The sequence below is a fragment of the Limanda limanda genome, chromosome 1 (genome assembly GCF_963576545.1).
Source record: "Limanda limanda chromosome 1, fLimLim1.1, whole genome shotgun sequence".
NCBI classification, from domain to species: Eukaryota; Metazoa; Chordata; class Actinopteri; order Pleuronectiformes; family Pleuronectidae; genus Limanda; species Limanda limanda.
In genome coordinates, this window is record NC_083636.1 from 34,178,959 (window position 1) to 34,442,130 (window position 263,172).

The following is a 263,172-nucleotide window of genomic DNA, read 5'->3' on the forward strand; positions in this document are numbered from 1 at the left end:
CGGCCATCACCACGAATGGAGCGCACCCCAGCAAGTGTGTAACCATACAGCGGACTTTAGATGGACGTCTACAGGTACAGTAGCAGATACACAGCACCTTGTTGATTTATACTCCGGTAAAATTGTGAGAGATACCACAGAAGCACTTCCTATCTCATTACATGTCCATCTCTGTGCTCTAGGTTGCAGGACGTAAAGGTTTCCCCCATGTTGTCTATGCTCGACTGTGGCGGTGGCCTGATCTACACAAGAACGAACTGAAACATGTGAAATATTGCCAGTATGCCTTCGACCTGAAATGTGACAATGTTTGTGTCAACCCATACCACTACGAGAGGGTGGTCTCTCCAGGCATCGGTAAGTGGGAGTCACAGGTTTTTTGTGTTGTGACCACCAGATCACATTATTTTAGGTTATGGACCAATATAAGATGATATTACAGGTAGACTGAAGGATTTTGAAGCTTAATACAAGTTATTATTAGAAATACTCATGCACCCCTGCTACCGGATATTCTCATTGATAATTAAGTTATATGATGCAGTCATCTATTTCAAGTGCAGTTCCATGTTCTAATTGTTACTCTAATTCTTCCACAGATTTATCAGGACTGACGCTTACAAGCTCAGGTCAGGAGTCGCCTCAGTCGTCCTGTTTACGTCGCTTCTAATTTCTGTAAATGTCCCTCCGCCCTAATCCTGTATGTCATCCTCTGTTAGGTCCACTAATGGTAAAGGATGAATACGACTATGATAACCAGCAATCTCACTCCAGCTCTGAGAGCCACCTGCAGACGATCCAGCATCCGCCGTCCAGGCCCGGTCTTCAGGAGACCTTCAGCAGCCCTGCTCTGCTCCCCCCCGACGGCAGCGGCTCAGCCTCCACCTCTGCTTTCTCGACAATCAATGCTGGACCCTCAAGTAAGACACCTCACAGGGAATACACACATCAGCAAATATAAAGAATAATCATGTCGGAATTAAATAAATGAGATAAAGTTGACATAATTAAAAACATTACAATAATTCAATTAGATTTAGGTCTTTGTAAAACAATATTTTATTGTTTTAAGCTTTAAGAATAATTCTAAAACACAAACTAACTCTTTTGATTGTACGTTGACAGATTCGACCCCCAACTGGGGCAGGAGCAGCAGCTTCCCCCCCGTGGTCCCTCCGCACCAGAATGGTCATCTACAGCATCACCAGCCCATGCCTCACACAGGGCATTACTGTGAGTGGAAGGAGAACACGGACACATCATTTAAGACAACTGACAGTACATCTGTTAAGGTCACAGGCACACATGGTCTTTCTGTTACCTTATTCTGTTTATTAATTAAAATGGACATTATCTTGCAGGGCCTGTTACCAACGAAATAGCGTTCCAGCCCCCCATATCCAATCACCCCTGTGAGTATCAAGCTACAGATGGAAAACGATTCACATATTTAACCTTTACTCATCCTAAAACTGGAACTGTAAACAGTGTAAACCATTTTGTCTTTTTATTTTCTCCAAGCTCCAGAATACTGGTGCTCCATTGCTTACTTTGAGATGGATGTCCAGGTAGGGGAGACGTTTAAGGTGCCGTCCACTTGTCCAATAGTGACTGTGGACGGCTATGTGGATCCATCAGGAGGGGATCGCTTCTGCTTGGGCCAACTGAGCAATGTTCACAGGACAGAGAACATAGAAAAAGCCAGGTACGCTGCCTTATATATAGTATTTTTAATTCAACAGGGATTATCTGTCTCTAGGGTTAATAAATAAATGACAGTTCTGTGAAGTGTGTGTGTGTGTGATTTAGTGTCTCTGGCCTCTCTGACTTACTTCTCCTCCCCTCTTCTGACCTCAGGCTCCACATTGGTAAAGGCGTGCAGCTGGAGTGCAAAGGGGAAGGAGACGTGTGGGTGCGCTGTTTGAGTGATCACGCAGTGTTTGTGCAGAGCTACTACCTGGATCGAGAGGCGGGTCGTGCCCCTGGAGATGCAGTTCACAAGATCTACCCAAGTGCTTACATCAAGGTGAGATTGCAGTCTCTTGCTCATACAGTTAAGTAGTGTTATTAGAAAACACACTTGTAGTGTTCTTGGCAGCGGCTATTTTTGCATACACACCAGTAATTGAGCCACGGTGGAGTGAAGGCTCTAATGTGAGTATGATGGATTAACTGTTAATGCAGTTAAGCTTAAGGCTGTAGTGTCTGCAGTGAAATATGTGGAGCATCCTCTTTCCTGTTGTATTCTCGAGGGACAGTTTATCAAAGTGGGAATCCGGCCCGATCTGTTGACAGTCAAATGGTTGAGTGTTCATTTAATATCTTGGCTTGCTCTCAGTTGTGAACGTTTGTCTCGTCCCCCCCCACCAGGTGTTTGACTTGCGTCAGTGCCACAGGCAGATGCAGCAGCAGGCAGCGACAGCTCAAGCAGCAGCCTCAGCTCAGGCGGCGGCGGTGGCTGGAAACATTCCCGGACCCGGCTCAGTGGGAGGAATCGCTCCTGCCATCAGTGAGTGTTGTAACTGCTGCACTTTCCCCTCCAGCATGTGTATTACAATGATTTGCTTCTCAGCATCGTCCTGTTTTAGGTATTTAGCCTCCAGACTGTCATCAGCATTGCAGTGTGCTGTTAAAGTCTGTATTTTTTTAATGGATAAATTCTTTACTATTCTAAACCAACTTGATTCCTTTGTGTTCACCAAATGAGCAGCTGTATTATGCAGGATAATATAAATATTCATTATTGTACTAACTTATTAAGTCTGAAAGGACTAAGCAAAGTTACACTGCAAGATACGACTAAGGGGCTGAATATTATCCCCAACAGACGTAGATGTGTACAAATTGGCCATTACACTGCATTTCTCTCTGGTGTTATCGATTTTATTCCAGACATCTGTCAGATTTCATAATGAGTTGATGTTAAAATGTACATATTTACCCTTCAATGCCATGTTAGTGCAGATATACAGCTGCAGTGGGAGAATTGTGACAATACTATGCAGGTTTTTAGAATTTCTACTTAATCTTTTTATCCAGTAAAATCTGGTGGTCTGATCTGAGTGGGAGATGTGCTTATATAGCAGTAGTATGTTTTCTTTTTAACGTTGTGTCTGGTTTATGTTCCAACTTTTACTACAGCAGTAACTTCGCTGACATATCTCCGCTGTGTTTTGGCCTATAGTGCCACATTGATCTGAAAGCTGCTGCTTGTAACTCCCCTGCAGGTCTGTCTGCTGCTGCAGGCATCGGGGTTGACGACCTGCGCAGGCTGTGCATCCTGCGGATGAGCTTCGTGAAAGGCTGGGGGCCCGACTACCCACGGCAGAGCATTAAAGAGACACCCTGCTGGATTGAAATCCATTTGCACCGAGCGCTGCAGCTACTGGATGAAGTTCTGCACACCATGCCCATAGCTGACCCTCACCCTCTTGACTAAGTTGAAAAGACATTAATTGTACAAAAGCAACAAAAGAAAAAAATCAGACTGTACTTTTAACAGACCACTCCACCTATAGGCCCGGAGCAGCGAAGGAGGACCACAACCACAGGGACACTGAGCAGGTTGTAGAAGTAAAGAACAAGGGCGGCAGAATACTCATACTGATTTCTAATCCAGTGCTGCATGCAGTCGGTTTACTGAGTTCCACTCCAGGTCTGTAAGTTCAGAGACTTCCTGGAGGAGCATGTGAGTCACGTTGGGAGGAGTTGTAGCACAGTGGAAACGAAGAGGATGAGCATGTCAAAGGAAGCCAGTATTCTGCCACTGTTCAACAATTGTAACTGCACAACAATACGAAGTGAACCCGTTCCTCAAATCACAAGTTTGATCATGATCATGTCCACACTGAGATTAAAAGATCCGAAAAGCTCTTTGATTATTTAACAAACTGATAAAGACACTGTAAGAACCAGGGAACGATTCGTACTCTGTTCTTCAGTCTGGACATTTTCTGTATTTAAGTTTATTTTAGATGTTTGGAGCCCCCAAATTCCTTTTTAATCTATTTATTGAAAGCGCAAACTATTTAGCTCAATACCATTTGAGCTGAGCACAATGTGGAGCCTTGTATTGGATGCAAACCTGTCATATACCCTGTTTATGTAAATGTGATTTCAGCTGGTGGACCCTGCCGGTCCAGTCCTCCCTCACTGGTCCTCCGGTGCTGATGTGGCTTCATGTAAGTGGAGATTTCTTCTTCCCAGTCGCAGATCAGGACATTTATGTGAGATCATGTAATCCATTATTTCTTTTGAAATGTAATCTTGCATATTTTTCAAAGCTGAAAGCCCTTGTTAATGTCTTTTGATTCATACGCCCCCTTTTTTAATAGTTGTTTTTAATAAGGTTAAAGCCTTTTAAAAGGCCCATTTTAGTTGAGATCAGGTTCTCTATATGAAACTGTTCCATTATTCTAGCAGCAGTCGTGAGAAGTGATGGTTTTCTATTGAACTTTTGCAAACCACAACATTTTATTGAAACTATAAAAGAAAGGAAAGGTTATTATACATCTATCTGCTTAAAATTATTTGTAATTGTAATTTTTTTAAAACATTAGATACCCATATAGTGTCCATTAGCACTTTATTAATTTGCCTGCGTATGTTGCCTGCGTATGTTGTCGTATGTTTCTTTTGTCACCCATTTGGTTACTTGTCGCATCCATATAATATCTTAGCATAGTAAAAAATTAAATAATGTACACTGGGTTCCAAAAGTCTGAGACTGCTTTTGGACCCCACGATAGTTCAAAGTGCTGCCGGCTCAAAATCTATGTTTCAGTATCAAACACTCGCTCTTAGCTGGTTTGAAAGAAACAATGATTATTAAAACTTAGAGGCGTGGTTTACGAAACTGAGCACCACCTCTCAAACCTGCGGGCGGCGAATCGTTTGTACTAAAACCACATGTTTGGGTGGAGCATCTCTTTGTGTTAGCTCACCTCCACCTGTTTTCATTTGAGAAAAACACTTAACGTAGAAGACCGCTGAAAAAAGCAAGTGCGGACCGAACTGTGAGAGGAAGCGTAGCCATATTGATGCCAAAAATACCCCTCTGGAAAAATGGAAACGGTTTATCAGCCTGCCGTCATTTCAGTGTTAACGTCGCTTCTGAAAGCTTAGTTTTATTTTCAACACTAATTGGGTATTTGGAGCTCTGTTTACAGCTGTTGCAGTATTTTGTACTTTTTTGCTACCGTTACAGTGAGGAACCGCTCTGGCCATAATGGAAATGAAAAAAAAAGAATCTAAATAAAAGTAAAGGAATGCTGTACAATTTTCAGGAAATGCAAGTTTGTGCTCATCGTAAAACATTCTGAACTGAGTTTGAATGATATTGGTGTTTACATGTATGAATATGGTTGAATAAAATGTAATGGGCTTATAACACTACGATTTAGTCATTTGATTTCTGTGTGTGAGCCTAAAGTGAGAGAGAGAGAGAGAGGACGCTCAACTTTGAACAAGAGAACATTTATTACTGCAAAGACGTGTCACAAATTTTAAGAAAACAACACTAAGAAGCTAGCCTGAGCTGAGATCTGAAATATTCAGAAAACCAAACTACATGTGTCTTTAATAGTTTCTATATTCATCAATACGACACACTAAATGATAATATCTTTATAAATATAAAAGTTCCCCAATTGTCCTCGTTTTTTATGCAAAATACACGATACAAATCACCCTACACGCATTGGTTTTGCTCACCAAATTTGAGAAGATATGAAGAAAACTTAACAGCGCACGAAAAGAAAGTCACATGAAATTTGTGTGTATATATTATATCAGATACTATACATTATCCCAAAAAAAAGAGGGAAAAGAAATTATCACAAAAAAGCACTTTAGCCAACATATCCGATAAAATGTTCACCAAAAGAACAAATCAAATAATTAGGACACAAATAAATATACCTTTTCAGTTTTTGATATATACATATTTTTGTCTCGGGTGAATCGAAAATAAAAACCTTCCCCAAATGCCACTGCCAAATGCTTGTGCTTGCATTAGAGCGTGCTACAGATGGCCACGACTCACTGGACTGTCAAATGGCACTTGAAAACATCCAAATACAAATCTCAAACAGGTCACAGCATTCAGAAAAGATCATTTGACAAAAAGAAACCCCAACAGAAATCACGATCATGAGAAAAACAAGTCGTAAGAGGGAGCGTTTTTTAACTTTACAGCCGCTCTCCTTGTTCATTTACCAGTTCCTATACAATTTTAAAAAGCCGTTTGCAGGTCATCTACCACGTGTAAACCACTCGGTGCGCGTCACATCCAGTAAATAGACAGTCCCAAGTCTGAGGGCGGGTCTTTTTTTTTTCTTTCCGTCTTCCTCAGCTCTGGTGTCTTCTCGATGGCAGCACCTGTGCAAGGAAACGTCCGCTCTGATAAGCCTCTATCTGTAGCCCACCAGAGACCCAATAGTCACCCAGGCCATCTGCTCTGGCCGGGGCGAAAAGGAAAAGGCACTGGAGTCTGCTATGGGTCAGTGAAGCTGCCATGTTGTCCCGGTGAAGAGTCCGTTCTCAGCTAAAACTCCTATGACATAGCTTATGTTTTTCTTTTTACTTTTTCTTTTTCCTCTGGTTGAGAAACGGGCTCATTTGCACGCACACACTCACACACACACACAAAAATAACAATCCTACTTCTCAATTTCAAAGACACTGAGAAATTAAGAACAATTGTGTTGGCAGCATTATCATCAGTCCAGTGTTTTACCAGGCAGGCTTTGAGATGCAGAAAAAGCTAAAAAAAAATCACTGTGTGGCACATCAGTCCATGTGTGAAAAGAAAACAAGGGGAAAACATTGTGAACGAAACAAAACCGGTTTCTAGCAGCACATGGTAGCCGTGCAAGACCAGAAAGCACTTATGATCCTATAGCACACAATTCAAGATTCAAAGAAAGAAACATTTTTTTAAGCCATTTCCACTTCAGGCACAAAAAAAAATACATCTACAGTGTTGTAGTTAATTCACATGATAACGGAGGTGAGACTCGTATATATTAAAAAAACTAATCATTCAATAAGAGGCAAGATAATATATCCTGCAGAACCTCCATTCCTAACCAGTACACACTATCCAGGTTTACAGCATACTTCAAAAGATTTCAGTCACAGAACAGAGCGTCACTTTTTTTTTTTTTTTTTTCTTTTACAATCGCATTTTTCAAATAAATTCAGCGAGTCATGTGGGGTTAGTTTATTATGGGAGCACAGATTTATGGTGAGGCTCCGGAGAAAGAACAAGACGATCTGGGGGCTTTATGTCTACGTGTCTGTTCACCTTGTGTTCTCTCCCCGACTTAAATAGCAAGAGTCAGGGAGCCATCGCTCACACAAGGTCGCTGTGGCCGCAGTCGGATGTAAACAAAATACTCCGGGCCTCCAGCTCCCAGCAACCTCAAGGTTCAATGACCTTTTCTTGCAGACTTTTCAAAACTGTCCTTAAGGGATATGATGATAAAGCCTGTGCTCTCGGTTCCTAGATCTGGTGTGCCAGACATTTCAAGCCAATAGGATCAGTGTAAGGCTACAGTACGAGATGTGTGGGCTTAATAAATATGGAATGTGTCTTTGTGGTGGGGGACAAAAAACGTTGTCGAATTTTTTTTTTGACAAAACCTAGATAAGAGTGTGTACAACAAGAGTATTAGGGCCACGCTGAAGAAAGGTAATCTGAGATTTTGATAGTAAAGTTGTAACTTTACAAGAACAAAGCAGCAATTTAAGTGGATAAAGAAGATTTTTTTAAGAAATAAGCATCAAGGAGAACCTGTGCTGGATACAAAACCTCAAACGAATCTCATTGTTTCTTGAGAATCTGGGACACCTCTTTGAAAATCACATCACACGTATATCACATGAAAGATTTACAGTCGACCGCATTTCCATTAGCAGGCAACAGGCTGATCTTCTGATGTTTCTCCTAAATTCAGACTTGCTTCTGGTAAATTTATTACTTTACTCTCAAAATCTCAGGTTTTTTCCCTAACACTAAGTTGTACTTTACAGAGTAAGACCTAAACATTTGCACACCCCCGCCTTCCTTTACAGCTGAGCATGTTTTCTACACAGCAACACATCCTAGATTTAGACAAAAAGGGCAAAGATCCTGCTTAATGACAGTTTCTGAGGGAATTTTTGGACTAGAGATTCTAAAAGACTGATTACAACAAATAACAGTGCCAACCCTTCTTCATAATCCTTCATCAACCTACATACATGACTTACAAGGGGAAAATAAAACAAAACGACAACAAACAAACCTCCTGGTCCTTCTGTACAGTAGGTCTGCTCTTTGCAGTGGTATAAGTCCCCATCATAACATATGCATAATGAAACCAAAAACACAATAAATATCAATAAATAAAAAATGTCTTCCGCAGAGAAGCGGTGCAGGTCGTTTTCAACAGGCATGGCAAAAAAACAAACTAAAAATTAATTTAGTAGCAAAACAGTTCCTATTTAGAGGATTAATCTCAATAATCTCCACAACATAGAAGGCTGTAACAGTTCAAGTATAGATGTAGTCTAATGAAGAAAAAAGTTAGTACCCATGCCTTTCCCACTTGAGTCTATCAACTAATTACAGAGGAGCTACCGAAAGAAGCACAGTCACGTAGAAACAATCCGATCAATCACATAAAAAGCAAACACGTATCTGTAGTGTGTCGTCATTTTATATACTATACATATATATCTATATATCTCTTTGAATATCAGAAAATATCTACTTTTGGTCCACTGTACAAAGATGATCTTCAAACAGGGAACAAAGGATGACGCTTTTTTTTTTTTTTACGGGCTAAGAACTGAAATCACAATGTGTCAGAGGTGAGAGAAAAGCAATGCAGACTTTCTCTATCGCGTTGAGATTTGTGCAGTACAGAGGTGTGTGTGCAATAAGTGTTTGGTGACTGTTCTGCACGCGTCAAAAGGGCTGGCACCACTGGTTTGAGGTAGGGTGACTGATGGATGTGTTCCAACACACACACACACAAGCACGCAGACATAGGCATATCTATATACATATACAAACACAGTGCAGACCTACGCATCCATGTATATACACACTCACACGCACTTCACCCAGTAACGAAGGCTAATGCAAGAATAGGCCTCAAGAGGGCAGAGTTAGGGCAGGAGCAAGGCTAAAGACCGTGATTCAGATACGTAACGAAGCTTAGTAGAGCTGATCCAGAGAAAACAACAGATGTGTCCGGGCCTGGGGTTCCTTGGTCTCAACACTGATGACCCGGCCCAAATCCAGCCACAAGTCACCGGAAAGCCAAAAGGTGTGGCTGGGACAATGCAGAGGGGCCGCGGGCTCTCGACACCGCACAGTCAGGACAACAAGGACAGCTGCATTTAAAGATAAGGCACTATGATAAAGCCGAGGTACATTTAATCCCTGACATTCCTTCTGCTCTGCAACATGGCACTGTGGGGGGGACAGGAGACGGCTCTCGGGTGGCCCCTGAGGCCTCACTCCCAGCTTCCTCTTGTTGGTTTGGTTTTTGGTCCTCTATGAACTTAAAAGATTTCTTCAAGACACAAACTGAAAAAGAGAAAGAAACCGGGGAACGTGTCTAGTAAGGTGTTTTCAAGATTACAGCTTGTCACATCGACGGAACTACAGAGCATCTCAAATGAACAAAGGCAAGCGATATGCACGAGTGCATAGGAAAGCTAGCATTGAGGAAACGGTTTTTGTACAGCCGTTCTCAATCTCTACACACGAGTAGCAGCACAGATATTTCTTCAGGGGGGTTTCTTTCTCTGTGGCTAAAAGCTGTAAGTGGTTATCGGTGGGTGGCTACCAAATTAAAAAGACAAAATTGCCCATTGATCCTTTTTTTTTTTTTAAATGTCATACACACATAGAAAGTCATCCCTTTGTTTTGAGCTACAAACAACACTCACACATATTTTGTTCAGCCAAAAGTTAGTCAGCAGTTGGAATGTAAATCATACTAAAATTAGGAGGGATAACGGGAAGTTAAAGCAAAACACAGCGATAGCACCATGAGGTTTGGGTAATACCAATTCAAAGTACAGCAGATCTATGTACAGTAGATGAAGGTCTTGAGTCAATCGATGACTTTGCTCCTCTGGGACTGGTGACGTGGATTTGAGCTCTGAGACATCAGCAGTATGAAGGAGTGTGATTTTCCTTCGAGCTTATGCTCGTCTGTACACACACAGACGGGTTTGTTGTTAAGTCACGAATAACCAGGAAATGTTTTAACGGGTCAAATTGGTCCTTTTCCTCCGGGTCCCTTCCACCAGCTGCCGCACTACGGTAGAGCAAAGACTTATGGGATGACAGAACATCCACAATCTAAGCAGTCAGACTTTCAGCACAACTTGGCCAGAGTGTCGGCCATCGACACTGCTCCACTGACCAGGCTGGAGAGGAGAGCAAGTCCGTTCAGGTACAGACGGAGACAATGCATGAAAGAGACGGGAACATCAAGACTGACAGAGAGAAAGATATGTGGAGAGAGTGAGACAGCGTAAAGAGGCCGGACCCGGTTGGCCGTGCCCTCTGACCCTCAAACAGAGGCGTAGGTGTTGCCTGTGGTGCTGCAGTGGCGGATGTTAGGAGTACCGGCTGAGGGGGTGAGGATGTGCTCCGTGTGATCCTGCGGGGGCTGGGGCAGCGAGTGGAGGACACCCGGCTGGACGACGCCCACCACAGGGTGGGACCCGTCCTCTAGCGCCCCCACCTGGATCACCTGGATCACGTCGTGCTCCGACTTCTCCCGCTTGGCGAGAGGTTCCCCGGACTCCTCCAGGTCGTCGTCCAGGTCACTGTCCATCCCACTAGTTTCATCTGGACAAGAAAGAGCAACACGTATATAAAACAATTGTCCTCAAGTTTGTTTATCAATGGATCATCACAACAATCAAAGTGTTACCGTCATCATAAATTATAAATTTGTTTTGAAATAATGTCTCTATGATCTTGGACTTTCTTCACAAGACGATTAGTTGATTCACCTTCTGGTGTTTCATCAAAAACATTTCTCCAGTAATTTCATTTTGCTGCACTGTTGTTGCTGGTTTAAGAGATAGATATTGTCTCCACGATTCAGGCGTTCAGATGTTTAACGTACAGATAACATTAAGTTTAGCTCATTAACCACATTTTGCAATGCTTGCCAATCACTGACCTGGATGACCTCTGAATTACACTGATTGTACAAACACAAAGTCATTTGAGTATAAAACAATAATGATATTTCTCAGTAGTCCCACTGCAGTTGGCAACAATAAAATCTCTCTTAGCATAAATATTGCACCACATACCTTTATCCATGTTACTGAGGGAGAAGGTGTTGAGGCTGTCGAACTGAAAACAGACAAAAATCATAATTAGAGGATCCATTTGAAATTGCATTGTTTTCATGTATCTAAATGAGGTACTAGTTTGTGAATGTGTGCTCTGAGGTATATTTTTAAACAGGAATGCAGCATATCTGTCATATTGTAGTGTGTCACAATGGCACTATAAATACTATGAAACTTAAAATTAAAACGAGTGGTGGCAAAGTTGTACCTCCCCCATGACACCGATGGGCGTCTCTCCGGTAGCTTGGGCCACGCGATGCTCCACTAAGTAAAACATGTACTCGTCGTAGAGCAGGCGAATCAGGTGGAAGGAACCGAAGCTGGCAGCACTGCGCAGGGTCAGGTCCCTGATCACCATTGAACTGCACAGACATTAAAGAAAACATTGTGTTCACTGTTCAGTCGCACACACACACACACGTCATGTCTCAGTGTGGCTGTTTTTTTTCATGCCGACCTGTAGAAGGACCATTTGAGCAGGAACTGTCGAGCCGCCCTGGGAAAAGTAGGCCGGTGCTCGTAGGGCTTGAGCACCTGAGTGACCACGTTCTCCAGCCAGGCCGCCCATTGCTCCAGAGAGCTTTGCTGCTGTAGTGTGGCCTTGAAGTCCTGCTCCAAGTGCTGAACCACTCCCTCCTCACACTGGCACACCCACGATGCCTGCTCCTACTCAGCAACAGAGGCAGAACGGGAGGTTCACACGTGTCCAGTGAAAGGAAAAGTAAGACATATGTATGTGTAATCTTTTGACATACTGATAAGAGAGCAGTGATATTACTGTTGACATTACGAAAGCACCGCCGCTGCGTATTCAAACACAAAGAACTGTTCTGACCTGGACGTTGGCAAAGTCAACACGGTTGAGATCACTCAGCATCTGGTTGATCTGTGACGTGTTCTGCAGCACAGCACGTGCCGCCTGAGCCAGGTGGTTCAGAGATGTGTATCTGCGCAGTGTTTGCGCAAAGGCACTAACAGCGGCAATCTGCGAAAACAAGGATAACAAAAGGCCCAGGTGTCACCGACAGCCAGTAAAGCGTTCATACCTTTCAAAACTAAATTACTCCTGTATTAGTTGTATATTTAGAACAGGAGAGTTTTTAAAAAAATGTCTTATGAATGCTGCAATAGTGCACCTTGGTCTGGATCATTCTCTGTGGACTGGCGCTCATGGCATTATTGAGCCAACCTTCCAGGCTTTTGGCAAAGTTGCGAATGGCTTGAGTCAAGGCACCTGCGAAAACAAACAACAGGTCAACAACAGCTTGTTCATTACAACAAGACAAGTAGCACAGCACACAGGGGAACACGAGAGGTGTCTGGGACTGGGACTCACTGGGAATGGGTCTCAGGACATCAGGGATGAGGATCTCCACAAGGGCCTGGTACATTAGGTGGTCACAGGTGCTCATCCACTTGAGTACAGCTTCGTTTCTGCACAGCGCCAGTAGTTGTGATTGGGGGAGCCGCGCTTCGATCTCGCTAATGCTGCTGCAGAACGACCACATCAAAACTTTAAAAGATGCCTTTGAAAACCGTTCATTCCTAAAATAATAATTTGCATTCAAATTGATATTTTTTGAAAATGTCAAATCAACATTGTAATTCTTCATCACCTGTTTTCTGTTTCAGTGGCACCCTCTACCGAGTCGGGGGGAGAGTAACGCCAGAATGTCTGCCACAGCTTCTCAATTAGACTGAACTGGAGGTTGACAACCACGTCCAAGATAGCCTGCAACAGAAAAGAAGATTACAAAAAAGGAGTTAATAGGTTTCCCTTGAATTACTTTCTAAGAGGAGAAGAAATAGTGCCTGTTGATAGCAAGGTTTTCGCTTTATCCAGAAGAACCAGGACATTGTCAAGATTAAGTATTTTGTCAGCGCTCTCAAGGGCACAGATACAATTCTATTTAGCTGCATCGTACTGATGTGGCTGGAATCTCACATGAACATCTCAAAAAAGCTCTCGATGTGCATGAGGAATGTGTGAATGATTTTTCTTCCATTGGTCGTTGTTTTCCAGACATTAGAAGAGCTGTGATTGAAAACCTCAATAGATGAAAAGGAAACTCAGTTCCTAAATGCCAGCGGATGGCATTTTATGAATCTCCGTAACTGTAAACACACATGACCTTTCCCAAAGTTTCCACCCTCTGAATCCTGCCAAAGTTTACATGTAATACTAGAAGATTAAACCACGAAATGTCTGTGATGATAGCAATGAGGGAAAACGTGGACGGTTTCCTCGGAGAGAGTGAGACTTTGAATAGAAAATAACTGAAAAAGATTTATGTGTTGCTACTCCAGGCAGATCAATAGGGACATGAACTGTCAGAATGCCTGCATAGTGAGACAGGACGGTATCAATGAATGCTGCGATATTGAATGGAGTTATGTGTGCTGCGGTGACTTTGTGGTGGAAATGAAAAGCCCGCCCTTTATCTAACCTCACAGTGCTCTCTGTAAAGGGACTGGAGAGCTTTCACATCCTCCGGACTGATGTTCTCTGTATTGCTCTGTCCCAGGTCCAGCTCGACAAAGTCAGGGAGTGCCCGCGATGCATCTGTTGGGATAATGAGATATTAAATTCACCACTGTGGAAGAATCTGGTAAACATAAAGCAGAAATCAATGCATTTATGCTGCTAACCTAGGAACTGCTGGTGGTGCTGGCTCTGCGCGATGACTGTCTGCTCCTCTGCACCAGGTGTGTTTTGGCCTCCGGCTGAGTAATTCTCCCCAGCGCCGCTGTCAAACTTCTGCACCGGCTTGAACCTGAAACCAGAGGGCCCACCTCAGCACTGATATAAGGTGAGATAAGTATCGCATGTCTGGCTGCCTGTCTGGCTGTCTGTTTACCTCTGTTTCTGCTGAACAGGCTGCTGTCTGAGAGCCATATACTGCATGTCCTCTTGGAGTCTATTGAGTGGGGAGTCTGGTTTTACACGTATACCATAGTAGTGATATTTGGAGTTGCCTCTGCAAAACAAAAACCATAAGTGAGCGCATATCGACAGAGTCATAAGGAGAGGTGAAAAGTTCACATGAATGAAAAACTGTTTTGAGGAGAGAAGAGAAGTGAGAAAAAGCAAACCTTGTCCCAAGGCGCCTTGTACGGAGTCCCATGAAGATGGAGCGGATGAGTTTGCCAAACGAAGCTGCATTCACAGGGTCCAGTTTCTGCTCCTGGCAGTGCCGTAGGTAGTGATTGTAGAGAGTGGATCGTGGTAGACTTACGCCCTCTGCTGTCTCATAATTGTCCAACAGCCACTGGAGCTACAAGGGGAACACAGGCTGCTTTACTCAAGAGATTCACACTGGTCCACGCAGACTGTCTGGAAAGGCCTCGGGCCGACAGTCAGTAGACTGCAACGCTGCAGCTCTGCAAACAGCATCTCTAATGCAGCCAGTGAATTAAAATGAATCATAACAAGTAAAAGAAGCAACAGCAAGCACCACACCAAACTCATATGTACAGAGGGGTTGAGAGAGGCAGAACGGCAAGAGGGTTGAGTTTAGCAGAAGTCAAGGTAAAACAAGGGCAAGCATTTATAAAAACAACTTACATGGCTGTTGAGCAGCGAGCTTCTCTGACTGGATAAACCCTCAGATTTTTGGAGCGTCTCAATCGCCATTTCAATCTGATAAACCACGAAGCACAGGAAAACAAAATGTAAGAGGAGGGAAATGAACAAAAAATAAACAAATATACAAAAGCAAGAAAAATCATAAGTTGATGTAGACACATTAGTGGCTACTAGCAAAATAAATATATTTAGGAAAGATTCCAAAGCAAGCACCACTAAACCCAAGCGGAGCAGGACTACCTTTGCCTGTTCCATGTAACAGGAACACACACTTTACAGGATGAGTATATCAGTTTGGAGTAAGTATTAAAAAGATGCTCAAGTCACTCGTATTAAAGGATTGTTAATTAAGCATGATGTGTTTCCTGTTGGCGGCATGGTGTCTGAATGTTTAGCTCATTTTCTATAGAAAGGATGATTGGTTTCAGTCAAGTCTTCTCCTTGGTATTTAATTGTATTGAACAAAGAAAATCATATTGCTGGACCAATTCATCTAGTCAAGTAGCACATCACTTAGAAGCATTCTTCCGAAGCCTGCAAACATTTCTTAGACATAAAATAACTATTTAACGTTGCCACTCATTATCAGGGGTTTTAAACTCTCCCACGACTGACATCCACATCATATTCATCCACACGTCATGTCAGTTAACACATCATTACCACGTTCCTGCCAGAAGGCACCATTAGAGTGGACTACACGAAAATTCTCAATGGGGCGTTCAGATTGTAGCTACAGAGCAACTCCTTTGTACGACACACAACTCGTGTGAGGAGTGGGAGCATCTGTGGACCTGTGCTTCTCCTCCCTCGCTCAATACACCTGTCTCTCAGGTTTGAGCCCCTCCTTCCTTCCTCTCCACCAAAGAGTGCTAATAAACCAGCAGATGAAATGAGGGATGGAAACTGGCAGTAGTTGTATCACTACAGAGACTCGGGGGCAGCCTACGCAGTTCATCGCATGCATCAGCAAGGATCATCGCCAGAGATATACACAATCATGGAGGAGGTGAACACAAAAGTTCTCTCTCTATAATGTAACATAATGCGTGTACACTGAAAGTTTAGAAACACAAATACTTAGGAGAGTTGACATCCCACGTTTTGAATCAAATCAGTGCGTGGATTACTGCAGAGCCAGAGCATCTACTCCAACTGGAAGAGTGTAAGCAAACTAAAAAGCTTTGTGGATGGAAACAGGGACGATTTGGACGTGACTATACACGAGTCAGATGTTCGATCGACAAAAAAACACACAACAGCGGTCAGGCGAAGGCGGGCGAGGAACCCAGTTCGTGGGCGCTATGCACTTACAGTCGCCGGGGAAGCTCGTGCGGTCTGGGTGGCCGGGTGCGGTCCGGTGTTGTCCATGAGGTACGCCCCCGAACTGCTGCTGATTACCTGCCCCCCCGCCAGACCCATGTTCATTCCTCCGCTGCCCCCTCCTCCGTTGTTGGTCATGCCATGAGATGTCACCACAGTGGACACTTGCGATGAGCTGCCCTGCGTGTCAAAGTAGCTCCCTCCGCTGTTCTGGCTGTACAGCTGCGGCTCCGAGTACGAGTAGGTTCTTCTGTACAGAGGAGAGGTTAGCAGTCACTCAATGAGACAGTGGGACGGGAAATCAAACTGAGAGATAATGATTGAATTACCTTTAATGCAGATATCTTATTTGTTGGGTTAATTAGCATTTTTTTGTTCAAATATGGTTTCTTAATTATGTGAGTGTTAAAGGTAGACGGTAAAAATGTCTTTATTGTTTATGCACTAGACTATTAAAGCCTGTCAAAAGTAATTATCATAAAAAGTGTTTTATGGCTTTATGTTTCACATGTGATTTGGAAATGTCTTTAAATATAACTTTCACAATATGTTTTTACAAGCCTGATACTCGGACCACACGTCTAGTTGTTTGGTGCATGATTAAATATTTCTAAGTAGTCGCTAGTATTTCCACCAGTAGCTGAGGTCAGACAGCTACAGTGTGTTTGTTTCCGTACATACACGTGTGTGTGTGTGTGTGTGTGTGTGTGTGTGTGTGTGTGTGTGTGTGTGTGTGTGTGTGTGTGTGTGTGTGTGTGTGTGTGTGTGTGTGTGTGTGTGTGTGTGTGTGTGTGTGTGTGTGTGTGTGTGTGTGTGTGTGTGTGTGTGTGTGTGTGTGTGTGTACGCGTGAATCACAGTAGAACAAACACAGCTTGGGCTTGTTAGTGGAGTGTGTATGTAACCCCCGCTCCCCAGACCCAGGGGACCCTCACGTAGCGTCAGCACTTAGAGGACAGGCCTACTTCTCGTCATGTTCAGGTGACTGAGCACAATCAAACGCACGACTGCAGACCCCTCCGAAAAGAAAACAAACGCAAAGAGACCCAACGCTCTCCCACCGACATCATGTGCTTGTGACATGAATGATGGCGTGAAGAGACTTAAGAGGAGAAAGAACAGGCTGCGGAGACGTAGCGCTAATATTTGTTGAGTGGTGTAAGAGCAGAGCTGAGTAGCAGAGTGACTCACATGTTGCCGTTGGTGTAGACGCCACTGTTTTCCTCCACATACTGCACCTGTGCTGGGTAAACATGCTGAACCTGTTGAACAGTCTGGGCCTGGCAACACAAATTTCAAAAGTTGCAAATGAATGGTTTAGTTTAGACTCAAAATCACTTGTTAGCAGGGAGATAGCATGCAGACATGCATGGTGCAGGTATGTACAGTTGTGCAGCAAAGTTCAGACATAAATACACAACACACACAGACAGACAGGCTGGATGTACCTGTTGCTGGACAGGCACCTGCTGGGTGGAGCCGGTAGGCTGGACAGGCACGGTGGTCTGAAGAGGGACAGTGGAGGTGGAGTCAGCGCCTGCTTCAGGGGTCTGCATGGCGCCTAAAGAAGACAGAGAATACTCACTCTTACTGAAGATAAATATGAGTCACAATAAGTGAAAGAAAAGAGCACCCAGTCCGAACCTACCGGTCTAACTGGTACGGCAACTTTACCACTCAATAACAACAACATTATCATCTTAATGCAACCTTGAGCCAACGCCCGTGTGGCGTAGGAGATTAATAATTAAGATAAACAAAGAGACAATTTGCTAATAGCTCTACTAAATACTTGTATATTGTTTTTAAGTTGAGTTAATAATAGAAAAAGAACAACAGATAGATTACTTTTTAATTCTATCTTCAAATCAGCGCCAGGAACCTCAGCTAACGTATTCCAAAACAAATCTTATCCTTAACATGTATCCAAAACATAGCATGAAATACCAAACAGACACATCCATCAAAAAAAACCTATAGATAATAGAGGAAAATACATCCAATACTTATCCTCCTGATTCAGTTATACCAGGGCATAAAATATGCTTTATTGAGATACTAATGAAGGCATAACAGTGAACACGAGGTTTCGTCACAGATCGAATCAATGCTTCTAAATCTGCTCTCGAGCAATTCTACCCAAGCACCTGTTTCTGCCTTGTGGTACTCAATGTACTAAAAGCCTCATGCATCAGTGACACATGGACGTGTCTCCATGTTCACAGCCATAAAACAAGTTAATATTTAACAAACTCCTAATAGATGCTGCTTTTTGTTTGTCAGTCCTGCACTTTTACAGGTCTTATTTTACTGGAGATTAAAAGGTACAGAGAAGAAAAAGAAGCTGGTTTTGTGTGACTTGAGCAGAATGAATCCTTATTACTAATTTAGAAAAAAGCTGCAGTGTGCATGAGAGACCTTGTCTATACACTACTCGCTAACTAAAGGGAAAGTGATCTATTTTCAAGATAAGGAGAAAGGGAGAGGAGAGACAGTCGGTGAACCTGTGTTTGTGAGTTAATAATAGTACGGCTAACATCGCTCATTCCTTCCAGGGGAAGGCCACCTCCTCCCCATCACAGTTTCCATGAACAAGCCTCTCTTGGTTAATTAAGCTGGGTCTCCAAACAGCTTCGACTCTCTCCAGGGACAAACCTTCCCTTTCTCTTCAGTATCATACTGGCCCCTTTTTTCCTGTGATTATCACTTTATTTGTGTTGGGGTGACGAGCGTCAAAGTTGAGATTGGAAAGCTGAGTCAGTTTTACCTGCTGCGCTGAGATTGTGAGAAAAAGTGAAGCGGCAGAAAAAAAAAATCTGTTATTTCTTTAAAAGATCCAGGCGAACTGAGATTCATTAACGCGAAGCCATCTGTTTTCAGGATGACTATTTTGAACACCGGGGAAGGGGGATGTAAGCATATACTGTCACTGTCAGACACGTAAGCAGACTGTTGATAGACGGGCTGGGGTCTGGCTGATGGAAGAAGGAACGACCATCAAGAGAGGCATATGTTTATATTCTGTGATTTTATAAAGATCCTGGCAAATAGGACAATTCACGAAAAAATCACAGCATGGCGAGCAGCTCCTTTATCTTGAGGTGTGATAGCCATTGGTTGGCGACTACACAAGTGATGAAGATGTCATTCTGCACGGTCAAACTTCAGCCTTCAGCTTACTACTTGCTTAAAAAAAAAAAAGGACTTGAGGAGAGCGGGGAATGTAGACTCATGTTCCACATTGCAGTTTGAAAGCCAAAGTACATGTGCCCAACTGAGCCCACCTAATCGAGGAAAAGTGCCCCTGCATCACAACACACTCTTGTTGCCTCACCCCAACCCCCTCCACAAATACACACACACACACACCTCCTGCCTCACAATTCAGGCACTCCCTTGTGGCCCACTTAAATGCTTTGCTCCACCGAGCAAGTGCAAGCCCTACAAAGACACAGAGGAACAAAAGCCACAGAGGAGGGCAACATTTTGCCCTACGTTTTTCAACCCCCCCCCGCCAGTTCCTCATGCTTACCTTACAAGTAACAAATAGCAAAGACTGCTATATTCACAGTCACAGCTCCTGGAAAAACAACACAGAACCAGCGTTCTCTAATGATCATGTACGATAACGCTGGAGTCTGATGCACCGAGTAAAGAAATACGAGCTGGTGAACAAGTCTGAAAAGTACACCATACACAATATCATCCCCTTTTCACACACACATTCAAAACCCAGACAGGAGCACGACTAGGCGCGAGTGCAGCAGGCGAACAGGGGAAGGGACATGTAAGTGGGAGCTGAAGAGGGGGGGGGGGGGGCAATGCACTATTTGTTTAGGAGTTGGGTTTTAAATTAGAAACTAAACAGAGAGAGAGACTTGCGTGTTTTTTGCACTAATAAACTGGATATTGTTATTATTTCCAGTTAGAATCAAAGCAACAAAGCATCAGACATTTGACCTGATTTGATGTCAGGCAGGATCATGAGAAACGAGAGAAGAAAAAAACGCATCGTGACACTGGTTAAGAAAACGTGTAAATCTACACTGATGAGCCGAGTTGCCTCATTTGGGTTTTTGGAAGTAGAAAAACAAGGGCCTTTACACCCCCCACCCCCCTTTCATCAGCATCATACATTATCTCTGGCCGGCCGTGGCTAATAACAAACCAAACATGCCCTATCCTGCTAATCCATGAAAATGGATGGCTGAATAATTGAATTAATCAGGCCCTCTTTAAGTGATTGGAAATGCAACAGGATCCCGGCGGCAGGTGGCATGGTACTATTTCTGCCCTACTGGACTACAGGTAAGTGGTAACATGATCTGATAACTAGCAGTTTCCAACATCCTGTTTGTGTGTGTGTCTGTGTGTGTGTGTGTGTGTGTGTGTGTGTGTGTGTGTGTGTGTGTGTGTGTGTGTGTGTGTGCTGGGAGGGGTGTCTGTGCATGACCCATATTGTGTGGTATATGCCAATTCATCAATAAATGTATATTATTTTGATCTTTTCCTTTAGTATTTGAAAATGTGGTTTCCTTAGTGTTCGACCAATTTAGTTGGAACTGATTTGAGGCAGTCAACGCCACGTTTGCTTATCAATACCAGGTCTTTCTCATTCAAGGGCCTTCTACATCAGTAGTTACACACACACACACACAGATGAGGAATTACATACAATTACACAAAATAATTTTGAAGGATGGTGATGGACAACTAAAGTATACCTTGTCCGTGATGGACACATACACACATAGGCCTCGATGGTCAGGAGTCCCATCACCCGCTGAAGGTGCACCTGTCCTCACGTACACACACACACACACACACACACACACACACACACACACACACACACACACACACACACACACACACACACACACACACACACACACACACACACACACACACACCTGCTATCTCCAACAGGAATGGAGGGTGGGGGGTCGCAGATGTGCAGGAGACCCAGTGGACCCAAGAATAATTGTGATGCAACATTAAGAAACCAAGTGTATACCTATACGACCCTAAATCAGCAAGTTTACTATATATATACATTTGACTGAAATAGATTAGATCACTTTCACCAAATCAGAGTGAGCATAAATCAGTTCTTACACAATAACAAGCTGTTAACTCAGGACTACACATCTCCCCCCCCCCCCTTTACAGTGTGATTCTACACTGAATTAAGTCTTTCCTCTTCTATGATCTGTGCTCCCTGAAACCAAGGCACACATAGAGTGCATATCTTTATATCCCAAAAATATAAAAATAGATAATTTTAGGAGGTTTTTGAATACAGATCTATATTCTGCAGTGGGCGGACGAACCCTGACGTTCACCAGCCCGGATCCACAGACACACAGTGCAAGGGCAGGATAAAGCCATGATTCGGGATTAAAATGGGCTCCAACATTAAAGGTGTTTTGATGATAATGATACATATTCCATCAATATCTCAAGGCTGCAGCCCTTCGCCTTGTGTCAGGTGTTAGCTCACCGTCAGAAGCCACAAAGAGGGCTAGCGAAAGGCTATCCGGCTTCCCCCTAAGACAAAAGGGAAAGTAATGGCTTAGCTATTGTGAAAAGCACTTGCTGTGTGTGTGTGTGTGTGTGTGTGGAGAAGCTAGCTCAGTGCTGGTCGACGCTGCTGGTTGTGTATCCCCCGACACGGTTTCACCAAAACTTGCCATATCCCTGCCACATTAGCTTAAAATACACGGAAGGGGGGGGGGGGGGGCATTGTGAGAAGGCAACGCTGGCGTTAGCAACCTAGCAACAACAGACACCTGCTCCAGCTGACCCAGCTAGCATCCGCGGCTAGCCCCAGACCGATGCTAACCCTAACCCAGCGTGGTAACTTTAAACAACCAGTTACACCACAATAACCATTACACACCAGGTGGACTACGTGTTAGGTGAAGGTGTAGCCACACAATGAACCCGGTGTGTGGTGTGTGGGGGGGGGGACGTTCCGTGCATATGCTAGCGAGCCGGACCCCTCACATCTGTGGGTATCTCCCCCGGGCACAGCGCTAGCCGAGCATGCTAGCACGTTACAAAGAAACACCCTCGCTAGCAAAGTACCCCGAGCTACCCACCCGGAGGAAAGCGTTCATTCATCGGTGGATCTCTCCCACTCCCCCGGCGAGCAGCGACGCCTCGGAAGGTGAATTCGCGGAGGTTGAAGGGTTAGTAAAAAGGATTGGTTCCAAACCTGAGCCGTGGACTGGTGGATGAGGATGAGGATGGTGGAGGAGGAGGTGGTAATGATGGAGCGAGAGGTTGTTGTTGGTGGGTTACAGTCGCCAGGACTACGGTGACTATGGCGCTGCTTCACCGGGCAACAGTTGCTATAAAACTCTCCCCGGGAGCGCGCATCCTTATCGGGCAGGTGGGAGGAGATTAAAGCGCAGTAAATACAAGAAGAGAAATAATAAAAAAAAACACATCACACCCATCAGATCGATTTATGTGGAGACTTTTTTATGGAACATGTGAAGGACGTTGAACCGAAGTGCTGCGTCCTGAAGGTGCAAAGATAACACCCAGGTTGTTGCATCAGGGTGAAGGTCCCAGTTGCTGCAGGGTTTTCCCCATTTACTCAAAGTTTTATCAGAATCAGAATCAGAATCAGAAGTATTTTATTGCCAAGTACGTTCACACATACAAGGAATTTGCTCTGGGTATTGGTGCAAACAATTAACATAGAAGCATAAAAACGCAATAAATACAACATGCATAGGAGAGCAATAAAAAATGGGAAACCAGTATATATTTACTCACTGTTTACTTATTTACTCACTTTTTACCAATATTTATACAAAGTAACATTTATTTTGAGATAAACATTTCTGAATAAAAATATATAAAAAATATAAAAAGTGAAGTAAAAAGTGAAATGCAAAACAGTTAACAGTGTCATATTGCAATATGCAATGTAATGCACTATAATATAATATGATATGATATAATGTGTTAATTTAACACATCCTAGAGGTGTGGGGGTGGAATAAAAGTCAGAGTCAGGTGGGGGTCCCGGGCCTTGTTGATTAGGCCAACTGCAGTCATCACTTAATCAAGATCCACAACTAATTTTTATCACAATTAGGATTTTCCCTTTAATGATGATGCTTCATGACCAGGGCCGTGCACAGATTTGTTTTTTGGGGGGGTCAGGTGCCCAAGTGAAAAAAGAAAAACCCCTCTAGTAATAATTTATTGTAATTTAGTCACATACAGTCCTTCATTTTTAATCACTCGTTTATTTCCTTAAAGGGTTGGATCACCAGAGAAATGAAGATTCACTCATTATCTACTCACCACTAAGCCGATGGAGGGGTCGACTGAGTCCACAAAACACTTTTGGAGTTTCAGGGGTAAACAGAACAAAACCCAAAATTAAAATTCAACTCCAAACGGCGTCATTTACACCATATTTTTAGCCCTAATCTCCTCTGTTGTCCTCCTCTGGAGCCGAGTTCACTTCAGGCGCACACACATGGTGTAAATGAAGCCGAATTAATTTGAATGTCGGGGCTCACGGACACTTGACACCACAAGGGCAGTTTTTCTTTTCCAGTTGTATTTTTTTTAACGTTTGAAGATTTGTGGTCACCAGTTAATTAAATTGTATTGGATAGTGCTGCAAAGCTGTTTACCCCTGAAACTCCAGAAGTGTTTAGTGGACCCAACCCTCCCCTCCATCAGCATAGTAGTAGGTAGATAATGAGGGAGTTTTAGTTTTTTGGTGAACTATCGCTTTACGTACTGATACGCACATGAGGTTGTGCATTAGTACACACTCAGTGAAATACACATTTAGAGTATTTCAAACTCTATATTTACCTGGTCTAGACCAATAGGCTCTTCAGGGTTAGGGTTAGTGGTTGGATAAGAAAAGTCCAGGTTGGAGGAGCAGGGATTTGTGTGGTCTAGCAAATATTTGAACTCAAATACAGTTGTTGGGCATGACATGTTTTTGTTTAGAAATAACATTCTTTCTTGAGCACTATATCCTATTCCCATTTTGACCAATGAGAAAATTGGTCAAAACATGGTTAATACGTCTGTAATAGAGATTACAGATCTGCTATCAAGTTTCAAGTGTCATTCTCAGCATCAACAACATCAGGGTGTCACCTTTTCATTCATGTTTCTGTTGACATTAGCTTTTTCTCTCACGAAATCCAGCGCAAGTGAATAAAAAGAACGGTGGTTTACCATTGAATTCATTGTTCCCATCTCCAAACCACACTTCTTTAATGTTTCCATTTCCACACAGTGTAAGAAGGGCTCGAGTAAAGGACCCGGAGGAGAAAGCAGCCATTATATTACTTCAAATAAGTGCTGAGACTTAACTTAATCTGGTACAGATGTAGATGATCTGTAGATGGCTTGTTTGACCGAAGGTGAATCTCATTATTAGCTGTTCTTTTCCGCTGTGTGTTTTAAGGCCATTAGTTTTTATTCGTCTTGCCATTAATCTCACTGTCTTTAGCCCTAAAGTTAATGAAAGCACTTTTGTCTCTGAAACATAAAATGTTAGCTCATCTTAACATTAGGCCTTATTTTTGCACATTATGCAAAAGTGGTGGATATGATAAAACACGGGTCATATATATTTATCTATGAAACATAACATTTTAAATATGAAATATAAATCAAGCTATGAAAGTGCTGCAAGTTGAAGTATTTTGCCAACTAGCATGAGCAGGGCTAAAAAAGGATGCAGTGAGTAAAACAAAGCCAGGGTTTTTAAGAAGCTTCTTACTGGATAGAAAGCCTAACCAACCACCTGTGTCCACTGCGCAGCACTTTTTTTTGTTGGTTAGCTGTATTAGACAGATGCTTTTTAGAAAAGCTGTTGTTGTTGCTAAGCAACTAGTGAAACCCCGTCTGAAGACTGACACTCTTTTGCTAAAGGAATTATTTTTAAGTAAAACAGTTTGTCCTTTCAATTTAAAAAAAAAAGCAAAGAAATAAAAACACTGCTGCGAAGACTGGAGCCTGCTGGACGTGCACTAAACGGACACATTGGTGGCTAATTAAATCTGTGATTTATGTGAAGTTATTGCACTTACAGAATTTGTATTGCTACCACAAAGTATCACTCTGCTGTCACTGTAAACTTTGTCTTGTTTTGTTTAACACAAACAAAGATGGATATAATGACTCTGTAGAGAGATAGCAACTTGGAGAATTAAACATTTTTGTTTTTGCCTGAGGAAATGTGCTTTGGAGTGTGGGAAATCGAGGCTGACCAATAAAGCAATATCACTAATTATCGTGATATAATTTTCATCTGTAGCATTATAGCTTAAGTCCCATATATATGGATATATTTCTTAAGAATTGTGTAAGCACAGCAAGGATGTATAAACTGATCTACCGCAGATTTGTTAAATATTTAGCTATTTATCAAATGTTTAACACCACAACCTTTGTATTTATCTTAATAATGATCAATAACAACCGATATCAACATTTATCTCTTGATATTATTCTTGGACAGATCACCCAGGCCTAATAAAAATTGCTGTATAAAGATCAGTATCAGATAAAAAATACCCTTGCCTTCAATTTTTATTTTCCAGTGAAATGATTTCCTGTGGAGTGTCACGGCTCTCTCAGTATGTAAAGGTGAGTGCGTGTCTTCTTCTTTATTCACTGCACAGTGCTTTGCAGTACTGAAATGAACCTTGAAAGTTTTCTGTGTGCTAATGTTTGAAAAAATTGAATGTACCAAAATGAGATTGGTGCAACTTCTTATTACTGAGAGAAACAAGGTTATACAACTGACAAAAAATGGAAAATGATTTAATTCCTTTTCCTGATCTATTACAAATGTATACAAAAGTGAAGGCAAAACAGCAATTTGTGCATAATTTAGTCAGTTTACTACAAAACATTTACCTCACATCGTATAAAACATATTGCTGTTGATCATTTCTCTTTTGGGTTAATGGTGAACGTTGTCGTCTTTTTGAAAAAAACGTGTATGTGTGAAGGCTCCATGGTAATACAGCTGCAAGTATGGATTGGAAGTAAAAGTGCCGTGCAATGCAAAACAATGAAATAAAGGCAGATATAATCACCATTACTGTCTCCTTATCTCAAGCAAGTTTTGCAGTCTCCATAAGTTAATTTAGGTAACATAATTACAAGTGTCTGCAGAATGTAAAGCACTTTGCTGCTTTCAAAAAGGGTCAGCTCTGAAAAGAAAGTAGTTCACAGCAAATAAAATGAAATAAAATGGCTAATGATGGAGGCACAGCAGCCCTCATAGCACAGTGCTACTGTATATTCAGGTTGTGTCGATGAACGTTACAGTGAAATGGTAAGGCTGTCTTGTTACTATAGTTACAAAGCCGTGGTTCTAAGAAGAAAACTTGATAAATGATCCCTTGCATACTTTGCTCTGATTGCAGTGTTGAATATTTAGTAAAATGTCAGCAGAGGCACACACAAGCTGCACAAGAACCCGAAAAAGTAAACATTAAGTTCTGGTCGGCTCAGTCGTTACTATACATCGATCACGGAGCCAGAGTGTCGAGTCAGATGGTACATTTACAGAGATTTAGACAAAGAGGGAGACACAAAGAGAGAGACAAACTTATATTTAGAATGTGAGAGTCAATAACGTCAGTGCAATATAACCCAGGGAGCCGCATATTCGTTTGTTTTTTTATCATCAAATCTTTCTTTTTTCTCCGCTGAATGAAACTGCTGCTGTTCTTCTTATATTGACCATTTGACATAAATGGAGCAGGGACACAATAACGGTGCAAAGGAGCAAATACAAATCCCTCTATCGGGTGATATCATCCTTCTGTGTAGATGCAGGAGACCTGACTTGTGAAGTGGTCGGCCCCAGTGAAGAAATCTCCTCCATGAAAGTCTTGATTAGGAGTCACATTGTGCACTTGGCTGGGGATATTAAACTCTGCACACGGACACGCGCACAGACATACACACACACACAGACACACAAACATATGAATAGACATGCACACCCACATATGCATGCTGGTAAATCCAATGGCAATAAGGGGCTATTTTGTTTAGATTGTATTTTCATTACCTGCAATGCAGGGAAGAGTCGTCTGTGTGGTTGCCTCCCCACTGGGATTATTGACTGCTGGAGCGAGGCTGTCACCAAAGGCATCAACTTGCATCAGCTGACTCGAACTGGTCTCTGCTGTGATCCCACCATATTGTGGAGGACAATAAAGCATCTTCATCTGCCCTGAGAGCTCTGCAGGGTAAATGAGAAATCCTCACTCTTTTATTCTTATACAGAGCAGTTTAATTAAAGGTCTATTGCCTCACTCCCTTAAATTATACATTGTGCGGCATCGGACCTCATAAAAGAAATAAATTGTGCATCCCGGTCTTTTTAAACCCCGTCTTTATCTCGCAGTTAAAACTGAACCTCGTGTTTCTGAGCACGTCGTCAACATCACTGTGGCTGTCAAGTCTTGGGGGAGGTGTAGAGGTGATGTCTATTTAAAGGTGCATAGAGAGAAGCTGCCTGATTCCGTCTAACTAGAAAATCACCAGCCACCTGCTTCACATCGTAAAGATATACTGCACAATTAATGTGCATGTGAGAAAATCTGTTCAAACAGATTGTCAAACCGCCCACACGTTTGCTAATAGGCTCAGATGTGAAACTTGCACCATAAACCACTTTCAGATGACCCTCCCCCCTCCAGCACAACTGTATTTACATCTTTGCAGCGGGTGTTTAGACAAATCTGGGAAATGCACGGATAATAGACTCATCCCAGTACCCGGATTGTGATCCGCGAGATCAGGAGGCCTGCTCGGCTGCTTCAGATCCCGGCTGTTCTGCAGGGAAGCCCCATTGGGAGGAGGCGGGAGGCAGGTGGAAGAGCAAGAGCCACGCTGGTCCCCAGGGAAGAGCTGGTGAGGGGAAGGATCAACAAACCTGAAATATTTCAGACTGAATTAAGTACTCTGTTCCACACGTTAAGAGAAATAACAATATATATATTTTTTCATTAACTAAACAATTATTGGGTAGCTTCTAACATACACAATCATATAGTACAAAAAAAATCATTGAAAACAATAGAGAATTTTTGGCTGTTTCATGATTTGGTTTTACGGCACTTTTAAGGTGCAATTCATATATTTAAATATGAAAAAATAATTAAATACATTTCTCCAATATTAAAAATGATGACTCACTATATTGTATATATATAATAAGGACGGGGCAATATTATTATATTTATATGCCCCGTTCTTCCCTGAACACGATTCAACGTCGTATAGTATCGTGATGTATGTGATGACATCAATTAATGCAAAAAAACGTCACCATCACATCCATTTATACTTTTTTCAAACCAGTGACTGAGATCAAAAACCTCCAAGATCCCGATTGTTCTCAATGTTCGTCAAACACACACCTTTATGAACCCAGCTCCGTATGTGTCACAGTTCCACACAAAAGCACAATGGCCAGTTAGGCTACAAATAAATCATCAATCACGACCACAAGATTGATTGTGTGGCTTGGAAATTGACAGAAGCGGCAAGGGAGGCACTCTAGCTGCACTTTATGATGCATTGTTGTCTATATGCACAATGTGGGCTGTGCAACACAAGCTCATTCTTAGCGTTTTCTTAGACTCTACTGCAAGTCTCTTCCTACTGTCTTTTATCTCATCACATTCTCATATAGATAATGGATCAAAGACGCTGCTCCTCCTGTCTTTAGTGTAATCACTCTGAATAGACGAGCTAATTGAACATGTTATTCTCTAAAAGAAAAGATAGAGACTTCTTCATGTAACTCATTGTTGAAGTAGTGGATTTAAATAGTGATGACACCCCTGCTGCTAGGTTTGCCCAAGTAACACATTTGTACGTCTACTTGGCAACAACAGGAATATTAAAGGAGGCAAAGTTTGGTGCCAAAGTACCGAACGACTGAACCCAAAGGAATCCCAGAAAAACGAAAATGGCAACAAGGATTTTACGATCGATTTAACATCTAAAAAAAAAGTAATTACACTGTCCTTCTTCTCCCACTGCTCCTTAAATGGTGTTTTTTTGTTTCTTTTTTATGATTCACTTATAGAATTCCTCAGCCGCTCCTGTCGGTGGCTATAGCATCCATTAATACCGGCGGTCGAGACCAATGAGGCAAGGAGGGGTCTGCTTTCACAGCCCAATTGTCTGCCCAGAATCCTGCGGTGAAAGCTCTGGCCTGCTGCTGATATGAGAACAATCGCAGCCAGTGAGGGAACCGTGAGCATCTGGCTGCTCAGAACGGCAGAAATCCTCTATCACATGCTTTGAAGTGTATAGATGAAGGGACGCCTTCCTATGGGTCGACCAGGGAAATGTGTTGCTGGCCATCCCCAAACTCGAATGCTACTCACTCCCAACTGCAGCACCCACCCGCCCGCCCACACACACACACACACACACACACACACACACACACACACACACACACACACACACACACACACACACACACACACACACACACACACACACACACACACACACACACACACACACACACACACACACACACACACACACACAAGAACCACAACAAAACACAAAATCCCAACCCTTTAGACTTTTTCGTTTTCCACCCAGGGTGCATAAAAGAGCTTTTTTTTTTCTTCTTGATGATTCTAATTATGAGCTTATAACCTTGAAACCATGACAACCGATGTTTAAATTGATTGTTTCAGTTCGTTAGGAAAGAAAAGAGAGAAAAGGAGATTTGTTAGGCATTTTAATCAGTCATGGTTTGAAGTTCTAACGGTGCCAATGGGAAAACAAAATGGAAACAAAAAAAACAAGTTGGCTTGCAGAGTATAGCTAACTGATCCAACTGTTGACTCTAATGTTGCTGTTCCCAGTATTTCAAATAGAAAAGGATTTGTTTACTAATGAATATGCATATGAATCCCAACACGGTATCTATTTTTACGTCGGCAAATAAACTATCTGGAATTCCATCACATAATTTACTTTGTGCATAATTTTGAATAATAATAACATAGGTTGAATGATTTATATTGGAGTGTATGCTTTCCTCCACAGGTTGTTTGCTCCTGTTTCTGTTTGTTTGTGTGTCGGTTTATTTGTTGGCACGATCACACAAAAACTTCTGAACTGATTTACACCAAACTTGGTGGGTGGATGTGGCCCGGGATGAACCCAATATATTTTGAAGCAGCTGCGGATTTTCTTTACCATTTCAACATTTTCATTAATTTATCATACACTAAGGCACAGATCTCTATTTTCCACTTGTTAGCAGTATATTTCATGACGGATAAATCCTTTCTACCATCACACCATTACATTTTTTAAATAGGATTTCTACTATAAGAACTACACAATCATGTGTGCGACTGTTTGGCCTTGATGGAGGTTTGCACTCTACCGACTGCCATTCTACGTTATACATGGATTATATGCTAAAGAATACAAACCACGACAGACTTAACCCGATCAAAAATAATCCTCAGTACCTGTAATTATCTTGTAAGGAGCCAAACAGAGTCAGGTGAGGATTGCTGGTGGAGTCGTGTCCCTGTGGAGCAGCTGAGGAACAGGGATGACAGACACTTCACAAATCTAATAGATAAGCCTATTATGTGCACATGGTTGCAAGGGGGATACGTTATCATACTATATGATTTATTCATCTAGTTATTTTTATACATAAATACAACTTATTAATGCAAAGAGTCCGACCAGAGACATACCGGAGTATGACTCATAGGAGGCACCAGGGGACGGGTTTAAGTTGTCTGTCCTTGCCAGAGGAGAGAGGCTTGGCTGCAGAGCGTGGATGGTTAAACAGTCAGTCAACGGGTCCTGGTTCACACCAGCTGCAGATCTCATCTACAGAAACGACATTGAACATAAACAGCGCTGTCGTGCATGAACATTTATTAGATTCGGGCATATTTTCCTTTTAATTATTCTAATGTAAAATATTACTTTAAATTATAGCATTTTCAATGACCTGTGTTTTTTATATTATGCAGATGATTTTTTTAATTTGTAAGATATCACAAAGTAAGGTTTTACACATCTGACTTCATTACCACACTTCCTCTAGCAAATCACCTCAGACACGAATTGTAAGATGTTAATAAATCTTCATTAGATCTGATCCTTGGACATAAAATTCAATGAGAAAGACATTAATTCTTATTAGATTAAGCAAAAAAATATTAAATCATGACAAAATCAAATTTAAATGAATCTATGGTAGCCAGATTAGGCTTTTGAAGATGGGAATCTTGCAGGAAAACCAAACAGCTTTTATCTCTCTTTCTACCCACATTTCCTTTGACTCTACTTCACTCAAATACAGAGAGTGAAGAGACAAACATGCAAACACACCAATATATAGAATAACGCTGAGAGTTTGTGTTCATCTAACATACACTCCACCTACAGAGTCAGGAGTGAAATCACAATTACAATCAACATTTGTTACTTGAGTTTTTAATGAAAGAAGCTGCGTGTGTGGGAGACTTTGTAAAATGTCGCTTTTTTAGAAAACTCCCACCTCTTTGTCTGTATCTATGGTGACATAACCCTCTGTAAGAGCTAAAGAGCATGAATCTCTCGCACACGTGTTGCAAATTTGTTACAGCGGCGACGAGACTGATCTGAAAATCTGCGACATGCGGTCACGTTGCTTGGCAAGTAAAGCGAGTGACAATAATCTTAATTGTGTGTATTTCTGTGTGACCAAGCTCTTCTGTGTGTTGACCTCAGCTTGGGTGTACGCACGGTGTAAACTGACGAGACAGCTAGGTGGCTATTTACATCTGACTGCATGCGCGCCGAGATGTTAGTTAATGAAAGTTAATTACATTTTTCTGCGAGCAATTAAGTTGCCGAGCTCAGCAGAGTGGAATGAGGAGAGGATGTACTCAGTATCACCGGCTGACAAATGAAAGCACAATGAAATGAAACTGTGTTGATGCAGCTTTGTACATGATCGTAATGTTGAAGCGATGCCGTGCACTTGAGAACATCGCTGCTGTGATCCGGTTCAAGGTCTCAAGTTAAAACTAATGAACCTAATCGGCTGTGTCTTCATGGGGAGGCTGCGACCGGTTCTGACAATTTGCAGACCTTGAAATTCATTTTAACCGCCCCCCTGCTTTGATCGATACAAGGAGGCCACAGTGCGTCGAAGAGTCTGCACCCAACGGATTTGAGAAGTCCTGCGTCAGAGCACCTTGAGCACAGTGGTCCACCGTGTTCACCTTTATCAAGTCATGTGCAAATGACATCAGGCTGCCACAAAGTGAGCCCATTCAAGTCTACACACATCAAGTCTACTGCTCACATCGCTCTGTGTTCTGTTATTTCAGACGTCAGATGACAGTGACGCATCAGTCCTTTAAAAAAACTTCATTCATAAGATGCCATGTTACGGCATTGTTAGAAGTAAAATGGAAAAAGTCTTCAGTGGTCATATTAACGCTTTCATGAGCATTTGGAATCATTCTTTTCCATCATTGTACAATTTTTAAATAAAACCCTCACTAAACATCTGCCTCTGGCCTCAGGATTTGGGATAAGGATTATCTTTCATGAGTTGTAGGTGTTCACATCATGCAATCACACACAATTGTATATTTTCTTTAAAAAAGCCTTATTTAGAAACACGTAATACTGCGATTGTCTCAGAACAGGTATTTGACAGACTCACAGTAAATGGATTAATCAGCACAACCTCCAATCTGGATTCATCTGTACCAAACCCCTTTGTACTTCATGCTTGTGCATCTACATGAACCCTCTTGTCTTTGTACTTTCTTTTTAAAACAGGACTCAATGCATTGGCTACATGTCTTTTACTATTTGTTCCCTTTGTCTGTTACATACAGCTCACTGTTTCCATAATCGCTTGGGTTTTTAAGTTGTTGAAAATACTCTCTGAAGAATGAAAATGTTTATTCTCAAAGAGAACTCCAACTGTAAAGATTGTGAGTTGTGTTGCAGAGATCGTGTACCTTCTTCCGTAAATGTCGCTCTTTAGAGGAGTGGGATTTCACGTGTTTCCTCAAGGAGCTGGGATCCGTGTAACGCTTGGCACAGCCAGGCACCTGGCACGCGTACGGCTTCTGCGTACAACCACAGATATCATGAACACTTAGAGACCACATAGAGACAAAGACACACACACACATAGCTGTACAACACCATCTGTATTTGCACGTGTGTCTGCCCACCCGGGCTGCCACTCACTGTGTCCAGGTGTGTGCGCTGGTGTTTGGCTCGGTCACTGGAGTTGCTGAAGGCCTTGTGGCAGCCCGGGTGCTGACACGTGTAGGGTTTCTCCCCCGTGTGGCTGCGCAGGTGGATCTTCAGGTTCTCCAGCCGAGAGAAACCCTTCCTGCAGCCGTCGAACTGTAACCACATGCAAACCCAGTCAAAGTCGATACGAGTCCAACAAGCGTCGCACGCGTACTCGCAGAGCTGGGAACTTATTAGTTGGAATCGCTGCAGACAAAAAGGCTGCTGACCTCAGTGTGTGGGAGGGAGTGAAAGACGATGCAGCCTACAGATACACATTACAATGGAAAAATATTGGGTGATTTAATCTCAACTGACACCACAGCATGTGTTAAATGATTTCAGTTTTAAGTTTGACAGGCAGCAAAGACGTGAGGGGGGTAAACATTTGGCAGGGACAGATGCATATTTTGTTTTACACGCTTTATTCAAGTCATGAGCAGAATCTATTGTATTACTTGTCTTTATATTTGTATTACAAAGCGACCTTCATTTTACAATTAGTTAATCCCCAACTGGATGAGAATTATTTTGAGAATTTGTACTTTCCATGGATCTTGAACCCTTTTGATTACAGTCCAGGTCTCTTCTAGGTAACTTCACTCTCATTTCAAGTGATAGAGAACCTAATGAACAGAGGCACATGAATGTTGGAAATCTGTCTTTTCCTATTTCCCTCTTTTTTTGTGTCCCCCTGCTACAAAATAATAAACAATGTCAAAGCAAAACTTGCATACACTGAGAGAATCATGAGGCTTTGCACTTTCATACTCAAAACTGTAGACTTTCCAGAAGGCAACGCTGTCATTTGGCCCGTTTTCTCATCTCCAGTACACATTTAAAATTCACTATACTTAACGTCTTCTCAGCCTTTCAAAAACACATCTCTGATGGTCATTGGTGTCACCAGCAGGGGTCAGTGTTCATACACACATCAACGTATTGTCCTTTTCTGTTTTCAATCCTTTATCCTCGATCACCTTGACAGCAGCTGGTATCAGTTACAAAAGTAACTGTCACTTTAAGTGAGCTATTTTTAATACATACACAACTAATATGAATGATTAACTGCATCATACTGAAGACCTGGCACTCGCACTGTGTCGTGAGAACCAAGAAAACACAAATATCCCAGTTTTCTTTTTTTATCCAATGCGACTACGGTGACTTCACTGCAGAAACATGTGAGTCATCCAAGCTTTTTTAAGGCCAGGACCTTACTCTCCCTCTTCCCGCTCTCAGGGGGGTTTGGAATTTCCTCACTAAATGTTGTGGAGGAAAAAACAAACACACGGAGCATGTCCAATTCTGTTTTTGTTCCTTCAAGACTGGATTCCTCACATTCTCATACCTGCAGGTCATCACTGCCAGAGCCAAATTAAAACTTGTCTCTCTCTTTCCCATTAATAATTCACTTATAACATTCATTTACATTCCACAAAGAAGTTCCTATCATTCCTTCCTCACAACAGGGCTAATTGATCTATTCTCGAAGAAAAAAAAACGATGTTTCTGAATTTGAACTTGCCTGTAAAGATTTCAATCACTTTGAGTTGAACCCGGTTAGCAGAAAAGCGATTGTTATGAGTCAATAACATGGCAATCATCTTTTGAATGATGAATGGACTGTGGTTGTATTCTGGAAATGCCAAAATTGCAGAAGGTCTCGGGTTGATCGGCAGTGAATATGAAGAGTTCCCGACATTTTGTCAAAGCAAACGGACTAAATTTGAAACTGGGCGGATGAGTAACACAAAATGAGAAATGCTTCTTTTAACCTCTCAGCCTCCCCCCCCCCCCCAAATCTTCCATTGAGCGCTCTTTTCCAATTCTGTTGAGGTTGATGCATTCGAAAAGTACCGATCCTTAATATAAACTGAAGAAATAACAGAAAACCCTCTTGGCTGAAGTTTGGCAAGAAAAAAACCCTCCAGCAGAGGCCGAGATAAATGGCCTCTCGCAACCAAAGTGGAAGCACAAGCGAGAACCAACATGAATCTAAAATACTGCCAGGACTCCGGGACCAGCCAGGGGTACGTAGCTGTGTAACTCTCTCTCTCTCTCATGAAGCGCTCATAAAGCACGGAGGGCTCTTTAGTTGGTCGCAGGGGACGTGGGGGGGCTGAAACAGAAGCAGCACGGCTCCTCAGTGTAGATCAGTGTTACAGCCAGAGTCTGACAGGCCCTGGCAGGTCGACTCGCGCCCTGGCTGCTGTGAGATGACAGCGACGGTCTGTGCCAGCAGCGTCCGTCCATGTGCCCAGTCTCACTCTGAGGTCAGCTCACTCTGGACCAGACTCTTCTCTGTTGCACCGCTGATATCTCTCATTTGTTTGCTAATTTTTGTTTCAGCTGTTTCCTCAAACTGTGTGTTTTCAGTAGGACTATGTGATAAAACAATAACAGTAACAGCAACTTAAAAGTCTTTTGATCAACCTCAGATTTTTTCAATGTTTTGCTGTTTATCAAGTGTTTTTCATTCTTTGCTCATAATGAACAGTTTAAAACAACAACCTTCACTCAGGAGCATGAATCAGCCTTTAGACTTTAAAGAAATAATAATGTGAATACTTTTTATCTTGATATAATTTTTCTCCATACTTATCTCTACTTTTTTTTTAGCTTTTACATCCCTGTTATTAATGAGAAAGTATAGTTTTGTGACATCCTCAAATTACACCCAAAAAAATGCAGTACCGTTACCAGAAAATAAAATACAAACTTTTAAATAAATAAAAGCATAATGTAATTTAATGATACCGTGAACAAGCCTTTAGCAGTGATTGCAATACTCTGTAATATAATTATGGACAATCGTGATTCGTTCATGATCATTAACTTAATGAAACACAATATACACATAATATAATTTAGATTCAATTTGGAACATAGTGATTTGTTTCCCGAAGCTGAATAATAGTAAAAGTGAATTCCAGGTATTGGAGCAAAAGTTCCCGGAGCCGAAACCAAGCGAATGTCTAAATTGTTGTCAAACCTGAAATCTCAGGCTTGACATGACTAGGGTTCGAATTACAAGCAGCTCAAATATGGAAATTCAGAGGATTAACAAAGAACAAAGGGTTTTAATTCTCATTTTATGCAAATGCTCTTGTTGAACACAGCATTATTAATTAAGGGTGAAGTAAATCGCGATTAGCACGGCAGTAATAGCACAGAAGGATTGGGTGTAAACTATTTAAAAAATCCTAAATGATAAGCCGACACACAATGATAGTGGGAATCTGCTTTGTTTGAGGTCTGAGTTCAAAAGAGGCTTTTAAAACCTTGTGTTTTTAAATCACGACGCGTAAACACGCTGTTCAATCATCACTAAAACAGATTGTGAAATGACAAGTACAAGTCTGGACCTGCCCTTTACGTTCCCTGTGTAACAAGAGCCGTCTCATTGTTCTGTTGCCGTCTCGCACTTGTTTCTTCTCTCTGGCGTCAGTTTGCTCACCTGCCAGTCGTTTCCCTATGGTTCTATATCTTTGTGCAGTTGTGTACTCTGAGTGGTGGGTTCAGTTTTCTCTGTGTAAACTCAGAATCTCTAAAAATACACAATCGTTCTCGTGTCTATGAAATTAACCTCAGACGTGACCTAAAGAAAATCAAAAGTTTCTCATTAAAGTACGGGAGCGATAAGTCTTCTGTGTTGTCTCTATTTATTTTCTCTCTTCAGTTAAAATCAGGCTGTTCTATAATTGCTCCACACAAGTACCCACTTTATTTGACTTCCATTATTGGCCATGGGTTGTTTCCACGGATACTTTCGTCCTTTATTGAATGATGACACGCAACACAGACCTGCAGCCAACAAAATGTGGCCCCATGGCAACAGAGTGGGCTTCAGCTAATAAGTGAGTACCGTGGTGCAAAAGGTTGACTGCAGGTATGCACGGTGTTAATCATTGACACGTTCAAAGCGCGTTTGGCAAGTGGTTGGTCAATTACTCACCTAATTCTCAAGTATTCTCCCAGTGGGGGTTAGAAAAAGACCACTTAATGGTCCAAAAGTTGTAAATTGTAAAAAAAAACAACAACACACACATGCAATGTCAACAACTATTAAATGGATTTCCATGACATTTAGAACAGACATTCTTGTTTCCAGACAATAAATCCTGATAACGGGCACTACCATGAGGTAGGTATTTTGGACTTAAGTGAAATAACGATAGAGTGGATCGCCATGAAATTTATTTATAGATTACCCAGACAATACATTTGATGATTTGATGATTTTCACTTATACTGCATAAGAGAAAATCAAACATGTATTGGAACCGATTATATATCATCCAGCCACACTGCCCATCAGATATATTGAGTTATCTATTTTGGTATTTATTGAAATATTGCAGCAGCTAAAATGACTGTGAAATCAGGTACAGATATTAATGGCTTGGTCCAGGAAGATTCCTCATCTCTACAGTGATCACCTGATATTGAATGTAATGTCACAAGTAGGTTATAACTGCTGTTACCTCATCCAAAGAGGTTATGAAGGATTTCATTGCAAGTATTGTCCGCAGGATTTTGCAAAACTAAAAACCGTTCCCATCACAGACAAAAACAAGATACAAACTAAAGAGATTTAATTAAGTTTCAACACATATGAAAGAGTTAGACCGTTCCATCTTGGAGAGACAAAGCCAACAGTTCGTCAACGACAAGGCCCGTGGCTAAATGCCAACTCTTTGGCCGCAGACACAGACCTGTGGAGAGCCAGACTGTGGGACATCACCTTCCCAGAACAACAGCCAAGTTCTTCAGACGCTGGCCGGGCGAGTCCCCTGCTGCGGCTGACAGGCTCAGTGGCTACTAGAGAGCCACGGGGCCAGAGCTAAAGTGCCAGGCCTCCTTTGTGCAGATGTAACAGCTACATAATTGACTCAACTCCCACGTCACTTATCACAGCGCTCCGCTAATTACTCCACGGCCAAACTTAAGAGGAAAGAGGGGCCATATTTCTGATCTAAACCTTGGTCATAGAAAGCACATGAAGGTTTTCTTCCCCCCTAGCTTTGGATATTGTGTCTCTGAATCATACACTTAAAATTGAACTCAGTGAGCTCCTTCATGTTCCTGCTTTGACTGCATACACTCAGCCCTCCTATGGGTAATGCCATTCATCTCATTGAGAAAACGCTGTGTGTATAGAAGGTGAGATAGAATATGGAATATTTTTTCTGATATGTAGAGGTCAGGCGCTATAAAAAAATTAAGTTGCATGAAAAGAGACGGTTGTGAGTGCATGCTGTACCGTGCACTTGTTGGGTTTCTCTCCGGAATGGACCCTCATGTGGATGAGAAGCTTGTATCGGGCGTTGAAGGGCTTGAAGCTGCGTGGGCAGCCCAGCCAATAGCAAGTGAAATCCTCGGCCTTCCGCTGATCCACATGCAGCTTCTCTATGTGCCTCACCAGCTCCTCCTTTCGGTCATACACTGCACTGCAGTCCAACCACTTGCAGCACAGGGCCTCATAGTCCTCCAGCTCTCCTTCTTCTTCCTCCAGCATTGGTACCTGGGGTAAAAAGCCCATCCCGTGCCTTGGAGGAAGCATGGGGTCCTGAGATGAGGGCTTCACTCTGCAGCGGCGGCTGGAGAGGTGAACATGCTGGTGGGAGTGGTAAGGTGGCGGAGGCCCCTGTGGACCTGTGGTCAGCAGAGCTCGCTGTAACTGGGAAGGTGTCAGCAGGTTGTTGGAGGTTTGGCTGCAGCTCTCTAAAGTTCTCTCCAGCGCCCCACCGTCCTCCGGGAGGCACTGCTGCTCCACCACCATATTCGCCATCTGGCTCTCCAGACCCCCGGCCTCTTCGAGCACCTGCATTCGGCCGCACACTGTCTGTGGGGCCGTAGCCCTGGAGAAGCCCGGCATGCCGTAGTGATGGGAGTGGGGGATACAGCGCCCTTTCACACCCAGGAAGTGACCATAACCCTCAGACTGGACAGGTGAGAGTGTGGAGTGGGAGGCTGGAGAGCAGCGGGAACCATTGATATAAGCCACGAGGGAGGTGGGCGACGTGCGTATGATTGAGTTGAAGTCAGTGCCCATGACATCTGACAGAGGAGACATGGAGAGAGCTCTCTTCTTGGCCCGAGACGCCCTGGGGCTTCCGGCGTCCGCTGCAAACAGGTACGAAGGCAGGGAGGCGGAGGTGCTGGTGCCTCCTGACGTGGTTGTGCCGGACATGGCCGTGCCCGGTGAGACGCTGAGCTGCTCGCCTCCCTCGCTGGCCTGGGTGGAGCACTGAGGTGGTCCCAGCGGGGGGAGCACACGGTAGCCATATGGCCAGTCGTGTCTTCCACTAAACACTGACTGTGTTTCAAACAGACTGAGGGTAGTGGATGCCAGGGATTCTCTGGACAGTAAGGACCTGGAACACATTGTTGTTATCCACTTTAGTAACACTGTAAAGGTTTAGTGAGCTCATCATCATATAATGAATTTGATATTGCCCACCTGGCGTCCGTGTGGGGAACTGTTACACCGTGTAAACAAGACGGAGGAAATGTCTGGCCTTTGACAGAAGTCACTGTCAGGTTAGCAGCAGCTGCTTGACCGAATACCTCCATGGTGTGATCAGACACAGGACAACCTGCTGGACCTGAACCCCAGAATTTCAAAAAAACAGATCATCCACATGAGAAACACAATAAGGTTACAACAGAGACACAACTTTTATCCACATTCAACAAATCTCCACGAATCAGTTCAGCTTGTTAGCATATTATTAAACAAGTCTCAGGAAAAGATATTCAATCCTAATTAAAATTAAAAGCATCAAATTTATTCTGCTTTAATAAAAGTTTATACAGTAGATTGTGGAGTTCCCCTCCCCCCGGTCACCTCCTGCTCGGCCTGAGACACTTTCTGCTCTGTTAATCACAAATGAGCTTTTCACCTCCTTCCACTTTTCCTCGGTAGAAATTTAAGGACAGCCTTTATGCTTGGTTAATTATCAATAAATAAGAGGCCGAGAAGTCGAGCAGGGAGCCGGGCGAGGGTTGTGAGGAGCAGCTTGGGAACGAGCTGAGTCTGCTCACCACATCGCTCTGCCAGACTTTATCATTTTATTAGATGAGTGCCCTGATTTTGCTGATTACATGCAGACCATGGGTGTGTTGAGTTACAAGCTGAACGCTGCGGTGTCCAAATACTCATCGGGAGAGTAACTTTAGTTTTTTACCTTTGAAGCTGCTGTTTGAGGAGCCCGGTTTCGTCCGAGTGGTATTGGTCACTGTTGTGGTGGGAGGAGGATGAGCAGGTACTTGCAGTTGTGGGGAAGCAGTGGGCACGTTGAGATGTTTCCCGTAAGTCAGCACCTGCCTGCGGAGGCTCAGGGTTGGAAGAACCACGAGGCTCCTGCTCTGGTTCCCAGAGGCCAGGGAGTGGACGTCTCCTGATTTGGCTGTCTCTGCTCCCGAGGAGGGACTCAGATTGGGCCGTGGCGAGGGGGACATGGGGATCCTGATGGACTGGTGTCCCGCGATCATGCTCAGTGACGGGGACACGTTGCATGGAGACACCAGGAGCTGGCAGCCTTTTCCGCTCATGGCTGAAACGTTTTGTCAGTTGAACTGTAGTTGCATATCAAAAAAGTTGCTTTACTCAGGACCTGGTGGTATGCAGCTCATACCTGTTGATGATTCAAAGACAAGAAATCATAAAAGTATATGAGACATTAATTAAGAGGATCTGAAACCTGTTGTTCAGAAGTTCTACGCTCATGAGCAAATCACAACTGAACTGTTGCGATTCATTAAATTTGCTTTAGACAGGCGCTGATAGTACACAATTCTACCTGTTGATAAATTAACAAATAAAGAATCACTGAACTAAAACATGGGATTTCATTTTTTTAAAATTACTATTAAACACACTATGTACTTTCTTCATACTTTGAAACTTCAGGAACCACTCAACCACAAACACCATAACTTTGCATTGCACTTAACAAAGTCCTTTCAGGTTTAAAACATATCGATAACTATTAGTTGATCATTAAATAGTAAAAAATGTAATAATGTAACAAAACAAAAAAATACATAGAATTATGACGAAACAGTCTGTAGTAAAATTGTAAAAAAAACTATAATAATATAATAAAATACAAAATTAAACAATAATAACAATCTATTAGATAATAGTGAAAAATATTATTCTATAAAAAAATTGAAAATGTTTTATGATGAAAACAGTATATTAGAAAATAATGATACATATAATTGTATAATAAATTATAACATTCAAGGAGTACCTCCACAAGAAAACAGATTTTATTATGTCTTAACTTGTTAACTTCTTCTTTAATAAACAACATGATGAGGGTAAACAACTTTTTTTTAACAAATCAAGTTTGGGCTGTAAAATTAGTTTAACTGTCGTCTGTAGATTCATTAATTACTATTTCAACAAAGTTGGAATTTGTATTATATATAATACAAATAAATAAGCAGGAATAAGAGTTGTGCTTTGTATTTAATATTTAAAAACGTTCTACTAGAGAACAGTCCACTATGTGAAACAATACAAAAATGACCTTTACAGTCAACTTTTTCATCCCAGGACGACGCGTGAACTTCTTACCTGCTGTAGTTGTCGTCAACACTTTCTCCCGAGTGGCGCGTCAGGTCGGGACGCGTGTGTGCGCTTGAGTGCGCGGAGCAGCGACTGGGTCTGGGACTGGGTCTTCGGCTGCAGGAGAAGAGCTGTGGTCTGGTTCCGAGCAGACCTGGTGATGGTTGTTCTCTCTGAGCCTCAGAGGAGGAATGTCTCTCTCCTCCTCACCACCACCAGCAGCACCACATCCACCTCCACCTCCCTGTTACCAGGAACTACTTTTCTCTACTCCCGGCGCCCTTTTGCCCTTCACACCGGCTTCGTGTGGACTTTCGCACTAAACAGTAAATAATTGAAGACTTTTTATTTTTAGTCGCAGGTTTGTTGGTTGCTCCTATTTTGCGCGTGCGTATTGGAGGCAGTCTTCAGGTTGAGCGCGCGCGCCATCACGTCACCATGTGAATTTGAACTATTGGCATAAGAATCAATCTGCATTATTTAGTTGTTACAAAGTTGTATGAAGTAATATCATGATTCTAAATAAAAAATGTAAAGCTTTTTAAACCCATTTTATTTAAAAGAGCACATCCCACTTTTGTCAAAAGTTATAGAGCAACAATTTAAGTCACATAATTTGATTTGGCTTCAGACTATTTGTTTAAAAAAAGCTCTGTACCGACATGTGGAAGAGTTTTGGGTATGAAACAAGAAATAAATACACCAGTATATTCAACATGTTCCATATCTACACAGTGGAGCAGCAGAGACCCATAGGGAATGAGTGTGACCCTTCTGCAACACAGGGGCTCAGCTTTAGCCGAAGTAACATGTTCATGTCTTCTTTGATTCATTTCATTCGTTGTCTGATTTTCCTCTCAGTAAAACTGAAATTGTAGAAGTCATTAAAATTCTACTCTGAAGAGATAAAGAAATCAAAAACTTTTTTTGACAGCTCACATGCCATTTGTCCTCAGCTTACAGGACTGTTGACATTCTATAACTCCTCTTTTGTGTTTTTGGTATAAAGTCTTTACACTGCATGATCTCTCTATTCTTTGCACAATCCATTCCTCTCTATTCATAATTTGAACCTTGCTTTGCATTGCATGAGTCTGCGTACCTGCTCTGTTCCCATCGCTATAACCTCCTCCACTAATTGTCCACCAGCTCAGACCCCTTTCTCTTCTGCCTGCAGGAGTGTTTGCTCTGCCGATCCTGCTCCAGGTTGGCATGGAAACCAGCGTGTTGACAGGAGCAGTGAAGGTAGCTGTTGGTTGGGCTCATACATTAAGGAGGAGGAGGAGGAAGGGCTCTGCTCTGCAAGCTATAATAATAAACTTAGAGTTTGACAGACAGCTGGTATAAAATGAAAATACATGTACAGAGATGATGCTTCGTGCAGCTATACTTCTCATTGTTTCCTCTAAAAATATGCATCGATTCCAATGCTCTGGCTTTCACTGTTTTTTAAATTTTGTTTGGCTATTTCAAAAAAGACACTTGGCATGTTATTGATTTGCTTTGAACTTTTGTAACAGCAAAACTTTAAATATTAAGTGGTAGTGACCTCTGGTGGCTTTAGAGAGGCAACCATTAATCACCATGCTCCCAGGCTGGGGACGTTTGTGGGTCCAGAGTGTTTTCAGTCCCCTGCACTCGTCATGATATTACTTTTCACTTTCATATTCCTAATTTGACATTTTTTAATATATACTTCATTGTTGTCTTTTTAAAAATAGTGATGTACTCCAGAACAGATGACTTTTCTACACTCATCTGTAATTTTTTTTGTGGGTGTTTGAAATATTCCCTCTTCTGCCAGCAGGGGATAGTATTAGTACACCGATGGGGTGGCTGCACTCTGGATAATACAGAGTAGGGGGCATACATTTTTAAATACAGAGAAAGAAGAAGGAGAAGGAGTCAGTAAATGTGTAAGAAAGAGGAAAAATAGTGCTCAACGTCTCCTCTGGAACTGGCTGGCTTTGAGCGGCGATCCCCCGGCCCCTCTGTGGCCATTCGGCGTCTCCTTCCCTTGACTGAGTGAGTCACAGTGTGCCTCATAATGTCAGAGTGTAGCAGGACGGTGAGGCGTCTGAGCGTCTGAGCTCGAGGCTGAACAGCAGCACAGATTCAGCCACTTGCTCTTATTCCGCTCACGCCACAAACGCTGGTCGCTCAGCAGTGTTACCGGGTACACGCTTACACCAGATAACGTTTACACTAAAACATGTCACCTCAACTTCTCCTCCTCCTCCTCAGAGCACAGCGTGTGTTAAGGGCAATGCTTTTGAGTGTAATCGACGCAGCAGAGTGGAAAAGGCGACCAGACGAGATCTAAGTGTCGAACCGTTCGCAAAAGAGCTCCGTTCGCCGTGGAATTAATGCTCTAATAGACTCTCCGGCACTTACAGAATCCATTTTCCCCCTGTTGATGACAGCATCAGCACTCCTGGAAGTAGAAGCGCATTCGTCCTGGTGTCAGGATGAGGAATCATGGGTGCTTTCTCTGCGTGTTATATTACAATAGTCACTTAAAGTAATGCACACCCCTTAGGACCTGTGATTAATTAATCTGCTTTTGATTTGCTAATGACAGTTCAAGTCAAACACAAGGTTAGTGGAGGCTGACTCAGTCCTTTTAACTGCAGCCGCATAGAGACGACTGTGGCGAGTGGCGGAGATATCAATTTATCGGTACCATCCCTCATTATAACGGCTGCTATTAGCCCGCGGCACCTCACATACATACTTTCAGCATATTGATAGATAAATACTGTGTCACACATGCCCAGTATCCGACACTGCATTCAAGTTTCTCATAAACATTCAAATTACTCATGTTGTTCGTGGTAAATCATTGTTTTTGCCAAGGTGTCTCAGCTGGAAAAAAAAGGAAATAAATATGTCGCTCCTGTAGAAAACGCAGCACAGTTTAGAGTAGAGTTTAGAGAGAAGATCCATCCATCCATCCATCACCTCCTCTGGCCCTCTCCTGTCAGAACCAGAACCCAGATGAAGATGAGTGTGAGAGAAATTGGATTCTGAGGGTGTTCTGCCCTCCATCCATCAATCTGAGTCGACTTCTCTAATAACCTTTACAGAGAAGTGGTGTCTTATGAAAAAAAGAGAAAAAAGGAAAGGGACAGCAGCGAACACAGGCGTCCAAGGCTTCTCTCCAGCAGGCTCTGTTTTCCTCCTCTTCCCTGCTGTGTTTTCGAACAGGATGACTCTAATAAAAGTTTGCTGACACAACAGCCCCCGCGTTTAAAGCCCTGTTATAGGCCACAGGCTTGTTTTTAATTTGAGCGCGGACTCGGGGTGAAGCCTGAGGGCGATCGTGCTGTGAGCTCCCTCTTTCCTTTTTGGATATTATGAACACCGCAGCTCTGGAATCACATCGAGGAGGAGGACGACGAGGCCTGAGCGCTGGAGCAGAATCACAGGACTTAACTCTGAGTCTGGCAAATCAACAGAAAAAAGAAGAAAAGAAAAAAAAGCATTTTCCAAGACTTCAGTGTACGAACACAAAGAGTGAAAAGGAGCTCGGGCAACAAAGGATGTGGATCAGGACTGAAAGGGAAAATTTAATTTAAGAAACTGAAATCCAATTAAATCGGAGTTACTCAAGCGGAGCATGATGTGGCTCAATGACGAAGCATAAGGGAATAATAATGACCCAGCTTAATATAACGTTTGCGGAGGGGAGCATGTAAAACATTCATACACACGACCACGAAACTCCTCACGTGACCACGCGAGAACCCACTCCTCTGATGAGCTCAAAATGTGAAGGATTTGATCCTGTATCTGCTTTGCATTGAAGACTCAAGTTTTCAGGATGACACATCTGTGATTTGTGCTTGAAGATAGACAGATAGATAGATAGATAGATAGATAGATAGATAGATAGATAGATAGATAGATAGATAGATAGATAGATAGATAGATAGATAGATAGATAGATAGATAGATAGATAGATAGATAGATAGATAGATAGATAGATAGATAGATAGATAGATAGATAGATAGATAGATAGATAGATGTACTTTATTGATCTCAAATTGGGAAATGATTGTGTTACAGCTACATGTCAAGGGCATTGCACATCGAGGGAAGTAGCAATAATACTAAAAATGTAATTAAAATAACTCAAAATGGAATGTGACAAACATAAAATGTAATAGAAGCTGTACATTCTAAGAGACAAGTGTGCAAAGTTGCAGTAGGTGTTTGCAGTTAAAGAAAGTTTAAGGAATTAATATGACTAAAATGAAATATGAATACAAGGTGTGGAGTAATCAGAGTGTTTTAAGAGATGAAAACATTAATCATTGCATTGCCTTTTACGTTGGGAATGCACCTCATGCTTCATTATGACAGTTTTAATTTTTTTGGTCCAAAAGTGTGTGTGTGTCCTTATTTAACAAAACTTAAATACGGCTTAGGGTGGGTGTCGTCCTCATTTGCAGTCACACTTGTCTCGTGCAGCTTGTGAGTGTGGTTGAGAACCTCGATGCAACTTCCGGCGGCCTGTCTGAGTGTCTTGGGGTCAGCTGAGGTGATGAGGACCGCTGGCCGTGTACAACAACCTCCAAGGTCCAGACATGGGAGGGTGCGTCATTAGACCCCCGCCAGAAACCTCCCCCGGTAAGACCCTCCCAACATCCGTCTTCATTAAAAAGGTTGCTCTCCGAGCAGATGGTCATTAACAGCACCCCTGCTCTGCAGTCCTGACACCCTCCATGCACTAGGACATTACCTAGAGGACACCCGACGTCCCTCAGGAATCCCAGAAAACCTCGCCAGAGAAGAAGAAGTGGTGCCCGACAAGGCCTCCTGGTAATGATCACTCTGGGGTCTTCATAAATCTCGCTTTTGGAAATTCTTCAAAATAACAGCATGTAGTATGGAGATGGGCCACGGAGCAGAGTAATCAATATGTCAAACCCAGTGGCACGAGATAGGGACGGTCAAAGTGACACCACGGACACTAATAACCCCCCCTCCTCCCCCCCTTAAAAAAAGTGATTAATGTCACCAGTGCTTTCCTGCTCTGTTTCCTGTTCCAGTTAGGGGCTTTTGTTCCCGTGTCTTTCACGTGACCGAACTGTTAATTGTGTTTGAGAGCAGACTGTTGTTCAGACAGGTGTGGTCGGGGACACATGAGGACAGGGGCAGTCGTGGTTGACAAACACAGGATGTCACTGTCGCTCATGTCCTGTTGCTTCGCATTACAACGAGACTTTGTGAAGGGACGAGCAAATCAAATGAGAGTCTTCGTGATCCTGAACCCGAACATGTCTCAACCCTGCATCTGGAAAGCTCATCTCTTCTTTGTCTGGTCGCTAAATTGTAAAAAAATCACGCAGCGCAAATCCACGGTGAAACTCCACAGACTTGACTTTGAGCCTGTCAGGGAGGATTTGTGAAGTTGTAACTCTGGGCTCCATTATGAGTAATGTCAATGTTATCTACATTTCAGTCGAGGCGGCCTCGTGATCAGTATCTCCAGCGGCAGCCACCGTGGATCCCAATTACTGCGGTAATCACTCCCTAGCTGGGAGCACGGCTTCAGACGGGGTGGAGCATTATCCATCTTCATCATATTCATTATCAGGCTGCAGACGCAGGTGTCCTGGCCTTCCACTGCTCCACACCATTAGTGACTGATAGACAGTCCAACTACGGCGACTTCTGACTCCACAGAACACGCCCACATACGGCTCTTTGACGGAAAAAAAAAAATGTCATTAAACAGCTGCGGAAATATGCATAATATCTTCTGATTCTGTACTCTCTGCTTCTCATCTGTACAGTAGTTGTAGCACGCCACCGACCTCAGGGAGGCAGGGAGCCCTGGGTACAGTGTGAACGTGGTCAAAGGTCACACAGCGGGGGGGTTTGAAGCACATCATTTGTCCGCTCCTTATTATCCTCTGCTGTCTCTCTAACAAGGAGGGTCAGCGTGACAGACGTCCATGTATCTCTGTTTAAGGACAGATAGTTGACATGGAGCCGCGGCGGATAGTAATGGCACGTTTGTCACGATCCATCCGCCTCATACCAGCACGCACGGAGGTGAAAAGGTCACTTGCTCCCTCCTGGAGGCACCTGTTCACGCACACCCTGTGCAGACCGACTCCCCAATGTGTATCTCGTAGGTTCTGTTGTGGGTGCTGCTGCGTAACTCGAATAAATCACCTCATTAGCCTGCTCTCTAATGGGTTATTGTAGCACCAGGCACACACCCTGCTCTCGGATAAGCTCATGAGATTTCAAAATTCACAAAAAACGCTTTTGGGTGGGATCGTTTTCCTATCCTCTGGCACCCGGTCGAGGTCATTCCATTAGGCGGATTGATTAACATATAAATTGAACACGCCGTAATACGCACCTCCTTAAACTCATCTGTTTCATTACTGCATCTCATTATCTGTCTCGCGTACTTCAACAAGCATTTAATTCCGTCTTTCACATTGTCTTATGTTTCATTATGTTTCAGTGTTATTTATTAAAATTTAATTTAGCTAATAACGCCCACATGCACTGCCCCCTTTCCCTGCGACGCACCTGCTCTAATGTGCTCTGAGAGACTGTGTCCCGAGGTAAAATGTAAAAACGTTGAAAATTCACTGAAATATGAAAAGCAATCATATTTTCTGTATCAGTAAGCAGGTCTGTGGTAGCTGGGGGTCATTCTTGCTCTATGTCGTTGCTTGGGGAGGCATTTTGTGCAAGCCCCTGGGGCTCACCTAGTTAATTAAGTTTTTTCTGCCATTAGAACGAGTTAACTTGTAATTTAACAGCTGCACTAAAATGATTCTCTGCCGCCACTGAGGGTTTGATAGACATTAGTCCTTCTTTATATGATGCCTCACTTATATGGAACACATCACCAGCATTATCCATACACATCAGGAGAGTTTATTCATTTATAGGACTCTTACTTCAAAAGACAAGATGACGTGCCATGAATAGAACATGGTCTCTCCACCTCAAATGAGTCTCTCAGTAAAAAGTAAAAGAAAAAAAAAAAAGTCTCCAAAGAAAGTGAAAGAAACTTTGCTGAGCACATGAACTTTGCAGTGGAGTTGTCTTGGTGATGTGGAGTTTGAATGCAATGAAGAGGTGGAAGGGAAGATCCAGATATACAGATGTGTGGGTGTGACTTTATCCACTGCAAAATAAATAAATTAAACTATAACGTTTAGGAAGAGAGAAAACACAAATTGATCTGAAATTTCATATGGAAGAAATGTAGCTGAATGGTTTTTCTGCTGCAACAGAGAAGAATCATTCAATGCTCGGGCTCCAAAAGGTGAGAAGCATGGCCTTGCAAAGTGTTTTCCTGGCATGTGGGAGCCCTAAGTTTGCAGGGAGTTGAGTTTTTCATATGTGAAAGAAATTAAACGAACGAGGAAGGTCCAGAATTATGTTCACCTTGAAAGGAGGCGGACAAATTCACAGAGATCTCATGTTGGCTTTTTGAAAACCTTCCCAGAATTAAACATAAAGATTGCACGCTGGTGAATTGTGCAAGAGCTTGTGCATTGTTTGTTTAAAGCATATTCAAACAACATGGATACATTTGCATACTGAATTATCACTGACCTCTGCAGCACTATGGAGCCATTCAGCCTCTCTTTCCCCCCCATCATGACTGAACGGTTTTACTGCACCCATCAACCCCTTTATCGCGGCAGCAAGCAACCATTTCCAGAAAAGAAGCTCTGATAAATCTTCTGTATGCTACCTGCTTAGCAGCTAATGACACACAAAACGACTCGCTGCCGAGGAGAGCTGAACATCCAAAGACCTGAATGTGAACTCCACACAACTCGGATAATCGTAAGTCATCGGGTTGTGTGTCTGTCGGCTTATTTTTAATGTCCCCCTCGTCGCCATAAATCAATTAATGGTGCCTTTTTCGGATGCAAATAGTCAGCCTAGAAATCGATACGGCACGGTGGGTGTGGATTTTTGTGGAAATGAAAATTCTGTCCGTGAAAATCATAAACAGAGAAGCTGAAAAAGCACGAGCTTGGCCAACATCCAACATCCAGGAAAGACGAGCCTCCCCGAGGTATGGACGCGGCTTTCATTCTCCAGTTAGACGGACACAAACGTGCGATAGTGTCTGCAGTGCTCCTGAAACCGATCCCCCAAAGGACACAGACATAAGGACCTGATGTTAAATGTGACAATGGACAATGTCAGTGAGTGCACATGGTCCGAATGTAAATGGAAACTGTGTGTTCCATGAATATTCTCTGCAATTTTACACCAATTTAAATCACAAATTACTAATTTCTGTCACATCTATTCTCTATACCTCGTCCATATTGGGTAGAATGCTTGTATATACCTTTCTAGGCCTATAAGATGTACGATTGGACGTGGTGCTTTGTGCCTAAGAAAGGAGAGCCATGACTTATCTGCTTCCCCCAACATCAGTTGCATCATTTTTCAAATCTGTCTCTTCTTTCCTCTGTGGAAAAATCACTGATAAGGCATCATCCATTTTTACTGCAGGCGGCAGATGCTTGTCAAGGAGACCGAGGTCGATGTCTCACCTCTGCCACGCTGCCGTTGAACATCTCCAGTCACCCCCACACCTGTGATCGTGTGTTTTTTTCGTTCAGCCCATTTGGCTTTTACTTCTGCAAACGCCTCCATTAAAGTCGCTCAAGTTGGTGTTCTTACATTACAAGTAACTGCTCGACAAGTATTTTTTTTTACCTATATAAATATTAGGCGTAACAATTTGCACATATTGAGAGTGGAGTCTGGATCCCATTACGGAAATGAGGCTACAAATCTTATACTTAGCTTATACTTCACTACAGGTCCGGAGAGGACCACCCATCAGCCAGACAGGAAGTGAACCTCTTCCCGTCTGTTTAACTTTCTCGGCAGCGACAGGCTCTGACAGTAAGACTATACCAACAGTGACTTGTTATTCTTTGTAATTTTTTTCCTCAGACCCAATTCCTCCCCCCCATTATAAACCAGTGTGCCACTCAAGTTCAAGACCTTCTCACTGTGGATTTGACAGACAGCATAATGTGTTTTTTTTCCTGCTTGATGTTTAGTGTAACAACTGTGTGGGAAAAATATTTCCTCAGTGCATGAATTGTGAAAATGAGACATGACACACACGGTATTTATCAGAAGAGCAGCCTGAGAACATTATGAGGATTATGCCATTCTTTCAAGATTCAGAGCACATTTCCACTGGAATAAAATAAGAAAAATCGGATGCAGACAGCTCACCTTTTTTTCTTCCATGTATGTTATTGATGAGTCACACATGGATTCTGGCCTGTAATAAATAGTGCACAGATATCAGACGGGGACCTCAGACCCGAGGTTAAAGAAAACCACGACAAATTATGCTCATACAATAGAGTCGGTTTCATAACATCACCTCTTTGGTCCTGGCGGGCGGTGCACTGCAGATCCTGTGAACTGTGAATGTTAATGTAAGCTGTGTTATATGTCAAACGTGTTGACATACTCCTCCACTGGAGGACATCTCTCATCATCCCATCTATTTCTCCTCAACAGAGGAGCGATCCATAAAGCTCTGTCAGCAGAATAATGAGCAGCCACATCCAAAAGGTAGTTTCGCTCCCCTGCAGCAAAACAGATTTAAACTCCTCCGCAAACCAAATCTCTAATGTTCGGCTCTAATGGAAGATGCAAGCTGAGGCATATGACAAGTGATAGAAGGACATGTTGTCCCGCTATTATATATCTTTAGAGATGTTTTGATATAATTTGTCCCTTCCTGACACAGATTCTTATACTGGATGATCTCGAGTACAAATCTGATACAGTGCATTTAAAAAAATTACTTAAGTAATTTATTCAAACAGTCATGTGCTACTAACCCTGTTAGGAAGTGATGATTGCTTTTATTGTTCTATTAGGGTTTGCAACACCAGTGCAACCCCTCACAATTGAAGCCTTGCACACTGTACTCATTGTCGTTTAACCTTTCAGAAGGAAATATCACCAAATTGCTGAAATTTTACTCTGCACTATTAGAAATCACATGTTCTTCACTGCTCTAAAATCAGTTCTCACCAGTGGCTGTACAGGACAACTGCTGTTTTGGAGCAGCAAAGAAGGAGAAGTAATTTCCAGGAAGAGATTGTAGTTTTGTCTTCGAGACACTTATATACTTTATAGATCTGATATCGGATCGGTACATAGATTTGAGTACGATGCCTGACACAAATATATCACACATTACAGATTAAAAGCCGTTGTTTGCACATTAGATTAATAAGCATTAACATGTGGAAACACAGAATAATCCGAACATCCTTGAACATCCGGACATTCAGCTCTGTTAATCTGTAACCTAGTTAACAGGGAGACACATTTGCATGAATAGAAATAGAGTAGGTCCCCCCCTCCCACGAACCAGTGTTGGAGAAGTGGCAGGTAGAACTGTTGATCAGAACCTCGGATGAGAGTAATAGATCCGTTTAGCGTTAATCAATGTCACTCACAGGCTCATTGAGCAGTGCACTCAGCATCCTGCTTTTGTGTCAGAGAGCCTTTTAATCTAATTGGACACTAAACTCCTGTTATTATTCCTCATGCTCCGAGACTTATTTATGGCTCTCCTGCTTGCTTGTCTTTACCTTTTCATTACAGCATGCCAGTCTACATCAGCAAACTCATTAAAGGGAATGAATCAAAGGGGAAAGCTGATGTGTGGCGGAAAAGTGTAATTTAATAAATGTGTGTTAGGCTGCAGCGCTCGACACATCATTCATGTTGTTTACGGGCTGTAATGTGTTAGCAGGTGAGGGCACTTTAATAATAAAGGCCTCTCACAGAGGCAAACAACGACACTGCATTTTAATACATGGACCTCAAGGGAGTGACAGGATTATCAATGCTGGATGCAGTCAGCAGGATGTTTAGGTGAAGGTGGCTCCGAATGAGGATGTTGACTCCAAGATGTCATATTTGTCATTGTGCCACGTGAATGGGAATTTGGCTGCCGTTCATGTTTCTGTATTTATGTCTCTAAGGCAGTATGCTTATGCATATAAAGTTAAATACACAAACTACAAAATACATAAATAAAATCTGTCCCTGCTCGAATGAATACACCTGTCAGCCATACAGCAGCAGCACGGGGGTGCAGTGGTTTGCACACATAGCAACACTGGTTCAACCAAGGCCTTTCTATGTGGAGTTTGCATGCTCACCCCGTGTCTGTGTTGGTTCTATCTCCTGATAGAGGGCGGCTGTGGCTGAGGGGTAGAGTGGTTGTCCTCCAACCTGAAGGTCGGCGGTGCGATCCCCAGTCTTAACCATCTGCATGCCGAAGTGTCCTTGGGCAAGATGCTGAACCCTCAATAGGCCCCCATAGAATAACAAAGTGCTGCAAGTAGATGCACTGTATGAATGTGTGTGTGAATGGGTGAATGTGAAACTGTACTGTAAAGCGCTTTGAGTGGTCTTCATCAGACTAGAAAAGCGCGATATAAATACAAATCCATTACCATTTACCATAGACATGGAGGTTAGATTTATGGGAGACTGGTAGGTGTGAATAGTTGTTTGTCTCAGTAGATCAGCCCTGTGAAGGACTGGCGATGTACCCCCCCTCTATAAAGTCGGCCTGGATTGACTCCAGCCCCCTGAGACTGTCAGATAATAACTGGTTTAGATAATGGAATGGTAACTGTCCGTGTAACTTCAGTAGTTCTATGATCAACTATTGTTAGCAAACTTTAGAGGGATGTTGCTAAGTACCCAATAGCATCAGAGTTCAATGGCTTCTCTTCTCCACTATATTTCTGCTACTATTCTAAAATGTAGGATTTATCATTATCCCGTTATCATCACTTGTAGCTAAGGACTGTTCAAGCATTGCTCTTCATGACCTCAAACTTTACTGTTCATGTGCATTCTTGGCGCTCTCGTCAGTAAGTCAATGAAACTTAGCTGGTGAACCAACTGGAGCATTACGCAGCTACAGAGCCAGAGTTGGAGGAGACCATAGATGCTAGAAGAGTGACATTTGAGTATTGGATTGAGTGAATGCTTATTGACATGGAGTGAAGTTAATTTTGTTTAAATTCCAATGGCCCCAAGTAGCCACAGTCAATTATTGCTGCTTCTATTTGATTGTAGCATCTTGCAAAGTATTCTGAAACCATCCATTTGTAATAATGCTGCTGGAAAATGTCTGTAGTCCGTGTAACTTCCTCCCATTCACGTCGGTGTCCTTCCGTCGTGCGCTGGTGCCCACCACAGTGTAGTGCAGTAGTAAATTCAAAGATGGGGCTGATGATCCAATGCACTGAGGAACAAAGTGACAATTGCACGGCTTGAGGGTCTTAGGAGACTCCCCAGTCATTACTGTGTGCATAGCAGCCGCAGAACACCTCTTCATGGGTGTTTAAGCAAGCACTTTAAATGGAAATGTACTTGACACGTTAAGAGATGTAATCATTGGGTATTTGAATTCGACTCAGTTCTCCCGTAAATGTCCCTCTGTTACTCCCTCTCTCGGCTCTTGTCATCCTCGGATGTGTTCTCACCTTTCCTGTGTTTCTCCCCTGTTCACTTTATTTCTCCCTCTCCCGCCGCCCACTCGTTCCCCTTTTGAATTATTTGCCTTCTTTGCCGCATCCTCGCGTTTTATGATGTGTTAGTGTTGTTCTTGATCTGTGTTCATTTCTAAAAACGCGGTGTCGTAAGAGAATACGTGGGTGGCACCTCTTATAGTTGAAAGGATTGAGGCTATTTATCGAAAATTACCCAAACTGTAGCTTCTACCAGCCAAACCTGGCTATTTATCTATTTTATAAACAGAAGTATGGAGTGTTTTTGTATGGAGTGTCTTTGTGTTCAAAGCTAGAGTCTTTCTTGCTTCCACAAAGTATTTGGGGTATGTTTGAAATTCAGATGAAAGTGAATATAAAAAGCAAGAACAGCCTTGTGGTTGAATGGCTTTTGATATGAACACAAAACCAGTACAAAACGCTAAACAAGGTGATTCTCTTGACAATGTCTGTGAGATCACAGTTATCTCTCCTCCCTCTGACATGTTCTCTACGCTGCTTGATTGCTGCCGTATCACTCGCGTCCGTCCGCAGAGTCCGTCCACTCATTACCACAATTACAGCCTGTGAACATTTCATTAGGCTAATATGTCTTGGCTGGGACATACGCTGTTGTTGTGCTGAGCCCACTGTTTTCATCACACTCCCATTGCACCCCCCCCTCCCCCTCCTCGATAACCTCACTCCCTGCTGTCGACTGAAAATTAATCGTGTTTTTGTCTTATGCTTCTTTCACAAATTAACCTATAAGGGTGGGCTCATTTCCTGATTTTGATCCTTGCGTATTCACATTTTCATTTTTCTCATTTTGGGCTTGATGCACTGAGGGTAGTCGTCCTTTTTTTCTGTTTTGATTTATTTAAAAAGTAGCACGAACAGATAGGAAATGGTTATGGGACAAGTCGTCTCTCTGATCATGTGTGATTGTTACAAAAAGCTTTAAAACGTCTTTAGAACAGAACGGCTCTCACTTCCTGTCTGAGTCAGATACTCTCATAACAGGAAAATATCTGCAGGAGGCAGGACATGATTTATCCCTCTTGCTTATTGCCAAATGCTCTTGAATCCCGTCTTTCCAATCAATTTGACACCTTTGTTGGCATCTTCCACATATGGTATATGAACTGTTCCCGAGGTATTTGTATTATTCTAGTCAACACGGCCTCTCGCTTGTTGTGAATGTTCCAAAATTCTATCATTTTCTGACATTTTCCTATTAGGTAGGCCGGAAAAGTTCAAGAAAATGGGACGAGCCTCTGAGACCGACATTTGCGTTCTCACCCAGCGCCACCAGTAAAAATCTAAGGAAAATGCCCGGACTTAAGTGCATGTCTGAGCGCAGCTGGAAAGAAGTTTCTTTCAGGGCTGGTCATATGTGTCCCTGCTCTGCTGCCCTTTATTCACTGCCCTCATAAAACATGGTGAGTGCTGTTCTTGTGAGAGCCTTTGTTCTTTCCCTGTGATGTCCTGTGATCTGATGTCATCTGGACTTGGGTTGCCAGGAGCAGTCTGTTCAGCATTAACTGCATGTGAGGTGAATGCGGCTTGATCATTGGCTCAGAATCCCTCCCGCCTTTAAAGGGCTCTTTGCATGTTTCTGTGCCCGCCCTCCCAATCCCCACAACGACATTTACACCCTCCCAGAATTCATGGCGGCCGTAGTGTAATGTGTTGGAAAAATGGTCACACGTGCTGTCTTTGCTATAATAACAGTTTATTGCACGGAAGAATTATTGTACTAAATAGTATATACAGAACAATATGATTCAAGGATAATCATTCATATCATCTTAAATAATGTTATTACCATTATTTCCATAGTAAATTCATGAATCCAACAATATGGCTCACAACCTGCTATTTTCTCCTCCTCTTTGAACATGCAGTCTGTTCCCTCTGTTCCCTGTGCATGGTCAATCATATACGCTTCCACGGGAAATTAATTCCATTATTAAACATGCCGCACTTCAGGAATTTCAATTACCGACGGCAGCATGAGGAGGAGAGAGAAGGTAATGCATGCCTACTCTAATGCATGAATATTGTATTAGGCCAGGAGAGTAATCACGGCAGATAGCAACAGAAGTCAAGTGTCTGGAGGTCCATTTATATACATGACTTCTGGCCAGATGGCCACTACAGACAACAGGTTCATTTGCAAAGTCCACTTATGCAGCCATCAAGAATCCAAATGTGTTAAAGTGGTCAAGAGTGTGACAACTGAGAGCCCCAAAACAAAAATGGCCACTTTACTTAATAGGGCTAAGAGGTAAAATGGTAAATGCTACATGAGTGGGCAGCTCGCCGCACATGAATTAACACTGCTGACCCGTCTGCTTGTTCCAGCAAGAATTTCCATGAGACAGAGCAACATTTCGTTTCAACAATCGCACTTTGCCGATACCATAAAGCCAATTCAATTTTCTTTAGGAACCCGCAGCGTTGAAATATACGCTCAATGCTTTTTTTTTTACCCGTAGAAGTCTTTGGGGAAATTGGCAAAGCATAAACACGAGGGAACAAAGTGGCGCGCTCCGACCCCGTAGAGGACAAACACTTACCGCCGTTAATTTCCTCGCTTGCCATTTCCTCGTGTTTTTTGCGGACTTGAGCACTCTTTCCAGTTGGGTAAAATGTCCCTTGTTGCCATCGAGCCACGAGTCTGGGAGAAAAAAAAAGGTCAAAGCAATTTATATGTGACACATAGAGTTTGATCGCTTTGTCATCGCCTCGGGGGCCAAACCTGCCGCTCTCAGAAGTAGCGCCCCCCCACCCGCCTGCCCACACACACACATATAGAGAGAGAGGGGTTGGGGGGGGGGGACAGATGCGTGCACATGTGCATGAACAACACACATAGCGGTCTGCCATCTGCATGAGAATGTGAGAAACCCGTTTCAGTTCAGCATGGTTGAATTCCATTGGTGTGGCTCTGTGCTGTGTGAGAAACAACACAGCACAGAATGATGGTGGTACAGAGGTTAAATAAAGGGATGATTTGAGATTCTATTGTTATCCATCAATTATATTCTAATAGATTTCCGTTAGATGATTGATATTTCTTCAAAATGTGATCAGAGCTGTAGTGTTTGATTTTTTTTAGATCAGGAGCTGTGGCGTCACAGTCAGTGTACGGTTCCAGACACTAGGACACAAAAAGGTCAAACCTCTGGTTTCTAATGAGTCACCGGAGATAGCAGATGTCACGATTGTCACAAAACGTAAGATATTAAACAAATAATAAATGAAATCAAAGGAAACCAAACTGTATCTATGGTTTGACCGAAATCTCCAGACAAAGGGCACATGTGCAAATGCAAATCATTTTTGTAACGTGGCCTGGAGGTGAGGATGACTTTAAGAGCTCTGCCTAATATTTGGGCTAAGAAACATGTAATTTCCTTATTTTCAAACCAGGATCCGCTGCTACTGTAAACTCTGACCTAGATAACTTAGTAAACTGAAATGTCAAGATACTGTAAGGCTGAGAAAAACATAGAGATCTCCGCTAAGATGTTGTCTGCTCCAAGTGTACTGTAATGGATGAAATGGTCCACATGTGTCATTATTTATTTTACACATCTACTTGGGTTGCGGGTGACAAGGAGAAGATGTGGTGGTGGTGGGGGGGGGGACATGAAAGTCCGGGAGGCAGTAGCTGCCATGGCGAATACCCATCATGCCAATTCCACAGTGATTTATATACAGTCGTGGCAAACCAGGGGACAAACGACCTTCACACATAGTTATCAGAGGAAGATATCAGTGGACAGGGATTTCCATATCACATCCCTCTTCCCCCCCAAGGACCCCGAGTCCAGATTTTGTGTGTGTTTGTGTTTGTGTTTGTGTGTGCAGGTGTGTATGTGTGTGTGTTGTTGAGTAAAACTGACATTGAGCTGGTCCCTCAGGGCGAAGGACCTCTGCTGGTTACATTCCTCTGTGGGTGGGTCTGACTTCATTGGAGGGGGGGGGGGGAATCAAAGACGAATCTCTGCTCAGTTTGATGTGGACGTCTGACTGGATTAATAGACCTGATATCATCTGCAATGGGGAGTAATAACTAATCAATTCATTATTGTAAAGTCAGCTCTCTCTTAGGGTGTTTAAATTTAATTACTGTGCCGTAACAGTGCTAAGTGCTAAGTGCTGTCTGTGATACCACTGGTCTTTCACACTGAAACTAAAGGTATCAGCCAATCTCTACAGTAGTTTAGAATATACAATAACCTATACACTTTAAATACAATTGTCATCACTACATATATGAATGATTTTCACGGGAAATATTTGCAGACGAGCCTTTTGCATTTTTGTGTTGTTCATTCATCGAAACCTTAACCGTAAGATTTAAAAAATGGCTGTTTTTCTGATTTACAGATTTTTATTTTCACTTTCTCCCAAAACTCAGAAATACACAGACATTTCTTCCACCAGCAACTAAATTGTACAGAATCTTTGTTTGTGTTGCTCATTCAAACAATCTCCCTCTGCCAAACCCTCAGACGTGATTGAAGCACCTTATATATTTCTTTGCATCATTTACATTCCTAATTAAAACTGCACAGACAAAAACCTTCCAGCGAGTTTCTTCCCACCTAACTTTTCTACATCCTGATTGAGTTGACCTTTCCTGTGCAGCCAGCTGTGCGTAACTGGCTCCTGGTTTGTGTGCGTCTGTGTCACAGTCGTCCTGCTGGTTGGAGGCGTGGGCGGACACACACTCTCTCTCCCTCATGACTCCAGATGTTGTGTGATTTTGCTCCTGCCGACTCGTCCAGGCAGTCGAATCCTCTAAAACAGGTTTTCACTCCTCTCTCCGTTTCTTTCCCATTAAGAACGTAAAAGCACTTTCACACAAACCACCACGTAGAATTACTTTGTTTTGCAAAGGCGCCGACCAGTCAAGGATAAAGTGATGAAACGTGTTCAGACATTTTATCTATAATATGACCAGTCGTTTCCTACTGTTGAATATTGTTACTATTCTATGACTTCTGCTGCTTCTATTGTGGACTTTACCTTATTTAATCATAAATGCAATGCGACTCTTTCGACGTAAACAATCTTATATACATTCAATGCTGTTCTCTCAGTTAGAATAAAGGTTCTTTTTTGTATTTACGTAGATAATCAGAACACACACAAGCACTTTGGCAGGACTGGAAATAGTGAAAATACCTTATATTCACTGTCACAGTATTAAGATATTGACAATAATCATATTAGTTATTAAATTAATTATTGATCTTATTGAAATTGTACAAATTATTTAATTTCAATTTAATGCTATCGCTGCAAATGATACAAATAATAATTTAATACACAAATGGGAAAATGGGTCTATCAGTGATTCCTCTGAACATCACTTGGATGTTTTGGTAGTATTTATACTTACTGCTTATATTTAGAACAAATATCATTTCTTGAAAATCTTATTGACTGAACAAATGCTGTATTTTAATGGCAGGGTGTGAAAATTAATTGAATAGGCAAGTTTTTAGACTGTACATGTCAGGTTCCTGTTCCACACGTGGAGAGCCCTCTCTGGTCTCCTCCATCCAGGTGCTATGTTCCCTGGCACCAACTCCGTCTCCATCCACAGACATCTCCAATAATTCCTCAATCTTTATAACAGCATTACACGGCGCTGGAAATCGGTGGGTCCCATTCGTCAGCCACTTTTTACTGGAGTCTCCTGACACTCCAGTCCACAGATCACGAACCCAATTAAAGCAGGCAATTTGTGGGAAATTTATTATGCCGAGGCTGCGCCGCCATTGGCTCAGAGCTCGTCAGGCCTCACCTCTCTCACCCCAAGTAGTCCGGCCCGGCCCCTGAGAGGTCCCTGGTCATTTTTGTTATTGTTCCGTTTGATTTATTTCCTTCATAGCGTGGAAGCCGGCCAGAGACTGCCCCCGCTGCCCACTGAGGGTAAAATAAACCACTGCTCCATTATGAGCTCTCTTCTCCTCTGATGACAGGGTTATGAAGGAGGGAAATATACTGATCCTCATTCAGCTGAACAAACTCGCTCATCTGATTGCAAAATGTAACAGTAAAAACGCCAGTTGATAAAGACATGATGAACTGTAATATTTTTTTATCTCAATCTCTTATGAAGTGGAATACACCCCCATTAAATATTCATCCCGTTATAACTTTGGCGTATATTTCCACCACGTCTACATCAATCATACGACACGTTTATGTATTTATTTTACTCCGACCCTCACAAGTAATGGGCCAGTATTTTGGATCCCGAAATGAACACATCAGCTGTAATTTTTTTCACGTTTCCTTTTTGATCGCAGCTTCGGAGACGGTGCTCGGAAGCAGCCTCATGAATACCAGAGTTATTTAACAAATAGTAAAACAGTGTGCAGCCCAGGAGGAGGAGGAGGAGGAGACGGTGGTATTGTTCCATTTCAAGGCTGTCAGTCTGACTGATGACTTCTGGGCCTCACATCGTTCCTCTCTTTCTTTTCATTGTATTTATGATTTGAAGTAGAGGAATTACAACACAGAAGGTCCGCGCCGTCTCCTGCATTTATTTCCTCCTTTGACTGACAATGCAGCTGGTTACTTTTCTTTCCTCTGAAAGGACGTGTGGATTTGAACAATGCAATAACACAACAAAGGGTCATACAAGTAAACCCATTTCTTTACAACTTTATACAACTTTCAAGCTTTGTCCAAACTATCTTCCTGGCTGCTTTTCACGCATGTCGGTAAAGTTACCTTATAAAAATCAAAGCCACGGAGCTTGCTTTGAGATGGGTAAATCCTTCACAATGAACTTTACTTCTACTTGTGTTTTTCCTCAGTTTGACGTGCGGTGGATGAAAACATCTGCTGGAACCTCTGACATCTCAGATTTGTCAAAAAAACTTTGACACAAAATAACCAGTTAAGATTTTGTGAAGAGGATTTATAATAATAAGATAACGGCTAAATTATACTACATACATAGAGAAAGTCTGGAAGCCCTTGCATTTGTTCTATAAGGATAAACCTTGAACATTTAGTATAATAAGTATAACTACTTATTTGTCTGTAGTTTTTAACCTTACCTCAAGTAAATTAACTGATGCAATTGTCAGCCTGGAATGTTGAAGCAATACTTGCCAAGTAGTATTCTATTGGATCTGACATATTGTATATATAATTCATTAAAATATGCAAAAACACTGGTCTAGTCTTGTCAAACTTTAAATTTTCAAATACTCCGATTTTGCTTGTCTTTAGAATAAACGCTGAATACAAATGACTGCATTGAATCTTCGGTTATCATCAACCTTTATCATCCATCACCCCCACACTGTCCCCAATGTTGGACCATCCCATGACAGAAACATGGCACACGATGCCGTGTTCTTTAATATGTCCCCAGACAACATTAATGGGACGTGATGGTCCATCAGGTTCTTGTCCTTCTAATTGTCACCTCTCTGGTCCCTCCTTCTTCTGTCTGTCATTTATTCTGAAGGGGAAGCCTGGAGGTGTCCATTCCAGGATTGATTTACTGGTCTGTCATAAAGAATTCCATACGCTGGACTAATATACAGCTTTGAGACAGAATATAAAGCGAATTCAAGTGGAAGGGAAGGGTCTCAGACTTTTGGACCCCACTCTATATTGAGAAAAGAGACCACCAAGCAGCACAAACACATCTAACCTTTGGTACATTTATATAGAAATGCCACAGGCCAGTGTTGACAATTTTCGTATTTTCTCTCTGAAGCAAGGGCAGATAGGAGCCGGAAATTTATTCACAGAGCAAATCAGAGCAATCCCCCAAAGTCACGGGGGGGAAGCATGTATTCTATACAGAGCTGTCAAATGAATGATCACACATGAGCAAACACATTTACTTTTTTATTGGCGAAATAAATAGGAGATGTTAAGTCATTTCTCCATACGCAAACACACACACGCCTACACACAGGTACATGCGCTCACACCAACACGTGTGTGTGGGTGTGTGCGCAACCACCCGAACCCACACACAGGCCGAGGCGTTGCATTAACGCAGAGACCCATCTGGTTGCCGGTGCCAGTGTAGCACTCAGCGGACCCTGATTTCATTATCTCAGCGTGTTCGCCGTGACCCAGAGAAAAGTAACATCTGATTTACCTCAAGATCAATTTGTATGTAAATCAGTGAGAAACTGGAGGGCAATCGAGGGGCGGCACAACAGAAGCTGTTTGCGGGCGGGTTTGTGAGTTTGCTCGTCACAGCGGTCCCCACAGAGACACTAATAGAGCTCATTTAAGTAATAAGACCCTTTGGTCCACGGGGCACAGTCTCTGAACAGAGCCGTGCTGTCACCTCACCGCGGAGTCCAGCATGTTAGCGTCAAATCCGTGTTATTTGCGAGTTATTGTTCACATAATAGATTATTTTTAGATAAGATCTGTTCACATGCTGGCAGATGGTTTAATGCAGGAAGGACTTTGCATGTGGGTACATTACCGGATGCCCCTGTGGTGGAGTGGCAGTGGCAGATGTTATGACCTTTCTTGTATAAAACAAATGGATGGCTTCATAGTGACCAGTTCCTGCCAGTGGTGAACCAGACTTTGTGGACTCTAAAGCCCCCTCAGAGCGGCTGTAAAACATTATGGCCATATTGAGAGAGAACACCTCTTATCCTCAGATGATGAATTCCTCCGCCTCGCAGATATTGTGGTCAGTTTCCTCCCCCTTGATTTGAGACCTGAGCAGGGCCTACTGAACTTTAATGGATCACATAAGAAGCGTCAGTGCTCAGAGGCTGATACTCTCCACCACCTGCAGATACATTATTGCTTTACATTGCCTGTTCATATGTGGCAGGATCATTCCGTGGCGTTTTATTACACTGGTATGAAATGTCAGATGTAAGTTCTTGGACGGAGCCGGTGTTTTCACGCTCGTTTGTTTTCCGGCCACAAAACGGATCGAGTTGCTGTCGTCCCTTTTTCTTCATTACCGCTCAGACAAGAGAGATTACACGGGAATCTGTTACTTAAAGCTTCAAGTAATCTTGAAAAATGGCCTCCGATTTAATCTGTGATTAGATCATGTGGGAGTGTTTTTTGATGGGTGACTGTAGAAGGATCAGGGTTTTGTGGAAGGTCAGGTCAGACGATGAATTAGCCTTCGGGGGGGAAACAGCGGATATCCAGGCTTCGTCTTCACTTCGCCGTAAACAATGTTTACAGTCGAATGTTTCTTCACACAAAACAACAAGACTTCTTGTATTTGTTTTAAGTCCAGACGACATTTTGGCTAATCTTTATTAACGGCTATATGCATATAAATTGCAGATATATTAAAAAGCTGATAGCTGATTCGTTTAACTCCGTTTACCTGCAGGAAACCACAGCCTGCTCAAACCTGATTGACCAAACTGTCAGATTCCGAATATTCCAAGTAGAATCCTTTCTATTGGCTGATACATAGGAGACAACAAGGAGAGACTTAAGAAGCAGGGACTCAAAAAGAGTATTTTTACTGTGTGTGACTCTACTGTGAAATTATGATCTGAAGGTTCAACTGGCTCAGGGTGAATCAGTTCCTTAAAGATCAAGCAAAAACAAAAACAAAAATTCCAGCGGGCTTAAAATACAATCTTCCTATTTATTACGCTCGTCCATGTGGACGTGCACACACACACACACACACACACACACACACACACACACACACACACACACACACACACGTACGCATTGTCACATTGAATATGAGCTATAAGAACCGTCTTGCAAAATTGCGTCTATAAATTACGTTGAAGGTAGTTTCATTTTATCTGCAAAGTGAAACGGTCTTCAAGCCAATCAAAGTCTGCCAATCCCTGGGTCACAAATAAAAGCTCTTTCTATTATTAAATGGATAAATCATCTCCGGCTGACACTGACAGTTCGGATGACAATGGCTGCATTACCCCTGCAAAACACCTTTAATTTCCAGGTGAAGAAGAGATGACTCACTGTCAGCCCCTGTAATAGATGCTGGTGTGCTTTCCATAGGAGTAGTAAGAGTAAATGACTGAATTAATTAATATTAATTAATATTTATAAATACAAAAGTGCTATTGTATGGAACCAAATGCAGCTTTGACCTAAAACAATGTCAAAGACGATAAACAGGTTGTTATTGGAATAAAGTGACATTTTGCAACATCCCAGCTTTTGGATGCATTGCAGTTGTACTTGAATATCCACTGCACCCTATATTTATATATTATACATATGGTACATAAATACAGTATCTACACACATATTGCAGTAGGATGTCAGGGTACAACTCCAGCCTCACTACACACACAAATGAAGTACGCCCTTTCCTCTTCCATTGTGTTAGTCTGCTCTCTAGAGCCGTGCAGAATCCACGCATGGTGGACCGTGTCCTCCTCAGGCCATTTGACTCTTCAGGTACCGCTCACTCCCCCCCCCTCCCCTCCTCCTGCCATGGGGATGTACCGGCGCTCCATGGCCGCCCTCGGCTGAAACGAGCACGTGGCGCCCCCCCCCCCCCCCCCCCCCCACTGCACACTCGCCGACAATGAAAGGGCTGAGAGCTGATGATGACCTATTTCACTTTATACCGGCCATAAATCACTCCATTAACATCTCCATATCCCAGCAACAGTAAAAGCAGAGGACTCAACATCTGCTTCTCAGAGCCAACAGAGCACACAGGCTTCGGCCCATCGCACTCGGAGGCGACCGGGCTCTGGCCCCAACTCCTCGCTCTCTCATCTGCTTCCTGGTGGAGAGAGAGAGGGAGGGACTCGGTGCAGTGGCTGCAAACGAGGGAAAGTTGCATCATTGATAAATGTAATGATTCTCCCTCTGAAGGGGAATCGGCATTATTAGCCGGAACCAAATAGAGAGGAGATGAAGGGAGAGGGATTGTGTCTGGTTTGCATCTTAAGAGTCACACACTGTGAGTAATGGATAGTCAGGTTCATGGTGAGATTAAAGAGGTTTAGAAAGATGTGATGATCAGTATCAAAGACAAACAATTAAATGTTAGAGAACCAAATTGCAGGATTGGTTTGAAGATCTTGAAGATTGATAAACATACTTTTATTAATCATTTTAAATGCGTCACGTTGGTACAATCCAGTATTTCATGAACTCCCTCTTCTCTCTGTCTCTTTGATCATAAAAAGAGAATTTGTTTCTCATTATTATTCATTATTTTGTCAATCATAACCACACAGATTGTAAGCATCTGATGTTTATTTTTTGTTGATAAATTTCACTTTTAAATGCCGTACTGCAGTGTGCATCTCATTTCAGTGGAAGACTGTCAGACAGAGAACAAAGGAGGGGGGGGGACAAAAAAAAGAGTCTGTCTATACATTTTCCTTTCTCCTTGACACTGCAAAGAATTAATCTCTCAAACAGTTTTGACAAGTGACCCTGTAGGGGGTTTCTAATGTTATGGCAAGGGACCGTATTTAAGTAGCCCACGCCGTCGCTGGTCCCCCACCCCCCCCCACACACACACTCTCTCCAAACTGACTGATCTAATTATTGCATGTTAAATGGGCATCTGGTAAATGGTGCATATAATGATGCGCTACCGCAGAATTAAGTGCCTGCCTGTCCTGCTGCTGGGGCCAACACACAAAGTGGGCTTTCTTCTCGCCTCATTTTGAAATCCACCGATCCCTCATCGCAGTTCTGAGTGAGGCAGCGAGACGCGCCTCGGGTTCAGATGGATTAATGACCACGACCCGGGGTGAGCTCTGGTCCACAACCCGTGTCACTGCGACTCAGAGAGGGCAAACAAGTACAAGAACTGAGCGGATCAAATTAGTCAAACTTCTATTAACCGGTTATTAACATTAAAACATTCGGTTATGATTAGGGTTGCAAAGGGGTGGAAAGTTTCCGGTAAATTTCCGGAAACTTTCCAGAAACTTTCCATGAGAAGTTAAGCTCGGGAATTTTGAAAAAAAACAAATCTACGTAAATTAAACGCTGAGCAATAAAAACATCATTCAAAACTCTATTTAAAGATGTATGGAATGCAGCACACGCTGCACGTTGAAGTTCAACCCTCCACTGTGCATTCTTCCATCACATGCGCAGATAATTCCCAGCATCCTTCACACTACAGCAGGGCTACTGAGGCCTGCTGTAGTGAGCAGGACTAGTCAGGTAAGTTTCGATGATATTACTCAGGAAAATATATTAGCATGCTTATTGAGGATTGTTCATCTGTTCATTTAGCCTATTTCCGTTAATTTATCTATCAATTGTAAAATATTTTTTACAATTGATGATGCCGCGTGCACTCAGTCATGTGTGGAGGCATTTCACCCTATCCAATGTAGAAGGAAAGGCTGTGTACATTTGCAAATACTGTGCAAAGACCTATGTTAAGAAAGAAACAAAGATGCAGAAGCATATAGTCAAGTGCCCAAAGTTTCCTCAGGGCTCAAATCAGCCTATGACAAAACAAAATGTTTATATTTATGTCTGTATATGACAAGGTAAATACAGTTAGTATTACCAACAAAATTTCCAGTTAATTCCCATATATATCGTTAATTCCCGTTAATTCCCATGGACATTTTCCAACTTTGAATATTCCCGGAATTTTGCAACCCTAGTTATGATGCATCCGGATGAACCTGTTGCCCATATTTGCGGGATGTACTGTGAAAACATTTAAGATTCAGATCCTCCTGATTTACACGTGAGTAGATCATTTGTTTCTGGTATCAGTCTCCATCGAAACAATAATTACTGTGGGAACCAGTGTTTGTCAGCAGGCCATGTCGCCCCCCCCCCCCCTTATCCCTCAGACTCGGCTCTGCTGTGTAAATATCAGCGGTCGAGCGTCATCTCTGCTCTATTTCAGTGAAGCCTCTGCGACGCCGCTGACATTTATCTATATCCGCTGCCAGAGAAGAAACCTTTTCCTGAGTTATGAGAGGCTGTCCGGGCACTGCCTGTTTAAATGTCGTAACACATAAGTTCATTACCAGGACTCTGGGGACGAGGCTTAAAAGGTCCAATCTGTGATCCAGTTGTAAAGAGGAGGGCAACACCTGTCCGCCAGCGTTCACAACAGAGGAGCGGGATCCACTGTCACCCCCCGAACAACAATCGACAACAGCCATATTAATGTTGTTTAAAGGATCACTTCTCAAAAAACACCCCAAAAAAACACATTTCCATTTTTACCCCCCAGTCGTCATTTTGACATCAGATAAATGACCCTGAGCTGTGGGGGGGCCGCGCTGTGGCTCTTGTGCAGAGACATGCTTTGTCTGAGTGTGATGCATAGTTCATCTCTGTGCCTTTAGGGGGTGCTATAGAGAAGAGGTGACTGACACAACATCACAATATATCAGGATACATTTCTACAAGATTTTCTGTCACATGAGGATGTTTTAAAAATGTAGATTCTTGCAAAAAAAAAGGAAAAGAAGAAAGATTAAAACGAGATCACATGACATTGGTCTGTGTGATTAATGAGGGAAATACTGCGGATACGCTGATTGTCTCATTAATGGCCACGTCCATTAGTTATAAGTCCCATGTTCAAATTATACAGCATTAACCATGACAAGATTAGAGGAGGATTTTGCGTATTTAGTGTGTAAGAGCATTTATATCATCTCCTCTATTTGTATGTGTGTGTGTGCGTGTGTGTGTGTCGTAGAGATTATACAAATTGTGCGTAGATTACAGTATAGTGCTGTGTTGGATCTTCACCGTGATTAAATAAAAAGAGGAGCAAATATTTGAACTATACAGAATGTACAATTAATTATATTCCAATAAGAGTTTCACAGATATCAGTAAATTCAAGTACTTATAAACGTGCCAATGGCAGATGTGCAATAAAACCTCTCATAAAACACTAAGCGTACAATAAAGGTTTTACAGTTGTTATTCTTAAGCCTCCACTAAATGTAGTTCATAACCTGCCGGTGTTGTTTGCACGGCAAATTCTAAAGTGACCAGTAAATTGGAATCGTTTGCATTTTGACCCCGGATATCGTAAAACAAACTGCTTTTAAATTCCACAGCAAGATGCACGGTCACAGGGAATTAGATAATGCTTAACTTTTGAGCAAAAGCAAGAACAGGTTTTTCAATTTTTGACCAAAAGCAAAAGCCGGGTGACCAATCCTGTGTCGTGTGGCGCTCCTCTTCCCTCTGGTGCCATGTCTGGCCTGGTTGGTTGGCAGGCCCCGGGAGCGACTGGGGAAACTGGTGAGGCCGAGGAGCAGCAGACTGGAGCTGTACACGCCAGTGCCTCTTCATGCTGAGGACAGCTGACACACGCTGGTATTAAGACGGGCACGTCAACCGTCCAAAGACACAGAGAGGAGAGTCCGTTCCAAAAAGCTGCCTGTCCCCTATGCATGTCTCACCTGTCTCCCGTGCACGCAGCCAAGTCTCCTGGCACGCATGAGTGCACAAAGACAAAAGGATGTACAGGCTCGAACGTATACACACACGTGGGGACATATAGCTGCAGACAAACAAGAAGGGGGGGGGGGGAGTGCAGCACACAAACACACACACAGTGGAACAAACGGCCTTCGTAGAGTCTGTTAGTCATGCTCCGACAGCACTGTTGTCCTGACCACATGTTCTGAACACATGTATTGACCATATCTGTTGACCTGAAGCGTGCTCGCATGGGGTTCACAGACTGTGCCGCCACACTGGAATGGATTAGCAGACAGCAGGCCCAACAGCTTGGCTTGGTGCTACCCTACATGGCTGCCATCCTGCCTCGAGCCCTGCAGATGCCACCTCACTGGTGGCTACGGAGAATGTGTTGCGAAAGGTGATATTTGACTGCGAGCGCGACCCCGGCGCTAAAATAAATGTTTTAACAGCTCACCACGGTCTTTTAATGTCGATCGTGAAGTTCTAGTTGCGGTTTAAAAAGGAAAACAAATCCTCCAGGTCAGACCGAACAACACGAAGATTCCGCGACACTTGTTTTATTGTGTCACAGGTCAGATACCGCTGAGCACGTCCCATGCAAACAGGCAGTGAACTATGTTTTTTATTGGTCTACTAGATGTTACACGGGCGTAATGGTCCACCAGGGAGCGTCTTATGGAGGAATTTGCAGCTCAAGGTTATTCAGGTTTACGGCATACACAACAATAACCTCCGACAAACAAAACAAGTCTGACACCGGAACCACGGCGCTCCACTCTCCCCTTTGATACTTCCTCACGGGAGTCTGTGTGTTTGCACGCACGACTGGTAAAGGATACTCCGGCTGTGAAGGTCACCTTCAGCCGCCTCTTCCAGGTTTTTACCTGCACTCCACGAGCGAACATGAAATCCATCACCTGGCACCACCATGGTAATCGACTCATTTTTTTCTGCCGGCTGGTTGTCGGGGGGGAGATTCACCAGGGACACAGGTGTGGTTCCCGTGCAGTGAATAATTGACCCGGTGCCAGGGGGCGAACGTGAAGGTCATCTGCGCCAATGACAAGGAGGACGGCCCCGAGCCTGGACCCCCGATGCCTTTGCGAATGGCTGGTAGGCATGAGAGGTCGGGGGGGCAATGCCACCGAAGGAGATCATTAAAATTAGTGAGGAGGCAGCATGAGACACAGGAGAACTGATAACAGGTGGAGGTTATTTAGAGGAAAACAGGGATGGAGGTAGAGGAAAGAGGCAGGACTGTTATTATGGACAAAGTGATTTTTCATGTGATTCTTACGACAGCAAAGTTTCACGTCTGATAAATATGTGGTTATTTTGTGTTGTTAAATTTGCGTTGCCAGCGATTATAAAGACAGACGGCAGAACTTCTTTCCAGGCAGCAATCATAACTGCCACCGCTAAAAAAAACAAAACACACACACAACTAAATCCATCATTTATTTTATTTAGCACAGTGTACAAAACTGAAAAATTGATCTCTGCGAGGTGAATCTTTCAGTTTAATTATTCTTCTCGTTCCGCCGGTGATTAATCATCAAGATCATGAAATCTAATTGGTATTTTTTTGTGTGGGAATATTTGCCAAACCAGCATGTGACAGTTCACAGTGTAACAACGCTTAGGCTCGTTCCATGATGAGGAAAAAACAACACCAATTCACAGCCAAGTAAAAGGTCCAACGTTAACGGTCTTATTATTTTCCCAGAGGACATCAGAGTGGACATCACCGGCTGCGTTGTGGCTTATGACGTGCAGTCCGGTCTTATGGTGAATTTACCCACAGTGCACCGGGTCCTCGCATCGACACATGTGGTGTTTGAGTTCCGGGGCCGGACACAAATCTTGGCAGAGCTGGCGCGCCACGTGAAAAATTATGTCAACGCCATTGAGCCCTTCTGTTCACGTACCATACAATCCTATGAAAGACATTCTGATGCAGTTGCTGCAGTAAATGTGGTCTTTATTCAAGGGTTTGGTTCTTCAGTTTGAGGGCAGGACTTTTTGATTTCACATTCAAATGTTTTAACCCTCTCAAAAATAAACCCTGCGATTGCGCTCATGGTCCTGGCTTGTGCTTGGATTCGCTCTGCTTGTGCTCCAACAGTTCGCTTGCACTCAGATATTTTTTTGCTCTGATGGATTTCCTGCAGGCCTCCAGCTTCAGCTCTTCTCCTTGCCCTCATGCTGCTCCTGTGCTCTCAGGTCAGGTCACTGTCCTGCCCTCGTCGTGGGTGTGTTCGCTGAGTGTGTTAATAACCCCCTGGAGGGCGGGACTTCATGAACCCAACAAGTCAACAACGACAACTGCTTGAATCGGCAGCTATGTAGAGCCTGGGGCGGGCTTTGGTTTAATGGTGGTTTGCAAACCAGCTTTAAAACCCCTTATTTCCTCAAAATCGTTTTTTTGAATAAATGTTTCCCTACACTTTTATACGAATAAAATCGTAGTATATAGAGGAAATTCAGTTCATAGGAACACAAAGATGTTCAGCTTCTCCACTCAACCAGCTGGTACGACTTTACATCGGGCATGGCCCTTCGAGAGCAGCGGATGTAACAATGTCTCACATTTGTAATTATTTTTTGGACTTACAGGACTTACAGGTTCATTGTCTTTGAGGATATTTGTTGAGGCGTCACCTTATCTGAGTTGGAGCAGGCACCTTCTGCCCTTTCACTAAACCCAGCACCTGAGCGGCTTCAGTGTGCTCTGCAGCTCATTGTCGCTGGATAACTGCTTTCTGCAAAAGGGCTTTGAGGAAAAAATGAGGAAGTAAAAATGAGGAACAATTCATAAATAATGACAGCAGTATTCTGAATTAGATGAGCCCAAAGAGTGACAATTAAGCCTGTGATCAACTGTACTCCTCCACTCATCTGGATTTAAAATGTTCAAATAATGAAATATTGATTTAACCCTTCTATATCAGCTCATCTGTGTCTAAATTTGACTCTGTGTATATGTCGGTTCTGAGGTTGTGTAGTTTCCTGATGATTAAAATCTCAGGTACATCCATGCACTGGTTTATATTCTCACTGTGTTAAACAGCACATTGCTCTTGGTAAGTCAAAGAGTCCAGGTACATAATTGGCTCTGATTATTTAGGTTATTGAAATGAAAGTGTGTTTTAGGTCTTTGGATTCTGGTGAATAATATTCCCATATCATACATTGACCAAGGTCTCTCTTTGCAAAGGCTTACACATTGATACGTAATGTGTTCAATGCTAGTTCTGCTCATTGCTGTTTAATCTCATTGGTAGAGAATCAAAATGTTTTACTTCTTTCAAGGAGGTTATGTTTTCATTGAAGTTTCTTTGTCTGTATTCGGAATTACACAAAAACAAGTGATTTTATTGAAACTTGATTGAAGGGTCCTCTATGGGCCAAGGAGGAAGCCATTTTCTTTCAGAGCTGCTTCCGTTAAGCTGATGGATTCAGGATTACTTTTTCACTTTCATTATCTTGGCTAGATTTGATGTTGGCCTTGGCGGGGGTGTGTGCTGTCCATGTGCCATTCTTGTTTAATTTTCTATTAAAAAATCACAACAGTTTTCAACCCTACGTGCTGGAACGTGCAGAGAAAAAATATTTTCATCGGTGGCTGCAAAATAACAAATAAGTTAAGTTTCTTCCATTACAGTCAATACAATCCATGTACAATCAAAAGTGGCCCAGGACTTGGGACAAGTTTGCCCACAAGGCTACTGGGAGAAAGCTCTTCTCTAGCACCTGAGCAAAAGGGACCAATTTTTCCAAAGGGTTTATCACTATCAAGATTAATAACAAAGTACATACATAGACTATAAATAATATTAAAGTGTAAGTACAAAGCCCCACCTGCATACCAGGCACATCATCCATATGCATTTAGACCAGAGGTGGGCAAACTTTTTGACTCGCGGGCCACAATGGGTTCCAAAATTTGACAGAGGGGCCGGGCCAGGAACAGATGGATGGAGTGTTTTTGTGAACTAATATAAATGACATTTAAAAATCATTACATGAAAGGATGCCTTTACCAAGTAGCATAGCACTTATTTGCAAGGCCATTTAACAAAAACCCGCCTTCAGAAAAAGGCTTGCTAGCCTTTGCTATTTCGAATGCCCCCCAAAAAACATGCCTTGGTAGAATACTCTTTAATCGCAGTTTGTCTGTGAAAAAAAATGTTGCTGAGTCTGTAAATAAGTCGCCAACCTCTGAGCTGCAGCCACCCGTTCTTGCGTTGACTGACTTTGTAGCAAAGTGACGGCTGATGTTGTACCCTCTGTAAACTGCGACAGTTTCTAGGCATATCAGGCATACAGCCTTCGATTGGACTTCAGTGAAAAAGCATTTTGTTGTCGACTCCGTGTTAAACACTCGGCACTCATTGTCCACTCTTTGTTTCCTTGATCCTCTCATTTTACAGAAGGGCTCACAGGGCAAAGGGAAAAAGTGAAGGGAGATCATGTGCCCTTTCAAGCCCTATACACCACACTCCCGGGCAAATTTAATTTAGCTGACGCTTTTATCCAAAGCGACTTACAATAAGTGCATTCAACCCCGAGGGTTCAAACCCAGAACAACAAGAATCAAGAAAGTACGATTTCTTCAAAAATAAAGCAAAACTACAAAGTTCTATAAGTACGTGCCATTTAAGTGCTACAAAATTGTTAGTTTCCAAAAAAAAATTAAAAAAAAAAAATCTTTTTAAATGTAATTTTTTAATTTTTTTTATTTTATTTGGACAAGTATGGCGGGCCGGATTAAAAAGCCCAACGGGCCGTATACGGCCCGCGGGCCGTACTTTGCCCATGTCTGATTTAGACGATATATAGTCTCTAACCAAACCTCGAAAATGAAGAAGCTTTTGGCAGGAAGTTAGTGGCATTGGGACTCTCTGACCGTGGTGTCGTTGAAGTCCATAGCCGATCATCGAATTAAAGGGGGTTCTCAAAAAATTGTTGTTGCTTTTCCGACCCAGTTGCAGTTTTTTTCCGCCCAGTGTCTGATCCACAACAGAGAGCTCAGTGCTGCCTCTGGTGGCTCAACTTTACATGACTCACGTTGATTTCAAAGTAGGATCCTTTTTTTCCATCTGACCAGGATGTATTGATGCAGGTCTGTGATATATATATATATTGTTTATAGTCCTGGATTATGGCTTAGCAGTTGTAAAAAGTCACACAACAATTATCATATAAATGAAAACACCAAACCGACTCTGAGTACCTCGCAGAAATCCATAAAAATAAATGCAGTCACAATTTCTACGAAATGTTACTCTACTTTATAGTTTCCTTGTAGTTTTAGACTGTTTATCAAAGGATTCTGAATAGTTGTATAGTAATATTTACTGCATACACACACTTTATCCAGAGCTCTGGTCTTTGATGACCAGCCAACATCTGCACATATGTGCTGTGACACACACAGTTGGCTCTGCTGATGTGCGGTGCTGCTGGAGGGACCCCACACTGAGACAGTGTGTGAAGCTCCATCTCAGCTCTCCACATCCACTGAGCCACCAGCTGCAGAGATGAGTGAGGCAGGCTCCTCACAATGGGACAATTCCACAAGATTCTGCCAATCCCGGCCTAATAGTAATGAAATCGTTTTTAAGAGGAGGACGCTGAGCTGCTGCCGCTGCTGCTCGGTGGATACACGGCTCACACCGGACACACAGAGCCTGCTGCGCTGCAAATTGGCTGATCCCGGCTGCGGCTTTATCACGTTTGGCCACAAAAGCCGATTAGTGGATTTCACCCCCGTCTTGTAGAGCACGGAGAGCATGGCTGTCTTAGCCCTGCTCCCCGAAGAACTGTGTGGAGGAATCCAAAGTCCCAGCAGTCAGTGAAGGAATGGAAAACATGCTGGTCCTATCAGAGAGGAACGATGAGTGGGGGGGGAAGGAATCATTCCAACCAAACGGATGAAAGTGTCTTAAAAGCGTTCACACTGAACTCCGAGAGTGTAACGCAACAATGTCCAATATCCATATTTTACAAGGCTAGAGTTTCAAATAAAGAGGTAAACGAATCCCTGTGAGACAAAGGCTCAGGCGTCAGAGCACTTTGAACTCTGGTGCCATAGAATTCTTACTGCTCTTTATAAAGTCATGCAATACAATCTCAGCTTGTTTTCCCACAACACTCAACTTGAGTGGTATTAAAGGCCTTAAATGTGCTCCAGCACACAAATAACTGACGCTGCAGCAGTTTGGTGAAAGCAGGGAAACATTTTATAAGCAACGTTATTTCCTGCCAACAGATATGTTTCACTTTAGTTCACATTTTAGCACGTTTCCCTGAACGACTATAAACAGAGGCACACATAGAGAAATATTTATATGTGGATTCGGATTTAAAAGAGTTAATTTGAACAATGAGCAGTTGTTCTTCCCGAACAATGAAATCCTGCTGTAATCTCCGTTTCTGCAGATGTTTACACATTTTCCAGAACATGTATGGGTAGATTTGAGAATTTGCCATTTCCAGTCAATAATGTTTTCTGACCCTCAGGTAAGAGGATGAATCGCTTCTCATGATGTTCGTCCAATCAGAAGAAAGTTGGGTTCTTATGAGGCCTGAGCTAATATCGCTACATAACAGGCAGTTTGAGATGAATCAGGACTTTGTTCTGAATCTGTGAGTCATGCTATTCTAGTGAAGTCCCGGAATACAAATATAGAGCTGCACATCAACATAATCAGTCCCTTCTTAATTCAAAAGCATTCTGGTAATGTCATGGTGGCCACAGATATGAAAACGTATCCCATTACAGATGAGAGCAGCCGCTCGGGAACCAAAATGTAATTTTAAGACAATGGAGATAAAAGCTTTATCCACATTCAGCCTTCATCCTCTGCAGAAGACCAGTGACTTCACACGACAAGTTTAAGCCCAGTTAATACGAATCATATTTCAAAAATACTGACAGTACATTATTACAGACAATTATAATCGACAGACAAGATAGCAAATGTAAAAAAATGCCTTGCGTTTGATTCCCTGACGTTTTGTGTTTGTAATAAACCAGTGGAAATGAATCTACTCTAATGGTTTCCAGGAAGGGAGATGATGCGTTTATGTACAGTGAATGTATTTTTTATGTAAATTGGCTATAACGTGCACAACACACTGGTCCTTAAAGATGCTGAGCCATCCCCTTGTCATTAGCATGTAAACCACATACACGCTTACTCGGCACTGGCGCCTCCTCACTTGCCTTAAACCGCACTTAATGGCACAGGAAATTATATGATGCATTAGTAAACTTTGGGAAATAGAGGTCATAAAAAAAAACGTTGTAATAAAATCACCATTGATTTGCATCTCACGGGTATGATAACAGCTCGGGCCTATTTTTAACCTGTCTTCAAATACACATGGCTAAGTACTCACACATATATTAGACCATGAAACGATACCATGTTTGCACGCAGGTTCCGAAATAAATCCCGATATCTCCGTCTGACTGTCTGTCCTCCTCTAATGAGATTCAATCAGAGATTCCGATCTGATCAAATACTTTCCAACTCCAACCCCAGTGCATTTTAATTCCTTCCTCTAATGAAATTGTGGCTTGTTTATTTATGATTAAATGTTTTTTTTTCCCCCTCTGCTCTAATACTTGAACCGAGTTGCATTTGTGTGTTTTTTTTCTTTTCATGCATTAAACAAAGTCGGGGCGAGTGCGGTCGGAACAGTCGTCCCGGTAATGGAGCCTTATCTTGTGTGTGGCTCAGACCAGCAGAGCGTGTCTCTGCATGAACATGACAGAAGAGACAGACGCAGAAAATGCATATCAGAGGAGAGAGTTTCATTTTTATTTAACTGAAGAAAAAAAAACACCCCAGCTACAGTTGACCTTTAAGGAATCAATGACAATAATGCTGTAATGGATTTAGTGTGAGTCGCTTATGTGCGTTGTGTACATCACAGGACCAGAGTGTGCCCTGCAGATAATAATAATAATAATTAAAAAGATTATTTTCTGACTTTACACAGCTGTATTCCCATCTGCTCGGCCCTCCCCAATGAGCGGCTCTAATTGACAAATACAATAAACACATTAGCTATTCAGACACCAATGCCCCAGCTCATTTGCATAAAATGGCAGAAGGCTATATGTGTGTATATGTGACTTTTTCTTGACTCTCCTGCATCAAACCTCATCGATAACGAGTGCTCTTTTCGTCGCAGGGATATTATTACAGGAATGGCAACTTTTCAAGCGTCTGTGCATCCATCTCCATCGGGCATTCAGAGAATGTCAGTTCAGTCGAGATAGACCCTTTGTATGTTGGCCATGTTGACGGCCCACCAGTACACTTCCTGTGCACAGTCCTTCTGCCAATGTGGATTTATCATCATTTACGGTTTTATTCCCAAACGTGTCGTATCACAGCTACATAAATAACATTGTTGGTTTTCCTCTCATTTGCCCGTGTGCTGATATCTTTATGGAAAACATAGTAATGCAATCAATGTATTAAATCTAACTAATTTGTCTTCATCTCACCAAAGTTTGTGAAATAAAGACTCAGCTCCCTCCACACTGATGCAATCGTAACATCAAGTTATTTCTGCAAGTGCAAAATGTAATTTATTCATGGGAAATTAATTTAATGGTAATTTACACAGTAGTTTGACTAAATAATCGGAACTCGACGTATACGCTTTTCCCCCCCAGAGCTCTCAACTATATTTGATTATATGTGTAACGGATAAACTGCTTTTTTTTTCTTTTCTTCTCTTATTAGAACAATGAACTCCCTACAAGGTTATGATAATGACAATATTCAGAATACAGAATGATAATTTGTGTTAATGTGACTGCGTAAAGCGTGCGTGAAGTGCTCTTTGTGTGGGTGTGTGTGTCTGTGTGTGTTTCTGTGTGTGTGAGTGTGTGGCTCATAATTAGCCTATTACGGTAAAAATCCACACAGCATTTTTGTCATCAATTTGTCTTCCATAAAGAATCCAACAGGCCTGAAGCTTCCGAAGCTTTTATCTATTAATGAATTACACTTTGCTTCAGCAAATAGAGTCTGTGGACTATCTACGTGCATGGTTGAGAAACACTCACTAATTTGTATTTGTTTTGGTATTGATTTCCCCCTCTACTTTTTCATCTATTAAAGAGATTTACTGAGCAGTAAATGCTTTTATAGAGCCTTTGTGGGCAGCACATTACAATGCATCGCGTGACGGCCAGTCAGCATTTTGTCATCAAATGGAAATAAACATTTGCCCTTTTAAAAATTCCTGTACAGTTAGAAGGGTGAATTACTCTGAAAGCGAATGCAGAGAGTCACGCAGGTGATTGAATGTTGCACCAGCGACATTTCCTTCGATCCGAGCACGACGTCATCGCGTGTTGTTCGGTGTTGCACAATCGTTTCCATCGGTTTTTTAGAGGAACAGTTTAAACTGTCGAGGTTTGCTACATCACATCTGCATTGTAGAACGGCTATTGATGGTGTACTCTCTAATCAACAGCTAGGTTTGTATCAATAAGAATTGATTAGAGTTTGCATGTTGATCATGTGCTTGAGTTTCCTCTGGGTGCTCCAGTGTCCCCCCCCACCACCACCACCACCACCACCATCCAGACACTCAGGTTAATTGCAGACTGAGTTGTCAGTATGTGTGAATGTAGATGTGAATGGTTGTTGTTTTGTGTTAATGTGTCAGTCCTGTGATCGAGTTGTGACCTGTCCAGCGTTTTCCCTTCGTCTCCCACCCAAAGTCTCCCCCCCCCTTAAAGTCAAACAGTTTCCTTTCTACAACAACAGTAGGTTAGAGAGAAAATACAGTTCACCATCCACGGTACTTATGATAATAACGTGATGTAATATATATATATATGTGTTTCCTTTAATAGCACATCATATAATTTACTGTAATTAGTTTATTAACTGAACAAGAGAAAATCGTGTGTTGTTTTAATATGAAAAGCTATTACATACTGAATGTTTATGGTATAATGGAATGTTTTAATTAATCTTTGTCATTTGTTTACATTCATATGTTGTTTTTTACATTTAATTAGCAATGATCGACTTGCTGGTTTTCTCTTATTCTTTTCCTCTTCATGGTTTTACATCAAACTGTTATACAATGTGCTCTTGAGTTTATTCTCATATATATAAATATATAAATATAAAACTGATTGTTTTTATCTTCGCATCGTTTCTTTTACATTAGTTTGTTTTCTTACTTTCAAGTAATGAAAAGCTTGCTTGGAAAAACGAGATGTATTTATGATCTGTTTAACCTCAGCTTTGTTTCTTTGTAATTCATCTAGCAATAAAAAAGGATATGATAAAAATGTCATTACATCATTGTGCATTAATTCACTCTCCTCGGTGCCTTTCAAATTTAAAGTAACATTGCTGCCAGTTTGTGCAGCGTCACCTTCACCAGAGTTAGAACTTCATGCAGAGTGGAGCTACTTGTTGTACACTTTAGAAGTGTGTGTGTGTGTCTGTGTGTGAGTGTGTGCGTGTGTTTCTGTGTGTGTGTGTGTGTGTGTGTCCGTGTGTCAGGACCAGTAGACCTGATGGGGACCAATGAACAGTTGTAATGAGGCTGAACAACATTTCTGAGGTTCTGGTTAAAGTTAGTGGTAAGATGTGAAATGTGGTTGAGTTAAGGTTAGGCTTAGATAAATTAGTCATGGCTGAGGTTAGGAATAAGTGTGTGTGTGTGTGTGTGTGTGTGTGAGTGTGTGAGTGTTTGTGTGTGTGTGTGCACGTGTGCATTTGAAAGATTCTTGACACTGATTAGACCACAGATCAGAATCCATCTGATCTCCATTAGTTTTGCTTTACTGACAATTTCCGGAGAACAGAGCATATTTCAATCCCTGCTCTATAAATATCCTCCATCGCTGCTGTCATTCAAACGTACGGAGCAACTAATTGATTCTCTCCTGCTTTCTGGTTCCCATATCAGGGCAACTGTCAGCATGGGAAATGGGAAGCATTGAGGGGTATAATGCTGCTTCAGCAGATCTGATGGATAGGACAGGAAAAAACGGTCCCTCATGCAGATGTGCAGTTTTCTTTCCTGAGGAACTTTCTCTTGCACAGTTTTGTGTTTCTCATAGAACAGATTATTGGAGCTGGGATTTCTATCGACATCATCTTGTGTTCATGCTGTCTCACATTTAGTTTGTAGCTGAAGCAATCAGACCCACACAATGTTTGCTGCGGGATTGTATTATTAATAACATGCAAAGATGTGCAGCAGCTTTCAATTTAAGATTTCAACATAAGTTGTTCGGGTTCTCGTAAATGCAAATTTGTATCACTAACATGTTCACAAAGAATTTTAATTATTTAGTTTTGCATATGAACATTTCACGATGTTTATTACATGAATACATTTATTTTGAGACCAATGTTAAGTAATAATACTACATATACTAATGACTATAGAAAATATAGTGTCAAAATGTGGTTGTTTCTTTATGTTAATTACATGAACACATTTATTGAGATATTATCGATAGTGACAATACATATATTGAATATACTATTGACTATAATTATATAGTATCATAATTGCTACTTAAATTTCGTTTTTGCTGACATTAAATGTGACTATGCTAACTGGGAAACACTGCCATAATAAATGGCTTCACTCTTGAAACTTTGGGCACCATATAACTGAATCACTGGGATTGTTCATACTTTCTTCCATTTGAAAAGAAAAAACCCTTCTCCAACACCCTTTAGTTTGCTAGATTATACTAAAGTGAAAGAGACGATACTCGTAGCATGAAGGACATTTGCAGCAGGACAGTTGAAGAAAGAAATCTGGGAGTTTCCTCCTCCACCCTGCAGTTGTGGTGCAGGGTCAGATCGTATATCACATTTTATATCTCCTGTTGATCCACAACAGCTCAGGACACTTCTAACTCCGGCTGTCCCCCACTTCCACAGCTTTGACACTGCAGCTGATGCACTGCAGACTTCATCAAAGTCTGCAGGTATAAAAACTACAGCAGGAAACAATACAGTAAAAGTTCCTATGCGGTATCCTCGTCTTTCTCCGTGAGCTATAGAGCAATAAGCATCTTCAGAAGGCTTTACTGTACAGCCCTGGTAGCAGTACATAAATTAGCAGGAGAATGCAGTGCTCACTTTGGGATATTATGCAGAGAAGGCGTCAGGGGCTGTCTCCGCCGCCGCTGCAGCAACATTACTGTGATTAATGCCACGATTCACCTATCCCAAAGAAGAAAAGTCCTGAAACTGTCTCTTGTCCTTCCGCTAATGCACCCGCTAGTTTGACCTAATTGTGGCTCATCTCGAGCTGGAAAGCCGACTCGCCGAGACAGTTATTAACTATCCCATTTCCCTGTCATGAAATCGCAATTGCATTAGAGCATTTAATGTTTAATACTTCTATAAATTTGCCAGCGTGTGTCCTGTTCAGGTGGAGGCTGACCCGCCGATGCAATTCCGCTGCCTTTAACTGTGACATACAGCCCGCCTTTTTTTCCCATCAGCCCTCACTGCGTCTGGCACAGATGACGGTGCAATACATCTATAGGGCATAATGCTCTCTGTCTTCTTATAGCCGGAACCATAACTAGCAAAGTCACTGAGTTATTAAACTTGGGAGCAAAGGTTCCTTTCCTTCCTCCCTATTTCATTTGAGCTAATTCTGATGTTTACTATCATGCTCCTGCAGCAAAAGAGTGTCAATGTCTATTCTGTATATATTCCAATTATATCAACGCTTTCTGTTGTCTCACACATCATCAGATATGACAGAATAAATTTAAGTACATCTGTAAACCTCAAGGTGGCAGCCCAGCCACTGCCTCATACTTCCCACTGAGAACGTCTCCTAAACCCTCAAATCTCCTCCTGCCAACACACACGCTGAATCACCGCTCTTAACAAGACAGTTTGGTGGAGTGCATGTCCATTTCCTGACCAAAATCTGTTTTCCTTTTCCTGTTCCCAACATCAGCACTATGTCCCCGGAGCGTCAGCTGGATTAGCCGTTGTAAAGCCGAGTCTGCAGCGCTCAAGTTAAGTGGCAAGTGTTTTATTTTGGGGGCACTTCTTTCTTCTCTCCACATCCTCGGGAGTTCTCTTCAACTCCAGGCCAAAGCAAACACATGGCTGGTCCCAATCTGTCCCCAAATGCAGTCCAGCTGCCTGCTGTCTCCTACACTGTTGGAGGAGGTTAATGAAAGGGTCCAGGGCCCATGATGAAAAGATACAACCTGTGCTGGGGCTTATTAGCTCGCGCAGGACCTTAAGCAGGCCTTTGAGCCATCCATAAAGAGGGTTTGTAATGGTGATGCATCGGTTTTAAATAGAGGAACTGATTGTCCCTTTTTAAACAGGATGCTTGATAATGATTTTAAGCGTGATTGATGCCTGCGTGGCCACTGAATAACGTGTGATGTTGGACCCAGGATCTCTTTTATACTTCAGGCTCAGCAAATCATTCTCATATCGACGTAAATACAGAAGCTGAAGCATTCCATTGAAATGTGCGAGCATCAAATTGCCTCTTTCAAGTGAGCATGTGAATGATTTCATGCTAATTTAGCCATAACTCCTCGCTAACCAACCAGGCAGCTCCGCAATAACAACACAACATCCACCATCAGTCCAGTACAGAAGGGGACGGATTGGAAAAACAGACAGTCCAAGAAATTTCACTTTTTTCCCCGGAAAATCCAAGCTGGTCTCTCATCTCAATATTCAGCAGGGTCACACACTGCCAAGAAACAAGAACACACAATGTGCCATCTGGTAAATCGTAGTCCTCTAATCAACTCCGTCCAATCTGGAGTCCCTCAAAAAATGACATCAATACCCTCCTTTGACTAGTGGGTAGGATCTTAAAATGATATTGAGCAGATTGTCAAAATGAATGAACGCGGAAACAAGGAGTCGTGACGCGTCTCTTCAAAAAATGATTAATTCCTTGTCATCTGCCTTTTTTGTTTTGGTGAATCTCGTGTGAAAATGCAAGAGAGGCGCTCTATTAAATACTCGAGGCACAGACGTGTATTCGGGAGTAGCTGCTGAACATGAAGTCAATATTCGTGCAGGAGAAAAATGTTTTCTGATGTGTGAAAAGAGGCGATCGCAGCCGTGCTTGGCTTCCCTCCAGCGCTCAGATATCCAAACAGGGTGTATGTGTGTGTGTGTGTGTGTGTGGGTGTGTGTGCCTGTGTCTGTCTATCTGACTGCGTCGGCTGGCCACCATCCTGGATTTCTCTCATTTTAGGCTTGGGAGATTTAAACATGACCCATAATTGAATGCGAAAGGGGGCAGAGCGAGTCCCGTTTCCTTATTTTTTTTTGTGGCGCCGACTGCAAATGAGAGGAAGGGAGGGAGGGGGGAGGGGGGGGTCTCCACAGTTCACCAGCATGCGAAGGGTTGGAAAACGTGGGAGTTTAGCGCATGAGGCTCATTTACATTTACGGCTTTTAATTGCCTACTTTTTTTAGTCCCATTACTGAAGTTTTGTACCTGCTTGTCGTCTGCGGCGTGTGGTCGTCTCCCGGTTGAGATTCATGCTCTGTCTCAATCGTCCATCACAGTGACAGCTCCAGAGAGGGCTCCAGCTGCCATGGGAGCCCAATGCTTTATAGCTATAACCCTAAATATCGCTTACTCTGCTTATTATAAGTAATAGTAAGCCTATCACGAGGAGTTCATTACCAAAATGAATCATCGGATATAAACAAAAGGAAGAGAAAAGGCTGCATAGTGTATTAAAACAAAGTATATGCTGTTATTTCATTTTTGTAAACAGCATTAGGAAAGGATAGGATTACATAGGATATTCACACACACACACACACAAACACACACACACACACACACACACACACACACACACACACACACACACACACACACACACACACACACACACACTCACACATAAGCCTTTGTAGCTGTGCCACCACGTCTTCATTCTTTGGTCCCCTCACTTACCTTAAGTATCCACTGATGGTGTCAACAAGCTCTAACAAGAAAAGCTCAGGAGACTTTCTTGTAAAAAAATAACTATATGCTTCGTTAACAAAGAAGAACAGTTACTTTCCAGCTTTACATCAAGCACCTAATCTGCGATAGAGGCAAAGGCAAAAGGTATTATCTCTGTGGGGTGCTGACTAACTTTCTTCACGCTCCTGTGGATATCCTAAACTTTTAATCAGAGCTCTAACCACACAGCATGAATATCACATTATGTACGTTGGTAAGTCAGACCTAATCAGGACAGGGAGCTGATAACATTGCACCATAGGATGACATATTGTTAAGCAACGGAATATGTAAATTGTTGTATCACTTCATTGAATTTGCCGACGTAAATCTCATTTAAAAGATGCCCTGGAGGTTCCCTGAGGTGTTCAGGGGCGACCTCTCAGGGTAACCTTGGTGAGCCATTGTGTAGCATAATGATAACGTGACGTATTCTATATCATGATATACAAAATATCTTTTTCTTTTTTTTGAGATAAATATATAATATAACACCTTACCAATTCCATTTGTACAGTGCCAGATCACAATATATTTCATCTAATGGCAAAAAGAGTAAAAATGAGACCATTCAATATTGTTGAGAGAAGCTTAACAGTTCTCATAATGAGTGAGCACATGGCAACAATGGGGGGGAAATTTCCTTGAAAAAAAACACTCCAGTAGGGTGTGGCCATTTTAAAGGAGAAAATTGGGTACTTTGGGGATAATATGGCACTATGCTCTTAAAGATAAGAGAGGACTTAAGGGGTCGTTAGGGGCTTTGGGAGAAGGATTTTGAGTTCTATTCTGACTTTTACATGACTGGTATTCAAAGTGAAATGATTTTAAGTTGAAAAAGTTGGGGGAGACAAAATAATTGACTACAAGTTTAGGAAAAAAACTATTGCTAAGTCGGTGGACCCTTAAAGAAGGATCAGTCGTGTCGTCCTGAATGTTCTGGTGCTCGCTTTTGGAGCAAGCCTCAAGTGGCCACTCAGTGAACTGCAGATTTTGGCACTTGTGCATCGGTTCATTTTTCTCAAAAGTTGCAGCTTGTTTTCTTTAGTTTATATTTTCTTGTTGACCGCAAAGGCCCATCCAGGGACAGACATGGCAAACCATCTTACATTATACACACTGCCTTATCTTGCATTCTTCCATGCATTGTGACAAAAATAAACATGACAAAATATAAATAAATCCTCAAATGAAGATCAACTTTCATATGGAGCAAGGTCACAAGATCAATTCTGCATTCTGTACATCAGTGGTATATTATTACAGTGTCTCCAGCGACATGCGCAGGCAGGCAGGTCCCCAGAACTCCCGTGCACTGATTGTATCCACGGTTCTTGTGTTACTGTTTCACTAATGCTCCTCAAACCAGTAAACAAAGTTGAGGTCATACTTATGAGCTGCTCCTGCAACATGACTGATGTCTCTAAGTGCAGGCGGCTAGCAGCATGAAGGGCTTGGTGACTTTGGAGGTGTTTGTACACGTTGAATGACATGCAGCAGATGAAGGGAAAATGTGACTGAGCAGCGTTTCCCCCAGGACTTAACATCAAAGCCTCACCAGCAGGAAACATAGTTAATCTCCCTCGTCTTCCTCCCCAGTGGGGAACTCACGGCACAATGAGGAAAAATGGGCCAAGTGTACCAGGCCTGTGGAAGGATGCACAAACAAAAGTGCACACGTGTGCGTCCAAATAGCTACGTAAAAACCAGCACACAGGTTTAATCTGAAATACATGGGATACATTTACAGCTCATATCACCTCTTACTATTTTTCTTTTAAAGTTGGTTCTAAAAAACTCATGTCTCAATCCTTCAGGATTATAGATCTCAGACTAACTTCCAAAAAAGGAAATAAATCCCCCCCCTCTCCATCACAGCAGCCGTGACACTGCAGGCCTCAACGCGGCGCTAAGAGGAGAGAGAGCCGGGGACACACCCAGGCTTAATGGCTCTCCCCCCCTGTGAAAGGAAGCTATAATTAAAGTTAAGTGAGCAGACGCTGAAAGAAAAGCATTTTTTGTGATAATAAATGTGGTTTTAAATTTAACACCTCGGGCCAGAGGAACCCTATCTAAATTACCCCGAGGCCCCTGCCACTTCTACAGTACGCCTCGGTGCAGTAAAGTGCCGGGACAACACCCTCCTCCGCTTCCACTCAGCTCTCCTCCCCTTGCAGCCCGCTGGCGGAGGTTGAAACCCCTTCTGTTTCAGCGGGGATTAGGTTACTGCACTTAAGTGTAGCAACAATGTCAATGAAATCGAGACCCGCAGTGTTTGCATTGTAACTACAAGATCGCTACCCCCAACAGTATAGGAGGAGGTGTGGGAAGGGGAAAAAGAGAGTTAAAGCTGCGACATTGTCCCTGCAGGAAAAGACTGACAAAATTGCGAAATTATTTATTTGAAAATCTTGCAAACAAGCATAGATTTGCATTTTAAATAGTTTTGCAAAGAAACTGGCACTTGTGCTTGTGGAATGGAAAAACAGTTAAAAAGTAACTGTGAGATTATTTCAAATATTATTATCACAACTATTGACACAAAACAACCCAACAGTGTGTGTGTTGGGAAGTGTGGTTTCTATAGTTTATCAAAATAAAATGAATTAAATCCTGAAATCACTAGAATATGCAGCTGGCACGTGATGTGGATGTAACTCCTTGTCTCTTCTGTCCTTTTCAGGGCTGCTGGATGTGATCTGCATTTAACGCTTTTTTTTAATTGCGGTTCAACCGGAGGGTAAGGAGACCCTTCAGGATCTGGAAGGGGAGGACCCTCTAACCTGGAGCACAAACAGAGCAGGGGTCCTTAGATATCAGCCACCCCCTGCCTAGAAGGGACCCCACCAGATCCCCTCTTCCCCTGTCTCTGAGCCCCAAGTGTAGTCTGCCTGAAAGTCTGAGCGATCCCGCCGCAGCCCACCACAGCAGGGGTCCGGTGCAAAGCTCTCCAGGCTCCAATCTGGAGCAGAGGAGCAACAATAATGTCTTTAAGTGACTGCTTTTGTTTTTTCATCAACTCCCACTCGCACGTCTGGTTTTTACTCTCAGCGCAGCGGGATCGATAACATGATATTCTGCTGTAGCTTTTCAACCTAATACTGTTACCCAGGTGCATTTTCTCTGCACGTTTCTTTTCTTTAAATGCTGTTGGAAAATGTTTTGCCTAATCGCTTGTACAAATGAGATTAAAGAACATTAGCTTTTTACTTTTTCTAGCTTTTTTAGAAAGTTGTTCATTACCCCGGCGAGTAAGAATAGTGTTGACTCATTGCTATGCATTAAAACCGAGCACTAAAACAGATTTATGGAACAATAGACCATATGTGCAAGGTACAAAAATAAATCGTAGCCTAATGTGCAAAATTTTCCATTAACGATTACTTACTTTCACATGACTGGGTCGGCGCGGACGACTCACAACACGTGCCAAAAGAAATATGATTAAATGGGTCTTGTCTCTCTGTTGGTAGCAAATGTTTATTTACAAATTAAAATCCGTACCTATCAGAACTGTAAGTGCTTTATGAGCTGAATAATGAAATGCACTGTGACTGTGTGTGTTTATGTGTGTTGTGTCAGTGAGTGTGTTGTGTGTGTGTTTGTGTGTGAGGGGGTGATATTTTGATTTCCATTTTTTCCTGCTTGGTTTGCATATTGTTCCCCTCTGGCAACAACCCATTAATGAGACAAGCAGGTCATTCCCAGCAAAGGATGCTTACCATGCGACTGCACATGAAAAGACATACGCTTTTTTTGCCCTTTTTTTCCCCTCCTGTTGTCGAGTGCACTCACCGTCGCACAACTGCTCAAAGACATACATCTCGCCTCACGCACAGGCAGAAACACACTCCGGCTCGCCCCCCCCGTGCATCTCCTCGGTCACTCATGACCTTCGGAGAGTGAAAAGTAAATCAGATGCTCTTCGATTCGTTTGACCTTGCGCTGACACTCGGCGTCTGGGCCGAGATGTGACTCACGCTTTGTGTAACGCGGGTGTAGAACCCGTCTCTCCGTGTCCGCCTCACTCTCCCTTTGATTTCCTCGCTCTTTGTGTTTACATGTCCTCGTCCACCCCCCCTCTGCTCTGCAGCTGTGCAGATCAGATGGCTGATACATTAATGGGACCTGTGCTGAGTGATGAGCCAGGATTGGAGTTTGACACACTGACCCCACCCATCAGTGCTGCTGGCCACCAGGAACCCCACAGGATGCACTCTGGGAAATGTCTCTACTGCTTATTGGAATTTCTTTGATGAGCCTGAGTCTCGGGTTACGGAAGAACATGATCTGCACTTTCCACCGGGCTCGGGATGACTCCGTCTTGTTTGTCCGAGCCTCGTAAGAGAGCAGATTTACAGTCCGCTATATGGCTACATTTTCTTGATCCTACAGATGCTTCCCTTCTTGGATTTCTTTTTCTACCATGAGGCCGTTCACCTATGCAGCCAGGAAGTAGTTCGTCAGTGGAGCGTTGTTTCTCTAAGATGTTCAGATTAAGTTCTTTGGCCCTTTTTTTTGTCCGGGAATGAGACAGTTTCTCCTGCAATATCATAAAGAGTGGAATGTGAGAGGGTGTAATGGATTCCTGTGTGAGCCTTCATTAGGTGTCATACACTGTGTTTACAGTAGCTCACTGAGTCTGACTCCATTACCATAACCTGGCGTTGCTCACCCCTCGAGCGTTCATAAATCATTGTTAACAGACAGAGCTGACATCCCGCTCATTCATCACCACGCGGGCCTTTACTTCTCCGTAATTCAAACGCTGGATGTACAAACATCTCTGGCTGTGTCGCGTCAGTTCAACACACAGCTGAAACTCACACCCCTAACAAAGGACAACAGGAGTGACTTTCCGCCAAGCCAGATGAAAGCACCTTAGCGTAAGTGGAGAGCTCCTACGCTTCAGAACATCACGCAGCCCCTTTCCTCTTTCATCCTCCAGGAATTTGGATTTTTTTTTTTGCAACATCCTGCCAAATGAGAGTGATTCAGACTTCTGCTTAACTGTTAATTAGAGGGTTGGCTAGAAGGACTTGACAGCAGTTACACCAAAAAAATATGTAGTGATAAAAACAAGCCAAATAACCGATATGTTGTGGAGTGTTGAGATTATTTACCAACATATATTTGGATGTGCACAAACATTCTATATAAGGATAGAAGACACGTCCTAACTTCCTCCCACTATATTGAAATGAAACTAAAATATACCAGATACGCCACAATTTTCCATGTTTGCAGTCAGAGTTTATGCAGAAGTGATCGGCAGTTGTGATTAAAAACCAAACATTCTGAAACAAATGAACACTTAAGACATATATTGGTGTGATAATAACTACCTAAAATGACAGAACTACCTAAAATTTACGTTAATTTCTGTCTAGTTTGGTCCATGTCCCAACTACTAACATGGAGGAGGCGGAATTAATGCCACATACTGGAGCCAGCCACCAGGTGGCGATCAAACTGTTTTAACCTCACTTTTGAATTAGCTGTCATGTCGTCCATCTCTATATGAAGTCTACGGGTGTTCACTGCATTGGTTTTCTAGCAAGGTGGCTTTTGTTCTACATAAACATTAGACACTTTAAAAAATAACTGAAAGATAAAAAAGTTTGAAATGCTGGCAGCTTTATGGAGCTTCGGGTTATTAAAGACATGAAAGATAAACTTTGAGTACGAAATCTGCTTTTTCTCTCTTTTGCAGTTATCTCCAAACATTTCTTGGCAGCCATCTGGCTGATTGTAATGTGTCGCTCTTGCTCTGCCAACGCTCCAATTGTTACCCAATTGTCACTTAAGAAGACCTTTAAAGCTGCTAACTTCCACAATGGTTTCCCTTGGCAAATAATACGCGCGTGATATGGGATCTAATGGCATAAACTAATTTATAATCACCTCTATAAATAGCAGCACCAGTGAAGTGCGGTTTGAGGCTGGATCACGTGGCTCAGTTTGAAATGGGCCTGCGTGCACTTGTAGTGAGTTAGTAGAGTTTCTGTTTGGTTAGTCATTGTCCACCATGACGATGAAACAGACTGGGGTCTCCTCGCTGATCACTTACGAGCTGCTTTTAAACCATCAATACCTTTTAAAGCACCACTTGAGACGAGCAGCATATGTCTCCCGGCTGCCTGAGTGCTGCTGTCGTAACGAGCTGGAGAGAGCGGCACAAGCTGGAACGGCTTTAACACATGAAACGAGCCCGTCGAGTGAAAAGCTCACTAAACTTAACAAAGCACAAACAATAAACAGTGTAAATAATTCATTTAAAGATACAAGTCCGTCTTACAACAACAATTACACGTGTATTAACCTTTTCCGAATGCTGTTTCATGGAAGGGGGACAAAATCTGCTGTCTTTATTCGGTCCAAAAATGCAGTTGAAGTTAATGCGATGCAGCCTGAGTCTTTGTAGTACAAATTTCCCCACTATGTCTAAGTATGCTTTTGCTGCAGCTCAGCATGGAGACACTATAATTACAATTTTGCAGGATATCGACTTTAGCTCTGCATCTGCTTCAGCCGAACTTCACAGGACAGGAAGTACAGAAAAAGAGTTTGCCCCCATTTGGTCACATTGGGGAAGTTTGTCTAAGACTTGCAATGAAAATGCAGGTATAAACAGATAAAGGAAATACAAATAATAACTAATAGTGAATGAAATGTAAGGGTTGTTTTAACAAACTGTTGAAAAAGTGTGGAGCTGTCCTTTAAAGTTGTCTCTTTATTTGAACGGACCTGATTAATAGCATGGAGACTATGGTAGTTTAACAGGTAGTTGTTGTGGGTTTCACTGGATTAGTGGAAGCTGTAGCCTTTGAATAAAAGTCAGATGATCACCAGTGTCAGAGAGTTCTTCTTCCTTTTGGTGCCAGACAGAGCCGTCTCGGTTAAGCACTTACCTACAGTGCATTAAGGGACATTTTTGTTTTAGAAAAAAGGAGATGAAAATAATGACCCCACTTCTGCGTGTTTATGAGGCTCGGGGAGATGAGCTCATTTGTTGAGATGGAGAATGAAAACTGTTTGCAAAGAGCCACTCAAGCTCGGCCGCTCTCTAGACTGAGAATGAAGAGAATTCAAGCGCAGACACGTCCGCTCAGGTCATTTCCATCAGAGTTTACAAAGCAGAAGATATTTTTTCATTAGTCGCATAACATTCTTCCTTTTTCTCTGTCAACTCTAAAATCAATAATGATAAGGAAATAGAAAAAAAGTACGAAAATTGCTGTGGTATTTTTGCACTCTGGTAATTTACTGTAATAGTTTTTATGCGTTTCTGCTCCACATCTTTCTCGTCTATTCTTTGCCAGTTGCTTCATAAATAATTCCCATATTACTGGAGGTGACGTACAGTACATCAACGCTGGTGATTCTAATTAAATAGCAGATGATGGTAATTGATGACAGAATTTGGTGGTTGTGTGTGAGCGACGTCTTTATGCCACTGTGTTTCATAAAACATGTCCTGCTATACTTGGGCTAATTAGCTGAGACTGCAAATGAAGGTGAAAGCTGTTTAGTGTCCGAATATACTTGACTTTATGAACCCTCAGTCATATTTTGGGATTCAATAGAGGTTTAATGACAAGATGCCATTAGATGTAAATGAATAATACAATGATACATTGTACGTATATAATCCATTCTATAACATATATGTTATTAGTATATATATATTAAAACAACATTATACTTATATTTTGCAACAAAACTCACAAGAACATGGTTTTCATCGTACTACCATACAAACAAGTAGCCAGTCAGATTTACCTTGAGCTTCAGTGTACCCTCAAGTTCGGCCTGTATCATTGTATGGTAAAAACCCCTGATGACGCTAAGACGCACAGGGAATTTATGACACACGGAGCTTCTCTTTACAGCTTCTCCTTCCTCTTCTCCATCCCTATCCCCCTTCCCCGGAATCCCTTTGCTTTATCTCCCGCAGATCCAGGGCCTCTGTGGCCGTACCATGGATTACGATTTGTGGATCGCGCATCAGAGGTCGCAATGCTGGATCCAGTATGGCGGATTCTATATCGTGCGGGCTGATCGTAGAGGGAATGGCGGATCCTTTGTCGCATTGGCATCGGATGGCGGTGGACCAGGACCGAGGCGGCAGCCCATGATGGATCCTAATAAGCGGCAGTGGTCAATGACTGTGGACTAAAGTGGCCTCTGATCGGGATGGTGGATCATGATCCTGCTGGTTGCTGACCATAGACTATGATTGCAGCAGGACTGCTTGACATACTGTATTGAAGTTATCCTTCAAAATGTTTACCCTATCAATGCTGCTAAAAAACTTTAATCTTGATGATGTTTTCCTACACTTGACATCTATTGCACTTCTGTCCGTCCTGGGAGAGGGATCCCTCACATGTGGCTCTCTGAGGTTTCTACATATTTTTACTTATTAAAAGGGTTTTAAGTAGTTTTTCCTTACTCTTGTTGAGGGTTAAGGACAGAGGATGTCACACCATGTTAAAGCCCTATGAGACGAATTGTGATTTTTTTGAATATGGGCTATACAAATAAAATTTGATTGATTGATTGATTGACAAGTTGAGCAATATTACCATTATTTTAAAAAGGCTTTTGTCATCCTTCAGCCATATTTGTGGTTCTAATAGAGATATAATGACATGTGTGACACACTTAAGTTTTGAATTAGGTCCAGTGAGATCTATTGGAATAATACATTGACCTTTTTTAAATATATAATCCCATTATCTTGCATTATCTTAAAGCACTTTGAAAAGACGGTTTTATTGTCATTATTTGAGAAGAAGAAGTCAATCTGATTCAAATGGTAATTGCACTTTCCATTCATGGTTCATAAACCGTGTTAGATCGTGTTATTCATCCGTCTCCCAGCTAATAATGACTATAACACATAAAAAATGGAGAAATCATAAATATGTGTCCTCATTTTCTCAATGGGGGGTGTTTTACATTAATTTCAATCTCTAACCTCAAACTTTCTGCCAAAAGTAGGTTTGGCGCCAAATATCAAAGATCTGAAAAAGTCCAAAAACACAAACCCACGTCCATGTCTTTGTTCTGTGTGGAGAACACAGCGGATCTAATGCTGACATTTATCAGAGAGTGTGTGATGTTCTTTTTTCTCACTGTCTCATCTCTCATATTCATGATAGATCACTCATTAATTTATGCTTATCCACAAGTGTGATCTCCCTTTATTCTTCAAAAAGAAGAAGAAGAAGAAGAAACAAAGATTTCGCTGTCAGCCCACTGCTCCAATTTACAGCGGCGTGTTTCACCCGGAGCCAAAGTCCCACCTCCTCCTCTCGCTGTCCTTGACACACTTACCCAAGGTGGACACGCTGACCCCATCAGCTGCTGCTGTACACGTCCCATAGGGGGCCGCAACACCCCGCACCCCTACTGCATCTATCTCCCGCTCCCACGAGCCGCGGCGTGGCCCCCTTCGAACGCCGTGGGCTGTCCCTCAGACAATTCCCTCTCAAGGAGTGATTAATGCCTGTTTACTTCGGAAAGGCCAAACCATCTCCCCAGATGGGGGGAGGGGACTGTGGAAGTGGAAAGAGAACGAGAAGGAAATAGGAGACGAGGAGGGACGGAGCAGATGTATGGACGGGAGCCGGTGGGATGCTGCGGCGCCGCCGGTGCCATGCGAGTGTGGCCTCTGAGCCCGGGCGAGCCGGCGGTAATCAGACGCTCTTATATAGTTAGCAAAGGCCAAACAGGAACCTCTGTGGATCAGAGTCAGAGCGACCAGTGGAGAGAGAGCAAATACTTCTCTTCAAGGATGCACATGTGTTTATTAAACAATGAATCACGTACGACTGCCTTGCGGATACTGTCGCTCTGCTTCCCTGCTGAAGTGCCACCAGCTGCTAGACAACTGTTTGGTTTGAGTAACCAGAATCGAAAGAGAGAGACGTGATGAACTTAAGTTTCCCGGTGAAAACCACTGAGAGGGAAACTGTTGAAGGAAGTGGAGCAAACATGAACGTATCCTGCTGCAGAATATGTAAAATTTAGTTTGATGAGATGTGAGAAAACAGTTAGATTACAAACAACTGATTTATCGTTATTTCTCCCCAAGAAAAATGATTGTTGCATAAGCGTATTTTATCAGGATATACCGGGTAGTATCTAGAATGAGTAAATTGGCTTTGCATATGTATGAGCCATTGGCTTGTGTGTGACCTGCTTCTGTTTGGCACCATGTTTGCCTTGCGTCGCTTTTGATGTTCCAGTGATAAAGACATTTACCCGGGAGGGATTAATGATGTGTTTCTTCTACGACCACAACAAGTGAGACTTCTGCTACTACATCAGTAAAACAGATGTAGATCATCTGACCCTATCTTGGCTGATATTATCATATATGCAGTGGTGGAGGAAGTACTACTAATAATTAGTAAAAGCACAAATAAAATGACAAAAATCTACGCAAGTAAAAGCACCACAATAACCTTTCTACTTGAGTTAAAGTCAGTACTTACTTTTATATATATATATATTTAAATGATTGCCTGATACAACGGTCAACTACATCAGTTTTTTCCTGATATATGGAGTAAAACTGAAAAGTACCTGGATATAAATCTAGTTAAATCAAGCACAGATACATGTAAGATGTACTTGAGTTCCGTGCAAAAGTAAAAGTACTTTTATAACTTCCAAGTACTGGTGTGATCAAGGAGAGTTTGATGTACAACAAAGACAAACTGGGAGCAGTGGAGAAGATATGGGTTGTTGAGGGGCCATATCTGGTCTGAGGTGAATGTGAAGTCTGTCCAACTCTCAGCGCCTGGTGCACAGGCTCAGTGTCTGGCTTGCGTCTGCAGTCACGTTGCAGTAACCCTGGTGGTCTAATGAGCTGCAGCACGTCAGTGTAATCAGCCGCAGTATTCTACATGTGGTATAAGGACAAACAACATTAGTGAACCCTCATCACGGAATCCCAGAAGAACTTTGGAAATTTAAAGTAAAACAGTTTTGACAAACCACCACTCAGGTGTTTTTAGTATATTGTGTTTAATTTCCATTTTGGCCTTGAACCATTGTCTCAGTAAAATAAGGCCTAGGTAAAATATTTAAAACCCCATGCCTCACTCTGAGCACGTTCTAAAACAAAAAAATTATGAATAAAAGAAACACTTTTTCAGGGTTAGTTCAGTGGTTTTGTAAAGTTCATTACATTTATAAGGCCAGCAAACTAAATATAAGTCGTGACTCAAAAGTACAGAAAGAAAATTCACTTACCTAGAAGGTGCTTTCATCACGTGACTTGCAGATAATGGAGAATTAAACTCAATATACGATGGCAAATATGATGCATTTCTTATTTCAGTCTCGTTATCTTGCATAACTGCAGCAATGGGAGACACCAAAAAACAGGCTTGTGTGCTGATTGTGTAACTGTCATGTTGAAACACACCCCTGGTGGCAGCGGTGTCTTTGGCTCGCTGTGTTTCACAGGATGACTCACGGTCGTGACGGACAGGAAAATCGATATTTTGACTTTGGCCACTGTTTTTTCTCTCTTAGAGGAGGAGCAGCGGTAATGGAAGAGGACTGTAAATAAGTGGAAGGTTCTTGACAAATGAATCCATTAACATTTGCCTGTGTCGCCTGGCGAGCAGATTTGCTGTTTTATGGAGCAGGAAAAAAGAGCTAGTAAATCTGAGGGCGCTGTACGGGTGAGGAGCTGAGAGCAGGCTGGGGAACACATCTCCCATGATGCAGCACTTTATCTCCTTCCCAAATGGCATCTTTATCTGCCTAAATTAAGTTTTGATTCCTTGCCACATATGGAGCCACAAATCACTTTTAATACTGATATCAAGAGCAGCAGTAAAATGTGCCCAAAGCGACGGAAAGCAGCTTTATTGTGTGGCACATACTGCCACAGACACCAGCAGTCACTGTCTCTCTGTGGCTCGCCGTTGTAAGAGAAATCAGCCCCCAAACCACTGCTTTTTGTGCAAATTATATTATGCCATTTGTCCCCATTCGAAATCCCCTCTATCCTGCAGCCCTGCACATGGAGCCGCTCCAGCCGTCTACCTGTTACTCTGCGGAGGAGGACGAAGGATGTAGCCCCTAAAGGTGACTTAATTTATAGCTGTGATTAATTTCCAATTCCATTTTCACCCGGCGATGTTTATCTTTAAAATTAGAAAGAAGCCGAGGCCCGGTCGTGTGTGTGTGTGTGGAGCGGGGAAGGGGGATGGGTTGGCGTTGGGGAGGGAGGGGGTCCCACACAGAAGCTGCATTATGTTGCCTCGGCATTATCATCAGTCTGCCGGCCTATCTGGCTGTTTGTTGGTCTGCCTATCAATCTGTGTGACTGCCTGTCGCTCTGTCTAATTGATCAGCGGCCTGATGGGAGAGAGAGAGGGCCAGGGAGCGCTTGGTGGAAATATGTGATGTCTGACATATTTTGGACAAGACCAGTGCCGGCAGCTCTGTGAGGCTGAAGGCTGATATCAGTGTGCTAACGTGTAGATTAGGTCGACATCTTAGATCAACATGACAACGTGATAACGTTTGCTGAGTTGCAGGAAATGTTACGTACAGCTGGGCCGGATGAGAACGCGTTTTGTTGGTATTTGGGCCCAAAATCATTGAAATTCACAATGTAAGAATCATACGGGATGATGGCATTTGTTAGCCTGGGTGCCAGACGAACTTAGCCCCGCTCACAAAAATTTTTGGTCGGGAAGTTTGGTCTGGAGTCGCTCCGTTGGCGAGAAATTATCTCCGAACAGCTTCTGTTCCGACCAATCAAATTGTCAGGGCGGGCTTTATACGATGATGGACAGATGATCAACAGTTACGTAATCAACTACGTCATCAAAGAGCGCTTGGGTTGACTTTGTTTTCCACAAACATGCCTGCCGCTGGAGAGCTGAGATGTGTAGATGAGACTGATCGTGTTGGTAAGTTCTCCCTGTATCCTTAAAGTCTTTTTACAACACTAGCAAAAATCGTTTTTCATCTTCTTCTTCTACTTCTTCCAGCGTGCGTGCAGTTGAGTTCTGTTGACGACAACTATGCGTCGCTCAACATACTTCACATACTACATTGCTCTGATTGGTTGTAGGTCTATCCAATTGAGCGAAGAGGCATTTTTTTTCCTGGTTCGGTTGAAACACGCCCCATAATCACAGCCCAATGGAGCGGTCTCAGACTCATATTCTGACTAGAATCCTGAGTATGACAATGTCAGGCTAGGCATTTGTGGCAAAGTCAGGGGATCACGAAAGGGGGAAACACACTAAACAGAAACCTGCAATAGCGAGAGATGTTGTGTTCTTTTACAGCTGCGAATAAAAACATCACAATATTAACAAGTCACCTCAAGCTCCCGTTGCAAAATGGACACGTGTTGCATGCTTTTCTTCTGAAGTAGCATTTAATCCCGTGAGTTCTTCACACTCCAGCTCAGAAGGTGGCGGTAATGTGCATAAAAGTTGTTTGACAACCGCCATAACAAAACTGAGGAAGAAGAAGAAGATATCGCAAGTTTCTGTGAGATTGAAATTGATGTCACTGTGAAATCGTTTCCCAAAAAAAGGCAAGCGTGTGTTCTGAAGATTATAAGATTAATAATCGGAAAAATCTTTCATTATGTCTGTGGTATCCCAGGTTTAAACAAAATTGAGTTAATATCCTCTAGTGTGCAGCAGCCCTAAGAGGAAGAAGAAATTAGCACATTCACCCAGGTCTCATGTTTCCATCGCTGCTGATTGGAGCCAGAGTCAATAAAAACCCACAACTACTGAGGAGTCATTTGACCCGTTGTAGATAGAAGCCAGATGTTAGTGGGTGTAGGTGGAGATTCACACTATCACTAATGTCTTCAAGCATTCGGATACATGCCAGTAAAGGTTGGTAAGAGTACATCAGTGAGATATGTGTTATCTCCTTCGACTCTGACAGAGTTTTTCAGCTGTCGATCACCTGATTGGCTCCCGACAGTACAGGTTCCCACATTTTTACCAGTCTTGCAAAAATGTGACACAGATTTTAATGCTTCTCACACATTTATACGTTCACGACGAGGAACGTGTGACTTTTGGAAGAAGACGGAATTTGTTCCCTCTCTGTTTAGCTTTTAAGGTTCCTTCCAATTTTAGCGAACAGATAAGTGACTCAGACAGTGAGTCATGTGTAAATAAAGCACAGTTATTAAAGCATGCAGAAAGGTTCAGAGGTGCAGCCGCTGTTAAGCTGAAAACCAAAACTGGGGAAGATGTTGGATTTAGGCGGCAGCTCTTCGGTCCAGACGCTCCACTTCCAGCATCTCACAACCTCCGGCCCTCTCGGGGTTGCCTAGCGCCGCTGTGTCAAGTTTCCTGCGAGACTCGAACATCCATCTAGCAGCCGACCTGTGGGCAGAAAGGCTTTTCCCCCCCGACAAAGTTGTGCTAGTGAGGAGGGTTAGTTGCTGAAAAGGGGCCTGTTAACAATCTTTGGGGCATTAACACCTCAGGATTCCTGTGATATCCTCACTGCTGATGCACTTGCCATGTCCCCTCCCACGGGTGGGCGAAGGATGTTTAAGGTTACAGGAGTGTTTCCTCTCCTCCATAAAAAACAGAGGACATCTTCTCTCCTTCTCTCCTTCATTCCGTGAGGGAACATATCTCTGCCTCCTTCAGATAGGAGCTGCCATATGTGCGGGTCAGTTGCATTGGGAGGCATTAATAAGAAATGTAAACACAATTTCAAACCTCGCAGCTTCAGAGCAAACAAGAGACGATACAGAATGAATATAAAACAAGTATGTTGATTGAATTCCATGTGATTATGAGGGTTTTGTACTGCGACTAATTTAAAAGAAGATATGCCAAAGCCCATAATTAGCTGAAAACAGTTCATGTTAAAAATGATCTATCTGCATTTCTGCTTTATAGAAAAACTTTAAACTAAAGTGAGGCTGAGATTATGATGTTTTTTGAGAAGCCTTGCTGCTGTTCCACGTTTTTCCGAGTCCGCACCACAGAGGCTGATGTAAGACGTCAGAGGAGAATGGCAAAACTTGCTCAAGTTAACAGGCCACAAATCAACGACAACTCAGTACAACAGCCGTGTGCAGGAGGCTATCTCAGAAAGCACACATCATTTAACCTTGAATTGGATGAACTGCAGCAGACGCAGCAGCAGCAGAGGGCTTCTCGACACTTTCCACTCCAGTCAGCAAAGAAGAAGAGAATGGAGCTCTGTACGTGAGTCATCACCAGGACTGCATGACTGAGGAGCGGAGGAAGAAAGCACGACGTGAGAAACCCTGGTTTGTGATGTGACCAGCTGGTGACGGCATCGTGACGTGGCCTTCGCCGTGTGACACGAGATAAGAGGGCAACCTGAACCAAACCACAACCCCACCCCCCCGTCCTGGAGGAGTTTGAGTCAAGAATAAAAGCAATTTCCTGCATATCCCACCTGTAATTGAAATGCCAGCAAGCCGACAGCTGCCCATTGACATCAGCGTACATTAAAAAACACGGTGATGGAAGGGAGGAGAAAATCATTTTTCTTCAATTAGATTCATATTTTTTGTTATCGTGTTTCATTTCGGTGCAGAGATAGTGTCGAGCTCATATTTCACATTAATCACGTCGTGTCGGGGGCATTGCCTCAACATCTGTCATGAATATGTAATCACTCATCAGCCTTTTATCGGAATCACTGAAACAAATTTCCCCTTGCAAAGCAAAAGTTGTGTGTGTATGTGTGTGCGTGTGTGTGTGTGGGGGGGAATTGTATGGCCGTTAGGGTGAACTCATTATTGATCAGGCACTGTGACATGCTATTACTACTTCTAAATAACAATTAGAGTGGCTGAAAGAAGGGCCAGGGCAGGACCCGGGCAGATAATTTATGCCTTCCTGTCGCAGTGGCTGAACTAAATTAATGACGATTTATGTTTTCAAAATACACAGAGAGACCAGGAAGCGGAAGCATCTGTTTACAGTATTTCAATTTCTGAGACCATACAACATTTTAAAGGGAAATATTTACTTCCCACTTCACTTAATTTGTTACGCTGGTACAGTTTTGGGCTCATGTTTCAGACATGAGATGTTAACGATTCCACCCAGGAGACGTTTGCCCTTTCAACTTAAAATGAAATTAATGAGTTTAGGCAAATAACTCACTCAATAAAAATAATCAGGAATATGAAAGAAGCAGATTTTTTTTGTGTGTATCTAAATTAGAATATTGATTTATCTCCCTGCCTCTTCAAGTTCATCTCGTCAAGTCAGAGTTTATTAATAGATCATGTTTAAAACAACCACAGCTGACCAAAGTACTGAAGAGGCTCAAATAAGTAAATAAAAGAGCAAACAGGGTATAAATCCATAAAATAAAAAGCGATACAATTGTCAACATCATAAATATTTGAGAGTTAAGATATTGCACAATAACAGAAGCAAACAAACAATTTCTTAAACTCCACTCCAATTAAAAGCAAGTGAGAAGAAGATGGTCTTCAGATGACCCTCAGATTTGTGTTGTTTTCAATGGCAGCCACTGGATTACACTAAAACACCTCTAACCTGGTACAACAGTAAAATGCTGCTTTTGTGTTGGGCTTATATAATAATGTATGTGGACATTTCACTGCAGATATTCTAATTTTACTTTTTAATCCTTTAAAAAGGCTACTTTTGGCAGATGATGCTTTTGCTCTTCAACTGATGGGATTTCGAGTGCAGCACTTATACTTGTGCTGGAGTAATTTTACATTGTGGTAGTGGTACTTTAACTTGAGAACAAGTAAGTAAGTAAATTTCATTTGTAAAGCACCTTTCAGAACCAAAGTTACAAGACGTTGAACAGAACAGACATTAAGATAAAAAACGAAAATAGAGTAAAACACACACAATAGAAGAATAAAAACTACCCGGAGGGCAATGAAAAACAACGGAACCATGAGGACCACACCAAGTTAAAATATTTACGAAATTGATTCATTTTTAACGACCTCTGAAAACTGTTGACGGACTTTGCATTTATTATTACTAAGGGGCGACCGTTCTACAGGGTGCATGGGAGCCATGAAAATAAATGTTTCTTAAAGGTTCAGTATGTAGAATTCAGTGACATCTAGTGGTGAAGTTGCATATTGCAGCTGAATCAGTTGTCATGAAAAACTCAAAAGGTTTAGTTTGTCCAGTTTGGACGACTGTAAAAAAAAAACATGCTGCCTCCGTAGAAAGGACCCTCTCCTGATGTAAATATAAATTATTTAAATATTAAGGGTTCATTCAAAGGTACTGTTCTTACAATTTAGGTGAAACACTCGTGGAAACATCGCTAGGATTATTTTAAATTCAATTCCTGCCAATAGATCCCTTTCAAGAACGAACCCTGCAATAAAAGCATCTTAAAATATTTTTGACGAGATTTCGTTTCTATTCATGGATGCATATAGGAAAGAGAGAGTAAATCAAACAGGAGACTGCAAGATCATCAGTGATAGACACATGCGTTGGATTGGAATCCTCCCACTCATCACGGAGAGTAGAACCAACAGCATCCGTTCCTCGCCGCTGATGTCCGGGCCGGGTTTTGATGCAGCGCCGCCACTTGCCGGAGCACTTGGATTGGCTGCAGGAGAAAAAGGTTCCCCGCAGAGACGACTCCTTCCCTGTGCTCCTTCCTCCTCCTGCTCGCTCCTGTCAGTGGAGCGCAAGGAGCGGCGCACACACACACACATACACACACGTTCCTCTCTCACACACACACGCACACACACTCTCTCTCACACACTGGGGGGGGACACACACCGGAGGACTTTGGCTCCAGTGTGCGCGGAACTGACCGGAGCATGAATTTGCCATCAGGACATCGATCCTCACTTCTCCACAGACCCAGCGCAGCGTCCAGGGGGGAGAGCGGACGGAGTCAGGTTCTAACGCAACATCTTCTCCGCTTGGAGGACGATGCACCCGCTGCTTGATCCGTAGTGGACTGTCACACCTCGCATGTGCGTAAAGAGGACACCCAGCGCTGGATCCGTCTTTACGCAGAGCTGCCTTTCTTGTTTCTTGGTGCGCCCGGGTGAATATTTGGCTGCGGCGCGCAACCACGACGCGTGTGCCAGCGCATTTCTCCCAGTGAGAGTCGAGTCGGACTTATTGGCTCCGAGCGGAGTTTGACTCCCCAGTCATGAGGACTCACGCACAAGGAGGAAAAGTGCCCGGACCCTCTCCGGAGATGCGGACCGTGTCCTGGCTTCTGCTGCTTCTCCTCGTGGATCTTTCAGTGGCTCAAGGTAAAACGCACTTTCTTGACCCGTGAACTTGGATTCGTGCACTCATCTCTAGCAAAAAGAAAAAAGTTGTGTAAACTCCTGTGATCTTCAGCATTAGGTTGGTGCTCATGGAGGAAACCACCTGAGCTGAGTTTAGTCACAGACGTGTAGGAGAAATCGTTTTTTCCATCCATTCTGGCCACAGGCTTTCAAAAAAGATTAGAGGATAAATCCAGCCTGTAGCCCGCATGCATCAAAACAAGTGGGCCTGATGCAGCCTAATACACCCTCACAGTTATATTATATAAATACGCAACTCAGTTTCAAAGTGTAAATGAAAGGTTTCTCTGTAAAAAATCATATTTATCATGTTTCAATTCATGAACCAGAGTTGACCCACCCGTGTTGAGGGGATGTGAACATCTTTAAAAACCCAGTAAAGATGTGGCCACTGTTTCATTCAAGAAATTCAACACTGCTCATTATGAAGTAAAGCACAATGAGCATTTTGTAAACAGAATCATATCTGTCATAGATCTGTTTCTCCAAGAAAACAAAGTGCTGCTCTATACAGAGCTTCTCAGGTCAAAATGAAATGTATCCCATCTTATTCAAACCTCAAATACTGCTGTGCACTGAAATGATGGGGGAAAAGCTACAGGATATCAAATTTAACATGCACATAATTATGAGTATCTACTAAATTAAATTTAAGTTCAGATTCTTGTCCAGTTTTTAACTGTAATTCCACCAGGAGGTCACAGGATGAGAGGCTGAACTTTCATTCATTTGCTCAGATCTTCCGTTTCCATGGTGAAACATTAACAATAACACAATTATTAAGCATTGCTCTGGCCTGCAATGACGTATAATTGAATAGCATAACTCTACGAATGTGATTTTCACTGTTTGGGAGTGAGCACACCATCCTCTGATATCAGATCCAAGCTACATGCGAGATGTTATTGTCCTGACCTTTGTTCCGAGAAGTCGACTGTATCAGGACTGAATAAACATGTCTGAAATATGAAGCGGTGAAACGTAGGAATTATCCATTTTCCTTTTCAACGCGGCACTTCTCGTTCAAACGACTTTAAAAATTTGTCAGCGTCAGTCAGTAAGCACATTTTAAACCCCCGGTGTGTCCTCAGCCTTTTTTCTCCCTCAGTCGTGCGTTGAAAGATATTTGCTGTGAACCCCGGAGTTGCCGTCAGTGATGGAAAGCGTCGAGATAATGCCGAGGCACCTGAAGCCATTCACTTAATCTGCTCTCTCCTGAGTGGGATTGTCTGTCAAACAAAGGCAGCCGGGAGGAACCCATGTGCACGAGGGGTGGATGTGCATTATGATGTGTTTGTGCATGTGTGTCAGACGCCAAGTGTGCGTATGTGCTGCTGGAGTTGAACGTAGGTGGTCTCTGCACGGCTTCTTCTTTCTGGAATGAGCTGGGTCTGAATAACATGTCGAGATGGGTGTGGAGTGGATTGAGGAGATTTTCTTTAGGGGGAGAGGAGCTGCAGACGACAGACTTCTCCACGGAAACACCTTAGGTAGAGGTTTTCTCCGTGGCCTAATATATTTTTTTTAGGTTAAGGCTTTGCCGCTCATGCGAGAGCAACACACAACGCTCAAATTTGCGAGTCCGAGCACATCGCCGAGACTGGGGATGAGGGTCTGCGAGCGAGCAACCTTATCTATCCGCCCCAGACCTCCATCTCTCTCCTACATAGTTAATGAGCAAAAAAGGCAAGAGGAGAGGAAGAGTGGGGGGTGAGAAACAGCACAGCACAGGTCCGGTTTCTGAAGTGAAGGGTGAGATGACATAATACCCATTCCTAAACCCCCGAGAGCCCTGTGTCATTGACTGGATGGGAATACGAACAAGGTCCTCCTCTGTCCATTAGGAGGTCGATACAGCAGGAGAACATTGTTTGAGACTAATTAATGGGCCTTCGCTATTTTTGGGGCTCTGATGAGCTCCACACGCTTTTCCCGAATCGCCGGAGAGTCACTTCTTCAGTGTGAAACTACTGGTGATTAAAGTGGCTCGCTTACCCCGAGACGCTCCTCATAACGTCATCCCACCCCCCCACCTTTTCCCCCTGCGTATTTGAAATTTATTTTCCGTACATATCATGTGGCTGCTGCTGCGGCTGCTTGTTTTTTTTACCTTTTGACTTTGCCTTAAGAGGACTTGTTCTAAACACACACACACACACAGAGGAGAGTGAGCGCTGGGGAAATGAGAGCGCTCATTAACCTGCTGAACTCTTGACAAAGGAGACAGGTTGAGACAGATATAAGCTGGGAGCTGCCGGAGAGGTAGCTGAGAGCTCTGTGACAGTAGCTTGATTGCAAACCGTCGGTGCAAGAACAGATGAACTTCTGTACTCGGCGGCACAGAGGCAGAGCTGTCATGTTTCTGTGTCCGTGTCCTATGTGCGTGTTGTTTGTTTTTTCTTTAAAAGGTGCAGAGTTGTGATGGGAAGGCCTCCCTCTTGAAGAAAGGGTCATATGTGGAAAAAAACTGCAGGAGACGTTGGCAGCATTTTTTCCTCCAAGAAGATTGTAAAAAAAGGTTGTTTCTAATTGGTAGATCTGAAATATTCAGATTTATTTTATCCCACGAAACATACTGACCCTGCAGCTTCACTTTCGTTTATCGATTTCACATAATAAATCCGAGATGAGATGGGTTCAAAGAGGAATTCTGAACCACCACTGAAAATCTTGACCTCTGCCCAGGAGGTTAGGCTTTCTCTGCTTATTTATGTATTGGTTTGTTTGTTTGTGAGCAAGATTTTACAAAAACTAATGGATAGATTACTGCAAATGTTGGTGGAAGAAAGCGGTACGAGTCAGGGGGGAACCCATTACAGTTTGGTGTGGATGGCGAGCAGAGGGCGGATCAGGGAATTCATTTTTTCACTTTCTTTAACATTGTGAGATGGGGTGTTTTTCAACATTCTCCTTGATTTCTCAGGGAATAATTCATAGATCTTGAGGGAGAAGAACCGGCGCATTTACAAAAACTGCTTTTATCGATGATATTCTAGTGATATATGAAGTTCAGTAAAAAGTATATTCACTATTTTCCTCATAAATGTAGTGGGGAAGAAGTAGAAAGTAGGATAAAAAGAAGAAGCTCAAAGTAAAGTAAAAGTACCTCTAACGTGTATGCTCCTTAAGTACAAGAGTAAATGTCTTTAGTTAAATTCCACCACTGAAAAAAAACACTTTTCCAATGACTTGGTTTTTCTAAGTTCATTAAACTCAAGCACACCGAATTAGTACGTTTTTTTGACCCCAGAGTACTAGTAATTTATTTAAGACTAGTTTTAATAACAGGCTGATAAAAACAGAGTTAAGTACACAAGGTATTTCTTTTAAATGAAACTCAATGTTGGAGTTTACAGTGGTCTATCTGTGAGTGTGTAATATGTGGTTCAGCTTGATTGAATGTAAGTGGACGGTTGGCTCTTGGCAGACGCATGTACTCTTCAAGATGTTGAATGTATGAAGAGGGGAAGAGGAAGTTGTTTTCTTTCATCGACTTCTTATTTCTTTTCATGGCCGACACGCTACACACGTTAACACTGACGTTTTCATAGTGTGTCTCCGTGTCAGGCAGCGGACTTCATTCATAAAGCTAATCCCACGGGTGCTGGCCTTCCCCGGGATAAGTTCAGCTTTTCCACAATGAAGCTTTTCTTTTCTCCCTCTTCCTTTTCTTACTCTCCCTCCGTGTTCCCGTCTCTCCACTTTCTGATGATGTGTCCTCCGAGGCTTGTTTATGGAGGGAAAAGTTGAACTCTCTTCTAATATATGTTTCTACGGTTTTCTGTAATGTTGCGACTCGGCGCACAGTGAGACGTTGTGCGTGCAGCACACTCTCTCTCTCTCCGGCCGATCTGAGCGCCCTGCCTTAAGAGCGCAGGTAAACCCCAATGTTATTTCTATCGTTATTATTCTAGCAGGCTTCCATGTGGCCTGACAACTGGCTCCTCTGGGGCCACTAATTTCACAGCCACTGCGGTCATTCTATAAACAGGGCCCGTGTACGCACAATGAGCACATTGTGTTGAAGGAGCAGTAGTTAGAAATTACCTCCTATGATAGCCTTTTGCCAGTGCCAGCATTACAGCACCCCTTAAAGCCGAGGCAATTTGATGTAATTAAAGGAAATTAAGATTCGGTAACACACTCGCCCATGTGCAGGTGAAGAGAGAGGGCAAAGCAGACAGACGGTACAGTATGGTCCGTCTCTGCTGAGCGGGAGCAGAGGTGCATGCTGGTTAGAAGCTGAGCCGCAGACGTGGTGGTGAGTGATAATTACTGTGAAAAGTGGCTGCTGAGTTGGCGTCCCTGCTCCGCTTGATGCCGCATACTATTGTTATTGAAAAGCTAAATATACACACTGTGGCTATTTTCGCGGCTGGGACACAGTTTGTGAGGATCAACTGGAAGCAAATGTCCTCACTGTCATCTTGACCAGGAGTTTAGGCCAAATTCCTGCAGTGCAACTACATCGTTCTGTTCTTATTTACAAATTATATTTATTAAAATTCGCCGTCTCACTTTCCTCTCTTTTTTCTCCGTGATGGACACATTTTAAATCACTATGTCATCGCTGAGGCTCATTTAATGCCTCAGTCAACTTTAAAGATATTTTAATGTAACTGCTCCCCAGAATGCATCATTCATCGTTTAATTTGTGTATTAAATGACACTGTGTAAACTTCTCCGCAGGCTTTTTAAAACTCCCGGATTCACAGTAACTTATGCTTGTGTGTTTCTTGGGCGTAATTATGATTCTGCAAAAGGTCCCCTAAAGAAAAGCAAACTTTGAGGGTAATGTAATGATGACTCCAGATTCCCGTGTGCAATAATCTCCCGTCCTACCAGAGCTGAAGACAAAAAAAAAAAGAAAACCACGGGAAAAGAGGAGTGACGATAAGACTGAGAAGAGGGTGATCGCAAGGACACAGGAGAAGCAAATGGGACAGAAAGATTAGTGGTGAGAGGGAGGTAGGAGAGGGGGTGAGAGTGAAAGACTGAGAGAGAGAGAGAGAGCGAGAGAGAGGGATGAAAGCAAGATATGGAGTGAGGGCGACGATGGACAGGGGAGGGACGCAGAGTGTGTCATTAATCACCCTGTGTGACACTCTCAACTACAGGGGAGCTTCACAGTGCAACATTCACTTCTATTAGCAGTCCATTAGCAGAGCCCGGCACAAGTAGCAACACTTGACAGGCAGGCCTGTGCCAGAATGTCTGACCCGTGTGTCTACACACAACCTATACTGCACCACCTAGATAGAGTGTGTGTGTGTGTGTGTGGTGTGTGTGAAGGCTTGCTTATAATTCTTCTGAGAGCAGGGTGAGTCAAAGTGCACCAGCGGCTGTATTTACTATTTCACAATGTCAGAAATTTGTGCTTTTTAGGCCATAGACCGCAAATGAAAATGATTGCATAAAAAGTCCCACTTATAAGTATACGCTGCAGGAGGAGATGGAACATAATGACCGCGAGGGTGATGATAGCGGCGGTGACCTGATTTCCTACCTGCGATATCCCCCTCCACCAGAAAGTGGCCCTTCAAAGTTGAGGCGGCGGATGCATTAGAGGTGCAGTCATTTGTCATTCAAAAGGCTCGTTGGCCTCTCACTCGCCCCCGAGAGCCCTGTGATTACGGGATCCCAGCCAGAGGAGGGGCACAGGGGGGTGTGGACCACTGTCCCTGCTCTTGATCTACAGTTCATTTATGATTAGAGATCAGAGCCGGAAAAAATTTGGAGGAGTGGGAGGGTGGGAGGGTGGGTGGGTGGCGGCGGTGGTCAGGGGGCGCACTGGAGAGGAGGACAGAGCCAAAGGGGGAGAGAGAGAAGTGATTAGGAGTTAAGTGGCCCTTCTCATGCCATTATAAGCAGCAGGGCTGACAGAGCACATCATGAGTGAGTATAAGTACATACTCCACTCCTGCCCTTTAATTTGGCACCACCCCCCCGGTGTGTAACCGCTAATGTCTTTCTGCATTTTTGTGTTTCTAACATGTCAATCAGTCAAGGACGTGTCATTACAAACACAGGTAAAAAAGAATAAATAAAAGATGAAGTTTATTTTTTTTTACTACGTCTCCGTATAATTACCTTGTGGGGTTACACATCACCTTTTTTTTATCCGTGAATAATGGATAATGGAAAAATTAGAGGACTGATACCTATGAGTTACAATCTGCTACACCTTGATTGAATTTGAAGGGACTGTGGTGCTGGAGGTTTTCTCTCTTCAGAGTGATATTCTAGTTTAGTAATAAAGTCCATATTATTTATCTGCTTTTCTTCTTGTTCTTTCTATAATTGTGTGATAAACGTCAGCATTCCCCCCCCCATACTTTAGCTGATGTAACCATCTGTGGACACAGCAAAACACCAATGTCCTGTACCGTTGCCATACATGCCATTCTACCTAGTAAAGAGGATTAGGGCGCAAAATAGTCCGAGTTAGGGATTTGAGACGCTGCTGCAGTGCTGCTGCTCGTATGCATGCTCACAGACACTATTAAAAGCTCAAAGTGCTGATGAGCGGTAAAAGGCAGAGTCGGTGGGAATGCTGTTATTTCCCTTATGTCCTCTAGCCGTGCTCCCTGCAGTCTCGGTCCCCCCCCCCGGCCCAGCGTGGAGCACGGATCAGCCTTGGAGTCGTGGCGAGCTCAGACCTGATGTGGCACAGCGAGTTCACAGAAGCTCCGACGGTGCCCGGCAAATTATTTATTCAGACACTGACTTTTGAGAGTTTAGAGAAAACAGTCCAGAGTACGAATATCCTCATTGCAGGGTTCTTTTTTCCAATCCTCTGCTCAGTGGCCGCCGGGACACCTTCTGATGTTAAAGCCCGGCTATACGTTCAGGTCTGATGAGAAAGGCCAACGTGCCACGGAGGCGGTAATGAACTCGATGATATCAGAGGTGACTCACAACACCTGAGTCACACGCGCGGCAGCCCAGGTTTTGGCAATCACCTGAAATTTCATGCCTCCACGGAAATCAAGCGCACGCTCTCCAGAATGGGAAATCCAGCTGCTGTCTTCCCCTCTGTTCTGACTCTGATTGACAAAGCTAAACCCTTAATCCTGGCTTTGCCCTGTCTTGTGTGCTCCGAGCCGCAGCTCCACTAGTGGAATGGGACTAAAGCAAATCTATGAATACCCTCCTGAAGAATAGGAACAATATTCATCTGTAATAAGTCATTTTCCGAAGCTGCCGTCTATTCCGTTAAGCCCCCCCGAGTGGATACAGACGCACATCTCATATACCTGCAGACTGACTCGCCGGCTTCATTCTGCCGGTGAGTGTGTCACATCTCTGCATTGTGGAGAAGGGGTGGTGGTTTCCAGACGCTGCACTAATGTCTGGTTCGGGGAGGGTTGTGGTGTATGTATGTCAGCAGAACAGAGAGGGAGAGAGGGAGAGAGGGAGGAGGAGGGGGGGGGGCACCACAGGACCTGGCTGAAACATGAGAGCCGGAGACCCACGCTCCCCATTTCCTGTCTCCACTTTATCAGCATCTTGCTCTGTGTTATTTCTGCGCTCTTAAAGCATCCAGCGAAAAAGGCTCTGCCACAGATAAATGTTTGTTCCTCCTTGTGCTTTATGGGGCTCAAATGAGGGACTTTATCCGCCTGCCAACCCCCCTCTCCCCCTCCGCCGTCATTCCTTTTTTCTTCCTCCATTCCTGTGTCTGCTTTGAGATGCCACAAGAGAAGTTATGGCCTCTGGTTTACATTACGGTTCCTTAAAGATGGGCTCGGGAAGTCTAAGAGGACAAAGCTTGTACTTGTTTTTCAAAAGCAATATTTTTTTTTTTTTTTTTACTAGACAGTAGGGAAAGGGCAGCAGAGAGAAGGCTTGTTTGTTTAGTTCCAGCCACTTTTGTGTTTATTCTGCAAGAAATAATTATTTGCAAACACATCCATTCATTAAGATCTGAGGGATGAGAGGTGATATTCTTTTTGAAAGGACAGTCATTGTTTTGCTCTGGACATTTCACACTCTCTCTGCTCTTCTCACCTCATACAATATTTTCCTTTTGACTCACATAATTCAGCGCGCTTCTGTTTTCTTTGCTTTCCAAACGACCGCAATGTTGTGTAGGTGTATGTCTTTTGTGTGTTGTCTATCCGTGGTCTGTGTGTGTTTGTTCAACAATAACCAAGTCTCTTTCAGATAAATCTATGCGAAAAACCAGACCATTCATCCCCAGGAAATCAATCTTTCTCATAATTCCCTTCATTTTTCTTCCATCTGTTATCTACCGAGCTGCCAGACTTTTAAACAGAGCAGACCATTACCAGAGGGCAGAATTAAATGTGTGTCAGAATGCCAGCCTGTAAAGTTGTTGTTTTTACTGAGTTAAATGAGGTGCTAAATTAAAGCGTCACAATTGCTATGCGGCGTTGTATGACTAACCCCCTTCTCATCAAACCCTCCATGTACCCAATGCTTACAAGAGAAGGGAAGAGTCTAAATGTGTGTTAAGAGTTACACTACGCTACTGAAATCACACTCTACTGTCCCAGGCATCTTTGACGTCTTTTTGTGTAATCACTCCGTGCAAACTATGTGGAATTCATGACCAGCATCGTGGAAAACCCGCCGCCACGATACCTCCCAACACCCCTTAACCCAAACCCCCATACTCTGTGACCTCTTTTCTTCATTTGGGGCTTTGTTACTGTGAGTCCAGTCATAGTTTGCAACTGGAGATTGCTGGTGGGTGTTAGCACTTTCCTGTGTTTGCACAGCGTGTTTTTGTGGCTATGTGTGTGTGTCTGTGTGTGTGTGGGTGTGTGTGTTTTCCATATCTCCACGATCAGTCCCTGGTGACCTAAAGTACTGGCAGACAGTGTTTAACTGGGGCAAACTCAATGGGTCTAATTTAAATGGGGCCCAGACAGAAGCCCCACAGTGAAGAGTAACTTTATGACTCCCAACATGTAAAGCACACTGTCGAAGCTGCAACGATCCCTCTGCTTTTTCTTCATCCCCTCCTCCTCCTCCTCCTCCTCTTCCTCCTCCTTGTTCTCCTTCTGCTTCTTTTCCCCCACTTCTTCCTCTTTTCCCTCCTCTCGAAAAAATCCCCCGAAACTCGAGGGTTTCCACGCCGAGCCTAAGTGTCTGTGTTGTCTTTGATTTGAATGCATTCTTCATTTAATGAATCCTGTGGAGATGAGGTTGATAATGGCAGAAAGCAGCCTGCGCCGCGCTCTGAAAGTTCACCGCTTTAAATGTCAGAATTATTAACAAGCTCAGAGTGTCGGTCCCGGGCTTGTCCGACATGATGTTCCATAAAGGATTGAAGAAAAAAAATGAAGAAAAATCAAGTGCAGCTGCCCTAGCCTTCACGATATTTCTGTGTCTCCTCTGGCTGAGAGTGTTGCATTAGGAGACATGTACGCTGCAATGAATGCAAATCCTCCCATCGTCGTGTCGGGGACTGTCAGTTGACGGGAGCCTCCAGCTGTGCGTTTGCCCCTTTCAAGGAGTTAACCAAACACTAGGCAGAAGGTGAATAATGGATGTTGTTGTGATGACTGCTCTGAGATGCAGAAAGAGGAAGAAAAAAAGAAAAAAAACGCAGGAGTTCTTTCCCTAAACCAGGTCAAATGTCTGAATTGGCCCTATTTTGTATACAGAGGAGCGCTCTTGCTCCAAATTCCTACAGTAAACACACAAGTCTTGTTTGCTGTTTAACCTCCCCGGGCTCCCAATCTGTTCAGGCGTGGAACCCGCAATCCTGGTACAGACACTCAGTGCAGCGTGGATGCCAATACCCGACCTCACTGTGCCGCCTGCAGATTAGAACATGCCCTCAGCGGCATCGCAGCAGGAAGGATCAATTTCTGCATTTTTCCAAACATCGTCTCAAGCGTATGGATTCGTTTTTATGACTTGCCAGTAGTAATATGGGGGATGATGAATGATTTGTATTTTTGTAAACGTGTTCTTTTTTATTCGTTTTATTGAGAATCCATTGGGATTGTGTCGACATACGTAGCCAGCAGTGTGGTGGGGAGCATGGCTCTTAGAGAACTGGGGATTTTACCCCCCCCAAAGTCAAGTTGATGGAGAAATTTGATCCGTACTAGCCTTATTGGCAGCACATATAAGCAGCATGCAGCATTACTATTTTTATATATATTTATTATTATTATTATTTTCATTTTTTTTCTTCTTGTATTATTATTTATTGTTATGTATATGTTTTTGTTTCCTTATTTATAGTCTTTACATTGCTCAATTAATGCAAGTGGATGTGCTTGTGTGTGTGTGAGTGGATGTGAGTGAGAGAGTTGAAGGTGAGAGAAGGTGGGATAGTAAGAATGAGCATAAGCATATGTTTCTACAATAGTATCTGCCACTGCAATCATTTAACAGCCAGTTGTTGTTGTTGTTGGTTTTGTTGTTGTGTTTTGTTTGCTTTCATACTTTTCTTTTCTGGTTGTGTATCAATTTGCTTTACTTGTATATTTGTTTTGTGAAGGGGAGGCTGTAATGTGTATCCTCATCATTTGGCTGTCTGATATGTTATCCTCTCATTTCTTATATCTGTGAGGACTATTGTACATTAAGTCTTGTTTTGAAATTTCTACAAATAAATCATATATAAAAAAAAAAAAAAAAAAAAAAAAAGAAATTCGATTCGTTTGGAAAAAGTGACCGCGCTCAGTAAGATGACGGACTTGTTTCACTAATTCCAGACCTCAGTAAACGATGACCCCATACAGTACCAGCTGCACATGGCGTCAGCACGCTCGCTGAAAGCCGATACCCAGTAATGGCTCGCTGCAGATATGCCGGACCATGTGCAGCGGAAACCGATAATTCAGCGGTGACACACCATGCACAGGGGTTCCCATGGTTTTTAGGGCTGACGTGAGGTAAACTGATCCGTCAGGTAAGAGCTGACGAGGAGGAGGGGGGGGGTCGGGATGCGGAGGGTTAGGCAAACACAGGGTAACCTCTGCTGCGTAAAGGAAGGAGCAGTGCACTGGTGAATCACACCTCCTGATGAGATCCCTTCAGTAGCGGCTTGTTTAAAACCCGACGGCACGCATTCCTCGCGCCTCTCATTTAAGCCCGGCGCATGCTTCTGCGTTTTCAGGGGCCCGCAAACGTAGGAGCCCTTCCGGGCCCCTTAAGTACTTACGTATCCCTTCTTACGTGCTTACGTGCGTCGCCCAATTTTTCTAACTAGACGGCAAAGCTCTGCAAGCGTCATGTAGCCAGCAAGGCTGTGATTGGTCTGCTAACTACATCATTTCCGGAGTCGCATTTCCGGTTCATGCCCGATAATACTGGCGGAAACCACAGAAGATTTAGAAGAACGAATATGGACAAAATAGAAGAGCACTCGGCAGAAGAGATCCAAAACTATGACCACTACTATAACCGATGTAAATGAACGGCTCTTCTTCGTGACACACATGAAGAAGAGCCGACTTTGACAAAAGACATAACTCCGCCTAGTGTTCTGGCGGGGAATTGCTTGGCAACACGCGCAACGCTTGGAAAACCATGAATGACAACGAGTCCTGCGTCACAACTGCGTGAAAAGCCGCAGACCCCGTTGCAGAAGCATGCGCCGGCCTTTAGAAAGCTGCCCGTTACTAAATCACGCTGTTCTGGTTTTTACAAGTCTGCCGAGCTTTTCCGCTCACGCCACTGTTTTTCTTGCTATCGCTGTTTTACCATGCCAAATGTTTTATTTAGCAACCTGCTCCCCCACCCGCACAAGACCTGTACCAACAGAGGCAGTGATACCGGCCAGAAGAAGAAGAGGCTGAGACAAGGAATAGGAATGAGACGGAGATAGAGGAGCCACTCCTAAGCTGCGCGGCTCTCACCCACAGGAGGAACAAACAGAGAGCATCCACATTGGAGGCACATTAACCCACAGCTATTCCGGGCGGCTTTGTGTGGCTTTTTTGTTCCTGGAAAAAGAGGCAGGAATCTGGTAAACAAATGCAACAATGTTGAACACACCAATGTGTTGTAAGGACCGGCTGCGATGCGCGTTTCAATCCCTCTGCGATTTGTTGTTGTTGTTGTGAAATTTGGCGGTTTAATCCGAACCTTATTGTGTCTCAGCTCTTGTGAAACGCCAGATACCAGCGCAAACCTGCTTTTGGTTTCGCCCCTTTTTCCATTTTTCTCGTTGGCATGTTGTTTTCCACGCTGATTAGAATTGGAGGGGCGAGGCCATGAGAAAAGTCGAGTTGGAATATTTACACTGTCGCTTCCATTTTGGCCGTAGTTTGTTTTAATAAGAGCTCGACAGAATGCAGTGTACGCTGTCTGGGGAATTTCAGCGTGGCCGTGTCAGATCCCTCGACACACGCTGCTCTGTCTGGAGTCCGTGGTCGTGCGGAGGCGAGCGAGTTGGTCAAAGCCCTACTGACTCGGGGGGGGGGGGGGGCAACAAGCACCGGACATGTGGGGGGACAAAAGTGATCAGCACGGTGATGGATGTGTCACAATGAGGGTATGTAGCTGTCTAACATCCATCAGTGGTTAAATGTTTTCTTGTGCACAGCCTGTCGCATCCAACTTGACTCTTCATTTCTCCTCTCCCTTTGGCCCCCCCGCCCCACTCTTAGAAGAAGTCGGGCGTCAGACAGAGCAAAAAAAACAAAAACCTTCTGTCAGATCCTACAAAGAGTTTTTTGTAAATGCTTCCAAGTTTATTTGTTGCTGCGCGGCCTCAAGTCAGAGGCAGACATCTCCGTCCCTTTGTGTCCGGGTGGTCTCTCGGGAGCCAAGCAGACATTTTAATTCAATCAGCTGCAAACAGCAATAATGCCCCCCCGACCAAAGCCCACCCCCTCCTGCTAAAAACTCACTCATCTCACTTCAGCGATAGAATCACGAGCGGAGCTGCACTGGCCATCTTGTTGTGATTAGACGTGTTTACATGGGAGGGAGGTGTTTACTGAGGAAACTGCAGCCCCCCCCCCCCTCCCGCTGCTCATTTAGCTACTGGAGGAAAAAGAGCTGCTGTGAGATTTCATTTATTTATCATCATCTGGAAGAGAGTAACAATGCCGCTCTAACCACCGTTGTGATTGTGCCGTCCCGACTCCAATTCCCTCGAGACGAGTGGCTCCGGCTTTAGTGGGAAAAACAAACTCCACTTAGACGCAAGGACACAGGGATGAATACGTTTGTATGTGAGAAACAATTTGAAGCGAATACCTGAAATAGTCTCTCCTTTTTCTTTCGGAGAATAATCAAAAGTACAAGTACATCAAAATAAAAATGTGGAATATGGCCAAAATGGCCACTAAATGCAAAATAGCAGGCTTCCTGTTGTGTTTTTCCAATTGCACCTACAGACTTTTTTGTTTGTCTGCTCATGATACCAGATGTGTATCGATTTTTGTGAAGATCGGTCAATGTGAACACATTCCGGGGGGCTCGGGGGGGGGGCACCGTTGAGCCATTTTATGACGCCCATTGAAAATTCCTTCAGAATACGTACATTTTCACCACTTTCTAACTTTTTGGTAAGAATTTGAGCATGTTAAAGCAAATTCATTTGCCTGAATAATAATAATCCTTACAATTTCAAAGGGCCTCACCTGACCTTTGATCAGTGCTCGGGCCCTAATAAGTTGTGCAGAGTGTATCTGATCCTCTTTGATGCAATCCATCCATACAAAGTACAAGGGGTGAGTAGTTCTGAGTGATTGCATCCACAATCAGTCTCTTAAACTGCACGAGACTTTTCCAAAAGGACAAATCTAATCATTTGTTTTTCCTTTTCATATTTTGGAGTACCCATCTACCACTGGCCTTGTACCGTTCCATTACCACCGCATTGGAGTGATAACGGCGCCGCGCTGGTCTCACTGATGCTCACGTCGCTTCTCTCAGGCCACAGCACTCTGCCTTATTGGTGTAGCATTACCCGCATCGTTTAGACCATTGTTTACTCCACAACATGCCACTTGTTATCTCCCGCAGCAAATGGCCACGTCTTTACCAATTTCGTCCGGCTTTTGTCTGCTGTCTTCTGTTGTTTTTTTTTTTGTGCCTCTCCGCTGGATGAGCAGCCATTTAGCGCAAGGGGTCAGGGTCGTAATTGACAACCACCACTAAACAAATCGGCCTCGGCTCGGCGGTAGACCGACCCCCACCCCCCCGTCCCCCACCCCACCCCGGCCACTCTAATCTAACTAATGCACCCATGTGTGTGCCGGAAAGTGAATTAAGCGTAGAAAACTCAATACCTGATCCGTCTGACTGAGCTGCCTGTGTGCACATTAGCAGTTTCTCTGCAGCCTCTGTAATTGTATTACACAAGTTGGCCGCTCCTAACGATCAGGGGCCTTACACACACTTACACACTTCTGCACACTCTCCCTGTTGTCGTTAATCGCTGCCTCCGCTGGCCCCGGAGGCGTGCGGCAGGCCAAGAACAGAGCGATGGAGGAGCAGGAGGAGGATGATGAGGCAAGGAGTTCGGCTCTCCCTCAAGGCTGACATGAAATAATGTCATAGACTGTGTCTTTCTCTGTGTGTGTGTGTGTGTGGATGAAACTGGTGGGTTGCAGTTGATCCTCTGTTGTCGTACTGTCTGTATCTGCCTCTCTGCTGCCTTCTAATCAGTGACTTTCTGGGCACTCCCGCTGTGTGGCCCTGTTTCTGTTCCTGCTTCATCCCGCGTCGTCCCCCCCCCCCCCCGCCTGCGATCTGCGGCGCTGTCGGCAGAGGGACGGCGGCGCGATCCGACAAAAGTTTCACTCTCCCCCCCCGGTCCGACCTGCCCACTAATCTCCCTTGACCCGCGCTGACGTACGCAAGGTTAGGACAGTAAATCTCTGTGATGGATCTCCGCTAGATAAGGGCGGGGGGGGGGGGGGGGGGGAGTTGTAGATGTAATCAGTGGATGGAGATGTAATGAACCATAAATTTTGATCACGTGGACGTAGTAAACACCGTTCGGAACCATTTTTCCTCCTTAAAGACTTTAGTGAACTTTATCAGACGGCGCGGAGGAGGGGAGGAAGACAGGGGAGGAGAACAAAAGGAGCCGAGAGAGAGAGAGAGAGGGTGATTAAAGGGGTTGTTGTGTTGATTTGCCGTGTGTTGCCATGCAAGCAACCATTTGCTCCGGCCTCACTAATGGAGACTTCAGTTTGAATCCAGGGAGAAGCTCTTTAAAATTTTATTCCATCTAACAGGCTGATTTATAATGATGAGCCCCAGACTCTCTCCGGCACAGCAGGACATCGCAAAGAATCCAGGGAAGAGAGGGAACTATATATAGGGAGACGGAGAGAGAGGACTAGCTCCAGGCACGAGAGAATGCAGCAGATAGATGGTGAAAGATGACCTTGCCGCATGTATAGATGCACTGTGTTCTCCGAGTGACCTTTGTGACCTTTAAGTAACCGCCGAGGTCACGCAACCCCCAACGTTCCCAGTTCACAGGGTCCGCAGATACCCTACCTGCCAGATGACACCCTTATGATCCTGTGCCTGAGAAGATGTCAAGTTTGTGTGCATGGGTAAAAAAAATAAGATCCCTTGGGGAGGACTTGTCAGAGAGGAGGTCATCAGATATGTCTGTCCGTGCGTGTGTCCTGGTGTGTGTGTGTTTGACGTGTGTGTGTGTGTGTGTGTGTGTAGTGCGCATTACAGGGGAGGGACAGGGGAGAGCTGGGATGGGCAGCTCTATCATGCTTATCTATAAGGTCACTCCGTCATTGTCGGGCTGCACTTTAGCGAACCTTCCTGTTGTGACCGCAAGGCAACTGATCTCAGTGAGACAGACGAGGGACAGGGGCTGAGAGACAGAAGGTTGACGCCGGGAAAATACTGCAGCAGTTTGTAGCACATGTCCATAAGTTGCCAAAATGAGAGTAAACGCCCATCAACACGATTCCATGGGAAGTTTGGTCAGAATCTGTCCAGTTGTTTTTTCGTAATCTTGCTTGACAACAAAAACTAAAAGACCAACAGCCTATGCGATGGTAAAATGCACCTGTAACTCCCAGCGCCGCCGCTCCCATAACGCGCACTACGAGTTGTGCGTAGGGCACCAAGTCCTGAGGGGGCACCAAAAAATAGGCAACTGAAAAATCATCATAGTTATAATAATTATGTAGCCGAGCGTTTGGTTGTATCATAGGTCCTGCCTCAGCCGACAAAGGACACGAGAGCAGGCCATGCGCTCGGCACAGCACACCCGTTTATTCTCCGTTCATTTAACAACTTCACTCATTACAGTCCCCACTTCCTTTAAAACCCCCTTTCAAAATAAGAGTCACTACCAACAACCCGCTTAGAACAGGAGATACAAATCAACCCTCAACAATAACGTCAATAAATAAAATAGCTTACAATTATAATGCCAATATTATTTCAGTATAGAAATATTAGGCCCCTTTTAGGCATGTATATCACAAAACAGGCAGAACAAGAGATATATTTAATTGCTCAAAAAAAGTTACGATGGTGGCCCCTCCCCAAAAAAAACAAATACACACTCAACTTCCCAAGATCGCCGTGGGTACCCTTTCCTATCTCAGTGGTGACTATTACTCTACTGTGTTTACAAAGTAAATTTTCCTTTTTCGTTTTAATAAAATGTTAAACTGGCAGAAACAAATGTTTTTTTCTCGGGGGGGGGCATCATAAAGGAGTTATGCTTAGGGCACCAAAATGGCTAGCAGCGGCACTGGTAACTCTAATTATTTTTCCTATGGGTCTTTACAATATATGAAAAGGTAGCTTAGTGGAACTTCACGTATTGGGTGGAAATAATGAAATCCTAAATAAATTGGGGCAATATGTCAAATATACATGGGCGAGCTTACGAAGGGTTGATTTAGCTCTGAGTTATCAGTGAGGTGTGAATGCAGGAGCTTGTTCTCATTGGTCTGCTGCACAAGTCAAATCTCTGAGCGACACTAATCCTACTGGTTCTGCTGGTTCTCCCTCCTCCCTTCTCCTCCCACCATCCCTCAGCAGGTATTCCCCCACTGCCAAAGGTCCTTATCTGACAAACCCCCCCCCCCCCCCCCCCCCGCCCTCTTCCTTCTCTCGTTCATCCCACCTCCTCCTCGACCCGCTCTCCTCTCCAGCACTCTGTTTGTTTCCACCCTTGTTGTCTCAGTGACATTAGCCACAGTAATCCAATTGAAAGTTCCTCAGACCCGGAGCCCGGTTCTGTGGGGTTGAGGCGTTTCCATGGGGATTGCATGGATTCCTAATTAAGCTCATTAAAGCTCGTTATTAAAGCTCGTTAAGTCTCGTCCTGACACGGTGGCGCTGCTCCTGGTGTCTGACTTTACTAATTCAGACACTAATACACACGTGCACACACACACACACTTTCATTGATACATACACACACACACACACACACACACAGAAGTCACCAGTTTAATGTGCTTTGGTCGGGTGTAATTAAAGTTCTCGATAAGCCCTGAGGTTTTCCCGACTTCTCTTTTTGAAAAAAATATGCACATGGATTTTGTGTACAGTATCGTTTAACATCCCGAAACACAATCACTCGCTCTCGTGCACACGTTGCACGAGTGGGAATTTGAGAAAAAGAAGCCTCGTAAAATCTACAACACTTCATTCAACAATGATGTTTGAGCCGTGGGAGATGTGTGCATTGAGGTAAAGTTTAAGTCTAGGGAGGGGGGTATGAAAGTGCACCGGTTGCCTGGCAGTAGGAGGTTTGAATTCTGGTTCACCCGGGGCCTTTCTTAAGGAGTTTGCATATTCTCCCTGTGGCTGTGCAGGTTTTCTCTGGGTGCGTCAGCTTCCTCCCAAAGTCTTAAATTATGCAGATTGGGTTTAGGTTAATTAGAGACTCTAAATTGGCCGTGGCTGTGAGTGCAGTGTTATTTTGTCTTTGTGTGTCAGCTCTGCGATACGCTGGCTATACCTGTCCAGGGTTTATCTTACCTCTCCTTAAAGAATGAGCGATACAGATGATGGATGGATAGAATATGTAACACCTCACTTCATTTTTCACTCTCGCTCTGAATCATGCTACTGTTTGGCCCCTGACCTCACTGAGTCTACACATCATTTCCAAATATTGTTCTTCGGCTGCGAGGTGGAAAAGTAAACCATGATGTTTTCGGGGTCTTCGGGGAACTGAGTCGGACATCGAGTGTGTGTAAAAAAGAGCGAGAGAGAGCGAGAGAGTGAAAAAGAGAGTTTCCCCTCACAACCTGAATCAGCCCTTTGATGCTGACGGGTCTTGACATCAACAATGTGGCCTTTCACAGCCCTCACCCACCTCTGAGGAGCTGAGCAAGAACGTACACTTATTCAGTGTCTCTCTCTCTCTCTCTCCCTCTCTCCTGTTACTTCCTCTGTAGTCTTCACAGCAGCTTATTTTACTGTAGCCTTTTTGTCGCCCATTCACAAATAACAAAAAAGAGAAACGGGACTGTAAAAGGAAGAGGAGGGAGTCGTCAGAAGGATTGAGCGAATTGAAAATAAAGAGTACATCAGATTCGGTGAGAGAGGTTCATTCGGCTTTTTCCCAGCAGAGCAAATGAAGCTCAGCGATCCTGTTAAGTCGACTGTAGAAAATGACCGTGTAAACACCAGAGAAGAAACTAACAGATATTTAGTACAGAGGAGATCTGAATGGGTCGGGGCCTGAGGGACCCATAAGACGCTGGATTTCTTAAATGCCCACTCACATATTTTCTTTTTCCATTTGTTCCCACAAAATACTTTCCTTCTTTCCGTCCTCCCTTTGACATGAAGGGATTTTTTACTCCGAACAATATTTAAAATCCATCCCGTGTCACAATGACCGTTCTTTAAGTGTCTGGTCTATAAATGAAGTCCACTCCAGATGGATGCTCAAACACTCAAGACGTCCTCTGAAGGGAGGTTCTGAGGTCCGGCTCTGCCAAGGGACATCCATCACTGACATCGCCGCAAATTTTGGTGACATACTCGGCAAAACATGTCCAGCTGTGTGCGAAAGAAACACATGAACTCAGTGTTTCCGTGTGGCTTTTTATTCCTTACATTTTTTTCACTCCGTGCTTCTCGACAGCTTACAAAAGCGGACGGTGATATCAAACATGTGTTTCTTCAGCGCACCACGTGTGAAAGGAGTTGAACGATGATTCGCGCTGACAAATGATGTTTCCAGATGTGCGTCGGGCCGGCGGAACGTAAATTCTCTGAACTCAATCTGTGTTTACTCTGGTCATGCTGTGACGGACCTGTTAGCATTAATTAGCATCGGCTCTCCGGTAATGCGCCGTGTGCTACGGGCGGAGAATCGGCGCTGCCTGCTCGTGAGCTGTGGGCAGACACATTTATGGAGGTTGACGTAACTTGACAGAGGTGAAGATCTCTCCTCGGGGCTGTGGCCTTCTCTCAGCTTTAATGACAATACATGAAAGTGCCATGATGACACTGACCTGGGGTTTATTATGCTTCTTTGAATACACACCAGTTAACTTCTCTAAGAAGTAGATTGCATGCTTCAAATGCATGTTAAACAGAGCAACTCTTTCTAGTTTTTTTCATTTCCTGTCATTTCTTTCTGCCGACTTCTCTTCGAAACCAGCGAGAGGCCAGTGGTTAGCCCGGTACCTCCGTCTCCTCTGACGTGCGCAACTTAAACACATCTCACAGGGCACGCTATTTCCTGAAGATGAATAGTACTCTGTGATGAGGCGAGCTAAATGCATCCAGTCATTTCCCCCTGGAGCACGGGTCTGTGTTTAGGTGATGGGCTGAGCTGAGGATGTGGGCAGTTGGAGTACGGCTACTTTGGTGCCTTCTTCCCGCCGGCTTCCTCGGGCCTCTCTGCCACGTGGAAGTCGGGCAATTGAAATCGGATGTTTGTTGTTTTTATGTTTTTTTTTTCAACCTCGGGGAATGACTTGGAATAACTCAGCCCCCAAAAAACTAACCTGAATATAATTAGAGCCAGATGAAGAGTTGTACAAAGAGTCGATTTGATACTTTTCTCCTGATAGTGAAATTTTACTTCCCATTGAGCCTTCCAGCATTTTAATAACCAGGCTGCTTCACTCCACCTGCCTCTCTGTCTCTTTGCTTAGATTTTGTTGTGCATGTGGAAATACTTGTTGAAGTAGGAGGGAGAGATTCTGGCTATATCACTTCTTAGATATTGTAAGAGGCTCCACAGAGAGAGTTTCACAGTAACACTCTCTTTGTAACTTTTGGGGAAATTGTGCAGCACATGCAATAGTGTGTTTGATCAGCTTTTGGACATTTATACTAACGTTTTGCTTTTGTCATTTAATGCAGTTATTACTGCTGTTGCTGCTCATACTGGGTGGTACGGTGGATAGCACTGTCGTCTCAGAGCAGAAAGATTCCCAGTTTGAATGTCGTTATGGAGTTGGCATATTCTGCCTCTTTGGATTTTTTCCACTAGTACAGTCCAAAAGACATTCAGATTGGGGTCAGGTTAATTGGAGTCTCTAAATTATCCATGGTGCGAATGTGATAAGCTGGAGACACCCGTGTCTTGCCTAATGTCAGCTGGGATTGGCCCCAGCTTCCCCCCCCTCGACCCTCCAAAAAGAATAATTACTATCGATGATGGATGGACCAGCTCACACAATATTTTTTTTACTTTGCTGAATTTCTCAGAAAAAACAATCCCCCTTCCAACAATTTTAAGTTTGCAATGCATAATCAATTAGTGTCTGGGTGATTTTATTTTCCCACTTAGAGTGCAGGGATTACAGTAATGGCTGCAGTGGACACACAATCCTTCTGCTGCCCACTGATGATTTAGGGAATCTTGTTTTCTCAGCCTGTGAGCACTGGGTCTAGTCAGCTGCTGTCATGAAGCCTTTGAGCTCTTCCCAGCTGCTGCCTACCCGTGTGCCTGCATCCGCAGCTTCAGTGGTCAGAGGCTCATATTCCAGTCTTTCTGACTGGGCTGCTTTGCTTTGATAGTCAGGTCTGTTTACCGCCCCATGTCCTCAGGGCTAACTGGGCTCAGATCACCCTCAAATGAACTGAAGAGTGAGGGAAATATTCAACACAGCTGTGCTTACTCCGAGGGCCGGGTCCAGGAGAGACACGCTGCTCTATATGCTTTCAGGTACTGGGCAGGTCTCGCCTCTGAAGCTGTCTTCAGAGAGCCTGTTTGCATTTATAAAAAATGTTTGCTCGGACACGTAAATAAGGATCTCCCTGATGGTGAGGGATGGGAATGTAAAGAGAGAAATTGAGCTGGATGGTGATAAAATAATTCTTAACGGGTAGGAAAGCAGATAACTCAGTGGCTGCTGGGGAATATAGCAGGAACTCAACCGAAAATCAAAGGGAGTGGTAGTGTAAAGACTCTAGCGGGCAAACTATCCTTGAGTAAATCTATCCTGTCGCTCCATAGAAGCTTAGATTAAGAAAAATTGTCATCTTCTCCATATGTCTGATGCGGGTTTGTTGTAGACTCCCAGTTGAGCAGCGTTCCCCTCATCCTGGATGGCTTCCCGCTCCACTTTTAAGATTCATGTGCGATGAGGCAACATTCAGCTTCTTCTTGCTCACTCTGTCGAGATTTGTCTCTGCCGGCTTTGTTGCTTTTACCAAGTTACCATCTCAGTGTGTCCGCGCAACACACACTGAGGCTGGCAGCAGCAGTATGAGTGGCACAGGGAGGCTGCCGTCTAATGAATAGAGGGCATGGCTAGCTGTTTGGCAGGAGCTGATGGGAGGGGATACACATATGCCGCTAAAGTGGGTAGAGTCCAGAATTATGACAGGTAGTGTGGAAACGGTCTTGATCTGCCAATGATCAACGCTCATCATGTTTCCTGCACAGTTCTGGTTTAGTATTGAACAGCCAGCTGTGGAGCAGTTGTCACTTGTATGTGATTATGCTGCACGGTGTCGCCAGATGTACGATAATGATCATATTTGTACGATCATTTTCCCTTTTGTATGATGTATGATCAATAATGCATGATGTACGATAATTGTATCAACTTGTGACACTTAGGATTATACAGTTTTGTTCTGGAAAGTGGAATATGGATTATATCTGTGGTTACGCATCTCTTCCCACGTGACTTATTTTCAACCAATCATCCTTGTGATGATGAACGTGACCACAAAGTCCTTCCTATCTCAGGGTTCAAAATAAGAGCCTTGTACTTTGCAAAGAATCGTTTCCAAACACAAAATAGCTTTGTAATCTCGACAGAGCTTTGAAACTCTGGTACTAAGCGTCCCTTCCGTTTTCTCACCGCGTACAATCATTTCCCTTGAAATACAATAATTTTAAGCCTCTGGCACGATACTACAACATACGCACTTAATTCATGAGCGTGGCCTTGCAGATTGATGCATACGTCTCCATGCCAAGTGTTTGTTTGCCTAATTAAGGATTCATAATGTGACTCCTTCACTCTTACCCCCTTATCCCCCTTTTGTCTCCCTCACACATACAAAGTTGCATGTTTGTGCCAACATAGACCATAAACAACTTCATTACTACATGATGGGCTTAGTTACCGTCACGAAAAAGATTTACATTTTTCCCTCGTTAATGCAAAACACATTTGACAAATGCAAATGTGCTGAATTGGACTGTGTCCATTTTGTTTGTCCTGAATTTTCCGTGTGTTACCAAGGGAATTACTACCTATAATGTGAAACAACTGTTGTCAAGAGAAGTGGAAAGTCCTGAGCAAGCAGTGCGAACGAAAAAACATGTTGTGTGTGTGTGTGTGTATCCACACTGCCCACTGTGTTGCTGGCGCCCGGGCTGGCCCCCTGTTTGCGTGTGCATCCTGTACCCCTCTGCTTCACCGGCCCTCCCTATGTTTCTCCATATTTCCACTAGTTCTTTCCATCCAAGCTTTGCCTAGTGTGAGTTCTGGCATTCCGGCCCTGCCCTGCCCCTCTCTCCGCTGCTCCACTTCCTCCCCCTGGCTTGGTGGCCTGGCTGCCCGGCGGGGGCAGCCTGCTCACCTCCGGGGCAGCTGGCATGCCTGATGGTCCCATTCATCAGGCCTGAGGGCCAGAGTTGGGGGCCCACTGTGGGAAGAGGGGGGGTTGCATCGTGGGCCTTGTTGTTGACTTTATTGGGATAGTTATTAAATAAGCCATGATGACAGGGGAGACAGAGGAATGCTTTCAACCCACTCTGCAGGAGTTGTCCTACACAGACCCTGGGACTGGATGGATTTCAGCGAGGACGGAAGGAAGGAGGGACGGAGCAAGGCAAACAGTCATTCTGTTCTGTGCGCCTAAAATCACAGGAGGAGGCAAAACAACAAGCAGAAAGATATATTTACCGAGACAGTGACTTAGAGAAAATGAATTGGGGACTTGGAAGAAGAAGGGAACATTAGGGAAATAAGCCAAGTTTTGAGGGAGGAGGGTTTGTTGTCATTTAAAGACAGATGACTTGCCCAAGGCGAGGGGCTGGCGGCTTGCTATGGTGAGGCTGGTGGCTGAATGGCTGATGACTGAATGACAGAACCCCTCCTGAGCTTGGCCATTAACACACACAGCGCACACACACATAGAGTCCATTGAGTGTCCCAGCAGGGGGAAAGGCATAGCCTCTGGGCCAGGGGCCAGGGGCCAGGGGGGGGGGATCCAGAGGGCAGCGAAGGTCTCCGCGCAGTTTCAGATACAGCCAGCAGTTAACTATTGGCATGGGAAAATCCTCCAGCCCTGTGCCTCCACACCCTCAGCTGCATTCAAGCCTAACAGTAGCACAATCCGTGTGTGTGTGTGTGTGTGTGCGTGCAACTGTGGGTGTGTGTGTGAGATTCCCTTGACCCTAACCCTGCTCCACAGCTGTTGAACAAGGGAGGAAGAAAGCCGCAGCACCAGAAAGAAAGCGAGGGGCACAGAGAGAATGGACGCTGCAGATGAGAAAGCTTGATCGAGTCCCTGGGGGCCGAATGAATGACTCACTGACATTCTAGACTCAGAAGTCTGGTTGTTCGGTACAAAGCTTTAGGAATAAAAAAACCCTTCATTCCACCGCATTTATTACCACATTTATCTCTCAGTTCTTTGTACCAGACTTTTATGCTAATACTCACTGGACCTTCTAATGTACAACATTACCTGGGCTTTACATTCATATCTCAGGGTATTTTTAGGGACCATTGAGGATGTGCTATGCAGAAGATAAACACCACTTATCTTTGAAATGCAGAACAGGGCCACACTCATTTTTTAGAGACTGCACCAAGCATAAAAAAAAAACTTGTGAAATAAGGCTGACTAAAGAGAGAATCGCAATCTCAAGTGTTGCCATGGAAAAATATTCTCAAGGGCTCAGCCTCCCATCACCATCCCTATTATTTACTTGTCTGCTTGAGAGAACCTGTCGGCCCATCACAGGAGCCATATCTGTCAGTCAACAAATAGCAATTCACAGCAATTAAACAGCAGGAATTGACACCACCTGTCAGGTGTCAGAACTCTGGAAAAATAAAAGGATGCATGCGCTTCATCACAAATGCATTTGAAAGGTTATGGCCGTCTGGAAATCTTTTTTTGCTCTTCTTACAAAAACACATTTGATTGCCGTGTTGCTATGAAATCAAAGCCCTTGACCAACAGGGTCTGCTCTGTGTGGTGAAACGTTCTCAGTGGAGAAGAATGGTGAATGTACTGCATTTATCCAGCACTTTTCTAGTCTGACTGACCCACTGAAAGAGCTTCCACAGTAAAGTTGCACTTACATTCATACTGTGCTTCTATATCCTGCTCTTTTTCTATCACTTATCATTCACACAGCTGGCACAGCCGTGGGCCGGGGGGGCAATGTAGGCGTCAGTTTCTGGCTTAAGAACACTTCAGTATGTTTGCTGGAGAAGTTTGGTTTGTTGATGACCTGCTCTATCCTGAGCGCTGGCTGCCCAAAAGACATCATTATGGATTTTATGGTACTTTGCTGACAGTGATGGTCACAAAACACTGTAGGTATGATAAGCAGTTTTCAGACATGAATGGTCTGTATTTATGGTCTGTATTTATACAGCGCTTTTCTAGTCCTGATGACCACTCCAAGTGCTTTACAGTTCAGCTTTCCATTCATACAGTGCATTTATATGCAGCACTTTCTCTATGAGAGGGGGCAATTTGGGGTTAAGGATCTTGCCCAAGGACATTTCAGCATGTGGACAAGGAAAGACTGGGATCAAACTGCCGACCTTCTGGTTAGGGAACAATTGGCACTTCGGCTTACACTTTGGTTCGAGAACGACCGCTCTAACCCCTGAGCCACAGATGCTCCTTGAACAATTGTCCAAACACTATACAGACTTTGCCCTTCACATCCGTAGGATGTAGAAGGTGTCTATACAGGACGCATTCACAGAAACAGGAAAGTCTCTGGAGCGTTCAGGTGAGAGTTGGTGCATGGGTAGGAGATGCAGGAGGCAGGACATGACGTATAAATCACAGGAAATCATGTGTTTTACCAGGGGGCTGAATCCAGACAATATCTAGATGTCTGCATTATTAGAATATAAAGTAATTTCCCTTTTTTGGTTGGTTTCTTGGCTTGTTATGGGGTTACCTTGTCTCTGTGAAACAATATGTCCCCGTGATTGTGTGGAAAAACAACAAGTAGATCCGTTAGAGCCAAGTTTCCCGTGAAAAAAGCTTACCCATGTTAGCTGCTCATTACAAATAAACAAATACAGCTGGCAGCGTAATGAATTGCACTTCAGAGCATGTGCACATGTTCGAGAACCCGTGTACCCTTAAGTCCTAGAAATGCACTCACGGGCAAGCGTGTGCCCCCAACCGCCGGTTTTCAACCTTTTGCCTCAGTCCCGTAATTATCTTGTCAATTAACCTGGAGGAGGAAGGATAAGTGGCGCACTTGTCTCCTTCACTCGCCTGCGGTTTCCCACTCCTCTCAAATCCATGCCCAGTGGAGTGAGAGTGTGGGGGAGAATGATGTACATTATGAAAATCAGGCTTTGGTTGATGAGTTTTCGGTTGCTCTGATGGATTTTGTTTGATTTAACGTAAAGAAACACAGGCAGGCTGTTTATTTTGTTTGATTTCAAACCTCTCTTTCCTCATCTTAGCAGAAAATTAAGGTTTGTGCCTCATTAAGCATTTTTCAAGGGCTGTTATGTCATCAACTAGCATTCTATCTACAAAATAAAGTATTTCATCTTCTCCAAAACCTCCCTCCCCCTCTAGTTTGTTTTCACACTTTTATGAACACAGACCCCAAAATGCCTCTTTCATCCACCGAATCATCCAACGGAATAGATTTACTGTATGTTGTGTTTGCTTTGTTCCACATCTGCAACCGTCTGTGTCACATCTGCACAGGCTCAGCAGTGCACACCGAGCAAATGAGTCCGTCTGTGCGTCATTTATTTGGGGGGGGGGAGCGGGGACAACAGAGTCACATCTGAGCAAAGCGAACCACAGTGAAGCTCTCGTACCCCTGTAGGATCCAACTCTCTGTGTGTTGTTTTTCCCTTCACCTCAACGGTAATGACAGCCTCCTTGTTGAAAACCCCCCAAAATAGTGCGAAAGGAGATGAATAACTGAAGCGTCTCATTCATCTTTAACAACGTGTATCAAATGAGGTGGCGTACGGTTTGGGGAGTTGCAGCTCGGATAGCGTTTGAATGACGACTGCCACATTTTACTCCGCCGTGTCCAACGCGTCAAGGAAAATCTGAAATTTGCGGAAATATTGGACAGGTACCCCAAGGAATTACACCGCAACTAAAACTTGAGCTCAAATGTTTGGAGTGTGAATGCATTTTTTTTTTTTCCTCTCGTACTTTGGAGCTCGCACGCGCATAGACTCTGACAATCTGTGGAAATCCCTTTTGTGTTTACTAACTGTTCTAAGGAGAAGTCTCTGAATAGAGATGGACAAAAGAGCTTGTACAGTCAGCGCAGGCAGATAGTCAATAAGGGAAGACGGGCTTGGCAGCTTGTGGTTTTTTTCCCCCCCTCCCTTGCTAACTAACTCATTATTCTGTATCAACCCATCGGATGTCTGCTGTCAAAACATGTTTGTTTACAGCCAGACCACTGCTGACAGATGAGAAAGGCTTTTAATAAGAAATACAGCAGCTAACATTATTTCATCAAGGATAAAGCAACAAGGACATGTTTAACTCCACATATTAATGCTTTTCAGCTGCACAACCTTCTGTGTATGTTGTTGTTGTGAGTTAAGAGCAGAACATGTAAGTTTGAATATCAAGCAGCTCTGTCCATATTTTACTTTTAGATGAGAATATTCACTTAGTGCTGTAGGAACACCATAATAATAGTAGCTCGGATTCCACCTGATGTCAGAAGTTCTGATCCACGTTGACATGTCTGCATGTGTTTCAGTTGCACTCTCATGTCGTGAACCTCTCGTTTTACCACATCCCAAAGGGGTTCTGCCGAATTCAGATTTGATGACTTGGGAGGTCACTGAAGTGAACCGAGCGTTTTTGATTGACATGACCTTTGCTTCGTGGAAAGGTGCGTTGTATCGTACTGGAAGAAGCCAGTAACCATATTAGTAGGCAGACTTTGGAATTCAAACAATGGCTTATTGGCATTAAGGACAACAAAGAAATCATCCCCCTCCCCATTACTCCACCGCTACCTGTCTGCACTGCACAAGGCAGGTTGGGTTCATGGAGTCACGCTGCTGACGTCAGATTCTGATCCTACCATCTGCAGCCTCAGCAGAAATACAAACTCATCCAACCGGGTTTATTTTTTCCAGTCTTCAGGTGTCCAGTGTTGTCCACTGCAGCCTCAGTGTTCTGCTCCTGCCTGACAGGAGTGGAACCCGACAACAAAGCCCATCTCCCTCAAGGTTCGACGTGATGTGCATTCTGAGGTTGCTCCCCTGCTTGCCACAGGGTGGTTATCTGAGTGACCTCGGCCTCTCTGTCAGCTCCAGCCAGTCCGGCCATTCTAATCTCACCTCTCTCTTCTGAAAGGTGTTTTTCTGTTTGTAGATCTGCTGCTGACTTTTTTTTTTTGGCACCACCACCACGGGCAGCAGTCTCAGGAGAAGCAGCTTCAGATATATGCAAACCAGCATCAATAATCACGCCACTGGCAAAGAATCACATTTTTTCTTCACTCTGATGTTCGATGACCTGAAGCTCACTGACCTGTATCTGCATGGTCTGCTAGATGTGTGCGCTGTGTTTGCGTTTTTTTCTGTGTACATTGACAGCTGCTATAAAATACAAATTCCCTATATGCATGAACAACTTTTTTTATTCTTTCATCTTTCAGATTATATTTTTTATTTATGGAAAACACAAAAAAACAATTCGACCATTGTGTGCTGTTTGATAAATTGACAAAATGTACCCTCGGCAGGAAAGAGTATATTCACTCAAGTTTTTTTTTCTGCAGTAAAACCACTGACATCTCTGTGCCCTCCATTCTCTGAAACTGATTTTGCCGACTTAGCTGTGCCAGTGATGCACACCAGGACTCTTGGTAATTGGCATTCTAACACTTTGTAATTGGTATTCTAACACTTCAGAGATGAAGTACTGACACCTTGCCCCCGTGACCCTGCATAACAACGCTTTATACCTCACACTTCACCAAGCGCGACCACCGCTGGATGGATCTGTGTGTGGTTGTGTGTGTGTGTGTGTGTGTCTGACGGAGACGGGGAGAAAAAGACAGAGAATAACAGAGGGAAAGAGATATGATCTGTCCATCAGGAGCGTTGTCAGTGCATCTGTCCTGTCGGCGCGGACCTGCAGGTGCTCACTCCACTGAGCACTCAATCACTGGGAAGGGTTTGTGCGAGTTTCTCCGTCTTGACTTTGAGCAGGAGGAATGAGGGTTGGGTCGCCGTGTGTGTGTGTGTCTGTGTGGCAGGGTTACCCATGTGGAAGCCGATCAACACATCAAGTGCATTAACACCAGTGCTGTGCGTGTGCATGTGTGTGTGTGTGTGTGTGCGACGTGTGCCTGCACGCCCGGCTACACTGTGCTCTTTTCACAACTCCTGCACATCATGTCACAGTCGCTCCGAGTGCTGCTTCCGTGAGCTCAGGCTTTTAATTTTTCAGGAGCTTGATGCCTGTTAACTTAACCTCCGGGTGACCTCGCTGATGTCGGTCTCCCCGGACCAACCCCGACGCCGCCCCCCTATTTTTCCTCTTCCTCTTCTCAACCAGCCTGCAAAACGTGTCGGAGATGAATTCAACAATAGGAATGGGATTTAATTACAGAACAGACATGAAAGGCCCCCCCCCCCCGTCTTTGCATAGCATGATAGTCCCAGCAGGGCAGATTCACAGGAAAGCAACATCTTGGACAATGTCTTTTCTTGCCCTACTTGCTATCCTGGTCTCTGGGGACACGAGACAGGAACAAGCTTGTAAATATTTTCCTTTTAATCTTTAGAATTCCCGCTGACATTAACAGTAATGAGGCCGGCTGTTCTTTGAGTGGTAGCATGTGAAGGTCTGCAGCACAACCCCGATGCTCTTCTGGCTTTCTTCGGTTCCCTTTGTTGGATTTTTTGCAGATTCATATAGATGGATGCTGAGCGACAGGGGGAGGAGAGAACAGGAACAGCAGGAGCCGCTAATGTAAATGCAGATGAAAAGGATTATATATTCCCTCTAAACACAGAACACATGCTGGTGCTGTGGCTTCTGGATCTTGTCTCTGAACTGCTCACGTCGGAGCCAATCAGAGCGACGACCAAAAAAAAAAAAGAAAGGAGAAGGGGGAGGAAGGGAAGGAAGGAAGGAAGGCAGAGTGGACGGATTGCATTTGACATTCAGCCCCCCTCTTGCCCCCCAGTCATCAATTTAACCCTGCCACTGCGGCTGGTGCAATATTAATGCCCTTAAACGCAGATGAGGTGAAAATGTGTCTGAAGGAGCAGATCCCTGTAGGGAGGTTTGCACGGGGTTATCGCCACACACCACACACACGTCCATGTCGAGCCCTGGATATTCAAACACTCCGTCCACATGCACGAGCGATGCTAATTCATGTGAAGACATTTACATTCAGATGCTCCCTCCCCCCCCTCGCCAGATGTATGGATGTGTACGGCCTCTGTCTTGTACATAATCTACTCAGCTGCCTGCCTGGCTAAGTGTTCGAGCAGGTCCCGTTCTCCTGCTGTTCCAAACTGAAACAGGCTTAGCAGAGATTTAGGGATCAAGGTGTGTTTATGTGAAATCCTAAACCCGCTCAAATGCAGGCAGTTCCTCCAAATACCCCCGAAGGCTGGCTCGTGCGGCCGGGCCCTTTGCACTCTGTTTGGAATGTTGATCTGAGAGGCAGAGGAGGCAGGTGAGAGGTGAGGGATGAGGGCAGGAAATCAATTTAGTCCCGTGTTGCCTGAATAATGAATAAGGGTCTGTGTCCAGAGATTGAAGAACTATAGCTTCTACTGGGAGATGTAGAAATGTGTGTTTTTTCAGGTTCATGTTATTTTGAGGTTGTCTTGAAGTGAAAACTGTTATTTGTGCTTAAAAATCTTTTTTGAAAATGGAAAAAAGACCTGCTAGCTGTTTAGTGAAGCTGCTCTGGGTCCGGTTCTCATATAATCACGTCTTTACAAAACCTGAGTAGCTCTATGAAGCCCCTTTTTCCAATGGTCCAAAAACACCCACTAACATCTGGCTCTTGTTTGCAATGGGAATGGATAAAATCGTCATTCACTCCCGGGTTAAATTACTCTGCAGAGGACAGATCAGCTGCGACTCTGATCGGCAGTGATGGAAACGTGACACCTGAGGGAACACACTTATTTCTCCGTATTCTTCATTTTGTCAGTCTAGACGCTGACGCTGCACTTGGTCTGTCATGACGTGCGTCGGTGCATAAATAGCCACGAGCGTTTGTGTACTTGTCGTCTTTTTCTTGGGAACAAAGTGCAGCAGTGATTCTTTAATTCCTTGTATCATGCAAAATGCAACGGCGAAAAGACGGCGAGGTGAGGGAGCTTCTTGCACTTTAATGACGTCAAACATGACTCACTGGGAAAAGACAGAGTAAGGTGAACTCCTCTACATTGTATACCTGCTGCATTTGGTTTTAAAGAGGTGTAATAAGTAAGCAGCATATAGAGGGTCACACTTCATAGCCAGGATCCAACCTCCTCCTACCCTCCACTGGGCGAGGCCGAGTCTTTGCTTTTGGACAAAGTGGCCACTCCGATAACAAGTGCTCCCGGCAAATTTAAATTCTGTTAAAAACAAAACCAGCATCTTGCAGTGCTGATGGAAGTGTTGTTGTTGGGGAAGTGACAAACATGCGAAACACTGGGCGCTTTGGGAAAAGTGAGAGCGCAAGACAAATCTGAAACACTCCCGCAACCTTGACTGTTGGAAAATACTTAGAATTAACTACCCCCCCGACCCTGTGGGAGCATTCTGCTGTCTGCACCCCCCTGCACTGGCTTTTAGGGGGCGGTTTGTTTACATGTGGACACAAAAAAGTAAAAAAAGTAACACATTCAGTCATGCGAACCAAACGTAACAGATTTGAACTTCTGACACCGGAGTGCGAAGGGAGGGCATAGACAGAAAGACTTTCATATGGGTGGTATCACCAGCACTGGCTGTGCTAGACGAGGTCAACAACCCCCCCCAACACACACAAACACACACACACACACACACAAACACACGCACACACACACACACACAAACTGAGTGCTGAAATCATGCAGTACAAATATTCACTTTTGCAAAAAAAACCTTTCAACCCTCAGCTCCCGAGCACGAAAATGAGGAAGTGCCCTGCGAGTGACCTCTTCACAGCTACTGTACACACACACACACACACACACACACACACACACACACACACACACACACACACACACACACACACACACACAGACACACACACACACACACACACAGACACACATATGATAAGGATGTTTCCAGCATGGTGATGGGGTGACAAAGATGGTGCTAATATTGGCTCTTAATATTTGATGTGCTGAGAGAAGCTTAGTGTGTGTTTTTCATCAGGATGGTCCTCCTCCTCTCTTCCTCCTCTCCTCCTCCTCTCCTCCTCCTCCTTCTCCTCCTCCTCTCCTCCTCCTCTCTTACTGTGTCTGCAGGTCAGACACTGTAAAGAGACTTTACATCACTTAAAGAAATAGATGGTGCTGCAGCGTAATCGACTTATCCACGTCATTGAATTATCTTTTTTTGATCCAATTGTATTTCCTTTTGTAACCTTAGTCAAGGCTACATCTTTTCACAGGAAGAAGCCTCCTGAATGTTTATCGACAGTTTCCCTACACATTGAATCAACACTTATTGTAGGACAGGTATCACAATTCAATTTAGCGGCTGCTCTCTCGCTCTTAATGGAAAGCTGTCCATAATCCAAACAACTTTTTTCTTCTTTCGGGAGATCCCAGAAGACGCAGTATTTGATGTCATAGTTTGTTGCAGGAAGCCGAGCAAGTGCGCGCTACAGCCCAAATAATTGGTGGAGGATTCTCAGCAGGGGAAGGTAAACTGAAAGTGACACCGGGGCGTTAACCTCAGCATGAGGCCGTCTTCCTGTCAGCGCCTCGGCTGAAACTACAGACCCCTAACGGTTCCAGAGGAGCACAAGCGAGAGCTCCTTGACTCTAGGAGCGAGAGAGAGAGAGAGCCTCTGGCAGACCCGGGCGCTGATTCCTTCCCCCCCCCTCCACCCTCCTCCTCTCTTCTACATTAATATTTCATATCTCGGGCTAAATATGAGCCGAACTGATGTGACGCTGCGTCTGTGTCGGGGGCAGGCTGGATATGGAGGGGGGTGCTGTCGAGGTTAAGTGCTCTGGTGTCTGCGACTCGGGGGACGTGAGGAGAAGAGGAAAAAAAAATTGGAGGAGTGTGTTCAGGGGGAAATGGGAGGGGTGGGAGGAGAGGGAGACGGAGGACAAGTGAAAGATCATCCCAGGAGGGGAGACCTTAAAGCCAGGGTGAGGTTTCATGAGTTTGGCCTCTGTGCCACACACACACACACACACACACACACACACACACACACACACACACACACACACACACACACACACACACACACATGTTCACACAGATAACATGCGCAGGCACGCACACATTCAGGTGGTGAGCCTCAAACAAAAGCCCAACTAATCCAGACAGCTCTCATGTTACTATCTGTAAAGATGCCCAGGCTCCTCTCAGAAAGGGAGGGGTGGGGGGGTGGGGGGGATTCACAGCCGAGGATTTGATTTCTGGGTCTGCACATCTTCACGTGGTCCCTCTCCAGACTTTTTCAAAGCGCCGTATGATTCTGTTGTCGGTGAAATTTAAAGGAAGGCGCTGGGGATGCAGTGTAGTGTATACAGTAGCTTTTGCCGTCTCTTACTTTGCCTCTTGTGCTGCGCTTTTATACACATGCACGTACACACACACACACACACACACACACACACGTACACACACACTCACACACACACGTACACACACACTCACAGAAGGGTCCCTGCTGTTTTGATATATCGCACGATACTACATAAAGATTAAAGCCTACGTCTGAGTCTCCTTGTGTGCCGGAGTTAGTGTGTGTATCTGTGTGTGTGTGTGTGTGTGTGTGTCTGTGTGTCTGTGTGCGCACATGAAGCGGAATAAAGCAGCGCACATCCTGATCATCATATCAAAACAATAATGAGAAAGAAAAGTCAACATTGTTCTCTGCCACGCTCCATTAACAACACAAGAATCCATAATCGTATTCATTTTCAGGCAGCTTTATTTAATAAAGTGGAATAGGCCTGGTACCTCCATTACCATAATGCTACTTAACATTAATCTTGGTCATTAAAGAAGACTGATACACAATCCCCAGGCACCCGAGTCGAAGGAATTAGGGATGAACTGAAGGAGAAGAAGTTATTATATCTGTTATTGTGTCTTCGCCCCTGATTTCCAAATTGAGAGATGTTGCAAAAATATGGTTCTGAAAGGTCCCATATTGCTGAAAGGGAGTTTTCCCTGTCTTTTGAAAACGCTCAACCCACTGAGTCTTTAAATGAGGGGTCCGGACTTGTTTGTTTACCTGAAATCTCCTATATTTATTTTTGTTCACTATAAAGTCTCATTATTGCTGAGTTCAGCTTTTCCAATGGTCTTTTCAGCATTTGTCTTTTTTCCTCTCTTCACGCTTTTCCTTTACCGTTCGCTGGATCACTTTTATCTCCACCATCAGCGTTTGCATTTACTGGTAACATTAGTAACCCTGCAATCAGTAACCGGCACTTGGGACTTACCAAGGTTTCCACATCCGTCCTGAGTGTACGGATCTGAACACGACTCCGAGGTGGTCCTGGACACGTGAGGCCACATTCCTTCCCTTGTGTGAATGCAAATGTGATGCACCGCCTCCTCCGCTGCCGACCTCTGACCTTCTAAAGTTTCAACACGGATCAAAAATATTTTGCTTCTCAGTGCCCATTTATGGGGAAAATCTTGCTCTTGCCGACACACACAGACACGAGCACAAACATTGTCACCCGACACATCTGTAAACCCAGACCGGGGTTGAAACAACATGGTTTGCTGTCGGCGAACACAAACGACCTACATGTATATTTGCATGTGGAGCGGGGGGGGGGGGAAGTGGCCACGGGAGACCCACTCCGGATGCATTTGGATTTCATGTGTGAGCTGACGAACCTAAACCCTTCCGCTCGTGATCCGATCTCTGAGGATTGATGTTGGTCCTGGTCAAAGACCGGGCCTCTCTGCTCAGAGTCTGACCCACACAACCCCTCCCGTTCTCGCCAGAGTCTCCACAGGGAAGCGAGAGAAAAGACGAGATGAGCAGAGTTCCGGGGCGTTTCTGAGGATAACAACACTTGAAATGTCAAAGTGTTAAATACGGGACCTCCTTAAATGCATCGTATTGACGCTGCCAACCATGACTGGGAGGTGAGGGTTTTGATCTGCTGCGGTGGATGTAAACAACTCATTAGGAGCAGAGCAGGATTCCTGCTGACTGGCAGGGACAGCAGGGGTGCCTGGGATGGCTGGGAACATGTTAACTCTCTCACTATCACTCTCTCTCTCTCCTGCTCTCTTTCATCCCCCCCCCCCCCCCCCACCCCATCAGCCACCAGAGGCTTACTTTAGAGATGTGCCGGTATAATTGTGTCTTACTTGCGATACCCACTCCCTTGGCCTGTACCTGCTGATTGAGCCTGAACCTGCTTTCAACTCCCCCTGTTGCTCTTCCCCCTTATGTTTAACTCGTCCTTTTCATCACACCTTCTTAACTCTACCTTTCCCTCCCTCGCTGGGCTGTCTCCTCCCGCACTCTGCTGCTCTCTTAATCAATAACCCCCCCCCCAGCTCTTCTCAGCATTCTTCATTTCCCCCCTTTGAAGAGGATGTCAGACAGCCTTTCCTCACACGGAGCCGTTTTCTTATTTGACTCCCATCTCTCCGGAGACGTGACCTCTCCACGCACCTCTTTTTTTTCTGTTTTCCTGATCCTCACCTATGTGGTATCTCTTCATCGCTCTTGTCCCTCTAATTCTCTATCGAGTCCAATCTCCTCTCAAGCTTAATAAGAGAGAAATTGCGCGGTCATCTGATTGTCTTGTCTTGGCCAGCGATCAGTAACAAACAGGGGTTGTTTGAAGACTGTGATTACCGTGACATCTTTTCTGGCAAGATTATGGATTTATGTATCGAATTAGATGTGCCTCTTTCACACTAAAATTAGAGATTGTATGCAGGTTTTATAAAAGTGGTTATATCTGCTAAAACGACAATTGACACCTTTCCTATGGAGTATGCCTTTCTGCTTTTTTTTCATGTTCAATGGCACAAATTCGTCTGAAAGCAAGTCATCGGAAACATTTAGCCTTTAGCTATCGTTTCATCTTGCACGATGCGTAGAATAAAAATCGAACAATATACCCAAGATGTATAGAAAACATGAGACCACAGATGTTAATGGTTGTTTACGTGCCAACACCCGGAAGTTCAGTGGGAGTCATAGCGTCACACTGGAAAAAGGGGCCGCTTTAGTGTCTCCACAGTCAAATCAAAGGAGAAGAAATCAGTGCATTGACCTGAGTGTCATGTTTTCATCGCTGCCGCTTGGAGCCTGAGCTGATGAAAACCTGTATCCACTGCAGAGTCATTTGACCCGAGTGCTGCTGAATCTATCCATTCCCATTGCAGACAAAAGCCAGATGTAAGTGGGTTTTTCGACTTGCAGAAAAGGGGCTATACAGCACAGAGCATCCCAGGCAGCTCTTGAGCAAAATGAATTTCATTCAAAGCACTTCAGAAAACATTTTTTATGATTTATTCCTGCAGTTCTCGCAGCTCAGCCCACTAAAAGCACAGTTTCTAAGTAACCCGGTGCTTCTGCTGAGGAGCCAACTTACAAGTCCATTTTTATTTTCCCTCGGATCAATAATTAGTGCTCCCACCAAGCAGAAAGAGTTGCCATTAGTGATATATTGATCGGATGTAATAGTTCATGCATGCTAATGAGTCCTCTGATCCATAAAATGAGAGCTTTAAAAACCAGAGTTTTACAATGATGATGTCAATACTGATATCGCTGCTGCCCGAGGAGAACATGAGCTACAGGACACAAAAATGGATTTTTGGGTTTATGGCCTTTTTCCTGTTTCCAGATGTATCATCTTTGATTTATTGTTGTTTTGTCTTTCCTCTGGATGCTCTTCTTACTCAGCAGCCAGTACGTTTAGTCGAGAGTTGTCTCAGTCACACGAGCTTGGGATTAGTGTCTCTTTGTCCCTCGACTTGCAGCACAGACTCTGTGACAGACTCTCCGAGGCACCGGTGTCCCATCAGATCAACCGCAGCAATTAACTTGTTTAAACAAACTGGGGGCGAGCGACAGGAGAAAAGCTTTCAGTCCCCTTTCAAAAGCTATTAAAAGGGAGCAGGGGAGGGGAATTGAGTGACAGAAGAGGGGTGGTGTGCAGTTTTATCAATGGCCTGGAACTTAAGCCGTTTTTTTGTTTATATGTGTGTTTATGTGGCAAAGGGGAGACGATTACAGGGCTCCTGTGTTTACGGTGCAGTTCAGTCAAGAATGAGGCGCTCTCTGAAGAATCCCAGACGCCGGCAACTTAACCTTTGACCTCTGTGTACCGCGCTCAATCACAGATCGCAAACACAGATTCAGGAGGCGGGGGAATACCAGGAGGAGCAAACGGACGACTTCAAAATACCTCAGGGAAAGTCCTGGACTGCAGCTCCATTGTTAACTGTGTTTAACTTGATGATTCAGCCCCAGTCATACCCGATGAATCAGCCGTTTTGTTTCCTCTCCCAGGCCAATAAATGTGTTTACTTCTCTGGGCTGTGCACACACAGATATAATAGTGATTGGCACATACCAAGCTGTTTCCAGTGCAGTTACTGGTTTTTGCAGCAGTGATTCACTGAGCAGCATCTGATTGAAGCTTATTTATAAAGTGCCAGCCGTGCACTAATGAGCACAACCTACCGCTGCTGCAACAAACTGTGGCCAAAGCAAACACAGTCCATCATAGAGTTGTCTACGGTGTATGATCCACGCAACCTTTCCTTCGTCCTCATTCTGTGTGTGTGTGTGTGTTTGTGTTTGTGATGGTTGGTATTGTAATTAGAAGAAGGGCTATTACCCGGTTAAGATGTTTTCCCCGGCAGACCTGCGGAACACTCGCCTTGAGGATTTTTGCAGGGCTGCGAGTTAATAATAGAAACGTTCAGGTTGAGTAGAAGCAGCCTTTCCACAGGGCTTCGTTTAGTAATAAAAAGCCCCCGTCAGAATGCAGTGGAGACACACACACACACACACATACACATAAACACACACACGGAGAGAAATCCTCCAACATCCACATCTAAATGTAAAATCAACTTTTGAAATAGTCATCACCTACAGAATCCCTCTGCCACCAAATCACATATAGTAGAAAGGGCATCAAGGTATAGCGGCACGGCAAACACACGTGAAGAGACGCGTAGTGGAGACGCAGCCGTGTTCCGAGTCTCACAGATGCCTCTGTGTGATGTATGATCTTCATTTCCCCCCCCCTGGGCCGTCTCCAGCTCGACATCAGCCATAAGACAGACAGAGGAAATGAACGCAGGGGAATTTATCTCCCTCGCTGGCATTGTTTCCGCCCGGTGAGCTCCGAATTAACACATTTATTAAAGTGCCAGGTTGAGACCTCCACTTATTACCGGGCAGGAGTGCTGAGCATGGATTGGCTGTTATAGTGTTTTGGTAATAGAACAAATTGAAATCAAAGTGGCAGATTAGCGAATTAAAAGGTTGGAAAATTAAAAGGAGGGTATCATCCAAGTATTTATACAAAGGGGCTGTGGACACCACACACGCTGTCAGAAACAGTGTGTGAGTTTATATGACTAGCACTGATATTGTATACATATAATAGTCTTGACATATTATTTATTGTCTGCCTAAGTGAGCTTGAAGGCAGTTTACCACTTTTTTTGTGAATGTATTTGGAAAGTCGCACAAGAAGTCACTGCTGTCGACGTTTGTCACTTCAAAGAAAGTCACACTCAAAGACACGCTGGAGGGAAAAGCAAAGGTCCTAGTTTACAGGATTCTGTATAAATCCAGTATTTTATTCCATTTTCTGTCGTTGCTACACATTTTATTGCCCATCTACTCATCCAAAAATCCCAAAATATATTTGTCTGTCTGACAGTGGCTCGCATACCGGGAGAACCATTCACCTTATCAGCTTCCAAATTGCCATATGTATTGTTAAGGGCCCTCCAGACATGCAATGATAATAAACTTTGAATAAACAACGCTCTGTTGCAGCGGTGGTTGGGACTCAGGTTGACAACAGGTGCTTTCACGACAATGGCAATGACGACGAGCTTCGCCAAAACTTTGAATAAACAGTTGAACAGCTCTTTGTGCAGCAGCGGCCACTTCAAGGTTCTTTGGACTCAGTCCTACTTTGCCGTTAGTTAGTGCAGTTTGTACTGGAATGAATAGTAAATTAATTGTCAGTCTAGTTTGAACAAATTCAATCTGTGCATTTGATAATCTCTTGGTACACTAGTATAGATTGTTTGGTTTAAGTGCTAGCGATTGTCGGGAAGGAGTAAACACGGCTGAGTGCGTGAACACGAGTTTAAACCCTCAGGCCCGCTGGCCAATCATGCTCTCACACAGGCAGCTAATTAAGAACTCCCCTGACAGTGCATTAAGTGTGGAGCAGCAGTCGCCTTTATAAACATTCATTCATTAACCAGATTGGGGAATCTCGACCATCCAGTTAAGTGTAGAGAGAGGCAGCGGAGCAGGAAATGCACCTGATTAATTGTTGAATCCGTTCATAGCAGGTTTGACCAACAGTTGACTACCTGCGCTGATTATTGATCACACTCAGATGTTCAAACTGTGAAGCTGTACAAAGACCCAGTGGTAATAAAGCCCTTTTTGGTCTTGTTCTCATTTCCTGTGGTGTTTCCTGCTCCTTTCCCGCTGCCTTAGTCTTGGACGGCGAAGCAGAAGCTTGGATTTGATGCAGCGCTCTTTAACTTTGCCCTGCAGCCCTTCTTTCCTCCTCCATCCTGCACCGATGTCTCAGGGGCTCCTCATCTCCTGTATCTCCCCCTCTCCTTCATCAGCCCAGCCTTCACCTCCACCCCTACGGCCGCCGCAGTCAGCCGGGCTAATGGAGCCACTTACTGCCCCTTTAAATCTTAACGGCGCTGGTTAACCCTTTATTGATGTTCCGAGACCCCTCTGCTGCCCACAGGCTGGCTGGACTGTAAATCTACTACCTGGGCTTGATCAGCTGCTCACAGGGAGGCTTTGACTGAAGGCAGGCCTGGTCATTAGACAAAAAGAAGGAAAAAAAAACTAAGCGTAACCATTTGTCAAAAACGGAACACTGATGTGTTTTTCCCCTCTGCGAGGCCCTTTGTTCTGGTTTAAGGCCGCTGCCGTCTGATGTCTGCCGCCACTTGAACTTCTACATACTGAACATTTTGCGGTTCGCCACTTTACACAATGACATGAAAGTTAAAAGGAGAAAAAGTACTTGACTCCACTGGTGTTCCCTTGTATCTGCATCTCATTTGTTTTAGCTCGAGGCTCCTTTTTTTGTTATTTTTTTGTTATTTTTTCGTGAGCATGCTTTCCGTGACAAGCTACAGCTGAATTCAACCTCTCGAGTGTCTGCGTCAAAAACATCCGTCTCCGTGGCGATGGGGTAATCCGATCGCAAAGCTAAGAGACATATAGACATTAGCTGTAATCTTATGAGGCCCATTCACTGCAATACGAGTGAGAATTAAATGGGGAAAAACGAGAAAAGAGGGAGGGAAGTGTGTACGAGCAGCAGTTGCGAGTGAACAATGACAGGCATCTAGATCACACGTCTCGGATCATTTCCTCTTCCATATTGGAGTTTATGGTTTGTAGATTTTACCGCAGTAAAAAAAAAAAACGTATTTCTGCGGCAGATGTTAGCTTTTGATTGATTTCCTCTTTGCGACGGAGCATCTCACAGATGCTCGCTCCGTGTTCCTGACTGTTTGCAATACAGAGATGGACTAAAGCCTTAAAACCATCAGTAGATCCCCCCCGAGGCACACAGAGCTTTATGTAGTCTGGAGAGCTTGTCCAAATATCTAATAACCCATCTTTGGTCTTTAGGCTACATCCCACCCTCATCCTACTCATATCTCCTTTCCCCCCCCTGAGGCCTTGAATCAGAGAAAACCTGGTTACCCAAAGGAAAATATGCAGGGTCACATGCAATCTCGCAGCTGAACCACCTCCATTGGTATTCATGTTCCCCTGCAAGTATATCTACACGACAGGTGGCCCCAACCCTGGCCCAATAAACTCTGCAAGACTGTTTGTCTTCCCCTTTCCCCCCCCCCCCTCTCTCTCCCACTTCGAAAAGCTCCCGCTTCCACTCCAAAGGCCGGTCGTATCCTTTTACCTCGGGCGAAGTTGGTCCGATGGTCTGGGACATGTTAGCCAGCTGCCAAATGAAAGGGGATAAATCACGCAAATGAAAACAAATACAACCAGGTCCGCTCGACTCTAATTAAAGCCGGTCCCTCTGCTCTGTAAACTCCGCTGTGCTCGCCGTAGTTGATGGTGCTCCCGGAAACATGTGTTCCTCCCGAATTCCTCCATCTCTGAAACAGAGCCATGTGTGGGTGCACGGGGGGGGGGACATTATTTAATCTCTTCAAACGTTGTGTTCTGTGGAATCGTTCGTCCCAATATGCTGCCAGAATCCTCCATTCATGTCGTTTTAATCATGTTAAAAAGAATACGAATTATAATAATGTCTTGTTTTGATGCACCGCAGTTTATTTTGTAAAATTACATTTGTCCTAATTTATATTTCTCTCCCTTTTTTTCTCTCCCTTCGCCGTCCTCACGTGTTCCTGCGCCTGGCGACTCCACCTCATCTAGGTAAGCGTATTCAAAAAATGTTCTGCCACGTTATCACTCGTCCGTACGGTTCCAGTCGTCTGCATGTGCCGAGTCCACGAGTGTGAATGTTCCGCGCATGCACCAGCAGCCATCACTTTGGTGGCTGAGCTTACGTAACTGGAGATCCAGACTAATGAGCACTGGCTGGCTCCTAACTTAATGTAGGGATTGGCCTACATGAGCCTGCCCCTGCATGGCATGTATCACTCTGAGTCCCCGGCACTTTCTCATTTATATTTCAATGTCTGCGTCGGGGACAATTTCATCTGTAATAGGTCTATTCAGCGAGATGGAATGTGTGTGTGTGTATGTGAGTATGTATGTGTATGTGTGTGTGTGTGAGCGCTTGCTTCATCATAAATCAAAGGCTACAGTTGAAGGAGGAAAAGATCGACTTCTTTATCGCGAGTGAGTCAACCTAACCTGCAGCGCGCCGAGTAAGTGAAAGACAAAACAAATTGCCACTCTCCATAATCCTTGCAATCACAGGGCTCCGAGGTTCCTCTCCAGTTCTGTTGTACAGGCTGAGAGTAGCTCAGCTGTCGTGCGGCGGGAGGCAGGAGTGTGTCCTCCAGCAACCAGCGTTTCCGCTCTGCCAGAATGTATCTGTACGCCGCCGCTCGGGGGAGAACAGGAAGACTCACTGACCCATGGACCAGTTCAATTAGCATTCGCCACCGACACCTGCTCTCACCAGCAGCAGCGCGCAGTTCTAGTCTGAGTGTGTGCATGTGTGTGTGTGTGTGTGTAGCGCTGGTATTACTGCACATCTCCATTAAATATTAAAACATAAGGCTGGGAGTGCACTGGGTGAGACCTCCTGTTCCCCTCTCTCATCAAAAATAAAAGGACAGCAACTGTAAAGTATTTGGAAGATGGAAAAAAAAGGGAGAGGTGAGCCGAGGAAAGGGTTTTTAGAGAGCGAAACAGCAGGGGGAACAAGCGGCAAAACACAAGCATAAAAGGGAATAATTGAGTGAAGAAAAGATGATTAAAAGAATTATTTTTGAGAAATTATTAAAATAAGGCTGTATGCCAGGAGTCACAATATGTGTTTTTTAAAACTCTGAGCCTCGGACTCTCGTAACACCTGCTGACAAACCGTGTCCGTTTCAAGTGGAGCTGCTGACGAAGAAGGAAAGATAGATGGAGTGTAGTGAAACGGGGTCAAAGGTCAGAAAGTGGAGCCACCCAGCTCGTAATGGCTTTAACCTCTGACTCCCAGCCGTGTCCTGAGTCATCTCTTAATGCGGTGTGACTGACAGCTCAGCGGCGCTTCACATTCTTACGTCTGCGTCTCCAGCGAACCGAAACGGCAACTTGCATTTGTGTGAATGCAAACAGATTTGAGCAATGAGTGGATGGATTGATGAGTTTTATCAGCCATCTACAATCTTACTTTATTTTATTTTTTCATTTCGCATTGTGCCTTTTCGTTTTTCTCCCATTCTTATAATTTAAAATGCATTGTCATCAGGATGCAAACTGCTGATTTCCAGGAAGCCCCCAAACTGAAGCTTTGCCATTTGTGCTTCCTTGGAGCCAACAGTCCCCTCGGCTTTCTGTCAGATGGAACTGGGGACTTCAAATGGGACTAATTGTTATCTATTTGTTTGTTAATGTTCCTCTTGTTTGGCTTTGCTGGGAACAGATGTGCCTGATGAGCTTTGTCAAGTGGCGGAGAGATGCGGTGGGACGAGCCTAATCAGCAGCGCAATTAGAAGTTGTGGAGTGCATCATCTGCGTGTGCTGAGGAGGGAAATAAAGTTGTTGTTTGTTTTTCGTTCACGATTCATATTGCAGGAGCTCGCCCCCCTTTTTCACAGTTAGTAGAAGTGAAGGGGAAGCAGCGGAGACGTGCACCATGTGGTCCCGGTTCAGACAGGGTGAGGAAGACGGAGATGTGAGATGTGGGGAAATGAGGACGGATGTGTTGTTGGAGGATGAAGGCTGGTGACATATTCCCTGACCTCTTATCTGACCCCTGCGTGGTGATGCCTGAAGTGTTCTTTGAAGGCCGCGACCCCAGAACTCGGTGATGGATGCCTCAGGCATGGTTTGTGAATACCTACTGGGCCCATGTAGTTTGAGGAAAAGGTCTAATGTTCACTGTACTTAGGGTTGCAAAGGGGCGGAAAGTTTTCGGTAAATTCCCGGAAACTTTCCATGGGAAGTTAAGCTCGGGGATTTTGGGAATTTTGAAAAAAGAATAAATAGGTAAGGTCAGGTAAGTTTCGTTGATATTACTGGGGAAAACATATTAGCATGCTGATTGAGGATTGTTCATCTAGCCTATTTCCATTAATTTATCCATCAATTGTAAAATATGTTTACAGACGATTCCAATTGTTTGGCTAACTATTTATATCTCTGGCATTGCATTAGTGTTTTTTTACAAACTTTTTTTCTCATCTTATTCTACAGAACAATGCCACGTGCACTATCTCATGTGTGGAGACATTTCACTCCATCCAATGTAGAAGGAAAGGCTGTGTACATTTGCAAATACTGTGCAAAGACCTATGTTAAGAATGACACAACGATGCAGAAGCATATAGTCAAATGCCCAAAGTTTCCTCAGGGCTCAAATCAGCCTATAACAAAACAAAATGTTTATATTTATGTCTGTATATGACAAGGTAAATACAGTTAGCATAAATTATCCACAAAATTTCCAGTTTATTCCCGTTAATTCCTGAATATTCCCGAATATTCCCGTTAATTCCCGTATATTCCCTTTAATTCCCGTTAATTCCCGTTAATTCCCGTTAATTCACATGGAAAGTTTCCAACTTTGAATATTCCCTGAATGTTGCAACCCTAACTGTACTACACCCAAAATCCAATTTGAAAGCTCCGGATTTATTTATTTTTCTTGAAATATTGTTAAATTAGACTTTGTAGGTGAAGGAATAACATAACCCCTCGAATTAGCTTCACAAGACTTTTCTTTCATTTTGTTAATTGGGTGACTCCGCATCGGCCTTCCAGCTAATTATTTGTATTCTGAATGTGTTCTGAATAAATACAAACCTCCTCTACAGAGAGATGGTTTCCGTGTTCCCAGCGGATGTAACCATGCAGTGGGCTGTGGCGGCAGTTTTCATGCGTGTGTAAGTTTTGACTCCTGTCCAGCAGATGACACTGATGTTTCTCTCTGAGCGGCGGCGGCGGCCCCGGCCCTCGGGATGCTGCCGTGTCGCGTCAGGTCCTGGACGGCACCTGAAATGCGCCGGGTCTCCAGGTTACGTCAGGAGCTTGGCAGCAAAGGACGCGAGCTCCTCTGTCGCTGCTGCAGAACCGAGACGTGTTACATTTTGTGATCTCGCACAGAAGACACAACGGGCCTCAGATCATCCAGATTAACGCATATAGTATTTGTCAAATACATCGCCCCAGAGGCATTATTTTTTCTATCAATGGGATGATGATTATCACCAAGAGAAGCACGTCCTTGGCTCGGCTCATTCCCCTAGCGACTTTATAATGCTCGGGCCTATGCTTGAAAGGAGTAAACAATGCTACACTGCTTCTGTGTGGTTAGATGAATGCTAATTTGCCTTTTAAGTTGCTCTCCTTACAGATGTATTTGGAAAAATGGATTTATATGGATTTGTTTGGCACTGTGTATTTCCTGGGAATCCTCTCTTTATCTTGCCTCCTCCTCCACCTTGTCTCTCTTTATGGCTTATGTATTGTCACAGCAACCTTTCATTAATACTTTCTTATCCCCTATTAAGCTCTGAGAAGAACTCTTTACTGCTTACAAAGGGAGATTTACACCTCTGTGTACCGGCTTTTCTTCACTGTACATGCTTTGCTTTGCCCGCCTCAGTTTGTGGACGAGAACCTTTCTTTTGTTCCGCCTCCTTCTCAAGACTTCTGGCAAATTTTCTTTCATCGGAAAAAGTAATTCCCAGTGAAGAATTTCTCTTTTCATTGCTGCCACTCCATCACACGTTGAGTATGTGAGACCGTACAGGCTGTTACCGTGGGCTTTTCTCAAGAAGTGAACGCACTCACATTATTTTTTAGTGAGAATAACGAAAAGGTGAAGGACCCAGAACGATCAATTATTTTCCATACTCTTTTGGCACTCACGCTATTGTGACACGTCCACACAGAGCAATAATACAGGCTTTAAATATAGCTTTTTCTATATGTAAGGACCTGGTGTTCGTCCTCCTTCACTGATTAGAGTAACCCTAACTGAACCTCAGCGAAGACCGAAACTGGATTCTTCCAATGAAGCACAAAAATCTCTGCAGTTCTCTCCGGAAAGGCCACGCATCTAAATTGCATTTTTACTGCACAACACATCAGAGCTCGACACACTTCACACCACCACCATGCTCTGAATGCTTAAGGACCTCTTTGCTGTCTGCTGCGATGGCGGGTGCTGACGTGTGTGTGCACATCTGTGTCCAGTCGTAACCCTGACGTTGTGTGTGTGTGCGTGTGTTTGTTTGCATGTCTGTATAATGTGAAGAGCTCTCCACGTGGAGTGTGCTATTATGACTATGTCCCCAGCAATGTGTAGGAGATAATGGCAGCAGACGGAGGCTAATGTACAGTCCTATAAACAGTAATGGATCCGGTGGGTATACAGAGCTGAGATGAAACTCGCGGGCCGCTCTCATGGTATATTGCCTTTAATATGGCGCTGTTGACACACTGCACAGCACATGATGGGCAAGAATGTTCAGAGGAACAGCAGGAAGATGACATGACTATATTAAAAAGGCATTAGGAAAATATGACCCAGGCGCTGAGTGAGGCTCAGTGCTGAGCCGCAGTCGCCTTGTCAGTACACGGAAGATCATTTGGGGAGTTTAATAGTTTCAGATTATTTCGGCGTGAAGCAGATAGGATGTGATGTGATGCTGATTGTATCTCCGTCTTCCCTCCAGAGCTGTGTCATCAATCTGAGCGTACGCACACGCTTTATTTCATCCTATTATTAACACATTGATAGACAAATAGACACGATACAAAACCTCTGGGAAATGTGTTCTTTAAAAAAAAAAAAAAAAAAAGTGATTCATGGAGGACACTGGGGGTCTTTTCATAGTCCCAGTTATTACGCCAAAAAAAGTTATGATAATGTTTAGCGGAGTCAGGGACATCGGTGCTCGCATCCCCAGAAACGCCATTAATCATTCTGTCGAGGGAGGGCTGGAGAGGAGGGCGGATCAGAGGGGGGTCTGTGTAGGGGGCAGTGACAGTTTGGCAAGGTGATGTGAGCTGAACTACTAGCCTGTGGAGAAGTCCCCCCCCCCCCCAACCCCCCCAACCCTCTCCACCCTTCATCATCCCCCTCCCATAGCACGCCAACTCCCCTAGGTAACAGTCTGTTTCTCTCTGTCACCTTCTTCCCTCTCACCGGTCGTGTTTTCATCCCCTCTATTAAGGCCCCCTGCCCCCCCCCCACCCCTGGTGTGTATCTTCTGTCACTCACACAGCCGAGTGTTGGGCTGCACATGACATGTGGAGATAGGATGTATTGAATTTTTGAAGTGGAACTGTGTTTGTTTGTGTGTAACAAATGCCATGTGGGCACCGGTGTGTAGCTAAATGTACTCGTATCATAATTTTCAATCATTCTATAAAGAAAAAATACAACCAATCAGCTCCCAGCACAGTATCTTTGAATGGTCATAATTTAAAAAAGTGATTTTAAAGCAGATTTTGTATGAAGATGGACAACGGGTCTCCACTTCCTCCCACTGTCCAGAAATTATGCCAAACTGTCCCAGATTCAAACACTGCCATCTGGTGCATTTGGAGCCAGAGTCTAAGGGGCAGCATTCGGGGGTGGAGTCGCTGGAGCGAGATCCTGAGCTCGGCCAATTGCGAGTCAGTCTCAGTGCTCTTCACTTCCACCCATTTTTATAGCATCATATTAGGAGTTTATACCAAACTCAAAGCCGTGAAAATTATCAATGTGATAAAAACTACCGTAAGCAGAAATCCTCTTTGAAAAAGATTTATTAAACTCACAATCAATTCTTGTGCTAGCATGCTAACATTTACTAAACAGCACTAAACCGAAAGAACAGTTTAGGTTTTTTAGGTTTTTTAGGTTTTAATGTTTATAGTTCATGAATCAAATTGATAGACAAACTACAAGTTCTACCTGCTGATGGTGGCAGCTGAGGAATCAGGTGATCGCCGAGGCTATGGTTCATCTTAGGAGAGACAGAGATGCTAAAACATCAGGACATTCCAGACAATAGGTGTTTCAGTCCGAATCACAAACGTCAACCTGATGGTGGCGCTACAGGTAAGGGATCGCAAAAGGCGTCGGAATTCATTGTTCATGAATGTAGCCAATAGTTGGTGAGATATTCTAGCCAGAGCGACATTGTCATAGAGCCACACTGGTAATGTTAATAAAAAAGTTTCTGTATTTTTTCTTATAAAATAAGGTAGATATGGTCTTGAAGCTGATTTTAGTACAAATCGTCCAGAGTTTTCTTTCTCTTATGTGCATGTGACTCTGCTGTGCAGGCTTGGCATTTAACTTGCAGCAATTTGAGAGTTTCTTGCTTTCCTGTGATTAGTGACTAATTAGATCTGACAGTAAATGTCACTGTAGCCGCTCGTCAATGCAGCCGTCGAGTGAAAAACCTTTCATGTTTTAAATTCAGTTCGAGGATTACATGCTCTTTAATGGGATGAGTAAGATGTCCTCACCCCTGATTCACAAATCCATTTCAGAACCAATTAGATGAACTCAAATTTAAAAAAACAACTTAGTCACCAAACTTAAATCGACTTGAAATGCGCCGCTTGTGTCTTACATGATGGGCTGTCATGTAATTACCTCTAAGTTTTGACAGCTGAAAACAAAGAGAAAAGGTATTTTTGAACCTATTCCTTTCTCTCGGTCTGGAAATGGTCCAGGAATACAAAAAAAACTGTAGGTTCTGTGGAGTCCTGATATGAACCGTAAACTGCAGTGGTCACTTCTTTTTTATACAACCTCAGGGATAATGGGTTTTTTAAGGAAAACATTCTTTGGTAGATTTTCAAACGTTCTTTAAGGTTCATCCCTGTGTGTTTGTGTGTGTGTGTGTGTGTTACTCTTTGATCTGTCAGCTTGATTTCCCTGTGAAGCTTCTACCGATATATATCGTGCATCTGCATTAGTGCGAGCCGTTGAATGCATGTTCCTTGTTGGGCATGCATGTGCAGTATGCATGTGTGTTAGCGTGCAATTTTTGACTTTTTGTCCCAGGGCCATGTCTACAGGGGCGTGTAACAGTGACATCAAGGGCTGGCTATAGATGGGGAACCCCAGGGAGTTGCATCAGCTGCCAGACACGCCACTTCCTGATGCGATTGTCATGTCCAATTTCACCTTTGAGTCTCATTTTTTTTTTCATGGAATCTAAAATCTAAAACCCCCATTATGTGATACGGTAGAGTCACATGTTAAAAATCCAAAGCTTTAAAAAAAATTCTCTATCACGGTTCCCCTCTCCCGGACTTTTTTCTCGTTCTGCTCTACCAGTGAGGCGTCTGCGTCAGTCGTGTTTTAAACACCTGCTTTGAAAACAGAGATCAGTCGTGTGGAAAAGCCCAACAGAAGCCTTCAAGGGCTGTGGATCAGAGGCAAAGTCAAATATTTGGATATGGAGCGGTGGGGAGGTGCACAGAAGAATTTTTTTTTCCCCTTCTTCTTCATTCCTTCCCCCCCCTAGATGAGGATTTCTGCAGCTGTCAAAATGCATCTTAGGGTTTTGGCGAATGAGTCCAGGCAGTCGACAGGATGAAATACATATACACCAAAGAGGCCAATTACAATATCCCTCGGTCGGTCCATGCAGTTCACCATTGTGGGCCTAAAGGGAAATATCACTGAATTTTAAACTTCCCTTTCTGTAAATCCCACTGAATGTTAAATCTGTATCATTTGCACTGTAGAGAAGACGGACCATTACAACAATGTATTGTACAGCAACGTAGAAAACTAATTGGATTAAAATACCTCATGTAAAACAAACCAGGAAAGTAGAGAGCACTGACGATGCCTTAAAAATATCTTACAATAATCAATTTTATATTAATGACAATAATACCAGTATATTTTAAGCACACATTCACTTTCAAAGAGGGCTGGGTGATATGGCCTGGATTTATATTAATAACATTTTCATATTAGTTAATATTGATAATTATCACAATAAATGTCACATTATAATTTGAAGTCAGATTTTTGCTCCTGAGTGAAGGTTGTGGTTTAAAATCTTATTCATGGGCAGAGTATTCCTTTTTAGAAATCCCTGGTAAATCAATGTGTTTACCTCATCACTCTCAATAAACATTGATAGAAATAATATTGTGATGATTATTATTGTTTTCTTACCCAGCTTTATCTTCAAGTCTTCTAAACATTAGACTTGAATAAGAGTTATTTTTCTAGAGTTCTTGATATTTCACCTTTTTACCTTTTCTCTGAATTTGAGTTAGATAATAACACGATAAGCTCTGGGTTCTTTCAGGGAAAGTGAAGAGGAGAGTTTTCATGAATCCACCTGAGGGCTTGGAGAGGAACAACAGGAGTGTCTTTGGTGTATGGCGGCACTTTTATTGACTGGTGAGAGTGAGGAACCTTGTTAGCTTGGTGTATCGGCAGCAGCAATGGAGGATGAAAGATGTCTGATGAACGGGGTTCAGACAGAAACTTTAAGTAGCGACTCAAACAAAAGTTGATCGCAGCCAAGAAGTTGGACATGATCTCTCTTATCAGTTTCACAGACGTCATCAGCGCAGCTTCGAAAAGTCTTTCTAAACAATAAAATTGCATTATGGGTGAACTCGATGACTGTGGAGCCATTTTCAAGTGTACTGCCAGCGGAACGGGTTGCGTCAGGATTTACAAAATTGCTTTACCTTACAAAATTTATTTATCTTTTTAGAAATCCCTGAACTTGACAAGACTGAGGCTTTGCCAGAGGAGCACTTTCAGGAATAGCTGCACTTATATGCCGGGAAAAGGACGTGAGGGCAGCCTGAAAAAGCTAATTATCATATGTTAAATGCTGATAAATAGAAGTTATGTAAGAGAACATCTGCATTGCTACTCAATGGTGGAACTTTATTTCAGCCGCTTGTATCTGCAATGAGGTTCAGTATGAAACCAGGATAATTGGCTGAGTTTCTTTATGTCTGTTGCCTACTGTCATCTCCCTGCTCTAGTATTTTAGATATCTGCCAGTGGGGATTGTCAAAAAGATATATGCTGTGTAGATGAGAGGAGGCAGCCTCCACTTTTTTCGACTGTGGAGCTCTCGCGATCCGTAGCGATTTATCTGCATTTCCCTGTGGGTGACAGGGAATGTGGCTGGGCTTGGCTCTGGCTGTGCTCCGTCCTTGGAAGTGGGTGAGCAGCGGACAGGCTGGGAGTCAGACAGATGCCCTCAGCTTACCACAGATCATTAATGCATGAGGGAGATGGAGATGGGCAGTATCCTGTTCCACTGGAGAAAAGGTCACAGCCAGTGGAGACTGCAGAGGAGAGGCAACATGAGTGGAGAGTGATGGGAGATGCAAAGGATACGTAGGATAACTCGAGAGGGAGGATAGAGAACTGGACTAGGGAGGAATCGTGAAGTGTGCTGATGGCGTGTCTTTGCACACTCGGGTGCATGTGTGTATTTGAACGCGTGCTTCAGCAATCGGACGTGAGTGGAGGAGATGGGAGGCAGCAGCACATTTGATCTCCCTTTTTAAATCAATAACTACATTTACGTGGACTGCAGGAAACCAAGCTATTGATATGCTTTATTCTTAACAAGACAGTTTTTAATTAGGCTATTATATATTAACAATATTCCATAAAAACCTTCCTTGATATTTCCATAAGATGTTTGTTTCTTTTTTACATATCTGTAGTGTGGTAGGTGTTGTCATGCACATTTTGCACAATGCTTTGAACAATTTTTTTTATAGCTACACAACACATGAGAGTAACTTCCAGTGAAGCATGCACAGTGGTGCTGCCCCTGGGAAAAGCACCATCATGAACACGCAGGAGGTTTTTACTTGAAAGTTCCGTTAAATGACAAAACAACTGAAGAGATGCAGAGTTCCATCTCTTCCCGGAGGATAAAGGAGTCGACATGTGTTAAATGTCATTAAGGCTATGGTTAAAAAAACAAAATCTACTCCAGCGTTTTAGTTCAGTTCAGTGAACTTCCCAAAGTTGCGATAAATGTAAGAGACTGAGCTCGGCACACACTTGATGCAGTAATGACTTCTGGCTTTGCTTCAAATACAGTAGATCCTACACATCCCATAATGCAACACAATGAGGGGATTGATTTGTTCCTCCGTGCGGCTACTTCCACATTATTATGTTTTCTGCTATGGATACACCTGGCGTTCCACGTAACTCTAGAGTTTAAGAGCCACTAGAACGGAGAGGTTTTAAAATGTCCTGTTTTATTTTGAAAAATCTGGCACAGGATTCTCTTCTGGAAACTGAGCTATTTTGGAACGATGATGCAGACGCTGCTGATTGTTTTTTTTTGGTCATGATTAGCCTGGGCTATAAAAGGCAACATGGATGATCAATTACGAGCGCTACTGACCCTGTTGTCTTTGCTAACAGCTGTTGTGCAGTTGAATTCTTTATTTTAAAATGATAAAACTGCTTACAGGGACACTAGCTATTATTTCAGCAGGTCCTTTGTCCAGCTGCACACACTTTCCTTCCTACACCGGCACACTCATGCCCAGTGTATGTTTAGTGGTCACATGATAGACATTATGGAGCTTGGGTGGACAGAGACCGTTTTACTTTGAAAACAGAGTATGGCTGTAGCTTGAGAATGTAATGACTGAGTTTAAGTTGATGTACCGGGAGGATATTACAAAAGACATCATTTAACCTTGTTGCTGTCTGTGTACTTCTCTCTGTCCATATTGAATTTACTTTAACAATCAAAATTGGTGGAGTGGCCCTTTAACGTTTGGGCGTCGCAGTCCCAGTAAACAGATTTCTCAGCTCTCCTCCACCTCTCTCCTCCTCCATCTTGCGCTCCCCAGGAGGACGACAGTGATGAACAATTTTGTGATTGCAAACTGTTCCACACAATACACACAATATCCATTATTAAATCTCTCCAATTTCCCTCCCCCCTTCTCATTTAATTTGGTGGAGCCGAGCATTTTTTAAGCCAATGGTACGAATTTGTCTTGTAGGTGTGCACATTCCATACGAGACGCTGGAATCCGCTCTACTCAAGCGTGGCTGTGTAAATGGCTGTTGTGGCTGGAGGTTGGCATGTTGTGGCTGGCTGTGCCTGTCTCTGCTCAGCCTGCCCCCTGTGGGTCCATGGGGGGTCATGGCTTGCTTCTCTGTTGTTGGACGGTGGAGGTAACGGGTTTGAGCGGAGGGACAGGGATGTGTGCGGAGGGGGGGGCGCACACTTGCCCCTCGTTGCCCCCTTCATTATATGTGGTTGACCTATTTCGGCAGTGAGCGGCGGAAAACTGGGAGGGGTACAGGGCAAAATCACAGGCTGACAGAGGTCCCCTGGTGAGTGGAGCTGGGTTTGTGGTTCCCTAATGCAGTCTCTCTCACACACACACACACTCACACACTCACACACACACACACTCACACACACACTCACACACTCCGCCCTCCATCCCACCGAGTATCTTTTCCTCTTAACACATCCATTAACAGGTGTGAGAGGGTTTGTGTGTTTCTCTTTCTATCTGGTGTCTGACCGTTAATCAATACGGCAGCACTGCAGACACCATATATTTTGTAATACGTTCTCTTGTGATACACTAGCACCATCAATGCCGTACTTCCTCTTAGTGTTGTTTTATTATTTCATCGGTTAGTACGGTTGCCTCACAGTCAAATCTTTTGGCTTCAAACTGTGATGATGGTTTACTTGCGACCTTAAATTGCCCGGAGGTGTGACTATAAGCGTGAATGGTTGTTTGTGTCTATGTGTCAGCCATGTGATAGACTGGCCAACCCGTCCAGGGCGTACCCGGCCTCTCACCCAGCGTCCTCTGGGACCGGCTGCAGCCTTTGTGCGACCCCCCAAAAAAGAGAAGCGTTATAGCTAATGGTTGGATGGATGGATTGTGAAACAAACGAGCATGTGTTTCCCATAACTGCAATGTATATACATATGGATGACAATGGAAGATGTTATAGTAGAGAGATGTAGGGTCACCACAGCGTATAAGAAGAGTTTCAACAGCCTCATTTCAAAAGGTGATCACTATTTGGTGCTTTATAAAGAAATGGTGCTTGTATACATACAGCCCATTCACATACTGATGAATCAGCCATTAGGGGTTCTATTTCTTGCCTGAGGCCACTTGGACATACGGATCGGAGTGGTTGGGAAGTATGCAAACGCTGCAAAGAGAGGCCCCTGCTGAACGGGAGTTCGAACCTAACGACCCGTTCTACCCCCTGAGCCATTGCCTTCCCAATTATAACATGGTTAGGGATGCATGGGACCACATATGAAGAATGGCCTCATCTTTTCCGTATTTGTGTGGCAAGACAAAGTTCCCAAACACAAAAACAAAAGTCTGTACCGGAGGCGAGTTTCCATTTCCATTGTATTTCGCCCCTCTCTCTGTTGTACTTAGTTGTAAGAGTATATTATTGTTTCCAACTGGTCCTTTGTTGTTTTTGAATGCTTTTGTGGCTTCAAACCAGTATAAAAACAATATGGGCGGAAGAATCTGTCCATAAGTGGTCACTCCAGATATATATGTGAGATGCACTCTGGCTGCAGCTAGGAACTGCCTCGGCCGCTGAGAGGAACAGTCCGGATATATCTGATGCTCTGATAGTGCTGTCTGAGAGGGGTCACAGTGACAATCTCAGGGCTGCTGTGTAGACATGCCTTATGTCCACTTTCATCAGTGTTTATCACACCATAAAGAGGCAGCACCGTTACTGCACGTAACAACAGCACCGCTCTGTTGTGGACGCTCCACTCCCATCAATACAACCACTGTATGAGCCAGAGGCAAAACAAAAGGGCTGTGATATCAGGAAGCAGCGGCTATTTGGTTGAGCAAGGACGCAGTTGATCATCCAAGCTGGTAATGATATGTTGACCTTCTGTAAGAGCCAATGTGCCCATCCAAAGCGTAATAGCAGCCATGTTATTACTGATACTACAAGGGAGAGGAATTGTGTGAAATAGGCTGAGACAACAGCTTTCCTCTTATTCCTGTTGAGGTCACTACAAGAGGCGTGAGACTGTACTTTGCTAAAACTGCCTCAATGATACAGTGTGAGGAGCTGGACCAATAATTTGACAGGTATCTATTTCATGAAACGAACGCAGTGCTCATTCTTAACCCGCCTGTTTGGAATGGGCTATTTGTTTGGCATGTGGGGATGCTGGTTACAGATTTCTTTCAGAAAATGTAAAGAGCAACTGCTATGTTACAACACTACTATTTATTTGTATGAAAACGCATCAACTCTGCCTCAAATACGCCTGGTGTCCACACTAGTTTTAGAACCGCTGACGTGGAGAAGTTAAGAAACTCTTCTCTTCGCTTTTTAGTTTGAAAACTCCAGGCTTGCATTTGAGTCTGAACGGGAAGAAACTGTGATGTTTAGAAACGGTGACGGTCTCGGTCACGATGTAGCCTTCGCTGATTCATCAGGCCCCATATCACATGACCCCCTTTCGGGAGAAAACAAATGGCATCAGCCTCGGCAATCAGTGTAGAAGGCAACATGGTTAATTAATACAACATTCAGCTTTTCACAACTGCTTACATGCTTAGGAGACAAGGTGTTGTTCGAGCAATCCGTAACAAATACCGTGTCCAGTGGGAAGCGCATGCCTTCCTCTTTATAATGCTACAGGCACGCCTAGTGTACATGAGCGGTTCTGGAGACAGACCAGACAGATAATATGGGAAATGAACCAGGTGCATGGAAACTCGTGTCCCTTCCTCCAAATACTGAGTTACCAGGTCGGGTGTTGATGCACGTCGAAAACAACAAGACCTTACTGCGATTGTACATGCACCTACTGTAGCCTATGTTTGGCAACCAACACGTTGCTACTCTCCTTGAATGCTGAAAAAAAACACCTCTTCATTTCATGCATGAGCCCAGCAAGCATCCTGGCCATCTCTGAATAAACAGGCATGAAGGTACAGCAGTGAGATTCAGTGGTATCTAGATACTTCTACTCCAAAAAACGACCCTGTGGTAGCCATGACATGTTGTTAGTAAGTATTTCACGGGATGAAGGCCGAGCAAGATTAATGTTTATGATTCATGAATGTTCTCAGAAATGCAGATTCGGTGTGAGGAGCAGCATAAATTATTGTTTTAATTCACAGGAAATTATGGCTGCTGCTAAACCAGCTCAGCCTGACGCATGTGTGCGAGTGTGATAACTCTCTGCTGAGATGAAGGCCAGCAGCATGAATTCCTAATAACGTGCATGCCAAAATGCACAGAAGCCCATAGAATTGAGTTTAGAGGGAAATAAAGATACCTGTTGAGACGAGCAGCTTGCGTACTAATACACGGAAAGTGCATCCATGCAATAAGCAATGATTCTTGTTGATAGGTACCTTTTCCATTAAAAGGTAATGTAGTGTTTAGTAGCGTGTTTTGCACTTCAGGGCCACCGTAGTAATAGGATGACAGCAGTCACCATTAGAACCAACAATCAGGTTTGTGGGAGGACAATAAAAATTGCAGTATTAGTAAAATTGAGAGTAACAGTGAGAGAGCATCTGATTATGTGGTGGCAGCTGCCAGTGTTTGCTGAGCAGTCTGTCAGAGAGACGGTCACCGATCAGCCGGTCAGGGCGGGTTTGACAGCGAGACGTTTTTTACCATTAACACCAGTGAGCTTCATCTGTGTTTACGCTACAGCCTCCTCAACAGAAATCATCCCCATCCTCTTTTTTTTTTGCTTCTCTCCAGAGCCCCATCCAACGCTCTCCACAGCGAGTAAAGAATTAGCATGTTGTACAACAGAGCGCTTGTGTAACAGTATTAAGATTTTAACGGCATTACAGCCATATCTAACACGCGAGCTGCTGGGGCTCAAAGCAGCATAATAAATTGCTGGAAAAGTGGATAGAGTTTGTGTTTTGTGTGGATTTGTATGTCGGCGATGCCATGTGTGTGCGTGCGTCGGGATGTGTGGTTGTGTGTGTGTTTGTGTGTGTCATAACCCTGAGGGCCACATATAGAACCATGTCTATTAGCTGGCTATTGCGGCTGTGGTCTTGTTTTTATTATCAGCATCATAACGTTGTGTGTGTGTCTGTGTGTGTGTGTGTGTGTGCCCTTTATAATATCACCTCCTGCTCTCCCTCCACTGATCCCGGGGCTAAGATTTATGATTCTGCATTACATCTGCCTTGTTACATTAATTCAGCCATCACACACGGACACATGTACACACACACGCGCAAACATGTACCTCGACCCCCAACACACACACACACACACACACACACACACACACACACACACCACGGTTACACCATCACAGCCTGCATTAGGACATAAAGCCACATTTGGTGTATTATGGCGACACAGTCAAACGCCACTGGAGAGAACATTGAAAGAGGAAGGAGAACTTTCTAAATCACCGTGAGGCTTCTCCTGGTTTCTCACCTTGCAATTTGATTGATGAGATGACAAGAATGAGATTTAAGAGATTTAGAAAACGATACATGGTGGAATGGAGGGTGTGTGTGTGTGTGTGTGTGTGTGCGTGTGCGTGTACATGTGCACGTGTGTGTGTCTCAGGGGAATACGCGGGCGGCCAGATTCAGTGACAGACATGGAGAATAGACTGTGCTCTGGGGACTGTGTCTCACACATTCTGACACACTCCCAGTTTGCAGTGTCCTTCAGATAAAGTGCTGCCAGGGATTTTTTGTGCGAGCAGAGTTGGACATCTGAGTGCTTCAGGATATATATGTGCGAGGTGTGCATGTGTGAAGTGTGTGCACACGAGTGGGTGGTGGTACGTCCCCTCCTGCATAATGTCATTCTTGTTTCGAGAAGTCACCGCGGATTTCTGCGTGACAGACTTTTTCTTGCTGTCATCTGCGCTGGGAAGTCAGCATCATCATAATACATATTCATATATTATATCTTTCCTATCATTGCATTTGGTTATAAAAATGTGTAATTTAATTATGTTTCTGTCTCGCTGCTTTTGACTGATAACAGCCTCCTGCTGTGGAAGGAAGAGAGTATGATTGAACCAAAATATTAAAGTTATGAGTTATACAACTATAACAATTATATAAAACTGACTATAAAGTTATGTGGAGCTGCAGACTGACTATGGAAGTTAATCTGCAACACCCTCCACGTTGCCTTTTGAGACTTTTGAGATACATTTTGCACAGCAGGTTATTGAGCTTTTGGTATTTCTTGCATAATGTAGCACCTTATAAGGAATCTTGCACATGTTGTACTGCACCTAACACCCGTGCAGGCTTGTGTAAGTAAGGCTGATCAGATCGGCAGCCTTGGCGACTCTCGCTTCTTTTCGAGGGCTGTAGTTTGGCACCGAAAATGAATTAGTTACCATTCATTTTCTTTGATATTTAGCCCTCCTCCAGCTTTCAAAGTGCTCGCAGTGGTGTTGAATGGCATAAGAACTAGTGAGAGACTGATCCCGCTGTCTCTTTCAATCTATTTCTTTGTCTCTTTCAATGCAGACGCTGTAATGTAATAAGGTTTTTTTCAAAACAGCTCTCGTGCTAGACGCAGGTGTGCTGGTAAACCGTTTTGAGCTTTTGTTTCAGCGTACAGTGCTTCTTTCTCCACTATCTTCTCTGAATATGAATGCAATCGTGTGTAATTGTAAACCAGGCACTTTTTTACAGTTAAAAATTGTTTTATTTAGAGTTTATTCTGTTGGTTTAATCGTGATGTAGCTCTTTGTGATTGTAGGTTTTGCACTGTGTGTTTTGCACCGGTGTCCTTTGGCCTTTCGCTGATGGCAGAATGGGGCTGCCCGCTGATCTGAGCCAATTAGCCAAAGTGGAGGCATTGCATCAAGCTAGTGGGCACAGTGAGGGGTCAGAGCGCCACGTCTCCGCTGACAAGGGCCGCTCCACTCCATGGCCCAGCGGGCGGCATGGCGTTCGGTGATGGCCCCCGTCTGGCCCTGGGCACCCAGGGGTGTGACATGTGACAAGTGAGCGGGCCCGGCGGCTTGTCCTAAGAGCACCAGTCGTTATGGAAGCAAGTGAAGTCAAGCACGGGGGGCTTCGTGTGAGCAATGGCTGCCTTAAAAACTGTATTTAAGTGTTTGTGCATCAATGGATGTGTATGTCCGTCCGGCGGTGGGTGGGCGGGGGGGCACCGGAGCGTGACACATATTCATATTGACACCTGTCATTGAGGCTGTGAAGCAGAAAGACTGCAAACGCTGAAGCTGCGTGAAGTTAATCAGGGTTTGCACTGTGTGTGTTAAAAGCCTTGTTGTATCTCTTTGGAAGGTGTTGCTTGGACACCCCCCCGCCACAACCCCCCCCCCCCCATCCCTCTTTACACCATTGTCTCTCCTGCAGACTCTACTCCGAGAGCGATGTCTGCGCCGCCCTGCACCGTAAATTAGTCCCGGGTGGTGACACGGTGCTTGCTGGGTAATTTGGACAATGGGGCGTTTGACAGCTCACCCATCACAGCTACAGCACTCCAGGGAGCCACTACTCCTCCTGAGCTTTTCTCTCTCTCTCTCTCTCTCTCTCTCTCTCTCTCTCTCTCTCTCTCTCTCTCTCTCTCTCTCTCTCTCTCTCTCTCTCTCCTCTCGCTCCCCTCTCCTCTCTCTGGGTGCCGAAGGAGTGACTCTCTAAGTAGCAGCATCATTCTCCAATCAACCACCAAAATGGCTTTTCATCCAGGAGGGAGCAAATGGGGGTGTATGGGGAGGTGATGGGAGGGGAGACGATGATGGGAATGTACAGTAGAAAGGGAATGTTGGAAAACCATAACTGCCAGAGAGTGGGGAGGGGAAAAAAAGAGACAAAGAGATTGTGATGTGTGAGAAAGGAGTGAGAAAAATAGATCAAATATTTTCCTTCGGTTTTGCATTAAAAAGCTTTGAATTAATGGCCGATTTAACAATATGCCCCTACACACACAAACAGTGTAAAGGGACTAAAGTTAAAGGATTTAAAACACACATATGCAGATGATAAATACTTGTGTGTGCATCAATGCTATATGACCTTAGCTCTGATATGAAAGGTTTACATTTGTCTTATAATATATATTGACCTTTCTCTACCAGTTACTCCTTTCTACTGTTCACTCCCACTATCTTAATTCGAATAAAAAAGATCTGGTTGGATATTTTGGGGGGTGAAAATGGGTAAGAAATAAAAATAATGAGCCTTAACATCCATGGTGCTTCGACCTTGTATTTCCTGGCACTGTGATGCTGCGGGACAGACAGTGGCCAAGGCCTAGCATGACCACCAGCTGCCTCCTGCCAGCGTCCAGCCAGAGAGGGCTGAGTGAAGGTCAGGCATAAGGAACATGTAAACACCCCCAGTGAGAGAAAGACATGGCCGGGCGTGCAATGACGGGGAGAGACAGAATCACGTCTGTGCACTGGAATTGATTACACAACTTAATGACTGCTTTTACTAAGTATCTTGTTGGGGTTGTATTGGATTCTCCTCTTTTCCGTCCACTTAATAAACTAAGAGGGAGATAGCGCAGGTGACAGGGAAACACAGAGCACTTTGTATCACGTGCAACGTCCATTTCTCAGTATAGAGGGAGTTTAAATGCTTATCTACAGACTCACTCTCCAGTTCTGCAACTCCCTGTTTGCACTTTACTTCGCGGGGCTAAATCAATTTGTGCAGATACATTTTGTCCAATTACATCAAATTCTCTGGTAAAGATAAGACCAGTGAATTGGACCTTTCTATAATGGCCTGATTTAATTATTCATTCGGTTTATTTGATGGCTCTGGCTTGCGTGAGGTCTCTCCCGGTCGAGGGGATTCTGCCCTGCGATGGAATGACTGAACTGTTGACTTGTAACTTGAGGGAGTGTCGGCTTGTTTTTCTTGATTTCTCCTCCCCCCCCTCCCTGCTCAGGTGATGTGATGTGATGTGTGATGTGCAGGATTCCCTCGAGATGAAATATGAGTTTGCTATGGCACACCCCGGCAGCGATGCTCAGATAGAAGGGGGCAAAGGAGAGGTCACTGGCCCCTAACCATAATCAATAAGTACCTGCTGCAGCCAAGTGTTAGATAGGACCCTGCAGAGAACGTGTGCAGACGCATTAGTGTGTGTAAAGCACTCAGCTGGAAAGAAACATTAGATCGGGAGAAAGCCTGTGCTCATTTCTCCTGTTTCTGGTGGAGCTTCTAAGGGATTTTGCTTTTAAAACAACAGCCATACATATTGATTTAAGCCACGGGGATGTATGGGTCTTCTACTTAATCCAATACTAACCAGTATTGACTGGTGAAAGTCGTTACCATTGATTTATGTTCACTCAATATAATGGGTAGGTGTGCTCAAAGCTCATTTATTGGTAGGTCTGATTGACAGTCTATTTATCCTGCTTCAATTGACATGACAGCTGAGTGGCTTTTTTATTCTGCTTGACCACTCAGCTGCAAACCACCTCTTGTCCTTCCCCAGAGCGGCGCGGCGAAAAAACATTCCCCCCAGTAAAACTCCCCTGTCATCTTAACTATTTAACTGAACCACTTACCATTTTTTTCCGTCTCCATACCGGAGCGGGAACGTATATGCAGGAAGGATGAGTGGAGGGAGACGTGAAAGAGAGGGAAGGTGAAGAGGACAAATAAAAGAATAAAACAGGAGTGAAGAGGGAGGAGGAGATTTATGCCGGCGCTTGTCCTTATTCATGCTTGACTCTCCCCTGATGGAAGGGAAACATTGGCCCTGGTGATACAGTGCTTTCACCGGGACAATAAATATGCTTTAGTACGGATGGAATAGAGAGAGCTTATCTTGCACAGTGGTGTCAGTGGCTAGCATTCAAAAGCTGTTATCGTCGACACTCTCAATATACGATATGAGAAATACAGTCAGACAGGAATCAGGCCGAGGAGTATAACATAGGGAGACAGGTGACGGATCCACTATGGCATCACATATACGTTATATAGGACGTATAGTGTTTCCTCTGTATATGCTGTGAGAATGCATTTCAATATCACATGTATCCCTCTGTATCCGTTTGGTTTTCCATTAACTTGTGAAAGCTTTAATCTTCCTCCTACTTTGGAATAACAATTTGCCGTTATTATCAGTCTATGGCGCCGATCACAGACTGGGAGTCCCCACCTCCTCCCACCATCCAGAAAGGAAAGCATATTATCCTGGATAAGAACGCTGACGCAACTTTGGCTCAACCAATCGTGAGTCAGTCCGAGCTGTCAATCATCACGTCTTACACTGGTTTTATAGAATCAAATAACTAAGTGAAGCCAAATTTGCATTATATAAAAACGTCAGTGAAACAAGAACTTCCTCAAATGTCAGAGACCATGACTCTGTATGTATTTTTACTTTCTAGTTTGGTCACTGTTCCATCCACTAACATGGAGCAGGCAGAGTATAAACCTAGCCAGCCGCCAGAGGACAATCGAGAGGCTTTGGCTTTTAACGATCTGTCATGTCCATCTTTATATACAGTTTAGTGTGTACAGTGTGTTGTACTGTTCTGTACTGTGTGCCATCGTCAAAGTCTAATTTCCTGTGTGACAGTTGTGTCCATTGTGTGACTGGTCATGTCAGTCTTATGTTGACAGCATTGACAGATTAATGGTGCTGTTTTGAAAGGTTTCCAAGGAAGGTATACAAAATCTGATTTGTGTACGTTCACGTATAGGTTCTCTTAATGCCTGTACTGCACTTCTTTTGTCCAGCTCCAACACCAATATCAGCAAAACACACCTTACTGTATGTTTACAGTGTGTTGACATGTCTGAAATTGCAGAAAGCGCTTCTAAAGCAACACAAAATGCTTCATATCCGGATGATTCTGATAGATTGGATGGATTTTAATGATCGTAACACTGATCTGGATTCATGTTGTTGTCGGCTAAGTGCATAAAAATCTTCACTTGTGTGCTTTACCTCTTCTTTTCACTGCGTAGGACGATTCACAGATATCTTTCTACATCTAGATGTTGCACGTTTCCACAGGATCTTTCCTGGAAAATCCACCTTGGCTCCCGGTTGTTGCATATTGTCAACGTGCAGCTTGCACAGAGCATTAATGGTGGGTGGGAATTTGTGAAAAGGTGTGATGGAGGAGCTGCACTGGTCCAGGACATATCGCAGCCCGGCCTGGACGGAGACTCGATGTTTAATGTACTGTGGATGTCAGCACAACAGACCTCATTAATGTGACTAATGAAATGACAGCTCAGGAATGGTGGCGAGTTGAGGAGTGATTTAGGAGGTTTTACCGTAGCTCCCTTCAAGGTGCTTGAACTCCATTTGCCGGATGATTCCGTATGCAGTCGGCCACAGTGCTTATTACCAATGGAAGCTATTGATGCGAGCTCATCATTATGCCCCTCGTTGTGCGTAAAACTCAGTGAGGTGATGACATTAAAGGAAAATAGTGTCAATACAAACTTGGAGCAGAGATAAGGAGCACTGGAAAGTCCGACTTCAAGTTAATTGTGATCAATACGAGCTTTACTCCACACTGACTTGTTGATGTGTGTGTTTGTGTTGTGTGCCTGATGTGGGGGTTGCATGTGTTTATGTAACAGCAACCTGTTTTTAGCTGATGCTCCTCTTTGTGAGTGAGTGTGTGTGTGTCCTTTAGGTGTTCTGGGCGTCTTATCTCTCACACTGTGCTGTAATACGTAGCCGCGCCAGTTTCATTAGCCGGGTTTGTCTTTGATTTGCTCGCGTCAAAACATAATCATTCCTAAATATTGCTCTGTACTCCCACAGCTGCGGGGGTTGACTCGGGCCAAAGAGGGACTGATTGCCAAGACCTTCTCATACCTCTCTTTGCTCCCACTTGCCATGCTTGGATTAAGGCCATTATTCCTGATCCCTTCTTTAAATTGCCCTTTTTGTCCCGTAACCTGACGATGGCAAATTTCATTCATTACTTTTATTATATGAGAACAATATGCAGCTCATTTATCCGCAACACTTCTTTTGTTTCGGGATGTGGAACTGATATAAAATTCGACTAATATTCAATTTGAGTCTTAAAATATTCACTAATAAGAGCTACAATATGAATTAGGAAAACTCACCCCAATTACAGAGCAAAATAGCATTTGAATAAAAGTGCTGCAAGGACATATTTCATTAAAGTTTAAAACACTTAACATGGAGGCAGCTGAGAAATGTTTCTGATTAAAATCGAGCCGCAGAATTGCAAATGCTGATAAAAATCCATATTGCTCATCAAACAGCGAAGGCGGGAAAGTGTTTCATATGCATGAACTCTGCAGGTTCCTGCACTTGTTGAGCAATGGGGGGGGTTTCACAACATCGCATCCGTGTTTATCTGCGTGATCGCATCATGTTGAACACGGCGAATCCCTAAACTGTTTTATCATTTCTCTCATGGCAATGTTTTGGGGAGGAAAAGTAATGTTTCTCTTTGAGCTCCGCGTTGCTCTTGGTATTCTGTTCACCAGGGAGGGAGGTGCTGAGGAGTCGGGGGTGGAGGGAGGGAGGGAGGGAGGGAGCATGATTGGTAAGAGTCAGGGTCTTTCATTTTGTCATGAGGGTTGTTTTTTTCATTTCTTCTTCTTCCACTGGAGGGCTACTTCCATTCACTTGAATGTATTATTTCTTGCGCCGAGGAAGTTGATGAATTCGAATATCTGTGAGCGAGCTTGTGTGCGCCCCCCCCCGCGCGCATTAATGCTGCCTGCGCCCGTCTATGTGTGTGTGTGTGTGAGAGCGGGCGAGCGAGCCACACTTTCATGGCTCTTTCAGATCTCTCCGCCTCACAGTTCGACAGAGCGAGGGAGCCAGGAGGGAGAGAGAGAGGGAGAGATGGAGAGATGGAGAGATAATGGGAATGGAGGGTGAAAGAAGGCTAACACAATCTTTAATGAGTTTCCTTGGCTCTCTTTGCCTGTTTCTGGGTCAGGGTCCCCTGGCTGAGGATGTGGGTGGAGGACTGTGGAGCAGAGAAGAACGAGAGTTAGCCAAGGTCTGCTAAAATAGACTTCGGCATTAAAGAGTCATCACCTTCGTAAAGACATAAAGGATGAAAAGCTTGACACTGTTTCAAAGTTTTTCTTTTTTTTCTTGTTTAGACAGCGGGAGATGAAAGTTGATCAGCTAATGATGTTGTTCCAGCGCTTCATCGCACCCACACAAACTGTGTAGAGTCGCTTTCTCTTAAAAGTCAGAGGTCACTTCAGGCAGAAATGCGTCTCTTCAATTAGCGGCAGATTGGGAGCCAGGGAAAGAGAACTTTTTACACACACACACACACACACACACACACACACACACACACACACACACACAAACACACACACACACACACACTCGGCACGACACTTTCCGAAACACACCACAGACAAACCCCTCCTGGTGAAGAGTGGCTTTGGTCACTCTCTGATTGGCTCCTGCTGCCCTTTCATTTCCGAGCAATCTGCTCCAATCTGCGGCAGGTATGGAGGGAGCGATAACATTAGAGAGACATCACAGGGAGATATCCGCACAGCCGGGACCTTATTTAGTGCTCCCGAAGCTTCCAGGAGACAACCTCAGTCAGACAACCAGGCTCCGGCGTGTCCGCACAGGACCGGGAGGCGGAGCAGATGGAAGGACATGGACGAATTGCTGATGGGCTGATAAACCCTTTCGTTATCTGAACAGCCCTTCCCTCCCGCGTCTGTTCTCCTGTGCTGTGTTTCAGCCCCAACTCCATTTCGATGTCTCAATCTCTGTCTGCCGAGCTGAGTTCCTTTCGCCGCCTCCCTCTCTCTCTCTCTCTTTCTCTCTCTCTCCCTGTTCTTCCTCTGTCTCTCACCTTCTGTTTCCCACCGTATCTCTGTCTCTATTACTCTATGCCTTCTTTCTTTCACACTTGTGAATAATTGATGTCTACCGGTTCGGTGGTAAGAATAGAACAGTTCTGGAGGTGACAAATGGGGTGGCGAATAGGCCTCACCCCCCCCCCCCTCTTCAAAGAGTTGGAAAGTTAGCCGTGCTTGCTCGTGGGCATGTGTGCCCGTGTATTTGTGTGCTTGTGATGTTTTGTGCCACTGTGAGCATTTGTTCATGTTTGTGAGTGTATGTGTGTGTGTGTGTGTGTGTGTGTGTGTGCGCGCGTACACATGAAGTTTTTTTGTGTGTGTGATTTAAGACAGGGAGATGAAAGGGAGCTGTAATTACAGGGAAGCGTATCTGTCTACTGCAGAAGTATCCGAGGAATGGCACAAAGTGGGCCAAAAGCCTGAGGTCATTAGATGTGCTGCATGTGTGTGTGCGTGCGTGCGTGCATGCGTGTGTCTGTAAGCTGGTGAGAGGGTGTGTGTGTGTGTGTGTGTGTGTGTGTGTGTGTGTGTGTGTGTGTGTGTGTGTCAGTGAGTGAGAGAGACAAATGTAAAGAGAGAGAAAATGGAAGACAGAGAGAGATCAGCTTATAACTTCAGTTCCTCAGAGTCAACCTCTGAACTCTGCTTCTCATTATTGGCTCTGCCTCTCTCCGGCTTCTCAGCAGTAGCTGGTTGTGGTTAGACCGAGCAAAGGCCCGGTTCCCCTAAATCCATGCAGCCTTATTGACTGAGAGGAATCCAGAATTTCCTGCTCTCCAAAATACACTTGTGTAAACATTCCACAATATCAAATGATAGGGATTTCACTGTGTACTGTGCGAATGGATAATCCCATGCAAAGACTGTGGTTCTAATTCAATGTCCCACTGTCTCTTGTCTCCTTTCCCTCCCCACCCCATCTTTTCATTCTCTTTTTCTTTCTTTCTGGGGCTTTCTGCCTCCCCTCTCTTTTTTCCTCTTCCCTTTCATCTCTTCATCCCTCAATCTCTTCGTCATCTCTCTCTTTTTCACAGTTGACGATGACTTCATCGGTCTCGGTGATCTGCCGGAAACCTTCCCTTCGGACCCCCCCGAGCCCCTGCCCGTGTTTCTGATGGAACCGGAGGAGGCCTACATTGTGAAGAACAAGCCGGTCAACTTATACTGCAAGGCCACACCCGCCACCCAGATCTACTTCAAGTGCAACAGCGAGTGGGTTCACCAGAAGGAGCACACGGTGGAGGAGCGGGTTGACGAGAACTCCGGTCAGTAAACACGTCAGCCACATACATATTCAAGTAAACAAACCCTGTGTCATAGAAAATTATTCATGTATACAACCACTTTGCATTTGCAAAATGTATTGTGTACGCCAACCAGATTGGGTTTTTTAACAATCTAACAAGGAGATGTTTGTCTTGGAAAATGTTCTCTGCCAAGCCCAAAATGTTTTTTCGAGGATTTATATTGTTTCGCCCCCAATTTCACTCCCATTGTTTGGTTATGTTACACAAAGCAGTGGGTTAGTGAAACCTCATGGCCTTTGAATTATTATCAAGTCAAAGCACATTTGATTCATGAGATACAGAAAGTTGTGGAAACATTCAATCGTTCAATTATAATTTTTTAGGAGGTAAGATTCATCACAGGCTATACACTCTTAGGTCATGCTCATATAACTGTGAACCTACACAGAGCGGCTTGTCTGCTCATCAGTTTTAGAGGTCAGTAGCTTTAATCATCTACTGGCATCGCCGTGTTTGCAGAATTGACTTTGACGAGGAGAGGTTCACCTTTATTCCAGAACAGCGGCGCCGCCGCCTCTGTGGGCCTGTGTGCCTCAGAGTGTGTAGGTATGTGTTAATGTACATGTTTGCGAGCATCTAGAGGAAGTGCAGGCGGTGAAGCTCCAGCAGGGTTGTTTTCGACAGAATTCAGCCCTGAAGGCACCGGAGCCATTACACACAACAGCCCTGCACTGATTGGCTGCATTCAGCGGCTGTATTGGAAATTGAGTTCCTTCTGTCGCCCACAGGTACCAATCACATCACATTTACCCTTTTCATCCCACTGTTCTGCTACACAGGTCTGCATGGTCACACACAGACGCACTGACAGCTGTTTCTCCACTAAAATGCCAACGCTTCTGCACGTAAACACACAAAAACATACTCCAATGATCAGGGAGCAGCTTTTTTTCAAGCTGAATCTAAGGTATTTAGTACAAATGCCTCTTTAGTCTTAAAATGATGATACAAAATTAAATCATTTAAATCATTTCTTTCCCCTTGTCACTTGTTACTCATTATCCTACAAAAAACAAGGAAAATATCAGTTTAGATTTCATCTTTTTGCAAATTAATTTAAAAGGATAAAGTGAAATATCACACCCTTTACTATTTACAGCATCTTATACATATATTTCAGACTTGAGCTTTCCTAGGTGTGACACATCCAGGACTTTCCACTATTCTTCCCTGCAGATTGTCTCTCTGTCAGTTTGGATGGGGACCGCTGGTGCATCACCATTTTCACATCTCTCAAGAGATATTCCATTAAGTTTGAGTCAGGCCCCGTGCCGAGCCACTCAAGGATATTCACAGATTTGTTTTGAAGCCACTCCTGCTGTTTCCTGAGTGTCATCGTCCTCTTGGATTGTGAACCTGCTGCTCAACATGAGGTCCTGAGCTCTCTGGAACAGGTTTATCATTAATGATCCCAGTCCATTTCACTTTCTCTCAACCCTGACCACTCTCCCTGTCCCTGCTGCAGAAAAAACAAAAACTCACAACATAACGCTGACACCACCATGCTTCACAGTCGAGATAGCATGAGAGCAGAGCCTGGTTTCCACAAGACATGACACTTAATATTGAGTTCAACTAGTTCAATCTCGGTTTCATCAGACCTGATAATCTTGTTTCTCAAAGTCTTAGAGTCCTTCAGGTGCTCTATTTTCCAGTGTCTTCCACTGAGGAGAGTCTTGGAAAGGTGTGTGACTTCGCTAAAAGAAGTTTAACTCTGATCCAGAGGCAGAAACATCGACAGGTTATCAAGAGGAATTGCAAGTTACTGAGTGGAAAGTGTCAAAGCAAAGAGTCTTAACTTCCCTAAGTGGGATATTTCCGGTTTTCCCTCTTTTTAAAAAATGCTTAATAATTAGTCTAAAATGTTCTGAAATACAAGTTGTTAAGTAACATATGAGAACACTTTGCATGTCGGCCAGCACAGTGATGTCTGTGCTACATGTAGAGAGTCACGATTTTCAGTGAATGAATAAGCTCAGGTTGCATCAGAATAGTGTTCGAAGGTCATGTGTGGTGTTCACTGCTGCAGAGGAGAAATTCATGAATGCCACCATTATCTCACTATCATCCTCAGTCAGCTGAACGGTCCTGAGCACTGAGGCCAGTCACCAGTAACGAGCTGGGCTGAATTTATCACTCACAACTACGGTTCAGACCAAAAACCTACGTATCCCACGTATCAATATTTATATATTTTGCTTAGACTTGGAATTTGTTAAACATGACTCATGAGTTCTTGTTAAATGTGTGTCTCTAACATTAGAAATTCCACTTTGAAACAACACAGCACTGAGGGGAATAAATTCAACATTAGCTAAAATAAATAAAACAAACTTATTCCTTCAGCTATTATGGTTTTGTATTTGTATTTATTATTGATCATTTGAGCTTTCTATAACAGATTTGATACTGGCTGGTGGTGTTGCAGTTTTGGTTGTGATGCATATAGCTGAGTGCTCTGGCAGTCAATGTTGTTTTGAGTTTTATGCATAGTATTTACGCACCATTGACGTCATAGTTGCCTAGACTACACCTGTTTCACAATTATGCAGTGTTTTCCCCTTGCTGTAATTATCCACTCTGCCTCATACCAATCCCCAATTACATCGACTAAAGTCCTATATGTTAGAGACTGTTTCAAACTAGTTTTTCCATCTGAGCCTTCCTGCCTGCCTCTGCTTTTCAACACAAACTATCGCTCTTGGTTTAGATTCAAAAAACAAAAAATAAACGAGTTTGCAACATAAAATGTCAAGAGGGGTCTGAAGCCTTTCTGAATGCACTGTGCAAGGGGAGAGTTAGAGCCAGAATAAATCTAAATGTAGTATTTAAAAATCAACCTGAATCTCAACATGAAATACTCTCATTTCAACAAATCGATTAAAGTAGCACTGGCTCTTTGCCTTTGTGTGAAAAGGTTCTCGTTCAAAAAGCACCAACATGGAAAACAGCCCACACATCATACACAAACTCGCTCCACACAGCCAGATCCACAGGCTATTTACTGCACACATATTCCCTCATTTATGCTCTTGCACCCCTCATGCACACGCACGTGCACGGCACCACTCGAGCCCGTGTGGATGTGTGCAGCCTCTCTCGGCCCACTCCATTGCTCTCTGATTTCCCCAGATTGACGGAAAAGGAACACCGATACAAACCGGCCAGCCTGGTCAATACCACTGATAGCGTAGCCCAAAGAAATTAGAGCTCTCCCTCTCCGCCCTTTATCCTTTGTTTCTCCCTTTCTCTCTCCTCTGTCTGTCTCACTTCCATGTTGGCATGGACTCATGATCCCTGAGAAACTAAGACGAGATAGAGGAGAATTGTGTTAAGGGGAGCGCAAGAGGCGGAGAGAGGTTGAGGATAGAGCTGCAGATGTTGGTGTTATTTAGGCTGCATCTATTCCATCCCAATTTTGGGCTTTTCGAGTTGGTTTTATTTAGTTTAGCGTTAAACCACCAACAACAACTCTAGGCAAAGGTGAATGAAAGAACAAGTTAGGAGACGGATACAATATAATTGTACAGTTAAATCAGTGGATGATAAAGCGAAGTTCTAATTCAGCCCTTAGCAACATGCCCTTAAATGATGCCCTGAGATAGCATGCAAGAGAAAAACAAAAGACAAGCAAACAACCAGTAGAGCTGTTGCAGTTCTGAGGGTGTTACAAGCTTGAAGCTCTCATACTGGACAGAATGTGTATAACCTGTGCAGCAGCAGACGCCCAAGTGCTTCACCGGTCGCGGCTTTATCGCTCTGACAATAACACTCCCATGACATCTTGTCCACAGTTCACCAGGAGGCACACGGGAGATTCAAGTCCGCCACAAGAAGCTTGGATGGTTACCTGCTAAAAGCAAAATGCGTGCACCATCAAAAGGTTGCAGTGTAACCAGCAAGATTGGATTTGACTCCCTGATGGACTTTTCCCCTTCACTGGCACTTGCTTTTCACACACCACACCACACGTAGGATGTGACACGCACGGGTGCCACGTGGTGCGTGTCCGACACACAAGCACTCGACACAAGAGTAAATATTGTTGAGTGATTACATTCTCAAGTGGTGTAATCGAGCAGCATCATTTCCTAAGGAGCAGGTAATTACATTAAAACAATAATAGGCCATTTGCCTGCATGTGATTATTCTTTGAGACGCAGCCAGTTAACACAATTAACATCAGAGAAAATATGAGCTTTTCCCCCAACAAATTAATGAAATACCAAATGGAAGGAAAAGGTTCTGTGTGTCCTTTTGGTTATTAGATTTGTCTTTTTTAGAAACGTTTCTTAAAAAAACTAAATCCAGTCTCATATCTCCAGTCGTTCATCAACATTAGGCTTCGGATAACTTATCATCGTTAATACGTTTTCAAGCCGTAGAAATCATTACAGTCTCTGGTAGTTTCAGATGTGAACTATAAAAAATGGGCCTATATTTGTGTCCAGTTTGTTTTTATACTTTTTTTATGATACAAAACAGAAACTCAAGCCTCTTTTTAAATTTTTGCTGTGGTCATGAAACAGAAAAACATGACAAATGGACAAATGGCTCCATTTCCACGGATGACAGTTGGGTTGTTGCTGTGTTTAGGTTGTTGTGTTGTTGTTAAAGTGCAGCCGGGCAGCAGGAGGGGAGACATGGATTTTTACCACTGATGATTCTCTGATGCAAACTGAGACCTGTTTTGCATGAAATAAAAGGGACGAACATGAAGAGAGGCCGTGGATTCAGATCATATGCAGCTAATGTTTCTTAGCAAGGATGAGATAGCATTAGGAAGGAGGGAACAAGGTGTGATGGCAGCGTTTCCTCATCCCGCCGTCACCTGAACACTACCGACGTTTACCTCCCGGTGTCGAGGGCAGGTTGAAGTCTCCTGTGAACGAGAGGGAGCATTGATCTGAGCAAATGAGCAGCAAATTAATTATGAGTAGGCACAGCTAGTGTTATATACACTGGAGGCCGCTTGTCACTCTCTCGGAAGATACGAGTTAGGAGATCAAGCAGGAGTGCTCTCCATCTGGCCTGATAATCGCAGCACTTACTCCCTCCTCTTCTTCCTCCGGCTCCCCTTCGATGACCAATGCCTTCCTCCAGCGCCTGACCCGTCTGATCAATAACGTAAGCCAGTGCACACACTAAGGAGCGAGCCTTGCTCCCTTTAATGACCACATGAATAATGAATCATCTCCAACGAGGCGGCCTACTTCAGCCGCCTATTAATGGGGACATATTGTAGAATCATTCCTGCGGCTAATGGCCACATTGGCGGGTGTGAATTAGCCCCTCGTCGCCCGGGCCCTGGCGCGGCCGCCGCTCGCTCTGCTCCTCTCCATTGCAAAGTGAGTGGAGGGGTGTTGTGTTGTGCTGTTATCATTGTTAAGCTACACAGAGAGCACTAAGAGCTGCTGGCTGAGTAAACATATGAAGTCACAGGATGAGATCAGCCGGCTCAGTTCACTTCCACCAGAGTGAGCAGTGGGATGTGTTTGAAGTGCGACACGTCAGGAAGAGTTTAATCCAGCTTCAGTAACGGCTACGAAATCATGAATGACTCGTAAAGCCGACGCAAGCCGGGCGTCATCGTCACTTTAGGCGATCTGACACTGCCCCCGGCCCATTGTAACAACATCAGACGGATAATTCACCACTGTGCAGTTCTTCAGAAACGATCCAGAGCGCAGACAGAAAAGAAAAACTGATTCTGGCGTGTGTTTCACAGCCTCCGAGGATTCATATCTACTTATTGTTTCCACTATTGATTTTTTTTCTCTCCACTACTTTGTGTTAGATGTTCTCCCATTCTCAAACCAGCAAAACCCAGGCTCTCAGACAAACAGACAGATGGATGGAGACGTACAGGACAGACACAGCGTCCGACTGGCGCATGCAGCAGACACACACATGCATGCATAGACAAAAGCTCTCACCACAGACGTCGCAGCCTGTCGGCACACGGTGTAAATTTTACATGAGAGCTAAGCTGGTATGTGGGATGTCACTGTGCCTGCTGCGTTCACCGGAACACGGAGGCTGTGTGAATGCACTGAACCTGCAGTAACATGGGCATGTTGATTTTTCTTTACCAGCCGCTCTCTTTGCATTTTTGATGCAGAAGCACCGAGTGAACCTCAGGCTGCACCGAAAGTCGTAAAACACGGTATACATTCCGGTTATAGAGAGGAAAAGTAGATGATTATCAACATAAGAAGTTGGTATTGATTTTTTTTTACATGATTCATTAGTCTGATTTGTGTGACGGAGAAGAAACGAATATGATATCGCATTCATGGCCAATTAAATCTTTAATAGATCAAAGGAGCGTGACAGCAGCAGTTGTTTGTTAGTCTTACCCCATTTGAGAGCGCCGTGTTTTGTCTCTAGCTGAGTAGATGGTGAATCACTCTGTAATGAATTAGATTTGTATCAAAGATAAGGTAAGCGAGTGTGGGAGTGTAGGGAGGAGGATGAGTCAATGACCTGTGACGCCATTTCTAGTCACTGGGGTAGATAATGACATCACATCAACAACACACAGACTCTCTCAGGTAAGCTAAGTTAATAAGGGCAGGGTAAAATAAGAGAATCCTATTTATAAATGCTGATAGTCATTGGCAACGGGAACTGGTTGGTGTGTTTTAATCTTATCAACATACAGGATTTCACCATGCAACACCGGAGGGTTTGTTGTTAAAAGCTTCCTCTTTCCTCTCTTGTATTATTTATATACTTTAAACTACAGGAATAAGAGAGATGCTTAAAAAAGACCAGAGAAATGTTGGTTTTATGGTTGATTATCAACACCTGTAGGGTGAGAGCAGCTAAAGGTAGCTCTCAGGGTAGAATGTATGTGTACCTGTGGAAAAGCTTCATCAGGAACTTACAGCTTTGGCCTTTCGACAGTGCAGCCACATCATTTATTCCATCGCTGTCCCCTGTTGTAATTAGCATGCACTCGGTGCAGCATTTTTAATTTGTGTCTCAGCAAGAGACACCAGCCTCACTATTATTCCAGCATTAACAGGGTGCTGCGGATACTGGAGAATGCGTCCTGTGTATAAAACATTTTGGTAAATCTTCAGGTTTTAAAATCCATAGAATAGATATGTACTAATAATAACATATACACGTCATTGCTACTTATGTCTGTCCTGGGAAAGGGGACAGGGGATGTCACACCTTGTTGAGCCCTTTGAGACAAATTGGGATTTATGATGGGGCTATACAAATCAGATTTAATTTATTTATTGATTGATTGACATCCCTGTGTTTAGTAACTTTGGTTTGTCAATAGAAAGGTGGTCAAATACTCTGGATCGTTCCTAAATGATTATTTATATTGATGTGTGTTGATATTAATCACATGTCATACTTTGTGAGGTAAGAAAAACCAATTACTTTATCATGTTTAATAACAGTCAATGATATTTTTCCCTCTAGCTGTCTGTAGTGAGTCATCTTGCCATCGGGGTAAAAGCTTGTTGATACATTTAGATGGGAGCGGTCATATTCAAAATTTGGTCAAAATTACATGCAGGCAATTACTGTCCACATTACCCACTGAGTGCAAGATCTGTGTGCATGACTCATTAAACTTTGAGTTGCATGTGTCCCAGTTTCTGTCATGCTGTCAGCTACCAACACAAATAACCAGCAAATTTAATAAGCGGTTGAAAAACCCAAAAAAGTTGACAGGTCTGATGAATAAGTTGTTTGGAAGCTGATGACAGGTTCTGACTTTGGTTCACAAACAGCATGGTTGTAATGGTATGGGCCGGGTGATGGTGGTGTAATAAGGTGGCGGATGTTTCACAGGCAACACAAAAGCTCCTTTAATAGCAAAAAGGCATCGTTTGAATGTTCCACTTTCAAACCGTTGCCGTAGCGTGACAGTTCCAGAAAAATCACTCCAGTTTTTTTTTTTCCAGTGTGCTGCACAGGTCCCATATCTGAGCCTAATAGAGCAGCACTATGGGAATGAGGTGGTGGACGCTATTCACAGAGCGTTCTTCTGAAGAATCGGGCGAGCTGTTGCACCGCATTGAGTCAATGTGTAAAACGGTTCCACCATCAATCAATTTGTGCCAAAATTCCGGTTCTTCTGAAGGCGAGCAGCGTCCACCTGGAACTGTGGACGTACAGGAGTTATCCACTTCCGTCATCCATCTGGCTCATTTTAGGTTCAAACATGAGCGTATATAATGATGGACGACAATAACGTTATTCAGTCGGGTTCTGCTTCAGGTTTTTTCTCTCCACAGTCGCCAAAGTGCTGCTCACTGTGGGTTTTTCTATAATGTTAGAGGTCTGACCTTCTATGTACAGTGCCTTGAGGTAATGTATATTATGATTTGGGGACATACGAATATAATTTTATTGAATTGAGCAAAATAGAGTAAAGGTTACGTATATATTTTTATTTCTTAGTATTTTAGTTCCTATGACACCGATGTATGTTCACGTGCAAATTGTTTCAATAAACTTGGTTCGATTAGTACTTTGATGTTATATAAAATGTAGTAAAACATTTGACAGCAAAGACTCTTGTTTCGAAATTTGAAAAATATCAGAGTTGGTATCCAGGATATTTAAGAATCATTTCTGCATCGTGGGAAAAGTAGAATTGGTGTCGTCCATCTTCTCGTACAGTCATTTCTTACTCTACTACATTTCTGTTTTCACAAGGACTCCATGATACCACCATTGTTTCTGCAAATATCCCATCCAGTCAAATGTGATGATGGATTTGAGAAACTGAAACAAGGCGCGATACTGCATGGGAAACATTTTTATATTTCTTCAGTGAATGCTCTCGCACCGCATTATACATATTCATCCACTCAATTCATTTGTCTCACACATGCACATACACAGACACGCGGAGAGACACACACACACACACACACACACACACACACACACACACACACACACACACACAGTGTAGCAGCCGCATAATCTGCTCTGGAGGGGAAGCTGTGGGTAGAGGCATTTGTTTTGGGGATGATTTGTTTGTTTGAGTCCTGGCACCCAGATGAGCAGTAATCAGAGGAGTTAGCAAACAGGATTGTATTAGCCATGAGATGCAGAGAATCCTCCCCCCCCACAGGGGCCCTGACCCAAACGGCTCAACGCCGGCTGCAGAATCCGGGCCAGGCCGACAGAAACTCACACATCAGTGTCAAAAGCATGAGATGTGATTGATGTAAATTTGTTTGATTGGATTCACATCACACTTTAATGTGTATATGATATAAAGTAATCTTTTTGTGTGTGTACTAATATGAATTTTTTTGTCCTTCTCCTTCACTTTCTCCTCTTCCCCCTTCATTTCTCCTCATTAAATCTCCTTTTTTTTTATCATCTTCTCTATATATATTTTATTGCCATCCTTCTCCTCTCTCTCTCTCCTTGCATCCTTTCTATCTGTTTCACCGCAGGCCTGGTGGTGAGGGAGGCCAGCATCGAGATCACTAGGCAGCAGGTGGAGGAGCTGTTCGGGCCGGAGGACTTCTGGTGTCAGTGTGTGGCCTGGAGCTCGGCGGGGACCACCAAGAGTCGCAAAGCCCACGTCCGCATCGCCTGTGAGTGTCTCTCTCCCGTCTCTTCAACCCATTATTCAGCCTTTATCTTCTCCCATCTCTGTGTTTCCCCCCCAAACAAAATCTCTTGGCTGCCAAGAAAATGTGTCTCAAAGAGTGACTCGTGAATGATGACAGATTTATAGATTCTGGAGATGGAAGCAGTGGAAAAGAAGGTTTTTTTCTTAAACTCACATGGGACACAAATGTCCCTTTGAACTTGAGTTGGAGAAAAGCCTTTTAAAATCTGAATCGGTCTCCTTGTGTACAGTATAAACCTTGAGAAGCAGTGCGGAGGCAGGGGAGAGCTGCGGCAGTGTATACACAGCAGAGAGGACACGGCATATGTTTAAGCCGGCGTTCCCTCCTCTTCTTGTAGGTGGTCCTCATTTGTTCTCTGCCTGTGTGTTTGTCTTCCCACTGAAAAACGCAACACAATCGCTTCCAAGTAATGAGTAGCGCCGCGATGCTTCTAAAGTTTGCGCTCGTTTTTAACCGTTCCCTGAAGGATGTGCCAATCAAAAACTCTGTAGTATCGACCCCCCAGAGGACGGAGCCGAGTCGCGGGAGCGTAGCTCGACATCAAGGCGCCGCTGCTGCAACACAAGCCGCCTTGCATAACGGTTCACCCGTTGTTATCGAACTTTCCACCTGAAGGGAATTCTTTTATAGTATCATTAAGATCATCACACTTCCGGCTCCTGTCGAAGTCATTTAAAAACATTGTGACTGACACGTCCTGCCTGGTTTAGCTGTTGTGTTTTGACTCGTGGCAAACAGGGAGAAAACACCCACTTGTGTGTGTGTGTGTGTGTGTGCTATTCAGTTTGACTGGCTACTGTTATAATCCACTGTACAGCAGAGTCGCACAGTGTGGAGTCAATATCCGTTGTTTCCACCTAATCGATTCTATTTAGAGGCGCTCAGCATTAACTTATTATCTCAACCCTCTTGAGTTTTTTCTCTCGCCTAATTCTCTTCTTTGGCCTTTTCTTTATATTGACGTCTCTCTTAACTCCCTCTCGTCCTGAATTCCCCATGTTTTCCGATCAGTTTCCCTCTAATTTATTTCGAACACCAGCAGCTCCTCTCACGACTGCTGCTGTTGCACTATAGGCCGGTGAATCAGAATCATGCCTCTCAGTCTCCCACCGAGCCCACTCCCGCTGCTCCACCTCCTATAATCATCCATGATGAGCAGCCTGCCAGCACTAACCTATTCCTCAAATCACAATGGACCCCTCTTCCCCTCCCATTAGCCTCCGCTGAATGGATTAGCTCCTCGACTGGCTTCTCTCTCCCCGAGCAGAGCTTCTTGTCAGAGCCAGACTCCATCCCGTTAGGCTAATGGAAACTGGGCTTGTTTTCCTCTCCTCTCCCGTAATCAAAACATATAGTTTCAGTTTAATCAGGTGGTGAGTCAGAGCCGGCGCTGGCGAGTTAAGAGGTTGTTGTGTTGAGGAGTTGGCCTGCGGACGGGCTGGAGGTGCTGTCAGGGTCTCCGTGCGCTCGTTGGAGGAAAAGGAGAGAATGCATAAAAAGTCCTTATGATGTTCTTTCCTTCATGTGACCTCCACAAAACGGCTTTAATTGGCCCCCATTTATCGGGGGGGCAGCAGGGATTGCTTGCCAAATAGGAACAATAAAAGTCTGTGCCCAGAAAGAAATTAAATAAATGAATCAAATCAGCGGAAATGCATTTCAAAAGATTGTTGCAATGTAATGTTTACTTAAAAAGCTTGAAATAAATTATCTGGACCTTTTTAATAGTTGTCACACACACACACACACACACACACACACACACATACACACACACACAGGGTAATAAGTAAAACCTGAATTTATTTTTTTTTATTATTGTTTAAACCCAAATTTTGCAACTCTTCACTCCTAATCAAGCTTTCCACCAGTGCTAGTAACTGTTTCCAGCAAGTAGCCAAACATGTCCGCTTAAGATAATGGTTGTCATGTGTGTATCTCTTTCTGGGGGGTGTGAGTGTGTGTGTGTGTGTGCGCGGCTGGAAGCGTTTGTGTGCCGAGGAGGGAATGGTGTGGCTCCCGCAGGAATGTCACCTCATCTGGTCCCACGCCCTGCAGTGTCCCACAGAACCGTTAAGCTTTACGAGAAGTGAGGAGAGGACAGACACGCATGATTTAAAAAAAGCCACATCCAATAAAAACAAAATAAGCTGAGCAAAATAATCGCTTGCATGTTTGCGAAATCCTGACGTAAGTAAAAAAAACGAAACAATGCAATCAGCAAGTGTTGAGTGTGAGCGGAACGAGTTGATCTGCAAGAGGTTGATTAATAACGGCGTCAATCTTTACAGTGAACTCACAAACAATAACCTGTGACGTTAATATTATCAGTGTAATTCAGGCTATTCAGTGATTTTTAGGGAACAGGCTGAGGTTAACACTTTCAAATTTAACTCCTCTTTTAGAGACAGAACACAAAGTATGGTATTATTCTCCTGTTCAAGGTTTTACAAGTGGATGTAGCATTTTGTGTTTCTCGGCTTAAGGAACTTTAAGTCAAGCTTAAGTCAGAGTTTTCTTTTTTCCCATTGTTAAACATGTTTGGGGCAAAAGAAGAACCTGCTATGAACGTTACAATGAACACCACTGACAGCAGAGCAACAGAAGAATGACTCATATATTCTATTCTTACAATTTCCATTTCCTCTCCTTTTACTTTTCTTTTCTTGCCAAGTTCTTACCTTTTCCTTTCCTCTCAAAACAATCGTTTTGTCCTTGAATCACAATCCACGAAGCTATGTCCCAGAATATGTCCCTCCAGTCATTCTGCCTTTTAATTTCATACCAGACATTTATGGAAACTACTTTCAATTCAACAGTCCCCCTCTCAGCTTTTATAATACATTAAAAATTGGGGAGTTATGGCATATCCCCCTGAAGACACACAGACACACACTCTCAGGTAGCGCCGAGACTAACTCTCATTTAATTTGTTATTTTAAGGTTCATTTTTCAAAAAAAAAAGAAGAATCTTAAAATCCTGATGGATATCTTCAGGGTGTCTGGGTGTAGTCTGATGGTGTATTCTGTAATGGGAACATGATCTAGTTTCTCCTGGAGGGGATCTGGAACAGTTAGCCGAGCTATGATATGTCTCTATTTAAAATATTATGTCTTCTCTTGAAATAAAAAAAAATAAGGAAGCAAGTGATGAAATCTGTAAATTCCGGGGATGTCTCTCTTTATCGCAGGTGATAATGTCAGTGAAAAAATAGATTTGTGAGAATGACTGCATCCTCTGCCCTTGCTACTCGTACTTACACTGTATAAAAATTCATACACATACTTAAATCTCCCAGGGACGCTGCAGAGCATTTATTTACTACGATAGATACAGTATGGGGGCAGAGTCCTATTACACTTCCACAACCGCTGCTCCCAAGAGCATTGAGACTTATTATGTTCGGCGTGCTTCGTCTTCTGATGTAGAAATTCTACCGTGCATCCGTGTCCCCGTACACGTGCCGGTGCTTTCAGTCGAGCTCTCGTGTAAAACCTTGAACTCAAAACCGGTACCATACATCTTTTCTTTTTTATCTCAGCACACAATGTCAATAGCAATCCATTTCTACATTAACAGTGTTCTATGGAGACCTTTTACCATATCCTGTCCACAGATTGAGTCGCTTCAACCTGGGGGTCATGTATGGGTTTGTTTCCATGGACACACTAAGGTGGAGGAGGTAGAAAGATAAATCGGAAGTCTCTGTGTTTCTTTCATCAGAAACTTTTGAAGTAAAGTAGAGGCAAGCTCTCAACACCTCTCCCACTGTTTGCACCTTTCTTTTCCCGGAGCCGAGTGGTTGAAATATCACACAGCCCTTTAACATGTATATTTCTGTCTGGTTGGTAATTATAGAGCAGGTATAATTTCCGGCTCAGTTTGCATCCTCCTATCATGCCTTTGCAATCAGGACTGGATTGATTTAATGGGTTCACTTCATACCAGACGCTTGAGTTCCCTTTAGCAGTTCATAGACTTTTGCAGAGAATAAATAAATGGCATGAAGTAACAAATAATTCTGAGGCGAATTTTGACATGCCTGGCTGCTCCTGTAAAGCGCGACGCGGTTCACCAAATAAATTATAAGTTTGGTTCGTTAATTTTCGACTTCAGCCGCCTGTTGCTTGATCCGAGTTTCAAGTCAGCCACATTGTTGGTGTTTAAATACAAAAATAACAGTGCGCTAAAGACCAATATATTAAATAGACAAATAAACTTTATAAAGGAAAGTTTGTTTTCATCACACTTCATATATTCTGTTTACACTGTATATATTATTTCTGTTCTATTAAAATATTTTTGTGTTTATACTGCATGTTTATGTTTTACCATCACCGATGTCTATTTTTTGACTGTCCTCTTTGCAACACAGCTTCTGTCCTCATTGTGGGACTAACAAAGGATTGTCTCAAATAAAAAATGTGACTCAGTCGACAACACGCATTCTGATGTCAGAATATTAGATGTGCACTTGTCGGAAGGGAAACCTTAGACCTTGATTTGGAAGCCTGTATTGACTCTGTATTGTCACTGTTCTTGGCTAATTACGTCACTATAGGAGCTAAAGACTTTTTTGTATGTGAGGAATATTTCAAGGACTGTGGAGACGTTATCAGTGGAGTCTGGAGGTATGATTGTAGATTTGATGCTCCAGTGGCTCTGCAAAAAGTTCCTCTCCTCTCCTCGCCTGTCTCCCTCAGTGCAGCAGGTGATGAAATATGTCTAATGGGCTTTGGGTTCCAGTGTAGCATGACACCTCCAGTAATCCTGCCCTGTCAGCTCCTCTATCCCTGCCGCGCAAGACTCCATCAGGGCTCTCACACCACAAAAATATTGGTTTTAAATTGGAGGGCAAGTGATCCCCGCCGCCCCCCCACTCCCTATCTTCCTTCCATCTACTTTCAGACAATTTATCTTTGAGTGAGCGCTGAAGGTTTGGGACAGAGAGAGAAGGAGTACATCTCTGTCACTGTTTCTTCAACTTTAATACACACTGTTGTGTATTGCTGTAGTAAAAGGGGAAGTACTATTGTTGAGTTGCCCTGCTGCCCCCCCTTAAAGATGTATTCTTAGTCTAGGAGTACAAGTATTGATTTACTCAGCATATCATCTTAAATATAACTCTCAATCCTCACATCTATCAACCGGTGGTACAAATATTGATGATAATTGATTACTGTTGCACCAATTGAATACTGATGCATGGTGGGCTGTGTCTTTATTTATTGTAGACCTGAGGAAGACGTTTGACCAGGAGCCTCTTGGGAAGGAAGTGTCACTCGAACAAGAAGTGTTGCTCCAATGTCGACCGCCTGAAGGCATCCCAGCTGCTGAGGTAAGGTCCAAAAAGTCATTTTACCGACCCACAACAGTGTAGATGAGTGGGAAATGTTATTATTTATGTGAAGGGATAAATTCTTTTATCTACTTTTCCACGTTTTCCATGGAGATGCAGTTATTTGTGATTATACATGAGCCCAAACAAAAGCCCTCATCTTAAATCCAATAAACTGACTGACTTCTCAGGGTTGTTTTTCACCGACATGTCACCACCAGGCCTGATTGTAGTTCTTTAAGTATAAAACGAGCAACTACAATGACCAATTCCCACATATTGGTATTTTTAGCATATGTATTTATATATATGTTTTAAGGTGTTGCCAGTCGTTGGGTTTGTTCCTTCGTGCCAAATTAAAAAGTGAACACTGTTTATTGCAGACTTGGCCTCCTTCCTGAACTCCGCCCGTTTTCAAGGTTGTAATGACATAACTCTGAATGAACACGACACATCTGTGCACAGGGAAGGGCATTTTTTCCACTGCTGTCTGAGCTATTTTAAACAGTTTGGGTAGTTCCTGAACATCGCCTGCCAGTCAGTGCACTTTGGTCTGAGGAGAAACATTTTTTTTTAATTATCTTTAGAGCAAAAAAGAAAGAAGAGCAGTTGTGTCCCTGTGTTACCTGAGCTCAGCCAGAATCTCCTGCATGCTCCACTTCCCCCCCCCCCCCCTTCAGTAGAACACTGTTACAGCTGTATTTGAAAAATGCTCAGTTGAGATTGCAGGAGCATAAAAAGAGGATGAAAGGGGTGGTTTGATGGGGGGGGGGGCGTTGGTGTTTTTTTCCGTTTTTTTTTCTAGCTGGTGGTGTAGGGACTGAACCCTGCAAAGGCTTGTGATTGACCTGGAAAAGCTGAGTTAAGTGAGTGGAACTGCACAGCATTTATCCCCGCTGAAAGTGCTGACAGGCTAAATGGACGAAAGTTTTGGGACCGGCACTCGGCAGACTCTCCTCACACAACCCAGGATTCAGAGAGACAGTGTTGCACTAACAGCCGTACAGTGTTGGTGTTTCTAACCCCCCGCCCCCCCTGTCCGAGGTCCGTGTGTCAATCCCGGGATTGGTTCAGTGCAACGATTAAAGACTCAGCTGGACTCCAATCACGGCACATCTTGGCTTACTGAGATATGGAGTTCCTGTGGCAACCCAGATGAGGACTTTGAAAAAGACTTAAAATGAATGGTGTTTCCAGTCTGGGTAAAGATAAGCAAATCTGTTTGTATAGTTACCCATCAACCAAATCTCGGAGCCCGTTGGCTTTCATCCGATGACAAATTAGCCTCTGTGGTAGTGGCGGATATTTTGGTGCTTCTGGTGTCGAAAGCAGATATTTCGGACCAATTGCCCCTAGACATTATATATTCACACAAATTAAACATCTCTCCACACAAAACACAAATTGCAATTGTGCTTGTAGGTGTTTTAGGTCCAGGCGATATTTTGGCCAATCTCTAGCTATCTGCATATGAATTTAGATAAATGAAAAAGCCGATAGCCGATGCGTTTCGGTCAATGTGTTCCGCCTCTTTTGCTCTCCACCTGAACTGTTTACCTTCAGGCGACCAAAGCCTGCTCAAACCTGATAAATCAAACTAGAAACCGAAACCGAAAAGTTTCCGGCCCCAGAGTCTTGTCCCTCGCCTACAGATTCTTCACATTTACATGCACACAAATCTGTTTCCATCACCAAAGTAGCCATCTATTCAAAAGTGAGAAGCCCAAATATATTTGGTTAAGCTTCACCACATCAAGTGGAGTTTTCTCTCGGGGTAAAAAACACTTGATAGATTTTTATTTTTTTAAATTCTCCCTGCAGATGTCATTTTGTGTGCTATACTTTTCCTTGAACGATTGAGTCGACCATTCTTCATGTACTGAAGCAAACTCTCAGCCCCTTTAATCACTCACACTTACCTCATGGCCTCGAAGAAGGACACCCTTTCTTTCCACAAGTGTTTTTTTTTTCTCCCTCTATTTTCCCCTGAACTCAAACACAGCTGCCTCGGTGGGAAAAAGGGACAAAACTTTATACTTGTTTTTTTTTTATTCTCATCTGTGTCTGTCAGGTCCTTTTCTCACAAGAGCCCGCCAGAGGAAAAACTTCGGAAAAAGCAGATGGGCTCTGTGGTTACATATGAAACAGGGGAGAAATGTGTAGCAGCCATTGTGAAGGAAAGATCTGTCATATTTCACCCACTCTGCGACAAAAACATCGAAAAAAAGAGTGAGGATGAGAGTTGCTGAAAGCAGAAGGAGAAGAGCTGTTGAGGTTTGTTGGGGTTGGATCCAGTGGGTTGTTGTCAGGCCTCCAGGGATGTCAGCTCGCTCCTTTACGGGCTTTTGCCTACAGCGAGGTGGAGGCTGGCGAGATGGCAGGAAGCGGCTGAGCCATAAAACCCATAACTCTTACAGTACTTCTGTAAAAGCATGGAGACTGTACGTGTTGGACATGGTGCTCTGTGACTGGGTTCCAAGGCTGTTCTTTTATGGAGAGGACGAGCAGGACACACTACTTTTTCTGTTGTGTGACTGTAAACTGTCACACATCCACACTTCCACACACATGACAACAGGCTGCCAACAACTCAAATGGAACACTGTTACTCTATTCAGTTATTCTAACACTAACACTATAGCTGTATACCAAGGAAGGGAGGGATGGAGACTTCTCGGGCCAAAATGAGGCAGTCTGGTCAACAGAGGGTTTCCATGATCATCCCGGCCGTACTGCTGTCGCCTAGCTTCCGAGGCTGCGGCTCAGGAAAACGAGAATGTTTGAATGGCCCTTCATATTTCCCCCAGTGCACCGTTAGCTGTTCGGTTGAGTTGAAACCTGACACTTAAGCATCGGTCATCTTGTCATCTTGGAATGGGACGAGTCTAGTTGTACCGCTGTGACGCGATCAGTCTTCAAATGCAGCCTCCGAAGGATACAGCCGCTGAATTGAGACACAGGTTATGAATGTTTCTAACCTACTGGCAGAAATTGAATTCACTGCCGTTGAAGTGGAAAAGGAAATCAGACTTTTGTGCTTCCTTTTCCTGGAATATAGGTGTTTAAATCTTGTGATTTAAGTTTTGACAGCTCCCCAGACTTAACACGAGTGCAGGGAGTTATTAACGTCTCCTTTTGTCACTGTTGATTGCACAAAAAACAACATTTTACATTAGAACGGCTTCCCAGCCAACATCAGAGTAAAGATTTGTAATATTTCTAGGTTTGTCTTTTTACCTCACTTTTCAAAGCAACATTTTTGCAGCTGTTTATACCGAGTTACAAAAGTAAAATTTCAGAACAAAAAACCCACGTTGTGCAGAATCAGAGCTCAGTCAATCACAATTAGCTCCAATCTCGGATTACAAAGTGGCACTGTGCTGTTTGTGTTCCGTCTTTGTCTTTCCACTCTTCAGATGATTTACATTATAGGTTGTCGTGACGGTTTACCACAGTAATGACATCCTGCGAGTCTGTTTGAGTGGTTTGGCGTCTCTGTTGGCTTTCTGCGAGGGCAGTCGCCCGGAAAAAACTGCACGTGATGCTGAATAATCAGGATTTGCTTTGTGTGATGATGCAGCAAGTTTTCATAACGGATCACATGAAACGGTTCCCATCAGACATCTGAGCTTTTCCTAGCCCTTATTCCTTCTACAAGTTATGTTGGTGCATTGATTTTTCAGAACTACACAGTCCCTGAGAGGAGGAACACACACACACACGCACACACAAAGAAAACAAGCAGCAGGCATTTATTTTGGCTCTCCTTGTGGCCATTACCAGTGGAACTTTGGCCTTGGGGCGACTGAAACGCTGTGAGTGAGGTTTCTGAAATAGCACAAGGATTCAGTCATCTCAAAGTCTTGTACGGCCTGAATACATTAGACAATTACCAGGCCTTCCTAGAAGTCATTGTAACACGTTTTCATAGCCATGAATATTGGATGTATGTATACGTAATCAAGAGCAGATGGAACATGGAACTGTGGAGGCTATTCTAGGCAGAGGGGAGAAGGAATGATTGAGCAGGGAAGGCTCTCTGCACTGTTTTTGCGTTATGTGGGCTCATACTTGGCGAGTGCTGAGCAAAGATAGAGTAATAAAAGTAAAAATGAGGATGGAGGACTTTCCATCAGCTCAGCGTGCATCCTCTGCTTTGAATAACTCCGTGACGCTCTTTCATCAACAACTAAAGGGCCTCTACAGAGGTAACAGTGGCCTCTTTTCATACTCGAGAATATGTGGCGAGCTCATAAAATGGACTTGAATCTCCTTTGTAAAAGATTGCAGCGTTATTGTTCCTTTCTCCTTTCTCCTGCCATGCCCTCCATCTCCAAGCTCCACTTCACAGCACTTGTCACAGCCTTGAGAGAAATACAAGGGTTCAGAGGTGATGCAGCGCCGTGAGCCGCTGAGCCGGTTTCCATGGAAGCAGGATTTTAATTCAGGCATCTCCTCAGTCAGCCAGGGTCCTGCCGTGTTATCATGGGTAACGAGTCATTGATGCTCTGCAGGGGAAGGGGCCCTGCTGCTGTGATTAAGTCCATTGGCTTTACGGAGAAGAAAGCCGGGAGACAAAAAGATCCTTACTCCACGCTCCCTCATCCAGAGAAGTGAGAAAACGGAGTCCGATGAATTCAGACAGCTGGAGCAGGAGCCGAGCACATTTCACTTGTACAGACCAGCAGGGAGGTTCTGCTATAACGCTCAAATGACGTTTCTTCCATTTTTATTATTGGCTAAATGTAGCGATAATGACTCTTATTATCGAGCGTTACAGTATAAAATCTAATATAGCTCAAATATCTTAACCGCGGCACTTTCTGGAGCTCCGGCATCGGCCTGGGCCGCACGTCAGCATGTAAATGTCAGTGATTACTGGTGATTTCAGGCCCAGTTCCACTTCATAGGCGAGGTAAAGGCAAAGTGCAAACAGCGGCGCGTCGGGTCACCTTGTCAAGAAATAGCTGAATGCTTCCTCCCAGTCCAAAAAAAAGAAAAAAAAGTGCGCAGTGTATTTTTGAGCAAGGCCAGGAATGTCAAGAGAAACAACACTTCAGTGCCCAGCGGAACAGGAAGTGTGTTTTCATTACGGTTACCCATGGGAAAGAAGGTGTCAGGAGGCCAGACCCAATCCCTCTGGCAACCAACCAAAGACTGCCCTTCAGGCACTCACCTGTCAATCACCGCCGCTCTCCTGTGCAAAGGCTGTGATTTACTCTAATAGCCCAACATTCGCCGACGCTCCTGTCCTCTGTGCTAAGTCACGGGCCTCTACTGTTTCCTCAAATAACTCAGGGCTTTACAGGCAAGTGAAGCGAAGAAATTAAAGAAAAATTACAAGAAAACAAAACTAAGGAGCTGCTACATGATCCATTTGGGTAACAAGACAAACAGATTTACTCAAAACCCCTTTGCTATCATGTGAGTTTTCTCCAAAGCCCTCGGCAAACATACCTTATTTGTTTACAGTTATCAAAAGTGCATAAAGTGATAAAATCACGTTTCTCTAAGCTACCTGGAATCTGTGTGCCAGGTGGTGGTTTCATCTAACATGATGGGATGAGACATGAATGTGAGAGTCCTCGATTTGGGGGGAAAACGATTTCTTTATTATTTTGAAATTGGTTTATGAGCTGTTCGCACTGAAGGCGTGAATCTGTTCCAGCGTTTTCATCCTCTCTGCTCAAGGTTGTGTTGTATATCGGCAGAGTTCCGACCTCTATCGCCTCCCACTTGGTGAGAGCTTTTCTAAAGGCCAGGGGAGAGTCAGGGAGGCCGAGGAATGTGCGAAAAGAGTGAATCGCACAGTTCTCCATCCTGTAAAACCTCAACAATGGCATAGACCACTTTATTCTTTATAACTTTATATAAAAAAGCATGTGAGGGCCACACTTCTCTGCAGTCAGGTTGTAAATAAGTCCACCCACACACGAATATATCCCTAAGATTTGGCTTAAAGCAGAAAGTTGATGTTTTTTTCTTTCCTCTGGTGTGTTAAATTGTTTTTTTGTGTATGTTCTGTAAAGTCAAAAAGCCCAAACTCATAAACTCCGAGCTCCTGAAACTCTTTGTCATAGTCCTAGTGTACCCTCTAACAAAGGGCAAGCAGAGGCCGACATTTCCTTCACACGCCAGGAGCAGTTAACCAATCAGAGCGGACTAGGCTCGATTGGGAGGAGGAACTTAAAGAGATTAAAGCTAAAACCCAGTGTGTCAGGCAGAGGCTGAAAAGAGGAGCTGCAGCAGTGGACAGTTTGAGGAAAGTGATGTGTCTTCTGAACATTAGAGCATTTAAACCCAAATAACCCAAATTAAAACATGAGTATTAGAATAATAGCTCAAAATATATATTTTATCGGCGACGTTTTTTACACTTAAGTATAAACAAAAATATCTATATAAAAAAAATATGTATTAAAAAAACAGAGAGTGGGTAAATATATAACCTCACCCGACACTTGTACTGGTTTTGAGGGATTGTAGGAATCATATTTTTTTTTAAGAGGGCTATGAAGTGAGCAATCGAGAACAGAGAGAGCTGTGTTTCAGAAGTGAAGTGTCTCCCTGTCCTTGGAGCGAGTTGAAGAAATGGCTTTTCTCCCTCAGCACACTGTGTAGAGCTTTGGGCAGCAGTGAGCACGGTGAGGTTATTACTCCTGGCCAGAGTCTCAGTGATCCGTCATCTGTGTGGACACCTACTGAAGTAACCGCTCCAACTCCAGCCCAGTTACCTAACCTCCTCCCAGTGCAGTTCCTCCTCACAACACACTCAACACATACACTCGTACAAAACATCCTTCAGATCCCATCTCAAGACGATCACAGCGTTTGTGCATTCCGGCTTGTTAATATTTATACAGCTCGCATTTCCATTCTTGCCGTGCTAGGCAGGTGCGGAGCATATGGTTTGTTGTCTCATAGTGAATGATTGAATAATCAGTTTGTAACCTTTTGTGGCTCGTTCTCCAGGTGTGTCATTCAAGCCCCGAGCGGATGTGTGCGGGGGGAAAAAAGGGAAATGAATAAATTACGCCGGGTAGATAGTTAGACTTCACATGGAGAAGCAGGAGAGCTCATAATGACTTATCCGTAGAGGAGGAGTGCCGTGCATGGAGCATTTCCCCCCCTTTCCTGTTCCTGCTTTTCACACCCTTTCCTCCCCCGTACTCTGCTGTACATTCTATTTTTGACACAACAGGGATGAGTAATAAATGGTTTCGCCAACAAGTGAGTGGATCGTATACAGTCTTTTCAGTATATTGGGCTGATGAGTGTAGTGCCGACACACCCTGGCAGCACAGAGCAGAAACATCCCACTCAGAGGCGACTCCCACGCCGCGGCTCAGGCCAGGTCTGCAGCCAGTAACGTTTGCCAGCGGGAGAGTAAGTGACACTGGTGAAGTACACTGATGCTGCGGCCCAGTTCTGGATTGGTTAAAGGATATATAGGCCACCATGCTGGGGTCCTTCAAAAGCGCCGAGGGATAAATGTGTGCTTTAATTTCCCATCTTAATCACAAGGCAGTCGCCCAGATCCAGTTTACAGCTCAGGATGTGATGTGAGACATATGATTAAAATAAAAAAGGAAATGGATTGAGTCATCTGTAATTGATCTTTTTTAAATAATAACCATGGATCGCATGATTTAATTCAAGGGGGGTTGACAGCAGACTTTGCAGTTCTCCTCAGCTTTACTGAGGTTTTAAGCCCGTTGTTATGGTGAAACTTTGTTTTGGATGACTTCCATTACTGTCGTCAGTGTCGTTCTTGGCCACAGCAAGCAGCTGCTTTAGCTAAAAAAACATGATTTGTGCTGCCAGCCCAGCCCCAAGTAACAGAAAGACAAAGTGAGCAACATCCTGGTGAACACAGCTGAGCATTTAGCAGCTATAGGGAGGAATATTTATTTCTCAGCAGTTGGTGGAGCCCAAAAACCCAGATAAAAATATAGCAAATTCTGGTCTTACATGTGTCAGGTGGACACAAACATGACTCCAAGTGAATGCTAATGCTAATCAACATCTGCTAGAGGTTTGCTTTATTGACCTTTTAATATGAGGGGGATAATGTTTGAAGCAACCTGCTGAACAGAGATGAGCATTTAGCAGCTAAAGATGCAGATATATCTCATAGGAGTTGGAGGAGCCCAAAAAACAGCAAAAAATGTGACCAACTTTTTACTTAGGTGGACACAACATGAATCCAAATGAATGATGGATGTGAAGATACGCAACCAAACATGAACAGGTTTCCCATATCAACATTTAAACATAAGGGGATAGAGTTAAAAAAAGATAGCTCACTTAAACTCTCTTCAGTGGTGACCTCATTCTGTGCAGCTCAATTTATATTTTGATTTAAACAATGTGCACAATCATCACAAATCTCCCAAATCTTAAAACCTCCCACAATCCACTGCAGCAAAAGTTACCCACGGGAGCTGCTCTGTCTTTGTGACCACCGTAATGAATCAGGGCACCTGTACACACATTGGGTTTCTGTGATGTATGTACAGATGTCGTAACTATGCCAACACGACACGCACACGTATGTCACTGATTCATCACCACCATTGATACGCCGCACCACCCTCCTACACACTGTACAGCATCTCTCTTTACACGCTTCCTCTCTTTCTTCTTGCCTGTCTTTTTCTTTTCTCGACGTACCATCCAATATATCCCGGCCCTGTGAATTTGCCAGAGCTCAGGAGATGAAGAAACTGTCTCTTCTCAGTTGGATCTCTTTCTTCTTTGTTTACCCCTCGCTTCAGTCTTTCCCTCTCTCCCCTCGTTCAGTCTTCACCTCTTCAAGACAAAGTCACCTCTTTGTAAACTTCACCCTTTATCCCCCCCCCCATATATATTCTCTCTTGTCAGTCTTCAGCGATGACGTCTCGTGTATATATTATATTTTGGTACATCGGTTACTGTCCTTCTGCCCGTGAACCCGTTTCCTTTTCCCTCATTCATCGTTTCCTGTCCGTCTCCTGTCCACCTGTCTGTCTGTGTGTGTGTGTCCCTCTCCTCCTCTTCCTCCCTATAGGTGTCTGTCACACCGTCTTTCTCTCTGTCACCCGCCCGTCTCCCACAACCTAGGATGACTCCCTCTCTTTATGACAGCTGACATGTGGCAATTTCGCTTTGTTAATGACAAGAAATGTGCCAATTACCTCTCCGGATGTTTCACTGCCAATCAGACGCTAACAAGCTGTGAGTGCTTGTGTGTGGTTGTGTGTGTGTGTGTGTTTGCATGTGTGTGTGTGCCTCTCTGTGTACTTGCTGGAGTCTGTTGAGAGAAAGTTGGACAGTCTTCTTCTGCAGACTTTTAATCATCTGAAATCTTCTCACAAGGATGGTGTAGAGATTGGCTTACCTTTTCATCTCTGGTTTTATTAATGAGCCCTAATTATAGTCGCAGCAGAATAAATGATGGGTGAACTGCTGCTCACTTTTGCTCTCGCGCTCACACGTCCCCACTTCTGACACGAGTCTCTTCCACATTCTATCCCTCGTCACTCCGTCTCCCTCCCGCCCCTCCATCTGCGCTGAAAAGCTCTTTTGTTCAATTTTTAATTACCTTCTCATTTAAAAGTGCTCTTGACATCCGAACGCAGCACGTTTGGAGAGGCCGCCCCTGTGATTGGTGCGAAAATTGGATAACCGCCTTTTTGTATCCCCGTCAATCTCCATTCGGAGAGATCAGACCTTTCAGTTGGCGGTGCCACATGTCCCGCACTCGCTGCTGTGAGCGGTGAAAGACAAAATATTTATCGTGTCAACAAAACAACCGTTTCTCCTGTTTGCATCATCGGTATTTGTTTTAGTGGAGTTGTGTTCCCTCGTTTTTTTGGCTCGACAAAAGGGAGCAAAAAAATACACAACCTTGTGTTAAGAACGTGGTCAAATGTACACACATGGGTTGTGCTCCCTGGTCATGATTTCACCCCATTCGCATGTTTGTTTGTCGGTTACTTTGTTTGTTTATCAGTAGGATTACGCAAAAACTATTGAATAGATTTCACCAAAACTTAACGGAAGGATGGGACATTGGCCAAGACAGAACCTGTCAAATTTTGACGTAGATTTGTACAAAGACAAAGACATTTTGTGACATTTTCACAAATTTTTTATGGAAAAAAATCTGGCATATTGAGGAAACTATTATTTATGAGTGTGCTCAATTTGGTGCAGCTTGAATTTAAGGGGACTGTTGCTGGTATCCACTCTATTTACTGCCTTTCTAGTTGGTAATTGAATACAATTCAAAGGTTTGAAGACAAACACACAAACATTGATGTTTACTGCATAATAACTGTCGACTGTAAGAGGGTATTTTCTTGATAGGTTTTAAATATGTCACTTGAGGGTACAGGCTGGTGAATTACTGCAAAACTATTCTGGTGCATCAATTTCAATAAAACTTGTGACAGCAGATGTCAAAACAGATGAGCTGTAATACAATTACACAGAAGCTAATTCCATAGGACAGTACTGAAATACATAAATATGTACACATCTTATAAAATATACATGCTTTGCTACAAATATCTGGAGTAACCATTAAAATGCTATATATTCTTAATCTTAGATTTAGTTCATAAAAATGTTGCCTATGCATCTCACATCTGCAATTCCAACACAACTGCTACAAACACAGATTAAGTATTTTGTTGTCTTCGCACAGGCTGTTAATGGACTTTGCTAATAATAAATCTGCTTCAATCAAGCGTCGAGTTCTTTTTGTCGAGGAATGTTTATGTTTCTAAGTGCTCCGCGGATGTGATGCATCTCCTCTACATAGAAAAACTGATGTCATGCTGCACTTTTACACTTATTGCATTGTGCTCATGTGAGAGAGCGGTTTAATTTCAGCTCGCGTATACGGCTGCTGAGGGAATCCTCTCCCTTCCGGCTCTGTGCGATTAATTCAGCTGATCCATGTTTATGGAGGGAAACACTCATAAGAACCAAATCGGCAGAGGACACACATCACACTGAGTGAAGCTGGGCTCATATTAACTTCTGCATGCAGTGTTTGCTCAGATAGAAGTTCCCTCATGGGCGTTGGTGTCTTATGAGGTGCGATGCTGCGGGTTGCATGAGCTGAAGAGGTTAAATGTGAATTTATTTTGAAGCCAAGCACTGATCATATTTTATTCCCGGCCTCTTCAGTGTGTTGCGACTGGATAAGAGAGCAGCCAGCCTTTGCCGAGTTGTGACAGTGACTGGCATTTTTCATATCTGCCATGTCGAGCTAACGGCTAACACAGATACTGGAGGAGCTGGTGATGCATCTGAGCCGGTGTGTGTCACAATCAGCTCCATCTTCCCCTTTGAGAAACTTCTAACAATGCAAGTCTTGGCCGGTGTTTTGAACATGTCTGCGCCACTACACTATTCCTGTGGTGTTTCACAAGCAATCCAACAGTGAACAATAGTGAGCGGAGACTGTTTTGTCTTGGCAGGACTCATATCAGGTTATTGCCCCACATTTTATTTTTTTTAGATACTTTATCTCTCGTGGGAAAGAACCTTTATAAACATCCCCTCTTATCTGTGCCTGTGCTGCTCCTTGGTGTCTTATCTGTTATCAGGCCGTGGTCCTCATTGGATTTCACAATACACAGGACGTCTGCTGTTTGCCAGGCCTCCTCATGACTGGACAGCTTCTTTGAAGAAAACCAGAGAAGCAGGAAATATTTCTCTTAAATCAAAGCGGCTGCAGAGGTGTGAGGCATGAGACGTGCGATTTATTTTCTTAAAGCTGGGGGGAGGAGGGAGGGAGGGGGGGGGGGAAAGGATTTGGGGGTGATTTACGGCTTTAAATGTCCCCTGTTCTGTGATGGTGCCAGGAGTTCAGCGCCGGTATCATTTAGGGATGTGGAACTCGTAAGGAAAGGTCAGGGAGCCTCTGTGCTTCAGGAAGTGTGGAGTTTTATTTCTCCGGCTCCTGACGATGCTGTTGTGCTTTGTTCTAGGGGGAGAATGAAAAGAGCATGATTGCTATTGACTCCTTGTAGCAGGACCTCAGAGACCGGACTCTAATCCTGGCCCTCACTATTGCAGAAGTTAGACAGACACAAGAAAAACTGTAGCTGTTTAAACACTTTACATTTTAATTTGGTCAGCCTGTCTTATGTCGACTCTCACATCGTCTGTCCTGTTGTCGCCGTGGCCATCTGTGTTTCATCTTCCTCATGTTGTGCTCCTCTTATTCTTCTTCTTCTTCTCAGGTGGAGTGGCTAAAGAACGAAGAGGTGATTGATCCCGCGGACGACAGGAACTTCTACATCACCATCGACCACAACCTGATCATCAAGCAGGCGCGTCTCTCCGACACGGCCAACTACACCTGTGTGGCGAAGAACATCGTGGCCAAGAGACGCAGCACCACCGCCACAGTCATTGTCTACGGTAAAATAATAAAATAAAATAATATTACCACACTGAACATCCAGAAGGTCTCACATCTCATGACCCAAAAAAAAATGATCCTCCTTATTGGCCACATGAGAGAGAAGCATCAGTAGTCGGCTCAACTCCGAATGAAACAAATTTCAAAGTCACTCTGCATGAAGTGAATCTCTCTCTCTCTCTCTCTCTCTCTCTCTCTCTCTCTCTCTCTCTCTCTCTCTCTCTCTCTCTCTCTCTCTCTCTCTCTCTCTCTCTCTCTCTCTCTCTCTCTCTCTCTCGCCCTCTCTCTCTCTCTCTCTCGCCCTCTCTCTCTCTCCCCTGGCTCTCACATCGCCTCATTTTGTTCCTGCCGCAAGGTGTGCAGAGAAGTTGGAGATTTTTGCTGAAACGCTAGCAAGGTGCTGATGTGGCTGAGCGGTACTTAAAGGCACCCCCGCTGTGGATTCACACAGACTCACCCACCGTCTCCCCGACATCAACCCAACACGACTGTCACTGCGCGGCGAGGCTGTGAAGCTAAAACTTCCACGTCTGCTGGAGGCTACTCCAGACAGGAGAAGTGACACATGAAACACATGCTCCTTTAAACCTGGGAGATTGTTTTCCTGTACGCAGCGACTAGTCCTCTCCATAGTTCAGTTAACTGAGGCCGGTGTGGAGTTCATCCTGCGCTTGATAGGACGCCTCGTGATACTGCGGGTTTACTTTTTGTGGGATTAAGTAAGATCAACACCACATCGGGGGTTTATGAACAGCTCAGTCAGACTGGATGAAGTGAAAATACCTTTGTTTGTTTGTTGTTAGTTAAAGTGGAACTTCACTTCACCAAATGCCTCCTCCTGGAAATTCAGAAATGCCTTTGGAACCCAGCGCTGGGCGGCAGGGCTCAGAGACACCTACCGAGCTGTTGGAACCACTGGCTCTCGAACGGCGTATGTGTGAGAGGATGGGAGACGTCTCTGAATAGATGATGTGGTGGTTTTGGGATGAAGTTTCAGCACGGATTTGAAAATGAGCGGCCCACCTCTAAAAAAAACAATAAATGTCATGAAGTGAAGACGTCCCAAATTGTTAACTCTACTTCAGCATTGGCCCCTGCATGGTTCAAGATGGTTTGAAATTCTAGAGGGCGTTTTCAACCCATAAATGTGGATTTTGAAATTAGATTAGGTCCCAAATGTGATTTTAAAACCGGTGTTAATGTGTTACATCTAAAAACAGTCACATAATTTAGTTTACAGCTCAAAGAAACAAATTTAAGTGTGCAGTAGCACTTTCGGGTTGAATTTAACCGAGCACTGAGGATAATGTGGCAATTGGGGAGTCAATGTAAGAGTGATGCATTAACACAAGTTGTACTTTTAAGAAAGTTGTTTTCAGGTACAAGTATCGCTGTTTTTTTACTGTCAGGAACACAGTGTATGTAGTTTTAAAAAACTTGCTCTGATGTTGACCCATTCTTGAGAAAAAGTAACTCAAGCCACAAGCTCTTCTGTTTGTGCTGTGCTTGCTTCTTTATCCCCCCCCCCCCTTTTCCAAAAATCTGTGTGCTACTGAGCTGTATGTGGAAAAGCACATCCCCACAAAGCTGTATGAGAAGTCCAAAAGAATAAGTAAGACTTGTGTCTGATGCTAGTCATAAAACAATAAGACGGATAGGCAGTGTGTTTTTAGCCCAGTGGTTTCCTGCCCGAGCCAATGCAAGGACACTGGAAACAGGAGCACGAGCTGGCAAGAAAAAGGAGGAAAAACGAGGGAGAGGGAGAAAAAAGATAGAGCCATAATCCACGGACGAAAAGAGAGAAGACAGTAAGGAAGTGTTGGGGGGTTTTGGCGGTCTTCCCCACGAGTTCGATATTTCGGGCTTCACTCGTGAGCATGTCGCATTTGAAAGCCGCAGGCTCTGGGGGGGGCCTCGGCTCCACCATCTCAAAATGCCACAGACTCGTTCTCAGCCAAAAGCCCTGGTGTCACTCTCCACTGGATTTAGTCGCTGACAGAGATGGATGAGAGAGGAAGGGAGGCATTAGGAGGAATCAGTGAATGGAAAATGCGCAGCAATCGGACCGGAATTTACTGTCTGGCTGCACGGCAGAGTAACGACCTGAGAGTTCAGGGTCAGGACGCAACAAAATAAAACTTGCACTGTATATTTAACAGTGGGTAAATGACTGTAAATTGATGTGTCCAAGATTCAAATAACAGTAAACGATGTTCCTATAATTCTCACTAACGACAAACCAAACCAAAAACCCAAATGTTGCGTTTGTGTTTATGCTTGTAACCCCCTATTGCCTGAATTAATTTCCAATTATATAAAAAAAATTATTTTGGCTGTTGTACAGATTCTAAATTAAGTGGAGATTGTTAATTTCAATATAGCATGTACAATAGATATAAAATGTTGGTATGAGGCAAATTAGCGACATTAGGCATAATGGGGCATAAACGTAATTTAAAAAATGTTCCAGTCTCTGGTATGTAGATTATTATATTGATGCTGCTTTTGCTTGAAATTGAATAACAACATATGTTTCTGTAAAATCATTGCTGTTCCATCATCACAGTATTTCAAATACAGCTTAATATCAATACCAAGGGGCTAGTATGTATTCTCCACTGCGACCACTAGACGGCGGCAGAGTACTACCAATACCTTCATGGTATGTGTAGTATTTGCACCATCAGGCATTAGTGGGATAAAAAGACCGGAACGAATTCGCGACATTTTTAATTCTCGTTTCATTTGTTTAAATGTCATCTTGTGTTTTAATGTTTTTTATTTCACCTCATTCTATTTTTTCTATTTGCTTTATGCCCCTTCGTAACTTTATAGCCTGTTTTTAAATATAATTTCCCTTTTGGTGAAGCCACCTGAGTAAGAGCTGAGAAAGCATATAACATGTTTTCTTTACCATCTATTCCAGTGAACGGTGGATGGTCCACATGGACGGAGTGGTCGGTGTGTAACAGCCGCTGTGGCCGCGGTTACCAGAAACGCACACGCAGCTGCACCAACCCGGCGCCCCTCAACGGGGGGGCCATCTGTGAGGGGCAAGGCATCCAGAAGCTGCCGTGCAACCCTCTCTGCCCAGGTAATGGCACAAAATGTCAATACACCCACATGTTAGTGGGTGGAAAGAGGGTTTGGGTGTGCAAATGTTAAATACACAAAAAAAACATGATGCAACTCTGTGTTTGCATATCTCGCTCTGTTTGTGCCTCCGCCTTTATCTGTGTGTCCCTCTCCCACGCATATATATCCCTGGCCGTCTCCATCACGTGTCCTGGCACCCACTCCCGCACACACGATTGTCTTCATCTCCTCATTTGCCATTTCATTCACTCTGTCCTGGTGTGTGTCCTGTGTGTTGTGTGGTAGTGGATGGCCTGTGGACAGAGTGGAGTAAGTGGTCCACCTGTGGGACAGAGTGCACCCACTGGAGGAGGAGAGAATGCAACGTCCCGGCACCAAAAAACGGGGGGAAGGACTGTGAGGGCATGGTGCTCCAGTCCAAGAACTGCACCGATGGGCTGTGCATGCAGAGTGAGTACTCGACTAATCCTCTGCTACTCTCTCTGACCCGCCAACCAAAGACATTTCTTTAGCCTTTGACCATGAGTTTCCCCGCGGCTCTTTCATCACCACGCTGTGTTTCACATCCCCACATAACACTTTCACCCCCGTCTCTCGCTCACTCTGTTTCACTTCACTCATACATAAACAATAAGACATGCTAAAATGCTTTCTCTCTGTGTCCTCCGCACTTGATCTGTTTCTCTCTTTATTTGCACATGCATAATCCACCAAAGCGGCTGGAGAAAAAAGGGACATAAAAGGCAGAAACCACTGCACGTCGTTCCCTGTGTCAGCTTTGCTTAAAATTTAAGCACATGTCAAAGAAAGACCAGGGCCACAAAGGGAAACACTCTAAGTAGTTATCCATGTCACAAGCTAAGCAGTCGGGAGTTATATTTAAAATAATAATAAGTGATTATGTTGTAATTACATAAGGGAGGTCACGGCTTCCAAGCTGCTCTGATTACTACCCTTAATTCTCAAACTGCAGATTCCTAAGGTCCAATGAGAGGAATCACAAAGCCACAGTGGCACAAGTGAAGACTTGCTCCTTTTTCCCGAGCTGCCAATTACACGTGTCAGGAAGTGAACATGAATTGAAGCAGAGTCTCCAGGTTGCAGCAGAGTTTCTCCTCCCTCCCGTAGAAAAGAAATCACAATTCTTCTACTGGATTTATTTGTATTGTTGTTCACAACAAAAGAGCCGAAGCCGGTCTGAGGTGCTGCCAGATATTTCTCCTGCAGGCGGCCGATTGTTTTGTGCTTCTCTTTCTTCCATCAAGTTAAAAACAGCCTCTCGGTTCAGTCCGGCCCACAGTGCTGCCCCCTCTCCCTGATAACACATTCACAGATTGGAATCCTGCTGCATGTGTGCATCGCGCGTGCGGAGAGGTTAAAGGGTAAAACTATTTTAAACACTTGAGATTCATCTACTCATTCTGTCTTTGCCTTCGTGCCAGTTCAGGTTCTGTGACAACCAGAGAAAGAGGAACAGAGTGAAATGGCTGAAAACAATGCGGCGCATAGGAGCTGATTTATTCTCCATTCCTCTCCAATTAACATCTCTGAAGGTGTTAGAGCCACACGTAATCACAGATGCCTCCATTGTGTGCATAACCCGCTGCAGATGGTGATTGTGACACCGACACCAACAATATGAAAGGACTCTGCTGCTGGATGTCGGCAATTCCATGCAGCTGCTCGTCACTGTGTGCCGCTGATCTGAGCCTTTCTGCCCTGCGAGGTTGTAAACTGCTACCTCCAGCGTGCTGCTGACATGATGCACTCATTGGCAGTCGCCATGCATCTTAAATGCAGCTGGTTGAGGGATCTGCGTGCGTCTGTCCAAAGTAAACACACGCCGCACGGTACGCACACATGTACCGAGGAATGACAGGAAACTATGACTTCAGCGTGCGGTGATTTCATTTAACGTCTTTATTCATCTTGTTTTATTTCCCTCTGCGGCACAAGCACACATTCACTCCCCCCCCCCCCCCCCCCCGCCGCACGCCCTCCGTAACTCAGCCTATCACAGGAGCATTACTTCTCGCCGGATTGATGGCCAGTTTGCAGAGAATATAAAGCCGTAATGATATAGATTTAGGATCGTTTCAGAGATTGATTTTTTTTGGAAAGCTAAGAGGGTGAAGCCACTTATGTCAATGCTAATGACCATTTCCACTAGCGTTTAGGAGACCGGCCCCATTATCTAAAAGCTCATATTATAGCAAATATGATTGGGAGTGGAAGTTGTGTGCAATCTGAACTCACCTTGGACCGCTGAGCTGCTCCCTCCAGTGCAGCGCTGGGGTCTGAGCAAACACGTGTCCGTGGATTCCGTTGCAGCTTGATCTCATTTTCGGTGGTTTGAATTTATTTAAATCATCTCAATTGCCTTCCATCTCAGAAATCTGGCGGAGGAACACGATCTGACGAGAGCTGGAAACAGAGCTCCCGGTGTTTCTCCGTTGCAGACGCGCTGGAAAAAAACTCGGCCGACCCGCGTCAAAAAGGAAAGAGTTGCGTTCGTAATTTACTTTGGAGCTTGTTCATCGCATTTAGACACTCCTTGGGTTTGGATTACACAAAGTTAAGTATCTACACATTGATATGGAGAGCTTGCACTTTCACAACTCTGACACTTGCACTCCCTCTTTGATTCTGATGTTGTTTTCCCAGCGTTTGGTAAGTTGCTCTTTCCGACTTGACATTGTCTGTACGTATTGATCTGGACAAAGGAGAACGCACACACACACACACACACACACACACACACACACACACACACACACACACACACACACACACATACACACACACACACACACACACACACACACACACACACACACACACACACACACACACACACACACACACACACACACACACACACACACACACACACACCCCAGCAAAGGCAAACAGCGGAGAATCCCGACTCGAGGGTTCACCTCAACAGGAAGTTACTTACAAGTGGTCAACAAGATTTCGATCCAATGCAGACTGATAGTATCATCATTTTCCACCGTATGGATTTCGGAGTAAATACCCGAATTAACTTGTAGCTCTCGGAATGATGACATCAGTTCTGCCAGACGACAGCGGATTCCCAGAGGTTGGATTCCTGCCATATTCAAATAATTTATGACTCAAACACAGACGGTGATTTCCTGTACGCATCCCCTTTCCTCCGAGGCCCGGCGCTGTCAGCACAGGAATCATTTTGTCTTTCTCTGAGGTTTCCTCCTCGCAGCCCACCCACTGAAGCATGCTCTCACCCGGCTCCGCTGTAGAGGGCTCGGTCAGGATGAACAGAAACTCTCCGGGATGGGTTGGGACGGGCCATCAGTTAGACTGACCCTGACAGTCACCTCCCCCTGCTCCGGCCCGGCCTCCCTGTGGCCTGATTACATGTACACACCAGCCCCATCTATCAAGCCATTGATTTTCCTGTCGCTCCACTTGTCTGCCTGTGGCTCTGCCCCTCTCCAATAAGGACTTCATTGTTTGTATAGTTGTTTATGGATGTCCCAGGGAGACTGAATATTATGTGTACTGTAGTGCGCCGTCCCCGGCTGCCATCGGAGCCCGCTCTCCTCTTCAATTCAACATAATACCTGTCCACAACAAAGCCCCATTTGGGCCTGAAAAGCATTTTTTCCCCCCAAATCTCTGTCTTTTTTTTCCAATCCCCTTCTTTCCTAACATAATTGTTCCTTTTATTCCACGCACCACCGTCTCCATCCGCCTTCGAGTGACAGATGCAAGGCTGCAGAGCTTCTATTGACTCTGCAGGAGCCCACACTTTATCAGCTCCTCCATTCCCCCCCACCTGCCAGCATCAGTCCTGCTGCTGCGGCTGCGGTGGAGGCACTAAGCCCAGTTGATGGATCACGCCGGTCCCTCACAGAACCTCCATGTCCCCCCCCCCCCCCTGCTCGTCTCATCCATCTCTATACGCTATGCACTGATCTGGGGAGGAGGGGGGGCCAAATCAAGAAAGATCACTTCCCCGTGTCATCACTCCTACTCATGAGTTTGTTGCTGTCTCATTTGTTGAGTTTGTTTTTCTGTTGGCTTAAATTTGATTTTCATCATCCGTCTCCCACCATCTCTCCCCTGCCCTCTCCCTCCCTCTCTCTCCCATATCCCTTCCCTCTCCTCAAGGTTCCTTTTATCAGAAGTCCTCAGAGGCAAAAGACAAGAGTGATTTGGGGAATTCATGTGAGTTGTTGTTTTTTTATTTGTATCATTTGTCATTTTACATACGTTTTTTTCATTGATTCTCGTCTTTGATTGTCTCGAATCTATGGCTTCATTTCATGTTTTTTGCACTGACAGATAAATCAACATGTGTTTTCATTCTGTTAGGAAAAAGATTTGGTAACAGAAGGAAGATACATGTTTGCCGTTGTTCTTTTCTTGTCCGTGTATGTTTCGTCACTCCCTCGTTTTTCTTCCGTACGAAATCCCACCTCAGTGGATTTTCTTTTCTCAATCCTGCTCTGTCCTCTCTCATAAAGTTTCTCTGCTAGCATGTTTGCTGCCTGATCACAGCCACGTTAGCGCGCTGTAAGCCCGACCCGACACAGCCCTTTACCCTGCTGCTCCTCATGAACTCCCCCCCCGACACTTGGCCTGTGTCTCTCTATCTCCGCCTCGGCTCTGTACATCTCACAGAGGATGGAATGTTCAATAATCCTTCTCCATTTCCATCTCTTGTACTTTTTTCCCCTTCCCGACAATGGCTCATGTTCAAAAGGATGTATTAATCTAAGTGATACATTTGAATGCGTACACTTAGCAGGTTGCCGCCTTTATCATCAAAGTGCGGACGGGAGATTGTTCAACCGAGGGGGGATATATGTTAAATATCTGCAGGGGAGCTCGGCAGCCGGAGCACAATGAAATTACATTCCCTGACTTTCATCATTGGTGCCGAGCTCTGTTTTCTGCTGGTGTCTGTGCCAGAGGAAGGATTAGAGGGGTCGAACATATATGAGGATGTATCTTGACACTCCTCCTTAGTCTGATGTCTCTGTTAGGGCTGGAAATAGAACGCCCAGTCCGCACACGTCTTTCCTCAGAGCTGAAGGGAAATATTCTTTGAAATGACTGAGCAGCATTAAATCCCCCCCGTGCCCGCCCCATTTAACTGCGGCCATTCAATACATCTTAAACATAAGAGAGGATCTACTTTTTTAAATCACCGTGTTTATAATGTCATTGTAAGGAAGGTCATACCCAATTTCAGCTTAGGAGGGATTCTCTAAAAGCATGAAATGTAATGGATTTTAAACAGATGCACAGATAAAACACATTTAAAACCCTTTTTACGTGGAAAAATCGAGTCATATCCGGAGAAAAGGGAGCAAACGCACTTACTATCTCGAGTGTGTGATTAAAAAAAATTACACAACTTGTGTCTTTTGCTTGCCACAGAAGTACTCTGCTCTTGCTCTTCCTCCGTCTTTGTGCAGGAGACAGATTGAGTGCCATCTGTACGGCTGAGACACACAAGGCTAATTTACACAAATGCTTGGCCATCATGAACGTCCTCAAAGTGCTGTGAGGGGATTAATGTTTGATGCTGCCATCTACTGGTGGAGATTCCCGGCCATTTGCATACTCAAATCATCTCAAGAACAGAAAGATTCCCTTATTAGGTTACTATACTCATACTGTACTTTGTTTTTTTAACTTTTTTCTTCACTCCCCTGACATGTGCAGTGTGTACTTATTCCTACACAAGCTCACACATGTCCTTACAAGAGAGTTCCTCCCCCCCCGACCCATTTGTCAGCTCGGTGACGGGCGAAGGACATTTTTCTTACCGAACGACACCGAGAGTTCAAACCGTCAGTAGGCAATCCATTAAAAGGTCTGATCTGTAATGAGTGCCTGTCGGAGTCTGCGTCTCGAACAGCCGCGTTCCCATGCCAGGCCTGGTAATCACAGAGGTTTCTCCAGCTGGAAAGTGGACAGCGAGACCCCGGGAGGGAGATGAAAGACAGTTTTGAGAAATGCAAGCGATGTCTAGATCGTATCTGCACTGTGTAAGAACAAAGCCGGAGACCGACTCTGAACTCCAACACAGAGCACGGCAATTTAAAGATGAAGACGTCCATATCTCCGTCTTCAGAGCTTTGGATCTGGCTTCTGATTCTGCTTGTTAGGGCCGTGTGTCATTGGGTTGCACCGGAGGAGCCTTAATTGTACCATTGTCCACGGGGTTTAGCATCATTAGCATCGTTATGGTTTATGTTGTTGCTTACAGTTACCTTGATCATGCACTGTGCACAGACACACACACACACACACACACACACACACACACACACACACACACACACACACACACACACACACAATGTAGCTTCTAAGGAGACATATTAACCATGAGTCACTGACATGGATTCAGAATGTTAGTGAGTGGGAGCTGTGTGAGTTAAAAATAAAGTCAATTCAACGTTGAATGTCAAAGCTAAAGGTGAAAATGACCCAAAGTAATTTATAACGTATGCATCATTATGCAGTTTTACTTTTGACAATAAGGAATGTCCCGTTTTATTTCATCAACACACAGACTAATTGCCACAGCAGGTCAGCACTTATTTTACCCATACATGGTTATTAATATCCGACTCAATCTTAAACCAGGATATTAATCTTTATCACAACTCCTGCATACTAATAAAGAAGGGTTAACACTGTTGATAAAAGCCTATGAGATCTTACATTTTTTTTCTCTTGTGTTTTGTCTCTGTTCCTATGTCACCCCTCGACCCTCTTCCTCCTCCACATCCTCCTCCTCCTCCTCCTCCTCCTCCTCCTCCAGTGGCCCCCAGTACAGACGACGTAACTCTCTACGTGGGTATCGTCATAGCGGTGATCATGTGCCTGGTCATCTCCGTGGTCGTGGCGCTCTTCATCTACAGGAAGAACCACCGGGACTTTGACTCCGACATCATCGATTCCTCCGCCCTGAACGGCGGCTTCCAGCCAGTCAGCATCAAGACGTCCCGTAAAGGTGTGGCACAGGAGAGATGTGATGTAGCACGAGATGGGTTTCTCTTGCTTGTGGGGGTTCGAGTGGCTTTTACATCACCTGTGAGTCAGCTAGTGAACACCTGATCCCTCTAGGGCCGGGCAATAAAACCATATTAATACCTATAGCAATATAATATTAATCAATAGCAATATAGTAAAGGCTTGTATATATTGATTTATTCCCTATGCATCGTGCAATCACAGTGAGGTGTGATAACATGTAGGGGATCTACCTCCGATTTTTAAAAGGTTTTGCTATTTCGCAAATGTAACTTTAAACTTTAAAGAAATAATAACGTGACATTTATGGTGATGACAATCGATACCGACTGAAATGCGCAATTTTTAACTTGATATCATTTTTTGCCATATTGTCACATCGTAGCTGGGCAATATTTCAAAAATACTTGAGAATGATAATAAGACACTTAAGTTTCATTAGGCAACAGATGCTTAAATATTTGTTAATATCTTTCTCTAAAAAGTATTATTTTAATACTAAATAGGGCAAAACTTGCACAGTAAAATAAAAATCTATTGGGAAGCAGTTGACAAATTTTGACTCAACAAAAAATTGAAATAAGTGAATTTATGATTTATATCTTATTAAAGAAGATCTGTCCATACATTCCTCACATGTTTTTCAATGTTCAGTAATACAATAAGTTTTCAGTCTCACTTGAGCCTCCATAGCATGAACCTGATGAGACTCGGAGGCTCTGGAAGCACATGTGTGTAACATGCCACCACGTTGCCTCTGTGCCTGGAGGTGAGCTGTAGGTGATTCTGTGAGAGAAACACAGGCAGCATGCTCGTGCGGTCAAAACTATTAAAATCCACGTCGGTGTGATGCCTATGCTCCGTAATTAAGCCGTAATAAGGCCACTCTGTATGTCGCATATTAAACTGTAATTAGATTTGGGCTGATGATGCGGAACTTAAAAGTGAGACCGCAGGGAAGAGGAGAGGTGGCAGCGAGCCGGGGAAACAAGACAGCAGGGAGACACGCAGATCACAGGCACTGTGTCGTAAATAGAGTGGGGATTGGGGGAAAAAGAATACAAAATATACAAATAGAATAGAAGGGAAGGCATAATTGCTATGTTACTTTACAATTCAAAGGGATGCTTTCCATGAATAATAACTTGGGTAGCAAACGTTCAATTGGGAGTTAAAGCCAAAACCTTTAATAACTGCGCTTGTTCTCTCGTATATATTTGTAAATCCAGCACCGGGCCAATCAATAAAGGTTTCACAAGCTTGTAAACACATATGAAATAATTATTATGATTCATTTCCCTTGATTAAATAGGTTTATTGGGACTAGGGTGATTTTTAAACTTGCATACAAAAACCAAATGACTATAAACAGTATCTGAATATACATCAAACCCCCACGTAAGCAAGGTGATCATGGTTATATATGGAGAAAAAAAGGACTTATCATCTCTAATGAGAGGAACACAAACATGAATGCTACTATAACCAGTTCACTACAACCAGCAGTGATGGTGAAGACAGTGACTCCCTATTCTGCCTCCTTTCTAATCTCCGAAAAACAACTCTTTTACCGACTTTCATTGACATCAGCCTGGTTTAGAAACTAAGTGTTGTCGGAGAAGCTGGAGAGCTGAGAGAGCTCCCGCTGCCCTGGCTCCACCCACTCAGTCCGGCTAGTGAACATTCAGGCTGATACCTACCGGGTAAACCGAGTGTTAGCGACGCCATCTGTTGCTGATGAATCACAGCTGCGCCCATACCTTCGCCGACTGACTGATTTTTCCGGGTGGCGAAGTGGACTTCCCTAAAGAGTGAAAAACAAAATGAGTGAAGCCAGGCTGCCGTCTCGCTGATTGCTGCCAACACTTCGTTTCCTCGTTGTTATTTTGGGGTTTCAAGTTCTCTGCATGTTACAGAACGACTGCGTGATCACTAGAACATTTACTCTGCTTGACTGACGTCCATTTTCTTCTGCAGCTGAGCTCCTGACAGCGGCCCCTGACCTGACCTCAGCAGCTGCCTTGTACCGGGGTCCCGTCTACGCCCTCCACGATGTGGGCGACAAAATCCCCATGACCAACTCCCCTCTGCTCGACCCGCTGCCCAACCTGAAGATTAAGGTGTACAACTCCTCGGGCTTAGTGACCCCACAGGACGACCTGGGGGGGGAGTTCTCCTCCAAACTCTCCCCTAAGCTGCCGCACTGCCTCCTGGACAACAGCGACAGCACGATGGGTCGCCGCACGCAGACCCAGACGCTGCTCCGCACCCGGGACCCGTCCTGCAGCGCGCTGGGCTCCTTCAGCTCCCAGGGGGGGCACCTCATTGTGCCCAACTCAGGTACGCTACCAGACAACCAGAGGAATTGTCTTCGCATTCGTGTGTTTTTGTTGTGTCATTCGGTTCATGTTCATATTTTTTTATTAAACAGGCATCCGGGCTGCACGTCTGAAAATATGCAGAAAAAGAACATAGTTGAACAAAGGAATAAATGAGTTGTGATTCACGGAAGAGGGATCTGCTAGTTCCTGCACATTCTCTCGTAGTTCATCTTAAAACTCATTAACCGTCTTTTGTCTGTTGCAAATGGAGCCGCAGGTTTTTCATTTTCGCAGTGGGTTCCACATTACATGTAAGAATATGTCATTGTGTGTGAGGGAGAAAGAGCCAGACAGGGTGTGTGTGTCCTTCTGTCTTTGTGGGGACCATTTTTCAGTCAGACCATACATAGTGAGGTCATTTTAAAGAAGTGAAAACAGTTTGACTGACTTTCCAGACTCTTTCTTGGCCGGGTGCACTAGCTTCTTATAGCACGTTTGAAAACAACAGGAGTTGACCCAAATGGCAGCAGATGAATTAGCACATTAAGTATCTATAAATAAAGGAGCAGTAGGGAAAAAAATCAATGGAGATGGAAATAAATAAACAGAATCTTAGAATGAATAAATGCAAGATAAAAGAAAAAGGAAGGTGGCTAAAAGATTGATTTAAAATCTAACAATAATAGGGAAGGTAACAAGTTCACGTGGGAAGAAAGAAGCCTGGAAGCAGCAACAAAAAACCTGGTGCCAATAACCTGGTCACCTTTGCTGTTGAAGCGTGAATAGGTCAGGGTCAACACCACATGCAGGGAATTACAATAAACCAGCCAAGAGGCAACAAAACAATGGACGACTGTTCCCCTACCCTTCACAACACTGCCTACCTTGTGTTTGATAAAGTTTACACACGTTTCCAAGAAGGTAAAGTTAGTTCGATCCGTTTGTAGATTGTTACCTGCTCAGTAAATAACGGAGATGTGGACAGATAACAACTTTAAATAGTTTTTCTTTACTGAAAAACACCTTTTAAGTATAATTTGTCAAACAAGCAGATCCAATAACAAACAGAATCAAAAACATGCGCTACAACAGTTCGTGGAATAAAATCCGATATTGAATGTGCACAGTGTAAACTTGCATGTATGAGATCTGCTGTAACCGTAACGCACAGAGACACGTCTTGGAAACAATACGCCAAACCATATGTGACCCATCAGCATATTGACCGCACACAGAACGAGCTGATGGATACCTTTAGGTGTGTGTGTGAGTCACCAGCGCTGCAGCAGAGGTGTACTGTTTCAGTCGGCTTACATTAGCCACGCTATCCTCACATCAGAACCACGCGGGCTGCTTGTAACACGCCACAGATGCGTGTTGACAGGCTCAGACAAACTCACAGCGACATTAAAGGATACTCCGACTTCTTAGGTTTCTGAAGTTTTTTCCGTTTTTTTATTTTTGTATTAATTCCAGTCCCAAAAAAAAAATCTCAGCTGCCGCTTGCGCTCGGCCACCTCATCGTGTTACATAGGGAGAGGAAAGAGCACATTTGATATTTGATCCGTTCATGTGTCTGGGTAATGAAATATTTGGTGGCAGTTGCGGCTGTTTGGTGTTTTGCATGTTTTAAAATGCATTTCCGATCTCTTTGGAGTTTTCGCTGCGAGGGAGAGAGAGAGTGGCAGCGAGCGAGACGTCCCCGGTGCAGAGTTGTGATGTTACTACCTAGCAAGAGAATCTGTCTGTTTGCCTTTTTGAAAACTTCACTACAAGGACATGGGAAATCGATGAGATGATCTGAGAACCGCCCTCCAGACAGGAAACTGTGTCTGGTGTGTGTGTGTGCATGATGGAATGTGGGGAGTGGGGGGTGGGATCCTAAAATACATATCGGACAGGACATATCAAATCAATCTGAGATGGAAAAATGTAAATCACGCCGGCTGCAGCAATATGAGGATTGTGTGACGAGGAGGGAGAGCATTGATTTTAGAAATGAAATGTCACATCATCAGGGAGCAGGCGGTAAAGTGCCAGAGTTTTTATGTGTGGGACTGAGGGGGAGTTTGGATTATTACTGTTTTTTTTCCTAAGAAAAATAATTATTACTTCTCACTGGGGCTTTAACTGCTCTTTACTGGTGTCGTACCACATTAAGATATTCACGTTACAAATACACTCATGAAACATTTAAGCATTAAAGAGCTTTTACGGTGAATATCTCAGTGGGTTTGTAACTGGGATTCACCGTGTGGGCCTTGGGGTCCAATTGTTTCAGAGGACTTTCCCTTTTACTCGAGAAATTAATTATTACCTCCATCGAGGAGCTATTTCTTTCACTCCAGTCCATTAATTTGCTGGTTTCTTTGTTTTTAGGATCAAGATAACGCAAAAACTACATACACATGGCGTTTTTCAATATTTGGATTTATTGATTATTTTCTGATTTTTCAGAGAATAATTCATGGTTTTAGATGAATAAACACCTGCAGGTTAAGTGAGCTGATATGTATGAGTGTATGAAATTTGGTGCAGATCCAAATGAAAATCTGGATCTTGTAAATGTAACGGTTTCATAAGGGACCTGTTGGTCGTTGGCATTCTAGTATTTAGAATATATCATTCAAATATTTACATTTAGGTTTCAGTCATTATCCTGGCCTGTTGTTTTTCTCTATGATCTCATTGACTGAAATAATTGCCAAATTAAACTGAGAATAATGACAGATATTGACAGCACAAGTAGCAATGAAGACTTCTCGAGTCTACCTGACATTTCCTTACATTTTCTTACATCTGCCTGTTTTTGTGTCTCTCTGTTTTCCTTCTCCCCAGGGGTGAGCCTGCTAATTCCAGCGGGGGCCATTCCTCAGGGCAGACAATATGAGATGTATGTGACGGTTCAGAGGAAGGACAACATGAGGTAAGCAGCGCCGCCTGCCACATCCACGCCCCAGAGCCGTGTTTTACCCCTGTCAATTCTCTCACACGCCAAGGCTGCTGTCACATCCTCACTAAACGGCATCGTGTTCTGCCTGCATGTGTAACTGTGTTATTCTCTGTGCACCTCCAGGCCGGCGGTGGATGATGGTCAAACTGTGCTGGGCCCCGTGGTGAGCTGCGGGCCACCCGGGGCCCTGTTGACTCGGCCCGTCATCATCACCATGCACCACTGCGCCGTGTTCGACGGCCAACTGGATTGGCTGATCCAGCTCAAGAACCAGTCGCCGCACAACCAGTGGGAGGTGAGATGTGAGACGCGTGATGAAAACTGTGCAGGAAGACTCCAGTGTCTGTCACCATGAAAAGAATTAGAAAATGGGCCATTGTGACAGTCATGCAGATTCACTGTATTATTTAATAAGCAACGCTGCATTTGATTCTACTCAGCAAAGTTATTGTGAGAAAGGAAAAAACCCTTTTGTAACAGGTGCTGGAACAGTAACCCTCTGATATCAGGGGACAGGCTGGCACTGTTTTTTACCCCAGGACTGTTTTACGAATGCCTATTTTTGTTTGTGTGTATCTGTCTGTTTTTTTGGAAGCCTTGTGCCTGCAGGCTCCATCATTAACAGGGCAGATGATGAAGATAAGTTGAGTCGCTGAGGGCAGCAGTGTGACTTTGCCCTCTCTGCCTCTTTTTCCCTTTTTCTGGTCTCTCTCTTACTCACACAAACACAGAAACAGACGATTTACCGCAAGGAAATAATTTGTAGAGAAAGCGTGCCTCCACCTTTATTACAAAAACGGCTTTAAACTTGTCAGAAATGGTTCAGTCCTCCAGACCCAAGCTAATAACATGACAAGCCTTCATCTCATCAGGCAGGAGTTTGTTGAGGCGCTGAAAATATATAAATATGAAGACCTGAAACTTAATAATTTGCATAGCAGCCCAAGCAGAATGAAAAGCAGTAGATATACGATGCAGAGCACGTGAACATATCCTCAAGTCTGCAAAGGAGATTATGTTTTCACCCCTTTTCTGTTTGTTTGTAAGAAAGATTACACAAAAACAACCAAACAGATTTCCACAAAACTTGGTGGAAAGATGTGATATGGGTCAGGGAGAAAAAACAATAGCATTTTTCGGTGTGGGCCCAAATCAGAGAATAGATCCAGAAAATGTTATCCTCCTTTTTCTTTTTTACATTTCACCAATTTCCCAGTGAATAATTGACGAATCTTGATGGAAAGAAATCTGCCATATTTAGTTGACTGATATCTATGACTGTCCAAACTCCTGGTTCTCCTGTAAATTGGGATTTAAGTCTATATACTGTAAAACTATGGCCTAAATTATGAGGTAAAAATGTAAAGAGGGCTTTATTTGCTGAGGATATCTGGTGAAAATCCAGCTCGGTAACAACAGACTTCAGCCGCTTTGGCTTGTAGCTTGAATAACATCATTCCCAGGAGGTCTTTGCACTATCTCCACTGCCGATGTGACGATATGACTTATGGTGCAGGAAGAGCTGCCAGACAGGCCCCACATACCTTTTCTGACAGTGATGAATTACTCGGGGGCAGCCAATAAAGCTCGGTGTAAACTAAATAATTTTCAGGAAGAAATAACTATTGATTACATCTCTGACCCGTCAGAAGTGCAGACGGCAATATCCAAGGTGATGACATCTTCCTTTTATATGAGCTCCTCTTCCCGCCGAGGGCAGGCTTTCGTGTATTCATCAGCACGGCGGAAAAACAGGAGAGACGAGCTCCTTCGAAGTAATTCATGGATATTAGAGTCATCAAGTCACACAGGCACACCAGGTGTCGCTCAGAAAACGTGGCGCAGCGATGATGATGAAGACACGAGGTCAAATAACGAGGAACATGTGGGACTTTCTGCTTCAGTAACTCCAAACTGAGATTTATCCTCCTGCGCCTCTGAGGAAAGAAAAAAAAAAATCAGCTGATGACTGCAGTCAGACATTTGTGAATATATTACGCTGTGTGTGAGCGTGTGCGAGCAAGAGTGTGTGTGTGTTTGTTTGTGTCGGTCGATGTACATGTGTATAAAGGCAAAAGCTTACTTTTCCTCTGTGTTTTCTAATTATCCCCCCAATAAGGAGCCCCAGTGCCATTTCCCCAGGAGCAGTTAAAGAGTCTAATGATCAGCCATAATACTGCTGTTAAACGGCCTAGCTCACAATAAAATACTGTAATTCCTCTTCTGTCTCTCATAATAGGCTGAATTAATGCCAATGCCGCTGCTCACAGGAGTGTTTGGATTAGAGAGAGGGAAGACGCAGAGCGAGCGAGAGGAGGCGAGATCAAGAGAGATGGAGAGAGAGAGAGAGAGAGGGAGAGAGAGGGTCACATGAGCCCCCACCGACCCGACACTCTTAATTAAAGAGAAATATGTCCCGGCATTAGGGCTTTTTACAGGGGTCAACTGCAAATGGCCTTGTAACTCACTCTTCCATTACCTCACATACACGATGGCCCGGTGTCAGACATTAGTAACACACACATACTACGTGTAATATCTAAGGGACACAGCTAATGCGAGGAGGCCACGACCCCTGGTTGTATTTTCTTTGTGAAAGCGACATTTAGATTCAGTTCACTTTCCATTCCCAGAATTGAAAAAGCTTCATAAACCAGAATTTGTTTTAATCGCACATCAGCCAAAAAACTACTGATTTCCCATAGAGCTAGGAAGTTGTTTCTGAAACACTTTTTTATCTACTTTGTTGAAATCCTCTTCACGTCCTGATAGTCATCAATAAATAAAGTTGTCTGCAAAAAAAGTTAGTGAGCGAATCTCAGAAAAGTCGTCTTCTAGTAGCTCATGTGTTTTGGGGGCGTAGCTTTCACGAGGGCCAATGGGATGGTTGCATTTTTCTTCAGTTTAACAGGCTCTTGAAAACCTTGGATTACCAACCCTAGCTTTAAAGGTTTTTAAGTCACTAGATCAATTTTGTCAACTTTCATTCTGCTCTGTGTCAAAACATTTAAATCAGGGAACAATGTGGGAGGTTGTAGGATACTGACCATAAGTCTGATCTCCACTGAAACGTTAATACATGACAATGTCTTTTTGTAGTGTTTTAGATTGAAATCCCATTTCTAGGAATGAAACAAATGATCAAATTAAATTTGGGACAACACAAGTTTGATAATGGGACCCAGAAAGTAGCATTAATTTCATATTTTACTCTCTTTGTCTAGTAGTTAAACTTCAGCCTTTCTTTCCTTTCCAAATGTAAACCTACATAGAAACGTTGGTGGGCCAGAGCCAGAATAACAGATTTGGTCTATTTAAAGATTCCATTAATCATGTTCTTGTTTGTTTTCATCTTTTTTCAGTTCATCCTGGCATTATTCCCCAAAAAATTGTTTAAGCACTTAATCACCCACACTTTGTCTTTCTCTCTCTCTCTCTGTCCGTCCCGTAGGATGTGGTCGTGGTCGGGGAAGAGAACTTCACCACGCCGTGCTACATCCAGATGGATGACGAGGCCTCCCACATCCTGACGGAGACGCTGGGCACCTACTGCCTCGTGGGCCAAACTCTCAGTGCCGCCACCATCAAGCGCCTCAAGCTCGCCATCTTCGGGCCGGTCACCTGCCCCGGCATGGAGTATCACATCAGAGTGTACTGCCTGGACGACACGCAGGACTCACTCAAGGTAACTGTGCCAAGGTTGTGTAGCAGAAGCTGGATGCTTTTGTGTTAATGATGTTTGTTTTTTTGTTGAGTTTGTAGTTTTGCCTGAATTGTTAATGTTTGCGTGTAGGCACAGCGAGCAGATGAGGTGTGGGAGGTTGAATGACAAATCTTTTGTGTTGCCGTCGCACAACGAAAGGAGAGAGGAGCTCGATTTTTAATAGCTGCTCCTGCTGGAAAGATGTTCGCTAACATAAAATAAGCCAAATTTATCCCCCTGTACTCCACTGTTGTCTCCACACCTCACTTCTGTTTAATACCTCCATCTACCTACGTGGCGGAAAGATAAGGAAGGATTATTATAGCGAGCAGGGATATTGAACACGGTTATTAAGTTTGGGAATGGGTAATGAGAAGTGATAGTGATCCTGCTGCAAGGACACTGAAGCTGCTTTTCAGATGGCACATGCAGATTCATAAAGGCCTGAGGGAAGGTGACACAAAAATCACATTTCATATCAAAATGTGCAGGAAAAATATGTAAATGCACAAAAGTAGAAAAGTAAAAGTTGTTTTAAATCAATCGTGTGTTTGTGTTTTTCAGGAGGTCCTGCAGATGGAGAAGCAGATGGGCGGGAAGCTGCTGGACGAACCAAAGACTCTCAACTTTAAAGACAGCACTCACAATCTGAGACTCTCCATCCACGACGTCCCCCACGCGATGTGGAAGAGCAAGCTGCTGGCCAAGTATCAGGTAAAAACTGCTCCTTCAAAAGAAGCCTTTAAACTGTGTCACGCAAACTCCCCCCAGCAGCCAAGTAACGTCCTCTGCCTTCCTGGCGTGATCGTTGCAGGAGCTCTCCTTCCAGCAAGTGTGGAGCGGCTCACAGAGGAACCTCCACTGCTGCTTCACCCTGGAGCGGTTCTCCTCCTGCACCGTGGACCTGGCCTGCAAGATCTGCGTGCGGCAAGTGGAGGGAGAAGGACAGATTTTCCAGCTGGACACCACACTGTCAGAGGTGAGGTCTCGCACTTAGCTGTTCCATCTATTTGTCTGTCCACGCTTTGTACCACATGTCCTTTGAGGGTAAAGGGGGGAGCAAAAGGCGACAGAGCAACATTCACACAACGCAATGCAAATTAAGTAAACATGCAAATAGGAAACACATGCAAATTAAGAAAACCTTTTCATCGATTTGACGTGCGCTCCAAAAAATCAAAACCCATGCAAATACAGGCTGCAAAATGCAAATGGAAATGTTTCCAGGGGACCGGAGAAAGGGATGAACCTGGCTGCAGTTCAATGCTCTGTGAAGTTTTTGAAGTCTGCTTCTCGTCAGTAGTGATGGAACTTTGGAAGCATTGAACTACAGCGTGAAGATTTTTTTCTGAGATGGCTTGCGCTGTGACTTTTTGCATCACCAAAGTCTTGAAAGATTAGTTTGACCTTTGAACCTTCCTGTCGCCTCAATTTTGCATTCAGAGAAGCCACATTTCCTTCACTTAGCGCCTCTTCCTGTGATGTGAGAGGGACTCGAGTGAATTCACACACACTCAGATTTTGCAATGTTCACCAAAGTCGTTTTCAGACAAGAACCCAATTGTCCGAACATTTTCCACAGTTTGCCTTTCACAAATGAAAAACCCAGCATTCACATTAACAGGAAGCATTCAGGCGAGGGGTGGCGTCTTGGAAGAGCAAGCAGGAGGAGGCAGGGCACGACGTATAAATTCCGCTCGTGAAATCACGTTTTTTTATTCACAGCACATTGAAACCGAAGACAGCCCTTATCTCCAAAAGCTCTCGAATCTTATGTCTTTTAAAGATGACATATTTCACTCAGAATTCTACATGTATGGCTCCTGGTTTCTATCCCGTAGATATTTGTGTTCCTTTGTCGTTTTTTCCTCAGTTTTTGCAACTGTGTGTATCTGTGGAAATGCCATCAATGCAACCAATTGCTCACAATGAATTCCCAGGACAATCATCATCCAGTATTCTCACATGGGCTCACTCCCACAGAATGGAGTGACTCGGACATTCTCAAGTGTAACCCCTCCATGTTAATGTCTGGAGAATATCCGGCTCTCGGTGCAGGTCTGAAAGCAGCTAAAGACCCACAGGGTGGAAGATAGGAAGTCTTGACCCTGCGGCCCTCATGCAGGTCTGTGTATGACAGACCGGCGAGGAGCGGAGGGGGAATAATCACCCGGCAGTCGTGCTGTTCTTGCTTCACAAAGGCCATCTGGCCAGGAGAATAGAGCTTGAGGGATGGTGGAGCACTCGGGCTTTGTGCTCGGTAATGAGATGAATTACAGTACATGCAGTGCGGAGCCGTGTCCCCGCCTGGCCTCGGCTCATTTGTCTCCGGGTCTTGCTCTCGTCTCCGTAGCCAGACCTGCAGCACTTAATCCTGCAGATGCAACATATTTGAAAATCACTCAGCTCGCATCAATAAATGGATGGCAATGAAATGAATGATTTTCCACTGTGTTTTTTTTTTTATAGAACCCAGAAGCAGAAATTTGTGCAACAAATCCATTCGTGCTACATTATGTTTCGTTTTGTTAGACGATGTTAAATAATGTTCATGCCCCCTGTAGCCTGAATAAATACCACTGCTACAGCCCTGGTTTATCATTCAACCTCATCCTCATTCTCTCTCTCTGTCTCTCTCTCTGTCTGTCTTAAAGGATTCCCAGAGTATTGACACGTCCCTGCTGGACCCGGCCAGTAACATCACCACACTCGTGGGGCCCAACGCCTTCCGCATCCCTGTGTCCATCCGGCAGAAGCTGTGCGGCAGCCTGGACGCACCAGCGACCAGGGGCAACGACTGGAGGATGTTGGCCCACAAACTTAATCTTGACAGGTGGGTTAGAGGAAGAGCCCGAGAGAGGAGAGGAGTGAGACAGTGACTCAGACTTAAGCCCCTTTAGTGGTCACGGCTTGGCCACGAGAGCTGTCACTGGGCTCTCTCATGTTTCTCAAGAAGGGGAAATGAAAGAGGAAATAAGAGTCGACTTGTTTTGGAAAATCCTCATCGTCTTGATGTCGATGTGAATTTTAAGTGGCCTTTTTCTTTTCATTAGAAGGAGACGAAACATGGGAAATAAAACTGTAGATAACTAATCTCCCTTTTATTTGGTAGTGATTGTTCCTCAGGAATGTGCCTAGTACAGATAAGCATCTGTTGAATTGAGATTAATTGAACTGGACGGAACTGAGGGAGAGGGAGAGAGAGGAAGATGGAACAAAACGTCACCCGTGTGTCTTTGATAGTGTTTGTGTGTGTGTGTGTGTGTGTGACGGTGGTTCAGCGTGTGTCCGTTTATAAGGTCCCAGCTCAGTGGGGCGGCCTTATCACAAGCAGCAGCTGCAGATTGACGAGACCACTGACAGTGTGGCGTGAATGAGAGAGAGAGAGAGAGAGAGAGAGAGAGAGAGGGAGAGACAGGGGATCTAGCCGCCTGATTCCAGCTCATTCACCGATGATTCACACAGAACAGAAGCTTACTCATTATTCAGCTCATTATTTTTCCGTTTGAATGTTCAAAACAACGAGAACTCAAGTGTTTGTTTTTTGAATATCATGAACTCGAATTTACATTCAAAAAACGTCGGTGTGAAAAATAGGATTTGGGAAATATCAACTGCAGCGCGAGCACTTAACACAGTCGACCTTTAGTTCATGTTTATTACCTTAAGGGACAGTTGCTCATTTGCGTTTCCTTCTGGACTTTCTATGAAGTGGATTATTTTTCTGTGCTTGTGACAATCACCACTCTCTTGTTGCAAGAACCATAAAATCGGTTTAAACTGACCACTTAAAGAAAATGTTAACAACTTGAACAAAACAAAAAGATGATGACCATTGATTCTGACGCCAAAAACAAATATAAGCATATAAGGTCAACCTGTGCTCTTTAATATTGTTTCTCCTGTTGTGGCAAGAGTTGTGTTCAAAATCCCTCACTTATTCAGTCCTCTCTATCCTCTGTGTCGGGGGTTCCATGGACACCTTCAGGTCATTTTCTCAGCACCGTTGCCCCACAATTAAAACATTTCTTGTCAAGGATGGTCAGTACATATTGTGCTGAGTATTATTCCACATGAACAAATAGAATATGTTAAGTGTCTGCTCCAACTTCTATCTCGTTTCGATCAAGGCTTTTCCATTTGCAACCGCCAAGGCTTTTTATTCATCTCTTGTGGTCTCTTGAACAGGAAATCTCAAGATTGCTTTTATGGGAATTTCTTCACATTTTGATCAGTTGTCACTTGAACTCAAAGATTAACTGATTTGAGTTGGGTGGTCGAAGGTCATAGTGACCTTGTATGAATCTAGAAATAAGAGGTATGTCTGGTTAGAGGTCATTTTAGTTCTTTCATAGAGAATGAGCACAATGCATGATGGTATGTGGTGCTTGGTCAGTGACCTTCGGTTCTAACTACTTTTCATGAGGCCTTCTGGGATACAATGAGTCCACTATATAAGGTATACAAATTATTGCTCCACATTCGGAAGCACTATATATATAGCGAACTCAGTATTCAGTGGGTAGAGAGTGATTTCATCCACAGCCTCAGTTATGACTTCATTTAAGACACAAGCTTAGTGAGCACAGGGAGACACGTAAAGACACCTGTCCTGCACAGATGGTGTCAGCCCCTGCGTCCTCATTCCTCTCTGATAACCATCCACCTTATTTTTTTCCTAACCTATCCATCTCTGTTCTGTCACTCTCTCCCCTGCAGGTATCTCAACTACTTCGCCACCAAATCCAGTCCTACGGGAGTGATCCTGGATCTGTGGGAAGCCCAGCATTTCCCCGATGGCAATCTCGGTCGCCTCGCTCAGGTACTGGAGGAGATGGGACGGCATGACAGCCTTCTCCCGGCAATGACTGAGCACTGACATCTGCCCACCAGGGACTGTGAAATTCCAGGGAGGAAGAAGACATAAACAGAAAATAAGGGCGAAGGGGGGGGCGGACGCCCGAAAGCAGGAGAGAGTCATATTGGCATCGCGGTGACAAACGCACGCACACGCTCCCAGACACTGTGTGTGTTTGTGTGTGTGTGTACACTCAAAGAAGATAAAAAGAGCTAGGTCTACTCAGCCATGACCCAGTTTAACATTGGCAACAAAGGGTGTAAAAACTTGGAAGGGTAAACAAGAATCTGTGCCAGTCACTTCTCGCTGGCTGTTCCTCTCGCTGGTAGAACGACTTGATATTTTTTGGCTCTCGTCTCGTTGGGATCCGCCGTCCGGACATCGCCCCCCCGGCCGACGCTCCGACCCACGAGCAGAGGTCAAAGGATCCGAGGAGCAACCGGCTCAGATCAAACGAAAAGCATCTCTCACTCTCCGTAAACCCGTCTCCATAGCAACTCCGCGGAGTGTGTGTTCTGTGATAACATTGTATTTAATAATATGTCTATTTATACATATCCTTTTTTTTTATTGTATTTTATGCTGCCTGTTAGGGAATACTTTGTAGTGTCCTCACTTCTTTTTTTTTTAAAGTTTCTTTATTCCATTATGTTTGACTGTATCATAGCACCCCCTGGTGGACTCTCGCAGTAACGACTCATCCTGCCGGCCACATTTTCCATGTACAGAAGGAAGTCGATGATGTAACCATTTTACCATTTTAGTGTTGCCGTTGTAACTAATATTGATTAATTATTCACGTTATGTATAATTATTGATTTTCAAGTATGTGTACATCGTTTAATTTGCAAGTCTTTAAAAATATCGTCTTTAAGTTGAAATAGATTTTTTTTTCTTTGCTTTTCTTTTGTTTTGCTGTGTGGTTTTTTTTTATAAATCAGATCATTTGACAGATTCCACCAGTCTATAACCCGTTAGTAGAAGGCAATCAACATCACATTCCCCAACGGACTCGAACTCACGACCAACGGTGACGATATGTTTGTTGTTCAAAGTGACGTGACCGAGACCAGGCAGAGATGAGAGGTGGAAACTGTGGAGAAGGGAATCAAATAAGTATATTTTTGTAGGACCAATGCAACTGAATACAACTGCTTTGTACCAAAAAACTTGACATACAGTGTGTGAGATTAAATTTAATACACAAGGTGATCATCTAAATGTCAACTGTCATTTCAAAAAGAGACGTTTTCCACGTTCACGTGCGGTTTCGGAGGAGAACAGCGGTCTTCACTTGGATTACTGGTGGTTGTTCATTAATGACGGAGGCCATTGATATTACGACACTGACTGTGCATAAAAAAAATAGCTGCAAATGCAACATTCCTTCGATTCAGCGGCACTCGTGATTGTCCAAGTGGTCTTAATTGATTTTTGTTTTAATGGTACGTAAAAAAGAAGAAAAAAAAAAGGTCTATGCAAACTCTGCATCTTTTTGAAACAATCCTTACATTCTCAGTGGGCCACAGCCTTTGCATTTCCCCAGTTGTCCTTCAGCTTCATGAGTATTAATGTGTTATAGTGAAAATGTAGCCTGTCTGTCTCTGGCACTCACCATGTCCTTCGCAACTGCTTGCATCTCGTCTGTCCAGTTACTGTACAAAGTGTAAGAAAGAATTTTTAAGACTAATAATAAATTATATTTATATGCAACATTGGAAAGGAAGCACCAGCAGCTGTTTTGTTTGAATTGTGAGATTAAGACACACAAGAGTGCCTTGGAGACACAGTCGTTTAATTAGGGAATGTTCCCCCGGTCCACTCGCACACTCTCGTGATCACATATGTACAGATTAAATAAGGCACATGCCGCAGTGGTAGAGTGGACTGGATGAATTCTGTACACACACATCATCGAAAACATACTTTAACATCCGGCAAGGTGATAATTATCAATAGATTCCAGCTCCTCAACTTACAAATGAGTTGTGTAAAGTGGAAAGAAGGGTATAGGGCCAGTATTGTAGCAGTATTACTTGTGTGTGTGTGTGGGGAAAGTTGTGTAACTGTTTCTCAATCCGTGTGTGCAGAATCAGATTTGCTCACGTCTAAAATAAAACGCAAATATCTGCGTATAAATGCAAAAGGAATATCAGAAAAAACATGGTAGATACATACATTGTATTTAAACTTTAAAGATGTATCTACACATGCATGCATTTGCAAATTTGTGCACACATGTGATTATGCACAAACAGATCCTAAAATACATGTTTGCAGATTCCCGTATGCGTTTTCAAATTTTACCACGAATATGCAGAAGCCTTTACACACTTACAAATATTATAATGCACACAGATTGAGATAAAGTTTCACAACTCTCCACACACACACACACACACACAAACACACACAGACCAAAATAAAGCATCACAATATGGCACCACAGAGGAGACAATAAAGAAGAAGGAGGCCCAAGTCTGAGCTCCGGAGGCTGGAAGAATCACAAACCCATCCGTGATGTAACGCTTCTTTTAATATTGAAATAAACTGTACTTTAAAATACATAATATAATTAATTTAGCTTCATTATAATAATAACACAATTGACAAAGAGGTCACTGGGCAAGAATCAGCCTCTTCTCGGGATGGATGACGGTCACTATGGAGGGAATAGACAGTGAAATTGCTATGATATCACAGCATGCAGTCAAAAACAACATATATTAAGGCAGCTGTGACGGTACAAAAGACTGCACATGGAATACTGCTATATGGCTTTATAGAGCAGAGCAGGAGAGCTCCTCAGCTGCGAGGGTCCCCGTCCGGACCCCGACGACCACTCAAGCTTTCACAGAAAGCACAACCTGAACACCTTTGTCCGAGGTGACTCAGACAACGGGATGTCACATCTCACCCAGACATAATAAATCGTCCGCCTTTCATTCTTCTGGCTCCAAGTCGACAATTACGTCCATCACTCTTGTTCTCTGTCAGTTTGTCCCATCGTTCACAGCCTCCTCTCTTCTTTTCTTTTTTCCCTTTCGTCCATTGGCCAGTGTGAGCGGCGCCGCACCACCGGCTGTGACAAGTCTCTGGGTGATGAGAGCATCTCTCTTGATTCTCTGTCACATCTTGATGTCTTGGGACTCTAACATCTTCGCCAAGGTCTTCCTCACCCTCAGGGCTGTGAGGCGGGACGCCGGGTTGTGATTCCAGCACTCAGATATCAGCTTTCCCATCTGCCGTAGACACTGAGGACACATCGAACCAATACATAAGAATATAGGAATACTATAACAAACTGTATATACAAGTATAGATTTCTTGATTTAAAATACCTCATCACTGCTCCAGCGATTAGCGAAGGAAGGTCTTTGTTTCTTAATGCACACGACCTCCCTCATGTCCTCATAGGAGGGATCAGTGGGCACGAGGTCGTGGTAGGGCTGCTGATACTCCTCCACAATGCCTGCAGGGGAAAAAAACACAAATGCGTCAGCAGGATCATTAAGAAAAACATTTACACACATAAAGATTTTGTTTAAAGGAAAATAAGACTTTTAAGAGTTTTTCCTCTGACCTCCGGAGATGCAACGTCGCACCATCTCCCAGACGATGAGGCCGAAACTGTACATGTCGGCCATTATGAAGGACTGGAAGTGGCGTCTGTTCAGCGTCTCATCCAACACTTCGGGCGGCATGTAGCGCTTGGTGCCCACCCGGAGGTTGGGAGGGATGTCCACCTCATTGGTGTCACTGAGACCAGGAGAAGAAGAAAAATCAGCAACAGAAAAACGTCTGCATGGTTTGATTAATGTGTGAGACACCTCTAAACTGAATTGAATTGACGTTAATAGTTAAACTCAACATTGTACCTGTTGTATTTGACAGCCAGCCCAAGGTCGGCTATGCAACAGGATCCGTTCTTTTTCACCAGGATGTTCTTGCTCTTCAGGTCCCGGTGTGCGATGGCCGGTTTTCCCTGCGTGCCGTAGATCTCGGTGTGCAGGTGGCACAGGCCCGATATGGAGGAGTAGGCCAGCTTCAGCAGAGACTTGACGTCTAGCGTGTTGGACTTGAGGTAGTCGTACAAGGAGCCGTTCTCGTGGTAGTCGGTGATCAGGTAGAGCTGGGTCCACGAGCCGGTTCCTTTAATGTCGGCCGCTATGAATCCTGGGGGAGGGGGAGAGGCGGTGAGAGGACTGAGAGATGCAGGCATGTGTTCAGATTGATTAAACTCTACACACACACACACACACACACACACACACACACACACACACACACACACACACACACACAAACACTCAGACCAACACTTCAGTCAGTCCGTGTTTTTGCTAATTTTCACTTACCCAGGATGTTGTCGTGCCTCATCAGGAAGGTCTGATAAATCTCCGTCTCTCTGAACCAGCTCTCTTCCTCTGTGGTGAAGAAGACTTTCACCGCCACTCTCTCTCCTCTCCACTTGCCCATCCACACCTCTCCGTACCGCCCTTTCCCGATCTGCTTCACCATATGAATTTGCTTGGCGATTGTTCGCTGCACCTGGAAACACATGACGTTAAAACACATGTGTGAGTTTTAATTTGCCATTTCCCTTTAAATCTTGTCGGTAACTGCAACATCTTAATTCCAATCACTTTTTTAACCTTCTATATTTTGTCTTTCATTGCACTGAGCCAACAGATGATGGTATATGATGATATTAGATTAGATTAGATGATTAGATTCAACTTCATTGTCATTCTACAGTACAAGTACTTATACAACGAAATGCAGTTCAGCATCTAACCAGTGCAAAAAAAGGCAGTAAAAATGCAGAGTATTGTGCAAATTTAAAGTGAATATGTAAATAAATAAGATCTGTGCAGTAAGAAATATATATGGAATATTACAGTATTAAGAGGTATTGAAAGATATTAGAACGATTAATACACTATGAGCAAGATAAATATATAAATATATATAAATATGAATACACTAAAGGCGGGATAATACAGTAGTAAAAAAAGTAAGAGTCTAGTGCAAATGTTCAAATGTTCAGTGGTTGGAAGATATTGAGAATGGACAAACTAAACAATGGCTGTTACTGTAAGTTTTCCTACATGTTTGGAAAGGGAAAAGTTAGTGGAGGGGTTTTCAATTGATTGCAATACACAACCTCAGCACTAGATGTCACTAGATACCACACACTGGTCCTTTAAGGTGTTGAGGCACACGTGCATTGCTCTCTTCTCACCAGTAGAGGGAGTCCTGACCCTGAGCCAGACCCCGTGCTCCTGGAATGCTCTATGAGATCTTTAATGGACTCTCCGGGGGGGATGTAGGTCTCCTCCTGCTCCAGGTCGATGCTGTAGCGCGGCTGTGACTCCTGCCGCTTATACCTGCCACAGAGAAGGGACGCAAATGTTTAGTGCACGTCAGGGAGCGTTGGATTTGTTGATGAGGTTCTGGTCGTCGCCAAGGTTCTCACCTGAGGTAGAAGAAGACGAGGCAGAGGCCGAGGATGATGGTGCAGACGGTGATGGAAATGAACAGAGCCATGTACTGGATGCTGCTGTCCACATAGTCTGACAAAAGAAAAACAGTGATGATTTAATCTTTCCTCAACATGAAAGATCCTGGTCTGAACGAGAAGGAAAGTCTTGTGAAATCAGAACTGATGAATAGCCGGTGACGGTCGTTTGTTCACTGTTATCAGATTTCAAATTTTTTCATTGGCAGGGACAAGCTCCTTTTTCCCCTTCCTCCCCCTAACCCTGCACCCTGTTGTCCCAGCGTGTGATCGATCACATCCCCTTCCTGAATCCCACATATCGGGTGTCACACTGACGTTGCTGCAGAAGCCCCCCCCCCTCCATCCCCCCAGCCCCCGAGGCCCAAGGCAGCTCTGGGGCTCTAACCTTTCTTTCGTGCTCCTGTCAATCACACGCACACACAAACACAGAGGACGCATGAGCACAGGAGATACCTCGGGGTGTGCAGAGAAACACACACGCACACGCACACGCACACACACACACACACACACACACACACACACACACACACAGGGAGAAGCACTAGTAGACGAAGAAAAACTGAGCGGGCAACAGTCTTATATGCTGGATAAGATGTATAAATAGATAGATAGATAGATAAATAGATGGATGGATAGATATACTCTATTGATCCCAAACCGGGAAATTCCTAAAAGGTGACTCTTTCTAACTCGCCTGCTACCCCTCGCCTGAATGCTGTGGTAATGTTCCAGTTGCTGTGAACGCGTCTGACTCGCACAATCTCCTGCAACGTTCTGCATCTGTGAGAATCAAACTCCGGAAAATGTCTGCACCCAATTGTCAGTTTGCGTCCAAGTTGGAGAAAAAACAGAGGAAACCTTTATCGTTCTCTGTCCAACTGACTTGACAAATCAGTTTATTGCAGTTTGCTTGAAGGTCATAAGAAGTAAGTGAGGCTGTGTGTAAGTGTAATGGTGAGTCTGTGTGACAGAGACTGGGAGCAAGATAGAGAGGGTGTGAGTGTGTGTGTGTGTGTGTGTGTGTGTGTGTGTGTGTGTGTGTGTGTGTGTGTGTGTGTGTGTGTGTGTGTGTGTGTGTGCGCTCCAGAGGGACAGATGGACAGATATCTCACATCCGTACCGGGGCAAGAAACTCAAGCAGGCCCTGGGGAGAGGCTGTCCTTTTCATTAGAGGGTGAGAGAACAAGCCAAGCCTGCAGGCTCTGTTTCACCTGCCTCTCTCTCTCTCTCTCTCTCTCTCTCTCTCTCTGTCTCTCTCTCTCCCCCTCAAGCAGCATGTGCCACTTTAGTCCAGCACCACACTGTGGTTTGTAACAGTTTAAACTGTCACTACCCATCATCGCCAGACTGGGCCTGAATTAGCCCGTTCTAAAAGCCACTCGCACTTCAGGAGCGGCGCAGGATTTCAGCGTGTGAACAAACGTGTGTGTCCGTGTCCTCGTGTCTCACCTGACGTCATGATCGGAGGAAGAGTGGGATGCAAATCTCGGTTGCAGTAGTTCTGATCCGTGCAGCACTCGAGAGATTTCCTGGAACGAGCATGCCACGTGTCCTGACACACACACACAGACACAAACACACATAAGTATAAACCTCATGCTTTTTCACACACTAAGGAAGACACAAGCGTAACGAATATTTACAGCCACACTCACGAGAGCGTTTAACGATAAACCAGAGGTTTCTCCACTGGGTGTAAAGATGGCAGGTTTGACAAGTATGGTTTAAACAGATCTCGTAAATAGTTGCAGTCGGTCAAGGAAACTCATAAAGATGTAATGGTTCATGAAGGAGGACAACCACACACACATACACACACACACAGAATCACACACACACACCGGCATGTGTAACTTTTCATTCAGTAAGAAACCCACACGGTATCAAATACACACAGAGCTGACTTACCCGACACTGGAACTCAGAACCAACGATTCCTAAACAACCTAAGGTGAGTACAGCCACTCCCCCCTCCTCCTCCTCCACCATGGTGAAGCAGTATCCGTTGGTGCTGCAAAAACACACACATTGAATCCGTCACTATATTTGTTTGGGTTAATAATAATATAATAAATAATAAAGTGAACTTATTGAGAGTAAATTAAAAATTCTTAAAAAATCTAAATCTAACTGCAAATAGTAAAGAACTGAAACTGAATTAATTATTTTTGACTCTAATGAATCAAGGTTTAGTAAAATGCATCCAGATATTGCTGTGAGGATTAGTCAATGAATAGATTTTTGAAAAAAAATAATCATTTCAGTCACTTATAACCAAAAATCGTCAACATTCAGTGAGTCCTGATTTAGAAGGGTAAATATAAAGTGTGTTATCATTGCACATTAGTGTATACACTTTGAATATGAAGCTCTCTGGTGTAAGTGTCTAATGCAGGTGCCTGACGGAGGTAAACACCGGTGCTCCTCCGATCAGGTAATTAGAGGCTGTGTTGTGTTATTTTCACGCTGCTATTTTTATTCGCTTCATCTCACATGCAGGTGTTGTTGACGGAGTTTTCCGGGCAGAGGTGGTTGCAGTAGCACAAGAGCATGTTCTGAGCTGAAACAGTGGCCGTGCTGCTGCTGCTGCTCTCCTCCGCCTTTCGCTCAGACCCTCCGTTCTTCAGAAGCATGGTGTCCAACATGTTGGCTGAGCAGAGAGAGAGAGGAAGGGATAGGGACAGAGAGGGAGGGAGAGTGGGTTTAGCTGAAGGGCACAACCCAAACATCTGGACACTCCACTGGGTCAAGTGAGGCCAGAGCAGTAAAACATAAGTACACACAGGAAAATTAAAGATTGAATAAATCAAAAGATCCAAACAACATTTCAGCTCATTCTGAATGGGTGTTTTGAAATATATACATTATATATATATATAAATGAATCAGTTCAGCCTGCCTTGGCACTGTTACCATGGTGATGCATCCACTGAAAGTGTGAAAATGTGGTGCTGAAAGCAACCCTGCTGTCCTGGACTGGAACCAATGTACCAGTCTGGAACCAGAGAAACACAGAGAGAACTGCTGTGTGAGTGTGTGTGTGTGTGTGTGTGTGTGTGTGTGTATCTATATGATGACAGAAATCACTTATTTGGTGACAGGCACAGCCAGGAAGCTCATTACGAGTGTAGAAGTTACTGCTAACAGGAAGTAGGCTAGTCTTTAGTAGCCTACTGTGTATATCTTCTCAGAGGAGGATAATGTTTCCATTGGAGTCGGGCCAAGTGAAGTGATACGATACAGATGTATTCACATAAACTAAGAGAAGAATAAATATTATTGCTCTGGACTTGCTCGTCTTTAACTTCTGCGGATGTTAAAAATCCAAGGTTGTGCTTTCGTATTTATGTAGTTTGTAGTTATCATCACTTTAATTTTGTAGTTAATGTGACTGAATTGAATGTGGATTTTGAGGAGGGAAAACAGGCCGACAACAGTTTATGTTATTATAACCAAAAAACATTCATAAATGGATTTCATCTAAAAATCAGATCCGGTTTTGATCAAGTATAATGTTTATCTTCCAGCGTAGTAAAATTACAGTGTATTTTGATTCAGAAGCTGCTGTGTAAGTAGACTCAGATGGGATTTTCAAACATTCATCATTCAAGTGACTGAAGGTTCACACTGTGTTACCAGTAGGGAATTAAATCCGTTCTGACAGCAGCTCGTCCCTGAAGGCCTCTGTGGTCAGATATAGCTGAACAGTGTTGTGCCACATGAGATGGACGTCTCCCTCTCACCGTCTGTCTGATTCTCATTCCATCTCTCTCTCTTCCTTTCGTCCTCTGCTTCCTATATTACAATAACAAGCTGACAACTGACCGAGCCATTTTCCTGTTTGTTTGCATGACCGTGACGATCCCACGCAACTTTAACTTTCAAGTCCCACTCCAGCAGCTTTTACACCCCCTAAAGTGGTAAATGGTACATATTTATTTAGCACTTTTCTAGTCTTAGCAACCACTCAAAGTACTTCACAGTACAGTTCTGCCACTCTCATAAAGTACTTTCATAAAGTACCACTATACGTGCAACACTTTCCAGACAGGGATCCAACCGCTGACCTTCTGGTAAGTGAACAACCCGCTATACCTCCTGAGCCATCATATCATATTCACAAGGTTTATCGGGAAGAAAATTGTCCTTATGGCCTTAACGTGGCTAAAATTTCACTCTCACAGCTCCACCTGTAGGGGGCCCCACCCACAAGCTGACAGGATTGGTTTCTTAGGTTTGTGACATCACAACAATCCCTGGCTGTGAGATGCTCCTTTTTTTTCAGGCTGGCATTTGTTTACTGCAGCGTTGAGGTGTAAATACTCCCCCATTGGCATCGGCTACTGATTTCACTCAAATCATATCCTTTATCATATAAAAAGGCAAGTTTGGGGTTTCATTATAGCATTTAGAAGTTGACCTAAGCTGTTTATGCAGCTAGCCATTGGAAAAAGGAACACACACAAATCTCCAGCTGCGATCAAAACGCTGAATCAAAGGTGTTGAACACAGACTGTCTATTCTTTAAGTGGTACTCCGTGTCCTTCCAGCCTAATCTACGGCTGTCTCTGTGAGAGGGGAAGTTTGTGGAGGTGTTCTGATCCTCCCTCACAGCGGCCTTGGTTCGTCTATCACATCTGCTCTGCAAGTGTGCCTAAAAAAACACAAGGCAGGAATGTTACATGGACTCGTCAGTCTCTCAGATACACTCCGTCCGAATCAGCTCGGCTCTATTTGGTTTTTCTTTTTCAAAGGCAGCGAGAAAGACAGATGCAGGTCAGCTCAGAGAGAAGAGAGAAGCGTAAGAGGAAAACCTGATGTGAGGAGACAGAGGATCCAGCTTCAGGGATCACAGCAGGAGAAGACCGGGCATATGAGCTACAGCCTCATAGAGACGTCACACTGAAAACTCAAATCTGTCAGAAGTACTGCCTTCGTCTTCCAATGAGATCAAGGAAAATGTTGAAAAATGCCAATTTCTCACAAAAAGTTAAAGAAAGTGAAAATAAAACTAACCCTACTCCTGCGTCCGACCTCTGATGTGGATTTGCACCAACATTTGAATAGGTTCTACCCTGATGCAGCATCCGAGTGTACTGCGAATGGTCAAACTAACAAATGTATTAATATCTCACGTATTTAATATCTACCTCCAACGCAAAGATTTGCAAAAGTGTCACACGTTTGCAGAGCAGTGGAGACGGCACGCTGGTTTTAAACTCAAACTACAACTACAAAAGAAACTCTTCCGGAGCAAAATAACTTTATCTATTATTATAACATAAAACTACAACCCCGAAAAATATGTTTTGGGTTATTTGCTTAGTGCCCAACTTCCACATACAGTAGCAAAAACTATTTTAAAAATGTCTGTAGATGAATAGAGTTGTGAATGCACAGTTTGTGGTCTTCTCTCTCTGACATCGAGACTGTGCTGTGTCTGGATTGAGTTTGTCATGCTTGGTTTATAAAAGCAGGTTGACTACAGACTCACTGTGTTCAACAGACTATTAAAGAGGCTGAAGGATGAACAGTGAGCGGGAGTCTTGAGGGAACGGCCATCTTTGTTTTTTGGTTTTAACAGATCTGAGTTTTTCTTCACCACATTAATAAGAACCAATAAAGACCTAATACAGCCAGTATACCTCAATTAATACTGTGGGGATGTAAGAAAAATAATTTTTATCATTATAAATACATCACACGACTACATTATCTGTCACACACTTGTACATATTATTGTACACACTTTGTTTTCCCTGTCTCTTTGTCTAACTTACACAGACACACACACCAAACAGACTTGCTGTGTCAGCTACAGGGCACACTCAAGGTCACCCCGAAATCTGATCTGCATCCCCCACACATTCCACAGGCTGCTTCTCAACCTATAACACACACACACACACTGAGAATCAGTGTATTACATGCTGACACAATACTACAAACACACACACACGCTTAAAAGTTACATTAAAAAAACTTTTAACTGAACTTGCAGAGCTTGTCACCATCAGCAAAAGGGAGGAAGAGGGAGAGGAGATGTTTGACAGTATCTGGTCACTCCACAGCACAGACAGTGATGAGTCAAGTGTTGGGAATTTCAGGGCATAGATGTGCGTGAAGCCTCATTTGAATGAAACTAAAGTTGTGCTTCACTGGAAAGACGCAGGCGATCAATAAAAACACTGTTTTAATAATGGCTTTTATTTTTCCATCAGGAGATAAATGGAAATCAATGCAAGATGGAATCACTGCCGTAATGAGATTAGAGAGAAACGGTGACAGGGGGATTTCATTACCATCAAACTGGAAAAAAAATTGTTTAAAATGTTCCGATTAACACAGTTGTTTCACAAGCCCCGATTTCACACTATTTAATCTCTGAGCCGAGACGTTCACACAGACTCTTTATCACGGGCAGACATGAGAGAGAAGGGAGATAAGTTCCTCCAGGTGGCCGTGATAAATCACTCCCTCAAAGGAGACATCTTCCCCGGTGTCTCCCGAGCGCACTCTGACCCCGGAGGGGTCGCAACCAACCTGCAGAGGGGCCATACATCCTCCTCCACCCTGCCACCCCACCATCATCCCTCTTAACCCCCTACATGCTTCAAAGGCCCCTGCCACACCAACCACTCGCACATGTGCACATGCACGGGCGCAAGAATGTGTCTGAGGGGCGCATTCCTCTCTCGCTCCTCCATCGCCGCTGCCGCACCGACATCGGCTCGTCCGCTTCCAGCAACCTGTTCTGCGTTTACCAGGCGTGACCAGGCCGCCTCTTTGTGGAGGAATGAGATGGTCACTCCGAGGCTCCCACCACCCGCGGCAAAAAACAAAACAACACAACACATTCACAGAGGGAAGGCCTGTATCTGCAGCAGCTCCACACGGTTCTCCAGGGCCGGGCTGAGGAAAAACCAGCACCACTGTCACAGAGAAAACGTTACACACGGGTGCGAATACAGCAGAGAGCTGCTATATCCACAACAAAATACTCCAACTCAGACAGACACATACGCAGACGGAGACAACCCGACGTTTGCTTTACATCAAGAAATGACGAGAACAGAGAGTAACACACGCACGCTTCTGTCACAGAGGAAAAAGGTTTCGTGTACAGAGATTTACTCGTAGTGTTGTGACATGTCACAGAGAAGCTTGGGAATGAATGATCTTGAAAGTGAAGTAATGAAAACAATGATTGAGGAGGATAATTCTCTGAACCATTGGTTGTGAAAGTACATACACACACATTGATTTCCATTCAAAACAGTAAACACTTCTCTGGGACATTTGTAGATGTGAAATTCATGTGTGAATCTGTTAAATCCACGTTTAATACACTACAACACATGCATGGTATTATTCTAGAGAAAGCACGGCTGGATAATTCTCTGTACATGTCTTCTGATACACACACTGATGGACACACAACAGGTGTAGAAGCTGGCTTGCTATAAAACCAAAGGCTTTCGATCAACGCGTGACCGTGTGCATGTGTTTCTCCTCTTTTTCCAACAAACTGTCTAAATGCACTCTTCTCTTATTTTACTCCTTTGCACTTGAAATCTGCACTTGTCAGAGAGAGATTTTTTGTTTTGTTTCCCCACTACATTTCCCACCAATGCATCTCACTGCTCCACTATCAATGCATGTGGTCTGGATTTACTGGAAAAAAGCCACAAGCCACACAGTAATGCAGGGCTCCATTACAGACACGTTGGGAGAGCACAATATGTCCCGATGTTACTCGGAGGATCGGAGCTCCTGTTTTGACTCAAGGTCGTTCAAGGTCTCTGGGAAACGTGCAAGCTGACTTTTAAGAATCGCTTGCACTCGACAACAAAATCTTAAGTTGCAAAAGGAAAAAAGTTTGACGTTTATTCGCACAAAAGGTTTAGAGGAGATGATCAATACCACTCTGGTATTGTAATATGAGCGGCAGATAATGGATTCAACAGCAAACACAACAAACTCCACCTCTCGTAAGTTCACTAATAAACACATTATTTTACAATCTTCTCATCTACAATAACTGGCAGCGAGAACACGCATGAGCTCATTTCCCCTAAAACATTGAACTTTTCCTTCCTTTGCCACAGAAAGGCAGATACTGGAACTAGACAACATTTGCACTCTACTTTATTTCTCCCTCTGATCTCCCAAAGCTCACCAGGCAGATGCACTCATGCGGTGCACACAAACACAACTATTGCACAAACGCACACAGACACGGGGGCCAAATGCTCTCAGGCCTGACCAATGGAGCAGCACATCTGCCTGGGGATCAGATTCTGTGTCGAGGAACCGTATCCACATCCTGACAGGAAGCAGTGCACAGAGGGCTGGAGGAGCCCGGGCTGCTGCCGCTTTGTACCGCTGCTCCACCGCGACACCACACTCACACGACCCTGCCCTTATTCCACAACACTCAACAGATGTGGTTCAAAGAGTGTGAGGTACAAAACTCTTTCTGTGTATTCCTGCAAACTGGAAGTATGCGGATAAATAGGTTTCTTGCAACCAGGAATAATAATGGAGGTATTTACAGTGAAGAAGAAACAGTCACAGTTATTTGTAAAGCTGTGTAGAAGCTTCCAAACTACCTCACCTCTCTTCTCTCATCTAAAGCTAGTTAGTATCATACACAATCCAGAAGTTCATCAATTCATCACCTCAGATCCCCTACAGTCACACTAACGTTGGCAGAACTGGGTTCAGGCATTACGTCCTTGTTGTGTTGCTTTTATTTTATAACTGTTTCAACTTTACTGATTGTGAATGCCTGTGTTCTCTGGTTTCCTTTGAAAAAGAGATTATAAATCTCGATGAGACCACCTGATTAAATAAAGATAAAATAAAACACAATGTTAATCACATCAACCACCAACGAGGAGCCCAAATACGTCACATCTCCTTTTAAAATCCGAAAGATTTGGAGCTCAATTTAAATTATTCCCATATTCTAACTTATATTCTAAAATAAAGCACATTTCATTTAAAGTACCAATAAAATAACCTCTAAAGAACATACAAATTATCCAAAATGCATACGACAAAGCATTATTAGAAGTATAGTTTTAGCTCAACTGAAGCAACTGAAAAGAAACGGCTGTTGATAAAGACAGAACATCCTCTGAACGTTCCAACAGAGACACACTGACATTTTCAGGTATTTGGAGATTGCTCTGAATGAAAACACTTGGATAATAACCCTTCAGAAAGTCTAGGAGAGACCAGGGGGGCGGTTTTATGATTGTTCTTTGAATTCTCCACATTTGACATCATTAATTTTTTCATTATAAGTAGATAGTGATATTGAGGTGGCATCATTTGTTCTCACAAAACCTAAAAAGATTAATTACTGTGTAAAGATAGGTTTCTGTTATGCCACAGGCATGCTGGGTTTTCAGGGTCACTCCGTGGTTTTATGGTACAAACATGAGACAGCCAATCCAAATGTTTGATGGCGGGAATTAGCCATAACCAATATATAAATAATAAAGTTGTAACTGTTATAAATATATATATAACTGGACTGATTTGTTTTGAATGGTCTGTGACTAAAGGAACAAGGCTGTGGGTCAATCTATTCCCTGTGAACCTCACCAGCTCGAAACAGGTGGCAAACCGAGCGGGCCACTAAGATTTACGAGCAACCTCCCACATGTTTTACTCGTTGCGAGCGACCTTTCAAAGATCAGATCGCAGGAGAAACAGAAAAGGCAACTGGTGGTTGAATCATTGACCGAGCATTTCCAACAATGCTGGAAAGTCTTTGTAGAAGGAGATCTGTCCGAGAGCGCTCACAGCTTCATCTCACCTCCTATTCTTCAGTCCTGCAGTGACAGGAGCCAGCAGAGACTTTGGCCTCTCTTCAGCTCAGAGTCAGACAGTTGGAAGAACGAAATGTCAGAGCAACTCCTCCGTCTGAATTTCACTCCATCTTCCCACATCCCTGCCAACGGTCAAACCCTCTGGACTAATATTGGATGAGAAATTAAACACCTCGCTCAGTCCGCACAGATACGTGTAAAGGAAATTCTCTGAAGAAACATTCATCTAGCGGCCGGGGTATTTCATGACCAAGTGTGAAAGTTGCAGCGAGCTCTGAGCCCCTCAGTCAGGAAGGGATTTCACAGCTGCTCTTTACTTTTGACACAGTTTCGGTCAAGAATTTCTTTGTGGCCGGATTATGATCAAAAGCCATTTGTGTTTTCGGCGTGAAGTTTATTTTATTTAGCGGCTTTTTCCTAATCAGATCATTGTTTAATTCGCTCTGGTGTAGATTGGATGTAAGAACTTTTTTGCATTTTTTCAGCAGTTTGATCAAATGCAAACACACATGACGTGCACGTTCACACTGTGCGCCACACACCCTGAGTTCTTCTAGAAGAGACTAGAAGAGCACAAATAGGTCCTTAAAGAATCGACACACCATTAATCATTTAAAGGGAAATCCAGTAAGTGTTAGCTGAAATTTTCCAGAACATCATTTGCATTATGTATATACACACCACACACTCACTGTGTGTGTGAGTGGGTAAAAATTGTGAAAAAAAGAAAGAAGCCTGATGGGATATTAACAAATGAAGAGTCCAGTACCAAAGGATATTCTCTTTGGTATCACATAAGACAAATAATGATAAATATTTTGTAAACGGGTAAATTGAAGTGTGAAGACAATTGAGCCATTTTAATATGTGTACATAGAAACAACAGAAAGAGCCAAAAGCAGAGTGACAACATTATTCCATCAACTACTTTTTCTGACCAGAAACAACAAATGCACGAGTGTCATCTTCAGGGAGGTTGGGAGCTCGCCGACCCTCACAACCTGACAGGGGGGGGGGGGGGGGCACCGCGACACTGTCGGCATTCATCGTAAAAAGACAACTGGCTGCCCATCTTGGACATCTTCAAACAATTCAAAACACGAGCGGAGGGGTTTGGTGGGGGTGTCACGGGGGAGTTGGGGCAGATGAATGCACGCCCGGTCTCAGGGTGGCCCTGAGGTGATTATAGCGTTTTGCTCATCATAAATACCACAGGGCAAGAAATAGACAAGATCCCAGCAAGAGCAAACCAACCTGTCACCTGACTAACAACAAAATGAAGAAAACCTCCCAACTTTAGGCTTAAATAGAGAGATCTGAGAAGCAAAATACCAAAATAAAAAATAAACAGATTCAATCGCCTCATCTTGCTGTTTGGAGAATTATCATACACAGTTTAGCCAAGAAAGGACAAACAATCACAAGGAGGCCTCAGCTTCATCAGTCTCACAGTGACCACAGTACAAGCATCGAAACACACACAGTCCAGCACGGTACTCACCATCAGACCCACGGCTCAGAGATGCCAGTCCAGTCACCAGGAGAACAGCCTGCCAGACCCGCTCCCGGGGTGACCACGCTGCCGCCACCATCACGCCACCAGCAGCAGCACCACCAGCACCACCAGCACCAGCAGCAGCAGCAGCAGCAGGAGCAGCCCGCCTCCTTCCAATCCCAGAGGTGCTGCCACAACCGACGCAACCGTGCAGGGCAGCAAAGGTGTGAGACTGCGTTTTTTCTTTTTTAATTTATATATATATATACATAAATATATACATATATATATATCTATATCCTCCTGTGAAAAAAAAGCGTGCCAGTCTTCTCCTCCTTCTGAGAAGTCTGTCTCTGTGAGCGACTGCCACTCCGCTGCACTCGCAGGAACTTCACACAGCACACAGCCGCCCTGCAGCCTCCAGCACTACTCCACACTGACAGCCTGGGAGAGACAGACATGGAGGGAGAAGGAGAGGGGGGGGGGGGGGGGAGAAGGGGGGGAGGAGGAGGAGGAGGAGGAGGGTGTTACTCAGTTGCCCTCTCAGTGTGTTATTTGTCCGGCCCTCTCTATGACCGCTCCACTACAGAGGGAACAGCTGAGTCTGAATCTGAATCCACACACAGCCTCCCTCTCTTTCTCTCACACACACACACACATACACACTACAGATTCTCACATCACTCAAACACAGAGAGCAGAATAGACGATAAAGGCGGAGGGGGGGGGGGGGGGGTGAACCAGGGCCATGGATGTGTGGGGTTGAATGAGGTGTGGAAGCCTTGTGAACTGTTGCCACATGCACACAAACACACAGCATGCCAAGAGGGACACTCGGGCACCACGATCAGATCTAAAGAGAATAAACTCACAGGGGACAGGAACATTTACTCTGGTGAGACCATCTGGTGTGAAATCCTGCGAAGGCCGAGCGAGTCCCCGCCCAGGGAGGAATGATGCACTGCGAGAAAGAACCAAACAAAACACAGAACAAGAGGTGTGTTAATGTTTGGCACGAGCGAATCGATGCATGTTATCCATCCTGGCTCAGCAACACCGTGTGTGTGTGTGTGTGTGTGTGTGTGTGTGTGTGTGTGTGTGTCCAAGCACTGCTCAGCTTCGGTGTGAAAAGATCGGGATACGTAATTTTTCTTCATATATATATTTAATCTTATTGTATTTTTTCACCTTTTGCTCTTAGCTCTCCTCTATGTTGCAGTACAAGCTTTTATTTCCATCCCTATTTTTCTTCTCACTTTGTTTGTTATACTCCAAAGAAAATTCATTGTTGGTGAAAATAAATATTCATAATTTTTTTGATTTGTTTAGAAAATAAGTTATTGCATCCAACCTGTTTTTTTTCGTATTCTCTCCTCCACCAAGGAGGTTAAGCTTTCATCTTTTTTTTAAACTTATTTTTTTACATTTTCAGGGAATAATTTTGTGATCTTGAAAAATCCAGCATGTTTAGAGGATATAATATATATATTTATGATTGAATTGAAGGCGACTGTTGGGCCTTGGCGGAGGCATCTGCTCTAAGTACCATTCTATTTGCTACATGGAATGTTAATCCTAATCCACAACAAAATACACAACACACACAAGAAAAAAGGAAAGAAAATAGGTCAAGTGTAAAACCAGTGTGAGCTCCGACGGTTTTAACACCACCTTGTAAAAAGGGACAAATTCTACATACTTTAGATTTATTGCAAGGATGAAAGTATTAGTCACAAACTCACAAGCAGCCTCCTTGAACCGCAAATCCGACCCCACTACGACCACAGGGAAATCAAAGTCTACACAAAATGTCCACCCTGTCTTGAAGCTTCATGTGTGGGACTACAGCTGCAGACACAGGTGTTGTGGGAATGGCGAACCCTGCATGGGCATTAATCTGAAACCAAGAGTGTGGTATTAAGATTCAGACATGGGCCGAACCTCCTTCAGCTCCTCATGTGAGCCTGTGTGTGAACGGGTGTAAACACAACAGGGATCAGGCCATCGCACGTCAGGTGATTAGAGGTGATTAGAGCTCACACCTCCCGGCACCACCACAACTTTACAACTTCACACTAATCCAGCCCGTAGACACACACACATGCAAAACACGCAATACCAACAGGAGAGAAGAAAAAAAAACCTGATAACAATAGGGACACATTCCGATGGTGAAAGATTTATATGGGTTACAAGTTAAGAGGATTAACGGAGCTATTAGACAGATTACATCAAGTCCACTGCAGCACCTACAGAAATCATAAACATCTCCGAGATGACCGGATTTCTGCAGTCGCTCGTGTAAGGTTTGGTAAGAGATGGAGAAATAGTTCCTGTGGTGTTGAAGCAGTGACGGAGGAGGGCCAAAAAAACACAACGCGAGGCCAAATGGGCCCTCTCCACCCAACACCTGTCCCCCCCCGGTAAAAAATCTGACTGGGTGGGAACAGCAGCTCCCAGAAGCCACCTCTCCCCGGCAGTGCTCCGCCAGCCCTATAGCTGTCACTCCTGATTTGTGCAGCGCTGTGTGCTACACGTAACAAGTCGGGTTCTTTCTGGAGCACGAGTGCATGGGGAGCGGTGTGAACGGGTCAGTGCACCTCACACACCCTTCTGCGCTCCATCAAACGCACAGCACGGAGCCGCCCCGTGTTCTCAGACGGCCCGCTCAGCCCACACGGATGAGAGGGGGGGGGGTAGTCCAGGCGAGTGAGCGGCTCTGTAGGTGGGGGTCACTCCACTGCATAAAAGGGATTGAAAAAGTGGGGCAGACCGGTTCTCTTAGTGGAATTAACTCTTCACTTCCCTCCTTCTTCTTCTTCTTCTTCTTCTTCTTCTTCTTCTTCTTCTTCTTCTTCTTCTTCTTCTGAGGGGTTTGGTGGCGGCTCGGCTGAGTATTGAACATGCGTATTTTACACTGACTAACAATTTGGAGGGTTTCAGGGCTGTGTGGGATGTGGGACAGGTCCTGTGCTCACTGGGGGAGAACCAGTCCCTGGGTTTAAAATTTTAGGGTTGGTGTATGATGTGTAGGGATGGGTATCGTTTGGTTTTTATCCGATACCGGTACCTAACCGATACTTTTAAAACGATACCGGTGCCTAAACGGTGCCTGAACCAATACTTTTTTCAAAAAAGTGCACAAAACGATGCTTGACTAAGAAAGGCTTTTTTTATTGCCAAATATATTAACTGTTTAAAGTAGATTATAAATATAAATAAATACAAAACCCTTTTTAACTTAAAACTATGAATAACATACGAACTGTTTACAAAAGTTTACACTATACTTATATAAATAAAAATAAAGACAAAACACACACACTCTGACTCGTGACTCTGACTTCGGTGCCTGAGCCAAATGAAGACTGACGGTCTTTCCATCACGCGGAGACCCCCGTGTCTCCGCGGCTGGGGCTGTCGCAGGGGGGCTTCGGCCCCCCGCCTTCGTCCCCCTAAAATGCGGTCGCTTTTATGAAACATTTCTCGGCGTGGTCTTCGTTCCTCCCGCCCCGAGCCTTTCCAAGCCGACCCGGAGCCGCTCCGCCGCTTCCCGTGAAGGAAGGAGCGGAAGTGTGAGGAGGCGGGACGAGCGGAGACCTCAGTCTCCAATTGGCTCAGGAACCGAAATGAGGCACCGAAATCTCCGTTGCATTTCGGTCTGGGTAGGTACCGGTTGTATTGGAACCGGTTCTCGGTACCCAACCCTAATGATGTGTGAGTTTATATAATGTTTTTATCCCTTTGTCTTTTCCACAACATTTGAGTAATTAAGAGCTATTTTGACAATGTGTCTTTAATAAAGTTATTTAAAAGTCAAAGTCTTCTTCTACTTCTTTTTCTTCTTCTTCTGAGGGGTTTGGTGGCGGATCGGCTGAGTATTGAACATGCGTATTTTACACTGACTAAAAATTTGGAGGGTTTCAGGGCTGTGTGGGGGGGTGGGACAGGTCCTGTGCTCACTGGGGGAGAACCAGGCTCTGGTTTTTAAAATGTTAGGGTTGGTGTATGATGTGTGGTTTTATATTATGTTTTTATCCCTTTGTCTTTTCCACAACATTTGAGTAATTAAGAGCTATTTTGACAATGTCTCTTAAATAAAGTTATTTAAAAGTCAAAGTCTTCTTCTTCTTCTTCTTCTTCTTCATTTTCTTCTTCCCCTCCCTCCATTTAGTTCGAACCTCATCTATCATCACACGTGAACAGGATGATTGATGCGGAGACAAAAAAACGCTCCGTCAGCTCCTCCGTCATGAGGTGGAACCACCATGTTTGTTGCAACTCGAAATGAGAATCAGTACAATATTCATTATCGTCCATGGTGCTGCACTTCAGGCGCTGACCTCTTGGCGCAGTGAACATTCAGTTTTGACTGGGGACGGACTGGGAGGCCGACTGGGCGGCCGACGTGGAGACGTGTTTAGCTGTGGGATCATTTTCAATTTGTTTTGCAGACTGTGTGTCCCCACCCACCCTGCGTTTTGCCCTCCGGCGCTCGACGATCAATTAGCTTGATTGTTTGCAATAATCTGTCTCCATTTCATGCAGCAAACATTTTGCTTATGTAATTGAGACCTTACATTAATACTCGCAGCAGTGATACAATGCACCATGAAAACGAGCCACGTTTATTATTTCACAGAGGGGACTTTTGACGGAGTGAACCCAGCTTTCATCGCTCGGAGAGAGGAGGAGCGGGACGGATGACTGTGAGAAATCACCGTTAACCTGTGAAACAAAAAGCCCTGGACCGAACACAGATGAGGACATTAAGCGCAGGCAGAGGAGGAATGCGTATCGTGAGCGATGTTCCGGCCGGAGCCGAGCTGACCCTCGGCTCTGTGAAATTAGGAGGATTTTCGGCAGAGCAGCGTTAAAACTGCTGTCACAGAACACTGGAGAGCAGTTGATTACCGTGGCAACACAGCTGTCCCGACCAAATGGGGTCCACCATCTTCATCATCCAGCAACACATGGGTTTGTTTTTCCTCTCTTCTGTGATTTATAAGAAAGGATTTCATCGTAAATTTTGTACCAGGAGCAGAACTAAGAACTTTTATTTTTTAATTACTTTCATAATGGGTTTGTCAGGTTTAACAGATTAATCAATCTCAGTAACAAAAACCCAGGGTGATCCTCGGATTCCAATAGTCCAAAGATGTTGAATTGAAGACGGTGCCTGTTTGGAATGAGCTGTTTGCCTTCAGTGATGCTGGTTGCAATTTGCACTTATGTTGCTGAGTCCGAGCTGCCGCTGCTACAGAAATCTCCCCAAATCCAACAAATGGAACCCTTAACAAAACACATGCCAAGTGTGAAGCCGATATAATCAACACTTCTCGAGATATGCAACATACATAGAGAGACTTTCTGGAATGAATAGATAGATACAAAGGGGAGAACAGCAAATTAATCAAAGAGTGCACTTGACAAATAGTTGAGGCAATATGCCAAGAAATTGCCAGGAAAATGCTTTGTGAAAAAAATCTTTATCTTACAAGCTAATAATGGTGTGATTGTTTTAAACTCTAGATGCACAATCAAAAAGGAGTTTGAAGGATTTTCTAAAGTTGCGCCTAAAAGTTACTGGAGAGTATCCATCCATCATAAATTAACCCATGGTCACACCAGACATCAGAGTCAATCCGTGTCCACCAGTTACATATGACAGCAATACATCATGAGATCCCAGCAGATCCCCAGCTGAGTCTCCGGCCCTGGAGGACAAGAAAGACCCCGATGAATATTCAAGATTCACACAATAGCGAGGGCCAAGTCGCTCTGCTGAGATTGACACTTTGAAGTGGCCGGGGGAATGCTGAGGGGGAAGAAAAAAAAAACGTCATTCATAAAGGGTGAAAAGGCTGTCGCAGCAAGATTCTCCTCCCTCCCTCCCTCCCTCCCTCCCTCCCTCCCTCCCCTCCCTCCCCTCCCGCCGTCTGTCACGCTGTCTCATTCTCTCGCTCGGCCCCCGTCTCACTGTCCTCCTCTGTCATGATGTGACCACGCAGTGAGATATTGAAAAGCATAGAAACATGATCGGCTCTGTTCTGTCTCGGAGGGTCACGGGGGTGGGAGGTGGGTGGGGGTCTTTAAACTCCTTTGTTTTGAGTTTCAAACAGAAAATGATGTGCTCCTATAAGAATATATGCTTAAACATGTCAGATGGAAGGAGGTAGTCCTTGTAAACTTCTTAACGAGGTGAGAACGTGACGTGTCAACACATTTGATTTACTGCATTGATTCGTGCACAGACATCATGGCGTGCAGGTAATAATTAAATCCGTCGCTTCCTCCTAGTTTCCCGACAGGCGATGATCTGCATCAGGTCGTAAATGTCAAAACAATTTTGATACTCAAAATGTCAAGCCCTGTAATTTATAAGGTGGCAAACTCTTAACTTTACACTAACCAGGGACATACAGGTAAACTTGTCTTGTGCTATGTTAACAATATTGATTGCAGCATTGCAGTGTCAGTAGCATTAGCATGGCTGTAGCATTAGCCAGCATGGTAGCATGTGAAGCTAGCGCTGACATAAACTCACGATATGAGTCCAATTCTTTCCACAATCTGGCCAAAATATCCTTAATACTAACACTGCCATCTTTGGAGAAAGAGTCTGCTCAGTAGCGATCGGGGGGGTGGAGTTGTGGTGTTGAGGTCCCACTGTTCCTGACCAATCATGACTCAGTCTCAACTGTCAATCATAAACTCAAACAGCTTTTTATAGCATCAAATAAATAATTCAAACCAAGGAATATAGAATGAATCCTTCCCTTATCATCAAGGTTATAAAATCTTATAGTAAAAATAAAAAATAAAGCACATTATCAGGAGAGTAATTTAGGTTATTAAGGTTCCACCATCAACTATTTGAATATGATATCTGGCTAATGTCCCGATTTTTCACTCTTTTACTTTCTACAGACAATATACTAGGAGGCCAGGCGGAGAAAGTCCACAGATAACCCGGAGCCTCTCATTGGGACAATCTATGACGATCATTGCACGTCTGATAACAGCTTCACATCTGTATCCCTGTGTTTTCCCTGTCTCCTTTCCTCCCTCTGTGTACCTCACCTTGCTTCTGGGCATCCGTCTGTATCCACCTCACAGGACTCAGCTCAGGCAACCCCCCGGCTCTCCCTCCACTCTATCTCCAGATTGCTCTCCCAACAGTGGAACACATCCACTCTCTTATACTGCTGAGGTTATTTCTCATGTTATTTCTCCGGCGCCTCGCTACACCTGCTGTCTCCTGTGTCTGAGACGCCAGGTCCTACACCGCAAACCCACTCACCTGCAACACCACGCCAATCTACACAGCCACCTGTCACAGTGTCATTCCATCCACCCGTCTGCCTGACTTCCTCTCTCCCTCGCCATCACTCCGACACCTCATCCTTTCCCACCTTATTAAAGCCGTTTGATCCATGGTCACCAACTGTGTCTAAATTTGGGCCCAAACATGCTAAGTTTTACTTTACAGGCACAAATCCCAGACACAACAAAGTTTTATTTTATGAGGGGGTCGTGAAGACTGTTTCATTCATTTTTTGTTTTCATCCGTTTTTTTTTTACATCATCATACTCTGTTGAGCTTAACAGCTCCAGCTGGTTGATCACAACAAAAGTTGAAGCTAAAGTTTCAGGTCAGCTGCAAAGGACCAGCTCCGATTTCCGCATATCTCGGTTTTTTCCACCCACCGATGTAGCTTCTTAATTAGAACCTTTATCAAATTACCTGGGACAAAAATGTAATCTCTTTATATTTAACCACTGACGCCAACTGAGCGGCTGCGATTACAACAAGGCATCAGGCTTTTTTTTTCTTTTTCTGTGGCCCAACCGGTGACTGCACCTCAAACACACCTGTGGCTCAGGTTTCCCCCGTGGGCACAGTGGTCACAAACACAGTCACACAACCCTGACAGACGTGAGTTAACAAACTGCCCCACAGATTTTCCATGGACCTCGTCGACAACGTGGATCGGCCAAAAACAGTAGAATGAAATCCTTCCTCTCTCCCTCTTTCCCGTTGAAGGTCAGTAAGACGAGTCACTTTGAATCCCTGCTGGAGTGAGTCTCCTTGTTTTTTGTCAGCGAGCCATACTTCACTTCATTCCTTCACAGCTCTGCTCCCATTCATTTTCTGGCCACTTGATCACTCCACTCTGGCATAATAGACTGTACTCACATTGCAGACGTGCACAAACCACAGGCAACATCTTGTTGAAATAACACCGTGCACCAGTGAGTAATTCAACAATTAATCATTCTGGGCTGTTAGGACCAAATGTGTTGGGGGAGAAAAAGTGTGTAGAGCGATATTTTACAAGTTTGTCAACTATACAGTGAATTGGCCGATGAAAATGTATTCAAACCGGATGTGTGTTGCTTGATTAACGACAGCTTTTCCAGAGGCACGTTGCACAAACTGTGAATTCACATAGTCATCAGAAGGTTCCATTTCCTGAACTCTGTCTACATGTGGTTTAAAGATGCTGTGAACAAAATATGTTGTATTTATGTGTTTAGAGCTTTTAACCAACACCTTGGCAACTCTTTCCAATATTTGCATTGTACAGAAGAACAAAACAAGAAAGAAGAGGTGTGACAGGTATATAAATATATAAATATGCACGTGAATCATAAAAACATATGTATTGGCTAAAAAGTCTGTTGTCAGGTTTATATGTGAAGACGTCAGCAACTCATGTTATCACCAGCTTTCCAAGTTGTTGGCTCTCACGTGAATTTTCCCAGTGGGTAACTACTTTTTGTAATTATTCCGACATCACGTAAAAATAGTATAGTTTACCTTAGAGGAAGAATAGCACAGCAAATCAAAAAAAATAAAATGAGAAAGAAAATACAGTTTAGAATAGTGTCCATCCATCCATGGCAATTTGGTCAATACACAAATTCTGTTAGAGATTATGCAATCATTTCTCAATTAAAAGTAAAGTATAAACACTTGCTCTGAGTTCAAAGTGAAAAATTACAGGAGACTTTCTTAACATGGCCTTTGTGCAGCAAGAAATCGGGAACCTGAGGCTCTTCTTGCCAAGTCAACCAGGAGCATTTAATGAAGGGCTTGTTGCTGAGTGTCTGCTGGGCTGCGTCGGGTGCACGCTGCAAACCAAAGGGTCTAATTAAGGGGTTCCTCGGACGGTCAGACAAAGCAGACAGCGGGGGTCAAAACGCTGGCCCACAAACTGGCTGTGACCCTCACACCTGCCTGGTTGCATTATACTGCAACATGTCTGCACACGGTGGACATGCTCGCACTGACACATCATTACCGAGCGGGTACTTAGTTACCACACACACGCTGACACACAGAGAAGGGAAGTGAACGAAAGGGACAAGTGGACCTATGGATAAGTGATCACACCGGGACGTGCAGGGACAAATGCAGCAAGGGAATTAAAATCCAGGGGCAAGGCAAAGTATTGTATGTTTATAAGTTTTGGAGAAAAAGTGGCATGAATTTTTCTTTCTTTTTTTCTTTTCCACAGCACATGCATAGAGCGACGTCTTTTTAATGGAGCTGCACAAAGTACCTTGACGTTACCTCCAATAACCGAAGCCTGGCAGGCTACAAAAGGGGCCCCATATGCGAGTGTGTCAAAAGTTCATGCCCTCCTTCCACCGTTCACACTGCAAAAACAAAAAGATCGCAGTGTGAGCCGCCGCCCCGTCCTCTAACAAGACCGATTACCAGAGAGTGCCTCCACCTGTCTCTCGCTCCAATTAGTCACGCTGCTAGAACTGGACGAACTCAGTGGAATGTCCGTGTGTGTCCGTTTGTGTCGAGGGGACAGAGGCTGAGCAGAGACAATAGTTTGACCTTTAAGTTTCGGTTAAAAAGACAGAGGATTATTATTTTTTTTTTTTTTTTTACACGAAAAAAGGACAATGCATTGTGTCGGTTTAGAGCTCTCAGACAGAACTGGAGTAAGTCACCCGGAGCACTATAGCTTCCTGTAAGGTTCACAGGACGCTGTAATCATGGGAAAAAACACACTGGTGTATTTACCATATCACATGCTCTTTAACAAGTGCTAATTGTGTGTGTGCACGGAGCGCGTGTAGGAATGTCGTACCGGAGCTGCAGGAAGTGTTTCATGAAGAGAGAGCAGCTTGAACGACATGGTTTGTGTCAAAACTGTCAAAAACAATATGAGGCGGGAGGTGTGAGCCTGATGTGACGAAGCTGTGGCCACGTAGCAAACAGGGTGGTCACTCAGGGCTTCTTAATTCTCTCTTTGTGACAAAAGCTAGAAGCAATGCACTTTGCCACAACACTGTGCTTCTTCAAGGGAGCAAGAGGAGAAGGGAACAGGAGGGAAAATGAAGCTGATAATATTAAAAACCACCCCCTTGAACTGGGTTTTCCTCATGGAAGTAGATAGATGCACATTATTGATCCCAATTTGGGGAATTATTAAAGTTCTTGACATAATATACAATTAATTTCTGCTTGTTTCTCACTTTCTTTGCAATCTAAATTATTCAATGTTGAGCCTTTGGCCGGCATCAGAGCAGGAGAGCAACAGCTTCTTCTCTGTCGCACTTTTCAGAACGCTGTGTGATGTCAAATGTCGTTGCTATGGAAATACAGAAAAATAATTTAATTTCGAGAAAGCCTAAAAGCAAAAAAAAGCACAAAAAAAGCAAAAAGCACCACTTTGTTTATGGAAAAAAAAACAACTATTTAGCTCCAGAAACGAAATCGCTATTGATGGACATACGGACAGTGTTTCCACTGTATCTACCTGCGTTATATGTTGAGAGTGGAAATAAGAAAGTTTGGCTCCATGTACCGCCAGCATATCTTTGTCTGTACATCATTCTTTACAGCTTTCTGCACACTGTATCCTTTTTCACCTCGCTCCCTGTCCCTGACTACAGCAACGCATGAAGGAATGTACACAACCCAACCCTTGGAACGCTCCCTGGACTCCATCTGTGCACCTCTCTACGGACTAGTTGACACAGACAGGTGGGCTTTTAATGGCAAATTATGTGGCCGTAGATGTAGATGCACCCAGCAGGAAGAATCCGTTCATTTAAAAAAAGACGCCCCTGGCCATTGTGATTAATGGTGTTTGGATACATTTAGTTTTTACGACTTCAAATTCAGAGGGAATCAATAGCAGGAGCTGCTCCGCTGCCTCTGGTCAAACTACCTGCTCTGTGTTTGTTGGGGAGTGATTGAGAGAGCAGGGCGAGAGCAGCAGGGGAGGGAGGGAGGGAGTCTTCTGTGCATACTTTCCGAGTGCACCCACACCCCTCCTTTGGCTCCGGTGCTGAAAGCTCTTTTGTGTGTTGGTCAGCGGTGTGAAGGCGACAGTGATACGGCACACACCTCAGCTCCTTCACCGTGCGGTCGCTCAAAACTGTTTTAATGGCAAAATTGTCCTAATCTCTGTAGCTACTTGTTCCATGTGAAGGAGGAATTAAGAAAGAGATGCTAGGAAATGTTTTTTTTATTTCCAGAAATACACCAGCATTAACCTGCACTTGACGATAAGGGTCAAGATGAACTGAGATTAAAAGATTCCAGATACCATAATTGCCTGCCTGAGCACATGACTGTCACTTATTCAATTAAGTAAATGCCTAAACGAGCAAATGAAACGAGGTGTTGGTTTTCTGGACGGACGAGGACTCACAATAGCTGCGGGTGAATCTGGCAGCTGTGAGATTCCAGGCTGGAGCGAATCAGGCCCAGTGACCTTTTGCTGTGGTGGATTGTTTTTCCATCTATGACCAGTCGTACAAATTGGGTATCACAGTGCAATTTCAGGAACACAGAGATTCGTCTGATCCCAAGTCTGTACACTAGAAAGGACATAATTACTTTGTGCTTCTTTCACACATCTAGTTTGGCTTACACCTCAAACTTTCAACTTTTTGGGAAAAAGTAAAAAAATGATCCTTGTGAAGGCTTATTTATCCTCTTTTTCTTTTTTGAAGCTTTAAGGCTAAGCACAGATATTTACTAGTTACATGCAGATAATTTGTTTTTAAATATAAACAGCCCAGCAATGCAATTCAGTGAAACACTGCATTGCTGTAGTGATCAAAAGTCAAGTTTGAAGATTTTTGAGGTCAAGTGAAGTGTAGTGAAGTGCAAAATCAAATCCTCACCCCGTGCACATTGGCTGCAGGTTCAAAAACCAGAGAGTAAATCCAATAAGTGATCAATCAATCAATAGAAACAATAACCAATCTACCATCTCCCTTTAGTAAACTGCTTCCGCGCCAAGACGCTGCAGCATGTTAATCCCTCAGCTTCAACAAAAACAGATGAGACTTCCCTGTTTTCCTACAGGAGCATTTGAGCGAGTGTTAAAACCATCTGCTCCTGGGGCTGATGGGAAACCCAGAGGCCGTGCGGGCTTGGCAGAGAAACCTCTCTGGTTGGCTGACTGACCCGGAGCTCATCTGTCAATCAGGCACCTTTTCTCCTAATTAAGAGAAACAGGCCAACAGCTCAGCTTGAGCCTCAACATAAACATTTAATTCAGCGAGAAAAAGCAAGTTGGTTTACAATTCTCCGTCTGCGTTCCCTTCTCATTTATCTAGCTCCTCATAATACACATATTGGAAAACTGACATCCGATTTGGCTGCATAATGAAATTCACAGCTTTGAAACAAAATGTCAAAATGACAAATTCTCTTTTTGTTTTGTATATTTAATTCGTACAAAAAGTACTTAACATTCCTTTAGTGCAGATGAAAATACGCGTGTCTGCATTGGAGTATTTATTATTTTTGAGGTAAAAGAATGTAGTCATAATAAAATAGCCTGTAATATGAATCTGATATAATTTGAAGTATTCATGTCCTCGGTGTTGGAATAACAACAGACACGCTTTTGGTGATGGACCATCGAGTGGCACATGAGACAATAGTTTGTATTAAAAGTTCAAGTCTGTGTAAAGTTACAAGGAGCTTTGGACAAGAACCAGACACAATGATTTATTTCAAACTCTCAAGTCGGTTTATAAAGTGTAGTCGGAGAAAAACACTGATTAAGCTGCTGAGCATTTTTCTCAACGTGACATTAGCTGCAGTGCTCCCATAGATACAATGACTGTGATATAAATATAACTAATAAGGGCTGGTATTATTTAAAATAAGTTTTTTTAAGAAGGGTTTCACACCAACCTTGTCTGATCAGAACAAAAGGTGCATTCAAGTACTGAACCTGAAGACCGTTATGCTGGAATGAATACCACGATATTACAATGGCAATGAAATAAAAATCTAGATAAGGCCCCTGGTTCAGACTTCCAGGTGTGAGAACGCCCTTAGACATTGTTAAAAATGAACCCTCTCCTGGGCAATAAAACTGTGGGCACATTATAATTGTGTTGCGAGAAAGTTTATTGTGAGTATTACCACTCTCATTCCGTCAGTAAAAGCTTCAGTGCCACCCAGACATACATTATGAGGCATCCCGGTGCATGTAAATCTCCGTCCCTGGAGATCGGGCCCATTAGATATGGAGCTGAGCTTTTCCCCCTGACGTTGTTGTTTGCTCTCTTCCCATGATAGAGAAATGAAAACACAGGAAACGGCTCGGAGGGCGATCGATGCCCCTGCGTCCGACTATAAGCTTGCTGATGTCTTAACAGCTGCCCTCCACACTTCTCCACCCCCTCTTTCCCTCTGACAGGCCGTCAAGACTCCCTCCTCCGCTAATGTATCTGAATGCAGTGTCATCCCGGCCCTCGCAGCCCCACAGCAGTCGATAAATACTGGAAACGCTATCCATCTCTGAAACATCACTCCTTCACTTACTGTAAGTGCACATCACCGCGGGCACCAGCCCCACACTGCTGACAGGGAGCAAGACAACACCCGGCGGCCCGACTCATGACCGAGCATCTTCAGACGCAACCACACACACAGGTTTCACTGCTAACATCCCAGCGTACAGACGGCGCGTCTGAATTCGGGCTCGTGTTTGTAAAACATGAGCCGGCGTAAGAGAGAAAGCTGCTTTAAGGACAAAGTATGATAAGTGGCAGTTTTCTCCTCATATTGTCTGTAATTGACACATCTCTTGGTTTTAGTCCTGGTTTTTATTACTTGAGGGTTGTAATAAATACCAGTAATCCATGTGAGCTGGTCCACTGCCAAGGAGAACTAATTTTAGTCTCTCGAATTGATATAAGAGTTTGTACAAAAACACCAAATAAAAATGATGCAGGTTTTCAGGAGCTACGCCTCCAAACATATCAAAACTGTATTAGAACAAAGTCCATGGTCATTTTGATGTTGTCTGGGACAGTAAGTCTTTGACCTCTTCAAAATATAATATTATACAATATAATATAATTTGACTGTAACGAATGAGTCTTAATTAACTGAACTGATATATAATTTCATATCTTTTTTAATCTCCCAAACATCAATATTAGCCTGAACTAGCAGCCTTGACATGTCAAGAGTCCATTTGAATCCCTCCCCGTCCATACTCATACATGTTAGTGAAGAATTTGAAAGAATAAAATCGACAATAGCATTCTAAATGTTTATTTAAAAAATGAACATCAATTATTGATAAATGGCCTGTAGTAAATCGCTTTCATAAGCACAGGACATGGACCTTTGACCTTAAGTCCAAGAAAAATCTATGATTGGTAAATTCATATTTTCCATACTATAGTTAATAAGATATATAAATTAGTTTAACATCTTTTTTAAATTAACATAATACTCATTTTCTGAAACCAACAATTCCGCAGTCTCACGTCTGTTGCTTTGTTGTTGCAGTTGAGGAATTCCAATGCTTTGCTTTTTTTGAGACTTCTGATTTATTTACCATGTGATGTATCTACATTCTTCAGTCGGCCTGTGGGACATATGTGACATGTTGGAAAAACATATGCTGTGAGAAACTGGGCTGACTCATGATATTTCTTAGGAACAGCAAAGAGAAAGTGGCTGGGATCAATTAATCTATGACTCACCCACCAGGACTCAAGTTCAGTCCTGTTCAGACCTGGTAAGAATTCAATTTCTATACAAAAGACAAAGTATAATTGTGGTCAACACTTCAGGCCAAGATGCACGACTTCTCTCACAACAACAGATGCTCCGAGTCACTTGTTAAACCCACTGAGTGTGAACGTGACTCCATGGAAAAGTGTGGATTTTCACTAAATAATCGTATTCGTTTGTTTTCTTCCCTCGTGACTCAGGGTTTGGCTGTTAACACTGGAAACTTGTTGGCAGTTGTTCTTCTCATTAGATTGTTCCCAAATCTACTGCTCTCACCGTGCGTTTCACAATGTTATGAGACATCTGTGCACAAACGTTACTTAAAAAAAATAAAATAAATGAGTGCACTACATTGGAGCTAAACAGAGATTCCATTATTGTAGATTCAACAGATGCTGCTTTTTTTTAGTTTTGAGCAGACATAATAAAAGTAAACACCATGTACTTTAATTCTTTCTTGAATATTTTTTAAATGTCAGAAAACAGTGAAACATCTCAATATCCTCAAGCAAAAGATGGCATCAAAAAAATGCCATGTTTTGTCCAACTAGCCAACAACAGTAAAGTAATTAAATTTACAATAATGTTAGAAACTTTCCAGATTTCTTTGAGGGCTTGAAACTATCAAATCTTTGGGATTTTTGCTTAAAAACGATTTAAACAATAAAACAAATACGTCTGGGATTTTTTTTCAATTTACTAATCAATTATTTGACTTATGGTTGCAGCTCAAATAGTAAGGAGTAATATATTTACTACACAAAGTCCACAAACCAAACACTGTTGCTAGAGAAGTTTTTATGTGACCCTGAGGGCCACCATGGGTTTTCTCTTACACACAAGGAGGGGTGAGCAGAGGGGGAGGATTCAGTTGGCTGCAGTCTGCCACCTCTCCACTAGATGCCACTAAAACCTCCACTCAACCTTGGAGAACTTATGAGTAGAGTCAGTCGGGCAGCTGGGTGCACTGCGTTTGTCAAAAAGTGATTTTTTTTATTCTCTGACTTTGACAATGAGGAAGAATGAATAAGTGTATTCTCCAACCATCTTTTGAGTTTGCTGTGCCCGCCACAGTCAGCGTTATTAATGGCGCCACGGGTCCTGTGAGAGCGGGACCAGCTGCGTGTTCCGTCTTGTCACCAGTCCCGTTCTGTTTAACACCTTCGGCCGGGTCCCTCTCTTCCGATGCCAAGAGCACTGGCTGGAGTACCGCGGGGGTCTGAGGACTCTTTGTGCCCACCCTCAGAGAACAAACACTATTAAGACTTGACAGCGTGCCCCTCTGCCCATCCCCAGAGGGAAGGCAGTGCCAGCGTCTGTAACTGGAGAACGCGGCGCAAAACAGCTGCTCCCAGTCCAATCCTGCATCTGCCACAACTGTGATCTCATGGAACAAAGCGAGAATGCAACCACACGTTTCGGCTGGCTGAGGCAGTCACACTCCAGCCATTGTCCCCCCTCTCTCTCTCTCTCTCTCTCACACACACACACACACACGTTGTACCTTTCTCTACCTTTTCTTCTTCTGCTGACGGATACATCCTGAGATGCAAAGCACGGGTACATTTTTTTAATCCATCTTCAGTTCTTGTTTGACCTTTTTTCCTCTTTTTTCCACAGATGTTATGTATTTGAGTTTTGTGTACTGTGAGACCTACAGCCCTTCATGCCCCCCCTCCATACATTTCTCCTGTGAAGCAGTGGTGAACCCCAGTTGGTCTTCAAGGCCTGAGTTCCTTCAACTGACTGATGGGGGAGGGTTTGGGCTAACTGCTGTCCCACAGACAGGTGCTTCAAACAAACAGGCTAACTCTACCATTTCATCTGTGACCACCTGTTTACTAATGTAGTTTTACTGTTCTACACTTATTAAAAGGACTGCTCCAGGGAGTCAGGGGACTGAGACTGAGATATCCTGACTGTATGTCCTGGGCAATATGACTTCAAATCAATATCAGTATTATTTTAAACCTTTACCTCGATTAGGATTCGTTTATTTAACTATTATTCAAGCAATTAAGCTCTGCCTTTGATTTAGTATAAGTAGATAAAACAAGTAGATGCTCTGCTATGGCTGTGTATTTTTGTTTGTTAACTGGCTGAAGTCCAATCATGGTAAATCTAACTTGCTTTAGGAAGTTAAAAACTATTACAATCATTACAGATGCCAGCTTTAATTAATATCTGCCATCCATCCTTGATTTACTTACAAACAGCAAAACAAACCCGACGCGAGTTTCTTCATTACTCCCCATCTCTGAACCTTGGCTGGCAGCTTTTCCAGCGTGTCCCTACAGTCTAGTTTAGTTTAATCAGGAAAGATGGATGCTGTGTGTTAGCCAGCAGGAGCAAAATATCCACAATGCACAACCTTTGTGAACAACAAGGTAATAACGCATCGACTTCTGGGTCTGACATTTAAACTGGAAAACAAAACGGGCAATTCTGTCTTTCTTGGCCCCTGACGTAAAAAAACTCCTGGACAAGCCATTAAATCAGCTACAAATTGGCCTGGGGTTGTGTTTGCTTCTAAAGTTAGATGTGGTGAGGCATGCAGCCAGGGTGGCTATGTGCCTGTAGGTATGGGAGAGTGTCAGTCCACCAGACAGCCAGTCTAGAGAGGATCAATACAGGATTATGGACAAATCCTTCCCTTCAGACCTCGGTTTTAAGTGTGTACAATCCTCAAGTGTTAAAAGTTTACCCTCGTGAAGCCAGGTGATTCCAAAACCTTCCAGTTTGGCTGTAGGACAAGCAAATACATGAACCTTCTGCTTCTATCCATCACGTTTCACCTTAAAGCTACCAGGCAGAAGAAAGCAAGCAGAATTGAGCTTTTGCAATTAGTGCTTCCTTGTAGGTGCCTCAGTTCTGGATCAGTGTGTGCGTGTGTGTGTGTGTGTGAATGTGTGTGTGTATGTGTTCCAGGTGTGTCCATGCAGACAGTGGAAAAATAAAACAGGACAGAGGAGAGCTGGCCCACACTGCGTATTTGAGGTTATTCTAAATGAGTAAAACAGGTGATTGACAGAATGACTGACATTTGCTGAGGTAAACGGAGAGCGTTGGTCTGCACTGCCTGGGAAAGCTTCATGAGACCGACCCACAATGAGCTACATGGTCTTGATGTTTTCAATAATACTGCCAATGTTACAGGGAACTGATCCTGAGCAGAGAATTCCTGCCTCTCTGCCTCTGTGGTTTTTTAAATGGTCACAAAACAAACGTGGGCATTGTCCTTGTGCTGAGTTCTGATCTGAATCACCGTGTTCTTCAGAGTTTAAGTGACTTTCAAAAACATGCCGGCCAGAGAGAACTACATGGGGTTTTATTTGGCCTGTGTGATTGATTTTCTTTGTCTTAGAAAATCCAAATCTTGCACGCAGATACACAAAAAGCATGTCATCTGTCTGAGAGGAACCAAAAGGTCACTCATGAGACGTTTTCAGACATGAACTCAGGAAAATGATGGTAGAAACTGGGTCAGGACATTTTCTGGACCTTACCATATTAAGAACGCCGCAGGATATTGTCCGGGTCAGATGGTTCCCTGACAACAGGAAAATGTCTGGAACATTCAGGGAATCGGTGGCACCTTGGTAGAGCAAGCAGGTGGCAGGAGGAGACGGTGTCTTCTACGTCTATGGCATCTCTTTATCATTCTGAGTTATTTTAATTGTTTGAATTTTTTCCCTTATGCGTCCATCCTGTGAATTTTCCTGCTGTAGTCTCACATGGGCTCAGGCGGCCAATTTCCGGACAAGAGTGCCGACAGGAAAACGTCCGGGAAATGTCTGGAGCATCTGACTCTGATATTTGTGTTCTCACCTACAGCCCTCACAGAACATTTCAGGACAATCTCCGGGGTTCAGTGCATGTCTGGAAGCAGCTTTGGAACCCATCATAAAACATATGTGAATAGCTTTACACCCTATGCCCTTTAAAAAGAACACACCCACACACCAGACAAAACATAGTGTCCCAGTGTTCCTTAATTGACAACACAGATTTTAAAGTATCGCCAACATCTACCAGATTGCCTTGAAGTAACACGACTGTCTTTACTCAACTCGTTCCAGATCTTTTCAACTTTGAGAGCAGCGCCGAAAAACCATCTATACGCTGGGAACACACATCTGCCTCATCTGTCAACACATCATAACCAAGCCAATAACAAACTCTGAGCTCAGGATCGAGGTGGCAGAGAGGTCAGTCCACTGCTTGTGTGTGTGTGTGTGTGTGTGTGTGTGTGTGTGTGTGTGTGTGAGTCGAAGGAGGGGAGAGAGAGATTGTCTATTCACAATGTGGATCTGCTCTCCGGGTCTGTGCTCCCCCCCAAACCCCCCTGGGAACCAGAGCCACGGCGGGCAACCTGAAACCCATGATGTCACCCTCAGAGAGCACGGGCTACCGGCAGTTAGTGAGAAAGTGCACAAAACCCAAAGTCAACATCACACAATTACCAGGGTTAATTGTATTTACAGTGGAGCAGCTGTGGTGGATTAAGGGGTTCACCGATAAAGTCCGCTACAAGTGTAAGGAGACGCGAAGAGGGAGGTTTGTGAGAGGAAAGTGGCCTTGACTTAAATTTACCATTCAGCTACACTGGCTATTTGAAATGTTTTTAGTTTTGAGTGATAACAATCTAAAGCGGTACAAGTGCTGAGTATGGCTGAGAGTCTGCAGGATTAACTTCTAACCTACTTGTAAGCTGCTTCCAGACATGCACTGAACTCCCTATTTTCTCCGGAGGAGGTGCATGAGCGCAAATGTCAGAGTGAGACACTCTCCACCTGGCCTCCTGATATATTGTCCTGGGGGGGTGATGACATTTCTAAACATGCCCCAGATGCATAAATGAAAAAAACAAACAAGAAGAAACAAGAAGAGAAAAAATATCTCCCGGTGTCTTACACGTAGAAGACAGGGACGAAGATGTCAGGAGTGTTTGTGTTGATAAGAGCTGACACCAGTGTGAATGTGTCTGTATGTGAAAGGCAGACTGTGGGTAAAGTCCAGAGAACTCTCCAGGCTTCACCCAGAGGTCTTTAGGCTTTAGATTTGACCTGTGACTTCAGTGATGACCTCGTCTTTAACCTCAAAGGAGAAGCTCATCAGTGAGATCACAATAACAGCGTGGCACATGATTGCCGATCTGCTGAGGAGCTTGTGATCTATTTCTCTTTGTCTTCCAGTGATTCATGACCGACTGTAAGTTCTCTTTTTACATTTCCCATCCCTTGAAAGGAGGATCAAAGTGTTTTCCAGCCTGCGGAGGAGTGAATGTGGAGACTAACTGTCCTCACAAGGACACGGTGAATGGTCTTCATGCATTTCTCAAAGCAGGACGAAAACAAAGCCAAGCAGGTACTATTGCCATGAGGAATGTAAACAGTCATGAAACAGCACTTGTGGCCTCATCGTGGTTTGTTTATGACTGTCATTTCTGGTTGTTGGCCTTGATGATGATGTCACAGCTGTTAATTTGTTCATTGTCTTACAAAACAGGAAATTGTGAACCAGCATTTGATTGACAATTTACCACCGAGGGTAATTTTACACTTGTCCCACTGACGGAGCACATTCGCTCTCTGGATGCTAAGCTTTGTAGATTTGTGTCACGAAATAAAAAAATGAATGTGTCACGCTTTCCTCTTCACACACTAACATTAACCCTGCCTGCACCCCCCCACTGGACCGCCTTGTGATCAAGGTCTGCCAGATTTCTTCTTGATGATTCCCCCTCTCTGGGTCCGATGTCAGGATCAGACGCCGGAGCAGGGAGACAGCGTACTCAGTCAAACAAGCCATGTTACGTTAATTTGTGATGCCAGATCCATTGCAAAGGCACACGAATCCTTGTGTTTGTGCTCATCGACCGAGATAAGGCAGCTGTCCTGTCACTCTGAGCCTAATACAGACAGACAGCGGGGTGAAGAAACGATTGGACGCAGTGAGACGTCGATTCAGATTGACGGCGGAACACGGAGACGATGATGAACTCTGCGTGCACCGGGTGATGAGAGAAACGCAGCCTGCTCGGGTTTCTATGGCAACATATCAAATCAAAGAGCGATTTCCAGAGCGGTTCAAGGGCTGGACCTTCACAATCAGGTTCATGCAAAAAAAATATATTATATGATACAATATAATTTTAACGACAAACTGACATATTGTGGCAGGAAACTTCAGCCTTTGGTTATCTGTAACATGAATTATCAGTTACATGGTCACACGTCTATCTAAATATTGATTCCAGATATTCAGATTCTCGAGTTGATCTTATTGGCTTCACACTTGGCATGAGGAAGTCCAGCGTTGAATTTGTTGCAATGACCAGAAAGGGTAGTTCACAACAATGGTTATTACAACAGATTCTCCAGTTTGGGGTTCTGCGTACTGAGTCGAGCTTTGAATAAACAGGTGACCGGCTCTTTGTGCAGCAGCAGCAGCGGTGGAGCAGCTTCACAGTTCTGAGGACTGAGTCCTGCAGCCGGTCTTTACATGTTGCAGTTCAATTACTGCATGTCCCTTTTAAAATTTCAGCAAACAGCCCAATCCAAACAGGAAGGTTTAGAACACAAAGGTTTTATTTATTATCAAAATGTCAGAAAGAGGCTGAAAATGTTTGTCATGTCACATAAAAAGGAAAAAAACTGTTCTTTTCTCAGATACATAAACTCCACGGGCTTCACATGGTGCACACTTGATACACACACACACACACACACTGAGTGTCATTCCAGACATGTTTACACAGACCAAGTTAGATCTCACAGCCGAAACCTTGGGGGTTTTGTCTTTGCCAGAGGATCGACCCCCTTCTTATATCCCTATATCCCTACATCCCCCCATCCACCCGTGTCCCTCTGAACCCTGTGAAGGTTCAATTTAAGGGACTAAACTCCAGCTCGGCTCCTCAGGTCCGTCTGTCTCCCTTTGCAATGTTTTCCTTAGTTTAGGCCAATTTACTGCCTGCAGTCAAACCCGTTACCAGTCGACTGTCGAGCCACCATGAGAATATTCCCACCATGCACTCACATAGATGGTTTTTCATGATCTGCAGCTGACACCGGCACCGAGAAACCAAATAAAACAACAGTGAGCAAGTGACCTACACGAATGCTGCCAGGCCGCCTTATTGACAAGAACATTAGCTTTACTGCCTTGCTGACACTGGTTTCGATGCGATGCCTCATCATCAGTCAGACCTGAACGCGCCTTGGACAAATCCCCAACCGAGCTTTGCCCGTGAAGCTATAATCAGGTCTGGGAACAGAGCCGCCACCGGCCCCTCCACACACAAAGAGCGGCCAAATCTCTGCCTCTTCTCTGTCCGAGCCTGTCAGCGGGACGGCGGCCCTCCTGTCTGTGATTGATGACTGCACTTCTGGCTCTGTTGGCCGGGAGTCGTCCCTGCTTTATTTAGTTAAACATTATTCTTATTATTCCTCTTAACAACCCTGCCGTTGAGTGTACATATGTGTGTGTGTGTGTGTGTGTGTGTGTGTGTGTGTGTGTGTGTGTGTGTGTGTGTGAGTGTGTGTGTGTGTACATGTGCGCACACAGGGAGAGGTTTTTCCATGCCCTCAGCTGTCCAGGTATGTGTAATGAAATCTTGAGCTCTGTTTTGAAAACCATGGGAGTTCCAGTCGTTTTCACATTTGAGTTTTTTTTTTGTTTTTTTCTCAGCTCCCTTCTTTCCCCCCCCCCCCCCCCCCCCCTTCCCTCTCTCCCACTTGCTGCTCCCATGGAACAGTCCACCCAAGGTTACTTACCGCTTAATTTGCAGAGCTTTCGAAAAAGCAAAATAAACACACAGGCTTTTTAAAAAGGATGGGGAACACCGAGCACCTTGACCATTTTGTGTCCAGACCAGAAACAAGCTCTTAATTGTAGAAAAGAGCTGTGTGACTGAGCGTCTGCATGTGCGTCTGAAACCAGGACTTTCAGCTCAAACCAGAATCAGGAAACCAGTAGAGCAGCGAGAGACGTGGGCATGTTGAAGTCACTTATCTGTCAATTTCCTGCCAGGGAGTGTTTTTTTTTTGTGCTTTGAGTGCGAGACCACTGCTCGTAGTCACAGTGTGCAGGTGCAGAGGAAGAAGGAGCGGCTGTTCGCGAACACAGACGCGAGCACAATCCCCCACACACATGCACACACCTCGTAAAGTGTTAGGGAGTGTGCAAAAACACTAAAACAGAGATGTGCTTGGGATATATGGGTGTTTAAGCCTGCAAAACTACATCTTGAGATGTGTTTTTAACGTGAAGATAAAATCCCTCAGATAAGAATCAATCTGAGGTTCTATTCAGAGTCTATAGATCGTAAGCAGTGACAGGGAATGTTCATCACCCTCTCTGTACAGTTTCAGCACGCGATGAGATTGATGTGCGATGACAGTTGAGGGATGTGGCCGCAGCAGCATTTCTCACTCAGGCAGACGGAGATCAGCTCTGCTCCGGTCGCTGTCTCTCACGTCTGTCTGACACTTGTCTGAGACTGATTAAATGGACATGCAAATATGTCCATTGTGCAGAGTTTAACATGTCTATCTATCTGCAATCTAATTTACAACAACTGTGGGTTTCATCCAAGCAAAAAAACGAATAACTTCACTCAAATTCATGTATATTTTCCTGATTGACATCCAACATGATAATAATAAACACCTTGAATGTATTAATTTATCTCCATGTTAACAATCAGGAGCACTTTACGTGTTTTTAATGCACTTTATTAAACCAAATAAGTTCTCCTTTTTAGCAATAAGCTATATCATTGTTTTCATGAGTTACATCAGCACATATTGCTATAGTTTAATTGTATGCATTATAATTTTGGATTTCTCTTCTCTTTATACCTGATTCGATCTGATTTGTGTCAATGCACCAATAATATTGCTATTTAGTTTCATTGTACAAGTCGAAACAGCAGCAGAAAGCTGACGACTAATTTCAGCCTCTTAGATATCAGTTCCCTAAATGTGCCTAATTATAATATTCATGAATTATTCCCTGGGATAATCCTATCAAAATCTAAATGTAATCAGTCCTTCCTTGACTCACCCCACATCCTTCCATCAGGTTTCGAGGAAATCTGTTCTGGTGTTTTTGAGAAATCTTGCTGAAAAACCAACGAACAAACGAACAGGGGTGATCGCATAACCTCCTTAGTGCAGGTAATGATACACATGTATCCAAAAAAGGCCAAACTCCAGATTGACTCATTGGATACTATGAACCGAGGAGGCATTTCATCCACCGAACCTTTCCTCTGATGCTTAAATCCTAATCGGTGTATCCTGGCATGCCAACGTGCACAGGCGGCCGCTCATGTGTGACTGCAGCTCCACATGTGCAGCTACTTCGGGGTAATTGACAGATGTGTCTGCTCCTGAGCACCTGCAATAACAAGCCGGGCTGCGGCAGGTTCGCTGACTGTGTCTCCCTGTCTTTCTTTTTATTGTAACCTGACTCTCCGCTCCGCGTGAAGCTCTCAGACCTGGAAGGACGAGGAGAGGAGAGGCCATCTCTTCCCAGACCGGAACGAACCGGAATAAAGACGAGCGACTAACTTGTTTTTTCTCACACGAATGTTTGACTCAAGTTGACGGCAGAGGTTTTAGCCGCTGGTAGGAATAATTGATCCACTGGATTTTTTTCCCGGACATGGTCATTCGAGGCCAAACCCAACACAACACTGGCCGATTTATTCAAGGAAGTCTGAGACTCTTCTGTCAGTGGCTCCATCAGTCCTCCGAACCCCAAACAAAGCAGATGATTAAAGCGACTTAATCACGAGCCACTGCTACAGCTCATATTAGGCTGGAGGCCAGTGACTACAGCAGCCGTAACTCTATAAAAGAAAATTAAACCATCAGTGTGATATTTTCAAAAGTAACACAAGACACCTTATGGAGCAGCAACACTATAAAGCCCATATCTGCAGGTTGAAAATAACCTCAAAAAACCGTTTGAATATGTCACCGGGGAAACGTCTGGAAAATCATAATGACTTGTGCCAAAAAACACAAATCGCTTCAACAAAGAACAGCAGCTGTCACGAGCTGAAGCTTCCCACCGGTGGGGACGTGACGGGCATGTGCGGCAAACACGGGGTTCGAGAACTGCGGCAGAAAACTGACAAGTAGGCTACAGTAACATGACTCACCTTTTGTTTGCTGTTGCAATTGAGTTAATCCCAAGTTAAAGTCGGTCTCATGAAGTGTTGACATGGGAACGTCACCTGTCACCTGTTTTGGCCGACTCCCTAATCCAGCGACCAAAGCCAGAACCAAACAGGGATTGCGATGTCATGTAGTATTGTGTGTGTCTGTGTGTGTGTGTGTGTGTGTGTGTTTCCAGATAAAGCGGCATGCCATTGGGAGCCAAACATCACATCAGATGCCAAAACACACTCACATGATCCTCTGGTTGCTCAAAAAAACCCGACAGCTGACAAATATGCGACACTAACATCCCAGTAAGCGTTTCTGTGATTATTCACCATGATGAGGTCGGTTATTATTTGCCACACGCA

At 43.9% G+C, this 263,172-nt stretch overlaps 5 protein-coding genes across 7 annotated transcripts in view; 2 read left to right on the plus strand and 3 right to left on the minus strand.

Annotated features, from left to right (window-relative positions):
• smad4a (SMAD family member 4a) overlaps positions 1-5,394 on the plus strand; it is a 6,575-nt gene extending 1,181 nt beyond the window's left edge. For both annotated transcript variants that reach the window (XM_061073917.1, XM_061073918.1), the window contains exons 2-11: positions 1-74; positions 183-357; positions 600-629; positions 720-920; positions 1,126-1,233; positions 1,362-1,412; positions 1,522-1,705; positions 1,858-2,026; positions 2,371-2,509; positions 3,228-5,394. The exon at positions 1-74 is cut by the window's left edge and continues 277 nt beyond it. In XM_061073917.1, the coding sequence (XP_060929900.1) occupies positions 1-74; positions 183-357; positions 600-629; positions 720-920; positions 1,126-1,233; positions 1,362-1,412; positions 1,522-1,705; positions 1,858-2,026; positions 2,371-2,509; positions 3,228-3,439 (1,343 nt within the window). In that variant the 3' untranslated portion in view covers positions 3,440-5,394. The remainder of the gene's footprint in view (positions 75-182; positions 358-599; positions 630-719; positions 921-1,125; positions 1,234-1,361; positions 1,413-1,521; positions 1,706-1,857; positions 2,027-2,370; positions 2,510-3,227) is intronic.
• A 60-nt stretch (positions 5,395-5,454) lies between these two features.
• rfx3 (regulatory factor X, 3 (influences HLA class II expression)) lies at positions 5,455-22,589 on the minus strand. Its single transcript, XM_061080094.1, has 17 exons — positions 22,504-22,589; positions 17,732-17,844; positions 17,475-17,563; positions 16,277-16,535; positions 14,942-15,016; positions 14,470-14,651; positions 14,235-14,354; positions 14,026-14,150; positions 13,824-13,939; positions 12,993-13,108; positions 12,713-12,867; positions 12,513-12,610; positions 12,212-12,361; positions 11,834-12,042; positions 11,585-11,738; positions 11,335-11,377; positions 5,455-10,858 (listed from the first exon to the last, which is right to left on the minus strand). Exons 2-17 carry the CDS (start codon positions 17,837-17,839, stop codon positions 10,578-10,580), a joined length of 2,280 nt encoding a protein of 759 aa, XP_060936077.1. The 5' UTR covers positions 17,840-17,844; positions 22,504-22,589; the 3' UTR covers positions 5,455-10,577.
• Positions 22,590-27,109: 4,520 nt separating this feature from the next.
• Positions 27,110-41,177, minus strand: glis3 (GLIS family zinc finger 3). The gene is made up of 10 exons (XM_061080084.1): positions 40,811-41,177; positions 40,084-40,222; positions 38,884-39,997; positions 33,570-33,731; positions 33,335-33,445; positions 31,058-31,196; positions 30,821-30,893; positions 28,082-28,239; positions 27,367-27,543; positions 27,110-27,240 (listed from the first exon to the last, which is right to left on the minus strand). Exons 1-10 carry the CDS (start codon positions 41,175-41,177, stop codon positions 27,110-27,112), a joined length of 2,571 nt encoding a protein of 856 aa, XP_060936067.1.
• A 60,920-nt stretch (positions 41,178-102,097) lies between these two features.
• Positions 102,098-221,949, plus strand: unc5cb (unc-5 netrin receptor Cb). 2 transcript variants are annotated; one of them, XM_061079054.1, is made up of 17 exons: positions 102,098-102,539; positions 169,107-169,337; positions 178,826-178,969; positions 184,244-184,347; positions 196,587-196,767; positions 199,695-199,862; positions 200,150-200,314; positions 204,020-204,076; positions 206,691-206,882; positions 208,880-209,242; positions 212,062-212,149; positions 212,300-212,471; positions 215,628-215,861; positions 216,444-216,593; positions 216,694-216,858; positions 218,534-218,712; positions 220,599-221,949. In XM_061079054.1, the coding sequence occupies exons 1-17, from the start codon at positions 102,434-102,436 to the stop codon at positions 220,756-220,758; spliced, it is 2,859 nt and encodes a 952-aa protein (XP_060935037.1). In that variant the 5' UTR covers positions 102,098-102,433; the 3' UTR covers positions 220,759-221,949. The 2 variants fall into 2 exon arrangements, with proteins under 2 accessions (XP_060935037.1, XP_060935047.1); XM_061079064.1 differs by lacking the exon at positions 204,020-204,076.
• Positions 221,950-223,865: 1,916 nt separating this feature from the next.
• bmpr1bb (bone morphogenetic protein receptor, type IBb) lies at positions 223,866-237,698 on the minus strand. The gene is made up of 11 exons (XM_061074959.1): positions 237,608-237,698; positions 228,758-228,914; positions 228,173-228,275; positions 227,714-227,816; positions 226,217-226,313; positions 225,983-226,127; positions 225,096-225,288; positions 224,616-224,913; positions 224,321-224,496; positions 224,079-224,209; positions 223,866-223,991 (listed from the first exon to the last, which is right to left on the minus strand). Exons 1-11 carry the CDS (start codon positions 237,696-237,698, stop codon positions 223,866-223,868), a joined length of 1,620 nt encoding a protein of 539 aa, XP_060930942.1.
• Between the last annotated feature and the right edge of the window lie 25,474 nt (positions 237,699-263,172).

Coding starts and splice junctions, on each gene's coding strand:
- rfx3 (XM_061080094.1), bottom strand. CDS start 17,839: ATGCAGACCCCTGAAGCAGGCGCTGACTCCACCTCCACTGTCCCTCTT. Junction 15,017..16,276: donor CACGAGCTTCCCCGGCGACT/GTAAGTGCATAG, acceptor GTGGTTTATCAG/ATTGAAATGGCGATTGAGAC. Junction 13,940..14,025: donor GCACCACCAGCAGTTCCTAG/GTTAGCAGCATA, acceptor TTATCCCAACAG/ATGCATCGCGGGCACTCCCT.
- glis3 (XM_061080084.1), bottom strand. CDS start 41,177: ATGAGCGGAAAAGGCTGCCAGCTCCTGGTGTCTCCATGCAACGTGTCC. Junction 40,223..40,810: donor CTCAAACAGCAGCTTCAAAG/GTAAAAAACTAA, acceptor GTTCAGGTCCAG/CAGGTTGTCCTGTGTCTGAT. Junction 31,197..33,334: donor AGCGACATTTACGGAAGAAG/GTACACGATCTC, acceptor TCGTTTCTGTAG/ATGAGATCTGCAGCTGGTGT.
- unc5cb (XM_061079054.1), top strand. CDS start 102,434: ATGAGGACTCACGCACAAGGAGGAAAAGTGCCCGGACCCTCTCCGGAG. Junction 215,862..216,443: donor ACACGCAGGACTCACTCAAG/GTAACTGTGCCA, acceptor TGTGTTTTTCAG/GAGGTCCTGCAGATGGAGAA. Junction 216,859..218,533: donor TGGACACCACACTGTCAGAG/GTGAGGTCTCGC, acceptor TCTGTCTTAAAG/GATTCCCAGAGTATTGACAC.
- bmpr1bb (XM_061074959.1), bottom strand. CDS start 237,698: ATGGTGGCGGCAGCGTGGTCACCCCGGGAGCGGGTCTGGCAGGCTGTT. Junction 225,289..225,982: donor GGTCAGGACTCCCTCTACTG/GTGAGAAGAGAG, acceptor ATGTGTTTCCAG/GTGCAGCGAACAATCGCCAA. Junction 224,497..224,615: donor CTGGCTGTCAAATACAACAG/GTACAATGTTGA, acceptor TCCTGGTCTCAG/TGACACCAATGAGGTGGACA.